This window comes from Pristis pectinata, chromosome 4 (genome assembly GCF_009764475.1).
Source record: "Pristis pectinata isolate sPriPec2 chromosome 4, sPriPec2.1.pri, whole genome shotgun sequence".
In the NCBI taxonomy this organism is placed as follows: Eukaryota; Metazoa; Chordata; class Chondrichthyes; order Rhinopristiformes; family Pristidae; genus Pristis; species Pristis pectinata.
Genome location: NC_067408.1, coordinates 67,344,488 through 67,632,845, shown reverse-complemented (window position 1 = coordinate 67,632,845; position 288,358 = coordinate 67,344,488). Strand labels below are relative to the sequence as shown.

General features: G+C 43.4%; 2 protein-coding genes across 6 annotated transcripts; both read right to left on the bottom strand.

Moving 5' to 3' along the window:
- Nucleotides 1-22,611: 22,611 nt before the first annotated feature.
- Nucleotides 22,612-100,907, bottom strand: LOC127569563 (H(+)/Cl(-) exchange transporter 4). Of its 5 annotated transcripts, XR_007956221.1 has the most exons (13): nt 100,859-100,907; nt 75,509-75,660; nt 66,732-66,831; nt 61,674-61,861; nt 57,642-57,764; nt 53,643-53,849; nt 51,853-51,933; nt 48,092-48,637; nt 43,859-44,045; nt 39,134-39,532; nt 36,154-36,370; nt 31,074-31,502; nt 28,974-28,985 (listed from the first exon to the last, which is right to left on the bottom strand). XR_007956221.1 is itself a non-coding variant. In XM_052014320.1 (12 exons), exons 2-12 carry the CDS (start codon nt 75,650-75,652, stop codon nt 31,412-31,414), a joined length of 2,283 nt encoding a protein of 760 aa, XP_051870280.1. In that variant the 5' UTR covers nt 75,653-75,660; nt 100,859-100,907; the 3' UTR covers nt 22,612-31,411. The 5 variants fall into 5 exon arrangements, 4 of the variants coding, with proteins under 4 accessions (XP_051870280.1, XP_051870281.1, XP_051870282.1 ...); XM_052014320.1 differs by having other exon boundaries at nt 22,612-31,502; XM_052014321.1 differs by lacking the exon at nt 100,859-100,907 and adding an exon at nt 98,888-98,953 and having other exon boundaries at nt 22,612-31,502.
- Nucleotides 100,908-115,835: 14,928 nt separating this feature from the next.
- Nucleotides 115,836-288,018, bottom strand: wwc3 (WWC family member 3). Its single transcript, XM_052013860.1, has 23 exons — nt 287,729-288,018; nt 207,452-207,561; nt 193,664-193,867; nt 190,755-190,831; nt 185,517-185,596; nt 164,524-164,653; nt 159,214-159,360; nt 157,057-157,130; nt 150,524-150,766; nt 145,431-145,520; nt 143,576-144,129; nt 141,195-141,315; nt 139,955-140,032; nt 134,044-134,130; nt 133,387-133,579; nt 132,590-132,754; nt 131,789-131,931; nt 129,762-129,936; nt 125,425-125,589; nt 123,780-123,872; nt 121,869-122,099; nt 120,955-121,082; nt 115,836-116,627 (listed from the first exon to the last, which is right to left on the bottom strand). The coding sequence occupies exons 1-23, from the start codon at nt 287,857-287,859 to the stop codon at nt 116,561-116,563; spliced, it is 3,486 nt and encodes a 1,161-aa protein (XP_051869820.1). The 5' UTR covers nt 287,860-288,018; the 3' UTR covers nt 115,836-116,560.
- Between the last annotated feature and the right edge of the window lie 340 nt (nt 288,019-288,358).

Sequence of the window (288,358 nt, the reverse complement as noted above, 5' to 3'; positions counted from 1 at the left end):
AAGTTCCTAGGAGTGAACATCACCATAGCCTGACCTGGTCCAACCATGTAGACACCACGGCCAAGAAAGCTCACTAGCGTCTCCTCTTCCTCATGAGGCTAAAGAAATTTGGCATGTCCCCTTTGACACTCACCAACTTTTATCGATGCACCATAGAAAGCATCCTATCTGGATGCATCACAGCTTGGTATGGCAACTGCTCTGGCTGGGACCACAAGAAACTACAGAGAGTTGTGGACACAGCCCAGCGCATCACGGAAACCAGCCTCCTCTCCATGGACTCTGTTTATACCTCTTGCTGCCTTGGTGAAGCAGCCAGCATAATCAAAGATCCCACTCACCCGGGTCATTCTCTCTTCTCTCCTCTCCCATCAGGCAGAAGATACAGAAGCCTAAGGGCATGTACCACCAGGCTCAAAAACAGCTTCTATCCCACCGTGATAAGACTATTGAACGGTTCCCTTATATGATGAGATGGACTCTTGACCTCACAATCTATCTTGCTTGACCTTGCACCTTATTGTGTACCTGCAATACAACTCCCTGTAGCTGTGACACTTTATTCTGCGTTCTGTTATTGTTTTTACCCCGTACTACCTCAATGCACTGTGTAATGAATTGACCTGTACGATCGGTATGCAAGACAAGTTTTTCACTGTACCTCGGTACAAGTGACAATAATAAACCAATACCGATACATAGGATTTGTGTAAATGGGTGGTTGATGGTTGGCATGGACTCAGTGGGCTGAAGGGCCTGTTTCTGTGCTGTATCTGTCTGTTCCTCAACAAAATACAGGAGACCATACTTCCTGCCCTCCCAGTTCCTGGCTCTGGAAGTGTTTCTTTCCAAGTTAGAAGACATTGGACAAGTAAAGGAATACGAAAGGTTTGGAGGAATATGGGCTAAATGGGATTAGCTCTGGTAGGCAACTTGGTCAGCATGGACGAGTTGGGCCAAAGGGTCTGGGAAACCTTACCAATTACTCTCATAACCCTACTCTTTCTACTTTCTGTAATCCAGATCACAGCACCATGTAGTACAAAAAAAATCACCCCACCCCACCACAGTACATGTAGAGGGGCACCTGTTGCTTTCAGGTTGCTTACTTATTAGTTGTGGTGTTGACTGCTCTGTGATTTGCAACACAATATGAAAGCTTCCAGAGTCAGTCTGTTGAAGGTGTTGAAACAAACAGTCGTGTTTGTTGACACTCCTGAGGCTTGATGAGTTTCTTCAACACTTCAACTGTAGTTAAACAGAGACGCCAGATGTTGCACCATCATACCGTAAACCTGTGTCCTCTGTGACCAATCCTTCTACAAATGGAAGCAGCTTAACCTAAGTGACTCAGCTGAATCCCTGCTTGATCTCTGTTCCAAGGTGAACAATCACAGATTTTCTCTGTACAACTGAAGTGTCTCTTCCTGGTTTCCAAACACATAAATCTTTTCCAATATCTTGACATCCTTCCTAAAATTTGGTGCCCTAAACTACACTCAGTTTCTATCACTGAGCCATTTAAGTATCAGGGGATTCTTGTGGGACTAATCAGTTTGCAAACATCCACCAGGATGAAGCTTTATACACTGAGCACAACCTTCCATTGCAGGTTAGGTCATATGCATCTCCAGATATCATGGTCCTTCAGGAATGTATGGGAGGCACATTGGCTGCACGGATGTGCTGCATGTGTGTAATGTCAATAACAAGGGTTTTCATTCCATCAAGATGTAACTGGTACCCAACAACTTGTGCAGAACTTCAACATAGGTTACCAAGTGCTTGTGGCTCCTACTCAGTGCCATCATTTTGTGAAAAGATGAAAGACAGCTGCATTGACAAGGAGCCTTTGACTTGAGGTGTTCCTCCCTCCACAGATGCTGCCTGATCTGCTGAGTATTATATCTCCAACATATTGTTGGAAGTGACAGCAGAAGCAAATTCCATAGAACTTTCAAAAAGGAGACAACTATAAATGCGGAAAGAAGCACTTCCAGAGTCATGAGGAGAGAACAGGTGAGGGGGACTAATTGGACAGATTTTTTCAAAAAGCTGCCATGGTCAGACAGGATAAATGGCCTCCTTCTGTGATAATTATGTTACCAGCAGTGTAAGATAATGACTGATATCAAAATGTTAACTGTGTGGCTAATGATTCCCTGAATACTGATAACACTCCAATCATTTTATATGACCTTATTGCTCGAGGTCACGAGGCTCTAATCAGGACCTAATTGGTCCTCCTTCAATTATATTATTGTCATGGCAACTTTAGAGGCTATTGAGTAATCCAAAATTAAGCATCACCTATGCTTTTGGGAGTGCAAGAAAAATCCATTCAATTCTAGTTAGCTGCTCCCTGTTTCCATGGAAACAAACTTAAATTCATGTGACAAAATGAATTAAGTGGTGCAAAAAGCACCAGCAGGCTTCACTTCCCAGTGTGCACTGCATTGTAGCTGCCTTGAAAAATAAAATAATACCTCAGATGCTGGAAACCTGAAACAAAAACAAAGAGTGTTGGAAGCACTCAGCAGCTGAAGACTCCTCGCTGTGGTAAAACAAAGCCTTCAGTTTGTTTTCCGTAGTGAATTTAAAGCAATATCCCTGGTTACTACCTCTGTTGCAGGTGAGAAACTGTTTTTATTGGTTCAAGAGTGTGGTGAATGGAACCATTGTACTCCAGTTTTGAACATCTTGTCTCAGGAGAAAGGAACAGATGAGGACTGTGTGTTAGAGCTGGGTTAAGTGGGAGGCAGAGTGTTTCACTGGTGTGTTGGCCAATAGATCAAGGCTGATAAGAAGGGAAATTCCTGTTGGTGTGCACTTGGGTGGAAATGATAGGATTAAAAAAATCCACAACTTTTTTTTACCCACCCATTACTGCTTGAAGGTCCATAATTATATTTGCAACAAATTGCTCAGTTTGAGTATTCTGTTTATGAATTTTTACTATAAATCTTTGGGAAATTGTTCTCTGATTAATCCCTTTGCTGTAACAAATGTGCCACCCTTCAGCCATAGGAATACTCTGTACTGAAATACCTATAATTCATTTTGCCCAGCTGCTTCAAAATTTTCTTCTCAACTAATTGATTTCCAGAAATGCATCCTTTTGATAAATTGAGGAACAGTTGTATTAATGAATCCTGTCTCTGAGGAGAGACTGCATCGGCTGGCTCTGTGTTCCTTGGACTGTGGGGGTACCTGATGGAGGTATACAAAATTGAGAGAGGCAAAGATAGGGTAGATAGTAGAAACTCTTCTCCATTGCAGAGATGTCTATGACCGAAAGTCATAGGTTTAAGTTGAGTGTAGGAGATCTAGAGGGGTTTTGAGGGTGTTCTTTTTTCCCTCCTCCATCCAGAGGGTAGTTGGATTCTGGAACACAGAGGCTCTCTCAACATTTCAGAAGTGTCCAGATGAGCGCTTGAATTGCCAAGATGTAGACCGCTATGAACAAGGTGCTGGAAAATGAGATTAGTATAGATGGGTACTTGATGGTTGGCACAGACTCAGTGGGCTGAAGGGCCTGGTTCTATGCTGTATGACTCTCTGGTTCTAACCAGAAGGCAGGGTTTCCTGAAGGATCATCCCACGTCCAGCGGATAGGCATGCAGAATGGTAGCTGAAACCATGCAACACTAAGGAAATGAAGGCCGCGCTCTCGCTCTCTCGCTCTCTCACACACACACACAAAGTCTCTCTCCACCTGTAACATTCCCCACTGCCTAAATGCCCAGGTTTTCCAGATGCTGCCCTATGGGGTGGATTATGAGAGGGAGAAAGAAGTCTGCCTTTGGGGCCTGGGCTGCCACTCCCAGCACATCTGGCTAAATGTAACTGGGAGCCGAGGGCTGCTGGCAGCACACACACACAGCTGGAGTCCAGATGTGTAGGAGAAAACACCAGGGCAACAAGTTTCCAAAGCAACCTCCTTTTGCAAGAAGCTGCCCATTGTGCTTAAGCCAGGAAGTATTTCCTGCCAACACCCTGCCCTGGGCTAAAAGGAGAATGGTCTCCTTTTAAAGACTGCATGTGATCAGCAAAAGCAGATTTTCTGAGGGAGGAAGTGTGGATCAGGACTCGGGCAGGCTGGGGTTTTGAGTGAGCACGTTGTATAGCTCGCGTGAATAGGAGGAGGCCATTCAGTCTCTCAAACCTGTTCTACTAATCAATTGATGCACAGCTGATCTATACCTCCACCTGGTTGCTCCATAAACCTTCACACCTACATCTGTCAATCTGCACTGAAACCTCCAGCTGAAAACCAATATCTATAAGATTCCCTGGGAAAGAAAATTCCAAATTTCTTCCACATATTGTGTGATGAGCTACTTCTGACTTCCTTCCTGAATGTCTTGTTTTTTTAGGGTTATGTCTACCTGTTCTTCCCTCACCACAGGATGTGGTCTCTTTTCCGATCGAATTGAACAGTCAATCCAATGCAGGCACATGTGAAGCAAGAAGTAACTTTAGTATTTTTCACCGTCAAGAAGTCTTAAATTTTTCTTCAACCATTAAGTACTTTTGATATGTTGTCATTGTAATGCAGGAAGCCTAGCATCAAAATTATGCCGAGAGAGCTCCCACACCCACTAGTGGGGTAAGAGAGCTGATCTACAGTTTTAGCAACACTGAGAGTTTTACATCAGTGAGGACATTGGGAGAAGTTGAGTGCTCTTCTAGAAATTGCTCTACAGTGATTAAGTCTTTGATTGTAAAGTATATGAGATACGAAAGGCACCAAATTCTTTATTTCACTTTTACCACTTTGGGAAACTTCTCACTTCCTTGCTAATAGTATGAACTTTCATAATGCTCATCTAACTTGTAATATCTCCAGTTACCAACTAATCAGCATGCACTGAAATGTTGGGTTTTATTTTGCTGGTTAATTGTCTTCTGGTTTTTTTTTAAACATTCCAGGCACAGTAGTATAGCGGTTAGTGTAACGTTTTACAGTGCCAGCGACCCGGGTTCAATTCCAGCTGCTGTCTGTAAGGAGTTTGTACTTTCTCCCTGTGTGTCTGCGTGGGTTTCCTCCGGGTGCTCCATTTTCCTCCCACATTCAAAAAGTCATACAGGTTAGGAAGTTGTGGGCATGCTATGTTGGCGCCGGAAGCATGGCAACACTTGCGGGCTGCCCCCAGAACACACTACGCAAAAGATGTATTTCACTGTGTGTTTTGATGTACACATGACTAATAAAGATATCTTGTCTATCTTAATGGAGTTGTTGGATTTCTGTAACAATGCAAGTGGTTCACTAATCCTCTCACTAGCTCTTGGCCAAGACCCGACTCGAACCAGCATCAACACTAACTTTTACCTGCCATCTGAAGTTGGGTAGCATTCCACCAAGTTACTACAAAGCAGATGGTGAGTGGTCAAAAAGAAGAGCCACCATTATATACTCAAGGCAACTAGAAATAAGCAATGGAGACTGATGACTTGGGAATAGTTAAAAGGGAGAGCTGTGCTGAGGACAGTGTCTGCAATGGGATGCAGATGGTGAGTAGGTGAAAACTTGGCAAATGAAGCAAATGCAGCAAAATTGCACTTTGGTAAGAGGAATCTAAAGGCAGATTATTATCTACATGGAAGGAGACAGCACATTGGTGAAGTACAGAGGGATCTAGGTGTTCTCTTGTATGAATTGCCTAAAGTTATGAAAACAAACATGACACTGGCCTTTATTGCAAAGAGATTGGAATTTAGAAATGGGGAAGTTTTCTTACAATTGTACAGGGTGTTGTGATGCTACACCTGGAGCACTATTTGTGGGGACATAGTTTCAAGATGAGGGGCTGATCATTTAAAACTAAAGTATGTAGTAACTTCTTGCAGCAGGTGGTGGATCTCAGGACTCCTCTGCCCCAGAGAGTTATGGAGCCTAACTCATTAGAAGTACTTGGAGTGGAAATAGATGAATTTTTGAATAATTGGGGAATTGAGAAATAAGGAACTGGCACAAAGGAGGAGTTGAAGCCTGGGGTAGATCCACCATGGTCATATTGAATGGTGGGACAGGGTTGAGGAGCCTAGTGACCTACTCCTATTTCTTCTGTTCTTGTGTGCTCGTGTTCTTGTCCAGCTTCACCAGCTCTGACCATGTCCTGAGTTCAAATTAAAACATTGACGTGAAGGAATACCCCTTTAAAGGAGAGTTACCTGCTAAATGTTATCGAACACGTTCCCTACATTACATCACGTTAGTCGTATTACTTGGGCTGTAAAGCATTTTGAGATTGTGAAAGGCACAAAGAAATGCAAGTTTCTTTCTCTTTTTTTTGCACTCCTAGCTTCTCTTGCTCCACTGAACACAAACAAAAACTCTTTCAGCAGAGGGGATGAGTGTCAAGCAAGCACTAAAAACTAAATGCACCTTTATGTTAAATGATCCACAGCTGAATGCTTACAATCAGTTTCCCCCACCCCAACCCCCGCATCTATTTGAAGAAAATAATTACAACTGTCCAAGCGCAAAGATATGCAGCTGAAACTTTTTTTAAAAAAATCTGCATTCTTTGAAGTGCAAGGAACGTGGCCCAGGAATTCTTTACAAATTGGATGATGTTTGCTTGTTGAAGTGCATTGGGAGTGAATGTGTCTAGCTGGGAACTGGTTATGAAGTGCTGCTTGTGATTAGTAATACCAGCCAGGAAGTGTTGCTAGGCAAAGGCAGTGTGCACACTGTGGTGGGGTGGGAGAGTCACCCACTCGACCACCAGCTATCAATCCTGTCACTAACCTTGCTAAATGAACAAACTTTCTCCAAAGGAGAGAAAATAAACTGAAGCACTAGTGAGACAAACTGGGCAGGGAAAGCCCTGTTAATCAATGAGGCAGGATAAAGGTTGTGGCAGTGGGCTTGCATTCTCCAACCCCTCATACAAAGTAATTCCCAGCAAAATTTGTCTAGGTCTACAATGGACTACGGATCCTCTGGATTTTTAAAAATGTCAGTATGCCGTAAGCTTTGTTTGAACAAAGTGCTGGGAAGCTTTGGAACTTTTACTATTTCCCACCTAAAATATAAACCCAGATGTGAAGTGCAATTTGATTGAAATTCTTTTTCTGCTGAAACTTTAAAGGAAAGTGTGTAATCCCATTACATCTTGTGAAATTATGCATGCTCATCTGCACTGTGGCACTTCTGGTAAAGCTGCTACCTTGAAGCTCCAGAGACCTGGGTTCAATTCTGACCTTGGGTGCTGTCTGTGTGGAGTTTGCTTGTTCTCCCTGTGTCTGCATGGATTTCCTCTGAGTGTTCTGGTTTCCTCCCACATCCCAAAGACACATTGGTTGGTAGGTTAATTGGCTGCTGTAAATTGTCCCTAGAGTGTGGATCAGGGATAGAATTGGCTTGCCTCCATGATGAAAGGAAATATGGAACGTAATTCTGAATTCATGACCTCATTGCATTAAATATTAAAATAGCAGACAGATCCCAGGCAGCAGTGGGCAAGAGAGGTTAAGCTTGTTTGCTTAGGCCATATGGGGAGGGTCTCTGTGAAACTATTGTTGGATCAAAGGGGAGGCTACAATTACAATTGTTTACATCAAGTAGGGTTTTTACCTTAACAGTAAGATCCCTTGGCAACAAAGCTATGTGCCTGTGATACTGCTGCAAGCAAATCTTTCATCGTACCTGTACCTTGCCACACTTGTGCATATGACAATAAACTTGAGTTGAGTTGAAAGGTACTGCAGAAAGGCTGCCAGGTTGGTCACCAGCAGATGTTGTCAGGCAGATCACCAACACAGGGACTGCAGTCAGGAGAGAGTGACCTGGTCAGTCACCAGAAGTTGGGTCTCATTGGATTGTCAAGAGTATTAACTCCTGAGGTAGCTGAGGGTATAAATAGGGTTCTACTCATTGCAGAGAGGGAGAGAAAAGGTATCCTAGATTCAGCTGTACTCTCTCAACCTCCAAGTTATTTCATCATGGAATAAAGAATTTTTTTCTCAAAATCCATGGTCAGGACACTTTAAGTCAAAATTGATCATCAGATAGAAAACGGAGTCAAAATAAATGGGTCTCAGTTTGGTAAGATGGAACTGGTGGAGTACCCCAGGGATCAGGTGGCCCTCAGTTATTTACTATTTATATTAATGACCTGGAAGAGGGCAAAATGTAAAGTTTCCAAGCTTGCTGATGACACAAATAGGTGAAAGGGAAAGTTTGTGGTGAGGATGTTGTGACTCTACAATGGGATGTGAATGAGTGGGTGAAATCTTGGCAAATGGAGTTTAATGCAGGGGAGGGTGAGGTCATGCACTTTGGTAAGAGGAATCAAAAGGAAAATTATCTCAGTGTAAAACTGTTGCAAATGAGTGAAGTAAGGGGGATCTGGGCGACCTTGTACATGAATCACAAAGTTAGCAGGCAGGTACAGTAAGTAGTTAAAAGGGTAAATGATACATAGACCTTTATCGCAAAGGGGTTGGAGTTTAGAAATGGGGCAGTTTTGTTACAATTGTACAGGGCGTTGGTGAGGTTTCACCTGGAATACTGATTGCAGGACACAGTTTAAAGATAAGGGGCCAATCATTTAAAACCAAGGTACTTAGTAATTTCTTCTCATAGAGGGTAGTAAACCTCTGGAAATCTCTACCCCTGAGAATTGGAGAGACCAATTCATTAGAAGTATTTAAAGAGGAGGTAGTTAACTATTTGAAAGATCAGGGGATTGAGGGCAATGGGGAGTTGGTGCAGGGGAGGAGTTGAGGCATGGGGTAGATTAGCCATGATCATATTGAATGGCAGAGCAGGCTTGAGGTGACTGCCTCCTGCTCCCACTTTTGTGGACATGGTCAACAGTAATTCAATTACTGGCTGGTTGTAAACATGGTGGGGATAGCAGTCCTGCACAGCGATTGTTTTTATCTCCCGCACTTCCTTCGGATCCTAATATGGAAGTGTTCAAACGATGGTCACCACGCTGCAGGACCTGACGTGATTGGTTCCTCTACAGTCATTCCCATCATTATAACAACCCGCGCATGATTGGAGGATAACGGAGGATTTTGTGGTCTCGCATACAAGTTCTCATATTTTCTTGTGACATAGAGGCTATTCGGCCCATCAAGCCTATGCTGGCTCTCAGTGCAATCTCATCGGGTGTGGCCCCACCCCCCCGCCCCCACTTATTTTCCTGTAACCCATTTTCTCTCACTGACATGAATCAAGCTACTAATCACTTGCACAGCAAAACAGAGTTGGTAATGGAGTAAAAGACTGGAGACAAGTAGTAGTAAGAGGATTCCATATTACAAATTTTTCGTGACTGGACTTCCGAGACTTAAAAAGAGGTTTTGTGGGGAATTCAGAATGAAGGACTGGAAAGTCATCTGCAGCTCTCCAAAAATCTTAAGCCAAAGTAATAGATTCTCTCGCACCAATTACCCTCCCAGGAGGTCCACATGATGTGGGAGGGAACTGGAGCACCCAGGGGAAAACGATGTGGTCAAAGTCCACACCAACAATGTCTAAGGTCAGGATCAACCCCAGGTCCCTGGTGCTGTGAGATGGCAACACTACCTGCTGCCGGTGGACACGGGTATACCACTGGATTCAGCATGGACTTTCAGAACCAATGCTTCAGTCCCTACTTGCAGGGAAGAGTTTAAACTATGCACCTTCTGTCTCAGATGGGAGTGATATACCACTGAGCCAGAGGCTGCTTGCAATTGAAGTAAACAGCCAAATCAAAGCACTATTGTTCCTTCTTTCCAAACTGCTTATTGTTGGCTCGGATTCCTCTTCACTTCGCAGAAACTTGAGTTCAAATAGATTTGAACTGGTTAAAAATGAGTCATAGTTAAAGGAACAAAGCTCAAAACGACTATTAAAAGAGTGCAATTATCTAGACACCAGCCTCCTTTCTCCAGCCGTGTCAAATTTCCTTTGATATTACACAGGCTGGTCACAGATAATGTTGCAGATATACTACTGTTAGTTCAATAATAAGCTCATCGAAGAAGCAGAAGAGAACTGAAAGGAGAATGCGGCGAGAATGACAGAGATTTATAGTCTCTGCTGTGGAATTAAAGGACACCCTTTTGTCTCATTTGACACTTCCTGCAGATCTTTGATCCTCACTTAACTGCAAATCAGATGAGCTTCTCCTAATGACTGTTCAGATTTGCACCTGCACTGACTACACATCAGACAGAAGTCGTGGCCAAAACCCTCTGTGTTGAGCCTTCCAAGGAGATGCGGGCAAAAGCGGAGTCAAACAGGCTCTTGCAAGGTCAGCAATAAAAATGGGTAACACTCAGATCAGACATACACAACTTTGATGTGAAGCAATGATTTGTTTCTCCAAAGATGCCAACATCCTGGGTGATTTCTATCTGCTGGAGATGTAACTTGACCACAGACTCGGCGCCTACAAAAAAACATTGTTTTATTGGGTCATAGAGCACATTAAACAGGCCGAAGAATTTCTTTGCAGGCAACGTCCTGATGAATCTCCTCTGCAGTGAAATCACCTCCTTGTAGTGTGGCAACCAAAACTACACTTACATTTGTGGTCTAACTAATGTTTTGTAACGTTTTCCGAAGCCATCCTGCTCTTTGACCTGAGTACTGAAGGCAAGCATCCCCTATGCTACCTTTAACACCCTATTTACCTGTCCTGCCACCTTCAGGGATCTTTGCACTTGTACACAAAGGCTGGGCCAATAATGCTAGGATTTGTACCATGAACAGTAGGACCCTCAATACTCGTTAGGGCGCTACCATTCATGGTATAAATCCTAGCCTTATTAGACCCCGTAAAACGTATCACCACACATTAGTGTGATCATGGTGTCACAACAATGTCATGATCTCCTGAGGCTGTAAAAGTGCTATATAAAGGCAGATCACACCTTCCTTCCTCTATTTTCTTCCATTTGTTCACAACCTAGGTGTATGATCACAACCTATGACCAATCAAATACAAGTTGTATGAAGGCATTTTCTTTGCCCTCTAAGTGAGTTCACAGTTAACACTTGGGGAAAAACCTCTATCAGAGCAACCTTCTGAAAAATTCCTTACTTTTTAAGTGACATTCCAAACTTAACTGAAAAGGAAGTTGCTGTTAGAGGGAAAGATTCACTGGAAATTTGCAACGTGGCATTTGAAGTGCAGCAGGCAAGTCAGAACCAATTCACCTGCTGGCAGATCTCCCTAATGCTGCTTGATGTCACTTGGGAGTTGCAGGGGAAATCCAAGTAGGAATGGAGTGTGCAATCCTGTTCAGATTGTATAGATAGGCTGCAGCGAACAGGCCAGGAGCAGATCACTCTGTTTAAGCAGAGGGGGAGAGAGGGGCAGCTAAAATATTGTGCTCCTGCAGATCTGATTGCCTTGTTCAGTAGCTTCCTCCAATGACTAGTTTTGTTTCTGGTGAACTAACAAAGGCTAAGATTGCAATCAGCAAAGATAAAGGCAGAAGCCAATGGAAGATGGTCGTTTTGGAAAGCAGAGGAAAGAATGTAAGGACAATGAAAAACAGAAACTCAGAAATGCACCAAATGATTTCCTTCAGCTGAAGCAGATGGAAGCAATCAGACTGGCGGCAGATGGAGGATACATTTGAAGAAAGCGGGAAGTGCCTGAAGCGACTGAAACGATTTAATAAACTGTTAACAATATCAACTGGTCACGTTTCTAGTAACTGCCTGGCCTGTGTTGGGAATATACTCAGACAAAGCCTGCACCAGAAGAGGTCCAGTGAAAGGTGCAATAAGACGATGGCTTCTTTTCCTGAAAATAAAATGAATGCTTCAGCCTGGCTTTGAACGTCAGCAGCTGAATGGAGAAGAATTCTCCATCATTAGAAATCCAACTTGTTGCCCGCGCATTTAGTCAGATTTAACCCAGAACTTTTGCTCGAATACAAACATGTGGGTGATTCTTTTTTCATAGATTTGTTGTATAATATAACAAGAACCTCTTCAGCACAGCAAAGCATCCTAATGTACCTCCCAGGAGAGATAATGAAACCAAATTTAACACAACTCTACACCCAGCCACATAAGGAGGTATTAGGGCAGATACCGGAAGCTTGGTCAAAGGTTAGCTGCAGGAAGCATCTTAAAGGAAGAGGGGGAAGAGCCTCAGAATTATAGAGATTGGAAACAGGCCCTCCAGCCCCCTGAGTCCATGTTGACCACATACACATCCCATTATATTCTCCCCACATTCCCATCAACTCTCCCCTGGGATTCTACCAGTCACCACATGTTAGGGGCAATTTGGTTTTTACAGTGGTTAATTAACCTATCAACCCACACATCTTTGGGACGTGGAAGAAAACTGGGAGATACCCACAAGGTGAAGGGGAGAAGGTGTAAACTCTACACAGAAGGCACCAAAGTTCAGGATTGAACCTAGGTTGCTGGAGCTGTGAAACAATACCAGTAACCTGCATTACCAGGTTACTAATAGAGGTGGAAAGGTTTAAGAAGCTAGTCCAGAACTAGAAACTTCTGCAAGTGAAACACCACCGTTAGTGGTAGAGCAAATAAGATCGGGTATGCAGGAGGCCAAAAGAGTCATACAGCATGGAAATAGGCCCTTCAGCCCACCATGTCCATTCTGGCTGTCTAATACCTATCTATACTAATCCCATTTTCCAACTCTGCATCCACAGTTTTGAATGCCAAGGCATTTCAAGTGTTCATCTAAATATTTCTTCAATGTGAGAATATCTGCCTCCACCATCTCTTGGGCAGTGTATTCCAAGTACCCTCCAAATCTAAGTGCAAATTAATCATGATCTTCAGAAATTTCCATGCCCCCCCCCCCCAAATAACTTCCCTCTTGCTTCACTGAAGGTCAACTTGGGTCAGAGTTCAGTGGGGATGGGTGAAAAGAATTGATGTGGGTAGGACCTGGAAACAGAATCTGGATAATGTTGTTGTGGAGATGGAATGAGGGAACCTTGCCAGGAGTCTGTTAAAAGGGTGAGGTCTGGGGTATCAAAGCACAGATGATTGAGATGATGAATCCTGAGTAGGACAATGCTATGGAAGTAGAACTACATGGGTTCAGGTGGATCTGTGGTCCAAAGATCACCTGGGGGGTCAAATAACTCACCAAAGTTGTCAACAATCAAATGGCAGGGAACAAAAAGGATTGAGTCAGTGGTTAGGGGACAGAGTGTGAGACAGAGGTCAATGAAAGTATCTTTCTATTAGTTAGAGGACTCTTCGACTCACCCAGGACTGGATGCTAAGCAAGCTGCTGTTACAATGTGTTTTTTTTCTTCTCATTACCAAGATTTCAGGATGATAAATGAATGTTAACCTATCTTATTCTGTTAATCAGCCTTGGTTGAACACCTTATGTGAAAGGTGGTGCTTCCTTCAGTGCAGCACTCCCTCAGTACTGCACCAAGGTGTCAGCCTGCATCCTGCACTCAGATCTCTCGAGTGGTTTTGATTCAAGAGTCGGAAGAGTAATTTCAGGACTACTTGTCCGGAGAGTGAGGTTTTGAATAAGGAAGGACTCTTGCCTTTTGTCAAGGCAACACTCCCCAGTCACCCCCACTTCATTGCCTCCCAGTCTGAGATTTATTCAGTGAGTAGTGATTGGTATTATTATAAGTTCTTTACATACAGTGCACTTTCCTTGTGATGATGAGAATGGAAGAGGTTATTTTCTAAATGAAAACAAATGTTAAAATGGTGAACTCTTTCAGAATTCCACAACTCTTAATTACATTAGTTCTCAGGTCACTCAACTATCATTACTCATTTTAAGCAACATAATAGGATTCAGGGATGGCAAAGAGTTAAAGGTTGAAGCTGCTTGCTGTGCCATTCCCAACACACGTTAATGAAGGTATCGGCACAGGAGTTCTGAATGTGTTTTAGCACACTGTAAGCCCACTTACATCCAAGACGTGCCCGTAAATGATGTTCATTTCACACCCCTCAAAGCAGTTTAATACCCAGTAAGTTAGACCAAGGTAAACTGGCCTTCAGACACGGTGGCTGAATGTGTTTCTCAATAAACAAAGCTCATGGTAAAATGGCAGCATTGTGGGATAGGGACTTGGCCAAATAAACTGCTCAGTGTTAAAGGGAGGTCAGTGAGAGTTCTGCCTATATTTAGATAAATGGCAGTGAGCACTCAAGTCTCCCCGTGGATTCTGGAGAAAGCTCAGGGGCAGGAAGGGAAGTTCAATGACTCAAGAAAAATCAGAGACGTGAAGCAGCATTACGAGCGAGTGTTGTCCCTGCTGAAATCCCTTCTGACACAGCTGCAGCTTTCACCACATTTGCTAACTCTAGTACAAAGCAGTGAAGTGCACTTGGCCACACTTTTGCTGTTCTACAGCAAACAGCTACTGACATTCAGCATCGCAGATGTTGGTGGGACAGACTACTACACTTCGCAATGAAAGAGACCTTATCCCACAGCTCATCTCAGCACGATCTCCAATGTTTTACGGTTGCAGAGATTTTCAGCTTCAGAATGACTGCTGAAAAAAAATTGTTTCTCTTCATCAGACCTCTCCTGACCATTGGCTCCAGGCAGACTCTCATCTTGACCCCAGCCTAGGCACCTCTTCATACAGAAATCTCAGCCCTCCATAGAAGCACTGGCAAACCAACCCAGGCAGCTCTCTCTTCACAAAGACATGGGGTCCTCACACAAACAACTCTGCTCCGTACCCAGTCCATTACACCACTGTCGGAGAAGCCTGCTCTTCATTCCGAAGCTCTGCTTCCTGCATGGAAAATTACACTCCAAAAAAGACAGCCCAGAACACCCCCAAGTACAACCTATTTCCCACCCAGATGCACCCACTCTGCATCCAGACAAACAACTAGGCTTGTAGATAGGCCCACGGCAATAGAGAACCTCAGTCCCAGTCTTCACCCAGACAGCCACCGTCTCTCCCCTCCCCATTCTACAGACAGCCACAACCTCCACTCTCTACAACGATGAAGAGTCTTTGTGGTGAAACATTAACTATGATGATTCTTCCACAGATGCTGCCTGACCTGCTGTGTTTCCAGCATTTGCTGTTTTAGTTGCAGGTGGCCCATTCTCCACCCAGACAGCTGTGCTCTCCAGGCAGACAGCTTCTCCCTCCCACTCGAACATCCTGTGTTCTCAGCGACAGCACCACTCCACCCACACTGGACATCCTCTCATTTTTCAAATGTGGCCCATCAAATTCAGACCAACTCGCCGAGCACTCCTGTTCCCCCACTTATTTCTCTTGCTCTGTCTTTCTTTCTCTCTGGATTGTTCAATTAAAACCCAGTTGGCTCTGTGGTGTCCATGAGATACACAAGCCTACCACCTCTCCTGGTCTGACTGTGTGCAACTCCAATCCCGCCTCACTAATCGGTTTGTTTTAGCTTCTTGAATATTTTTCACCTGGCATTTAAACAGCGGGTTCCAAACTGATGAACACAAGTCTGCAGCTTTGCAAGCACTGAGTGCCAATATAAATACATCACTGCCCTGCACAGAATCTGTGGACAAGTATAGTGTTTCCACAAGAACAACAGAGAACAGGAGCAGGAGTAGACCACTCGGCCCCTCAATCCTGCCCCACCATTCAATTTGATCGTGCCTGGTCTACCTCAGGCCTCAACTCCTCTTCTTACCCCAATAATCAATTGCTTAAGCTGCTTTACAAGAACCTTTATTTAAAAATTCAGTTGACTGGGAGCTGTCGGACATCCAGTGTTAAGTACTCAGTGTGTATCCAGCTGCAGAGTCAGTGCAGGGAGATGCAGAATTTTCTCAAGTTGTTTGGAATTGTTTTAGGCACCTAGCCAGTTTGTTCAGAGCAGTTAAACTCACCGGCGAGGACTGTGTATGTAATCATTGCAGATGAAATGGAACTGAGCATGTATTATTCTGCAACTGAGCTGCCTGGGATTAGCTCCCATTCACAGGAATTAAAAGCTGCTCTTGATTCTGAAAAAAAACTGGAAGTGCACAAGGGAAACGCAAGAATTCCAAAATGCATCAAATGCATTTATCAATCCTTGCTTCCCACTGATACGCTTACTAAACCATGACACATGAAGGCACTCTGTGCTATTTTGAGCATAATGATTTCCCCTCCTGTACTAAGTTTTGTCTGTGCTTTAATCTGTGAAAATCACTTTCTCAGAAGTTCTCTCTCAAATCACTTTCATGTCAAAACCTTGCAAAATTCATCTACAGCTGGGTGGGACATGCTGCATAAACTCTGCCTTGTGACACAGGGTATTAGAAGATTAACTGGAGCTACTTATGGGGCTACCAGAGGCCGCTCCCAAGAACTGCCCACAATCTTTCCCAAAGTTAGACTTGGTTCAATATCGCCCATCAGGGGTGCACTGCACCACCCGACTCCGTCACCCCTTCCCCTCTCCAATGGCAGCCCAGATTCCCCATCACTTCCCATCCCGGACCCCACCTCAGAATCCAGTTTATTATCACTGACATAGGTGACATGAAATTGGTTGTTTTGCAGCAGCAGTAAAGTGCAAAGACATTAAAAATTACTGTAAATTGCAAAACAAATAAATAGTGCAGAAAGAAAAGGAAGAACAAGGTAGTGTTCATGGGCAGTTCAGAAATCTTATAGCGGAGGGGCAGAAGCTGTCCCTAAATCATTGAGTGTGGGTCTTCAGGCTCCTGTGCCACCTCCCTGATGGTAGTAATGAGAAGAGGGCATGTCCCAATGATGAGGGTCCTTTGTGATGGATGTCCCCTTCTTGAGGCACCGCCTCTTGAAGGTGTCCTCGATGATGGGAGGGTTGTTCCCGTGATGGAGCTGGCTGAGTCTACAAGCCTCTGCAACCTCTTGTGATCCTGTGCATTGGAGGTTCCATACCAGGCGGTGATGCAACCAGTCAGAATGCTCTCCCCCGTACATCTATAGAAATTTGCAAGAGTCTTTGGTCACATACCAAATCTCCTCAAACTCCTAAGAAGAGCCGCTGGCATGCCTTCTTTGTGATTGCATCAATGTGTTGGGCCCAGGATCGATCTGTAACAACCTGCAGACTTTTATAGATATAGGGATGATTCTCTGCACCTATCCAGCCCCTCTCTTTCCACACGCAACACCCCCCCCCCCCCCCCCCCCAAGCCCTGCTCACTCAACAGCCTATGACAGGCCCAACTTGCCACCCCCTTCTCTCAGGCCCAATTCTGAGGTCATGAGCAGTGTCAGAGCCAAGTACAGTTCATCAGACCCTGATATATATGCCAGAATTGACAGGTTTGTTTATATCAGTAGCCATAGGGGCAGGGGTTGGCACAAAATGATGGTGGAATTTCTCCCAGACTCCGAGTTAATCTCGCAGCAATCACCTCAGCTGTGCACAGGTGAAGAGGACTTGGGGTCCTCCATGCCTAATAGAGGTGACCTTCCTCTCACAACTGTCTGCAGTCTCTCCTCTGTGTTTGTCTGCCACCTAGTGAAGATGTTAGAAGGTACACAATGGAACGAACAAAATGCTGGTTCCCACTGGGACTGAATCTCATGTCAGCAACAAATACTTTGTTTTTGTTACAAATACACCTGACTGTGAAGTTGAACTGATTCTAGTTTGTTCCCATCACACTGACTGGCAAAGGAAGAACTCAGTGTTAATTGGGATCCCTCCTTGCTTATCCACGCTTTCATATTTCCTTACAAAATAGGAGGCCACATCAAGTCTATGCCGGCATACAGAAAAATCCCATTCCCCCACTAATTTGCCCTGTAATGTGTTCTCTCCACATTCCCAACAATTCTTCCCAGATTCTATCACTGGGGGTGATTTACTGTGCCCAATTATCCCACCAACCCACATGTCTTTGGGATGTTGGAGGAAACCACAGCATCCAGGGGTGTCCTGCTGTGTCACTCCTTTGGGTCACAGGTATCCTTGATAAGACAAACTATTTGCCCCTTGAGAAATGCTGGTAGGCTACCTTCTTGAACCACTGCAGTCTGGAACTTGAACAGTCTGGAGCTTAAAAGCCCAGATGACAATACTCAAGAACAGCTCCTTTCCCACTATTATCAGACTTCTGAACCAATCACCTCTTTCACATCCCCTTCCTGATGGGGATGCCACGTTCTGACACCCTTAATTCTACCTCTTCCATTATAGTTACTTCAGCATTTCTTTTTGCACTACCTCAGTTTGCACTACAATACTTTTCACCATTCTGTTCTCGTTGTATTTATCGTTGTTTTTATTATTACTACTGATACTGTTACTCTGAGCTTCATGCAAACAAGGAATTTCATTGCGCCTTGTTGTATATGACAATAAACTAATCTGTGTGGTGAAATAGTCCCCATGCATCTGTTGGGGAGAAAGTTCCAGGATCTTGTTCAAATTACCACTAAACCCATTCTGAGGAGTTCATGCAGTTACAATGAAATGGTGAATGGGAGACAGGATAGAGTGCAGTGGTATCAATTTGCTGAACCATAACCCTTTCAAACCTGCCTGCATTCTGGCTGTATGGGGCCAGTGATCTTGGGTAGGGAGTAAAGAAGATAACTTGGAAGGCAGAGATGCAATAAGAAAATATTAAAAATTATTAAAGATGATAGGAAAGTATTCGATAGGCACATATTATAAAAACTGTATAAATCTACTCTCCAGGTACTTTCAGAAGGTTCTCAAAAAAAGAGGGGGGACTTAAACACGAGTATAATTTGTATAATGTTGTGTTTATTTAATAAAGCTAGACCTAGCAGAATTCAATGGTTATTTTTCATTTTTGTTTATATTTTACTGAACTCCCCTGAAGCAATGAAGTTGTAAAACACTGCACGGTACAAGATAAATAGGTTTTTGAAACATGAAGTGATTTTCTGACCTAAAGCATACAGGAGAATAGCTAAGTAATTTTAAACCCAAGAAAGGCATTTTCCAAGAAATGAATTCCTCAAAGGGTATGGGAAATATTTTATACATAGGAAGTATTTTATACATAGTAATGGCTAAAAGGAGAAATAAGAAGGGAGCTGGGCCTCAAGGTGAAATGTCAGATAAACCCATAGGATACATATCCCAGATGGCTCTGCATACTCAATCCTTGGATAATTTTAAGGCCGAGATCAATGGATTTTTGAGGATGAGAAAAGGGAGGAGGTGGAACACCATCCATGACCTTATTGATTGGTGGTGCAGTTATTCCAGCTTCAATTTCTTATACTGTCATGACTAAAGTTTGAAATAGATGGTTTTCACCAGTAGTCTGGACCTCTAGAATAAGGGGCCATGTACAAAGTAAAGCGAGGAGGAACAACCCTGTTTACATTGGAGATTTTATCATTTAAAGGTCCATTGAAGGGTTCACATTGGAAAACATACTTATGGTGAGCATGTGTCCAAACTGAAGAGGAGTTAAGCCCCGTGGCAGATCATACTGAGTAGCACGGCAGGCTTGAAAGGCCTGGTGGCCTACTCCTACTTTCTAATGTTCTTGTGCTCAGCTCACGAACATCCTGAGACCCATGTTACTAGCAACTAAAGGAAATAGATCCACATTCAGACCTGGGAAAAGCAGCAGTGCTCCCACAACCCCAAGGAGGTCACAGAAACCCACTCCAACCCCTTCCCACCAAGGCATGCCTAATGACTACCAATAGAACACCTAACATCAAAGGATTTACGTGGGATGGCCTACCTTTGTCCACCAAGAGCCCTCAGACTGAGGACCAAGGCCCAATTCTCATTATTCCTTCTGTCAGGATGATGTACTGCTGAGTCTGGTGTTGAAGGTGATCCCTGATTTCCAAGTTCTTTTGAATTTAACATCAGTAGTGGACTCAGCCCAATACATCATGGGCACATCCCTCCCCACCATCGGTAGTATTTACATGAGGCGCTGCCTCAAGAAGGCAACATCAGTCATCAAAGATCCCCACCATCCAGGCTATGCCATCTTCTCATAGCTACAATTGGGCAGGAGGTACAGAAGCCTGAAATCCCACACCACCAGGTTCAGGAATAGCTATTTCCCTTCAACCATTTGGTTCTTAAACCAACCAGCACAACCTTAAAGACTACAGTTTAGCAACACTATGAACACTTTGATCACTTAGCACTAAAATGGACTTTTTTTTTGTTCTAACTGTATTCTCTCGTAAAAATTGTGTATAATTTATGTTTTTCTTGTGAATGCTGCTTATCTGATGCTGTGTGCCTGTGATGATGCTGCAAGTAAGTTTTTCATTGGACCTGTGTATACGTGTACTCGTGCATATGACAATAAACTCAACTTTGACTTTGAAACAAAGGCCCAACCCTTCCTCTGAGATTGACATTAAGTACAGAATGGAAGGGTTCAAAGACCAGACAAGTTCACCCCACTAACAGCTGGTTTTTATCCTTCAGGAACATTATCTGATCATTATTACATTACTGTCTGTGGGAGCTTGCTGTCATTACAATGATAACCAGACTTCAAAAGTATTGCAAAGTATTTTGGACATCATGAGATTGTGAAAGGTGCTGTGGAAGTAAAAGTCTTTAATGACCAGTAATTTTGTTTGTATCAGTGATATTGAGTGAGGGATAACTACTGCCCACAACACTTGTTAGAAGTTCTCTGACCTCTTTATGTAATATTTAGATGCAGGAAAATATCTTAATTCCTCGCCTTCTTTACAATTACAATAATGCTCCTAACATGTTTAATTTGCTTTAGCGATGTTGATTGAGGGATAAATATTGGCAGGATACTTGTTCGATTTTCCCTGAACTCAAAGAATCATTCATATGTGGGGGGGAGGGAGAGAATTCTTAATTCCTAGCCTTTCTTGGATAAACTATAATGCTCCTAATATGTTCTGCTTTGAAATTTGATGCAATGATTGATGGCTGCAAGTTTTTCTCCTGGTTTCTGAGACCTCAGTTGAAAGGAGATGATCACAGACTGACTTGCCCTCTCAAATAAGAGGCCTTTACCTCAAATCAGGGTGGAATGGAAAAGCTTGGATTGTTGGGAGTTTTCGGTTCCTTTCTCCCTTTCCTCCTAGCTGAACTTTGGCTCTGATAGATTGGCTGCTCTTAGCAGCGAAATCAAAAACACCTGCTCCTTGGTATTGTTTGAAGATTTGAACCAGAGGTATGCGAGCTGATAAATCACCCCGTCTTATGATCAAGACAGCATCAGGCTCGAAATTCCAATTGGCACCATTCGGACTTGACTCAAGCACCTGGTTAAAGCATGTGTGGCGGGGAGAAAAATCAAACCAAAGTGTAAAGCGTTGGTTCACTGTCATTAACAACAAACAGCGTTTGCAGAATACTACACCAAAGAAAGGGCTTTACATGCAAGTAATTTCTTTTAAAGAGAAACCACTATTGTATGATGGGAAACTTTACACGTAGCAAGATCCTACAAAGGACAATGATGGAATGACCAGGTGATTGGTTAAGTGATGTTGGTTCAGGGACCTGGGGAAAGAATTGACCTGTTCTTTCAAAAATAATGCCACTGAGTTTTTTTTAAATGCCTACCTAAAGGGTAAGTCTAAAGTTGCATCAAATGCCCTCAGTCTCCATGAAGTCTGAGCCCAAATGAGTGTTCAAGTCTCTGGAGCTGGAACTAGAAACCCTACAAACCCAGTGCTGAATGGCAGACTTGTTTTGTGAGGTTAGGCGGTCTGGGCCTGTACTTTCTTGTGTTTAGAGGAATGAAGGGGTGGTCTCATTGACAGGCTAGATGTGGAGTTAATGTCTACCCTGGCTGGGTGTCCAGAACCAGAAGTCAGTCTCAAAACAAGGGTCAGCCATTCATGACACAAGTGTCAAGAACTTCACTCAGAAGGTGGGGAATCTTTGCAATTCTACCTAAGAGGGTTGTGGAGGCTGAGTTGCCAAGTATATTTAAGATCAAAATCGATCTTTGGGTATTAAGGAAATCAAGGGACATGGGGTTAGTTCAGGACAGTGGTGCTGAAGTAGAATTTGAGCCATGACTTTATTGAGTGGTGGAGTGGGTATGTGAAGGGCAGAATGCTTAACTCCTGCCTCCATTTCCCATGTAATTGTACCACTAGTGGCCAATACCAACAGCAGCTGAAGAAATTGCCTGCTTCCAGCACTGACAGGTGGGGAAGGGAAAGGAGATGAGCTCACAGGGATCTTGTAATGGGACTCTCAGGGTTGCCTGTAATTAACAGGGTCACACGTGGTTGAAGGCAAGATGCAGTCCTGCTGGCCTCTTGCATTCCACATTTCAGTCATAGGAAGGTGCAGCACAGAAACGGGGCCTTTTGACCTATCTCACCCTTGCCAACCATGATGCCCATCTATCTTAACTCCATTAGGCCCATGTCCCTCAGTCTTTCCTATCCAAGTGCAGGTCCTCACAGCTTACGAACACTAGGCTTGTGTACAGCCTGTACATATCAACGAGTATTTGGGAGACTGGTGGGATGGATTTACCGGCTGCTGTGGGACTACAGGCATCTTCTGCTGCCTCCACCGCCTCCTCTGGCAGCTCATTCCAGATATTCACCACCCTCTATGTGAATTTGGAAAGGGTCAAGCTGTAGGCATAATATGTTCTCTGTGTCAACAGCTCAAAATAATACACTTCCTTAAAAATGATGTTTTGCCAATTTATTTATTAATTTTACAGACTGGAATAAATTTGTTCTGTAATCATTTGTGGTTTGCAATTCCAGAATGAATACTTACTATGCATTTATTCAGAACCAGTACAGAAGCACTTAGATAGTGAGGGACGTTTCTATGCACAAGAAAACACATGACAACACATGATTATCACCACTGGAAGAGGAGCAGGCCATTCATCCAAGTTTGCTCTGCCTTTCAATAATTTCTGGGCCTCAACCACACTGACGTACCTTTATTATATATCAACTGACATCCTCATCCATTAAAATTCATCTTAACTCTTGAAAGCACCATGCAGGTTTCTGGGGAGGAGTCCCTCAGCTCTTGTCAGCTTTTAGTTTCATTCAACATACAGACTAAAGATGTAAAAGGGAGGTCTCTTCTTTTTAAATTTCAGAAGTGCACTCTTTGCTTCACACCAGACCCATTGTACATTAAAACAGGGTCTAAAGATAAGCAGATGAGAAATAAAGCCAGTCTATTTCACTGGTACCTCTGCACTAGCCATATTTGTAATAAGCAGGTTGGACCTCAGGATTGGAAGCAATCTTGCACCATACAGGGTCTATGTACACCTTAGTCTTACCAAGTTACACATGTGAGTTAATTAGTTGAGAGAATCGCTTGATCTTTTGAAGAATCACAAGAGATACTGTCATGTCAGTCACACTCTAGTCACATAGTTCAATAGAGAACCAGTGCGCTGCAGCTAAAGCCTTGTGGTGAGTTGGTTCAATGGGGGGAATAATCCACTAACCCAGACTACTCTTGATGAGCTGCACTTCCACCGGCTTTGTTTTCTGGGAACAGCTACCCAGGATTTGTCCGGTTTCAACATCAATCAATGTGGCATAACAGCAATTAAGTTTTGCAAAAATCCCTTTAAATGCACAGAGGGGGAGTCTTTTTTGGGCGTGCTGACAAAACAGGTGAGAGTAAACAGTAGCGTAGACAACTGTTGAAGCTAGGAGGGAAGAATAACAATTTATATTTATATTGCAACTTTAACAGAGTAAAGTGACCCAAGATGCTCCCCAGTAGTACTAGCAACTAAAATTGGACACTGAACTGCATTCAGCAAACATAACAAGTAGGAAATAGATCTCTTTGCCCTTTGCATTGGATTCAATGCTGCATTTTGATACTTGGATACTCTGTGGTGTAATAACACACACGAACATTTTCAATGGCTCAATGCAAATGTGATAACAGTAGAAGAAAAGGGAAATTGAGGCCAAGAGCTTGAATTGGCTTCAAAAGAAATCCTGGAAGCAAAAAGCTGGAGAGGTAAAACTGACCATGAATCTGTTATATATTGTAAAAACACAATTGGATCACTAATAGATTTCAGGGAAGCAAATCCCCAGCATCGATATCCGGTGCATTTGAGTTGACATCCATTCCTACAGATTCGACTTAACTTACACAGGAGGCCAATCATCCCATCATATTCATCACAGCTTCCAACAGAGCAATCCCATCAGTCCCATTTCCCTGTAGCCCTGCTAGTTATTCTCTCTCTCTCTCTCTCTCTCTCTCTCTCTCTCTCACATACCCATCAACTCCCCTTTGATTCTTTTACCACTTACCAACACTAAGGGTAATTTACAGTGGCCAATTCACCTACCTGAATGTCTTTGGGACATGGAGGATACGGAGTACCCAGGGGTAACCCATGCGTTCACGGGCAGAATGTACAAACTGCTGGGTCTCTGGAGCGGTGAGGCAGTGTCGCCCTTAGCACAAGAAAACATATCACAGTCAGCAGCACAGGTCTGTTTGAAAGAAAAACAAGAGAATACTTGAAGGTGCACGTTGTGAGGTGTTAACTCCACTCTTGCCGTCAGAGTTTCAGCTGAATGATTAGCTGTTATTTAGTCCCATTGTTTGCATGCCTCTTATCAGATGAGAATACTGTGCTCTCCTCATTAAAGGCTTTCATAACTCTCGGAAAGAAACATAGTTATCAGAATGTCCATATTACCAGTTGGTCAGCATTCTGTCAAGTCAAAGTGATGATGCACACATCATCACAGGGCACCTTCTTTCCTGATAGCTGATGACAACATCAAGCAAATCCATGCTAAAGACACCTGGTGTTAACTAGAATGGAGGATGTCCAACAAAGCAATGATAACCTTGGAAGACATGGTCAGAATACAAGCACAAAATGAAATGTCACACCAATTAGTTTGCAGTTTTCTTATGCTAATTGGTTTGGAAGGATATGCTCCACACAGAGCGGGAATGATGCAGTAAATCAGCTCACTGTACATTGCTGAGGCTGTGAGCCTGCACAGCTGAAAGCATTTACTCGATCAATATTAGATTAATCATGTTCACTTAACTTACAACCTCTAGTGGCAGCCCCATAGCAGTTATCCAAATAATTACACAATAATTACAAAATATTGCATCTTAATTTACAAGGCTGTTTGTAACCACTGTAATCTGGACATTCATCTTGTACACAATCTGTATTCAAAGCATTGTCAATTTAATCCTGAATCCCTACCACTGCTAACCAATAATGCACCAGGTCATTAAACCAGTACCATGTCACTTTGGATAATGCAAGGCTTTAAGCTTGAAATGAGCTGCACAACAAACTGAATGCTCTTGACGTCATTACAGAAAATACCCAGTGATATTTACAGGGGTGTCTAATCAGTCCAAGAATAGGTAAAGTTATATTTATCAGAAAGAGTGGAGATTGCTCATTCATATAGCTTCCTTGAACTTTCATTGATAATCCTACTCTGGTCTCACTGGAATAGCATTAGTCTCTGGCAGTGGGTGGTCCTGAAGCAAAAGCCCTCAAGATCACTGATAAATTCTTCTTGGGCCTCATCTGCACATACAGCGTGAGCTGCCTGAGGGTCTGGAAGTTGCAAGGGCAGCAATCCTGATGCAGGTGGATTTAGGGGAGAATTCCTTCTCCTGGTTCCAAAGGAATGTATTTTGACAAAGTTAATTCCAAAAGCTTGCCTTTGGTTAGTGGTAATCCCAGGTAGAGCAGGCTCAACTGATCTCCTGGTGAGGTGACTGATTGATCAGAGGCCCTTTATCGAGCCTAAGATGTCTAATTCATGCATTCAAAAGCACCAATACCTTTTTCAGAGCGCCAGTAAACAAAACAGCCACAAAGTTGGCAATGAGAGCCTCAGGTTGCCCCATTGCAAGATCAGCGTGCTTTGAATTGCTGAATGCATGATCACACTCCATTTCTTTCAAGTATTCTGACTGAGAACATTTTCCAACTGAACAGAACAGAAATGACTTTACAACCTTGGGAATAGTTACAACATAAAAGTGTTTGACCATAAATATATCACACCATTAATATAAATTGACCATAAACATAAAGTGTGCATATGAGGAGGATTACGACATGCAGGGAGCTTGCCACCTTCCAGGACATTGCAGGGGAGGTTCACCAGGACGTTGTCGGAGATGGAATGTTAAGGTTATGAGGAGTGACTAGATGGACTGGGTTTGTTTTCCTTGGAGCAGAAGCAGCTGAGGGGGTGCTGACAGAGGTGTACAAAATGATGAGGGGCATAGATAGGGTGGATGGTCAGAAAATGTTCCCCATGGAAGAGGTGTGCAAGGCCAGAAGACGTGGGGTTGAGGTGAGAGTAAGAGGTTTAGAGAGGACCTTTTCACCCAGAGGGTGGGTGTCACCTGGAACACACTGCCTGAGAAGGTGGTGGAGGCAGGTACTCTCACAACATTTAAGAACATCTGGTGAGTACTTGAATTGCCAAGGCATAGTACGTCACATACCAAAGCGCTGGGAAATAGGATCAGTATAGGGGTACCTGATGGTCAGCATGGACATGGTGGGCCAAGGGATTTTTTTTTCTGTGCAGTATGATTCTACGAGCCTGCTTCATTGACTCCCCATCTACAATCCTAAACATTCAAACTCTCCACAACTGTGTCTGCAGTGTGTACCATCTACAAAGTGCGCTGCAGTTACTCACCAAGGCTGCTCCTCCCAAACCCGCAAACTGTACCACCAAGGAGGATACAGACAGCTGAGGCACAGAAACACCACCACTTACAGATTCCCTTCCAAGCTGCACACCATCCTGATTTGGAAACATGCCTCCAGATTTTCCTTATTTCTAGATCTAAATCCTGGAACTCCCTCTCTAACAGCATTTATTACCTTCACCAGAAAAAAACTGCAGTGGTTCAGAAAGGCAGCTCACCGCCATCTTTTCAGGAGCAGGTAGGGGCGGGCAATCAACCCTGGCTTACAGTGATGTCAAAGTCCTGAAAAATTAATAAATAATAAAATAAAACCTTCCAAGTCCTAGGAAAAATCAAATGTATGTCTGGTATGAGTGAACATTAGAAGATTGGGAGTCTGGAATGTACTTGTGGTATCAAAACTAATGCTAATGGTCAAGGACTCAAAAGATTCAGTCTTGTGCCTGGAATCAAAATATTGAAGATCCCAACCAGCCTGTAGGCAGTTTTATCTTTGGCCCAAAGTATACCAACAGCTAGCATCGCTGGGTCTATTCATGTGCAAGTCCTTTGTGGTTCAGTCAATGCGAGTGAAGTGGTGGCCTCAGGTAGGTCATTGGAAGGACCACTGAAACCCATGACAGGTCCGGCACCCGAGGGTGATTAGGGGTAGGCTATGTGCTCATGTATACAAAGAAGTTCCATACAGTTATTTACACAGACACACTGGGGCACTGGTCACTGGCTGCCTACCTCTGCTCACCCCGCACTGTCTTCTACTGGGATCCCTGCTCCCTCGAGCAGAGACATCTCATAGACCAAAGCAGCTGTCAGCACGATCAGGTCCGTGAACATTTGGGACGTATAAAAAAACTAAAATGTTAAAGAAATTAAAAATAATTTTTCTGTTTAAAACGTTAAATAAAACAGTCACACATTTAAAGTCAATTTAAAACATCTTAAGTGAAGTCAAATAATAACACGATACTCCCAGCAGCCAATTTCTCCTGGAGTCATACAGTACAAAAACAGACCTCTCAGCCTGTTATGTCCATGCCAACCATCAAGTACCCATCAATACTAATCTCATTTATCAGCAGTTGGTCTGTAACTTTCTATGCATTAGTGATTCCAGTGCTCATCTAGGTATTTCCTAAAGGTTGTGAGAGTACCTACCACCACCACCCAATGAGGGAGTGCGTTACAGATTCCAATAACCCTCTGTGTGGAAAAGTTCTCAGATCCCCTCCAAAACTCTTACCCCTTACCCCAAACCTATGCCTTCTGATTTTAGATACCTCTGCTATAGGGAAAAGTTTCCTACTTTCTACCCTATCTATGCCTCTCATAATGTTGTATACCTCTATCAGGTCTCCCCTCAGCCTCCTCCGCTCCAAGGAAAACAAACCTAGCTCATCTAGTCTCTCCTCATAACTGGAACACTCCATCCCAAGCAACATCCTGTCGAATCTCCTCTGCATCCTCTCCAGTGTAACCACATTCTTCCCATAGTGTGGTGGTCAGAATGGTGCAGGTTATTTCCAGCTGTGGCCTAACTAATGTTTTATAAAGTTCTACCATAATCTTCCTGCTATTATATTCAATTCCCTCGCTAATGTCAAGTATCCTGTGTGCCTTCTTCACCACCTTCTCTACCTAAGTATCCATATGAATGGGGACTGCTGTACTTGCACCATGTTTAACCATGGAAATACCTGGGTAAGTCCCAGCATTAGTACTGATGCCTCAGTGAAAGATTCAGCCCTTTTATTCCTGGATCCATCCAGCAATTTTGTTTTGATCCTTTTCTCCGATTTTATAATGCATCTTTCACAATCTTGGGAAATCCCAAATCACATTACAGATAATGAGGTTTCTTCTAAACAGGGCATTATTGACAATATTGCAGCAACTGATGAGTGCAAGACTCATAGCAAACAGTCCATTGGACAGCAGACAAAGTCAATTTACTCAGAAAACAAGTCAGTCTAAAGAGTGGGAGAAATGAAACTGCAACAACTTCACCCAATAAAAGCAGGATGATAGGTACGGATAAATTATGTGCATGAAAGTACTCAGTCACTGGTGTGGTCATCAAGCTTGATTGACAGGGATTTTATACAATCATCTTCACTTTGATTGGTGCAAAGTTGTCACTTTCAAATTGTGGTCACTGCAGCAATGCAGCAAATGTGACAGCCCACGTTCATACAGCAAACTCCCACAGAGATCTATGTGCACATAATCTGTTTGTTCTGTTGCGTTGATTGAAGGAGAACTGTGGTTGAGGATATTGGGGTCATTGCATTAGTCTTTTCAATGCAACGGTATAGGATATTTTAGGCCCAGCTCAGAGAACAGATAAGATCTTGGTTGAGCATCGCATCTAAAAGGGAGTGCAGCACTCCATTATTATAGCACCTGAAAATCATCCAGCACTTTATACTCAAGCCTCTGGAACTAGATTTGAACCTACAGCCTTCTGATACAAAGCCAAGAAAGCTCTCTGAGAGCCACAGCTGACAATCTCTTCTAGATTGGCCCTTCAAACTTCTTTCATCCAAATCTGATCTCTGTCAATTTTGATCTGTTTAATCTGAGATATTGTCTTGCTTTAATCTCAAGGGGGGGGGGTCTTGAAATTTTTATGGTTCTATATTTGCGGCTTTTATGCAGTTCTTTTTATGTCTTCGCTACAGCCTGAGTGTTTATTGATCTTGGCATTTTAAGTGCAAAACCAGAATGCCGTAGACCCTAATTTCATCTCAGTTAAGATTTGAAGCTGGTTGAATAAGTTCATATATTTAATTAGCAAATTTTTTGAACCATAACATACATACCCTTCCTAACAATAGGGGGCTGGAACTGGTCAGTGTACAACACACAATAGTGATGGGCATGTCTGCTTTAGATTCCTTGCCTTACCACTTTAACGGAAGTATTAAGGAGTTAAAGTAAACGGTTTACAACAAGATAAAGGACGTGTCTAAAGTGCACATACTAGAATTAACACAATGTTGTTCATAATTCAGACATGTAAATTCAGGTTAATTAATCTTAACAGTGGAATGCATTTCTGGTAAAGTCAATGTTGGAAGAAATTTCACCAGACAAGCTTACAGACCACCCTCCTGTGCAATTCCACTCATTTTTCCAGTAACGTACTAGGAAGTCCAAATATTAGTTGTTAGCCTACTTGATACAATGCCCAATGGATTTTTAAAAATCATTATGTTCTGGAAAACCATTCACCACCGGATGAGGTCCAAGGTTCTTTCAGTAATAAAAGATGAGAATCTTCTGGCTAATGGGAGAACATGCAGCATCACAACATAAACCTCAGGGTAATCCAGTTCCTTATTCACAAGGAACAATTTTTGACTCACTCAAGTAAAACACAAGATCAACTTTTGACTATTGGTTGAGTAAATTAATGTTTGATATTGACATGCTCCATTTTCATTAGTATTTACCCATCCCAATAACCAAAACTACAACAGTTTGCATTTATGTAGTCCCATTAATATGGTAAGATGGAGTATCATAGGGCACAAAACCACATTAGAGCAGTTGACCAAAAACTAAAAGTCTTTTTAACCATGAGAGGAGGGGGAGGGGAAGGGGAAGAGAGGGATAAAATCAGGTGTGCAAGAGGCTAGTACTGCAGGAACATTGATATCTATTAATATCTTAAAGGGTTATAGGGCTGGAGGGTGACAGTTGCAGGAACTCTGCTGACCCACTCAAATAAATTCTGCATCTCTGTTGGGACAGAGTAGGCCACCTAGATAAAATAGCAGGGAAACATCAAGCATGAAGGCGGCCTCCTTCTGAAAATGTGAGAGAGTTTGCAATTTCCCTGATTTATGCATCTTCCAGGTGGAATTAGTATGTTAATGAAATGATGGCCTTTATCTCAAGGAAGCTGGACTACTAAAGGGTGGAAACGATGCTTCAGTCATATAGATTCTGGTTAGAGCCCATTTGGGTTGATGCCTCAGTTCAGGCACTACACCTCACGAAGGAGAGATTAACCTTGGAGTGAGCGCAATAGAGATTCACCAAGATAATATCAGGGATAAAAGTGCTAAACAGTAATTGCATAGACCAGACATTTAATAGTTCACACAAACTGGTTGAGATGAATTGGATAGATTCAATTAAGAGGAAGCTAGGTATGAACATAAGGGAAAAGCAACAGAAGGATATATTGATAATGCAGGATTAAGCAAGCTCACAGGCTGGTGTGTTATCTTGCTGTAAATTCTGTCAACTGTGTTGTAGTTAACTTCACCAGACTTCTTGTGAGAAAAATGGGTGAGTTAGGAAATGAATGTGAAGTCTTCAGCACTGAATTCTTGCTATTTGCCATGAATTCAAACTGGAGAAGTTAAGCGAGTGAGGTACATCAGTGACCAATATTGAAAGGCAATGTATTTATGAATCTCTATTACGTTACCCCAGTTGAACAAACCTTTTAAGCAAAGCTGGCCAGTTCAGAGGTTAATATAAGATGCATCATCTAACACCCTGCCAGGCTTTCCACAAGAGCTGGGATCTCAGCTTCTCCTCCTCTTCTGAAAGCAATACCGGGCTGGTGCTCGCCGTAGGCCAGTCCCCTTCTCTGACTCGGTGCACGGCCAGTTGTCCATCTCACGAGCAAGCCTGCTGTTATTGACCCAATAATCAGTATTCAATTCACTTAAAGGTCACCATGCCCTGAGACTTCAGCCACACCTATTGTCCTTTCCCTTCTAAGACCAGAACTTCGCAAGGCTGGCACAATTACGGGGAGGGTGGGGTGGGCTGGGGTCAATTGAACATTATCGACTCAGGGTCCTGATTTGCCATTTGGGCCATATGCCTTAGTACATCCTTTTTCGTTAAGATGCCCAGGAGACGTCTGCAAAAAGAAGAGAAAAGTACCAGCAGTAAGAGTGTGCTTTAACTTCTGGTTCAAGCTACAGAGGACATTACGAACACTGTGTTTTCTGTCCATGCAGGACTACATTTAATATCTAGGAAGTGTTTGATTACAGCAGCCATTATAATGTCAATCACAAATTGTCATTAATTGTAGTCCAAACCAACAGGAGTGGTCAGTCATTTGCTAAAAGACCTTTGCTGGACCAATTCAGTTTTTAGAAGAACCTGGAAATTTTTCACTGGATGAATGCCAGCACCGACTGGCCAGTCCCAGTAGTATGTTTCTGTGCTGCATATTCTGTCCATATACTACTCTGTATTAACTCTTCAAAGAATTCAAAGGGGCTGGTCAAGCGAGACTTTGCCAACAATCTGAAACAATAACAGAAGATGCTGGGAAAACTCAGCAGATCAGGCAGATCCGTGGAAAGGGAAACAGTCAATGTTTTGAGTCTGGGAATGGGGCCCCAGTGAGTGAAAGGGGAGCACGGCGACTGGGGCCCAAGTGAGTGGAAGTGCAGTGTGGTAAACATCACTTGGTGAGCCAGATGCCAAACTATCTGGATTTCCAAGCAGCCTGGTAGACGATTGTCAGATTTTTATTGTGTTTCTTTCATTACCTTCTGTTTAATGCTTTCATGTTTATTTATCCATTGAGCCACAATAATGTTTGGATTGTTTGTAATACATCTGACCCCATCTCTGTCTCAGCCTTTTTGATGCTGCCATGCTAATCCCTTCCATTGTACCTCCAACCTCGAATGGTGCATGGCAGGGCTTCCATTGGCTTCACCACCCTACAGAAATGTCAGCATCTAAAAAAACTCTGCTGAGTCTACCCTAATTTGCACTGAGTTCCACTCACTCAACACTTAGTCCGGCTCTTAGTCCACCAATAATTAAAGTTCTCATCTTCAAACCTAAATCTCTCTATGTCCTTAACTCTGCCTAACGCTGTCTCCTCCATCTCTACAACCATTCAAGAAACTTGCAGAGGCTTCCAACCTATCCTCCAATTTTATGCCCCACCACTGGCAGCTATTCATTGAGCCATCCTCACCCTGCCTTCTCTAACAATTTTTCCTGAATCCCCTTCACCTTGCTCAGTATTTTTTTTAAAAGAAGAGTTATTCCTTAACACTCTCTGCCCCTTGTCTCCTTCACTGACTCAGTGCCAACCTTGGTTTGTGAGGCACCTTAAGAGTCTGTTAAAAGTGCAACAGCAACACAAATTGTAGGAAGGAAGGAAGACAAACCTCTCTACGATACCTCACACACAACCAATGAGACTCAAGGCAGTTAGCTTGCAATGAGCTGAGCTGGCATATTAAGTATGTTTGTGCAGAGGAACTCAGTATCCTAATTCAGATACTCTGTGCAGCATCACACACTGAAAGGTGAGTATATTACTGTCTGATTCACTTCTCCTTGTGAGTCTTAGCTCAACGTCAAATTTGGAATATTGTGCTCGGCTTTGGTAACCCTGCTATAGGAAAGGCCATTAAGCTGGAAAGAGTGCAGAGAAGACTTACGAGGACGTTGCCGGGACTCGAGGGACTGAGTTAAGAAGAGAGGTTAAGTAGGTTGGGATGTTTTTCATTGGAGTGTAGGAGAATGAGGGGTGATCTTACAGAGGTGTATAAAATCATGAGGAGCATAGATAGGGTGATGCCCACAGTCTTTTTCCCAGGGCTGGGGAATCAAGAACAAGAGAGCATAGGTTTGTGAGGGGGAAAGGTTGAATGGGGATCTGAGGGGCAACTATATTACACAGAGAGTGGTCAGTATATGGAATAAGTTGCAAAAGGAAGTGGTTGAGGCAGGTACATTAACAACATTTCAAAGGTACTTGGACAGGTACATGGATAGGAAAGGTTTAGAGAGATATGGGCCAAATGCCAAAGGGCCTGTTTCTGTGCTGTATGACTCTATGACTCTCGTTACCGGTACGAACGAACGCTTGCTGCCAACGATACCGCATTCTTACTCACCTGCTACATGGCTTTTACAAGAAATTCCTCCATCACCTTTTGGAGAAACAACATTGCCCCTGTAAAGGGAACTCATCTGAAGCAGTGGCTACAGAGTTCTTTCTCCGTGCTACTTTGCAAAATTTGGCTGGAAAGTTCCTGGTTTTATCTGAAGTCATGCAAGTTGCTCTGACAGAGTGGAGCAGGATTCATTCCCACTGCCAGTTCTGGAGTTTTAAGGTGACCATCAAACCAATAGGTTGAGGTGGAATTAACTAAATCTATCACAACTCCCTTATAACGGAAACACACACATCTTTAACTGCAGTAGTACTATATCATAAAAGACTAAAGGAGTGATGACATGAAAGTATAAAGTGCTTCCAGACGGTTTAAAATACAGAACTGTAATGACCAGAAAAAGATTGCCACAGCCATGGCTCCCTTCATTTTCAATGAATTGCAGTCACTTCATAAGCCCAAAGAATCTAAGACTAGGAATAGACTGAAGGGTCAGAGCCTGGATCCACGTCACCCTGCGGTTCCTGGAGCTGCTTTGCCCACCTTATTTATGGTTAATATCAGCAACATGCTTTCTGTGCAATAAGACTTCCCAAGGCATTGCACCGAAGTAGCATCGCTATGTGGCACTGACCTCAGATGGGTGAAGGTCAGTGTTAAAAGCACCTTGTGGAGGAGAGGGGAGGAGAGGGGCAGAGGGTGAGGAATGGAATTTGACCTAAGCAGCTTACGAGGAGAGAGGGGCTTGGGCTAGAACTGGAGATCTCAGGGGGCTGTAGAATTAGACATGAGGACATGACAGAGAGACTTGAAAACAAAGATAAGAATTTTTTTAACAAAATGAAATAATTGGTCAATTTAGAACCAATGTAGGACCGCTTGGGATGAGGTGGAGTAAAGTTCTGGATAATCCCAAGTTTACGGAGGGTGGAATGTGTTATCACTGCTGGCGGTGCATTTGTGTAATGAAGTCAGTGTCAGAAAACAGGAAAGTGGTTTAGTATTCCCAATTTTCCATGGAATGGGACTGTTCCCTGGATTCCTGAATCTTTTCCTAAAGTGTTCCAGCAAAGCACACAGAGTGGTGTTGTGCTTGCAGTAGGCAGGAATCAACTGCCCTAGATCCAACAGTTCTTGCCAGATTTATACGCTCATGAGAGGCTTTCTTAATGGTGCCGGAATCTGGAGTGTGTTGTGGTAAACCTGGGGAACTCTGCTGATGGACGTGAGAACAGAGAATATAGAAAATAACAAATGGGAGAAGGAAAAGGTCGGTCAGACCCTCGAGCCTGCTCCACCATTCATCAGGCTGTAGCTGATCCAGTCTTGGAGTCCACACCACTGTGCCCATACCTCTCGACTCCCTTTGTTGTTCAAATGACTGTCAATCCCCGTCTCGAATATACTCAATGACAAGACTTCCACAGATCTCTGGGTAGAGAATTCCACAGATTTCTTCTTTCCAAAGTGGGTAACCTTGCATTTTACCACATTATACTCCATCTGCCAAATTCTGGCCCTCTCAATTAACCTGCCTATACCCTGTTGCATGCTCTTTAGGACCTCCTCACAACTTGCTAACCCACCTATCTTCACATATCAGCAACTCTGGCTACAGTACACTTGATCCTTGCATCCATAGTGTAAATATAAATTGTAAATGGTTGAGGCCCCAGCCCTGATCCCTGGTTACTGACTACCAAACTGAAATTGACCTATTTTCTGTTCATTGGCCAATCTCCCTTTCATGCCAAAGCACTACCCCCAATCCCATGGACTCTTGACACAAACAGCAGGGGTCACTGGTAGAATTCCACAGCGCCACACATTACAGCATTGAAGCCCAGATGTAAATTGTGAGCGTATCCATGGACAGTGACTCTTAGTAGGAAGCTGTGTGGGGTTAAAAAATGCATCAGTTCACAGACCAACAGGAGGAACACTTTGTTTTAAGGATCTGAACTCCAGTGGCTTTTAACAGAGCAGAGAAAGGAATGTGAATCTAATGTGCTGAATTGCACTTAACAACTTCACCAGCCCTCTTGAGCCTCTCTACTCCACTGTCCACCCTTAAGATGCATCTTAAACCTTATCTTCTTTACCAAGCCTTTACAATAAGATGGACTCTTGACCTCTTGGCCTTGCCTTCATGCCAATATGACCTTCATGGCCTTGCACCTTATTGTGTCTGCACTGCACTTTCTCTGTAATGTAACACTTTATTCTGCATTCTGTTATTGCTTTTCCCTTTGTACTACCTTGATGTACTGATGTGATGAAATGATCTGTGTGGACGGCATGCAAAACAAAGTTTTTCACTTGATACATGTGACAATAATAAACCAATTAACCAATTTATCATGAAACCTCTTTCTGAGTCTCAGTGTTAAATTCTCCTGATGAAGCACCTTGAGGGCATTATATAAGTCAGTTATAATTGTTGAACATTACAGCTGACTTCATGACCATTTTGTTATCTGTTTGGAAGCCTCTTCTCAAAGAGACAGTCATTCCAAAAATGTGGCATACACAAAGGCATTTCTGACTGCGACCTTCTAGTAGACGTGTCTTGTGTGTGAAGGCGGTGAGATGATTGAAGAAGCTGATTTTAACCGCTACTCATCTTTGGACACCTACCCACTGCGAGTGACCAGACACTGTCGCAGACCAAGCTTACGGAAGATGTCCACCACTGTCTCCATGGGTGTGTGGTCCGTTACTGTGAACGGGCTGAGGTTGAGGATCCTCCGCAGCTTGAGGGGGCAGGGGCTATTGCCTGGCAACGAAGGAGGCTCTTCCATGAAATACACAATGGAGTTGCTGACCACACCATCTTGAATTTTTCTTGCATTTTCTGATGAAGAGAGGAAACATCAAAGTTGGGAACAATCAAAGTTTTTTTGGGTTTCCAACAACCCACCCTCCTCCCTACAGTTCCCTCCAAATTTCTTCCTTCCATTCCAGAATTTCATTTTGGTGATTGTTCCCAATGGGCCTTACCAATCATCTCAGACAGTCCACTACCTTGTCTTTATTAGTTAAGGCATTGAGTTCAAGAGTTAGGAAGTTATGTTGCAGCTTTATGAAACTCTAATTAGGTTGCATCTGGAGTATCACATTCAATTCTGGTTGTCCCATTATAGGAAGGATGTGGAGGCTTTAGAAATGGTGCAGAAGAGATTTAGCAGGATGCTCCCTGGATTAGAGGGTGTGTGCTATGAGGAGAGTTTAGACAAACTTAGGTTGTTTTCTCTGAGGCTGAGGGGAGACCTGATAGAAGTTTATAAGATTATGAGAGGCAAAGATACAGCCGGTATCTTTTTCCTAGGGTCGAAATGTTTAATACTAGAGGGCATGCATTTAAGGTAAGAGGCGGTAAATACAAAGGAGATGTGTGGGGCAAGTTTTTTTTTTACACAGAGAGTGGTGGGTGCCTGGAATGCGCTGCCAGGGATGGTAGTGGAGGCAAATACAATTGAGGTGTTTAAGAGGCTCTTAGATAGGGAGGTGAATGTGCAGAGAATGGAGGGATATGGACATTATGTAGACATAAGGGATTAGTTTAGTTAGGCATTTAATTACTAGTTTAATTAGTTTGGCACAACATTGTAGGCCGAAGGGCCTGTTATGTTCTACCTGAGGTATCGAGCTCAAGGAGAAGGTTAGTCCCTCTGGGTGCACTGATTTTTGGTTTAAGACCCAGCCCAGGAGAGAAAAACTAAAGCCATCTAATATTGTTTCTGTTTGTAACCTGCCCCAGACCACTGACCACACAAACCACGATGTGGATAATGCCAAACACAAGTAGGATGCTCATTTCCTCACTCCTCCTGCTTTAATTTTCACTCCCCACTTAGCCTTATTTTAAACCTTTATACACTTCTAATTATGCAGCATGGTAACAGGCCCTTCTGGCCGAACGAGTCCGCACTGCCCATTTTAAACCTACGTTAAGCTACCCGTATGTCTTTAGAAAGTGAGAGGAAACCAGAGCACCCGGAGGAAACCCACGCAGACATGGGGAGAACGTACAAACTCCTTACAGACAGTGACGGGAATCGAACCCTGATCGCTGGCACTGTAATACCATTGTGCTAACCACTATACTACCATGCCGCCCCATTTATCCTCTATTTGTATTTTGTCACAGACAGTTAATATCAAGCCAGGCACAAAATTAGGTATCAATAATAAAATTAAGTGTCATCCCCAAATTTTGATTCTGTCTTCCAACTCCCAAGATCAAGTCATTAATGTAGATAATGGATGCCAGATCTTGACTCATTCACAGATCCCGTGTACATGTTATTGTCTTGTAAACGAGATATTCTCATGTTGTTGACTTTCTGGAGCCCGTGTGTCATTTCTTTTGAAGTTGCCAGTCACCTTTGCTTGTTTTCTGGGTTGGAATTTAGCAACAACTTTACTGAATTTAAATAGAGTGCAAGGATTTGCAGGCTAATTAACTATCTGATCGTAATAAGAATCCTGAAATGTTGGCCAGGGAGCGCAAGAAACAATTGCTGGGATCAAATGTGTGTGCACGTGGGGGAAGGGTAACCTGGGTGCTAGGTAACCAAGGTATTGTCCCTACAGACATGAGCCTACAGTGCCTGAGGCAATGGTCACATGTTAGGTCGACCTGGACAAAGGATTGACCCAGGTAAAGAACGGAGAGAAGTGACCAGGCTATAAAAGAGTGAGCACACCAGTGGTGAGGCTTACCACAGGTTAAGTTGCAACTGATGCTGTGGACCAATTGGAATGGGGCGCTGCAGTTAAACAGGCTCAGGTGCGCTTCCCAGATAAGCACTGCTTGATGTAACTTGGCAGTAAAGTGTGTTGTGTGCAGCATTGCGTGTGCGAGGCTTATTTCTATTGGATCTGCGAACAATCCTGTTTAACTATGGCACAACACTGATAGGCAATGATGTGAAAAGTCCTTTCATGGGCACCAACAATTTTCCAGAGAACAGGAGGGGTTGATAGAGGAGGGGGTCCATCTGCATCCATTGGGCATGATATCCCACTGCTTGTCCATCTGGATTTCAAAGCTGAAGCTCTGGTCTCTATTCACTGGGGCTGTCTGGAGTGAAACTCTAATCGTGCATTCATGGCAAATGAGTAAAAGACTTGTCCCAACTTAAAACATTCAACAGAAGCCATCAGGCTCCAAATACCACATTTTCATACGATTTCTCATACAGATCAGCAGGCCATTTGGTCTGCCAAGTTTATGCTAATTCGCAAAGCATTCCCATTAATCACACCCCCCCCCCCCACTCGCTCTGTAACCCATTCTCTCCCACATGCCTATCAACTCTTTCCTGCCGCCCACCTACCCTGAGGGCAATCTACAGCAGCCAATTAACTGACCAATCAGCACCTCTTTGCGATTTGGAAGGAAACCAGAGCACCCGGTGGGGTGGGGGGGCAGGAGGAAACCCACGCCGCTGCAGGAAGAACATGCAAACTGCACACAGACAGCACCGGAGGTCAGGATCGGACCTGGATCACTGGACGTGTGCGGCAGCAGCACTACTTGCTGCACCTCGGTGCCATCCAAGTGCACTCAACGTGCTGTCGAATCCACAAAGACCAGCCACTCCAGACTCACTTATTGCAAGAATGAGATCTCTCCGCTGGACGAAGCCAATGAGCCGCTCCGATTCCTTACTGACGACAACTGGGAACCCATTGTAGTCTGTGTCCTTGATGAGAGTCTCCACATCCTCCACCGTCATACTGCCTTGCGTCAGGACTGACAGCGGAGGCTCAGTGCGTCTCGGCCTCATGACATCAGTCGCCAGTGTCCTGTGCCTGAACTCGTCCTTGGAATCCAGGAAAGGGTAGCCATTCAGGTGTATGTGTGCCTCGTAGATACCCACTTTCCCAAAGGCATCTGCCACCCACTTGCTGGTCACTGCCGCAGCCATCAATGGTACAATGTACTCCAAACCCCCGGTGAGCTCGAACATGATCACGACCAGAGACACTGTCATCCGAGTCACTCCACCTGCAACAACATTATCAACACTTAGCACGACATTCTTTTAAAATGTGAAACAGAGGTATGATAACCTAGAAACTGAATTAGAGAACAAAAAGCATTGTGTCCTTTTTAATGGTGTAAATAGCGGATAAGACACTGTTTTAGGCATGTTCTGAAGTGTTTCCGCTAGCTTGTCGTTGAAGTCCCACCCTTTGGAAAATTGGACCAGCCACTCCTGTCGTGATCCTCCCCTAAAAATGACACCATTTCCTATCATATTTAGGACATGTGGTGACATCATCCACATATCCTACTCACTGACAGAAATTGGATCAGACAGTTGTGACTTATGACCATGATAATTAATAAACAGCTCAACAGGAGTGCATCACACTGAAAGTTGTGAACTGAGTTTGAGATAAATTTTTAAATTTTAAGTATAAATTTTTTTAAATTTAAATTTTATTTACAGCATGGTAGCAGGCCCTTCCAGCCCAACGAGTCCGCGCCGCCCATTTTAAACCCAAATTAACCTACCCGTACGTCTTTGCAATGTGGGAGGAAACCGGAGCACCCGGAGGAAACCCATGCAGACACGGGAGAACGTACAAACTCCTTACAGACAGCGACGGGAATCGAACCCTGATCACTGGCGCTGTAATAGCATCGCGCTAACCGCTACGCTACCGTTCCGCCCAGGATTGTCCCCCAGGATATCTCTTTTATCCATTCAAAATCATCCTCCGATTTTTATTTCTATAAAACCTGTAGCTCACACAGTCCTCGATCTGTGGCCCTAATACTGTTGCTAATTGCTGGGGTTTTTGGACTACCTACTCATGGAAGTCTCACTTGGGAAACCCATGCACTGTTACCCTGCCCTCTCCACCTATTTTGCACGATCCCTACCATCCTGTTCCCACCCATCTGACCTTATCTCCACGAGCTGCTGTCCTGGGTTGCCATGGAGGTGTCACTTTAATGAACATCCTGTGGGTCAGCGGGTGAATGCACTCTTGCTGCCTGTACATCTAAGCAACAGTGACTACGAAATGAGAAAGTTGGGCTTCAACATCTCTTAAAGGAAATAAATCGCAATAGCAATTTCTTAAAGCAATGAAGCCCCATTTTTGAAATTTCTTTAGGTAACTTCAAATGAGGAAAAACCATAGTGGCCAATATTTAATGTGGAGGCTATCCAATTTCAAGCCAAATGTGTTATTAATCCCTTCCCCCTCACTACCTTTGCAACCTATTCTAGCCCAAGGCAGCTGCACTCCCCCACTTCCGGCTTCTTGCCTATCTCCAACTTCCTTCACCCTACATTTATTGACCCTGCTTGGAATTAGAATTGGTTTATTATTGTCACGCGTACCAAGAAACAGTGAAAAACCTAGTTCTGTATGCCACCCATACAGATCATTCCAAAACATCAGTGCATCAAGGTAGTACAAGAGAAAAGCAATAACAGAACGCAGAATACAGTGTTACAGGAACAGAGAAAGTGCAGTGCAGGTAGACAAATAAAGTGCAAGGGCCACGATGAGGTAGATTGTGAGGTCAAGAGGTCATCTTTATTGTACAAGAGATCAGTTCAAGAGTCTTATAACAGTGGGATAGAAGCTCTCCTTGAGCCTGGTTGTGCCTGTTTTCAAGCTTTTGTACCTTGTGCCCGATGGAAGGGAGAAGAGAAAATGACCCGGTTTCAACCCTAAACTTTGAATTTACTCCCCAACTCCCAACTCCAAGCTTTACACAACCTGTATCCACATCTGCCCTGCAGCCAAGCTTTGTTTTCTGATTATATTCCATGATATGTTAATGAGCCTGTGTAAAGGCCTTATTGTTTATTGTAAGACTGTTACAATAAGGAAAGCATGCCAACGTCTTTACGTTCTTAGGCAGTTAAGGAGGTTCGGCTTGTCACTGAACACTCTAACAGACTTCTACAGATGTACTGTTGAAAGTATCCTGACTGGTTGCATCATGGTCTGGTATGGCAATTCGAACATGCAGCAACGTAAGAAGCTGCAGAGAGTGGTGGTCTCTGCCCAATACATCACGGGCACATCCCTCCCCACTATTGGAAGTATCTACAGGAGGCGCTGCCTCAAGAAGGCAACATCCATCATCAAAGATCCCCACCATTCAGGCTGTGCTATCTTTTTGCAGCTACCATCAGGCAGGAGGTTCAGAAGCCTGAAGTCCCACACCACCAGGTTCAAGAACAGCTACTTCCCTTCAATCATTCAGTTCTTGAGCCTACCAGCAAAACCCTAATCACCACTACAGCTTAGCCATTTAATCACCATTTTAGTGCAAAGTGATCACTCTAATCACTTTGCACTAAAATGGACTTAGTTTTCTTTGTTCTAATTGTGTTTTTTTCTTGTAAAAATTGTGTTTAATTTATGTTTAACATGTTTTTCTTGTGAACACTGCTTATATTGTGCTATGTGCCTGTGATGCTGCTGCAAGTAAGCTTTTTATTGCACCTGTGCATACATGAACTTGTGCTTTTGACAATAAACTCGACTTCGACAAATTTTCCATTTCAGAAGTGGAAACAGTTGCATTTATACAACTGTAGAGACCAACTTCATTGTAATTTACATCACAGAAAGAAACAATTTGGCCCATCACATCCATGCTGAGCTCAGTGGTAATGCTCAGGCCTCTTATTCTTACTGATGGGGGTGAAACATTCCAGATGAGGTGTTAAGTGGAAGGCCTGCTGCCCTCCCTCATGGACATTTAAAGCGCTAAGTTACTTCTTCTGGGATCCTGGACAACATATGTTACTCAATCAACATTATTAAAATACGTTACCTAGTTATTTACTCCTTTACTATGTGTGCAATCTCACTCTACATTTGATAACAAAGAAAATTGATAATGCTTCAAAGTTGTGTGATGTTCCAAAATCACCAAAAGATCATTCTTCAAAGAATACTTTCAAAACTTGTTTTACATTATGATATTTATTCTCTCCCCACACTCTGAGGATTTACCAGTACAACTTCTAATTCCGCTCTCCACGAGTCTTCACACAGCCCTTCCCAAGATCCAGTCTATTCTCCCCAAGGTACAAACACCTCTGTATCTATTGTGCCTTATAAAACCTGAGATATTCCAAAGCATTAACAAATAATGAAGTGTAGCGAATAGCTAACTTGTACACAGAGGTCATTGATTTGGCGCCACATTAAAGGCTAGTGGAAAATGAAAGCTCACTGTGTGGGAGGCAACATAAGGACGAGTATATTGACTGGCTAACAGGAAAGAGTAAGTAGGCATACATAGGTCTTTTTTCTGGCCAGGAGAGTATTGTGACTGGTGTGCACAGGGATCAGACCTGGGGCCTCAATATTTTATAATTCATGTAAGTAACTAGGATGAAGATGCTGAAGATACAGTCACTAAATTTGCTGAGGACACAAGGAAAGTAAGTGGCGAAGGGGACATTAGGAGACTACAAAGGGATATAGAAGGGAAAAATATTTGGCATATGGAGTATAATGAAGGAAAATGCAAAGTTGTCCACTTTGGCTGGAAAAATAAAATAAAAAGCCTGTGGTGAGGGATTGCCGAATTCTGAGGTGCAGAGGGATCTGGGTATTTAGTGCACAATTCGCAAAAAGTTAACAAGAACATGCAACAAGTAATAAGTAATTAGGATAGCAAAAAGAATGTTATTGTTTATCGCTGAAGGAATTGAACACAAAATAGGGAGGTTAAGCTTCAGTTATGTAAGACATTGGTGAGACATAATCTGTAAACAGTATTGGTCTCCTTACTTAAGTAAGAATGTAAATCCGTTGGAAGCAGCTCATCACACTGATACCTGAAATGAGTAGGTTGTCTTATGAGGAAAGGTTGCGCAGACTAGACTTGTATTCTCTGGAGTTAAGAAGAATGATGGGGGATTTGAATGAAATACATCAGATCCTGAGAGGTCAGTGTGGAGAGGATCCTTCCACTTGTGGGAGCATCTAAAAATAGGGGTTGCTAACCATGGCCCATTTAAGGCAAGGATGAGGCAAAATTCTCTCATGGTGGATTGTGAGTTTTTGGAACTCTCTTCCTCAAAGGGTGCTGGTATATTTAATGCAGAGTTATATAGATTCTGGATGGCAAGGGATGAAAGATTACTGAGGGTGAGCAGGAATGTGAATTTGAGGTTGCAACTGATCTCGTTGAATGGGGAAACCAAATGAAGGAGTCAAGTAGATTATTCCTACTCCTAATTTATACCAATAACTATGCCTTTTAAGTACAAATACTGTGCACATTGGTTGCTGCAGAACAACATTTCCCTCCAAGGCTATTGGTCTATCAGTTGTCACTCACCCAGACATGCTGCGGCCCCAACCATGGCGTACAGCCCAGGTGTAACACAGTCAGCTCCTGGCCTGCACCAGCTCCTGAAGATGAACCAGTCGTGGTGATGATAGGCCATCTGCTCCACACCGATGCCAACCATTCTACCAGCTATTGCCCCAACAGCCATACTTGGTATAAACAGTCCTGACGGCATCTGCAGAAACGTGAAAAAAATATATCACAGTACGCCTTAGCGAACATATAAAATATTTATGAACATCTTCATTCAGCAGTACCTAGTGAATGCTTCACCTCAGGCTCCATCTAAGGTCCCCACCACTATAGGAGCCAGTTTCTGGCAATTCCGTTCACTCCATGTGATATCATGAACAACTGAAAGCATTGGATGGAGGAGAGGCACACAAAACCACCTCGTCTTCAATATTGAAGTTACAGCATCACAGAGAGATGCAGCAGGAAAACAGGCCCTTCAACCCATCAAGTCCGTGTTGACCATCAATCACCCATTTACATTAACCCTACATTAATAGTGTCTCAACAGTATGGTCAAGGATGGCTGCCACCCTGGCCATTCCCTTTTCTCTCTTCTACCTTTTGGGAGAAGATACAGGAGCTTGAAGGCCTGGACGTCCAGACTTAAGAACAGCTTCTTCCCCACTGCTATCAAACTCCTGAACAAATCACCTCCTTCACATCCCCTTCCCAGTGGTGCTCCCACATTCTCTGACTCTTAACTCTACCTCTCTCGGTTACTCTGTTATTAAATTTTTTTAAAATTTTTAAATTTTATTTACAGCGTGGTAACAGGCCCTTCTGGCCCAACGAGTCCGCGCCACCCATTTTAAGCCCAAATTTCCCTACCCGTACGTCTTTGCAATGTGGGAGGAAACCGGAGCACCCGGAGGAAACCCATGCAGACACGGGAGAACGTACAAACTCTTTACAGACAGCGACGGGAATCGAACCCCGATCGCTGGTGCTGTAATAGCATCGCACTAACCGCTACGCTACCGTGCCACCCACTTTAACATTTCTTTTTTGCACTACTTTAGATTGCACTACAGTCTTTGTGTCATTCTGCTGCTTTGTGCTCATTGTTGTATTTATTGCCGTACTTATTATTACCATGTTTGCTGTTCACTCTGTGAGCTTTGTGCTGCAAATGACAATAAACTAATCTAAAATCTAATCCCTTTTTTTATTTTCCCCACAACTCCCCTCAGGTCCTATCACTAACCAACACACAAGGAGCAATTTACAGCTGCCATTTAACCTTCCAACCTGCACACCTTCGGGATATGGGTGGAAATCAGAGCATCCATTGGAAACCCACACAGTTACAGAGAGAACATTCAAACTCCACACAGACAGCCCCAGAGGTCAGGATTGAACCTGGGTCTCTGGTGCTGTGAGGCAGTGGCTCTACTAGCTGCACCACTGTGCCAGTCTGCAATGGTCCTGGGGTAACACTGCACAACTATAACATCAGTGTCAACCTGGGAATGTGAAAAATTACCCAGGAACATCATCACCACAAAAAGCAGGAGGAGTCCAGTCCAGCTAACTACCAGCTCATCGGCCTACTCTCAATCATCAGCAGAGAGATACAAGAGCCAACCTGCTCACTGATGCTTTGGTTTGGTTCTGCTCGTTTCTTTCTGCACCAGACCTCATTAAATTTGGTTCAAACATGGACAGGAGAGCTGAATTCCAAAAGTTAGTTTAGGTTTGATATCAGGGCATCAAGTGTGCTATCAAGGATCCTGGGTAACAATGGAAATCAAGGGTGAAATTCTCCAAAGAACGGAGTCATACTCTGGACAATAATTGTTGGAAATTAATCATCCATTACCAAGAGACCTGGGCAACATTGTCCAACTCTATATCTGGGACTGAAATCCTTATCCACATCCTTGTAATGTATTCCACACACCAGTCTCTCTCATTCTACCCTCCATAAAATAATGGTGTTGAGCACCGTTGAGATCGAGAGGGTTGAGAGCTTCAAGTTCCTAGGAATGAACATCAACAATTGCCTGTCCTGGTCCAACCATGTAGGTGCCATGGCCAAGAAAGCTCACCAGCACTTCTACTTCCTCAGGAGGCTAAAGAAATTTGGCATGTCTCCGTTGACCCTCACCAATTTTTATAGATGCATCATAGACAGCATTCTATCTGGATGCATCACAGCTTGGTACAGAAACTGTTCTCCCTAAGACCTCAAGAAATTGCACAGAGCTGTGGACACAGCTTAGCACATCACAAAAACTAGCCTCCCCTCCATAGACTATCTACATTTCTTGCTGCCTCAATAAAGCAGCCAACATAAAGACCCCATCAACATTCTCTCTTCTCCCCCCCTTCATCGGGCAGAAGATGCAAAAGCCTGAAAGCACGTACCACCAGGCTCAAGGACAGCTTCTACCCCATTGTTATAAGATGGACTCTTGACCTCACAATCTATCACGTCAATGGCCTTGCACCTTATTGTCTTCCTGCACTACACTTTGTTTGCGACTGTAACGCTTTATTCTGCATTCTGTTATTGATTTTCCCTTGCGCTACGTCAATGCATTGATGTGATGAAATGGTCTGTATGGATGGCATACAAAACAAAGTTTTTCATTGTACCTCGGTATATGTGACAATAATAAACCAATTTACCAATTAAGGTCACCAAAAGCTCTGCTTATTATAAAGCTTACTCATGCACAAATCCAGTTCACCCTTCACTCCTGTGTTCACTGAACTACACTGGATCCCAGTTAAGCAACACCTTGATTTCAAATGCCTGCACCTCTTTACACATTCTAACTCTGTAAGCTCTTCCAGTCTGAAGCCTCCAGAGTTATGCACTCTCCCCCAATTCTGGTCTTTCAAGCATCCCTACTTAATCACTCCACCACTGGTATCCATGTCATCAGCTGCCTGGGTCCTAAGTTCTGGGATTCCCTCACTAAATCTCCCTGCCACTTTCATTTAATGTGACTTGTTCACATCAACAGATTCTATTTGTAAAGCACATTTAACATAGCAAAGCATTCAAAGGCACTTCACCGGACTGCTGTCATGCACATGTTGATACTGACCCACACCAGGAGATGTTACGACCAAAAATGAGTAAAAAAGATAGAAGTTTGGGATCAATTTTAAATGGAACCAAATAAGGGAGTTGGGGTTTTAAACATAATTTTAAACATCTTTATTACATTTCCCCTTAATCCTGCCTGCTCCAAAGAGAATAATCACAAATGAGTGGCAGCATTGCTATGACACAGGATAATACACAGAGACAGACAATGCAACACTGCGCACGCAGAAGGGAAGTTTATTATTCTCTTTGGAGTGGTGAAGATTAGGGAGAGACTTAATAGAAGTGTTTAAAATTACGTTTAAAAAATGTTTAAAATCCCTTATTTGGTTTCATGTTGCCGGCACTGACCACCTTCCTCTCCTTTCAGGTTCTATCACTTCAACAATGTTTTATGTCCCAATTTATCTCTTAACCCCACCTATACTGATTCTACTTCCTCTCCTTCTGGGCTGTTCATGATCTACCACTCCCCTTAAGTTGTCTTTTAGATGAGTTGACTTTGTTTACCCTCTAATCCAGGTAGCATCCTGGTAAACCTCTTCTGTACCCTCTCCAAAGCTTCCTGTAATAGGGCAACTAGAACTGCATACAAGTGTGGCCTAACCAAAGTTTTATACAGCTGCAACATGACTTCCTTCCTCTTATACTCAATGTCCCGACTAAAGGAGGCAAGCACGCCACACGCCTTCTTTACCACTCTATCTACTTGTGTGGCCAATTTCAGGGAGTTATGGACTTGGACCCCAAGATCTGTCTGTACATCAATGCTGTTAAGGGTCCTGCCATTAACTGTATATTTTCCCCTTACATTCAATCTTCCAAAGTGTAACACCTCACACTTGCCCAGATTAAATTCCATCTGTCATTCTTCCACCCATATTTGTAACTGATCTATATTCTGCTATACGTTTAGTTCTTATTTCAGATTTCCAGCATTGGTGGTTATTGATTTTTGATGACCATCACCCTTCCTTTGGCAACACAACCAAGCTTGGTTTGCCATCATATGGTGGCAATCAGGTGACTCCATGGTGATTGGTTTACCTTTGACCCAATAGGTTTGATTGATAAATTCCTTCTGTGCCTATTGGGATGTTGTCATGGAGACAGTTCTCGCTAATGACAGGTGTGCACCTTGTCCTTACCTTCATCCCAAATGTAAATATGGTGATGATGATTTTGAAAACAAGGGCAAGAGCCAACTGCCATATAGCCGCGTAGACACCAGGGCCCGCCGGGCGGTCGGGTATATCGTCCACAGGCCGTGTCATGTTTGGGTCATTGATGTAGTCGCAGAGCTGCGAAGATTCGAGCGCCCCGCAGTCGTTGAAGAGTTCGGAGATGAGCTCGCTTGTGCTTCGCCGCGTGTACTGGTTGGGAAAGGCAAAGACGGCGGTGATGGCAGTCACGGCTATCACCTCCAACACTGGGTACCTGCCCAGGTTCGTGTTCTTGCGCTTCCTGCACCAGGCGATGTTCCCTCGGATGAAGAGCGTCCCCCACAGCCCCCCGAACACACCCAGGAGGATGAAGGGCACCAGCTCGGCCATATACCATGGCGTGTGGTACTCCACGTAGAACAGCACCAGCCGGCTGTTCCCAAACGGGTTGATTGAACGGAGGGTGAACGCGGCCACCAGCGCAGCGAAGAACGATCTCCACAGTGTCTTCAGTGGGAAGTAGTAACTGACCTGAAAGACAGCAGCAGAATCCACCATCACTAACCCTGCTTCAGCATACTTTCAACTGCTTACTTGGTGGGACTGGGAGCACAGAGTTGTGATATCTCCCTGTGGCATCCTGCCAAAGATGTATTTTCACACATTCATTTTTCGGGAATCTTTGCTGGCATTTATTGTCCATCCCCATTAACAAGGAAGCTTGCTGGGCCATTCCAGAGGGCATTCAAAGATCAACAACACCACTGAGTCGGCCAGGGTGAGGATGGTAGATTTCCTCCCCTGGGGCAGGTTGGAGAAAAACCTGATGGGACCATGCATCAGTCTTGCAGTTTTGTGGTCATCTGGAACAAAAACAGAACATGCTGGGAACACTCAGCAGGTCACGCAGCATCTGTGGGGAGAGGGGAACAGAGTTAACGTTTCAGGCCAGAGACCATTCATCAGAACTGAAATATTAACTCTGTGCTCTTTCCACAGATGCTGCCTGACCTACTGAGTGTATAAACTGAGATTGTACCACTACTGCAATGGGCAAACATTTGAAGCTTTTTCTGATTTTATTTCAGATTTCCAGCTTTGTAGCTTTTTTTCACTTTTCAATATTGTGGTCATTATTACAAAAACTAACCGGTTATTAAAATTCCAGATCACTAATGGTCCACAATAAATCCACAATGGTCGTGCTGGGATTTGAACTACTGCAGTAAATTACTGCACCAACCATCCAGGGTGGCCAGATTGTTAGCACTGTAATTTAACCTCTGCTCTACAACAAATAACTGAGATTTGAAAAGCGGTTATCTCTCCCCACAGACAGTGCATGATACTGTAGACATTTGGGAGTCAATAGAAGATTATTTGTAAACTCCAATACCAGTTGCATTTAACAAACTCAGCATCAGAAGCATCAAAGCCAGGGCCTTCTTGGTTTGTGTGGTTTATTTGTAACAATACTGGCTTGCTGCAATTAAGTGTGCCAGCAGATACTTGGCTTCACATACATCTCAACTAATTATTAGACAAAAGACATAATTTACCTTTTCAGGTTAGGGTGTGGCATTTTTTGGGGGGGGGGGCCTGAGCAGTGAGGTGAACATCAGGCCTCAAGGCCTTGTTGCCATGGCAGCAACAAGCCACACAGAAATGCCAACAATGATTGGGCTGCCGTGACGTTAACAGCAAACCTCAGGGAAGTGGGGATAAGGAGGTGATCAGGTCACAAGGCCAGGGTGCCCGGAGAGTGGGAGGAGATCAATGCCCAGGGCTGAAGAATGGTGAGCGAGGGTCATTTGGCCTTTAGCAACATGGCTCTGATGATGAGTGTACAGTTCCTGCCTACCATACTGAATGCTCAGCAGCTGAGTTGGTGTTCAAAAAATGGTTTTAAATGCATGGTCGAATTCCTAAGCCAACTGGGTGGTGAGTTGTTTTAACAAGACCAACTCCCTTTGAGAACTGAAGAATGGGAGGCAGCCATCAGTAAAGGCGAAGAACTGAAATATTTGGACGGAGTTGGAAAAAGACTGGGTGTTCAGAGTACCGTCCACGGGTAAACCTGAATTATAACCTGCCAGGTCCGAGCCACACGTTGGAAATGGGAGAAATTCCTGTGTAAGGCCGTGCTGAAACTGACAGTGTCAGTCTCAGCCCACCATTCCCTACTGATGAGCTGCATCTTCTTGCAGTTCTCAGCCTCTGGCCCAGCAGGTGCGACCTTTGCAGTCACACCTTACCATAATACCTGCAGCATTCTTCCAGTGACAGGGGATGTTAGTGGCAGGGCTCCTAGGGACCTCCAGGGCAACATCCAGATACTCCTGGCAGGAGCCATCAACTATTCTTATCTGACTTTCACCGACACTGTGGGGTGACCAGGTTCTAGTCTCCATTTGACCTGCTGAGGAAAGGATTGGGACCATGCACCTACTCTTAGCTGGATAAGGTCAGCACCGGTTCTTCTCCTTAAGTGCGCTGACAACAACCCTCCCCTGCCCTTCATGGCTTTTCTATCAAGTACGTTGCCTTCATTGGTCCACAAGTAAAGCAAAAATAATGTGTTATTACACCATCCACTGGCTTGTTCTGAAGCTGTGCCCCATCCCAAGACACTACACATGTTAATAAAAAGGACCATCACAATGCTGGTCTATGAAATTTGGGGAAGCATACAAAGCAGGAAAATCCCTGTGCCCACTCTGCCTGCCCTCATGGTCTCCTGTTCTTGAGTAAGAAATTCAGGAATATAGGAGTGAGGTGTGGCAGAGGTCCACAGTCTGGGATGATCCTGAGGCTGGGAAGCTGAGAGGGACAATGACCCAGACCTCCACAGGCATAAGTGCCCAGGCACGTGGCTGAGGTTGTATTTGAGGGGCAGGATGTCCCAGATGGCACTGAGGTCAAACGGTGCAGTTTGAATGGAGACACAAGAGGCTGCAGATGCTGAAAGCTGGAGCAAGAAACAATCTGCTGGAGGAACTCAGTGACATCTGTGGAGGCAAAGAAATAGTTGACATTTTGGATCAGGGCCCTGCACATCAGGACTTAAATGCAGTTTGAGTGTTGGCCCTTTAGATACATCAGCTTCAGGAGAAATGGACCAAGTAAAAGCTGCTTACTCCATGAATAAATAAGAGTTCTGACCAGAGTGGTCAAAAATTTCACTGCAGGTTAATTTTGCGAACTTCCTGCTACAAATGCCAGGGACAGCAAAAACCCTGCCAAAAAAACCTTCCAATGGGCACTGAGACACTTAGAAACAAATTCATTATGCTCCACATTAACCCAACTTCCAACAGCCCAGCACTGTTTTCTTTGGAGTTGTGTAAATGAAGTTCTAACCCAAGGCATAGATAGCCGCTAAAGCATTGGTCAACCAGATGCCTTATGGGAGGACTTTTTAATCCACTCTCAAGAAACACGCGAGGAAAGTGCCCAATCCAATGGCCACATAGCTAGATAGTGCAGGGGGAGAGCGCTTAACTGCTCCATCAGAAAGCGGGAAGCCCCAACTCCCAATGGATACAAATATGTCGCTGGATGTCAACTGTCTGGAGTTGGCCTTGAACCCATAACCTTCTGTCCCAGTGGCTGTTTCACCTCTCGGTCAACTCTGCCTGAGCTTACCTGGTGTTTATTGAGAAAGTTCATTAGGAACTATTGATAAAACAACATTACATAAAATTTGGCACTGGGAAAGCCCCAGTTTGAGCAGGAATATACTTTACCTCTTCCAAGCTGAAAAGCACGCCACCGATGGGAGCACCAAAGGCAACGGAGACTCCTGCGGCGGCAGCAGCTGACAGCACCTGGAAGGTGGACAAATGCTCTGGTTACTTGCTGCCTGCGAACTTCCACTGTCACAATGAACATGCAATGGGAGCCCCTCCCCTACCAACTTTCTTCCCAGATTACACTGGGGATCCAATCCATCTGGTGGACATGGGCTTCACTGTCAAAGAGAGCATCACCAACAACTGTAAATGGCCTTTTTTGACCTCCCTAAAGCCTTTGACCAGAAGGGACCATGGACCACTCACCTCAAATTCAGTCACCCACAGAAATTTGTCCCCATTTTATTTGTTTCTTGTTGGCACGTGGACCATGATCTTAACCAATGGGTCCACAATGGAACCAACTCAGTGAAGACCAGGGTGCGTCATTGCCCTGACACTTATCTCAATGCTGCACATCACTTCCAACTCCTTCAGTAGGGGAGCCAATCTGCAGAATTAATAGGAATCTATTCAACCTTCACTCCAGAACCATGGGCACACAAACCTTAATACTTAAGCTGCAGTGTGCACATGCCCAGAGGCCACATACCAAGACAGCATCACCATCACTGAAGGATATGAAAGGCGTGCCTTACACTTAACAATTTTCAAGACAAAGGTCCTCTACCCCCGCCCTCGCTGCTCCACACTGTCCTCCGACAATAGAGCTTCGTGGAAAGACCCTGGAGAATGTGAACCACTTCTCATATCTTGGGAGGCACCTGTTAGTGAAAGCAGACGTCAGTACAGGCTCTCCCCAGGTTACGAATGCCTGACTTATGGACACCCTTACATATGAATGACTTCCCATAATAACATTAAATTCAAAAGTCTGACGTATGTACATGTTCGTTCTCTCTCCACTTTTAGTAATTGTTCTTTCTTGTCCATCTTATGTGTTTTTGATGCCATTCATTACAATACTGTGGAGGTGTGGTTACCATATTGAGAAAAGTTTGTGTATTTTCCAACGGACAGAATTGACTTAAGGACGTTGGTAAAAACAGAACCCGGTCATTACCCAGGGACGGCCTGTAATTCACCATCACTCTCAATACACCTCCACAGCCTTTGGTCAATTGAGGTAAATGGTGTTTGAAGATCAAGAGCTCAGACTTGGAACAAAACTCATGGTCTACTGTGCAGCAGTGATCCCTGTTCTTCTGAGACCTGGACTACTACAGCAGCTTCTCAAAGCACTGGAGAGATAACACCAATGCTCTCACCACAAAATTCTCCATAGTCACTGGAAGGACAAGTGAACCAACATCAACGTCCTCTCCAGTTCTGAGACCCAGTCAGCTACGGTGGGCAGGCCATACCGATCGCATGCCCCACACCAGACTCCCAAAACCAGACATTCTATCCCAAGGTCTGCCATGGGAAAACATCACAGGAGGACAGGGGAAAAGGATGGTGTTGAGAACCTCGAGTCCTTTCACACAGAAGCCCAGCATCACCTCACAAACGACCGATCCCACCGCCCGTCCCATCATCCACCTCCTGTCCCATCATCGGAGGAGTCTGTGGTTCCCACATTGGCAGCGGAACCCACAAAACCAGAGTGGAAGTGACTCATCCTCAATCTCGAGGGATTGTCAAAGGGGAAGGAGGTATTACCTGAAATTGGACAGGGGTTTGTAAATCCACCTCCATCTGTATTGGGAGTTGGAATCCCCAGTAACCACCAAATCGATCCTCCGCCAGTTACTTACAAGTAACTCTGCTGTGTCATTGCTTACCTCTCTCCTCTTCCCTTCATTCTTACTGTACTTTGAAAACAAGCAACAGAAGAGGTTGCCGCAGCAACAGGCCACGTGCACCAGAGGTCCTTCCTTCCCTAGGCTGAGGCCAGAGGATACGGCCAACACTAGGGTCACTGTTTTAATCAGTAGAGTCCACTTGCCCAGATAGCCCCTGATAATGAAGCCACTGAGGATGGTTTTAATCTGGAAAAATAAGATTCAAGTCAAATGAAAGATCATTTACGATACAAACATCCTTCACTCAGACACAGATCAAACCAGAAGGATATTTCCTAATTTAATAACTTCTTCAAATCGTAAAACTATTCAACTTCAGTTAAAAATCCCAGCAGTGGAATGACACATTGTATTAGTGTATCCATGCACTGCTAATGCTTTGACAGTTCTGTATTTCTTCAAAACCAGCTCTTGTTTCCCTCTGAGTCCCTCATTTATTTCAGCTCACAATTAATGGCTGTGCCCCAAGCTAAAATCTGGAATTCCCTCCCTCCCTGATCACTCTTTCTCCCTCTCTCCCCAATGCTCTCCCCCCTTCTCCCCACCCTGATGCTCCCTCCCTCCCTCCTCCACACAATGTCCTTCCCAGTCCATTCATTCCTCCTTTAAGACTCTGCCTAAAACCTGCCTCTTTGACCAGGCACCTGTCCTACTGTCTCTTTTATGTGGCTCAGAGTCAACCTTTTCATCTCTTTCCTCTCCTGTGAAGCAGCTTGGGGAGTTGCTTTACATTAAAGGTACAATTTAAGGACAAATTGTTCTACAAAATCAGAGGAGAAAGCTCTGGGGTGTTAGCTTTCATAAGTCGAGGGATCGAGTTTAAGAGCCGCGAGGTAATGATGCAGCTCTATAAAACTCTGGTTAGACCACACTTGGAGTACTGTGTCCAGTTCTGGTCGCCTCATTATAGGAAGGATGTGGAAGCGTTGGAAAGGGTGCAGAGGAGATTTACCAGGATGCTGCCTGCTTTAGAGAGTATGGATTATGAGGAGAGACTAAGGGAGCTAGGGCTTTATTCTTTGGAGAGAAGGAGGATGAGAGGAGACATGATAGAGGTGTACAAAATATTAAGAGGAATAGATAGAGTGGACAGCAAGCACCTCTTTCCCAGGTCACAAATGCTCAATACAAGAGGGCATGGCTTTAAAGTAATGGGTGGGAAGTGCAAGGGAGATATCAGAGGAAGGTTTTTCACCCAGAGAGTGGTTGGCGCATGGAATGCACTGCCTGGGGTGGTGGTGGAGGCAGGTACATTGGTCAAATTCAAGAGATTACTAGATAGCATATGGAGGAATTTAAAATAGAGGGGTATGTGGGAGGAAGGGGTTAGATAGTGTTAGGTGAGATTTAAAGGTCGGCACAACATTGTGGGCCGAAGGACCTGTATTGTGCTGTGCTGTTCTATGTTCTACGTCCTATAAAGACATTATTCTGTGGAGTTTTCATTTCAGGTTGATAAATTTGCAGAGAAGGACCTGGGTGGAAGCTCACTGCCCTGGACGGTGAAATCTGTTGGCTACTCTCTTGAAAGCACCTGACCTGCTGAGTTATTCCAGCATTTTATACGTTGCTGTCTAACTTCCAGCATCTGCCATAATTTCTGTTGGTAAATTTGGGTGCATTTTATTACAACAAAGGGGAGTGGATGGAGATTATGATAATCTGGAATGTGCTGCTTTAAAGATGTTGGGAGCAGATTTTGTTAGTGATCTTCAACATGAAATCTGTAGGACAGAAGGGAAAAGAGGAAGGGAGTGGGGTTAATTGGAGAGATGCTTCAAAAAGGTACCACAGACATAATGGGCCAAAGAACTTCTTTCTGCACTGTATAGCACTGCTTTTGTAAAGGGATGGGGTGACCATTGTAGCAGATATTAACCAGACCTCAGTAAGTTGGGTCAGGTGATTAAAACATGTTATGGGTATGCAACACCAGCTCAGCACACATGTACCAGCTGCCCTTTTTAGAATGGGAGATATTGGGGCACAAGAGTGCCCCATCCTGAAACACTTGACTAATACTTTTAAAAGGGGTCTCCTGCGACTCAGATTTAAATTTTGTTGTTATTATATTAGCCTCCTTGGGCTTGGGAAACATGGCAGCTATTGCCATTAGGTAGTTGTCTCCCCTCCCCCAAACTGCAGACCTCTTTGCCAATTGTCATGGACGACCACTAAACTCAATGGGCTCTTGCGTTAAGATTGGCTGTTTTTGACCTCACTCGTATCCCACCAGCCTTTCCATAAATATTGGAGAACAACTATTTCATCTAGAGTGAGGGGGCATCGATGTAACATTAAATGTAAATTATTCAGTACAACGTCAAAGAAGCTTTACTAGCACAGAGTTGTGAGGTAGTGGAGAGCCCTGCAGAGAGGACTCAATATTAGAGTCAGAGAACAATACAGCAGGGATACGGGCCCTTCGGCCCAACCAGTCCATGCCGATTACGTTGTCCACCTACCTAGTCCCAATTGCCTGCATTCGGCCCATATCCCTTTAAACCCCACCCTCTTCATGTACCTATCCAAGTGCTTCCTAAATGATACCATTGTACCTGCCTCAACCACCTCCTCTGGCAGCTTGTTCCATACACTCACCACCGTCCATGTGAAAAAGTTGCCCCTCAGCTTCCTTTTAAATCTTTCCCCTCTCACCCTAGACCTATGCCTCCTAGTTCTGGACTCCTCTATCCTGGGGAAACCTGTTACCATCCACCTAATCTATGCCTCTCATAATTTTAAGCATTTCTATAAGGTCACCCCTCATTCTCATAAGTTCCAAGGAATAAAGACCTAGCCTGGCAACGCCTCTCTACAATTCAGGCCCTCTAGTCCTGGCAACATCCTCGTAAATCTTTTCTGCACTCTTTCCAGTTTCACCACATCTTTCCTGTACACAGTACTCCAAGTGCGGCCTCACCAACAACTTATACAACTGCAACATAATGTTCCAACTCCTCTACTCAATGCCCTGACTGATGAAGGCCAGCGTGCTAAACACCGTTTTCACCACCCTGTCTACCTGTGATGCTGCTTTCAACGAACTATGCACTTGTACTCCTAGGTCCCTCCATTTCATTACACTCCCTAGTGCCCTACCTCTCATAGTATAAGTCCTACGTTGATATGACTTTCCAAAGTGCATTACCTTGCAGTTATCTGTATTGAAATCTATTTGCCACTCCTCGGCCCACTTCCCTGACTGATCAAGATCCCGCTGTAATCTACAGTAACCTTCTTCACTACCAACACCTCCTAATTTTGTGTCATCCACAAACTTACTGATCAAGCCTTGTGCATTCGCATCCAAATCATTGATATAAATACTAAATAACAAGGGTCCCAGTACCGACCCCTGCGGCACACCACTAGTCACCGGCCTCCATTCCGAGAAACAACCTTCAACCACCACCCTCTGCTTCCTACCTCCAGGCCAATTTTGAATCCACCTAACCAGCTCTCCCTGGATTCCATGGGACTTAACCTTTCAGTCCATTGCCAAGGTGTTTGGGTAATGGGGTCAACCCAAAGAGGGAACAAAGGACAGGGGAGGGAAATGGGAGAAGGACCAGGTAGCTGAAGAAAACCAATAGAAGTGCAGCAGGCCAAGTTGCCAGTCTACCTGTAGTTATTTCTACACAAAGAGTTCCTGACTATTAGTGGCTCAGGGTGTGAGGCACTGAGAAGAACTCTGCTGCTTTCTAAAGAGGAGACAGGAAAAGGATGAGCCATCTCAACTTTGCATGGGATCATCCCACTGCCCACTGTTATGCAAACTTGGGTAAATTAAGACCTTCAACCCAATGCATTACAAGTCATCAGCTGTACTGAAGACATTCAGCCGGTGCAGAATGTTTCATCAGTTGCTCATCTTTATTGTGATGTGAAAGTTTTTACATTCGCTAACTCGGAGGGAGGAGCATGTGAAGGGTTCCTGCAGTCAAATAGCTTTAACCTCTTGTGACTGCCACCTACCTCAGGAATTCCAGAGCCACAAGCATAGGGGGCAAACACCTTGACCAGCGAGACTCCCAGGAAAGCGAAGGTCAAAGCCCACAGAATGTATAAGAGGTAGTTCAGTATGTATGCACTGGCACCCTGGAAAAAGAACACACACCACAGGCAGGATTGTTTAATTTTATAGAGTCACACAGCATGGAAACAGGCCCTTCAGCCCACCAAGTCTGTGCCAACCATCGGCCACCCACTTATACCAATCCCAGTTTATTCTTCCCACATTCCCATTAACTCCCCGCAAATTCTACCAGTCACCTACCCATTAGGAGCAATTTATAGCAAACAATTAAACTACCAATCTTTGGGATGTGGGCAGAAACCAAAGCAATCAGGGGAAACCCATGCAGTAACAGGGAGAACGTGCAACTGAACGTAGGCAGCACCGGAGGTCAGGATCGAACCCAGATCGCTGGGGCTGAGAGGCAGCAGGACCACTATCTGTGCCTTTGTACTTCCAACACAAAGTACGTGCTAAGCCGTAACTGTGATTGGCACAAATGTCCTACAGAAACAGTAGACCGACTGATGGGCAAAACCCAACGGTCTTCTTAGAGTCACTTGATATTTTGATCATAGAGCAATTAACCTCAAACAATTGGTGTTCAACAGACACAGACATCTATCAAGTACAAGCTGGATGCCACTTATAGACTGGGATTTAGACATCCTCACCCTTGGTCAAGTACCCAGGCAGCTACAAGCATTTAGTAGAAAATCACAGGCATATTCTGTCATGACAAGGAAGGTGCCCTGAGTGGGTGAATGTTCAAGATGTCAACCCTTGCTCAGACACACCTTGGTAGAATCCAGTCCTCAGTCAGTGGTACCACATAATGGCAGCTGTGCATTCTCTTCCATTTCTGAAATTTGGTTCTGTTGCATTGAATGGGTACACAATTTGGAAGCAGAGTACCATGCAAGTCACGTGCATTTACTCCGTGCAACAGGGGATGAGCTTACACCCCGACGTCATTCATCTGTCCATGTTAATCCACTGGGCTACATGTCAGCTCTTGCTCAGTGGCAGTGGTCTTGTGATGTTGTGCTGTGAGCTGCTTCCTGCTCCTGCTTCCTCTTCCGGCTCTGTGTGGTGTCTGCTCCATCTCCCCTGTCATGCTGTCTCCCAACATTAAAGCACTTATGCTGGGAGGAACTGGTTTGTGTGGAACCCTGGAGTCAGCAAAATGATCTTTAGCAGCTGCCGCATCATTACCTGTGAACTGTAGTTGAAATTTGGAGCAGCCTGAAGAAATTGCCAGAGCAGGAAAATGAAGCAATATGACAGGCACCAGCTTTTTAACACCAATGATATCTGGGCTGACTCCAGAAACTTGAAAGGGGAAAATGGAAAAGGAAATGAGAGAGGCAAAGAGGCCATGAAAGAAGATCTTCAGCAGGCATAAAATGGAATCCAAAAATATTGAACAGGAAAATGACAAGAGGAGGCCAACTAGAGGCTAAAAAGGAGGCAGTGGGCACAGCTGAGAGAGTAAATCAGTCTTTGGCAAGGAGAAGATGCTTCTGAAGTCTCAGCAAAGGAAGATGTAGTTGAGCTTCTGGATAGGATAGGAATTGATAAAGAAGCACAAGAAAGACTAGTTGCACTTAATGTGGATAAGTCACCTGGTCCAGATGAGATGCATCCTAGGCTGCTGAGGGAAATAAGGGAGGAAATTGCAGAGGCCCTGTCCATAATCTTCCAAACATCTATAGATTCAGTAGTGCCTGAGGACTGGAAAATTGCAAATGTTATACCCTTGTTCAAAAATATAGAGCATAGGGATAAACCCAGTAACTATAGACCAGTCAATTTAAACTTCGTGGTGGGAAAACTTCTAGAGTCAATAAATAGGGGCAAACTTATCAAATATTAATTGTTTAGTGAAGACCAGCATAGATTTATTAAAGGCAAATTGTGTCCAATAAACAATAGAGATCTTTGATGAAGTATGAGGGAGGGTCAATAAGGAAACTGCAATTTATGTTTATATGAACTTCCAAAAGATATTTGATAAAGTGTCACATAATAAGCTTGTCATCAAGATTGAAGCCCAAGGAGTAAATGTCATTGTGGCACTGATAGAAAAGTGGCTAAGTAACAGGAAATAGAAAGGAGCAGTGAAAGATTATTTCTCGGACTGAAGGGACATGCAGAGTGGAATCCCTCAGGTCAATGCAAGGACCACTGCTTTCCTTAATAAACATGAATGACTTGAACTACTGGGCACAATTTCTGATTATGGAGACAGTGCAATGTGAAAAGGGTAGGGAAGGGCTTCAAGGAGACATAGAGAGGCTGGTGAAATGGGCAGATAGATGACAGAAGAAAGTTAATGAACTGAACTGTTACATTTCGAAAGGAAGAATGAGAAGTGAGGCAACTGAGGGCACAGTTCTACAAAAACTAAAGAGCTCTGGGGACGCATAGTTTGATGAAAAGTAGCTAGAAAAACCTAATGGATTCTGGGCTTTGTAAATAGAGTCATAAAGAGCAAGAAAGTCTCGATAAAACACTGATCTGGCCACAGCCGGAGTATTGTGTCCAGTTCTGGATGCCACACTTTAGGAAAGAAATGAAGGCGTTGGAGAGGGTCCAGAAGAAAGTCACCAAAATGATTCCAGGAACGATAGAATGGAGAAGCTTGGGTTGTTCTCCTTGGAACAACGAGATCTAATTGAAACATTCAAAATCATTAAGGGTGTAGACAGAACAGGTAGAGGGAAACTATTGCCATTAATGAAGGAGTCAAGAACTAAGGACATAGAATGAAAGTGATTGGCTAAAGACCCAGGAGTGACACAAAGAAATACCCATTTACCCAGTGAGTGCTGGGGTCTGGAAAGACCTGCCAGGATTAGTAGTAGAGGTGGATTCAACTGTAGTGGTCAAAAGGGACATAATATGTACTTGAAAGAAATGAATTTGTATGTCTTTGGCTAAGAGGAAAAGGTGTGGGATTAACTGGATTGCTCTTACATAGAACCAGTACGGACTCAATGGGCCAATGGCATCCCTCCGTGTTATAACTATTCCTTGATCCTGTGAACCTGTAACTAACCTGGAGGCAGTGGTACAGGGCAGTGGGGGTGTCAGTTCTGTCTGTTCATGGTGTGTCCAGCCACGTAAGTTTAAGAGAGGACTTCAACATGGCAACACTGCTGATTAATGCCAGCATCTGCCCACTCTATGCACAACTGCCAAACATCCACTGTGTGGTTAACAGCCTCACCAACATGCCATCAGGTACAATTCACCCCAAAGGTGTGCTTGAAACACATACCATTTTGGATCATGAGGGGCATTGGTAGTATTCAGAAAGTGACCTCCAACACTTTTAGTATCTCACCCATTGCATTTGTGCTGGGTGGGTTAAGTATGGTAAGGTCTCTCAAACTGGTTTTAGTGTTGGATCTAACAGGATAGTGTACTGAAAGTCCCATCGTTTAGAAATTCACAGCTCAAGTCCTGCAAGGCTCTGTTCTGAGCCCAGATAGTGGGGTCAACTCATCTAGCGAGGGAATAATAAACTAGATAACCATTGCACACATCTTCTTGCTCATTATGGATAAGCAATGGTAGAGACCCGGGAAAAGATTACTTGATATTAATCCCAGCTGGTGAATGTTTATAGGAAGGTAGAACCTAAGGAGAAATAACTAAAAAACTGAGTTTGGAGCAGGAATCAACTTCTTTCATTCTAGTGGTTTTCGTCAATGCTGCAAGAGGCAACATCGTCTTGCAATATTTTACCAAGTAACATCTCAAGGATGTTCCTGGCAGATGAAAACTCTGCTCAGAAGCTTTGCTGAAAAATGTTAAACACCACTGGAACAGATGTATAATCCAAAGGGAAATGTTTTGTTACAGCTCATGATTTGAATCAGGTTGTGCATCTCACTGGAGTTAACTACATTCAAATTAGCTGCAGTGACATGATATTCTGCAGGCTACTAAGACCGAGCATCGTATGCAACTCTGCAACTTCTTACTTCTGATTGGTTGGCCAAAAGCTCTGACCACGTCTTCCACTGAGGGCATTTGTCTCTGTCCTCAAAGGTCGTCTCGTTGGAAGTCCAACAGCACTGCTCGTGACTGAACCAAAATCCAGCCAGGCACACCCCCTCCTTCAGGTCTGTCATCCAGTCGACAGCCAGGTCAATCACTCCAGCCAGCGTCCCTGAATAAGGCAGAACACTATGTTCAGTGTGGAGACCGGCAAAGATTACAAACTCTGGTTTACTGTTACAACAGCCGGATATCTATGTTATTGATGCAGAGGAAGATCCTGCCATCAACAAACAGTCCAATTGCAGGGAGACCTCCCCCAACTGTGGCAATGCCCACCCTCTCCCCCAGCTCTCCGTGGCCAGAATTCATTCTCTGTCTGGGATGCAATGCATCAAAGCTCCTTCAGCAGGATCTCCAAAATCCAACACCCAGACACAGCAGGCATATCAGGAGTCACCACCCCCACGTTACACCCTGACCTGGGTATTGTTGTTCCTTTATTGCTGCTGGGTCACAAAATAGAAAACAGGGGCTGGAGATTGTTCAGCCCTTTGCCCCTGCTTCACCATTCACCACGATCATGGCTGTTCCCAGTTCCTGCCTTCTCCCCATATCCCTTGATCCCTTTGGAATTAAGAAATATATCTACCCCCGCTTGAATATATTTAATGATGTGGCCTCCACTGTCTTCTGTGGTGAAATCCACAGGTACCTCTGGGTGAAGGAATTTCTCCTGATCTCAGTTCTAAATGATGTTCCCTGTCTCCTGAGTCTGTGACTCCTGGTTCTGGAGTCTCCAGCCATCAGGAACATCCTCCCTGTATCTAGTCTGTCTAGTCCTCTTGGAATTTTGTAGGTTTCTGAGATCCCCTCTCTTGTACTATACACTTTATTATATCCCCTATACTATACTATATGTCCCTATAGTATACATGCTATAACCCTTATACTCCAGTGAAAAGGGTCCTATGCACCCAACCTGTCCTCGTATATCAGTCTTCCCATCCCAGAAATCAGTCAAATAACCTTCTTTGCACTCCCTCCATGGCAAGAAACATCCTTCTCTCTCAGACACAGAGATCAAAACTCCATGCAAAACTCCACATGGGGTCTCCCCCAGGCCCCGTACAGCTGCAGCAAGGCATCCTTGCTCCTGTACGCAAATCCTCCAGCAATGAAGGCCAACATATCACCTGCCTTTCTAACTGCTTGCTTCACCTGAACACCTGCTTTCAGCAACTGGTGTACACAGACGTTTCCTTTTCTCAGTCTATCACCATTCAGATAATCATCTGTCTTTCTGTTTTTAGAACAAAAGTGGAAAGCCTCACATTTATTCACATTAAACTTCATCTGCCATGCATTTGTCAATCCACCCATTTGTCTAAATCCTATCAGAGTCTCTTTGTATCCTCCTCACAGCTGACACTCCCCCTACCCACCACCCCCGGCCCCCCCCCCCCCCCGGCATTTTGTCATCTGCAAATTTGGAGAGGTTACATTTAATACCCTTATCCAAATCATTGCTATATGTTCCTGCGCTCCCAATTAACCACTACCCGACACCTTAAAGAAGACTTGTTTATTGGTATTTTCTGTTTCTTGTCAATCAACCGATTCTCAGTCCTTGTCAATATATTACCTCCAATCCCATGTGCTTTCATTTTACACACTAAGCTTTTATGTGAGACCTTACCAAAAGCCTTCTGACAGTCCAAATTTACCACATCCACTGGTTCTTCGTTACCTATTCTACTAGTTACTTCCTCACAAGACTCCTGTCGATTTGCTAAGCATAATTTCCCTTTCAAAAACCCAGGTTCACTTTGTCCAATCCCATGAAAGTTTTCCAAATGTTTAGTTACTGCATCGTTTATAACAGATTCTAGCATTCCCCCCCACTACTGATGTTAGGCTTACTGGTCTATCATTCCCTGTTTTTTTTTCCCCTTCTTTTTGTTTTAAATTTTGAATTTATATTTGCCACCCACCAATGTGTGGGAACTTCTCCCGAGGAACCTGTGACCTCACACTGCAGGGGAAGCACACCACTACATGAATGTGGGGCCCCACTGTTTCTCAAGGACAATTGAGGACAGACAATAAACACTGGACTTGCCAGTGATGATTATTATTTTAAAATATACACCACAGATGAGTGAGAGCCACACAACTAAATAACAATGACACACTTTTATTCTTTAAAACACACGTGAATTGCAAAGAACTAATATTACCTGCTATAAAATGTCTGGGGCCATGCTTGCTGAAGCACACATTAGAGCTACAGACGATGGATGACAAATTGGCTTTTGAGTGCTTTTGATGCCTGAAGAAGAGTGACACTGATGCTTTCTACTGATACCAGTTCAGGGACTAGAACAAACTGAGAGGGAATATGTGGGGGGACTTGCCGCAGTGGAACGGGATGATAAGTGGTAGATGGAGTTCAGTGCAACAACAGGACAGTCTAGGAAAAAGGTTAATAAGAAAAAAAATGCAAACTCCAAACCAAGCCTCTCAATAACTGGAACACCCTGGGGGCATGACTGGTGCTATGTAAAGTTTCACCTTTCCTCCTTGCAATGAGATTGGTGAGCACGAGGTTATAACGCAGTGGGCAAGAACCCAGGAGCCTCCTCCACTGGAACAGAGAAGTTAAAATGTAATCCAGTAGAAGTTTCCAAAATTATGAAATATTAAATTAAGTTTGTTTCTTGGCAGGTGAACAATCAGCACTGATGAAGAAAATGAGAAAAACTCTTTCCACCGATGGCCACACTGATCCTTTTAGCAGCAGTAACTGTTATACCAGAGTCTACAAAACATTATTTAAAGGGAGAGTTGGGTCAAGTACTAGAACAGATGAAGGAAATAGGGGAATAGAGACAAAATGAAATGGGCTGGCTCCTGTCATGAGCAATCACTGAATCACATTGGAATGCCACCTGTTTTCTATAATTCGATGACTCCTTCTGACTAATATCTTTGTCATCCCAGATCTCCCCAATTACACACTGAAAAAGATTAAAAGGCTATACTGAGGCATCTATTGGATGCTGGGCTCCGCTATTATTTAAATGTTAAATTTATTGATTTAAAATACAATGAATTAAACATATAAACTCTCTGAAAGTGACGGGAAAAGAAACCTGCTGGTCCACCGCCTGGCCCCTACACATAACAGAATGTTCATGTTCCCTGCCACACCACGAACCCCGCTTCCCCGCCACAGCACGAACCCTGCCTCCCCCTCACTCCCACACCCCACCCACTACTGCTTACCCTGCCTCTGTTGCAGTCCCTTGAGATTGGGGATGACTTGTGGGCTCTAAAACAGCTGATGGGGCCAATGTGGAAGCCACAGACTCTGCCACAGATGGGACAGCAGATACTTGATGGGCTGAATGGATGCACTCCTTCCTTCATTTACACTGCACTTCTGTGTGCTCCTAAGCAACAGGTACACGTTTCTCAATGACATCCTGGATGCCCCTTCTCCATTTTAAGCCTTCATAGGCCAGGGGTCCCATGGGTTGCTGAGAATTTTACATTTATTCCAAGTAGGCTTTGAGAACATCCTTGAATTGTTTCCTCTGTCCTGGTAATCTCCTATCATGACAGAGCTTGGAATATAGTGTCTGTTTTTTGGGAGTTAGCAGTCTGCATTGAGCATGCCCATCAGTGCTGAGTGCACTCAGAGGCTCGATGCTGAAGAGGTTGGTTCACTTTTCCTGCCAATGGAGTTGGAAGGCTTAGTGCAGAGAACATTGGCGATACCTCTCCAGTGCCTTGAGTCACCAGCTCTAGCTAGTCCATGTCTCAGAAGCATACAGGAAGGCAGGATCACTGCTGCCTGTTAGATCATGAGCTCTGTGCTGGATTTGAGATCCTTATGTTCAGAGAGCCAAAGGCTGTGCTGGCACACTGAAGATGATGGTAACCTCCATCATCAACGACTGAGAGATGACTCCTGAGATAAGGGAAATGGTCCACACTTTCCAGGGGCTCGTGGACCCCCACTGCTCCTGGTGTGTGGAGGTTATGCTGGGTGATGCTGTGCACGTTTAGTGTGAGGTCCATTCTCTCATTTGTTGCAGTGAACAGTGGCTCGGAGCTCAGTCTCTGAACGGGTGCACACACAAGTATCATTTGCCTACTGTAGCTCACTGACCAAGGTTGAGCTGATCCTGGTTCTGGAGTGGAGGTGAACGCAAGTTGAACAGCTTCCAATTTGCCCTGTGGATTAGCTCCACTCCACCAAGAAGCTTGCTGGAAGTGAGGTGCAGCATTATAGTGAGAAAGATTGAGAGAAATGTCGGGACAATGATGCAGCCTTGCCTCTCACCAGACTGCACTGACATCAGGTCTGTTATGGGCTGTTGGTTAGGATCATGGGTTGTACATAGGTAGAGAATGAAGACCAATTTCTGAGGGCAGCCAGGTTTGTAAAGGATGCTCCACAGTTCCTCTCAATTGATGGAGTCAAAAGCTTTTGTGAGGTCCTTTAGAGTGGTTAATGGTTTGCCCTGCATTTCTGACCTTACCTACCACCCAGCTCCCACCTATCATCCGACCCACCACACCACCACCTCACTGGGTGCAGAATTATTATCCAACCACTTCAGAAAGCCCTGGCTCTAGCATTTATGCAATCCCTTCTGGGTCCTAGACCCCTCCTAGAGGAAATAATTTCTCTCCATCTATCCTATCAGTTCTCCTTGCTACCTTGGAAGTTTCCATTCAATCACTTACTAAATTTGAGTAGTAAAGCCAAGTTTGTTTAGTCTCACCTTGTGAGACATTGCACTCCCGCCCTCCAGGTAGACAGGTCAGTATTCCTTCAGCATTTGTGACTGTGTTCTGCACATGTCCAGCACGTTTTAATTCTGTTACATTGATGGCCAAATCCCCTTGGAATTTGGGAAGAATCTGTCATCTCCCTACCCAATCCCATTCAGACATTTGACACCAGCCCATGGAGGTGACAGAGACCACATGAGTAACAATGAATTTTGAGAAGCCCTGAGATTTCGTACCTGCCAGAAGTCCAATTAGCAACATCACCACCCATCCTGACCACGCATCCAACAAGCCTTTGATACATTCCCAGATCGACTCCTTACTTCTGCTTGTGATCTGAAAATAAAGGCAGAGGGATTACAGAATATGTTTTGCTTGTTCTTTTTGTAACCATTATATTTTTATTGTAAATTATGAGATAGGAACAGGAGTAGGCCACTCGGCCCCTCACGCCTGTTCTGCCACTTACTAAGGGCCAGGGCTAATTTGATTGTAACCTCAATTCCACATACCCACCTACCCACATTAATTTTCACTCTCTTGCTTATCAAAAATTGATTGAACTCTGCCTTAAAATTGTTCAGAGTCCACATTCACCACCCTTTGAGGAAGAGAGATTAATGACTCTTTGACTCATTTCTGTCTTAAATGGGTTATCCCCTATTTTTAAACATTGACTCAGTTCTAAATTCTCCCAAAAGAGGAAACATCTTCTTACATCTAGTGGGTCAAGCAGCATCTGTGGGGGGAAAGGAATTGGCAATCTTTCAACATGAAACATCAACAATTCCTTCCCTCTCCACAGATGCTGCTCGACCCATTGAGTTCATCCAGCAGATTGCTTGTTGCCCATATTTTATCATCTGCAGTCTCTTGCGTCTCTTCTTCACATCCACTCTGTCAAGACCCCTCAGGATCTTGCATATTTAGTTTTTTCTGTGTTACCATGCTGCACATTGCAGGGTACTAAAACTTGGGCATTGGTAACCCTTTCCAATGTGGCAAAAAAGGAAATCATTCAGTCTCTGCTTTGGCTCAGTGATTAACTCTGTTGACACGAGGTCATTTTGTGGTACATGATCCAGGCTGCCTTCCAGTGCAGTACTGAGAGGGGACATCATGGTCTGTGGTGCTTTCCCCCAAATATCCCTCAGGCGCATGAGCAAGATTCCATTACAGTGTTTGAAGTAGAGGTGGGGCATTTGCCCAGAGTGATGTCCAAGATTTATTCCTCACTCAGCATCACCAAAACACATCGTCTGCTCATTTATCTCACTACTTTGGTGAACCTTGCTCTATGCAAATTGCATGCCATTACAACAGTGACAGTATTTCAAAGACCATTAATTAAATAGTGGTAAAGAACATTGAGACATGGTGATTTACAAGCACCTGGAAAGTAGGAGACCGCCACCATAAAACTGGAACACAAACAAGAAAGCATTATACACCTAAGATGTTCAATTGATTCATTTCCTTTGTTCTGTGCAGTCGAACATTTTGCATAAGGATTTGCCAGTTTCATTCAAAGTTAGCTGACACTGGAAGGTAGAACTCTCTGTTAAATGCCCAGAGCAACCCTGACCAGGTAACTTGTCATCACTGAATAAAATGTTGCAGAACTTATTCTTAAAGAATCCTGGGTTCATGTTGATGGGCTGACCCTGTCACATCTGATCCCAAGTGATAAAGGGAGCTTCAGACCCACCAGCCCAGTCCCAGGCTCTCCTAATGAAAGATTTTTTCTCATTGTTGTTGTCATCATCTCAAATCTACCAGAATGTAATGCCATTCACATCAAACATGTCATTAAACTTGAAAATTAAATGGTTTTAAACGATTTAAAACATTACTTTGGTTTCAAAGGTTTCGTGTACCAACAAGAAAAAGTTAACCGACGTTTGTGGATTCACAATGGGAAATAGTGCATTAATATTGATTGTACGATTAAGTATAATCAATTCACATTCTTGGCAGGTTCTTGGTGACTGCTGAATTTATGTTAGTAGTCAAATCCTTGAAGAACAGGAAGTTATACTGCATGCCTACAGTGGAGAAGTTACAACATTCTTGATATAATAAAATAAATCAATTTATTTTCTCAGAAGGTCCATGCAGATTTGAGCAGATTTACATTTACAGAATGGTCTCAGGAGAGGAAAAACTACATTCATACAATTTACTTTAAAATTTATGGAGAACAGCCATAAATTCATAATTCTTCTGTATTCACAATGTGTTTGAGGTAGAAGATATTCCATTTTTACTGATTGGAATTTTGTTCACTTTGATTTTGTTTAGCCTATTAACCAATACAGAAATGTTTTAAAAAATGGAAGTAATATCTTAACAGAAATTTTGCAACCGAACTCTAACCACAAACTTCTAACAAACCTGCCACAGCAAACTGAACACAATTGGATTTGCCACTTGGAATTGGTTCTGCCAGGAACACCCCACTAGGGGTACATCTTCCAGGATTACTATCTACCTGGATTATACCGTGCCCAGGAATATCTGCCACCAATGTTACACTCTCCTGAACTACAACCTATCCAGTGTACGTCCTGCCCAGACTACACTCCCCAGGGTTGCACCTAATGCTGATTACATTCCCCAAGATTATATGGTGACAGGATTCAGTTCCCTAGATTCCCCCTGCACTAAATTCATCCTTCCCAGGATTATACGCACCCATATTACTGCTTCTTGGAATACACCCCACAGGATTTCACCCCATCTAGTTTATACTCCCATGAATTCCAATCCATCAGTGTTACATTCCATCCAAATTATACTCAGGATTTCACTCAAAAGATGTTATACTCACCAGAATTACCTCTTCTTGGGATACACTCCTCAGGATTACACCATCCAGATTTCAGTTCCTCAGATTTCATCCCATCTAGTTTATACTCCCATGAATTCTATCTACATTATACTCCCCAGGATTACACCCAATGGGTATTATACTCCCCATCATTACATCAATATGGGCTGTTGCCATTGCTAGACTTATGGCTGTCATAACCTCAAGTAGTTGTGTGGCTCCCAATTATCAAAGCATCAGTCCTGTGGCCACCACATGACCCAACCTCTCGACACGTAACCTGCTGCCCATCAGTTCCTGAGACTGCACTCACCGAGATTACACTCATTAGAATTACGACCCACCACCGTGTTGGGCCTTAGGCTGCTCTGACTCAGTGCCCATAGGCCAAGAATGGGTTTGAAATCTGCAGCTCTCTGGAATTGTCAGTGTGGCCTTACACACAGAGCTCTGCCTTCCTCCAAGCTCTGACCTCTTCAATGCCCTCCTTCCTCTGTCCCACCAACGACACCCAGGCCTTCTGTCATCCAGGCCTTAAACTTTGGAATCCCCTCACCAAACCTTCTGTCCTTCTTGTCTCTCCCTCATAAAGCACTATATGAGCGCTTGGATCTTGTGCCAACAGTTCAGTCTCCATGCCCATCATCTTGAAACATGCCTGTGAAATTCCTCAGCTCATTTTACCTTGAAGAAAGTTGTTGCTGTATGGCTACAGTCATAACCTTATGGACTAGACAACATTCCAAAGACATTGCTTTGTCGTTTGCATTAGCAGAATTATTAATTATATGACAAATTAGCTCCTGTTAATGCAAACCTTTACTAGCCCTCAGTTTGAAATTTACATGCAGGCTGTCCCCAGGTTACAAATGAGTTCTGTTTTTACAGATGCCCATAAGTCAGAAAATACACAAAGATCACTCGATATGGTAACCATACTTCCACAGTATTGTACTGAATGCATCAATAACACACAAGACTGATAGAGTCATACAGCAGAGAAACAGGTCCTGCGGCCCAACTCGTTCATGCCGATAAGCAGGAACAATTACTGAAAGTGGAGAGAGAGAGGAAACTAGTTCTGCCATTCATGGGTATGAACAAATGTGTGCAGGTTGGGCTTCTGAATTTAATATTATGGGAACTCATTCGTATGTGTGGCTGTCCATAAATCAGGTGTTCCTAATCTGGGGACTGCCTGCATATGGAATTAACAAGGCCCCTTGCACATTACACAAGAGATCTGTTCCCATGGTGACAGTGGCTGGTTTGCTCCAGCAATGTGTGTCCCTCATATTCATATGACCACTTAGTCATATGGTTGTGTTTTACAGAAGGAGCACTTGAAGAGATTAAGTTGAAAGAGCTCACTCCCCTTGACTGTGGATAATCCTGGGCACGTGACATCATTAGTAAGGAAAGTAACTGAAGCACACTGGATAGAAATGCGCTGAATGGGTAAATTGGTTTATTATTGTCACATGTATTGAGGTACAGTGGAAAACTTTGTCGTCATTGGGTGAAAAAAGACTTTCATTCATTTAGCAACATTCACAACCTCAGGATGACTCAGAGAGCCTTCCAGCCAAGTTCTGAAGAGTAACCACTGTTGTAATGAAGGAAATGCAGCAGGCAATTTTGGTCCAGCAATCTCCCCTAGTTAGAGCCGTGATTAAGACTGGTTTAGTGATGCCACCTGAAGAGGAGACACAAGATTCTGCAGGTTCTGTAATCTGGAACAAAAAACAAACTGCTGGAGGAACTCAGCGGGTCAGACAGCATCTGTGGAGGCAGAGGGATGGTCAGCGTTTCGGGTCAAGATCCTGCATCAGGACTTGAAGGACAAGTGGTGTCAGGGCACTAAACATCATTCCCAACTGGCTGAGATGGGTCTCAGTGTAACACCTCATCGGAAAGGTAGTGCCCCATTCCTGAAGGCCACACCAGAGCCTGGATTTTACATGACAGCCAAAGGACTCAAGCCCAGAGTACTTTGGCCCAGTGACAAGGGTGCTGCCACCAAACCACAGCTGGCATCAATAGATAAACGACAATAAATATGATCAAATTCCTCTCTCCCACATACTCCAGCTCCATTATAGTCTGAGCAGAACATGCCTGCTCAATTACTGTTACTGAGTTAGTATTACAATAACCACGAGGGAGACACCAGGACCAAATCATTTTGTCCGAATGAAGCGTAGGAGAGGAATCTTGTGGGCAGCGCAGTGGCGCAGCAGTTAGTGGTGCTGCCTCATAGCTCAGCAAGCCAGGTTCGATCCCGACTTCAGGTGCGCCCTGTGCAGAGTTTACACATCCTCTAGCTGATCACATGGGTTTCCCCTGGGTGCTCCACTTTCTTCCCATATCCCAGAGATGTGCTGGTAGGTTAATTGGTGACTGTAAATTACTCTTAATTTATGGCAAAAACAAAAGGGAAGTTGAAGGGCCTGTGTGAGAGAGGATAAGTTGCAGGGTACAGAGAAATATGGAACCGTGGGGACGACAGCAGCAGATGAGCTGAATGGCCTGATTCTGCGTAAAAAGTACCAGAGGACATAACCTTTGCAGACATTGTAAAACAAGCATCATCCAAGCTGTTTTCTCACATGGTACAGGGTCCTATCATACAGACTCAAGACTGCAAACATAATTTCTTTCAAAGCTGCACATATCTCAAGCTGACATAATCATCAAATCTCAGTGACCTGGTTTTGGATTCACTTACCTTGTGGTAACAACACTGTGAATGACCCTCTTCCAAACCTCCACATTTGAATGACAATGTAATTTCTAAACTGCCTAGGCTTTTATTTGAACTCTTCCCACCATAAGGAAGGTGTGGAAGATCTAAATTCACCCTTGTAATTATTGGAATTTATCTGCGATGCCAGGAATGGTTGGAATGCAAAGGATTCAGTTTAATTACTGCATACACATCCCCTTACTTAAAGTTGAGGTGGCCCTATGAAGAGGTGTAACATTATACACACAACTACTTCCAAAACTTTCACCCTCTGACAGGATTACCTCAAGACTGCAGAGGATTTAGGACAAAGCTGCCAGGGTTTCTTAAAGGAGACACAGAAGGAAAATGCCAAAAACAGAAAATGTGAGAAATATTCATCAAACAGAGCAGCACCAGTAGACTGAGAAGCAAAGATAACATTGAATTTCTTTCCCTCTGTAAGGGCAGCTGGTCTCTGGCTGTAGAGAGCAGAGAGCAAATATAGAATCAGATCTTTTGCGGTGTTAGCCACGTTGTCCTGTGTATGGGCTGGACCATACATTGTAGAGGGAGGATGCACTCTTCCAGGGGTGTAGAAAGAACTGCAGACAACACCACCAAGTGTTAATGGGAAGGTGTTGCTAAATAACTCAACACTCATATCACTGTCAGTTCACTGACCTCGCCAGTGTGTCGTAGGTCAGGGCATGAAGGATTCCAGCTTCAATGTGCAGTTCCAGGGCATAATGGGTGGAATGTAGGACAACATAGTCTGGTTGCCAGACACTCCGCCCAACACAAAAATTCACTCCTTCCACCACTAATGCACCATGGCATGCCAGCAGGTTCTTTGACGATGCCTTCCAAACTCACTAGTTAAACTGCATTGAAGGCTAAGGACAGAAAGCACTTGAATGGTGTCACCTGCATGTGTAGAGTCCTCAGGCTCTTATTGTATGATATGGTGGAGTACTATGTAACTCACTTAGAGTCACAGATAGAGTCATACAGAATGGAAACAGGCCCTTCGGCCCAACTGGTCCATGCCAACCACGATGCCCATCCAAGCTAGTCGCATTTGCCAGCATTTGGCCCATAACCTTCTAAACTTTTCCCATCCATGTACCTCTCCAACTGTCTTTTAAAAGTCGTTATTGTACCCACTTCAACCACTTCCTCTGGCAGCTCATTCTATATACTTTTACCCTTTGTGTAAAAAAAAAAGTTGCCCCTCAAGTTCCTATTAAATCTTCCTCCTCTCACCTTAAACCTCTGCCCTCTTCTAGTTCTTGATTCCCCAACCCTTGGAAAAAGACTGAGTGCATTCACCCTATGTATGCCCCTCACGATTTTGTACACCTCTATAAGATTACTTCTCAGTGAGTTGTCTTGATGCTGCTTGTCACTTAGACAGGCAGCATCAAGACAGACACATCTGTTTATCATTACAATCAACAACCAACTGAAGCTGAAGGATGATACTAAGCTGCGATTGTTAACAATGTGTTTTGAGCATTAGTAACCCCACCAACCTTAAAGCAACACCTACATTTCACACTCACATACATTTATTTTCTACATGCAAGTTGCCCTCGGACGTGGACAAAACCCTAACATGGAATTAACCTCCTTCGTCAACCTCCTTTATCATAATTGCTGAAGTGGTACAAGATGGCTTTTCAATTAGGGATGGACTATAGGATGAGTTTTGTGAGGAAATATCAGTAGAACAGCCAACGTTAGCTGGACAAACCATCAACAACTTTGGAACTTCCACACACTTGCACATGAACATGGAGGTACTGAAGCTTCTGCCAGCATTTCACTCATGGAAGGTTGACTGTACAGTGATGGAGTAATCCACGTAGAGTTCAGCACAGGAGTGGGAACTTGGGCACTTTGTCCTGAATCCCACTGGCCATGAAAATCTGCTCGAGGCACAAGGCAGCAGGTGGTCTTTTCCCTTTGCCCTGAATGAATGGAATGTCGATGAGAGACCCAGCTGAGGGTCATGTAAAAAAGTTTTATGACGTTAAAAGGCTTTTAGATGGTATCTTGGCACAAAATTACTCCTTTATTTATTCAAAGTCTTAAAATTTCTCAAGGATTAGCAATTTAGAATCTTTTAACATTTCAAGTTTAAAATTCCTTTCTAAAGCTTTTAATATTTTTAAATGTTTCTGAATGTCTCAGAGGGAACGATTGTGCTCTGTGCTTTGTCAGCTCCACCTCAGTTGGAGGGTGTGACTTAGCCAGCTGTCAATGTCTTTTTTTTTCTCTTTTTTTGTGGGTAGGCTATGCTGGGGTGACATGTGATGTCACTACAGGAGGGAAACCCCTTGTCGCTGTCGGTAAACTGTGACCGAATACGTGAAAAACAAAAAAAACTGCAGAGGCTAGAATTCTGAAATAAAAACAGGCAATGTTGGGCGTGCAAAGGTAGAGTCCAATGTCACATCAGGCTCGGAGAGGGGCAAGGCCGAGGCGTCTATCAAGGACTTGACTGTGTGTGATCAGGGAGCGTAAGATCAGAAGGGCTGGTGAAAACACAGTAGGGGGTGGGGCTGGGTGGGGAGAGATGGAATCAGGGGAATGAGAAAAGGGATAAAGGTCAGGAAGGGTCAAGAGCTGTTGAAGTTCACTGCCTTTGACGTCTGAAAGGAAAGAAAATGGTCAGGAGTGGCAGCTCCACATGCAGCAGAGACACTTCTCTTTCTGTGGGATACGAGGAACTGTCTTTGTTTCAATCCTCCTCCTACTTTTTATCCAGTACATCATTGACTGTGTTGGTGCTGCTTCTTGCATTAATACAGAACTCGAAGATTTCATAACCTTTGCTGCCAATTTCCACCCTGCTCACACCTTCACATTGTCCATCTCTCTCTCTGCTCTTCCCGGATCTCTCCGCCTCTCTCTCAGGGGATAGGCTGGCCACAAACATCCATTACAAGCCCACAGACTCCCTCAGCTATTTTGACTATACTCCCTCCCACCTTGCCTCCTGTAGGGACTCCATTCCATTCTTCCAATTCCTCCGTCTGCGTCACATTGAAACATTCCATACACGTGCTTCCGAAATGTCTTTCTCCTTCGTGAACTGTGGCTTCCCCTTCTACCATAGTGGCAGAGCCCTTGACGGCATCTCGTTTCCCCACACCTCTCCTCTCACCTCCTCTCCTACTGGGCAGAGCAACAACAGAGTTCCCTGGTCCTCATCTTATACCTCCACCAACCTCTGCCATAAGCAGATTATCCTTTACAATTTCGACCAGCTCCAACAAGATTCCCCCACCAAGCTCATATTCCCCACTCCTGGTCTCACCCTACCAGAGATATTCCACAGATGCTGCCTGATCTGCTGAGTGTTTCAGACATTTTCTGTTTTTACTCATGACCCAGTAAATCCTTGAATTCTCCCACATGCCATGAATGAATGGAGAAAGTTCTTTTAATACCTTTCTGTGTCTGTCGGTGTCACGGGACTTTTCTCTCAACCAATCAATTGTATGGAAGTCCTCATACATTCCAACCTCTGGGATTGATTCATCCAGGAAGTCCATTAAATTCCCTGAGCCATTCATCTCTCCTCCTGTTGCCATACTAAATCCTGTCAAAAGAGAGGCAAACATTCAAATAGATTAGAGAAACAAAGGAATGCAGGTGCTGGAATCCAGATGAAAAACACGACGATGCTGGAGTATACCAGTGATAGTGTGGGAGGGGGAGTTGAAGTGACTGGCAATGGGAAGATGCAGGTTGCAGTTATGGACAGAGCACAGGTGTTCTGCGAAACGGTCATTTCCCACACCTCCACTCTCACCCCTACCCCTCCCAGACCCAACAGGGATAGGATCCCCCTTGTCCTCACATTTCATCCCACCAGCCTACATATCCACCACTTCTGCCATCTCCAACAGGACCTCACCACCAAGCATATCTTCCCCTCCCCACCCCTTTCTGCCTTTCGCAGGGACCACTCTCTCCGCGACTCCCTCATTCACTCCTCCTCCCCCTACCCCCACCCCAGGAACTTCCCACTGCGCCCCCCCCCCCCCCGCCATAGGTGTAACACCTGCCCCTACACCACCTCCATCAACTCCATCCAGGAACCCAAACAGTCCTTTCAGGTGAGACAGAGATTCACCTGCATCTCCCTTAATATCATCTACTGCATTCAGTGCTCCAAGTGTGGCCTCCTCTACATTGGCGAGACCAAACGCAGACTAGGTGACTGTTTCACGGAACACCTGCACTCTATCCATAACCGTGACCTGCATCTCCCCATCGCCAGTCACTTCAACTCCCCCTCCCACTCCATCACTGATAGGTCAGTCCTCGGCCTCCTCCACTGCCAGGAGAATTCCAAGCGCAAACTGGAGGAACAGCACCTCATTTTCCATCTTGGAACCTTGCAGCCTAATGGTATGAATATTGAATTCTCCCACTTCAAGTAATCCCACCCCACTTCCCCACAACCTCCACCATGCTTCTTCCCTTCTTCCCTTTCCTAGCCCTTTTTTTCTCTCTCTTCTTACCTTTGACCCATCCCCCAGTGGGTCTGCTCTCCCCTCCTCCCCCACACCTGCCTATCACTATCTTTTACCTGCATCTACCTATCACCACCTCGCGCCCACCTGACCTCCCCTCTTTTGTCCACCTATCACTGCTCTGCTTTTCCCTCCCATATATTGGGCTTCCCCTTTTCCTATCTTCAGTCCTGAAGAAGGGTCCTGACCCAAAATGTTGACTGCCTGCTTTTCTCCATGGATGCTGCCTGGCCTGCTGAGTTCCTCCAGCATCGTCGTGTTTTTCATTCAAATAGATTAGAATATATTTCAGAAATGTACTTAGTCAGAATTCTGTTTCAGCAGATAGTAGAATGTGTAGCTAAAGAATATACTATTACTAATACTGTAAAAGCCTTTAACAGTAAACTCTGTACTGTGTAACAACTTTCTTTGTTGACAGACCTGCAAAATACTTTGGGACAATTTACTAAGTTAAAGGCACAGTATACATGCAAAATATTTTCGCTGTATACTTTGTGCACAGAACTGTAATTATACATTCTCTGGGCGATGACCAGTGGCAAACAAGGCTGCGCTATTGCCCCAACAACTTTATCAATCTTACTTGCTGCAGTGTTTGCTCCTCACCTCCAAAAAACTTCCTGCAGGAGCAGAAACTTCCACCTACAGCGACTGTACTCTTGAACCAAGGTCACCGGAACCTCAGCAGTCAAGCTGCAGTGTGCAGACGATGCTTGTGCATAGACTGTACACAGTGAACAGACCATGCATTCTATGCAGTGTTACGATGCAGAGGTGGGCAGCCAACACATGCATAAAAGCTTCCACAAACAGCAAGATGATCTATTTTGAATCATATTAAATAGTTAAGGCAGCAAGGATTGCTTTTGTTTTCCTTTCAAATGTTACCATGGAATCTATTAGATATATCTGTGAGCCTCGTTGCTCAGCAAAGTACAACATGTTGGCCAAGTACAACCTCCAGTAAAAGTACAAGGGGTAGTAAACACAAAGCACTCAAGTACTTCCAACTGAGACACAGCTGACACCTGAAGGACAGAGACGGTATTGCAACATAATGCATGGCAGATGGTATTCCAACCGAATGCATTGTGGACAGTTTTATAACAGCACATTCTATAAACGGTAACTGCTTTCTACCTACAGAGTATATGGTATACTCTATAGACTGTATTGTAACAATATGCCCTGTAAACAGTATTATTACTTATTACCGAATGAATGTGTGCAAGGTAGACAGCATTGTAACAATATGCATTGTAGACGATAACAAAATAATCTGTACAGTGTTTTCTCTATATCCTGTAGTCAATATTGTAACAGTATGCACTATAGACACCAATCGTATACTCTTTACACTGCACAGTAACAGCATAATCTGTAACCAAGTGACAGCACATTCTGTACTCAGCACCGTAACAGTATGCACTGTAGACAGTGACTGTATGAACCATACACAGTACCATGACTATATTCTCTGTAGGCAGAAATGAAGACATGGTGTAGAAAGTGTACCCTGTGTACAGTACAGTAACTGTCAACTCTAGGCACCACTGTAACAGCATGCACCGAAGACAATACTCTTTGGATTAGGCAGAGGTCACTGATACCTGGCAGGGTGCAGGTGATGCCCACAGCCTTGAGGATCTCTTGGTTGGACTATATAAGGATCCAACAATGCCTGGGCTAGGCATGTTGACAGGAACGGTCTTCCAAGCATCCTATCAGGAGGAGGATGTTGCTGGAATGAGCTTTTTCTGCTATTTCCATGCCAATTGTGTCCTTACAAATTTTTGCATCCTTACAAATTTTTGCATCCTTTCCTATGCTGGCAACCAAGGAACCCAGGAGTATCAGTTCACCTCTCACTGGAACTTGGACCAGGTCGGAGAGGGGTTTCCCCTTTTGACCTTGTCCATTGCTTCTGGGGTTAGGATCTGAATAATGATGACAGGAGCGAGTGGCTTCCACGTTACAATAAGCTGGATGGTCAGAGACATTTGCTTATCCTACCTGGAACGTTGATGAGATGCAAGACCAGCCCACCCAATGAAGAGAGGGGTCCTCCACTGGTTTGGCCTTGTAGAAAGTGTGTTTTCCCTTGGAGCAAAGGAGGACGAGATAGAAATATACATCGTTATGAGAGGCATAGATTGGGCAGATAGCCAGAGCCCATTTCCCATGGTAGGAGTGTCTAAAACTAGAGGGCATAGCTTTAAGGTGAGGGGGAGGAGGTTTAAAGGGGATCTGAAGAGTAAATTTCTCACACAACGAGTAGTTAGTACCTGAAATGAGCTGCAAGAGGAAGTGTTGGAGGCAGGGACAGTAACAACATTTAAGAGGCATTGGAGAGGAATGAGCACAGCATGGAGGGACAAGTGGGATTAGTATAGGGAGGCATGATGGTCAGCGTAGAGGTGGTGTGCTGAAGGGGCTGCTTCTGTGCTGTACAACTCCATGACTCACCACCTTGGTCTTTGGGGTGGCAGATCCTAACAGTTCACTCAGGACAGTCATGTCAGAAGCACACTGTTGGAATTAATGCACTATTGTAGTAGTGGTCCGTCACTGCTAGGGCCGTCCATGTTGTTACAGGTCCTGACGTTTGTTCTGAGGAATGGAAGTTGGGAGTTAGCCCTTCCTTTTTGAACTTGCACCACAGCTGCTGCATGTCGAGCGAGGTCTTGGGCCTAATGATTGGACCACTTTACCTGAGCCAGACTCTCAAAACAAGCACTCCATTCTGAGCTCCATCACAAGAGAATAACAGAAGGACAGGGTATGTTCTCAAAGTATCCCTGAACAAACTGTAACCTCCTCATCCACTCCTGGCAATCCCTGGCCCGTTACTGCAAAAATGGGGGAAGAGTGTCCAGGTAGCTCAATGATGGGGGCACAGAGGGACCAAGCACAAACACTAGAAGGGATGGACAACCATCTCAAACAACCCATCCACCTGCCCCACCTGGGGCAGATTCTGTGTATCTACATATTAGACCATTCAGCCACCTCAAAGCTGCAGGAAGAGAGAGAAAGTATACTCTTAACCTCAAGGGACTTACTGAAAAGAGACAACGTCATAACAGGATATGCTGTATTCAGGATAGTAACTGTTGTTGACTGCATTTGATCGTTGTGCATCGGTGGAATAAACACAGTGCAAAGCTCTTTACATTCTTGGTGTCATTTGGTTAATACATTCGATAGTGTTAGAACAATTTTGTACATAGTACAGTTGCTACTCATGTGGGCCCCTGGGTTGATACACCATGCTGATGTTTGAGGGGCTTCCCCACCAGACTTAGTCCCTCGATGTCCAGTAGCGGAAAGACCTTAGACTGTGTCCTTCCCCACAGAGCCTCTGCGTTGGCTGCACCGAGTTTCAGTGCATCCCTCAGCATGTACTCCTGCAGCCTAGAACGTACCAGTCGGCAGCATGCCCTTAATGACATCTCGCTGTGCTGGAAGACCAACAAGTTTTGGGCAGTCCAAACTCCATCTACAAGTTTGCAGATGATACCACCGTTGTAGGCCGTATCTCAAACAGCGATGAGTCGGAGCACAGGAAGGAGATAGAGAGCTTAGTGGAATGGTGTCATGACAACAACCTTTCCTTCAATGTCAACAAAACTAAAGAGCTGGTCATTGACTTCAGGAAAGGGGGCGGTGTACACGCACCTGTCTACATCAATGGTGCTGAGGTCGAGAGGGTTGAGAGCTTCAAGTTCCTGGGAGTGAACATCACCAACAGCCTGTCCTGATCAAATCACGTAGATGCCACAGCCAAGAAAGCTCACCAGCGCCTCTACTTCCTCAGGAGGCTAAAGAAATTTGGTTTGTCCCCTTTGACTCTCACCAACTTTTACCGATGCACCATATCACAGCTTGGTACTGCAACTGCTCCGCCCAGGACCGCAAGAAGCTGCAGAGAGTTGTAGACACAGCCCAGCGCATCACGGGCACCAGCTTCCCCTCCTCTCGTTGTCTTGGTGTAGCAGCCAGCATAATCAAAGACCCCACCCACCCGGGACATTCTCTCTTCTCTCCTCTTCCATCAGGTAGAAGATACAGGAGCCTGAGGGCACGTACCACCGGACTTAAGGGCAGCTTCTACCCCACTGTGATAAGACTATTGAACGGTTCCCTTATACAATGAGATGGACTATGACCTCATGATCTATCATGTTGTGACCTTGCACCTTATTGCACTGCACTTTCTCTGTAGATGTGACACTTTACTCTGTACTGTTATTGTTTTTACCTGTACTACATCAATGCACTCTGTACTAACTCAACGTAACTGCACTGTGTAATGAATTGACCTGTATGATCGGTTTGTAAGACAAGCTTTTCACTGTACCTCGGTACAAGTGACAATAATAAACCAATACCAATACCAAACAGCATCTTTCATCTCAAATACACCAATCCCACCTTTTAGAGCTTGCAGTGTTTCCCAAATTTACTCTGCATTTGTGTTAGAGACTTGGAACCCACAGGGCATACATGCTACACGATTGATGATGGCAGACTGGAAATGAATTGAAGCTACACCAAGTGGCAAATTCACTGAGTGTTAAGTGATGATATACTCACAGCAGTAGGGTGACTAGATACAGTGACCCCAACATGCAGGTTGACGTGACAGGACTTGAGTTCAGAATCAAACTCAGGAGAGGTAAGGAGCAGTGCACATGGTTCATAGAGTTAATCCTTATCACTCTTAACAATGCTAGATGGCAGCTCAGACCCAACTTGGCTCTATTGGGAACCTCATTGTTTATGATATGGCAAAGGACTCAGAGTCATACAACGCAAAAAATGGGTCTTCACCTACTGAGTCCACACCAACCACCAAGCACCCATCCACACTAATCCCATTTCATTCTCCCCACCTTCCTGCCAACTCCCCTCCAGATTCTGTCACTCACCTACAAACAAGGGGCAATTTACAGTGGGCAATTAACTCACCAATCTGCACGTCTTTGGGACACAGGAGGAAATGGGTACACTCGGAGAAAACCCACACAGTCATGAGGAGAATGTACAAACTCCACACGGACAGCACCCGAGGTCAGGATTGAACTGGGGTCACTGGAACAGTAAGGCAGTAGTTTTACCAGCTGCACCACTGTTCTGCCACTCAATTCTTAACAGAATCACCTTCAGGACAAACTAGGTTGTTCAAACTGAAGTCGAAGACAAAACTATGCTTGGTCAAAACACAGCTGAACCTGAGTGCAAGAAATCAATCAGACAAAAAGAGATGAGCTTGGATACATGGGGCATTCTGACAGACTCCTGGCAGGGCAAAAGATCCTTCATTCAGTGAGGTAACAGAGAGACTGCAGAAACAGGGTCTTCACCCACCAAGTACCCACAGACCACAAGCATCTATCTCCACCAATCCCATTTCAATCTCCCCACATTCCCTTCAAATCTGTACCTTCAGAGATCATTGAAATCCCCTATTTCAGCATCAGATCCCAAAGGTCAGGCAAGACCATTGGTGATAATAAAGCTGTGTTGCAGAACTGGTCTAACACTAAATTAGAACTGGTCTAACACCAAGCACCATGGGGCAAGTGCAAGTGCAGTTCAACAGAGAGGGATATTCAATCTGTGCAAAATTTAACACTTGAACGTGCATGTGAAGTAGCCACGTTAATGGAGATGGCTTCCAAAATTGCTGAAGATTTTCAGGCAGTGAACATACATAGGCAAGTGGCAGCAGCAAAGATGGGTTCACCAATACCAAACCCAAGTACTGAGCAAGTTTGGCACAGAGAGCAAGATTGGTGGGAAAAGCTGCTACTGGTATAATGGAGATCATCCATCATATATACCAGGTTACAGCAGTGATATGCTTCAACAGCAAACAAAAGAATTTTAACCAGGGTTACACAGTGGTGCAACTAGCAGAGCTGCTGTCTCACAACTTTGGCAAGCCACGTTCAATCCTGATCTCTGGTGCTGTGTGTGTGTGAAGTTTGCGTGGGTTTCCTCGGGGTGCTCCCATCTCCTCCCACATCCCAAAGATGTGTAGGTTGGTAGGATAATTGACTACTGTAAATTACCCTTTGTGTGTAGGTGAACAGTACTTGATGGGAACGTGGGGAGAATAAAGACTAGAGAATAAAGCTAAAGGTTCTACAGTCTTCAGCCTGGGAAACATCCTCCCAGCATCCACCCTGTGGAGCCCTGTAAGAACTTCGCAAGTTTCAATGAAATCTCCTCGCGAGCTTCTAGACTCTAGAGAATACAGCTCTGCTTAATTTTTCCTCAAATGACAAACTGCCATCCCAGAAACCGGTCCAGGGAATCTTCTTTGCAGTTCCTTCATGATAAGTATGTCTTTTTTTTACAGTAAGGAGACTAAAACAGTACACAATAATCCAGCTGCGGTCTCAAGGCAGTAAAGCATCTTTCCTCCTCTGATCTAATCCTCTCATAGTAAAGTCTATCATAATGTTTGTATTCCTAATTGCTTGCTGCACTCTGTATATTGGCTTTCAGTAACTTGTGTACAAGAACAACCTGGTCCTTTTGAACATCAACTTCCCCCAATCCTTCACCATTTAAAAATATTCTGCTTTTCTGCTTTCTGTTCTGAAGTGACGACCTCAGATTTTTCCATGTTATATTTCATCTGCCATGTTCTCTCCCACTCTCATGGCTTTCCCATATCCCTGTGAATTCTCCTCCATACTCACAATCCCACTAGTTCTGTATTGTCAGCAAACTCAGAAATTTAACATCGGGCCCCTGATATAATTTGTGAATAGCTGGGGTCCAAGCACCAATCCTGGCAGCAACCCACCACTCACAGCCCGCCAACCTGAGAAAGACTATGTATTCAAACTCACTGCTCTCTTTCTGATGACTAATACTCGGTCCATGCCAGCACATTGCCCCCAGTTTCATCGGATCGAACTTTGTTGACCATGACCTTATTGAAACCTTCCAGAAATCTAGATGCAATACATCTACTGGTTCTCTTTTCTCTCTCCTACTAATCAAACATGATTTCCCTTGTAAAATTCCATGCTTGTACTGCTCAATCTTGCTATTCTTCACTGGGTGTTCTGTAATGACATCCTTCATTATAGATTCTTTTTTGCCCGCCACTAAAATTAGCTAACAGGTAGCTTCGAAACCTGGGCACCTGTACCTCCCTCTGCAAAGGATCCTCAACTTCCTTATCAGGAGACCGCAGTCAGTGCGGATCAGTAGTAACATCTCCTCCTCACTGATGATCAACACAGATGCACCTCAAGGATGTGTGCTTAGCCCACGGCTCTACTCTCTCTAAACTCATGACTGTATGGCTAGACACAGCTCAAATGCCATCTATAAATTTGCCAATGTTGTTGGCAGAATCTCAGGTGGCGACGAGGAGGTGTACAGGAGTGAGATAGATCGGCTGGTTGAGTGATGTCGCAACAACAACCTCGCACTCGACGTCAGCAAGATCAAGGAATTGATTGTGGACTTCAGGAAGGGGAAGTCAGGAGAACACACAGCAGTCCTCATTGAGGGAGGGTGAGCAGCTTCAAGTTCCTGGGCATCAACATCTCAGAGGATCTATCTTGGGTCCAACACATTGATGCAAATACGAAGAAGGCACCCCAGCGGCTCTTCTTCATCAGGAGTCAGAGGAGATTTGGTATGTCACCAAAGACTCTTGCAAATTTCTATTGATGTATGGTGGAGAGCATTCTGACTGGTTGCATCACTGCCTGGTATGGAGCCTCCAATGCACAGGATCGCAAGAGGCTGCGGAGGGTTGTAGACTCAGCCAGCTCCATCATGGGCACAACTTTCCCTGCCATTGAGGACATCTTCAAAAGATGGTGCCTCAGGAAGGCAGCATCCACCATTAAGGACCCTCACCACCCAGGACATGCCCTCTTCACATTACTACCATCAGGGAGGAGGTACAGGATCCTGAAGACCCACGTTCAATGTTTCAGAAATAGCTTCTTCCCCCCGCCATCAGACTTCTGAATGGTCCACGAACCCATGAACACTACCTCGTTATCCTCTTTTGCACTATTTTTTCTTGGTAACTTATAGTAATTTTTATGTCTTGCGTTGTACTGCTGATGCAAAACAACAAATTTCACGACATGCCTCAGTAATAATAAACCTGATTCTGTTCATTCCTCTCCATCCTTTGTATAATAGCAGCGTCACATCTGCTACCCTCCAATGCTGGAACAATTCCAGAATTTTGGAAGAGAGAATCAATGTGTCCACTGTCTCTGTGGACTCTTTCGAAACTCTGGGATGCAAATCATCAGGCCTTTGGGATTTATCGCTTTCAGTCTCATCAGCTTCTCGAGTACTTTTCTTCAATGATAAATATTTCCTTCAGCTCCTCATTCTTACTGGACCCTTAGTTCTTTAGTTTTTCTGGAAGTTTTTGTTCTGTCTTCTTCCATGAAAACAGGTACAAGTGTTGGGGTAATTTTTCCTCATTCCCTGTTATAAATCCTTCCATCTCAGTCCGTAAGGGGCCCACAATTGTTGACACCAGTCTTTTCCTTTTCACATACCTTCAGAGGAGGTCATGCTGTCCAACAATGCTCAGATCCCTATCTGGGCTGTTCAACAAGTCGCCTCTAGAGGGAGGACTAAACTCACCAGAAGCTTCTCACTAATTGGCCACTCTTCCACTCCGTCAATGCATTAAAACTGCCGTTTATTGCCCACTTCCTTTGCACTTGGGCAACGAGGCAGTTTGACACAATTCCCTCCACGAGGGCAGACATGAAACAAGTACTTCAGTGCAGGACTGGAGTCACATACAGGCCAGTTGGGATGAAGAGAGCAAATTCTGTTTTCTTGGCAACATCATAAGAAATCTGGACACAAGAGACTGCAGACGCTGGAATCTGGAGCAACACGCAAGGCACCGGAGGAACTCAGTGGGTCAGGCAGCATCTATGAAGGGAAACGGACAGTTATGTTTCAGGTCAAGACCCTTCATCTGGACTGGGTGTTCCAGACAAGAAATAGGAGCAGGAGTGGGCATCTGGCCCTTCGAGCTTGCTCTGCCACTCATTAACACCGTGGCTGATCCTCCACCTCAGCATCACTAACCTGCACTATCCCCATATCCCACAAATTCTTTAATAACCAGAGATCTAGCCATCTCTCCCTGCTTTTAACTAACTCAGTAACTGAGGCCCCAGAGTTAAGAATTCATCAGTGAACATTTGGTTTCCTTGACAATTTGACAGCTCCATGACCAATCTTCCTGAAGTCTTAAACTATCCCGGTGTCCCATGGAATCCTATACATTCATCCGAGCGGGCAACAGGTCTCAGTTTAACATCTCAAATGAAAGACGGCACCACTGACAACGCAGCACTCCCCGAGGGTGACACCACGTTCCAACTGGGACTCAAAGACTCATGTTGATAAGAATAGTTTGGTGCGGTTCACTTCAGTTACGAAGTGCCCCTTGGCAGAAGGACTAAGGGCAGCCCACAGCAAAGCTCACAATGATTTCTGCTCAGAACGTAGCAAGACACCTCAGTGTGGTCCGTGAGTTTCTGACATCGTGTGGTGCCTACAGTCGAAGAGGAGCCTGGACTTGATCAGTCGTACTGGTGTCTTGGTGTCCAGACTGTCCTCTGGAAACTCGATATCTCTATCCTCTTTGGAACTGTCCATCTGGTGCCTGAAGGAATTGGGGTGTGGATATCTAACAAGCCAATGGCTCGTTAACAGATCACTTCACCCATGGTTGGAGGGACACAGGGAGTGGCCGAGAGCCAAGAGGTCACGGGCAGGTCCACTGCTACTCACTGCAATGCCACTGAATGGCGTGTAGTGTAGGTCAGATCCAGGGGATCCTCCAACTCTCCTCAGTGGCAGGATGGCACCAGGGATAAAAGGTCCGGGTCTGGGCTGCTTAACACAAACCGCCATCAACCCGAGGAACGGGGTACAGTGTCCACACCTCCCCACCCACCCCGGTTACAGTGTCCACGCCTCCCACCCCACCCTGACCTGGGTACAGTGTCTGTACCTCCCACCCCACCCTGGGGTGCAGTGTCCGCACCTCCCACCCCACCGTGACCTGGGAACAGTGTCTGTACCTCCCACCCCACCCTGGGGTACAGCGTGCACACCTCCCACCCCAGGACCGGGTACAGTCCGCACCTCCCACACCACCCCGGAGGCACCATCCACACCACCCCACCCACCCCGGGTACAGCGTCCGCACCTCCCACACCACCTCGGGTGCAGCGTCCGCACCTCCCACACCACCTCGGGTGCAGCGTCCGCACCTCCCACACCACCTCGGGTGCAGCGTCCGCACCTCCCACCCCGGGTGCAGCGTCCGCACCTCCCACCCCGGGTGCAGCGTCCGCACCTCCCACCCCGGGTGCAGCGTCCGCACCTCCCACCCGACCCCGGGTGCAGCGTCCGCACCTCCCACCCGACCCCGGGTGCAGCGTCCGCACCTCCCACCCGACCCCGGGTGCAGCGTCCGCACCTCCCACCCGACCCCGGGTGCAGCGTCCGCACCTCCCACCCAACCCTGGGGTACAGCCTCCGCACCTCCCACCCGACCCCTAGTGCAGTGTCCGCACTTCCTACCCCAGGATGCAGCCTCCGCACCTCCCACCCCAGGGTACAGCGTCCGCACCTTCCACCCCAGGACTGGGTGCAGCGTCCGCACCACCCCACCCCACCCCGGGTGCAGCGTCCACACCTCCCACCCCAGGTGCCGCGTCCTCACATCCCACCCCAGGACGGGGTGCAGCGTCCGCACCTCCCACCCGACCCCGGGTGCAGCGTCCGCACCTCCCACCCCAGGACCGGGTGCAGCGTCCGCACCTCCCACCCCAGGACCGGGTGCAGCGTCCGCACCTCCCACCCCAGGACCGGGTGCAGCGTCCGCACCTCCCACACCATCCCGGGTACAGTGTCCGCACCTCCCACCCCAGGACCGGGTACAGTGTCCGCACCTCCCAACCCACCCCAGGGTACAGAGTCCGCACCTCCCACCCGACCCCGGGGTACAGAGTCCGCACCTCCCACCCCAGGACTGGGTATTGTGTTTTAACACCCTCAATGGAAATGGTCTCCTTCCCTTCCAGCTCCTCGTCCCAGCTCGTTCTGCTCCTGGTGGCCTCTGCTCCCTCTCTAGTTGGTGCTCTGTTCCAAGGGCAATGCCCACCAAAACAGCCAGCTTTGCAGTTACTGGTTGCCAGAAGTCAGCTGAAGGTTCCCCAGCATTTGCTGTCCACTCCTCGAGACCTTTCCAACTAGTCTGGGTGTAGCTAGCAATCGCTTAAATATATTGATTATGGGTGGATTTGGCGGACTTCCTTCCTGCTTCAGAGCACGAATTCAGCCATGCAGTGAAGAGAGAGCTCCGAGTTATACAATGGCAGGAGTAGCATTGACAGAGCACTTCCCACAAATTGATGCCATGGTCCTCCGCCTTCTTCCAATGGGTATTCACAGTGTGCACGCTAATGCCCATAGTAACAACGCCACCTAGCACACGCATGCCAAGAGTGTCCATGCATGACACTGGGCCCCTCCCAATCTCTAAGACCCTGTTTCACACCTATTTATTTTGAGATACATTTCTTACTTCATATTCCCAGCTTCCCTTCATAGTGTGATAAGTTCAGCCACTGTTCAATGACACCAGATGAATTTTCTAGGAACATACATGTTATACCAAGATTATTAACAGTTCTACCAACATACAAATGTTTAATGAGGTTGCCCCATATTCCCCTCCATTTTCCCCTCTTATATCAGGAGCTATTAATCAGTTCAAAATAAATGAGTTATCCCTCTCCCTTATGCAGTGAGGCATGCCAGAAGGATGCTCGGATGCTGTAACAGGTACTAAGGACCAAACGATCCCAACCACCACACTGCAGCACCTCACCAGTAGATGGAAAGGGCTCATTATCGAACCACAGGCACCTCCCCAACTGTCTCTGCAACCTCTCCCAGCCCGGCAACACACCCAAAGCTCAGCCACTTGTGTGTCTCTGACTTCTTTCGCTCTACCAATGTCTGTCGCACCTTCGATTGTCTCTACTCATGACTTCTGCAGGGACAGGTATTCAAATCTCTCTGATTCTTCTCCATGTACTGAGAATCTGTCTGATTCCTTCCCTACACCTTTCAACCTCTCCTCTTCTCTCTGGTCCTTTAAGGACCCCCTTAACACCTCTTAGTTGCACCTTTTGGTCACTCATTCCAGTGTCCCTTTCCTCTCGCTCAGTCAGATTGTGCGCCTGTGTCAGGCACTTGGAGATGTTACTACATTGGAGACACTGCAATACAAGCTGTTGGAGGAAGCTCTAAGCCATCAGGGAACAGTAGCTGCTGTCTCATCCCTGAAGTTCAGTGCAGGGACAGGCATACAGATACTTATCTCTCTGATTCTTCCCTGTTTAATGAGAATCTGCCCGATTGCAATGTTGTCACAGAGCCAGCAACATTAAAGTTGCGCAATACCTGCAGGAAGGAACATTTCATCGTTGCTAAGCAACAGCACTTGCAGCCAATGACTCTGAGACTCGCACATCTTTTGTTAATACAAGTGTCCATATAGGAATCCAAAACCTCAAACTGCAGAAGCTGGAAACCTGAAACAAAGACAAAGAATTCTGGAAGTACGCAGCAGCTCAAGCAGCATCTGCAGAGAGAGAAGCAGAGTTAACATTTCAAGTTGAAGACCCTTCACTAGGATCGGGAAAAGTTAGGAGTCAAAAGGTATTTTCTTAGTCCCTCAGACTCTACCCTATGACTGACATTTTCTATGTTTTCTCCACCCCTCTCTGCAATTTAAGACATGTTCGATTTTTAACTTTTTCTAGTTCTGATGGCCAAATTGTAACGTTAACTCTGTTTCTCCCTCTATAGATGCTGCTCGACTTGCTGAGGATTTTCAGCATTCATTCTTTTTGGTTATTACTAAAGGCTTCAGGCTGGAATCTACCTTGGGAAATCTAAACTAATCAAAGGCAATATGACAATTTCTATAATCCTCCTGCAGATCACCTTTGCACCTAATGGTTAAAATAAATGGTGCAGTAGGTAGTGCTGCTGCCTCACAGCTCCAGAGACCCAGGATCTATCCTGATGTCCAGTGCTGTGTGTGGAGTTTTCACGCTCTCTGTGTGACTGTCTGGGTGACCTCCAGGTGCTCCAGTTTCCTCCCACATCCCAAAGACGTGCGAGGTAGTTTAATTGCAAAAAGAATTAAAGTGGTGTTGATGGGCATGTCTGAGAGAGAATAAGTTGCAGGGGTACAGGGAAATAGGACTAATGGGATTTCTCCCCCAGGAGCTAGCCAAATGGCCTTCAGTGTCCTTATAAGTGTAAGAAATACCAAGGATATTAAAATCTGTCAACCAGTAGCATTGCTGGGAGTACAAGAAGCAGACATGAAGCATATCCAAAGGACTGAGATATTCAGTGCTCAAGCCTGACTAGATTCACTTCTTGTAACAAAACATTCATTGTACTCAACATTCAGCAACTATTCCAATGTCATTATTATCAAATAATCTGCATTTGATTTAGGCATAAATTTTACTCGAGCTGTAATTCAAGCAACTTGGCTATTTGCAATCAATTCAGCACTTACAACTGCAAAGAACATTTCTTTTTGCAGCCACATTTAGTGGTTTTAATGCTGCCATCCTTTGTTCAGGCTTCCTGGGGTGACGGCTTCTCCCAAACGAGAAGGGCTGACAAAGAGCCATTGTGTGCACTGGTAGAATGTGTGGCTGCAGCCGAGAAATCTACCAGCAAGTTGGCTAAAGTGGCTTGGTGCAAAACAAGAAGCAACTGGGTACTTAATAAACAAGTGGAGTGTTAGCATGGGTCTCTACCTACTTTAGTACCTCTGCGCATAAAGGCCACGTATATTATACGTGCTCCCCAAGGCACTCTGCAACTAGTTTTTGAAGTGTCGTGGTGAAGGAAATGTGGCAGCTGATTCCCTCACATCAAGGCTCCACAAGCAGTAATTTGTTAATATCCAGATAAATGTTACGTGAAGGATCGATATTGGTCGAGAGAGAACTCCAATCTTCTTTGAACATTGAGCATACATTATCACATTTCACGTCTAATTTCATGGTGGCAGCTCCCTCGCTTTCAAATCCAACTTCAGTGTCACGCCCTGTCCTTGTGAGTCAGAGACAATAGTGCGACCATTCAGCCACAGAATTGCCCGCCAGGTGTCTTGGCCAATGCTGAAATTCACTAGAACTTTAAGGGTGAATATTCCTTGGCTGCATATGCCAGGCACACCTATTGCAAATTAAGCTGTTTTTCCTTTAGGGTTTCTAATAGGAGAAAGAAGATAGTTGCACCCTTGAATTTCATTGCAGTTTAATATGTTGCAAATGTAGCTGAGAAAGTATGTTCTGTAGATTACACATGTACAACCCACAGCACTCTGCAACAGTCAAGGTGTTTTTGAAGTGTACTCACTGCTGTAATGTAGGGACTGTAGGAAATATGTTGGCTAATTTCCACATAGCTGGACCACACAATCTGTCTCATTCGTCTGAATGGAAAGCAAAATCAAACAATATTAACTACAGAAGCAGCTCAAGAGGTTAAAAGGTGCTATATAAATTTAAGTTCTTGTTGTCAAAGTCTGTGCTGTCATGACAAAACCACAGTAACAACCTCACCCATGACTACAGGAAGACTGGGATCACCTAGATTATTCAGAGTAGTTGGCCTTCAGACCTCCAGCCCGTGGTCTTTCACACATCTGCTTTCTGGAGAAGTCGGGGTGGTGGTGGAATGACGTGCTATTTCCTTCTTCCCATCCCAATAATCTGGGAAGTTTTCTCAGAAATGTTGCCTGAAATGCTCCGGGGAAGCTCAGGATCACAGGGTTGGGTGGTGCTGCGACAGAACCATATGCTCATAAGGGGAAAGGAATTAAAAAGTCTCTGCCCTGGTTCTCTGAGCCAAGCCTGGGGCACAACCTGCAGTGGCAGTGTAGTCAGCCTCCACCATCTTCCACCTCCATGGGCTGCACATCTCAGTCGCTCCACCGTGGCCATGAGGATCCATCAATATGATGCAAATCACCCCGCTCAGTACCAGAGATCAAGTCATGACCAGAGCAGAAGCTCTTCCAAACGTGTTTGAATTTCTATCCTTCCGTTTTGTGAAACAGAAAAGCTGCCAGTCTTACCAAGTGTGGGCTGCCGGTGACTCCAGCCCTACACCAAGGTGCTCAACTTTCCTTAGTGAGACTGGCAAGACTATTGCCAACACCAATTCAACAAGGTGGCTCAATGCTGCTTCCTGGAGGGCAACAATAGACAAACGATAAATGTGCTTCCCAATGATACCCACATCATGAATGAATAGTTAAGAATTCTAGGTGGCCCAGGAAACAAAATGAAACAAATCCTATCCTTTCCCACAATGTCAGCAAAACAAAAGAGCTGGTTGTTGACTTCAGGAAGTGGTGCAGAGTATACATCCCTGTATGTATCAATGGTGCTGATGTGGAGACGGTTGAAAGCTTCAAATTCCTAGGTATAAACATCAGCTTGTCCTGGTCCAACCACGTAGATGCCTTGGCCAAGAAAGGACACAAGCACCGCTACTTCCTCAAAAGGCTAAGGAAATTCAGCATGTTCCCGTTGACCCTCACCGATTTTTATAGATGCGCCATAGAGAGCATCCTATCCGGATGCATCACGGCTTGGTATGGCAACTGCTCTGCCCACGAAATTGCAGAGAGTTGTCGACACAGTCCAGTCCAACACAAAAACCAGCCTTCCCTCCACTGACTCTGTCTACGCTTCCCGCTGCCTCAGGAAAGCAGCCAACATAATCAAAGACCCCTCCCACCCCATCATTCTCTCTTCTTCCCCCCCCCCCCCCGCCCTTTCCATCAGGCAGAAGATATAAAAGTTTGAAAACACACAGCACATGGCTCAAAGACAGCTTCTATCCTGCTGCTATAAGACTCTTGAACGGACCTCTTATATGATAAAGATGTACTTTTGAACTCGCAATCTACCTCGTCATGGCCCTTGCACTATACTGTCTACCTGCAGTGCACTTTCTCAGTAACTGTAACACTATATTCTGCATTCTGTTATTGCTCTTCCCTTTGTACTACCATGATGTACCTACATTTTGAAATGATCTGTATAGATAGCATGCAAAACTAAATTTTTCACTGTATCCTGGCCAATGAAATACTTCTTGTTATGAACAGCAGCCAATTTGTGAATAGCAATGTACCACTGATAGTTACAATGAACGGAAAAGATGTGTGCAAACTATAAAACATGCCAGCATTTTGTTGCTGCCCACTTCATACCACCCTCAAGTTCACCAACATTGCATCTTGCAGTTACAGCTTCCCATTCTAAATCTATTTTATTTCCTTGTTCACCGAATGTGATGTCACTGATTGTAATGTCATTTATTATCCACCCCTAATTGCCCCTGAACTGAGGAGGCAGTCAAGAGTCAACCACATCGGTCTACAGTTATTTATAGGTCAGAGAAGGTAAGGACCTGAAGGACCTTAATGAACCATATGGGTTTGTACAACAATCAATAAAAATCAAACAAAAACTGTAGATCCTGGAAATCTGAAATAAAAACATTGAGACTGGCAAGACTATCACCAATACAAATTCAGAGATGCAGCTCATCACTGCCTCCTTGAAGGCAAATAAGGGAAAGTGATAAACATGGGTGTTTCAGGCCTGTGACCCTTTGTCAGCACTGAAACATTAACTCTGTTTCTCTTTCCACAGATGCTGCCTGTTCTGCTGAGTGTTTCCAGCAATTTCTGTTTTGATTAACAATCAGGTAGTTCCATGATTACTGATCATTGCATTTTATTCCAAATTGGTTTTAACTAATTTAAATTTCCACCTGCCATTGTCTGATTTGAACTCATATTTCTGGATGCCCGTCCAGAATTGGAACCTTCTATCTTGGGATTTACAGTGAGCAGCAGAACTGGAGGTATACACACACTTTGGGTCATGTGCAGAATCGGTTCAAAACACTTGGCACAAAAAATGCTTCACACTATCACCTAACTGCCTTTAAATCTCAGATTAGTAAAACTAGAGGAGAGAATAGAAAGCAAAGTACCAATTAACCAGCAGGCAAAGATATAGAAATTCCCAACGAAGACCTGGAATGGAAACAACAAACATCAAAATAGACATCAAGAGCCAGCAATTTTCACAACTTTGTGATTAACGGCATTGCCTTTCATAGAACATCCCTAAGCTCACTATGCTTCAGCTGTTTTTTTATCCCATGAATAATTGAATAATATGAAAGACAAGAATATCTTAATACAATTTCTATAGCACTGATTGCAACTGAACTTGTGCAGATATTGTAAACAAAAATAGCATGAAATCTTGAACTGTTTAGTTAAGGAACAAATGGAAAAATACTGCTGAATGTACGAGACACAAATATAAAGATGCTGGAAACAGTCAGGAGGTAGGCAGCCTTTGCAGAAAGAGAAACAGGAATACCTTTTCAGGTTAATGGCTTTTCGTCAGAACTGAAAATGGTTAAAGATATAACAGATATAGGCAGGACAGTGGTGCAGCACTAGAGTTGCTGACCCACAGTTTCAGCAACCTGGGTTCAATTCAGTGGTGTTTATGTAGAGTTTACACGTTCTCCCTGTGACCGTGTGGGCATCCCCCCCACATCCCAAAGACCTGCAGGTTGGTAGGTTAAATGGCCACTGTAAATTGCTCCTGGTGTGTAGATGAGTGGTAAAATCCGAGAGAGGGGGGCAGTTGATGGGAATGTAGGGAGAATATAATGGGGTTATATTGCAATATTAGTGCAAATACAGGGGTTGATGGTCAGCATTGGACTAAGTGGGCTGAAGGGCCTGTCTCTGTGCTGTGTGACTCTATGATTATATGGGGAATGTGGAGGATTGAAGGCAAGGTGACATTAAGGGGAACCTCCTGACCGTGGGAGCAGGGGGAGTGCGGGAGCAGATGTGTGGTAAATGCAGCAGGAATAGTGGAGGCCCCTGTCACAGAGGAGGAGAATCCCAGCAGGAGAATAAAGGGGGACAGCAGTGACCTTCCTGATGAAGGTTCTGGTGAAGGACCCAGACCCAAAAAGTTAACTGTTTCTCTCGCCACAGATGCTGCCTGACTTGCTGAGTGTTTCCAGCGTTTTCTGTTTTCATTTCTGATTTCCGTCGTTTGCAGTTTTTTGATTTTCATCAATGACCCACTTTGCAGCTGAAGGTGAGAAGTGGGGTCGATTGCTAATGAATGCACGATGTTCAATTCAATTTGCAGTCCCTCCACATGCAGTAAGATCTGGACAACATTCAGGCATGGGCTGATGAGTGGCGAGTAACATTCATGCCACAAATATACCAGGCGATGACTACCTCTATCAAGAGATAGTCAAACAAGTTCAATTGCAATGATTGCTATAGAAATTGTATTAGGATATCCTTGTCCTCGATAATCCTGTTTCTTTAACCACTTACCTTTAACATTCAATGACATTACCATCATTGAGTTTCAAGCCATCAACATTTTGTTTGGTGAGGGGGGGGGGCGGTGGGGAGTGGTCACTATTAACTAGAAATTCAATTGAGCCAGCCACATAGATACCAAGTCTATGAGAACAGGTCAGAGGGTATGCTATGGCTAGTAATTCACTTGCTGACACACCAGAGCCTTTCCACTATCTACAAGGCATAAGTCAGGTGTGGGATGGAATACTCTACTGGTAGAAATCTTGTCTGCATGATGCAACTCCAACAGCATTCAGGAAGCTCGACACGATCCACTACAATGATACCCATCTGATTAGTGCCCTATCCATCACTCTAAACACTCCTTCCCTCCACCACTGGTGCACTGGGACAGTGTTTACCATCTACAAAATGCAGTTATTCCCCTGGGCAGTATGACTTCTATCAGGAAGGACAGCAGATATATGGGAACACCACCATCTGCAGGTTCCTCTCCATGCTTCACACTATCCTGGTGGAAATCACCATGTCTGGGTGACTGGGTCTAAATCTGGAAACTGTGGGAACACTTTCACCAGAACTGCAGTGACTCAATGCATCTCACCACCAGCGTGTTGGGACGATTAGAGAAGGGAAATAAATAATGCCCAAATTCTCAAAAATAGGAAAAATAAAAAAAAACAAGATTTTCTTTCCTTTTTTCCAACTGCGCAGAAAATCCACACACAACCCAATCCTTGCCAAAATGCTCTCTCCAGCTGGAATCGGGTGTTGTTCTCCCAGGAGAGCCTTGGCTGTGATAACAACAGAGAATGCCGGACACACTCAACAGATTGGGCAGCATCCAGGGAAAGAACAACAGAGTTAATGCCTGAGGTCAAAGATCTTTCATCAGAACAGAGCTTCATCACCAATTCTATGAAGGCTCTTCAACCTGAAACATTAACTCTGTTTCTCTTTCCACAAATGCTGCCTGAGTACTTCCAGCATTCTGTTTTTAATTTGATTTCCCACAGCCACAGTTCCTTTTGATTTTCACTGAGTACCATGAACCTACTTAACATACTGAGGGGTAATTTAGAAAGATGGCCCAGTTACAGGCCCCTTCAGGATGACAAAAGCCTATCCTGCATCATCAATAGCCTGTCCTAGTCAAATCACGTAGATGCCATGGCCAAGAAAGCTCACCAGCACTTCTACTTCCTCAAGAGGCTAAATAAATTTGGCTTGTCCCCTTTGACACTCCCCAACTTTTATCAATGCACCATAGAAAGCATCCTACCTGGATGTATCACGGCTTGGTACTGCAACTGCTCTGCCCAGGACCGCAAGAAGCTGCAGAGAGTTGTGGACACAGCCCAGCGCGTCATGGAAACCAGACTCCCCTCCATGGACTCTGTCTTTACCTCTCGCTGCCTTGGTGAAGCAGCCAGCATAATCAAAGACCCCACCCACCCAGGTCATTCTCTCTTGTCTCCTCTTCCATTGGGTAGAAGATACTGGAGCCTGAGGGCATGTACCACTGGACTTAAGGACAGCTTCTGCCCCACTGTGATAAGACTATTGAACAGTTCCCTTATACAATGAGATGAACTCTGACCTCACGATCTACCTTGTTGTGACTTTGCACCTTATTGCACTGCATTTTCTCTGTAGCTGTGACACTTTACTCTGTACTGTTATTGTTCTTACCTGTACTACCTCAATGCACTCTGTACTAGCTCAACGTAACTGCACTGTGTAATGAATTGACCTGTACGATCGATATGCAAGACAAGTTTTTCACTGTACCTCGGTACAGGTGACAATAATAAACCAATACCAATACCAAGCATCTTAGCCAGTCTTAACTCATCCTTCTCTATTAACTCTGGAGTCAACCCGTTGCTCCATTTGATCCAGGCCAGCTGTGCACACTTTGCAAGGCCAAGGCCAAGGTCATTGGGAATGTTGGGTCCAGAGGCACCTACAGCTGGAACAGCTGGCACCAACACTAAGACAGAATCTGATTTACAAAGATAAACTGCAGCTGTGCAGTGGGTATTTCTCTCAGAATAAATAATTTGTTTTTCAGGAAAAAAATATCAGGATCGTAAGTAAAAGGGTTAAAGCTCCTGATTGTCCAGTAAATCACACTGACCGATGTACATCTAACAGATATACATTCCACTCACATCCCTGCACATGGGCCCAGGCTAAGCCTGTGTCTCAGACCATTCCTCACTTCCGATCCCACTGGACTGAAGACTGCATTGGTGCTAAATCCTATTCTCATTTCGAACTCCAGCGTTTCATCACCTTTGTTGCCAGTTTCTACCTTGTTCTCACCTTCACATGGTCCACCCCTGGTTCTTCCCTTCCCTTTCTTTTCTTGACTCTTCTACCTCCATCTCAGGGATAGGTTGTAAGTAACAAGGTTAAAGAACAGCTATTTTCCTTCAACCATTCGGTTCTTGAACCAACCAGCACAACAGTTTAACAACACTGCAGTTTAACAACACTATGACCACTTTGATCACTTTACAGTAAAATGGACTTTGTTTTTTATGTTTTAATTGTGTTCTTTCTTCTAAAAATAGTATATAATTTATGTTTAATTTATGTTTTTCTTGTGAATGTTGTGTATCAGATGTTATGTACCTGTGATGCTGCTGCAAGTAAGTTTTTCATTCTACCTGTGCATATGACAATAAACTCAACTTTGACTTTGACCCTGCACTCTTCTACAGCTAATGTGATTACACCCCATCCACCCTGCTTCCTGCAAGGTCTCAATTCCATTCCCACAGTTTCCCCAGCAACGTCATAGCTGTTCTGATAGAAACTAAGGAGAAAGAGGCAATTCAGCCCTTCAAGCCTGATCTGCTATCCAATACAATCACAGCTGATCATCTCACTCAGTACCAATTCCTGAGCTCTTCCCATATCCCTTAATGCTCTTATTGTCAAGAAGTATATCTATCCTCTTCTTAAATATATCCAAGCCTTCTGTGGTTGAGAATTCCACAGCTTCACCACTCTCTAGGTGAAGAAATGTCTCCTCAATTCAGTCCTAAATCATTTACCCTTTAACATGAGACTGGCCCCTGGTTCTAGATATCCCAGGCAGAGGAAACATTCTCCCAGCATCACGTCTCTATAACTCTGCCAGACTTTTCTATGTTTCAATTAGATCCCCTCTCATTCTTCTAAACTCGAGTGAGTACAAACCAAGTCAACCCAATCTTTCCTCTTACAGCAGTCCTACCATGACAGGAATCACTCTGGTCAACTTTAGTTTCCTCCCCCCGATGGCAAGTATATCCTTCTTAGGGTAACTGCACACAATACTCTAGGTGCGATACGCTAAGTCTGTGTATAATTGTAGCAAGATATCTTTGCTCCTGCACTCAAAACTCTTGCAATAAAGACCAACACACCATTTACCTTCTTAACTGTTTGACACACCTGCATGTTTACTTTCAATGACTGGTGTACATAAACACCCAGGTCCCATTGTACATTAACATTCCCCAATCCAACACCATCTAAATAATGCACCGTTTTTCTGTTTTCCTATCAAAATGGATAACTTCGCATCTTTTTACATCATATTGCATCTGCCATGTTTTTTCCCCCACTTGCTCAATACATCAAGGCCACCTTGAAGCCTTTCCGTATTGTCTAATCCCATCAATGTTTTCCAAGGGTCCTTTATAATAGACACTCGCATTTTCCCTCTACTGATATTTGTCTAATTGGTCAGTACTTACAGCATCTGTTTTCTCTCTCCCTCCTTTTGCTTCATGAAGAGGGAATGAAGACGACTTTCCCCAGCGGTGTTTCTGGGATGTCTTTCTTTTCCCTTAACTGTGCCTTCCCTTCACAATAAGCTTCACACAGGGCTGTCAACTACACCTCTTCCGTTTCCCACATTTCTGGTCTCATCCTTCCTCTCCTCCCAGTCAGAGCAAAGATTCCTCTTGTCCTCACCTTGCACCCCACGAGCCTCCACCTTCAATGAATCACCCTCCACAATCTCTGCCACCTCCAATGTGATGTCACCACGAGACACATCTTCCTCTCCCCTCCCGGCATTCCCTTTGCAATACCTTGATTCACTCTTCCATCTCCCCCAACACCGATTCCCCCTCTCATACCAACTTCCCGCAGAACTGCAGGAGATGCAACAGCCGTTCTTTTACCTCAACCCTTCCCACCAGCCAGGGGGTCAAATACCTCTTCCAGGTGAAGCAGCAATTCACTTGCAGCTCTTCCAATTCAGTGTCCTGCATTCAGTGCCCAAGATGCAGTCTCCCCAATGCTGGAGAAACCAAACACAGATTGGGTGACCACTTTGGTGAACACACTGATTGAACCCACACGACTGACCCTGAGCTTCCTGTTGCTGCTCACTTTAATTCTCCATCTCACAGTCATTCTGGCCTCTCTGTATTTGGCCTCCTGCACCATGCCAGTGAAGCCCTGCTTAAGCTCAAGAAAAAGCACCACTTCTTCTGACAAGGCACATCCCAACCTTCAGAACTCAATAGTTTCAGCATTTCAGATAACCAGCCTTTCCCGTTTGTAACATTAACTCCATTTTCCTCTTTCCACAGATACTCTCTGACCTGTTGGGTTTTTCCGGCATTCTCTTTTATTTCAGATTACCAGCAACTGCAGGTTTTGTATTTCACAGTTCCTGCATTGTTTTCTCTCCCTCTCTCCCTCATTCTTCTCCCAATTTACACCTCCTTCAGGCTGCAAGTAACAAGCCTTCGCCACCCTCCCTCAGCAAACACCACGACTTGCATCAGTCCGTCTCACTCGGTTTGCCTCTCCCCTATCACAGACACTCCCTTTGTTCTCTCCACCTCTCCCCCTTCTCCACAACTTTAAGTGCATTCCGCGTCAAACTTCTACCACTTCTGCTGAAAAGTCATCCAACTAAAACGTTAATTCTGTTCCTCTCTCCACAGCTGCTGCCTGGCCTGCCTGGTGCTCCAGGAATTTTGATGTTTATATCCTATGTTTGTTAGGATTACCGTCCTTGCCCCTCCATAAGGACAGGGGAAACTGATCTTCATTCGCTGGCACCCCCTGTGAACCCTTCTCACCAGTCCTTTCCAGTCGATCAATTAAAAGCTTTGCTAAATTTCTTGTTTTGATTTCACTTTCCTTGTGCATGAGGAATCATATATTAAGCAGTCAGAAATCTATGGTAACCAGTCAGAAATCATACAGTAACTAGTCAGTAGTCTTATATATAAACTAGTCAGAAATCATACAGTAACTAGTCAGAAATCATACAGTAACTAGTCTGAAATCACATATTAACTAATCAGATATTATACAGTAACTAGACAGAAATCATACAATAACTGGTCAAAATGCTTAAACAGGGGTGGCGGGGGGGGGGGGGGAAGGAGGGGGGAAAAATCACACAATACCCTTGGGATAGTCTGCTGCTGTATTTTCTTTCCAATACCCCCTTTACTGCAGTCAGCCATCTGCTGTCAACAGTGCGGCCTCACAAACACAGGACATTCACTGTAGTGCATTGTAACTCCTTAGCTAAACCCCTTTACATATGCAAATCACTGGTATTCCAGCTCCATTTAATTCCATCACCACTCAATAGACCAGTCGGTGATATCACTTACGCAGACTCTATCAGCATTTGTTACCTATTCAATTGGCTGTGGTATAGAATTTTCTGGCCTGTGCCATACATCTCTTCCTACCTGTACTCTTGCACAATCTACTGCAGACTGACAGCCTCTCCTGCCATCCTTTCCAGGGAACAGCTGAGAAAAGCAGTGATGTCACCAACAGGAAAGAGTAATGATCACATGACTAGGTGTTAGGATGTCAGATCCAGGAATAGGTCTGGATTTTCTGCACAAAGGATTCTGTCAGACTGCTGCTGTTATAAAATTCACTCCTTTTAAAAAAAAGTCTGAGGAAAAATATTAATTTGCAAAAAGTAAACATTTACATAAGACTTGAACAAGAAATGTAAATTTGGGAAATACCTCTTTCCAGTCATCAGCCTGTGTTAAACTCATATTATTAGATAATTAATTAGGATCAAAGAATGCTAGCATATTTTATCTCATTATGCTCTATAGAAGATTGAAAGCTGTAGTCTTTGTGCTTTTCTTTTGCAGTCTAGCTGAGGATATCTAGCTTTTTCCAAATAAAAATCCTCAGTAAGGTGATTCAAGAATTTTACCCAACCAGCAGATGACAAAAACTAGAGAAAACTTAAAAGATGGGAAAATTATCTGTCATAATTGATCAGGTCAGGTTAGCTGGCCAGCATGTAGATCACAGTCTTGAGGTTTGTGTTGTATCAATAAACTCTAGTGCCATGCCATCTAGAGTCCAGCACTCCTGACAAGGTCAGCCACGGAGATAAGGTCAGCCACGGCAGTGGGATCAAGTGGGAAGTATGAAACAAATCATAATCCTACTCTACAACTACAAGGGCAAAGTCTGCGGATGAAGAGGGCTTGCTTTTTGATGGCTGCCATGGTGATATAGGCAACCAATGGAGGATGATTCTTGGTGTAACCTAGCCATCAGAGTTGGAGTTGTTTTCTGCCAAGATCCCGTGGTTACCAGTCTGGCCAATCAAGCATTAGTTCATTCTATTCTCTAGTTCTGGACATCTGCTATTTAAAACATCTTTCCTTGACTCAAGTGCTCCAGGCTACTTCAAGGAGAAATTATACATCAGTCACATTGATGTGGGTTTTGAAGTCAGTTAAGGACTGGAAGATTCCTTCCCAGAATGACATTAGTGAACCAGTTGCAATTTTCTGGCAATCCAACAACATTATGGTCACTATTGTTACCAAGTCCTACTTACAGATTTCTTTTTTAAGAAGCCAAACTTAAGTTCAACAGCCATGGTGAGATTTAAACTTGAATTCTTCAGGATTAATATTCCAGGCTAGGATGACTGGACTTATTGACAAGAGTGGAATTGGCTGGCTTTGCCCTATGTCATTGGTCCTGACTTTTCACCCTTGCTATCTGGTCATGTAGGAAGACTAGAGAATAGTGAAGGTTAGTGCGCGTAATGTACTGGAGAGCAGGCTCACAGTGCACCAGGGACTGTGAGTCCGCTAACTGGTCACAAACACCATAGGTGAAAGTAGCCGATGAAATCTGTACGAACAGTTTAAATCAGCAGTGTGAGCGATGGGGCTGTACTGGTAAGGAATTGTTATTCTTCCCCATGACCAGGCTGGGGTTTTGAGTGCTGATCAGTTAAAAATGACTAAGAGCCACCTCCACACCTGCCAACCCACCATTAAATGTTGTCATGGTGAGGAGCAACCTGAGGTGCTCCTTGTTCATTCTCCTGAGTTGTGGAGCCTTCAGCTGCCACATTCAACCCAGAGAGCTGCAAATGAATGGGGCGCAGGGGGGGGGGGGGGGTGGTGGTGGTGGGGTGGTGCGTATGAGTGGCAGCACAATGCGGGGAAGGGAAGAATGCCTGGCTTGGCCTGTCCTGCCCAGACCTTACCTCCTCTCTGTGCTGCCACCATCACATCCTCTCCACCTCTGCTCCCTGTCTTTCAGTCATTGCTCCTAAGCCTGGCTCCGATCAGGGGAGGCAACAGACCTGTGCACTGATAGGAGCCAGGTTACTGATCCAGAAAACCCACTCTATAATCTCAGCGATCCCCGTGGCCGTGACGAATCGTCCTGGGAACAACAATTACTGTACATACCTAGCGCCACCCCACCATCTTCCCACCCCAACCTCCCCATACCTTTTTTGGAATCTGGAACGCACTGCCTGAGAAGCTGGCAGAGCCAGGTACTCTCACAACATTTAAGAAATATCCAGGTGAGCACTTGAATCACCAAGGTCTTGAAAGCAAAGGACCAAGTGCTGGTAAATGGGATTAGTATAGATGGGTACTTGATGGTTGGCATGGACATGGTGGGCCAAACGGTCAACTTCTGTGCTGTATGATCCTCTGACTCTTATACTTTTCCCACTGCCACAGCCCTGTGGGTCGGATCATCGTGCAGTTCCTGAGCAGTAATTAGACCTCGGGTGGTGGGTCCTCAGTTCCTGCCTTGGACTGGCCTGACAGTCTTTGGACAGCTTGCCATTGTCAAAGGCCTTTGAACAGATTTTAAATGCATCGACCAAAACTTGCTTCCACTGCCACATCCTTAGCAAATGTTCTTGGCCGGGCAGAGCACCTGTCTTCAGTCCACAAGAGTGAGCCTGAGCTTCCACTTTAATTCACTATCCTACTTCCACTCTGTCTATGGCCTCTTGCACTGTCACAATGGGGCCCAACATAAGTTTGCCTTCCATCTGAGCGTGTTGCAGTCTGCAGACTCAAGATCTAGCTCTCCAACTTTACACGATTCGCTCTTTTGTCCTGTTTATATCAGGACTGACCATTTCTGTCTGCCATCCCTCTCTTCCTTTTTCTTTCACGTATATTCTGACCTGCTGGGCATGTCCCGGTGGGTCCGACTGTACAACATCACCCAGACTTAATCACAGAGTTATACAGCATGGAAACAGGCCCTTCGGCCCAACTCGTCCATGCCGACCAAATTACTTAACTGAGTTAGTCACATTTGCCAGCATTTAGCCCATATCCCTCTAAACCTTTCATATCCATGTAGCTTTCCAAATGCCCTTTAAATTGTTGCAATTGTACTATTTCCTCTGGCAGCTCATTCCATAAACTCATCACTCTTTATGAAAAACCTGCCCCTCAATTCCCTTTTAAACCTTTCCCCTCTCACTTTAAACTTTTGCCCTCTAGTTTTGGACTCCCCTATCCTGGGGAAAGACTTTGGCTATTCATTTTATCTATGCCCCTCATGATCTTATACACCTTTGTAAAGGTTACCCCTCAGCCTCCTATGCTGCAGGGAAAGAAGTCCTAACCTATCCAACCTCTCCTTACAACTCAAACCGTCCAGTCTTGATAACATCCTCATAAATCTTTTTTGCACCCTCTCCATTTTAATGACATCCTTCCCATAGCAGGACAACCAAAACTGCATTCACAACTCCAAATGAGGCCTTACCAACATCTTGTTCAGCTGTAACAACTGTACTCAACATTTTGACCGACAAAGGCAAGTGTGCCAAATGCCTTCTTCACCACCCTGTTTACACCATTAGCGACATGTTACACAGATATAGGAGCAAAACTCCTTCCACAAGTACATTATTTCACCTTATCACAGACATTCTCTTTGATCCACCCATTGCCCTTCCCCACCTTCTCCGTAATCTAGACTAACTCTCTCACTTTCCCAGTTCTAAGGAAGGGTCCCAGACCTGAAATGTTAACCATTTCTCTTTCCACAGATGCTGCCTGACCTGCTGAGATTTTCCATCATTTTCTGTTTTCATCGCATACTTCTAGCTGTTCAAATGGATTTAAATGAATTAAACTTCTAGAAGTATATATATATATTTTCTTGAAGACACTTGGATTCCAGCAGACTAGGTACTGAATTCCAAATTCCAGAAGAGGAGTTTACATTTGGACAAAATCATGATTAAAAATGTGAATAGTTCTCAATAATTAACAACATTTTGTAGCAGGAATGATAGCATTGGTTCTGCCATGAATTCTGCAGGGTTCTTTGCAGAACAACCCTTGAACATCCTTGCTGATCAAACATTAGAAACCCCCAAGTTGAACTGAGCACTTCCTAGACAAGACTGACAAGTTGAGGTGAGGCCTTGCTCAACACTTCCTCAATATTCCCCACACCATCCACTCCAATGAACTTCTCCACACATCAGTTCTCGCCAGTGTGACCAGTCTTTGTGCCTGTTGTTTTTGTTGAATGCGTGCACCCTTCAGCCACATGAAAAAAAAAGAGCATCCCAATTTTTCACACTTAACATCTTGACTCACCAGTCCAGGTCTCTGGATCCCTGGCTCTGTAATAAAAGTCACAAAGCTACTATGCCATGATCACTGAAAACAAACCGGCAAAGTCCGTGAACTGAGAACTTCCCCGGCAATCTCCAGCAACATCCATTAAACCACCTGGGGCACAGAATGCATCTTCCTGAACCAGATCAATGCAGCACAGTGCCGCAGCTGGAATAGCTGCTGCCTCACAGATCCAGCAACCCAGTCTCAATCCTGACCTCTGGTGCTGTGTGGATTTTGCAAGCTCTCCCTGTGACTGTGTGGTTTCTTCTGGGTGCTCTGGCTTCCTCTCACCTCCACAGTGAGGAGTCAGTTAGAGGTTAATTGGCTGCTCTAAGTTGCCTCTAGTTTGTAAGTAGATGGTAGAATCTGGGGAGAGTTGGTTGGAGTGTTGAGAGAATAAAATGGGTACTTGATGGTAGCCATAGACTCGATGGGTTGAAGGGCCTGTTTCTGTTCAGTATTTCTCTCTCTCTATCAATGAAAAGGCAAGCAAATAGTATAAGAGGTGGACCAATATGCTTAAATATATAACTCACTAAAAGAGAGAGCAAAGAATTCATGATCAATGTGTACACTACTTTGGTTAGGCTGCAGTTAAGCATGGAAAATACATTTTTTCAAACCCTTTTTAAATAACATTGGAATCGTGTATATGTCACAGATTAACCAGGGCATTGGCAAAGCTGAAAGGTTTATGATGAATATCCTAAAATACTATTTTCGGTTGATCAGAGAAATCAAAAAGAAAAATTAACAGTTAAAGAGTGTGCATTTAGAGTGAGTTGGCATTTCTCACTACCCAGTCCAGACTGATTCCATCCCAGATCGTGGAGGGAGCAGAGGAAGGAAGTTGCAGAAGATCTAGCTACATCTCTCCAACCCTCCTTGGACATGCGGGAAGTGACCCTCCTTCCACAAAACTGACTCCAAGCAAAGACAGGCCATGCAGCCTAACATGAGAGGTGGGACATTTCTAGAGATAATTACATGGGGCACCATTGGAGAAAAACAAGGGTTCATTGCGTTGATGGCATCAGAAATTGAAAGTGGGGTAGAAGGCGAGGATAAGGGGGAGGACAGGGTGTTTTTGTATCCTTGTTCTGGGTGGGAGGAGTGGGGGTGAGATCAGAAATGCAGGAGAAACATGTTGCTTGGTCATCGTGGCCTTGCTAAGGGTCCCTTTTGGAACAGAGGAGGAATGAGAGGAAGGCAAGAACCAGAGAAAGAAGCATCAGCTCTGCAGAAGGGAGGGATAGGAAGGCATGGGCAATGCCGGTGATTTGCTGTGATTCGTTGCAAGATCCACAATCTGGTGATCCTGAGTGACCTGCAGTCAGCCATAAGCAGTGTGTCAGAGGTCCACAAGCTAAGAAGGCAGAAGAAGAATGGAGAAAGTCAGACAGGAGTGGGAGGAAGCCTCCCTCCCACCACCAGCTTGACTGGGATAGAGAATGTCTTTCCACCAAAAAGATGTCCCATGCTGGGTCTAACCTGTGTGGTCTCTTCACTGTGTCCCTGGAAGACAGCACTCAGTAAGCATGTCACATCCCATCAATGAGAAAATGAATGAGACCCACATATACCATTCCAGAAGGGGTTCAATTAATTTGCACGGTGTTAAGCAGGTAGGCGGCTTTGTTTTAGCAGCTCCAGGCAAGCTTAAGTGATGGTTCTCGGTAATTAGTACCAAAGCTTAGTGCGAAAACCAGCCTTCAAACTGCCACCTGACTTTGCCCTTTGCCTAAATCAGATCCTTCCCACAGGGTTAATTACCATTTCTAGGTCGGATTTAAACAAGTTGATAGAGAACAATTGCTATGATTGGCTAACAACTACATTATCAATTGGACCACATGACCACAATATGGCAGCAAAGGGACAAGAGGACGTGGATCTGAATCAGTGGAAGATGCAAGGATGAGGGAAGAGCAAGATACTAGTTTCAAAGTGCTGCAGAGGTCTCAGCAGGGAGAGTAGACAGGATGAGCTCTTTCATGTGCTATAAACCTCCGATTCTTTAGAGGAAATAAACATTTGTAAAATGAAAGCATCCATTGTCCACATCTTTTCTGATTAAACTTTGGAATTCTAATTCAATTATTTTCAAATCCTCCTCACACAAGCAGCATTGTTACTTGTCAGCCTTGATGATGGGTTATACAGCCTTTGGATATTAGAACAACTGCTCCTGCCTTCATTAGCCAGCCACACATTATAACTTCCACTGGATAATATCAGGAACATAAGCCTGGCCCAGTTTGCCCAGCCTCAATGCAATGCTGCTGAGATCAATCATAACATCCCTATTGCCAACCCATGTGTAATTCAGCTAATGCAGAGATTGGCACATCCCAGGAGTTTAAAATTACTCAGGTGTTGAGCATGACCAGTCATTATTATTTTGGATTAGTGTTATGGAAAGTTCCGTAAAATATGACAAAAGAGAAGAGCTAAACAGTTTGATGAGAGAAGGCAGAGCTGTAATCTGGAGGAAGTTTTTAAAATTTGACAAAGGTGGAAAGACAGGATATGGGGCAGAGAATACAAATGAGGAATTCAGAAGAAACTCCAGGAGACCAGTGAGAATGTGGGAGTTCAGGCAAACAGCACTTAAAGGGAAAACTATACAAATGTACCAGGAGAGAGAACAAGACTAGGTGTAGACTAGGACTTTATTCCCTGGAATGTGAGAGATTGAAGGGTGACCTGACAGAGGTATATAAGATCATGAGGGGCATAGACAGGGTGAAAGCACATAGTCTTTTTCCCAGGGAGGGGTTGCTAAAAACAAGAGGGCATAGGTTTAAGATCTGAGGTGAGAAATTTAAAAGGGACATCAGGGGCAGCTTCTTCACGCAAAGGGTGGTGCATATTTGGAATGAGCTGCCACAAATAGTGGTTCAGGCGGACACATTAGCAACATTTAAAAGCCATCCCGATAAATACACGGATAGGAGAGGTTCAGAGGGCTATGGGCCAACAGTGGGCAGATGGAACGAGTTCACTGGGCAACACAGTTGGCATGGACGAGTTGGGCTGAAGGGCCTGTATCCATGCTGTATGGCTCTATGAGGTAAATAAGGAAAGACAGCAATAGAATTGAGTTTAATGTATACACACGCATGGGAGGGATGGGCCATTGTGCTGTATAATCTGTACAATTCCGTGTTATCCCCTCCATGTTAAATCACGAATCCCAAGATTAATAATTTGTTTTAATTGAGTAAGAATAGTAGAGAGAGATAAATGGATAAGTACAGACCAACTCATACAGTTGACTGGCCTACTCCTGTTACTATTCCATCTGTTTGGCATCAGCTATTCAAGGAGAACCATGAGTCTCAGTGGAAACCTGTTTGAAACAAAAGCAGATAGCAGTGACCAGACCAACACTTTTCTCTTAATCCAGTCAACAAAGGCAGATTAATTGAGATTCATCCAATTTATTTTATGTACAAATTTATCACCTTCGAAAATATCTCATTGTCTATGAAATACTTCAGGACACTCAAAAGATGCATTCAAGTACCATGTAAATCAAAGGATATTCCCGTGGTGGTATCTGTGATGTTACTGGACTATTGATCTGGATCCCTGAACTAGTAACACTGAGAATACAAGTTCAAATCCGACTACACCAGCTTGAGAATCTAAATTTAATTTATAAATTAAATCAAGGGTAAGTAAAGGCTGGTAACATTTAGCATTAGGTTAACAAATTGTCATAAAAGCTAGAATGGTTAATTTAAGAGACTAAAGCCTGTCAATATCTCAGCCAACATCAATATGGCAGGTTCTGGACTACCTTCTGAAGTGGCCTAAAATTGAGCAGAGAATGCTGGAAATACTCAGCTAGTCAGGCAGCAGCTGGAAGGAGGAACAGGTGACCTTCCTTTACATTTTCTCTGCCTGATCAGCTGAACTTTTTTTTTACTTCAGGTTTCCTGCATCTGCAATAGTTGTTCTGAAGTGGTTTGGTAGGACACTCCGTTACTTCAGCCTCAGGGGAACTAGGGATGGCCTTGCCCAGAGCAACCATATCCTAAGGAAAGCTCTTCCATTCCTAGCGAATTGCACTAATAATCTAAATATACAGGAATTTGCTAGGCTAGGTGATGAAAGGCTGGGGTTACCATGAAATGACAGTACACTGTGGAGCTCTTTAAGGTGAGCATGTACAATTATTGAGAGTACATTTATTAAACTCACCTTTAATTTGGGGTGCAAATGCAGTGTGTGGGATGGCCTGACTTGCTCACATGGGTTTAACAGCCTCCCAACATTCATCCAGTTGGGTATGGCAGTGCCATGATAATGGACATATCTGGTGGCCAATGTCACATGGGTAAGGGAGGATTGTGAAGCATTCATCTGACCTCCAGAAATACAAACAACCTAAGTTGCTAACCAGAGATCATCATTCACTAGGAATATTCTCACAAATGGAATTATGCATTCTGCAGTATAATCACATCTCCACTAAGTCATTGGAATAATCACCCTGGAATAGGCAACTAGATTTTCATTGGAGAAGAAAGCTTGGAGCAGTACACTAGAAATGCCCAATATATTTTATACTAGCAGGTCAGGAGAAACAAGTGTTTAATAAAAAATCATTTAACTGAAGGCTCAATTAAAATACATCAATAACTTTTTTTATATCTATAATGGAATAATGTTAAGACCAAATCTTTTTAATCCACTTACCTATATTATTTTAAAATAGCACCCATTAGCACAGGAGACAAATGTCAGTAACTGGAATGAATGGATCTGGCTAGGTAACACCATGGAGGAAGCTGTTACAGGGGTGAAGCCTAACATCTGTTAGGCTCCACCCCAACATTTATACCTGGGCCGTCCAAAAGAAAAGTAGAAATTCAGCTTCTGTAGCCTCAGCTCTGCATTCCTGCCTTCCACAGGAACCCTTCACCCCAGCCACCCCACTCCCCTCCCTTGCTCATCAAGAATCTGTCTACTTCTGTTTAAAAAAAATTCAAAGATTGTGCTTCCACCACCTTTTGAAGAAGATAGTTCCAAATACTCATGACCCTTGGAGAAAAAAAATGCATCTCATTTCTGTCTTTAATGCACTTGGATAAAACAAAATCTCTCTGGAATCAGTTTTGCATCCAGCAACATTTCAAAGACATGTACCTTTGAGCTAATTCGAGAAAAAAACCAAAATACCTCAGCTGTGAAGAGGTACACAGAGGTAACACTTCAATAGAAGCTCTTTTATCGGAGCTAGAAGATGCGAGAGGTGAGCAGCAATTAAGCAAGTGCAGAACCAGAGAAAAATGAGATGGATAAGGCAGGAATTAAAAGAGAGGTCGGGGCAGCTTCTTCACACATAGGGTGGTGCGTACTTGGCCAGAAATAGTGGTTGAGGCGGGCACATTAGCAACATTTAAATGCCATCTAGATAAGTACATGGATAGGAGAGGTTTAGAGGGCTATGGGTCAAACGTGGGCAGATGGGACTAGCTTGCTGGGCAACACAGTCGGCATGGACGAGTTGGACTGAAGGGCCCGTTTCCATGCTGTTTGACTCTATGACTCTAGGAATGAAGAAGGGGGAAAGTGTATAAACAGTGCTGCAGGCTGTAGAGAATATGGGACAGAAGTGATGATGGTATAAGACAAATAGGTGATCATGGAGCAAACAAAGAACCAAAATCCGGAAGAGTCAGCAGGAGAAATCTGATTAAGGGAAGGTTCCCGTGTACTGGGACCACAGTGCAAGGAAGGCAGGCCATTCCAACAGCCTTATATCAACAGGATCACCACTCCCAGCCCATACCTCCTCCATTCCCAGTTCTATCCTCCATCACCAGCATCTGATGTCCAAGACATGGGAGGCATGGTTACTGTCAAGTGCAGTTCCCCTTGATCTGGGTCTTATTAGCACAGAGCACTCGAATGATGATGTTTAACACAAGATGGTCATGTGTACTGTCATACCCTCCCCTAAAAAACATAAACAAAACATTTTAAGCTCTGCAAAGTCACCATTTAAATTGGAATTTTATACATATTTTTCTGATTAAAGCATGAAGAATCTCAACTACTAACAGTGAGCTGACACAATCTGCTTGTGTGGGGAGGGAATGGAGCACAGTGAACACGGGAGGAGGCGGGGGGTGGCGCGGCTACAGGCCATCAAATAGTGGGAAGGAGATAGAGGAGAAAATATGAAGGAAGGCTGGACAAAGGTGCAAGAATTCTAATGGGGCACTTCATCGATCCCGATATACACTGAGATATCAACAGCCTGAAAGACAGAGGGGGGCAAAGAATTCCTGAGATACCTGCAAGAGATACTTCCAGGGTTGGGGAATCAAGAACTAGAGAGCATATGTTTAAGTTAAGAGGGCAGAGATTTAATAGGAACCTGAGAGGCAACTCAGGTTGTTATTAACAACATTTAAAAGACACTTGGACAGGTATATAGATAGGAAAGATTTAGAGGAATATAGGCCAAATGCAGGCAAATGGGACTAGCTTAGATGGAAATCTTGGTCGGCATTGACCAGATGGGCTGAAGGGCCTGTTTTTCTGCTGTATGACTCTAACTGTACCTAGCCTGATAGAGAGGGAAGCTATGTTAAATCCAGTCTGGAGAAGGAAGTGGGGCAGGTGAAGCACGTTTCAGTTGAGTGGGGTGGCAATTGGGAAAAGAGTGATCCCAATATTAAGTTTAGAGTAGTAAGGAAGAATCAAGCATTAGAATACGTGACTGGTGGAGAGCTAATGTCAGCGAGCTGAAGAGGAATCTAGTTCAACCAAGGAATGGAATTGAAGATCAGTAAATGAGCAATGAGAGACCTTCAGAAGGGAGATGAATGGTTCAGTATGGACTAGACACTTTCCCACAAGTGGGACTAGAAGGAAATCCAAGTCAGGGATCCCTGGATGTCTAAAGACAGAGAAATGTGTCAGGATCTTGGGTTATGAGAATCAGGCTGAGCAGAGGAAGCACATAAAAGGATATAAGAGGGAGAAAAAACAAACTATATCATGTTTAGACTTAGAAAAAATTAAGAGTGGCACTGTTGATTCTTCGCTTAAATTTGAGGAAGTTTGGAGTCCATTCATTCAATATTTTCATATGGTATAGATCCCTTTTCAATAATCTTTGAACTTAGAAGAGCGGAGTTGACGACATAATAATGCTCTTTGTTCATCAAGATATATCAGTCCAGTTTTTTTTTTCTTTTGTAATTTTTTTTTAGTTTGTTTTGTTTTATTACTTATAATTTTTTTTTGATTTGGGTTTTATATATAATAAATCTTTTTCTTTTTCTTTTTGATTTTTTTTGTAATATATTTGTTTACTAAGAAACCGTGGGGCCTAGAATATATTTTTTATTCTTTATGACTATAGATGTCATGATTGTCCTCCCGATCTCTTTGTATTACATGTATAATTACCGATGTTATATATATTAATTTGTTATATGTATTAATTTGAAAATTAATAAAAAAAGATTGAAAAAGAAAGATGGAGAAAAAAAGAGAGTGCATGATAATAGATTGATGACCAAGAGAAAAAGAGATCCAAAAGTTACAGGAACAGAGAAATAGAAATATGGTAACTAGAAGAAGGGTCCAAACAGGAGCTAAAAGAGATTGCCTTCTAAAGGTAAAGCCAATGGCTTTAAGTTTTGAATAGGTACTTTATCTTCCCTCTGGATCAATGTTCCAATGCTTTCCTGGGCTGAACTAACAAGAGCATAATCAAGACTTGTGACTTCAGAAACTTCATGCCGCACTTTTGCCACTTGTGGCACCTGAAGATTTAACCTTGTCCAAACCTTACTGAATAGGTCTTTTGACAGAGACTGCTAAATACACATCTTTTAAGGAATTTTAACTGTATTGAGGGTGACAATGTCAGGCAAAGCAGGAAAATAAAGAGCTAGCAATGGGCAGAATTAAAATCACCTGGAGGATTTACTCACCACTGCTCTGCTTTCTTCTCAAAGGTCTTCAATTTTAGTGTATTCTTCTGAGCAGTGGGATTACCATCTCCCAGAAAGCACTGGGGTCCTCCTCAAACATGCAGATCAAGCTTCAATTACCCTGTGTCATTGGGGATTGACTGCTCTCTGAACTACAGGCCTGAGAGAAAACAGGCTCGTGTTTTTGCTGAACTCATGAGATGAGGAGCCAGGGTCCTGTGAAGTCCGCAAAAGGCAAGGTCACCAGCTTCACGCTTTCACTTTCCTCATGGGCCAAAGAACAACATGGAGCTCAAGTTTGAAGTGAGTTTCGAGCCTGCAAATAGGAATCTTGCCTTGACTTTATTAAAATGCATGTTTGGATGGATCAATTCTCCATTTAAATTCAAGCTGAGAACATGGCATTAAAAAAGGATCGTTCAGTATTTAGTATCAGTAAAGCAGAGTGCCAATTTTAAAACAATTGCAACAAGCTATTAGAAAAAGGGGAAGCAACAGTTTACTAGCAACTTTGTTGGCACCCATTTAGAGAAAGTTATTAAATGAAATTCTAATTATATTTGGAAGTAATATTTTTCCACTTTTCCCCCAGTTACCTAAATAACTCATGCACCTGGGGTTATACGACCTGTTCCATCCATAAATGGTTAACTAGTTGGAGAATTCCTGTTTGATATCTTTGTTTCATTCCTTTGACCTTACCCTAACCAAGTGACAGATATGAAGAGTGGATGGGAGATCATAATCACTGCATCATGGCAGTCCACCAATTGGCTGGGTTTCAAGTGGGCACTCCTCAACTGTTCTGGAACTAAACAGGGAAGCTGCACCTCAGATCTTCACCTGTAGGGCTGTCACACGGGTCAAAAGCTTCTTAGGAACAAATATAAATCACTTCTCATGTTGATGAATCATGCCGGCTAACTAACACAGAACATGCTACACTCAGCAGGATCAGTGGGTACCTGTGGGGAAACAGAGTCAATGATTTGTAAATTGATCCTTCTTCTTCATTCACTGCTAAACCAGACCCCATCCGCTGGTGATGTGGAATCCTTAAAATGGCAGAAATTAAACATGTGATTAATAAACTGGCATTAAAAATGTACTGCACAAAATCAATGTACTCCAAATCAATGTTCTATATAAAATTGATCTCAAAGACTTTTTTTATAAGTGCATTCTGTATTTTTTTCAAAACAGAAACAAGTATCAAATGTGTGTGGGTATTTGGTTTTAATTATCTTATCTTATTTTACCTTTAAAATGATCTGGAAGTGTCAATGCCTTCTGCCTCCTTCAGAATTAACAAATTAAATTTAATGGGTTTTCCTTTAAAAGTAACAGCCAATGAAAATTCACAGATTGCAGAAGAAGTAATTATGCAACAGGCAAGTACAGGATCACCCAGTTCACTTATAGAACAGTCCATGTTCTTAAGGAAATAAATATTCCCTGCCATTTCAGTTGCTGGTCAGACAGCATCCTCTATTCATTAACAAAAAAGAAAAGTCACTCCACGAGTTATGAGAAGCTGGACTGCTTCAATGCAAGCTTCCATTGAGAGAGGAACTGTTGCCCAGAAATTCAATTGCATTGTATAAAAAAAAGATTTTTTTTCTGGAATGAAATGTGATAATGACCAATTTTTGCTGTTTTGTATCATTCCGAGAATCCGATTGGTCACTCCATGGTGTGAATCCTCATGCCATGAAGTGATTTTCACATCAGGACTGCGTGATTCATATCGTTCCCTGTGCAGTGGTCCCTTCAACCACTAAGAGTGAACTTAGGCCAAGTTGTCCTGGGGACTTACACCCTCATACATTCCTGGAACAACCGTCCTCCCAGTGCAGCCCTGGCCAAGTATCTAAATTACTTCCATATATCCAATCCCACACCATCACCCCTCCGGCCCAACACCCACTCCAATCAAAACACAAACTGCTGGAAGGACTCAGCAGGTCAAGCAGCACCTATGGATGCAAAAGGATGGTCAACGTTTCAGATCGAGACCCTGCATCAGGTCCTGGCCCACAACGTCGAACATCCCTCTGCCTCCACAGATTCTGCTCGACCCTCTGATATCTGCCGGCAGTTTGTTTTTTATTGCTTCAGATTCAAGCATCCGCAGTCTCTTGTGTCTCCCACCCACTCCCAATCAAGTCTAATGAAAACGCTGGTCTCCCAATATTCCCTCCCCCACCCCCATGCCCAATTTGTGATTACGAGCCCCCTCCCCATCCTATCTGCCAGTCTTCCAACTCTTCCTGCAATACTGTCCAATGAACATCAGTCTGTCAATACGGCCCCAGACCGGACTTCCTTCAGGTTCCAACAGCCTCAGCCATGGGCCCTGTGGGAACCTCCAATCGAAATAAAGAGCTGGGGAAGGGGAGGGGGGGAAAATGGGGTACATTCTCCACCTCAGGTGTCAGATTTCAGTGGTCGTCCAATATCCAAAATGTCCTTGGCACCCACTCTCACCCCTTGTGATGCCCTGGAACATCCATGCATGCATCATTCCTTTACACATTTGGTCAGTGTGTAAAGGATACAATGGCAGGGATATTGGATGACAAATAGGTAGCCTATAACTTCATTGCAAATACTTCAATGGTGCGATTTACCCTCAGATGTAATTACTACAGTAAAAGGCTGTAAATAATGTACCAACTAAACATTTTGCATAAAGCATATTAATAATGGTATACTAATAACTGCAAGTGAATAAACCATTTGTTTATCCAAGCTGTTCTCTGTAAGTAAAATTCACTGCACCCTCTCCATAATCACTGATAAAGGTTTTTTTTATTTTAATAGTAAAAATATTGAAAGATGTTACTACTGAAATTTTTTTGTACAATAAACAGTTGTGGTAAAGATTACAATATTACAACATAGTGTAAAGGCACAGAGTAACATAAAACGCTAAAGATTACGTGCGGCTTGAAACATATTAAAGTAACATTAATAATTAGCGCATAGTATTTTCACATCAGGTAACAGAAACAAAGCCAGCTTAAGATTTCATTCCAGTGCACCCAAAAATACTGCAGAACTTTATAGTCTTAAAATACACCTAAAACTGAGACTTTTCCTTCAAGGAAAATATTTTTTTTAAATAAGAAACCTATATTACAATGGACATGATTAAGCTGGCCTTGTTTCCATCTTCCAGCCTTTTAAGCTCACATACATCAGAGTGCACAGAAACTGAAAAAAGATATACAACAGCTTAGTTTGATCTTTTACATAATACCATTCCTTCAGAGATGTTAATTTCACAACAAGGATACACAGTGCCTCGCTGCAATTCTAGAATTATAAAATATATATATAAAGATATATATATATATATTTATAATATAAGTATATAGCATTTTTTTTCCTTTTTTCTTTTTACAAAATGTGTATAGGAATAACCCTTGCAACAAGTGTTTAATAAAAATCACTTAACTGTTTTTTTTCTAGTAACTTCACATAAGTAAAATTGAGACTGATAAATACTTCATAGTTAAAATAGAGTAAAGTGTCATACATCATCCGCTGGCAGAGGAGGTATGTTGATTCGTGCTCGGGTGAAAAATGCCATCTTCTCTCTGTGATAAAACAGAAGTCTAGGTCACCAAAGTCCAAGATGCTTGCAGTGCAAGGAGTAGGTCTACAATTCCATACTACAGGTAGTGCAGGGGGTGAAGTAATGAGCATCAGATGCAGTATTACATTGTGAAGGTGGTGCCACACAAGAGGGAGAGGAAACTGCCAATCCATTCAGATAATTTGACCAAGAACCTGAGGACCCAGGGTTAAAAGGAACAAGGGGAATGTATTTCTTCATACCGTGGCACTTTGACAACTTCCAATTCCCTGGTCCCAACTGTCTCATGTTTACTAGGGACTTCCAATCTATAAACACCTCCACCTCCCACCAGGAAGGTCTTAGCACCCTCTATTTCTGCTGGAACAAAGACCCAACCAGTTCCTCTCCAAAAACTCTCATCCGCCTGGCAGAACTTGTTCTACCCTGAAAAACTTCACTTGCAATTCTTCTCACTTTCCGCAGATCGATGGTGCAGCCATGGGCATTCGCATGGGCCCCAGCTCTGCCTTTCTTTTTGTTGGCTATGTGTAATAGTCCTTGTTCCAAACCTATTCTGGCACCACGCCCCAACTCTTCCTCTGCTACGTTGATGACCTCATTGGTATTGCATCCTGCACTCATGTGGAACTTGTCAATTTTATCACCTTTGACACCAACTTCCACCCTGCCTTCAGGTTCACCTGGACTGTTTCTGATACTTTTCTTTCTTTGTCCAGTCTCTCTGTCTCCATCTCAGGAGACAACTGTCTACCAGTATCTACTAAAAACCTGTGGACTCCCACAGCTACCTCAACTACACCTCCTCTCACCCTGTCTCCTGTAAGGACACCATCCCCTTCTCTCAGTTTCTCCGTCTCCACTACATCTGTTCTCAAGATGAGGTTGTCTGCTCTAGGGCTACTGAAGCGTCCTCCTCCTTCAGGAAACTTGGCTTCCCCCTACCGTAGTTAATGGAGCCCTACACGAATTTCTTCCAGTTCCTGTACATCTGCCCTTACCTCCCTGCTCCCCAGAGATAGTTTTTTCCTGGTCCTCACCTTTCACCCTACTAGCCTCCACATTCAGCATATGATCCTTTGCCATTTCCATGAGCTACAACGGGATCCCACCACCAGCCACATCTTCCCCTCTTTCCACGGCTATCTAGTCCACATCCCTTCCCACCCATTTCTCTCAGTACCCTGGCACTTTCCCCTTTAACACTTGTCCCTACACCTCTCCATTCACCACCATCCAGGGACCTAAACAGTTCTTCCAGGTGAGGCAAATATTCATGTGCACCTCCCCGAATCTGGTCTCTTGCAGTCGGTGCTTACAACGTGCCTCCTCTACATTGATGAGACCAAGCGTAGACTAGGCAACCATTTTGCAGAGCACCTTCACTCTGCAACAGTCATCTTGAACTTCGGGTCACATGTCACTTCAACTTCACTTCCCAATCTCACACTGACCTATCTGACCTCTGCCTTCTCCAATTCCATAGCGAGGCCAAAAGCAAATGAGAAGAACACCATCTGATATTCCACTTGGGTAACCAATGGTATGAATAGTGAATTTTCCAGTTTCAGGTAATTCACTCCATGTTCCTTTCCCACTCCCACCAGTCCACCCAGGTGCTCTCTCCCTTTATTTAGTTTTTCCGTCTTTCCCTCCTTCATTACCTGGACTCACCACCATCTTCCACCTGGTTCCATCTTCCCATAACCTACATATCTATCCACCTGGATTTCTTCTCCCTTGCCCAATTTCTCCTATCCCTCCCCCACTTGGCTCCATCTGCCCCCTCCCCCCATCTGGTTCCACCTTTCACCTACCAGCCTCTGTCTCACCCCTCCCCCTCACTTCTACATACTGGCCATCTTCCCTCAACACTCTCCAGCCTGAAGCAGGGTCTCAACCTGAAACGTTGACCATCCCATTGTCTCCACAGATGCTGCTCAGCCTGCTGGGTTCTTCCAGCAGTTTGTTTTAAAAGGAACAAGCTTTGAGCACATAGTGATTACAAAGCTTTTCCCCCTAATATATAAAGTATCTCCTCTGGCTGCAGAAGCATTAAAACACCATGACTACATAACGAGGGATAGTTGAGTTAAATTTAAAAAAAGGCAGTGACACAGAAATACTTAGGCTTTCTCACAATATTTGTTCACTTTAATTGTGCTCACAGCAGAAATAAGACCAACGCCCCTTGTATATACTATATTCCACTGGGATGTCTTCTACGTTCTACTAGCCATCTTCAAAGGACATAAGTACCTCTTACACTATTACATTCAGTTGAAGCTCATAATCACACTTATCTGTAGCCAGGATAATTATTCAGAAGAGCATGATGGTGAACTGTCAATCAGTCGTTGATTCAGTACCTTTCTTACACAACTCCATATCTGGCAAGCCTATGGGTGAAATAATCTTTCACAGATTTTTCAGTCCAAGGATTGTGAATGAATGTTCACTACTTGCTACTAGAAAGCTTTAGTCATTTTTTTGAAACTAAAGAAATTCCTTACATGTCACCTAACGTTGCTGTTGAGATATTTATTATCTTTTTCCCCTCAAGCAAGGGCCAGTATTCAGAGTTTTACTTCCTTCTGCAGACATGCAAACATTGGCATTTGAGAAGCTACACTACAATTCGAGTACAGCTGGTAACACAGGTTGCCGGGACTCCAGTGGCATTGAAGCTGCAGTGAGTTGGAGAGTTCAGATTAATCATTATGCCAAATCTAAGGTTACTGGGAACATGGAGACAATTTTTAACCTCTATCTATTGGCAGGATAATTGATAATCAGAAAAGATGGATCTTAGATTAATCCCAAAAATCAATGGTATAGCTGTGAGGAATTTTTATTTTTTATACTACAAGTTATTCCAATCTAGAATACACAGCATGAAAAGGTTGTGGGAGCAAACCCAATAATAAATTTCGGTAGGAAACGGGACAAAATACGTGGGAAAGGAAACAAAGCAGAGGTTGGAGGAGAGGGAGCTGGACCCATTGGCTGCCTCTTTTGAAAAGTAGACACACCCATGATAAGTGATTTAGCTCCTGCACTGTAACATTTGAGAAGTTTGCAACCTACTTTCTTGTTCCCAGTTCCACATTAGATATTGCAGGAAATGTGCAATTAGAAAAATAATTTAAAATAAAAAATAAACAAGAAGTCTGAAATAGTGACTGCACATTGAGGGGAAGTAGAAAACAGGAAAAGATAAAAATGAGAAATACAAGTTTTAAATCCTATTTCAAAATTACTTAGAGGTGCTATGTTTCAGTAATGCAGTTTTTGCTTTAAACCTTCTCTTCTTTAAAACCTCTCTCTGTGACCAGCTGTTGTTCAGTGTCCTAATCTCTCCTTATCTAACTTGAAATTAAATTTTGTCTCCTTAAGTTCCTGGGGACATGTTAAATTGCTATATAAGTAAATATTACTACACTGGAAATCCACTCAGTTTAAGGAAGGAGCATTGTTACAGTTTGAGGGAGAACATCACAAACATAAGCAGCTAAATAAGTAGTCAGTTTTCCAAAGCCACTATAAATACAAGGGTTAACTTTATAATGACATGGGCTTCGTTTAACATGGGTTTTGTCACTTTCAAGAGTTGACACAGCAAAACCGGTCTATTTAGTAGCCCACATTTAAGATCATCATGCTTTCTGTAGCGGTTAGCGTAACACTATTACAGCGCCAGTGACCTAGGTTCAACTTTGGCTGCTGTCTGTAAGGAGTTTGTACGTGCTCCCCATGTCTGCATGGGTTTCCTCCGGGTGCTCCGGTTTACTCCCACCTTCCAAAGACGTACGGGTTTGGAAGCTGTGGGCATGCTATGTTGGCACTGGAAGCGTGGCGACACTTGCAGGCTGCCCCCAGAACTCACAACGCCAAAGATGCATTTCACTGTATGTTTCTATGTGCATGTGATAAATAAAGATATCTTATCCTATCAGTTCATCAAAGGTAGCAGCTTGGGATAATTAGTTGCATTGTCTGCGAATCGGAGACATCCTCCAGAAACCACAGCACAAAATCTAAGCAGACACTTGCATAGAGGATTGGGGAAAATCTACATTGCTCAAGGTACCATCATTAGGTGAGACAGGCCCTTTTTATCCAAGGAATAGTGAAAAGCAGTTATGGTGTTTGCTTCCTGTTTCTGACCCTTACTCAACCTCACCAAGACCAAAACCTTTGCCATTTCAATACCCGTTTGTGGTGCCCTGATGTAACAAATAATTTGCTATATATCCACGGGTAACTTTTCACTACAGTGTGCTCATTTGTTTTATGGAATCCTTCAGCAAGCGAAAGCTCTTCTGTACCTGAAAGACTGAACCTGCAAGGGTTCCTTTTGGCTTTGTCCTCGCAGCTGATACACTTCCTTTGCTGCTTTTTTCAACATTTTCTCAGCTGCTTGCTCTTGGCGCTGTTCCGACTTTGTTTGCTTTGCCTGCAAATGGTTTCAAAAGAAAAAGCACTTACATCACTGCAAGTAAACGCACTGTGCAATCTTTGGACAGATGCTTCATTTGAAATGGAATCTGATTTTTATGCCAGCTACAACACTTGCAGAGCAAGCGTTGGCTTGGGCGCCCAGTCCCGCCTCCAAGCCAGAGGGTGATGCATTCCAGGCCCTTTGCAGACAATCCTGGCAAACCCCTCCATGCTGTAAAAGGGTAGGTGGTTCCTTTTAGGTTTTACAGTGGCTGCCTAAGGGTAGGTACTCCCTCCCCCATTCCCAGGGAAGGGAAACCACCTCAGCTTCTCTTCCCAAGGAACTGGTTCAAGAATCTCATGTGTCTAGCAGAACTGAGGATGCAAGCCAATAAATCACGGGAAGTAAAGGAACATCCAATTAGCTTAACAAAGTCTTGGATTTGTTTCTTTGATTACCGTTGTCCCAACCTTCAAACTCTTAAGGTCAATGCATTCTTGTTAAGATATGAACTTTCAGCAATATTGTCTAAGTTTCAATCTACCCAGAAAAAAAGTCATGAAGAACAATATCTCCTGTTGTCCTGGTTTCTGATATCCTTTTACTCTACACAGTTAGTAAGAAAGGCAACCAAACCCAAATTAAAAAGAGATGATAAGAACACTTCTGCAAAGAGGAAAGACAAATTAATGCTTCATCACTACAAAGTTCCCTCATTAGCCCTTCAAACTAGTCTGTCATCAGTTTAAGAAAATCACAATAAACACAGCTCACTGTGCTGAGAGCACAATTTCCACACACCTGCCTCTCTGCTTCCTTCAACAGGTTGCGGAATCGCTCGTCTCTTAGGATCCACTGAGGCAAGTCGACCTGCCCCCGACTCCTGCTCTCCTCCAGCCGCTGTTTCAGCTCCCGTAGTGCACTCAGCTCCTCGTCCAGTCGCTGCTGCCTTGTCCTGGATGCCTGGAGATCCAGCTCCAAGTCCAGGGATGTCCGTGTAGGGTGTTCAACTAGTGGAGTTTTGAAGGATGGCTGTAACGTGTCAACAAAAATCCAGTTGAATTTTCCAAGAAATGAATTTATATTATTAATTACCATTTTAAAATCCAAATAACAACTCTTGAACAATCTTCTGAGTCACAAATAATTTCCATGTGTATAACCAATAATCTTAATTACACTTCAAATGATTATTCTTTGAAAAATGGATATTACAGAAACTTTATAATTCAGCATGGTTGAAGCCCTTCACACTGCCAAGGAAAATGGATTCTTAAAGCAAACAGGCTTATGGATGGTTTTAATAGAACCATTCAGTACAAATCAAAGACACCATTCTATTATTCAGGCTGTTGGTTAGATTGCCTCTGGCAAATTACACCCACAGTCGATGACATAGTGGTGGTCCAATGGACAGCAGTGACCATTGGAGAGATACCACCTACGTGGTCTCCACAAAATCTTCCAAATACACTGTCAGGATAAGCAAGCCACATCAGTGCCCTCTCCCAGGTCAACAACCCCAGCACTGAGGTTCTAATTCCACACAGTTGGCTCCAAGGGGCTGGCCACAGTAATCACGTGTCCAACACCAGTCTCCTGAAAACATACACTCTATTCTGAGCTCTGTCACAGCGAGAGATTCCCAAGTTGAGAGGAAATGATTCAAGGATATTCTCAAAGCCTCCTTGAAAAAGTGCAACACCTCCACTCCCTGGCCAGTGGGTGGTCAAAATGGAGGAGGTAACCTGGATGACACCAACAACCTGAGTCTCCTTGTTGGGAGCATGTGGAAGCCCAGCAGGAGGAGGACACCACTTTCCAAACAAGCCACCAAGCTGCTCCGTCAAACACCTCTTACCCCACTTGCAAATGGAGTCTGCTAGACCCACTATGACCTCATCAGCCACCTCAGAATCTACAGAACTGAGTGGAGGCATGTCACCCTCGACCCCAAGCAACTGCCTAAAAAGGACTGGTCTTGGAAAACAATCAGAGGGGAGCTACAGGTACAAACCAATCTTAAAGAACTACAGTTATCCTGATTGGTTTTTTAAAACTATCTACTTTAGAGGAATGAAGGGTTAGTGGGGATCAGGCACAGGTGTACAAAATGATGGAGGGGTTGTGTGTTAATTTGTAGGTAATTTCATAGTTATAGCTTGCAGGGAACTAGCAGCACACTTTGTAGTTGCATAGTGCTTAAGGGGCACTAAACTGTTGGAAGTACTCTCTTTAGGATAAAACATTAAATTAAAATCCCATTCACCATTTCAAGTGGATGCAAGAGCTCTTTTGATCTGCAGCAGATCAAGTTCTCAGTAAGAAGATCAATATTTATCCCTTTACCAGTAGCGCTTAAGAGTAGATGAGCTTGTCATGACCTCATTGCTAACAGCAGCCTGACAACCTCCTCTCTCCAAGAAAATTTCAGTCCCTGCCTGTTGGCCCTTGCTGTGCCATCAGCCTGCCACCAGGTGGGGAGCTAGTGTGGGATGAGGCGCAAGAGTAAAAGCCAACTGAGTCCTGTGCTCCAATTGGTGGGGAGGGGTGAAGGAAAAAAGGATTACCATCCACTTAAGAACCTCACCACCAGTTACAATTGAGGGAATATACAGCATGTATGTACATACAACAAATCTATCTAAATCATGTAATCTTATGATTCTGCCCTGTAAGTGTCAATTGTCCTAAATTATCCAAAATGCTTACCTGCTTATAACGCAGAGTGCATCGCTCTAATGCATTTCGGATAAACGGTGATCTTTTTGGAAGTGTTGAACTGTCACTGTCACTTCGGTACAGCTGCAATCAGGAACAACATTATATATAACATAAAGACTCATTTTTAATTTCAGTTGTGAACTCTGATCACATTTTCCAGCAGCTAACTGCAATCTTCAGGTGTTGCATTCTCATGTGGAAATTTGGGTCTGCATCCTAACTATCTCCATGTCATAATTAAACTGTGACAGGGTGAAGATCAAACAACCTAGCAATCAGTAGTGAGAGCACCAGCTTGCACATCCTCACTCCTTGAAGGAGATGGATTCTAACTGGTTAAGAGTTAATTTATTTAAATGCTCCCACTGACTCATACACCACAAAAACAGGCCTTCGGCCTAACTGGTCCATGCTGACCGACATACCCCATCCAAGCTAGTCCCATTTGCCAGCTTTTGGCCCATAAGCTTCTAAATCTTTCCAATCCATGTGCCTGTCCAACTGTCTTTTAAAAGTTGTTATTGTATCTGCCTCAACCACTTCCTCTGGCAGCTCATTCCACATACATACCACACTTTGTGTAAAAAAGTTGCCCCTCAAGTTTCTATTAAACCTTTCCCCTCTCACCTTATACCTATGCCCTCTAGATCTTGATTCCCCAACCCTGGGAAAAAGACTGAGTATATTCACCCTATCTATGCCCTAATCACCTGCCTGGACTCAATGCAATTGTATTGTGAGTGTTCAAATGCCTACTTGCCCTCCCTATTTCCGTAACCTTGGTCCACACTTTTCTGCACCTCCACTTCCAACCCCAATGTTTGATGGCGGTGATTTTGGAGATGATTTTAACACAACCTCCAAAGAGCAGGAAAGCGTCAGGATGGAATGATGCATTCGTTTTACAGCGCAGCTCGTCTCAACTTCTCAGCAGGTTAAGTGTGCGGAACATACGGCAGATAGCTTTGGTTAAAATTAATCCACAGTTAATGGTAACCAAGCAATTTGCAATCAGGCTGAAGTCACTGTCTCTGGAGATTTTGCTTCTGGCAGTATAGTAGTCAGCTGCCCAATCATCATATGGTAATTTTTCCACTGTGGTTAGGGTCACATTTAATACTCAGTGACTTCAAACACCAGCCAAGGTTGTGTTAGAGTACTTTTCTCTGCATGCCACCCAATTAATCTGATCGGTAATTCTGATTGCACGTTTAGCTGGCCTTTTACCACATAAGCCCTGAGCAGTTACCCTGCCCCCATTAGTCTCCCTACCCATCCATTCCCAATGGTCACCATCCTCCCATGCAGTTAGATGGCAAACAGACTCTGCTGCATTACCAGGAGACAAATAACCTCGGCGTTCATCCTTAAAAATTGGAGGTGGGTTAAATAGGAAATGAATAAAATCTTATCCATTTCCTTATTTAGCCCATCTTATGCTGTGCCATCATATTTGTGTCTCCTCTGTTGAGGCCCTATGAGTTAATCCTCTGTTCACGGAAACTTCAGAACAGCTGCAGAGGGTTGCGACAGCTTCCCTCATTTTCCCACATTAACTAAAGTGGGAGGCTATCCTTTCAGGGTACAGATAGTGAATGGTTCATTCCTTGGTATTAAACGGCTGCCTACTTACCCTACAGACGTACTGACTTCGTGCTCCTGGTGAGAAGGTCTGTGAGCGGACAATGGTACTACTACGAACAAAAGGAGATCCACGTGATCGACGACTGCTTCTTTCTTTTGATCGAATCATAACCTCTTCAGGAAAGGGTTCTTCAGTGTTGGTCTCTTTATCAACCTGCAAGGAATGAAAACACCCAATCACTACCACCCACTTTTACCCTATCACCACCAGAGGAGAACAAAGTGTCGTTGATTTATTTAGCTGCTTCTGACTGTAACCACCTGCTCCCTATCGCTGAGATGTCCAGCAACAAAATTGTGCATTTTATCATTCAGCACCGGACCACTGAGACACGAAGGTCAATGAGTAAACAGCGTGTGAAGTATGGCCATCAGTCTCATCAGAATATAAACAACAGAATCAGGCACAGACCATTCTATTCCCTCATGCCTGCTCTGCAATTCAATATCATGACTGATCTTTTCCTCAGGATGTCACTTTCCTATACTAACCCTAGATCCCTAGATTCCCTCAATACCCACATACCTATCAATCTCTCTGGAGGGAAATGGACGGTCGATGTTTCGGGTCAAGTCCAGATGAAGGGTCGTGATCCGAATCGTCGACTGTCCATTTCCCTCCATAGATGCTGCCTGACCTGGTGAGTTCCTCCAGCTTTTTATGTGTTGCTCCAGATTCCAGCATCTGTAGTCTCTTGTGTCATTGCCTATCAATCGCTGTCTTGAATATACTCAGCAACCGCACCTCCACACCCTTTTTGGGTAGAAAATTTCCAAAGAACTTGATTGAGTTTTTTTGATGAGGTAACTAAGAAAATTGATGAGGGCAGAGCGGTAGACATGGTTTATATGGACGTCAGTAAGGTTCCATGTGGTAGGCTGCTATGGAAGGTCAGATCGCATGGAATCCAGGGAGAGCTGGATAATTGAATACACAATTGGCCTGATGGTAGGAAGCAGAGGGTGATAGTGGAAGGTTGCGTCAGACCGAAGGACCATGATCATTGGTGTGGCCCAGGGGTCAGTGCTGGGCCCATTGTTGCTTGTCATCTCTATCAACGTCTTGGATAAGAATGTACAAGGCATGGTCAGTAAATATGCAGATGACACCAAAATAGGTGGTATAGTGGACAATGAAGAAGGGTATCAAAAATTACAGGGGGGATCTTGATCAGCTGAGTAAGTGGGCCAAGGAATGGCAAATGGAGTTTAATTTGGGTAAGTGCGAGGCATTGCATTTTGGAAAGTAAAATCAAGGTAGGACTATCACAGTGAAACTGCAGGGCCCTGGGGGTGTTGTAGAACAAGAGGGACATTGGAGTACAAGTACATGGTTTTCTGAAAAGTGGAGTCACAAGCAGACAGGGTGGTGAAGAAGGCTTTAGGCACGCTGGCTTTCATAAGTCAGGGCATTGAGTATAAAAGTTAGGAAGTCATGGTGCAGTTGTACAAGACGTTGATGAGGTCACACTTGGAGTATAGTGTTCAGTTTTGGTCGCCCTGCTATTGGAAAGATGTTATTAAACTGGAAAGAGTGCAGAAGAGATTTACAAGAATGCTGTCAGGACTTGAGGGACAGTTACAGGGAGAGGTTGGACAGACTAGGACTTAATCCCCTAGAGTGTAAGAGACTGAGAGGTGATCTTAAAAAGGTATATAAAATCATGAGGGGCATAGATAGGTTGAATGCATCCAGAGATGGGGTATCAAGAACTAGAGGGCATAGGTTTAAGGGGAGGCACAAAAGATTTAGGAGGAATTTGAGGCCTAGACAGCTTAATCTTTCCTCCTATAACAAAGCATGAATCAATCTAAAGATCCTCCGCTGCACGCCCTCTATTCCAAGGGTATCCTTCCTTAGGTGTGGAGACCTGAACACTATATTGCAAATGGGTCTCATCGAGACCCTATGTAATTAGAGCAAGACATCTCTACTCATGGATTCAAATGCTCTTACAATAATGGGCCAATGTACCATCTGCTTCTCTAACTGCTTTGCCTGTACATTAACCACTGGATAAGCACTACTTATGCCATCACCAAATCCTCCAAATCCACTGACAGGATAAGTGAACCAAAGTCAGGGTCCTCTCTTAGGTCAACATCAAGGCTTTAGTTGCAAGGCACCTACATGCCTGACACCAGACTTCTGAAGTAGGCACTCTACTTCAAGCTCAGTCACAGCAAGAGGTTTCCAAAAGGACAGAGAAAACACAATTCTTACAATTCACCTTCTGAAAATGCAACAACCCCACTGACTTACAGGAATTCCTGTCCGTGCTCAAAATGGAGAAGGAGTCTCCAGAAAGGCACAGAGGACCTCAAGTCTCAAAGGGACCTTGCAAAGCCCAATGGCAGATGAACGCAGAACCTCTCAAACCACGTCAAGCACCTCCTGCCTGTCTGTGGGAGAGACTGTGGGTCCCACATTGGCCTCATCAGCCACCTCAGACCCACAGAACTGGAGAGGAAGCAAGTCATCCTGCAACACAAGGTACTGTCTAAGCAGCAGCAGCCATTCATAACAGGAATTAAACTGACCTCTTTCCACTAAAGGTCTAAATCCGCCTGAAACTTATAACCTTGTTAAATTGCATAGAGCCAAATTTGTGTTTATAGTCATTTCCTGTATACATTCCTTCAAACATTCCTCCAGCTAACTAGAACAATGACAGGACAAACAACAGGGATTAGGGCGATGGCACATTTGGACGTAGCAACATCCTGTATTTGTATAATGCCTTAACAGTGTAGAACACCCCAAGCCATCATCAATCAAAACTCCACACAAGAGGAAGTAAGTGAGTCAGGTGATCAAAAGCTTGGTGGGTTTTAAAGTGTGTGAAAGGAGCAGCGATGGAGACACAGAGAATTAAGGAGGGAATTCCAGAGCTTAAGGGGATGGTAGCTGAAGGCATAGTCACTAATGGTGGATAGATCAAGATCAAGAATGCTCAAGAGGCTGGAATTAGAGGGCTCAGCTCCTGGAAAGTTTCGGGCCAGGGATTGGAAAACAATGATGAGAACAAGTTACTGCTAAACCTGGAGTCAATATAGGGGACCAGCACAGGCATGAAGATGAATTTGGTGCCCATTAGATACAGGCAGCAGGGTTCTGATGATAAGTTTAGGGAGAGTGGAAGAAGGGGTCAGAGTCATTGCAACAGAGGAAACTGAGACATGGATGAGTGTTTCAGCAGCAGATGGGCTGAAGTATAGTATAGTCAGCTGATGTAGCAGAAGATGGAAAACGAGTGGTCTAAAGCTTTTCTTAGGATCGAGATTGTAAACACCATTGTCTGGTTTCAGACAGTGGGGGAGGGATGGAGTTGGTAGCAAGGGAGAGGTGTGTGGAACAGGGTCTGAAATCAATGGTGATTAGGCTTTCCAAGCTTTGGTTTGGGACAAGTGTCTTCTCATCTCATATTGCATGTTGATCAACAGTTAAAGATGCAGAGGGCTCAAGAGAACTGGTGTGGGGGTAGAACTGGGACTCGTCAATGTACCTGAGAACACTGATGCTACATTTTCACAGAAAAACCCGGGGCAGCAGACAGAGAAGAAATGAATGGGCCAAGGACAGATTCTTGAGAAGCACCAGAGGCAACTGTAACAGAACAGGAAGAGAAACCATCGTAGGCAATCCTCTGGTCCCCAAGGGTAAAAAATGAACAAAGCAAGGACAGTCTGGCATGGTGGTGAAGAGGAGCTGGAGGAGAATAGGGAACTGTGTGGAAGATTGCAGACAGGCCAGGAAGAATCCAAGGAATAGGATGCCCTTCATGGTCACATGGAATCTCACATTACTTTGAGATATTGGTGCCATGGGAGCAAGGGAACCTGAGTGGAGGGATTCAAATATTGCTGGAAGGACAGACACACATTCCAGTGATGACAGCATATTCAAGCACTTTGGAAAGGGAAGTTGGAGATGAGGTGGTAAGCCTGCAAGGATGGAGGAGTCAAGGGTTATTTATTTTGGCCGTGGAGAGGGCAGAGGGGCCCCAGAGTGGGCCAGGAACAGACACCGAGCAATTGCATATTGTTGAGGATGAAGGGACTCACGGATCCACCTCCGACTGGTAATTGTCAACTAATACCATCTGAACAAATTCACCGACTATTAAGCACCTCGCCAATTAATACTTTTCAAACAACATATTTTGAAATGTTACCAAGTGCCGCCCCAAGGTCCTATATTAAAAATAGGTACACCATTCCAGGTTTACTATTTGAGATTATAGGTGGTCTCAGATGGACCACCTCATGTACAATAGCAGGTGACATAAACACCAAGTATATTCATGGTCTAAGCAGAATGCTTACCTTCATTCGTGGAACTCTCATTTTGATAGAAGCAAACTGGCTCACTTTATCTGCCAGCTCATGCAAGTGGCCCACATTTCCATCCACACAGCTTAATTGTTCCACCAGAGGATACTGTGGGCTAAGCTGGGCACTATTGCTGCACCCACTGTCAACTGACTCTGCCTGCCAGCTCCTAGGAGAAGGAAATCAGCACAACCATCAATATCCATTTGTAGGCATTAGCACAACTCGGTAACTGCAAAGACATTAATATTTCCCCGATGTCAATCCAATAACACCATTAAACCGAGGAAGTTAAAGAGCAACACAATGTCAATCACTACTCCTGGCGCTGAGCTGGAATGGGTTACTAGTGCACTATTATGAATTGTACACTGAGAAAAGATTAAGGTACAGTAAAAGCCTGGTTATCATGCACTTCACTAACTAGCATGCTACAGCAACCACCACTTCAGAGCTGGCATCAGAATATCTCTGAGGGAGCTACCAGGACAACACCGGACTGCACCAAAGGCCCACCCAGACCAACATCAGGTTAACCCATTACCACTGATTAACCAACACCATTACATTTTTGCACATGCCACTACTGTCCTCTGGCTCATCTTCTACCATCCTGTTTCATACAATAACAAGAGTCACTGACTAAACATGGCAAACAATCAAATCTCTATCAGTCACCTTACAAACTACCAATCATAGTTAAAAGTGGTGAATTTCAGAAACCATTGGAGAAATATTTCTCCCAAGCACTATGCCCACATCATGCCTCAATTACTAGTAGAATGTATTCTAGAGAGCTAGTTTCTTAAATAAATTTGTCTAAATCTGCATTCAAATAAATTAAGCGGCATTTAGTTCCATTGCCTCCTTGGTGAAGCTATTCTGACAGTTAACCACTCGCTCACTAAAATAATGTTCATGCAGATTAATTTTTGAATTGACCCACTTCAAGTCTTTTCTATGTCCTCTGGTTGTGTTGTTATAGGCAAAGTGAAACACCTTGTTATGGCCAACATAACAAATCCAATTACAACCATAAAATCAGCTACAGGTATCACCTCTCAATCTCTGCAACTTTTCCAGTGGGAGCAACAACCAGTCATATACTAGCTCATCATCCAATTCCTCCCCTCAGTCCAAAACATCCTCTAGGTGATCATGCATTCTCCTCTCATTTTAAGAAAAATCATATTTAAAAAAGGGGAGAAGTATATTTAAATATATTTCTATCATTAAGGTGATAGTTGGATCACTTTAATTAAGAATTTCCTTTACCAGCTAGCCATTCAATGTCAATCAATTTTAGATGGTGTTCAGATGGGAAAATCAAAATAAGATAATTAATGTAAGTGGGACTGATTTAGCAGTTCAGGTCATCTCCAATTTAATTTATAAGGAGAAATCAACATTCTATGAACAGTGTGAAGCTGTGGCAGATCAATGTTCATAAAGACAAGGATATATGGTTGTCTGAAGTGGATAAAATATACAAGTCTTTGTTGGACGCTTTAATGCAATGCAGATCAGCTTTTGAGACCTAAATAACAAGGACTGTATATTGTTAGATTTTCAGGGTCTTGCCTTTTGGTCAGAATCGACTGAGTGAGTCCGTAGAACAACTCAGAATCACCAAAGTAGTGCAACTGGTGTATTGGGCGAGGATCCCCTACTGAAGCATGGCCAACAGAGCGGTCTACACATCTGGAGTTCCCCTGATTCTTCCCTCCACTATTCTGCGATAAACATTCAAACCTCCACTGGAGGCATCTTTTGATTTTTCACTTGTTTCATTATCATTCCCCTTTCATTCAGCATCGCCCTTTTATCTTTCAATAATTTCCACCTTTTGCTTTGTTCTTCTCCTGCACCCACAGACCCTTTCCTCAATTTCACGTGCTTAAAAGCTGCCAATCTTTAACACTGTCCAGCCCTGATAACAGACCATCAAATTAAAATGTCGTGTCTACATGCTGTCCGACTGCCCAAGAGCTTCCAGCACTTCCTAACTTTATTTAAAGTACCTTTCCGACACTGCTTCGAGTTTCTCTTCCTTCATTTGCTCCTGGATTTCTTCCTCTGTGCACTCCAGCTTCACTCTCTCCTCTGCCAACTGCTTCTCCACTGCCTCCAATTGAGCTGTAGTTCTTGCTAAAAGCATTGACACCTTCAGCAAAAGGAAACAAAAGCGTTAGCTCGCACAGGCAGCTGCCATCGGAATGGAGACCAAGGAGGTGTGACCATTTATCTGCATCAATTTTCACATGACCCAGTTCACACTGCAGTTTATGAACTATTGTTCCATGGTAGAAAACACAGCAACCAATGCACACAAGACAGCAAAAACCTGCAAGTGCCGACAGGGAACACTGAGAACATTTAGCCATCTGTGGAGAAAACTGTAGAGTTAACAGGGTCAGTTCTGAGGGGTAACTTTCTCACCCAAAGAGTGGTCAGAGTACAGAATGAACTGCCAGAGGAAGTGGTTGAGGGAGGTACGTTAACAACCTTTATAAGGTACTTGGACAGATACATGGATAGGAAAGGTTTAGAGGGATATGGGCCAAACTCGGGCAAATGGGACTACTTAGATGGGAATCTTGGTCAGCATGGACCAGTTGTGCTGAAGGGCCTATTTCCATGCTGTATCACTCTATGACTCTGTGAAAGGTCATAGACCTAAAACATTAAGTCCATTTCTCTCTCCATACATGCTGCCTGGCCTGCTGAGTGTTTCCAGCATTTTTAGTTTCTGTTACACACAGTTTGTACCTTGTAGGTTAGTGCATGGGCCCATGAACCAAATCCATTATGCTCAGTTATACCTTAGTCTGACTGTCAGTTGGATTTCCAACAGCTCCGGTGCTGCTGAATTGGCTGCTGTTCCGCTCAGGTTTTGCCCCCACACTACTGAAGACGAGCAGTTGATACCACTGAAACAACATTTCACTCGATCTTTCGAAGTCGGCTAGACTTATCTGAAGGGCTCCCTAGTCAAAAGAAAGACAGCAAAGGAGTTACAAAAACGTCAAGGTTTAAAAGCAACCTATTTCAGAGCCAGATACAACAGCTGTTTAATTCAGAAGTTGAATACCATCATGGACAAAGTACTTACATGACTGGGACTTTATCAACCAGTTCACCTCACCCTAGCTTACCATTCCTACAAGGTGCACTACCTACAGAGTGCACGGCAGCAAATCTCCAAGTCTTGGTCAGCAGCAACACTCCATCCCACACCTCCATCAGAAAGGAAGCACAAGGGCAGCAAGAATACAGGAATGTCATTACCTGCAAACTGCACACTACCCCGGCTTGTGCAGATCATTGCCATTGCTTTATCATTGCATACAATGTACAATACGGAACGAATTCACACCATAACTGTCAGCAGCAGTCAAATAATATCTGAATACAGTAACAGGACCGCATGTGGAAAGTATCTGCCTGGAGGAAGTGGCCTCTTAACCTACTCAAGTTCAAAGTTAGTTTGAGTCTGGACATCTGGTCTACACAAGTTCAATGTCAATACAAAACCACGATTATTTCACAGTGCTCATTCATGCTGCTCTGAACTTGCAGCATGAATGAGAATGTCAGACAGCTAGTAATCAGCACCTACCAACAGCTCCTCCTGTATCTGCTGGTCAATGGCACATACATCCAATTGCAGAGACTTCAGCTTTAACATACTGGGCGGAATTGATACTTGGAACGATTCATTGAATGTCATGAGTGGCTGGAACTCCAAGGCCTTGGAGCAGTAAGTAAATGTTGTGCCAGTGTCAAGTGGGAGCAGCGAAATCCTTATGTATCTGTAACAAGAACAAAATTCATACTTTTACATCGAGAGTTTCAAAGCCAGAATACTTCCCAACACCATTAACTGTTTCTCACCCTCTCTCTCTCCTTCATTTTCTCTCTCAAGACCCACAAAGCTTCGGTGATTTCCACTAACTCTGAATTTCTCTTTCCCAACACCAGCAATGAACTGGCATATTTCTGAACAGCCAAGGGACCAGAAGAGCCCAGAAAGCACAATGTATTGCAAGCCATGGCAACTAGTGCACTGTACAATCAGCCACTGAACCAAAGCAACCCTCCTCTTTGGTCACATGTCCTATTAGAATCCAGTTCAGATTTGTTTAAAACAGTGAACACAAAATCAACATTGGCTCTGGACTCCATAAACAGAATGGTCAGCTTTATAAAACACAACAGCAGCAATAAAACACAGACCTCCAGACTCACAGGTTTGTCGCGATAATTTTCAACTTACACTCTGTGCCCATCTTTCACATGTAGAGCAGCAAGATTCCTTATCTGTAGGACACGAATGATCAAGCTTTCATCACGGTCATCGTACCTGAAGATCCAAAGATTTTGTAAGTGTATTTGGCAAATCAGCGATTTGCATTTATATTGCACCTTTTGCAACTAATGGACTCAAAGAAGTGTTGTAATATAGAGCACTAATTTGTATATACGCCCCACAAACAATGTGATAATGACGAGAAAGGTTGAAAGGATACCGCAGAAGGAAGAAAGGTTGATTAGGATACCGCAGAGAACTTCTCACATAGAGTGGTACAGCACAGAAATGGGCTCTTCTGCCCACTGTGTCCATGCCAACCTTTTTACCTAGCTTCACTAATCCCATTTGCCCACATTAAGGCTTTATCTTTCTATGTCTCGCCTATTTAAGAGTCTGTCTAAATACCTCTTAAACATAGTAATTGTATCTGAATCCACTATCTCCTCTGGCAGCACGTTCCAGATATTAACTGTTCTGTGTGTTAAAATCTTACCCCTCAGATCCCCTTTAAAATTCCTTCCTCTCACTTTACACCTATCCTTTCTTGTTTTTGATACACCTATCACGGGAAAAAGATTTTGGCTATCTACCCTGCCTCTGATAATCTTACATCAGATCACCCCTCCTTCACTCCAGGGAAAACAAGCCCAACCTATCCAATCTCTCCCCATAATTAAAGTCCTCCAATCCAGGCAACATCCTGGTGAATCTACTCTGCACTCTCTCCAGCGCAACCGCATCTTGCCTATAGTGTGGCGTTAGGAAGTACACACAATCCTCCAAGAGTGGTCTAACCAGTGTTTTATAAAGTTGCAGCATAACAATCCAACTTTTATACTCTGTGCTCGACCCATGAAGGAAAGCATGACAGAAACAAAAGAACTGCAATAACTATCCTCCAGTCTCCTGGTACCTCACCTCGGCCAACAAAGATGCAAAAATCTCCATCAAGGCCCCAGCCATCTCCTCCCTCGTTTTCCCCAGCAGATCTCAATTGGACCCAGGGATTTATCTACCCTTATGTGTTCCAAGGCATCCAACACCAACACCTGCTTAATACTGACATGCTCCAGACTACCAACGTATCCTTCCCTGAATTCACCCTCCTCCACATCGTTCTCCTTGGTGAATACAAACAAGTAGAACTCATTTAGGCCGTCACCCATATCTCCTGGCTCTGCACATAGATTATCCCTTTGGCCTTTAGGGGGACTCACTCTTTCCCTGGCTACCCTCTTGCTTCAGATATAGAACATAGAACAGTACAGCACAGGAACAGGTCTTTCTGCCCATGATGTTGTGCCAAACGACTTAAGCTAATGATATCTAGTTCCTTCTGCCTGTAAATGGTCCATATCCCTCCATTCTCTGCCTATTCATGTGCCGGTCTAAGAGCCTCTGAAACACCTTAATCGTATATTTATAGAATGACTTGGGATGCTCCTTAATCTTACCTGCCAAGGAGATTTCATGACCTCTTTATGCCCTCATTTCTTTCTTCTCCTACATCCTCCTTACTCCTCAAGGGACTCATTTCATTGTAGTTGCCTATACTTGTCATGTGCTTCCTTCCTTTTTGTCCTGATCAAACCTTCAGTGACCTTTGTCACCCAAGGATCCCTAATCTTGCTCCTTTAAAATAGTTCCATTCCATCTTATGTTCATCCAAGAGGAAACATAGGGCTCCTGGTTTGTTCCTCATTTTTGGGATGTTAGTATCACTGCCAGGACCAGTATTCATTGCGCAAGCCTACCTCCTTTGAGACGGTGGTGGCAAACTACCTTCTTCTGAACAAAAGTTCCAGGATTTATGCCTATTGACCCTGAATGCAAAATGATATATTTTCAAGTGAGTAACTTAGAGGGGAGCTTGCAAGTGGTGGTGTTCCATGCTCTTGTTGCCCTTGACCTTGGAAGCAATAGAGCTTGTGGGTTTGGACAGTGCTGTGGAAGAAGTCTTGGTAGGTTGTGCAATGCATTTTGTGGGTGCTACGCACTGCTGATATGGCTAGTTGGTGATGAAGGTTTGAACGCACAGGGTGGAAGAAAGGGTGCCAGTCAAGCAGGCTGCTTTTTCCTGGATTGATTCACGGTTCCTGTGTTTTTTGGATCTGCATTCAACCAGCAAGTGGAGAGAACTCCATCATATTCCTCACTTGTTTCGTCCGAAATATAGATTTTTGGAGATAAAGGAATTATGAGAAATGGGGTTATTGGATGAAAGTGGCACTGAGGTAAAAGATCAGCCATGATCGTATTACATGCTGGGGTGGGAATGAGGGGCTGAATGATCCACTCCTGCTTCTATTTCTTATGTTTATATTTGAAGACGGCACCTGCAACAAGCTGTGGCCCCTCCTGAACTGGAGTGGACTGCATGCTCAATTCTCTGGAGTGGTAATTGAACCCACAATTTTCCCATCGTAGGCAAAATTGCTTCCCATTGGGCCAACGCCAACAGCTATATTTATACACAAAGAAACTGGTACATGAATGGATATTCCCAGGAAATAAACACTTGTTGAAAAACCCAAGCTACTTGCGCAGTAAAATATATACAAGTCAATTTAATACTCTCATAAAAAAATAAATTATGGACAGATTTCAATGCACTCAGCTCTGTTACAACCTGAAACACAAGTGCTGTTGTGCAAGTGGAATGGGGAGTTCTTCATTTGTTGTCCACAACAATGGAATTGCCTTTCACCCTGGGACCAAATCGTTACCTGGCTCCATCCCAAGAATAGAATGGTTTCTTTGATGCTGTGAATGCTGGGTAAAGAGCTCTCCATTGGCTGTCAGTAAAACAGCTATTTTTGAAAATAAGAACCTCTACAAAAAGGAAAATGACAGCTGATTGCAATCCCTCGAGGTTCACTGCCTTTGCTGAGATTCTGTAATCTAGCTTTGGGCTTCAGCAACATGATCAAACAAAGCTATTAAAGTGCTATACCAACATCTTCCTAAAAAGGGAAAATGGAAAAATTAGATTAATCCTGTCAATGCTATTAGATAATTTTTTAAAAAGTACAACTTATATATAGTTAGCTCATTGGGAATTTACTAGATTGATATTGCTGTTAAGTATGCCCAGTGGGTCTCCTCACCCCATTCCTCACTATCAAAAATGCTTTTGGAATGTAGGAGATGCCAACGAGGTGGGATCAATGGCAAGTCCCTAACTAGCTTGTGAAATGTGGATTTGGAGTCAGATGTTAGCTGAACCAATTAGAAATAGCTAGTTACTCTGTGAAGGTCATCACACCAGGTTCCCAAAAAATCACTTTAGCAGGAACTCGGCAGCGATTGAACCAACCACCTTCAGTGTTTGAAGAAAACAGGAGCTAGAGGAAGCCACTCAGATTTTTAAGCCTGCCCTGCTATATAATATGATCATGGTTGATCTGCCTCAGGCCTCATGTCCTCTTTTGTGCAGTTCTCCATTGCATTTAATTACTTAATCTTTCATACACTTAACTACTTCCTCTTTAAATACTCCCAGCAAACTAGCCTCTTCAACTCTCTGGGGTAGAGAACTTTCTCTGTGAGAAGTTCCTACGTACATCAGCTTTAAGTTACCTTGACCTTTGTTCAAGGAGGGAAATAGGGATAATCCTGGAAATTATAGACTGACGAGTCTCACGTCAGTGGCAGGGAAACAACTGGAGAGGATTCTTAGGGATAGGATTTATGAGCATTTTGGAAACCATGGCCTAATTAGGGACAGTCAACATGGCTTTGTGCAGGGCAGGTCACATCTTATTAACTTGATTGAGCTTTGTGAGGACGTGATGAGGTGATCAAGGAAGGTAGAGCAGTGGATGTTGTCTACATGGATTTTAGTTAGGCATTTGACAAGATCTTTCATGGGAGGGTCACCCAGAAGATTAAGATGCATGGGATCCATGGTGACTTGGCCGTTTGGATTCAGAATTGGCTTGCCCACAGAAGACAGAGGGTAGTGGTCAATGGATCTTATTCTGGCTGGAAGTCTGTGACTAATGGTGTTCCGCAGGATTCCATACTGGGATCTCTGCTGGTTGTGATCTATATAAATGACTTGGATGAAAACGTGGATGGGTGTGTTACTAAGTTTGCAGGTAACATCAGGATTGGTGGCATTGTGGATCGTGCAGAAGAAAGCCAAAGGATACAGCGAGATACAGATCAATTGCAGATATGGGTGGAGAAATGGCAGATGGAATTTAATCCGGGCAAGTACGAGGTGTTGCACTTTGGGAAATCAAATGTAAAGGGAAAATACCTTGTTAATGGCAGAACACTTAACAGCATTGATGTACGGAGGGATATTGGGGACTAAGTCCATAGCTCCCTGCAAGTGGCTGCACAAGTTGATAAGGTGGTAAAGAATGCACATGGCATGCTTGCCTTCATTAGTCAAGACAGTAAGTGCAACAGTCAGGAAGTTATATTGCAGCTTTATAAAAACTCTGGTTAGGCCCCATCTGCAGTATTATATTCAATTCTGGTTGCTCCATTATCGGAAGGATGTGGAACTTTGGAGAAGAGGTTTATCAGGATACTGCCTGGACTAGAGAGCAGGTGCTATAAGGAGAGGTTGGACAAAAGAAGATTGTTTTCCCTAGAGTGACAGAGGCTGAGGGGAGACCTGATAGAAGTTTAAGATTATGAGAGGTATAGATACAGCCAGTACCTTTATCCCCAGGGTTGAAATGTCTAATACTAGAAACCATGCCTTTAAGGTGAGAGGGGGAAAACTCAAAGGAGATGTGTGGGACAAGTTTTTTGTTTTAAACACAGAGAGTGGTGGGTGCCTGAAATACACTGCCAGTGGTGACGATGGTGGAGGCAGATATGATAAAGGCATTTAAGAGGCTCTTAGATAGGCACATGAATATGCAGAGAATGAGGGATATGGACCATGTGCAGGCAGAAAGAATTGGTTTAATTAGGTGTCATTGGCTTAATTAGTTCAGCACAACATCATGGGCCAAAGGGCCTGTTCCTGTGCTTTATTGTTCTATGTTCTATGAAACTACATCCCTCTGTTTGAGACTAGTGGAAACATCTTAACATCATACCCTCTCAGACTCATATATTTCTCAATAAGGTCAGCCCTATTGTTCAAAAAAACCCAAAGAATATAGATCTAATTTCCTTAGCTGCTAGTGATGAGAAAACACTTAATCACTTCTATTGCTCAAGATTTTTTCACATGAACTGCTCTCAAACTTTTATGTAATTTTTTCTGGCTGTCTGAAAATCAATCTTTTTTTAATTCATGATGTGGGCACCACTGGTATTTATTGGCCACCCCAGTCAGTGACACAGATGGGAAGTGTCAGGAGTCAATCATGGCTTCCTTAAAAGGCATTAATGAATCAGTTAGGTTTCTTAAAAAAAAACTTCTCAGCCTCAGGGTAACTTTTAATGATAGATGTCACTTCTAAATAGTTTAAATTGATTTCAAATCCCAAATCACCACATTGGGGCTTAAACTCTTGTTGCTTGAGTTTAATAGTATAGCAATACAGCCACTTTTCTACCATATCCCGACTTGGGCACTGCTGCTCTGTATTGTTCAGCACTTGTGTTTAAAGGACTTAAAAGTACTGCGCAGCCTATTACATTTATTCACTCAAGTTTCAATCACCCAGAGGTAGAACAGCCACTGATTTCTTTGTTTAAACATACTGCATGTACCATTTTACAAAGTTATTAAGCCACTTACTTAGGGTCAACTGTGATATTCCTGAGGAAGTGTCTATCAAAATACATAACCCATTAACAGAAAGTCCTTCCCCCGCCCAACAAGCTTCTTATAAAAAGACAGTGATCAAGGACTAGATTCTAAGGGAATCATCAAGGATGTCCACTATAGCTAGACACTTACACAAGTCCCATTTTTATCTGTGGCAAATCGAATGTGGTGGAACTATTATTGTACAGGGTTTCTTCTGTATCCTCAGGCCTGCAAATAAAAGCATTTGAACATTAATATACGTAATTATACAGCACAAAGTAAATTGTAATGACTCATAACAATAGTCTGTTTGCATTGTGAACAATTTTTTGATGATTTGCAGTGACCCCTAACTCAGTGGCAGAATTCTGACCATACATTAACCTAACCTGAACTTGTACACCCCTAATGAATCTCCTCTGGAACCACTGCTGCTCCAGGCAGCCTCCTCAGTCTAATGTTGTAGCTGAAATCTCCCAACTCTGGACCCAATCCAGTAAATCTTTTCTGACAATCTCCCAGAACTACAAAACCTTTCTAAAATGTGCTGAGGAAAATTGGACACATTGCCCAAGAATGGCCTGACCGGTGTTTTGTAAAAGCTCATAATGTTGCACAGCATTGGAAAAATGGGAATCTTTATCTGCCTTGAGACTAGAAGGAGGAGGTGGAGAGATAAAAGATTTTTATTACAACTCAGCGAGTTATCTTGGTCTTTGCACAGGATCTGCTTCACCAACATTCAAGAGCATGGGTGGAGATGATAGTATAAAAGTGGTGACTCCTGAAATTTGATCAGGTTTCACTAATATTCCACCAGAACTCCCAAAAAGGCAAGGAAACACAGATTCAGAGTGGGGAGGAGGGGGAGAGAAGGGAGGAGGAGGGGGAGAGAAGGGAGGAGGAGAGGAGAGAGAACGGGGAGTGGGAGGGAGAGAGAGAGAGAGAAGGGCCATGGGGTAGAGAGAGAAGTGGGTGTGAGGGGGAGAGAGAAAAGGGGGAGCATGGGGGTGAGATGGGGGAGAAAGGGGGAGTGGGGTAGAAAAGAAGGGGAGTTGGGGATGGAAAAAGAGAAGGGGGAGCAGGGTGAATGAGCAAAGGGAGAGCGGGGAGATAGAGAAGGGGAAGAGAGAGAAGGCAGAGTGGAGGGAGAGGGTAGGGGGAGCGGGGGGGAGGAAAGAGAGTGAAGGGGGGAGCTAGTGACATGTCAGGACGCAAGGCAGTTTTGAGAAATGTGAGAAGTTTCCTTGGTGAGATATCACAGGAAATTTATCACCATGGCTCTTCCATAAATAATCAAAATTCAGCATGAGACACTTGCAAAACACCAGCTGTATATACTTCTTCCAATCCTTTCCTATCACCCTGACTTTCAGATAAATATTATCACCTCTTATTTAATGCTTCAAAGACTCCACTGTCCGTAGCAAGAGAATCATCAGATAATCCTGTGGAGACTCTTCTCATTCTTCTGCCTGCTTTAGTGGCACTATCGGTGCGCAGAGTTACCACTGGAGTAGAGAGGAAACACAGCACGTTAATGCAGTCTCAGTGAAAACGCGTGACAGCACAGATCATTCTCGGTAGGTAATAAAGAAGCTACATCATCAGTGATGATATCATGGCTGAATGACACATGCAGCAGTTGGAATCCCATGCATCAATACAACATGTCTACATGGCCAACCTTAAATGTATTAACATGTCAATTACATGTACTTCATGGAGCATTACTGGAGAAACCATTAATTACATCTGGTACCGAGTAGGCAAAGAAAGAGTTAATGTTTCAAGTCCACTACTTTTCATCAATCAGTAACATTAACTCTTTTTCTTCCCATTCTGTACTGATTTGCCTGACCTACTGAGTATTTCTGGGGTTTTCAGTGTAATTCCTTGTGCACAACACTGGCAAGGAGTTCATTTCCAAGCTTCAGTCTGGCTGCTCTCAAATGGTTCACACCTCGGTCCTCCACTTGATCGCATTCACCAGCTGTCCCCTTCTGTGAGGAGCTGATCAAATCAGGCCTCACTGCTCACTGACTTATACAGGACATCACCACAAGGTGGCAACAAACTTGTAGGTACGACCACTCGTCAACACTGTAAAAGCTCAGTTATCTGGCATCCAGACCACAGGTGCTGGTTAATCGAATATGGCAGTTAACCTGACAATGTTGGCCGCAGATTCTCCCCCAGCAACATCCCACTGTGAGCCCCAGGGTCTCCCTCAGTAGTCTCCCACTGTCAACCAGGGTTCTCTCCCAACGGTGACCCAATATCTGCTCCAGGTGCTCTCTGTGGAATGCTGGTTTCTGGAGAGTTAATGATGTGCCGGATCACAGGGCCTGTACTGTACTTAGAATTTACAAATGCAACAAAACTGGTTTCAATGTTTTTTCTTGTGTACTTCCAGTCACAGAGACACATCTCCAAACGTGTCTGTTAATACTCTTTTCATTGACACGTTTGGAACATACATCTTGGCCATTTCCATGAAATACCTGAAGCAAAATACTGCAGATACTGGAAATCTGAAATAAAAAGCAGCCTTTCACTTTATTACTTCCAGTTTGGTAAACTGCATTAACATTCAGAGTGTGGTCTCCTACATAGAGGGCAAACCAAATGCAGACTGGGTGACCACCTTGAGGACATCTCTGTTCAGTCTGCAAAGGTGACTTCGAGCTTTCAGTTGCCTGCCACTTTAATTCTCCATCGCACTCTGACCTTGCAGATTTGGACCTCCTAGATTGTTCCAATGAAGCTCCATGCAAGTTCATGGAACACCACCTCATCTGAGCTGGCACACTGCAGTGTCCACAACCTCAGATAATCTGCTATTCCAGGCCAGGATGTCATTTCCAGAATTCTTTTTTTTCCTCTCTCCACTTCTGGCATTTCAATTTTCATTTGTCTCTTCCTATTTACACTTCATCCAGACATAGCTTGCCCTCCTTCTCCAAGCCAGAACCACCGTCATTTGTGTCCTTCAGTCTCCCCTGGTCTCCACCCAATCACACTCTGCCCCTCACCATTTTCTCTACAACTGACTGAGCTTAAACAACCTCTACTGCAAGCCAGTGATCCACAGCTGGATGCAAGGTCATCATCCCAAAACATTTACTCTGTTCCTCTCCACAGACAAGACCTGACTTGCAGAGTACTTCCAGCATGTTGTGTTTTTATTCCTTTTAAGACCTGCTATCCAGGGGCATATATGCAACAACTCAAGTTCAGTGTGATAACACAAGAAAGGCCCTTTGAGTAACCTGGAGTTGAAGAGATGTTGTCATGCAAGCAATATTAAATTTGCCACTCATTGTAGATCTGTTTTTCAGTTCTAATGGTCCAATATTGTCAACATACATTATTGCCCAAAGTCTTTAGAATCATAAAGCCGTATAGTTAACACTCCCCTGCTCCCACAAGCTATGGGACTGCAGCAATCAAGTTAGAAATACAACATCCATCTCTGCATTTTCTACTGAAAATCCCTGGAAGGAAGCCTGAGGTACTGGAATATTCCCTTTACCACCCACAGGGGGAAACTTTAATGTAGAAGAGATACTTTGTGTTGGGATGAGGGTAGAAGATCCAAAACAGCAGCTGTTAACTGGAAGGATTTCCTTCAACAAATAAGCCAATGTGTTGCCAATGAAGTATATCCTCATCCACTAAAAATACACTCAATATTCAAATAATTTTGACAAAGTCTAGTTTTAGACCAAAGCAATGAAGTTTAAAAGCAACTTAAAAATGTTACCTTACCCTGGACTGGTGGCCTCATTCTGGGGCCCAGCTCTTGTGATACCTTAATATCTCCCAGCGAACTTCCAGATGCAGCCTCCTGCAAATCTTGGCAAACAGCCTGGGCTTGTATTCGGAGATTGTTTGACTCTGATCTCCCAACCAGCTCCTCAAATTCCTCATTCATCTGGGCCAGTGGAGAATCACGAGAAGCAGACAGGTATGGGGTATCGAGTGGGGAGCTTGGAGGGGAGAGTGAAGACAGCGAAGACCTGGAGGAGAGTGATGCCAGGGACTGTGGGGGATCCAGAGATCTCCTTGGTTTACTCAAGTTAGACAGTCCAAAATGGTCGATGAATGAAGGATCCTTCGCTATTGTATCGAACGGAAGTAGATCAAACTGCAGATAGCATCCCACATCAAGTGAGGTGTCAGTCTCATATTGCGGAAGCCCGTATATATCAGTGAAGCTGACTGAGCTTAAAGAACCTCTGCTGGAAGCCAGTGATCCACAGCTAGATGCAAGTGAGCCTCTGCTACTGCCAGATGATACTGTGAGAGAACTAGCAGTTAAGCTGCAATATGAAGAATATAAATTTAGTTCTTAACGTGTGTTCAATGGATAATGATAATAATCTATTAACCATCCCCTTCCTCTGCTCCGGAACGCATGGGATTAGTCATTTGCATCAAAGTAGAAGCCATTTGATGCCAACTGTGCAGGATACTTCAGTTTTGAGAACAGATTAAGTGGAAGCTTTAACTAACATTGCAAGAATCAAACAGATGGGACGTGGAACTCGCCACATTTCTGCCTTCTTCTATTTATGGTTCTGCTCCCCATACAGCTACAGGTATTACCCAGTTGACCCAAACAGATCAGAACTGTGTGAGTGAAAGGGAGCCATGAGTACCACAAACCTGCCAGCAGTCTGAACCACTTCCTTGGCTGAAGTTGGAGAGCAATTAAGGTTCAACCACATTGTTGTGGGTCCGAATACACAAAGGCCAGGCCAGGTAAAGGGGGCACTAGGTATGCTTTGTTAGAAAATCCAACAGCTGTTATCGACTCCAGATTTGTATTTTACGCTTAAAACGACACCGGAGGCCATTCAGCCCATCGAGTCCATGCCAGTTCCCAGGGGAGTAGTCCCACTACAGTAAAACTGATAACCCGCTCTCCAATTGTTCCAAAAATCCCAATGGTTTGGCATTTGTCTCACAGGGTGCTGTATCCCACACTCCTTTTAAACTCATTGGGACCCCCTTTCCTGTACTCCTTTGAAATGCACTAGGTTCACTGGAAAATTTATAATACTACTGCGTACCATTTTAAAAAAAAGGGGTCAATAGGAATAACTTCCAATAGTCTGGAAAATCTGCCACTCTGGCACCCGTCCGAATGGTGCTGGAGAGCCATTCCAGTCTTATTCCCCTGTATCCCTGCAATTTAATCTTTCTCACACATGCCCATCAACTCCCCTTGAGTTTTTTTTTGCCATTACATTACAGTAATTAATTTACTGTAGCCAATTAAGCCTACCAACATGGCTCTGGGATTGGGAGGAACCCTAATTGGTAATGGAGAGAATGTGCAAGCTCTGCACAGATTGCACTGATTACAGGATCAAATTCAGATCCTAGTGGCAGTAACTGCTGCTCCACTGTGTCACCCATAATTTCCAGCTGTTAAATGGCTTCTCTATTTCATATTCTCTATCTATTCTTGACCACAACCAATACGCATGCACACAAAAGACATGGATAACATATGCATATACCTCACAGCACAATGAGAAATACCATGAACAGACTTGGTTTCTAAACAATACCATCCACAGTTTATCAAGCAATACTGCACAACATAACAGCTAACCTCTTCAGCTGGGAGTGCAAGTACGTGGTTAAACGTGTAGCTTCCTCCAGCTGCCTCAGCAGACAGCTTCTCTTTTCTTGCAATAGCATCCTACAAGAAAAGAATTAAAAAAATACACTGTGAAATTGAGTCTTAATGGCTTGGCACTTCAACATTGCTTCCCTGACCAAAAGTACATCCATCACACTTCCAGCGTTCCTGGTTTGTTTACAGAACATTCCATCTGTCCACGTGTCCCCCCGCCCCCCCCCCCCCCCCCCCAGAGGAGACAGAGATTTTAAAACCATGAGTCACACAGCATTAACCTTAAAGGGTGGTTAGGGGAGAGGATGTTTAGAATATGCTGATAAAGTAAGCTGGGAGAAGGTGTCTGTAGAACAGCGAGTCAAACACCCCATTTCTTATCAATCTTTTGAATATTTTGGCCAGATAGGAGTCACCAAGCCCACTGCCACAGACTAGGTTTGCATCATGTTGGAAGCTGAGAGGCGTGGGCAATGGAAGATTGCATGTAACTATATGATTTGCATATGCTCACACATGAAGCCTGCACTCAGCTCAAAGGCTGCTTGCCTACGGTCTCTCTGCAGGAGTCCACCACTAAATTACACAGCTACAACGTGCAACATCAAGATTGAAGTGAAACATCATGTGTGGACAGGCTGCCAAGATATAGAACACAATATGTAACACATGCACAAACTCATATTCCATGGTTCATATCTGATGCCATTAAATATCCCCAGATATCTGCAAGTTCACATTTTAGATTTCCCCAAGATGTAATCAAGTGAAAACATTTGCTATGATGATAGAATCTGATAGACATTTATAAGATTATGAGAGACATACATTGGGTAGACAGCTGGTAATTTTTTCCCAGGGTCGAAATATCTCATACTAGAGGCTATGCCTTTAAGGTGAGAGGTGGAAAATTCAAAGGAGATGTGTGGGACAAGTTTTTTGTTTTAAACACAGAGAGTGGTGGGTGCCTGAAGTACGCTGCCAGGGGTGGTGATGATGGAGGCAGATATGATAGAGTCATTTAAGAGGCTCTTAGATAGGCACATGAATATGCAGAGAATGAGGGATATGGACCATGTGCAGGCAGAAGGAATTGGTTTAATTAGGCATCATTTGCTTAATTAGTTCAGCACAACATCATGGGCCAAAGGGCCTATTCCTGTGCTTTACTGTTCTATAAAGCTACATTCCTTTGTTTGAGACCTTTGGAAACATCTGAACATCATACCCTCTCAGGATCATATACAGTATGTCTTAATAAGGTCAGCCCTATTTTTCAAAAAATCCAAAGAACACAGATCTAATTTCCTTAGCTGCTGGTGATGTTATTTGAGGAAACACTTAATAAATGTTATTTAATATACACTAATTATATATCCTGGAATTTCACTTACATTGCTCAAGATTTCTTCATCTGAAATGCTCTCAATTTTTTTTGTAATTTTTTTCTGACTGTCTAAAAATCAAATAGACTTTATTTTTAAATTCATCCAGAGATGGACATTGTGTAGGCAGAAGGATTTGTTTAGTTAGGCATTTAATTACTAGTTTAATTAGTTTGGCACAGCATCATGGGCTGAAGGGCCAGTTCCTGTGCTGTACTGTTCCATGTTCGATAAACCTGGAGTTGAAAACCAGAATCAAGATTGGACAGTATACCCTAGAACCATGCACCTAGCTGGGAATCCAGACGTCAAACATCATTTCTGATTGACAAACAAATAGTACACACGATTATTGGTTAAGAGATCCCATTATGTGGCCCCTCGACATATACTATTCCCACATGCGAACGGTGAGATTGCAAATTTAGGACAGAAGTTCCGCACTACCAAGTTAATACTTCAGCAGGGAAACAGTTTGCTCCTGAGGCCTTGTTGTTTCACAGTTGACATATGGCCTTCCCAATTTCTTGTTGGGTTTGGGTGGCAGTCAGGCTGGACCTTATACTCTACTGTGGGATGGAGCCAAGGACACTCCTGTCAAGGACAGAATCACTGTACAGGAATCAAGTTCACCTCCACTCTTGGCTCTCAGTTGGGTGGGCTGTTGGGGATTTGGGCCACAGATGACCTTCAGAGTAGTGAAGGGTCTGTACACAGTTTGATGGATCTCTTGCCCTCTTTCTGCATTCCATCTATTTTCTAGGTCATGAGTTTTCTGTTGGATCTCAACTCTGATGTGTCTGTCGAGCCATTTCTTTCCCTTTGAGCATGGTGGAGTTGTGCTTGTGGTTATTTACCTCCTGGCTCTCCTGATTATCCTCACCAAACTAGTCCTGGTATCTTCTGGTCGAGAAGCCAAGTCCAGCGTTAATTATGGTGAACAGCAGGACAATCCAGATGTGTGGACACTCTATGGCTCCCGAGAGTTGGGAGTTATCTGGCCGTCTGTGAGAATATCATCTCATTTATCACTTTCAGTCCATCCGTAGTCTTTGACCATTTGAGGATCAAGAGCTCAGACCTGGCACAAAGCTCATAGACTAACAGGCAGCCGCGATCCTTCAGCTTCCTGTCCCAGGCCAATGTTCCCTGAATCATGGTCCTAATTACACTCAGTCTGCTCTGTTGGGCTGGTCACGTCACTTGTACGACCAACACCAGACTCCTGAAGCAGACACTCTGCTCCCAGCTCGATCACAGTAAGAGATTACCAGGTGGACAGAGCAAATGTACAAACTTCTTGAGGGGTGGGTGCAGAGCTGACATCTTCTTTGGCTGGGGTGTACAGGAACAAGTATCACAGTCTCAAAATAAGGCGTTGGCCATTCAGAACTGAAAAAGACCCGCCACTGTAGAATTCTCTAACACAGAAAGTAGCTGAAGCCAAATCATTAAATATATTCAAGAATGAGTTAAATATTGTTCCTAGGGCTAGAGGGATCAAGGGATAAGGGGTGAAAACTGGAACAGGGTACTGAATTTGGATGATCAGCTGTGATCAAATCAGGATGGAAGGACTGGATGGTCCACTCCTGCTCCCACTTTCTACAAACTTTCTTCCCCTAAGGGCCGATGATTTTTTGTCCTTCACTACTTGAGAGGGTCCTGGATGCATTGATGCTGTACATACTCAGGACAAGGATCAACAAATTTTTAGATATTAAGGAAATTAGGCTTTTGAGGTTAATGCAGGAAAAGGGAGCTGGGGTCAAATTTCAGCCAAGACTTTATTGAACAGCAGAGCTGACACAAGGTGCTGAATGACCTACTCCTTTTATTTCTTATATCCTTTATGAACGATTGAAAGATTGTACCTTTCCCACCAACACGTGGGAACCCACAGCCTATAATGACTTGAAATGGAAAAGGTGTGTTTGTGATGGCACTGAGAACCTCGAGTCCATTCATTGTCACACAGAAGCTCATTGTAAATGGCAGAATAACATCACAAGTCACGTGGGTCCCACATTGTTCTCATCGACCATCCCAGAACCAGGGTGGGAGCAAGTAATCATCGACACTATCTCAGACACTTCCAAATGTTCACGTTTGCTCTTGTGTGCATGAGAACTTTCAGCAGTTTGTTATGTGCAAATGTGTTTTGATCACTGTGTGTGCTTTAGTCCCTTGGACAAAGTATTGTGTTGTTAAATGAATGAACACATGGAAGTACATTTATTGACATTGTGCAAATTTCTTCCACTAAAATTAGTATCTATAGATAAAACAGGACAATATAGTTTTCAGATTCCTCAAAGCCTTTTCAAAAATCTCTTGCAGAGACTGAGCAGAACAAACAACAGGCAGGTGTTAAATAAAACCATTTCATCAGATCAGTGACCCTGGCAACCTTTAAATGTCACCGTTGACTAGAACGATAGGGACAATCTGCTACATGCTAACTCTAACCCACCTCAGCTGTCACCAGCAAAGCCAGACAAGATTATCAGGATGCAACAGAAAATGGAAGGCGACAACTTGGATTTATTTAGTTCCTTTCACCATTCCATATCGTCCCAGAGCACTTTATTGAGAATGAAATTCACTAAAGTAATGCCACATTTGTAATGCAGTGAATGGGGCAGATGAAAAACACTATGATGCTGGAAAAACTCAGCAGAACAGGCAGCATCCATGGAGAAAAGCAGGCAGTCAATGTTGTTTCGGGTCAGGATCCTTCTTCAGGACTGAAGATAGGAAAAGGGGAAGCCCAATATATAGCAGGGAAAAGCAGAGCAGTGATAGGTGGACAAAAGAGGGGAGGCGGGGTGGGCACAAGGTGGTAATAGGTAGATGCAGATCAGAGATAGTGATAGGCAGGTGCGGGGGAGGAGGGGAGAGCAGATCCACCAGGGGGTAGGTCAAAGGTAAGGAGAGAAAGGAAAAAATGGGGGTATATAAAAAAAAAGAGAGACAGGCAAGGAGAGGGAAGAAGAGAAGAAGCATGTTGCGGGAGGGAAGGGGTTGTGAGGGAGGGGGGTGGGAATTACTTAAAGTGGGAGAATTCAATGCTCATGCTGTTAGGCTGCAAGCTTCCAAGATGGCAAATGAGGTGCTGTTCCTCCGGTTTGTGCTTGGAATTCCGCTGGCAATGGAGGAGGCCGAGGACTGACATATCAGTGATAGTGTGGGAGGGGGGAGTTGAAGTGACTGGCAAAGGGGCAATGGAGCAGATGACTTGCAAGTAGCAATCTCTCAAAATACTTACGTCTGATAATGGAATAAATTCTGGTTGGGACATCAGGAAAAACATCAACTTTGTATAGCACATTCCCCTTGTAGCCTAAGTTTTGTGCTCGAGTGGAATCGAAGCCACTACCTGATGATATATGTGGCAATGCTGCCACCCAACCAAGGACACAGAAGACAGTCTCCTGCATACGTGGAAACCATGGATCAAGCCAACACCCCTTTATATCACGTAACAGAGTGCACTGCAATGGAGGTCAATGCATGGCCCATAGGGAGAAGCATGAGATGCACCAGACAAAGATCAGGCCAGAACAATATGATGACCATTCAGCATCAGGTACCACTGCACAGTTTAACAAAGAACTTAAAGGTGCTTTAGATTATATTTGCTAGTTAAAAAATGCATTGCAAACAAACCAATGAAATGCAAACCTTTCAGCGAACTGCTGGCAGGGAATGGCTTGTGCACGGTGGATGTCGTCCTCCAGTCGCTGGCGCTCGGCCTCAAGCCGAGCTAGTTCCTCAGGCAGGCGCTTCTGTTGGCTGATGAGCTGCAGCTCCTGGAGCAGGGCCTCCTTCTCTCTGATCAGCTGGAGCCTGTCCCAATCGGCCTCGGCCCATCCTGGCCACGTCTCGTTGTCCAGCTGAGCAAGCTGCAGCTGGATACTGGAAACTCTGTGAAGGGGGCAGGTGGGGGGGAGAAAAGAGGGAGGACAACAGAATCACTACACCACCACGTACTTGGGGCCAATGCATCCTGACTGGTTCAGGAGCGTTAAGCAATTCTGCAGGCTTCAGAGGCCGGAAACATCATTAACCGGGAGCAAAAGCAAGGTAATTAACTGCTAACCCAATCATTACTGTCCTCACACCAGATCTTAATCCAGCATCATTTAGAATATTGTGTCCAGTTTAGCCCTCCTCAAAGGGTAGGTAGTACTGAAGCCTGGGAAAGGATTTGAGAGATGCAACTTATTATTTACACCCTTGTACAAAATCAAGACCTACTGCATTCAATACTGAATTTCAGCAGAAAATAGGATAGGCATTTGAAGCAGTGGCGAATTAGGGTCACTGGACTTGTCTCAGTCCTGAACCTTGCTGTGTTGCTTAAGGGATAACACAGTCCAAGGGCACTAACTTTATATGGCCAGTAGGTGGTGCCTACGTTTGTTTTGATTCTGGCAAATAATGCTCACATTTCTGCCAACACTAATCAGGAAGATTTATTACATTTATCGCCTTGAAACCTTTCGTCTAATGAGCCTTCCCCGTGATTACACAGTCGTATTTGAAACCAAACGTTGGCACATTACGTCAGGGCCACAAGATATGCTGGAAGGGCTGGAGGTCTGATACGAGTGCTGACTTTGTTACATACGTGCTCTGCAGAAATGGAACAAAAGTGCCAAGATGTTGCCTCTACAGCCAAGAGATATAGTAAGAGATATAGATAATGGACTGAATGTACTGAAGCTAAGTATGCCTGGGACGTCATCCTTGCCATAAATAAGTTGCAAAATCCCTCACTGTTATTTTCTCTTATTTCCTTACAACATAGGAGGCCATTTGACTCATCAAGTCTGTGCTGGCTCAGAGTCACTCCATCCATCATATTCCCCCACTTATTTCCCTCCAACCTATTCTCTTTCAAATGAATATCAACTCCCTCCAATTCTCCTGCAGGCCACCTACACTAGGGACAACTTACAGTAGATAATTAACCTACCAACCAGTACATCTTTGGGATGTGGGAGGAAACCCGAACACCCAGAGGAAACCCACGCAGTCACGGGGAACATGCAAATGTCACAAAGATTGAGCCAGGGTAACGAGCTGTGAGGCAGCAGCACCACATGCTGTGCCACTGTACATAATGAATACACATCCACTAGTCACATAATGAATACCAATATACCCACCCATTACACAATCTATGCAAAGACAGAATGAAGTGGATACAAGTGGCACCTTTCACAATTTTGTTGGTTCAAATTGCCCTATAATTGATGGGAGTGCTTCTTTTGGACTCAGTCACTATTGTAATACAGCAATATTCCCATAATATTAATTTCTCAATGCCTTCTGGGGATCTGAGACAGTTGATGAGATCTTAAGTCAAAAAATGGTGTGTTGATTAGTTTGCTCTTCGTTTTGACAATCCAACACGTTGGTTTTTGAGATCCTCAAAAGGAAACCAGCTTACTGTCCAGCGAGTCCCAGCACCCACACTAAACTGCACATTACTTAGAATTAACTTCCTACATTATGATAGTGACTACACTTCAAAAGTGACGATAAAGCACATCAGGATGCCCCAAGATTGTGAACAACGCTGTTTAAATTCAAGTCTTCAACCTGTATACTCAATACAGTTTCCAAATAGTTGTCAGATTTACGGGCTCTGCGGTTTTAGTATTTTCTCTGTTTCATGCATTACCTTCATATTAAGTATTGCCATCTTAAAAAAAATATTTCTTTGAAACAAAATCAAAATTCCAAACAAATGGACACCAGTCTACATCCCTCCTGACACACAGTACAGTTAAACCTTCAGAAGTTAATATGGCAAACCTACCAGGAAACCAAAAATTGCTTCTATCAGCTGAAGAGTTACAGGAATGATTTTTTTTGTGAAAGAATTAGTACAACGCAGCAAATTCTCTCACCCACAGAATGCTGGAACCAACTCAGAGGATTGATGCCAGCCACAGAGAGCTGAAGCAAGAAAAAAAACTGCATTGCATGTAAACACAAAGGCTCTTCAGTAATACCAACAAGCTGAGGACAGGAATGCATGATAAATGAAGAATGTGACCACAAAGATAACAGCTACGGCAATGCATTCAATACATTTAACCACACACAACATTGAAACTTCCCTCCAGCACAACGCCGCATCTTTTCAAAGCAGTTATCCAGGCAAGAGAAAGGGCAAACAGTTTGTCTTTTAACCCCACTGGGATATTCACCAAGATGCCAATCCCTAACTTGCTATAATTTGGTGAATTTGCTGAGTAATGACGATCATTACTAGGGAATGGAATCATTTTTCACACTGTACAGCACAGGCATGGCTCTGAGGGCAAGAGAGTTGGTCTATAAACCAAGCCTATGGAACAGCATTTATTTTGATGCTGTTGCTTTCTGGTTGAAGTGATTCATTCTTTTCTGGGATTTGGGTCCATTAGTATGTGGTGTCCTCTGCAGCTTTCCCCACACCAAAAAGACGAGCACCACATTCCCATCACCAGCACAGTCATTCCACCCAGGATCAACCCATTGGTGGCACAACGCCAAGGACAGCCACTGCCCCCAAGGAGAGCCACTGCCCCACGGCACCAAGGAGAGCCGGGTTCAATCCTCACCATGGATACTGTTTGCATGGAGCTTGCACATTATCCCCATGACTGCACAAGTTTCCTCCCACATCTCAAAGATGTGCAGGTCAGTAGATTAATTGACCACTGTAAATTGCCCCTAGGATTAGGTGAGTGGGAGAATCTGGAAGGAGTTGCTAAGAATGTGGAGGGAATAAAAAGTGGGATTAATGCAGGATTGGAGTAAATGTATGGTTGATGGTCGGCATGGACCCATTGGGCCAGTTTCCATGCTGCAAAGCTCTATAATTCTATTCAGCACTATTTCAGTAACAAATAGAAATCGAAATAGGTCATCCAAAGTATCCTGCTGCTTTTTAAGCAGGTGGGTGTAGACACTCACCAGTGCAACACTGAGCCTCGCAAGCCCAGGAAACTCCTGGCTTCAGATCCACACGGACAATGGATGACTCCCAAATCCAGCTCAGCTGAGATTGTCACAGAGTTCAATAGCCTGCAGGTACTCACCAACCTGATTCAGACCCAAATTTTGGTTACATGAGAAAACACACAGGCAGAAAGGTAAACTCTTGTTGCAGAAAGAGTCAGTGCCTTCAGTAGACTATGGAACACACACCACCCCTAAGAAAAAAGATGCCCCATAAGCTGATATAAAATTAGACCTTTGAGATGTGGCTTAGTACAATATGGAAAGGTCACATCAATATTTTCTCCCTATAAAAGGCACATAATTCAATGCTCAACCTTACTGCCTGCGGGAAGATCACGTAATCTGTTTAAATGTATTGAACTGGTATTCCATAAATTCTCCAACAAAATGATACAGGCACGGTGAAATTCAATTTAGTTAATATTGTTTGTTTCAGTGTTATGAAAGTGAAACATAACAACCAATTCCAGACTGTTTCATATTACTCCACAAAGTCTGACTGGACAGCTCTTGGAGTGATTCACTGCCATATGCCTGATATGATTTCTGTGTCATTCTACCGGAGATGAAGTCATGCCCATACAACAGTCTCTGAACGTTGCAGATGAAACTATACCATGGTGTCTCATGGTATAGCATGGGAACTATACCATGGTGCATGGTACCATGCAGCAGTCATCCATGAGCACTCTGGGGTAACTTCGCTTTTTAACTGCAGGAACCATGCAAGTCCAAACATAACTTCGAGCTTTGCATCTCCCACCCCCACAGAGAACCAACCCTACACTCTCTCTAATCTTGCCTCAGATCACCACTACTGCCTGAGGCCCAGACTTTGCCGAGACATAGCCCCTGCCTTCTGACCTCAATGCCCATGTCAGGTGCCTCCCCTCTCCCCATCCCTTAAGCCCCATGCTGGGCCCAACTGATACTGTCAGACAATCATACCACCAACAACACCCGCTACCTCCTGCCCCCATCCCACTCAAACCCCAGCCACAAACCTACTCGCCAACCTCCAGAGACCCTTACCCTGTGGCACCAGCCTCTCCATTAACCTTTTTCCCCACTCTATCATTATGGGAAGGTCCAAAGCCCTTTCACAAACTCTGCAATGATCAGCCAATGGAGACAATGTCCGTTGAAGGATCACTGCTTGGCCTACCTAGCACCACCATCTGGGCACATTAGCAACAACTCCCCAATGACATCAGAGGGGCAGAATAACTATTAAACACACTTCACTGATATCAACGATTAACAACATTGGCCTGGTGCCCTCACCAATAGGCCAACATGGTATATTTGTGATGCAGTCACTATCTAGGCCTGCATTTATTGCCCATCCCTAGCTGCCCCAAGGGGCAGATGGTGTTGGTTCTCCTTGAACCATGGGCAATGGGTATTGGTACGTCCTTGTCTAGTTCAGAGGGCAGTTAAGGGTCAACCATAATGGGTGTGACACCAGCCACTTGTAGGTGGGACCACCTTCCCAAATCTTCTCCATAGGATAATGTTAACCAAATGACAATTATTTCCTCAGGGATCTGAGGAAGGAACACAAGGTATATTCTGCATTAAAGACAAAACTTCTTTCCTAACTGGGGCTTCCCCCCGACTGTGGTCGAGAGAGTTCGCACCCGCATCTCTGCCATTTCCCGCACCTCTGCTCTCACTCCTACCCCTCCAAGACTCAACAGGGATAGGGTCCCCCTTGCCCTCACATTTCATCCTACTAGCCTAAGTATCCAACACATCATTCTCTGCCACTTACGCCATCTCCAACAGGACCCCACTACCAAGCATATCTTCCTCTCCCCACCCCTTTCTGCATTTCGCAGGGACCACTCTCTCCGCGACTCCCTCGTTCACTCCCCTCTCCCCACCCATCCGGCTCCCACCCCGGGGACTTTCCACTGCCCCTGCCATAGGTGCAACACCTGCTCCTACACCACCTCCATCCAGGAACCTAAACAGTCCTTTCAGGTGAGACAGAGGTTTACTTGCGCCTCCCTTAATATCACCTAATGCATTTGGTGCTCCAAGTGTGGCCTCCTCTACATTGGTGAGGCCAAACGCAGACTAGGTGACCATTTCGCAGAACACCTGCTCTCTGTCTGTAACCGCGATCTGCATCTCCCTGTTGCCAGTCACTTCAACTCCCTCTCCCACTCCATCACTGATATGTCAGTTCTCAGCCTCCTCCACTGCCAGGAGAATTCCAAGTGCAAACTGGAGGTACAGCACCTCATTTTCCATTTTGGAACCTTGCAGCCTAACAGCATGAACATTGAATTCTCCTACTTTAAGTAATCCCAGACCCCTTCCCCCCACCCCTGCAACCATGCTTTTTTTTTCTTCCCTTTCCTAGCCTCTCACTCTTTTCTCTACCCCCCTTTTTTTTCTCTCCTTACCTTTGACCCATCCCCCAGGGGATCTGCTCTCCCCTCCTCCCCCACACCTGCCTATCACTATCTCTTACCTGCATTTACCTATCACCACGTTGTGCCCACCCCACCTCCACTCTTTTGTCCATCTATGACTGCTCTGCTTTTCCCTCCTATATATTGGGCTTCCCCTTTTCCTATCTTCAGTCCTGAAGAAGGGTCCTGACCAGAAACGTTGACCACCTGCTTCCATGGATGCTGCCTGGCCTGCTGAGTTCCTCCGGCATCATAGTGCTTTTCATCTTCAATAGAAGATTTGTGCAGATTAACATTCGCCTGTTCTCATGGATAAGGGAGCAAGGAAACAATCTAAAATTAAGGTCCAGTGATGTAGTGGAATACCTCTGGAGTGAACTTTACTGCACAGCCTTGAGCTACATTCCCGAACAGATGCATGTGCTCTGAAGGCAAGAGTCACAGGAACTGCGAGAGGTATGTTGAGTACTTTCAACCAATATTCAATGTTCTAGGTTGGTCCTTTACAAGCTACAGGATGAAATGGTCATTTCTCTCTTTTGTCAGGGGTTTGCCTAGAATGCATTGTGACTAAGCTCAATGTACTAACTGCCATGCATTCGGCTGCACAGAACTAGAAAACCAACAAATATGCAGCAACATCTTTGTTAAAAACACAACTTAATAGAATAGTACATTAAGTAAATATGGTAAAAGAAGAAAAAGAAAGCATCGGGTGAGAATTGAGAGACAATAGGCAAAGGTCAGTCTGGAAGATATAATGTTACATACCTCTTCTTGGCTTCTTCATACTGCCAGCTAAGTCGAACTTTGTCAGCTAGCTTGGATCTCCCGCCACATGAAAACTGTAAAGAATACATTAATCAGGGCCAAGCATTGGTAAATCTAAGATCCATGGTCAAAGTGCCTCAAATGTAATTAATTATAACATGTCTGCCCTTCTGGGACCGCTTAGTTGAAAGAGCATTACCATTAACACACACACACACACACCTCCGCAGTTGCAAAACTGATCAATACATCGTCACAAGAAGCTACACTCTTCGCATTAATGCCTTGGTCTCAGAGTTCAGCTGTGGAGGGCACATCTTTTATATACAACAAAGACGATGAGCAACTTTTGGAAAGGATATCTTCCCTTCCTCAATGAGCAGCAGAATTTGAAACATCTGAGCCATATTCCACAGTTGAGCAGCTTGGTAAAGATCAATTTGCATTTTATTCACCAGTCACATATAGTCAACTATAGATACCACTATGGATTGCCAATCATTTACCCAGGCGTGAAGCACAATTCTTTTCCCATTTTAGAAAATTGGAAACTGAAATATAAAAATTGAGAAGACGCATAGGATGAAGCCCTCTACAATAACGAAAAACCTCACCCATCGAGTGCGTCAACAGATATTATTAGGCAGAGAATTAATGGTCAATGACTCAAGTAATATAATAATGAAAAAGATTATCATTATACCAGAACTCATTAAATGGGTTGGTAGAAGACAGCAAGTAGCACAGAACCAAACCACCAATAAAATCAGTCACCAAAATAAAATACATGTCTTCTACATATCATGAAATCTTTCAAAATAGACCAAATTGTTCCAAAAAAAAAATTGGCTTCTAAAGTAATCAAATGATAAATAAAACTTTGAGCAAATAAATTATCATTATGTCTGAACTCCGGTCCAGCAGTTCAAGAGAAATGATCAAGCAACACACTCCACTGTTAACTTACTAGTCTCTTCTAGACTTCACTTGTATTCCCTTCTGCAACAAGTCAGTCCTGACACCATCTAGTCAATGCTTCCTCGCCCTTCCTCAGCTTCTCGTTCCACGTACAGGACCATTAGAAAAGATCCAGCTGTTTGCACTCACGGAAAGGTATCCGATCAGCATTCAGTTCTTTGCTTTCACCATTCTTCCACTATTCTCCTTTCTTTGCACACTGATTACTCCCAAAATCCCCCTTAGCTACTGATGCTCAGCTGTTAGCATCCTTTTGACCATCAAATTCTGTTACAGTACAGATTTGTGTAATAACACAATGACACCCTTATTCCACAAACTCTTACCCTCATCTTTATGGAAGTCTAAGAATGATTTGGTATGTGGCCTAAGCTTCCATAGCATCAGAAAGTGTGAGTTTCTAAGAAGCCAACAAATTCAAGTTTTCTTTTGTGGGCTTCTTAAAAACTCACACTTTCTGATGCTATTCACCAAGCTGTGCAGGAGGTACAGAAGCTTGAAGTCCCACACCACCAGGTTCAAGAACAGCTACTACCCTTCAACTATTCGGTTCTTGAACCAACTGGCACAATGCTAATCACTACAGTTTAGCAAAACTATGACCACTTTGATCACCTTGCACTAAAATGGACTTTTTTTTTGTTCTAATTGTGTTCTTGTAATTATGCCCTTTCTTGACAGGCTCCCTTCCCCAGAAAGAAGTCAACCAGCCAGTGGGGCTTTTGCAACTTCACTGTTGGAATTTTATTTCCACATTTTTGAAGACTGGATTAAAATTCCCAAAAAATCCAGAGTGGGATCTGAACTGGTGTTTGCTGCATTATTATTGTCCAGGCCTCCAGAGTCCTACAGCAGTAACAACAATGGTATCATTCCCAGAAACTCTAGGCTTTGTAAATTTTAACAGATGTAAATTTTAACTTGTTTTATTCCAAAGTGGATTTTCCCAGGAAGGTGATGATGATGTATTATTAGACCATGCTCAGAGCAATTTATCCTAGGGCCAAATGAAAATGACATTAGCCGACCTGCCCCTGTGGTCAGGGAATTAGAAACACAGATTTTTAATTTTGCTTTCTGCGAGTGCATAAGCAGCATGGATTCTGTCAATGCAGACTGAAATCACAACACTGTTAGCCAAAGGGTTTATAAATAGGTCTAAGCATTTCAAAAACATACCTCTCCGATGATGTCAGTCTGTGAACCTGCTTCGCAGAACTGGCGTGATAAACAGTCAGAGGAGAGGCCTGCATTCGGCTGGAGGTCCTGCAGGGAGTTCTCAATGCAACAGCTACTCCTGAACTCATCTGTTAGCCTGGCCAGGCTCTAAAGAGCAGCACAAAAGAAACACAAATTTTAACTTGGCTCAAGCATGGCAACTAACAAGGAGACGCCCATAAAGGAACCATTGCAATTTCACATTTATTACAGTTTTGAACATTTTAGATGAGCAGTTTCAACCATTTTACTCAAGCATGTTGTGCACTAAGTCTGTGCACAGTCTGACAGGTTGGACCTGCTGCTTTTTGGTCAGCTGGCTACTGTAAATTACTCCTGGTGTAGATTGGTGTCAGGGGAATTGGAGTGGGGAAGGGGGAAAGTGGGGAGTTGATGGGTACATGAGGTTTCAGGGAAATAAGTGGGGGATGGGATTGATTAATTGATTGAAGAGATTTAGTTTAATTTGGCTTCAGGTTCGGCACAGACATCATGGGCCGAAGGGTCTGTTCCTGTGCTGTTCTATGTTCTATGCTGTGAGAGGCAGCACAGATTCAATTGGCCAAATGGCCTCGTATACCTTAAGAAAATCTGAGAAAATAGTAGACTTCGAGGGGCTGTGTCACTGACTGTGATGAGGACAATGACCCAGACGTTGTTGACTGAAGTACATCCTGTCCATTACTTCTCATTTACAAATGGCTGCAGAAGTAGGGAATGGGACTGAGGGGTATGCTACAAGAGCCGCGATGGGCCAAATGGTCTCCTTCCATGCTGTAAGAAAACACTGCACGATATGAGAAATGTAAGATGCTACACAGACAGTAACATTGGTTAATTGCTTTATTTTATGTATCAGCATGGGTGGTGTGTAGTGACTGTGGACACCAGGTGGTAAGCCCCTCCCCCCTTCCCCCAACCTTCTGTGACAGCAGGGTTAAAACTGGGGGGACTTGGCCAGAAGAAGGGTCCTGTTGTTTCTGGCAAATGGAGTGGTGCATCAGCTTGTAAAATGAAAGTCTGAAGATCAAAATGAAGGAAATACCTACCAATATTCCCATCTAATCACAGAACATTTTTTCCTAATAATAAATAAATCACGGTCCAATGAGTGACAATCACTGCCTCAATTGCAACAAGATCCCTGGGAAGTACCTCTAACAAATAAAGCCAAATGCTCACCTATCTAGTTTCTTTTATACTGGAATTATGCAACAAGGGATGCCATTCAGTCCATTGTACCTGTGCCAGCTATTTGAAAGAGCTGTTCAATCAGTTTCACTTCCCTATTCTTTTAACAGAATCCTTCATCTTTTTCTGCTGAATGCAAGCACTGTCAGAGAGTGCGTTCCAGACCACATTGCATTGAGCAATATAATTTTTCCTTCTCTTCCCTTTTAGTTTCTATGTTAGCTACCTTAAATCTGTCTCCTCTACTTATCCCACTCATAAGTGGATAATATAGAAACACTGGAACAGGAGTCAGCATCTCACTCAATCTCAGTGTGTCATTCATGACTCATCTACGGCTCATTATCATTTAACCCTCCTTGATGCACAGACCCACAATATCTTTACCACACTGAAATCTGTAACAACCAGAAAATTTTCAATTGATTCACGACCTGTCCAAAAGCAAATCCAAGGTTAGGGCCAGTACAGTAGTGCAGCAGTTAGTGCTGCTGCCACAGACCCAGATTCAACTTTGACTTTGGGCACTGTGTCCTTGGCTTCCCTCGGGTGTTCCATTTTCCTTCCATATCCCAACGACATGCTGTAGGTTAATTGACCACTATAGATTACTCCTTAATGTAGGTAAATGACAAAAGAATCAAATGGGGTGTTGGTGGGCACGTGAAGGAGAATAAATTGCAGGACAACAGGGAAGTACAAGGAGGGGGAATGGGTTTGCTGGGATTACTCTGTTGAGAGCAGACACATGCCCAAAGACCTTCTTGTGTGTCATAATAAGGTAGTACATAACCAATGTATAAAAACCTTTGAAATAGAATCAGAGACTGCTGAAAATACTCCAACGTATGTGGAGAGAGAAAAGCAACTAACATTTCAGGTCGATGACCCTTACCTTGCTTCCTGAATGGCCTTGAACTAGTTTTAGTAGTTGACTTTTACTGGATTCCTGCAGTACAGAACGTGGCCTCTCTACATCTGCCCACATCACATTTATGAACTCATCAAGGCACATCTCCCACTGAGATCTGCACCCAACTGCGGTTGGAATTGCTCGTAATTGGGTTATTCCCGCAGGAAACCTGAGCTGCCCATTCAACAGAGCTCTGGCTGTGGGAATTTTCTGACTGTTTGGCTTCCCTATGGATACTGCCAATAGGGCACCACAGTCCACGGGTTCCCAGCTCTCGGCTCACGCAAAGGAATACAAGCCAAGATCGTGAAATATCATACACAGTTGCATCCTGCTAGAAATTCACTCAATATTCTGAGCATAGCTGAATTCACACATTTAGGTACCCCAATAATTTCATCCATCTTCCAGTCTCCAGCTTTTCTTTTCATCACTTTTATCCTCCTGATTGCAACAGAACTGTAGATTTGATGAGCCAAGTGGCCTTCTCCTCAAGCATAAAAATTGTACAACACATCAGTCTCTCCTACGTTATAGCCTGCTGCATTTTATGAAAGTTAACCCACATTTTACATCAGAAGGATTGGTGAAAACGCCTTGTATCAAGAAGATACGGTCAATTGCCAATTCAGGATTTTACAACTTCAACGTATGAAGACGCAAGGTTCTATGTACATGTATCTGTAGGCAAGGGGTGTGTGGCCCTTGATCCTCTGTTGGCTAAGTTCTGATGCGAGTCAATTTGCCAACTTTATCAATCTCACTACTGTCCAACATTACAGGAGGGTGGTGAGGAATGTCAAGAAACCAAAAAGGTAGAGACTGGGAGATATTCTCAAAATACAGCCTTTGCATGAAAATAACATTTTACAATATCCCAAAGTGCAATTAAAGGAAAATGAAGCAGAATTGCGTCCAATGCAACTGCTGATCTTAGGCGAGGTTCAGAGGATTCTGCCAGCATATCCCAGTCCTGAGAGCCCAAATCATTGTTCTTTAAAAAAAAGCCAAGGCATGATGTTTATTCCTTTCAAATGGAGCTAGAAAATCAAGCACATTATCACAACCACTATGCAACACAGGACCATTATGAGACTTAAGTAATATCTTACTGACTGCTGTTTTTGGACTACAATTATCATTTGCTGCTTTTTAAAGGACTTGGCTGCCAGGCTGGGTCAACCACGGGTATCAAATGAACCAGTGCAAGGGATTAGTGTACTTGAACCTTGTCCTCGCCAGTCCAGTGGCAGATGCATCTGGACAGGACAACATTGGTAGAAATGACTTCAGAAGGACTGTGCAGTGGTCAAAGTCCAGCCTTCCCACTCTATTCTGTTGGGTGGCACTATGAAAGTACTGAAGAGGATAGACTTAGATCTGGATTCCCAGAAACGGACATCCATGAGGTGCTGTGGACGATCAGCGCCAGAAGTGCTGAGATGATGACCAATCGCGGCTCTCTCCTGAGATTCCCACCATCACAAAAGCTGGTCTTCAACTAATTCAATTTAGTCCATGTGATATCAAGAAGTAATAGATGCAGCAAAGGCTACAGAACCAGACAACACCCTCACTGTGGAACTGAAGACCTGCGCTCCAGAACAAGCCACCTCTGCAGCAAAGCTGTTCCAGAATCGTCACAACACTGACACCCACCCAACATGTAGAAAATTGTCCAGGTATATCCTGTTCACAAAAAGCAGGGCAAATCCAATCTAGGTAATTACCATCCAATCTGTCTATGCTCAAACGTCAGCAAAATGTACCATCATGTGTTACTTGCTCTCCAATGGTCTACTTACTGATGACTGGTTTGGAATTTGCTAGGACCACTCGGCTCCAGATCTCATCACTGCCTTGGCCCAAACATAGACCAAAGACCTGTAATTCTGTAGGTGAAATGAAAGTGAATGCCCTTGTCATCAAGGCAGAATGTGACTGAGTGTGGCATCAAGGAGCTCCAGTGAAAGTGAAGTCAGTGGACATCACGGGGAGAACACTCCAGTGGATAGAGTCATACAAAAGGAGATGGTTGTGGTTATTGGATGTCAATTACCCCAGACCCAGTATATCGCTGCACAAGTTCCTCAGGGCACTGTCCCAGGCCCAATGACCCATTTATCTTTGGGATGCGGGAGGAAACCAGAGCACTCAGAGGAAACCCACACGGTCACAGGGAGAATATACAAACTCAGTACAGACAGCAACCAAAGTCAAACTTGAATCGAGGTCCCTGGCGCTGTAAGGCAGTGGCTCTACTAGATGTGCCACTGTGCGGCCCGCTTAGAATAGGTATGTGGCAAAAGAATCAAAGAAGAGGTGTTGATAGGTTTGTGAGAGGCAACATATTGCAGGGATACAGAAAAGTATGAGAGGGAATAGGACTGATGGGATTGCTCTGCTGGGACCTGGTATGGGGTGAATGGACTTCCTTTTGCACTGAAGGAAGATAGCAAGCCAGCTTCCGGTCATCTTACAGGGTCTCAGTCTGACGATATGCAAAAATCATTTCAGGAGCCCGTGTCACCTTGGGGTGGCCACATCTGACTATGAACCCTGCCCCACTGATGTAGGATTAAGATGCCCTGTGTTCCTAATACAACTAAATTCCATGCAACATTAAATCAAATAATGCAGAGTGAAGATAGTTGTTGCCACAGTTTTTCAACCCATGTTTCAAAAGAAAACTACAAGTCATACCCTCAATTTCTTGTTTCTCCTTCTTGTCAATAGTGCCATTACTCACCTTAAAATACTGAATTAATGGATGAGTAAATAAGGTCACTTTCTAAAAGAATGTTCATTATCAGGATGGGAGCATTATTAGAAAAGCTGGCACTTATAACCTAGCTTTTCTTCTGCAGAGACTGTGGTTGTAAACTATCTTCTTTCTCTTATCCAACCAAGTAGATTGCTGGACCACTTTAGTTAAGGACCAAACAGTTCTTGTGGAACTCAAGTTACTTAAAGAACATTAGTGAACCAATTATGTTTTTATGACAACTTACTTTTTTTTAGAAAGAAACCATCTTGGAATTAAAAAAAAACAGATTGTATTCTAATTCACAAATTGCCATGGTGGGATTTGAACTCATGTTTGCTTTATTGGTTTAGACATCTGGGTATTTGCTAACTTTGACATTATACAATGAGAAAAGTCTTACCTGAATAAGGTCCTGCCTTTCCTTTTCTCCTAAAGTAATTGATTTCTTGATGGTTCTCAGCTCATTCATTATTTCCTGGGCTTCATCCAGTTTATAGTTGGTTTGACTATCTGACATTTTACGGTCAATCCTGAGAAAGAAAAAAAACAAAATACTTCAATGGTACATATTACTTTCCCCCTCTTGGTGAGTCAGCACTATTTTTGGCTGGTAGAAAGAATTTTCAGATCTATCTTGGTAATCAAAACCCTGATTGAGATTTCGAATAACTATATTAAGAAAAAAAACATTTACAATCACTGAACAAACGGACATTCTGGAGTTTAGTAATTAAAGCTGAGGGTATTGCTGCACTGTTATTTTTTTTTGGAAAAATGCTCAACCATATATATGGTGCTGAGAACAAAAGAACTCGTGTTGTCTGGCACTGCCACCATGCATTTGGTATATAGAATTAGGGGTCAACAAGTTAAACACAATCACAACAGATTACAATATGGGTATTTGCATGGGAACAAAGCTGCAATTTTACTTGTGCTTCTGTTTATGGAAATGGTTCAATAAAAGGTTTATTTTTGAGGACTGATCAAGGTCTCAAGGGTCCAAAGTAATCCAGCCCCTCGAAATAAGCAATTATTTTTTAAATGCACATTGTGCTCCTTAAGGGCTGTGGAGGCTATGAAGAAGCACATTGTCTAAAGAAAGGACCAAATGAAATAACAATTGGAGTGCAAAATAAAGATGAATAAATTTAATCATGCAAAGTCCTTTTCGCTGAACCAGATTTCAGTGGCTTGAAAAGAACCAACAGGAAGGCTGATCTTCTGTAGGCAATGATCAGCTGACCTCCATGTGGTTCCCATCAGAAGGGTAACACACAATAAAGCACTGAAACAAACAACCTTCTTAAGTGAGTTGACAGACCTAAAGAATCAAAATAAAAAATATATTAAATTTAGTTCTTTCAAAGCTTGCATGGACAATACCTCAAAGTAGCCCCAACCAAATGTGGTCCAGTATCTTGCTGGAAAGAGTACTTTTGCAATTGAAACTTCTACAGATGAAAGTATCCTGACAAGTTGCATCATGGTCTGGCATGGCAATTCAAATGCACAGGAAGGCAAGAAGCTGCAGAAAACAGTGGACTCTGCCCAATACGTCACAGGCACATCCCTCCTCACCGTCAACAGGAGGCAATGCCTCAAGGAGGCAACTTCCATCATCAAAGATCCTCACCATCCAGGCCATGCCATCTTCTAGCAGCTTCCATCAGGCAGTAGGCACAGAAGCCTGAAGTCCCACACCAACAGATTCAAAATCAGCTACTTCCCTTCAACCATTCAGTTCTTGAACCAATCAGCACAACCCTAATCACTAATGTTTAGCAACACTATGACTACTTTGATCACTCTGCACTAAAACAGACTTTGTTTCTTTTGTTCTAATTGTGTTCTTTCTTGTAAACATTGTTTAATTTATGTTTAGTTTATGCTTTTCTAGTGAATGCTGCTTATATGATGCCATATTCCTGCGATGCTGCTGCAAGTAAGTTTTACATTGCATCTGTGCATACATGTACTTGTGCATATGACAATAAACTCTACTTTGACTTTGAACCAACCAGCAGCAACTTGGATTAATATGACATCTTTAGTGTAGGTAATAATCCAAAGGCACTTCATAAGTGCAATGTCAAGCCCCAAGCCACGTAAGGACATAACAAACCCGGCCAAAGGAGGAGGGACACTAGAGAGGGGATCTAGGCAGCTAAAGGCATGATTGGTAATGACATGTGGGAGGCAAGAGAACAGGGAAATTCACGAGTGGGGAAGCACCCCAATCCACATTAGCAGGTGATCTCACAGGAAAGGTCTAGTGTGTACCTGTATGCATACAGTCCCTTGGGTTGAATCTGTGGTACACCATCTGAGCCCATGGGCCTCACATAACAATGATGTGAGTTTAATGGACTGAAATAGACTCCTTCACAAGGAAAAATGGAATGGAAAGTTTTGGCCCATGATGCTCCTTCCTTCTAAGAGGCTAGAGCAGGGAGAAACAGGATGAAAAATTCTCTTTTTAAAAAGCAGCAACAACTTGGGAAGAACTAAATCTCATCCTTGATGAAGAGAAATGTTCCGGTGCGCCTCACAAGAGTGGAACCGACAAAACCCGACACAAACCCAAATGCACAGATATTAAATAATTTTTTTTTAAAAACTATAGATGCTGGAAATCTGAAATAAAAACAAAGTGCTGGAAACACTCAGCAGCTCAGGCAGCATCTGTGGAGAGAGAAACAGAGATAACGATTCAGATGTGGGACCCTTCATCAGCACTGGGAAAGAGAGATTAAAAAAAAGTGATGTTAAGTTGCAGAGGAGGTGATAGATAGGACAAAGAGAATATCTGATCGGGTGACCCAGGTCAATTGGGTAAATGTGGCAGTTAGAACAAGGTGCAGATGTTAACATTGAAAAGTGCAAGCTTATCTAAAGGGTGGAAGAATCCACTTAAAATATTTCAAGCACACGTTGTGCAGTTTTAGAATCATACAGCATGCAAACAGGCCCTTTGGCCCACCATGCCCTTGCTGACCTTCAAGCACCTGTTTACACCAATTTTCCACTAATCCCATTTTTTATTCTCCCCACATTCCTGTCAACTGCCCCCAGATTTTACCACATCTAAATAATAGAGGCAATTTACAGTGGCCAATTAAGCCACTAACCTGCATGTCTTTGGGATGTGGGAGGAAACCGGAGCATCCAGGGAAAATCCACTTGGTGCAAACTCCACACAGATGCACCAGAGGTTGGGATTGAACCTGGGTTGCTGAAGCTGTGGAGCATCAGTTCTTTTAACTGTGTCAGTGTGCCATACTTTCAGTTTGTTGCATTAAAATGAAACATAGAATACACAGTAGTTCTTTAAATCATAGTTTTTCAAACCAATCTCTACTAATGTTAATTGGGGAGGAGACCTTGGGAGGATTCCACAAGACCTCAGAGTTTAAGGTGGTCAGACTTTTACCTAAAGGCAAGACAACTACATGCATGAGCAGTGCCTGAAGAATTCACTTTGGCATTGTCTCCTTTGTGCACTCTTATTTCTATCATCATGCACGAATGAAACTTGCCGGAGAATAACAGGCTTCCGCCAGATAGCTTACACTGTGTCTTGAAATCAACCACAGTGGATTCCAGGGAATATCCCAGTACTTGTGATGGGTCTCCGGGAGTGCACTAATAGTTGCAGGAGGAGCAAAACATGGAAACTTTGGAGAGACCGATGCAAAATAATCAACGACTGACTCGGTTCAAACTTCTGAGGATTTTGAAACTCGAGGTGGTTCATCCTGGAGCATAAAGCAGCAGGCCCAAGATATGACAGCACTGAATTAAAATAAAGCCTGTGATTAGACTTGTCCTTTGAGGGAAGCGTTACCGTCAGCAATGCTAAACATTCCCTGCTGATTCAGCACAGCATCAGAAAGGATCGGCAACTCGAGGTGATCTCGCCTTCGAATTGACCCTTGAAACTATAAGGGAGCAACCTCAGACAGTGAGTCAGTCGGCCACTGTCTAAAACAATCTTCCACCACACCCCCTCCTCCCACTCATACCATGAGGAACAGTACTTATCCCATTTGGTCATTCTAGAAAGAAAAGGGGATCTCTGCGTAATGCCATAGACCAGGCCAGCTTCTCTATCTCAGCCTTTGTTCTCCCTGAACTTGAGTTAGCTTCCAATAATGAGGTTCTCAGAGGACGGGCAGCCTATTTGATTTATTAACATACATTAACTGTGGATGGGACCTTACCCTTTGGGCCCACCTGCCAGAGGCTGTATTTCAGATCTATTTGGTTATAAATCAGTCCACGCAGAAGAAATTTTTAACATTCTTTCGCCTTTGTTAACCTGCACAGAATTTAATCTCACTCCCTTGATCTCTTAGAGATGAGGGGGAAATATCGGCAGATTGAAAGAAAAGACATTGTTTGGCTCTTACAAGCCTCCTATTACCAGTCCTTAAAGCTAAAACTCTTCCAGGTATGTGTGAAGGGTACAAAGAAGTTCGGACTAAAATATGAGTGGGTACAGTGCTGCAGCTAGTATCGGCACGTTCAGAGAACTATGTACTTGTACCACTGGGTCTCCGTGTCCCACAACACACCCAGGGCCCTGTCGTTTACTGTGCAAGTCCTGCTCTGGTTTAACTTCCCAAAATGCATCACTTCGCCCTTCTCCAAGATAAATTCCATCTGCCACTTCTTTGCCCATTTTGCCAGTTGATCTATATCCTGCTGTAACCTTATACAACCTTCTTCACTGTCCACCACATCACCAATTTTGGTGTCATCCACAAACTTACTAATCATGCTACTTACATTCTCATCCAAGTCATTAATATACATGACAAACAACAGTTGACCCAGTGCTGATCCCTGTGGCACACCACTGGTCACAGGCCTCCAGACTGAAAAACGACCCCACCCTCTGCCTCCTACAACCGAGATAATTTTGAATCCAACTGACCAGCTCACCCTAGATCCCATGTGATCTCATCTTCCAGGCCAGCCTACCACGTGAGACCTGGTCAAAGTTGAAGTCCACGTAGACAACGTCTACTTCCCTGCCTTCGTCAATCCCTTTGGTCACCTCTTCTAAAAACTCAATTAAATCAACACAATTAATTAAACACAATTAATTTTACATGATTTCCCACACGCAAAGCCATGCTGACTATCCCTGATCAGTCCTTACCTTTCCAACTGTTAGTAGATCCTGCCTCTCAGAATCCCCTCCATTTAACTTTCCCACCACTGATGTTATGCACACCAGCCTGCAGTTTCCAGGCTTGTCCTTGCAGCTCTCCTTAAATAAAGGCACAACATTAGCCACCCTCCAGTCTTTCAGTACATGTTGTGAGAAATCCACATGGCTGTCACGTGACAGTAACGACAATGACCCCCGCTGACCAGAGGACAGCATTGCTCCTCTGATTGGAAGTGATACTACTGTCAATCAAGGTGCGGCTCCACCCACCCCTCAGGTGTGGGAGTACCTTTTGCCTCTGAACTTGCCTGACCATTGGCTGTGGCAGGAACCTTTGTCTTTGATTCCCACACCATTGGCTCATTTAAATCACAACAGTGAGGCTCTACCCAGCCTCCTAGCACCATAAAAAGGGCTGCATCCCCTAGCCCTTCCTCTTTTGACAACCCCAGGAGTAGTGAGACAATGCTGCAGAGATTGCACTGGTAAGAGTGCATCACCTCATGGTCTGGGAGCATTCCACTCAGACTCCGGATAGTATTAGAGCCAATGCTAGTGTGGATCAGGCAGTGAAGGGTTATATCCTGAGGTTGTACATTGTTACTGTGTGCTTGTGCTTGTGTGTGTATGCTTTTGTGTGTGTGTGTGAGTGAGTGAGTGAGTGAGTGAAAGAGAGAGAGAGAGAGAGAGAGAGAGAGAGAGAGAGAGAGAGAGAGAGAGAGAGAGAGAAAGAGAGAGAGAGAAAATCCTAAACTAGTTACGATCCCCTCTCGTGTTCATGGTATCCTGCATGTGTATGAGTGTGTGTCTGTTCCCATCCATTCTGTCCCACGTTTGCCTTTGTGATTAAACTAGTTTTGGTCTACAAAGCTCATGTCCAGAGTCCTTGATCCTTAAGACAGTAAAGAACGATTTCACACAACAGTACAAACACCTATGGCTAAGGAAGATACAGTAGTCTCTGCCAGGGCCCCAGCAATTTCTTCCCTTACTTCCCACAACACCGTAGGGTACAATTGGTCAGGCTCTGGGAATGTATCCACCTTTATGTGCCTCAAGACTGCCAACACTTCTTCTGTTGATATATTGAAATGTTTCAGGACATCACTGTCCTCTTCCCTGAACTCCTTAGCTTCCATGAGCTTCTCCACGGTAGTTCATTGCATTAAGCATGAGCAGTTCAAGGCAGCAGCTCCTCATACTCGCTCAAAGGCAATTATGGATGGACAAATATTGACCACTTTTTTTAAACATTGCAGTACCAACATTCCGAGAATTGATTAAAAACATCAGATCGCCTTGGTTCTGCATCATCAAGGTTATTATTGATCCCTCCTACACCACCAAGGAAAATATATTTGCTGTAGTTTGAGACCATTCAAGAGAGTGTTACTTTACATACAACAGACAAATATGGTCAGACCCTTGTGCTGGGAATTATACAAATCCCCTTGCACAGTGAAGTTAATCTCAAGGTACCTTCACAATTTCACAATACACCACTAAACACACATCCTGATCCAAATCTGCATAAATTAAAATTTTGCAAAGTTCTAAAAATGTAGAAGGAGCATTTAGGCCAAAGAGTGGTACAGAACAGAAACAGGCCCTTCTGCCCACTGAGTCCTCGACACCATAAACCACCCACTGACTCTAATCCTACACTAATTCCATTTTATTCCCCCCACATTCCCATCACCTGCCCCCAGATTCTGACCCTCACTATGCACTAGGGGCAAAATACAGCGGCCAGTTGACCCACTAATCCGCACATCTTTGGGATGTGGAAGGAAACCGGAGCACCCGGGGGAAACCCACGTGGTCACCGTGCAAATTCCACACAGACAGCAGCACCAGAGGTCAGGAATGAACCCAGGTTGCTGTGAGGAAGCAGCTGTACCAGCTGTGCTACAGTACTGCCCAAAGGTTTACATCTGCTATACTGAGGCAGGACATCAGAGGTTTTCAAACACTACCTACTTCAGTTTCTGGTGATTAATGCAGACTCCCGGGAGGAAGAAAAATCATTCTTCCTTTCAACAGAGATCCCCAGTTTCAATGAATTGAATTGCTATCAAGGAGCTCAAAACACTTTTCCTTCACAGCTGAGCTTTGCTTCCTTCTGGTACCATTAAAAGGATATGACAAGGAGTTAAACTGCACCCTCCACCTTCTCTGTCCTGCACCACCCATCATCCCCCATAGTAGAGACCTGGGTCTGGAGGGAATAGGCAAGAGACCAACAAACTGAACAGGGCACATAAGCAAATCAACTGGGGAGAACGGAGGGGACACAGTGTTCCAGGTGGACAGACAGCAAGGGAGTGAGTGAGGGAGTGTGAACCAGATAGGAGGGAGAGGATGTAGCAGCTCTATAAAACTTTGGTTAGGCTGCACTTTAAATATTGTGTGCAATTCTGGTCGCCCCATTACAGGAAGGATGTGGAGGCTTTGGAAAGGGTGCAGAGAGGTTTATCATGAATTGTCCTTGTAGCTTATACCCTCTAATCCAGAGGTTTGCATGGCTTTAGAGGGTGTGAGTTATAAGGAGAGGTTAGACAACCTTGGCTTATTTTCTCTAGAGCATCAGAGGCTGAGGGGAGACCTGATAGAAGTTTATAAAATTATGAAAGGCTTCAACAGGGTTGACAACCAGTATCTTTCTCCAAGGGTAAAAATGTCAAGTACTAGAGGACATGCATTTCAGGTGAGAGGGGAAAAGTTTAAAGGAGATGTGTGGGGCAAGTTTTCTTTTACACAGAGAGTGGTGGGTACCTGGAACGGGCTGCCAGGGATAGTGGTGAAAGCAGATGCGATAGTGGCGTTTGAGAGACTTTTACATAGACGCATGAATATGCAGGAAATGGAGGGATATAGATCACATGCAGAAGACATTTAGTTTAATTTGGCATCGTATTTGGCACAGACATCGTGGGCCAAAGGGCCTGTTCCTGTACTGTAATGTTATGTTCTATGTTCTGTGTGAATGGCTGTACCGTGTGTAATAATGAGGGGAACGGAATAAATCTACTTCTGGAGCCAAGGGGGCTCAGTGAGATCTGGTAAAAGCCCATGTAGTAGGACTGTGCACAAACCTCCAGAAGTTTAAACCACCAGCCACCGTCACCATTTAGTTCAAGGACCTGTGGGGGGAAAGTACAGTAGCCCATGAAAACAGAAACCAGTACCAAGCACTCCCAAGGAGACAGTGTGCAGCCCTGGTGCTGATTACTCAGCCGGACTCTACAGGCTTGTGTCAGGGCATTCACTGATTCACCAGCACCAGACTCTCCACTGCTAAAGGTGGAAAGTTCAGGATTCTACTTCAGGTTGGCATAACATCTGCAAAATGGAGGCACAGGGTAGAGGAAGCATGCCGAGGATGGCACGTACTCCCTCTGCACTGCGTAAACATGCCGAGGATGGCACGTACTCCCTCTGCACTGCACAAGCATGCCGCACACGTGACCGGAAATACACTGCAGTCTGGACCAAATCACCAGGCCAAACACTGACTTCATTTGTACAGTGTCCTTACCCTTGGAAAACATCCCAGGGCAAACGAAAGGGAGTGTAATCAGCCATTTAACACCCAGCCACATGAGGACACAGGTTCCAAGGAGCACTACAAAGGAGGAAGGGGTGGAGAGGCGGAGACATTTAAAAAGGAAATTCCAGGGTTTAAGACCTAGCCAGCTGAGAGCACAGCTGCCAGGGGTGGAGCAAAGGAGAGCAGGGATAAGCAAGAGGCCAGATGTGGAGGCGTGTACAGATCACCAGGGACTGTAGGGCGCAAGAGGTTATGGAACTGATATAACTGGGGAATATTAAGCAAAGTCGTGCCAGGGAGGTCCAGAAGTAACTCCCAGCTTCCCAGGGTAACAGGATATTCAGGAGGCAGGATGGTGGGATGGGTATTGGGTTTTCAGTGGCATCAATGAGGTCTCAGTGTGCTAAGCAAACTGGAGCAGGAAAGGGAAAATGTTATTTTACTTCACATCTTGTGGAGGGTTAGCACCAGCTCTCATAACCATCCTCCCTGAAAAGATATGCAGCATATCCTGAAAGAATGGAAAGTTCTGTTACGGTTGCTGCCTTTTGCATCATCGGCTGTTGGCAATATTCCCTTACCTAACCACAGCCTGTTTCCTGCAAAGCTTTCCATCAACAGCAGGTACTGTTAGAGCAGCCAGCTTTTCACTCAACCCTGCCCAGGACCCAAAAACAATCCAACCTTTGTTCTAACATACTTGTGAATGTTTGTCATCTGAAGATCATCCTACCTTCTTTCTAATCGCACCACCCCCACCCCCACCCACCCCCCCCCCCGGGTGTACTTGTGCTGTCCCTTGCCTCATGCATTATATATTTAAATCGAGGTTTGTTGAGGTGCCAACTAACAATAGCATTCTGTTCGAGAATTATGTCAGGATTTTCAGGACTGAATAACTTCTTACTCAGTGGAAGGGGGAGGGGGAGGAGATTGCACATGAGTTCAATGTTGCCAGTTCTGTTGAGTCTAGTAACTGGACAAAAAAACAATTGCAAAAATGTCAAAAGAAGAAATCTGCAGGGCTGAACAGAAAAGCCCAGGTGAATAGGAGCAGCTGTCACGCCCATACAGAGAAGACCATTCTGCCCCTGCAGAATGGTCTTCTACTGCTGTTACAAATGCAATTCCGCAAGTCACAGAAACCAGCAAAGCAAACCAAACTCTATTTCAATCCGTGCATTTAGTGGGCAAACTGTTACCATGGCCAACTTCATAAAAGTGTGCCCCATAGGCAAGTGGGGGGGGGGGGGGGGGAAGAGTGTCAGATTGGGTGAAGGGACAGCTTAACCTCTTGGGGACATATCTGAAAAAAATAAGCAATGTGAATGCCTCTAACAACTCTCTGCCTAGTATTTGCAGGACACACACACACACTTGGGGTTGCCAACGTTTGTATGAGCTTCTCCAAGTCAGAAGGAGCTTTTCTTTCGCAGTATGTGGCAGTCCTATCCCTAACTGTCCATGAGCTGTGGCTTTCTAGGCCATTTCAGAGGACAGGTGAATGTGGAACACGGTTTAGAACTAGACCAAGTCATGACAACAAGTTTTCTTCCCTAAAGCAAGCTAGTGAACCTGATAGGTTACTGTGACCATCCAGTAATCATTACTGACACTAACAGATTATTTCAGGTTTCCCTGCTGGTATTTGAGCTCGTCTATGGATGTTAGTCCAGTAATTTAACAACTGTGTCACCATACCTGCCATGGGTTCTAACCCCACTCCAGACACTGGAGCATAAAATTATTGGCTGCCACTTCAGTATTTCAATGAGAGCTAACTACTCTCTGACATGCCTTCTTTCAGATGAGGCCTGATATATTCTCTCAGGCAGCATTAAAGTATCCATGCCACTGTTTTGAAGAAGATGGGAGATAGGCTCAGAATTTCAGCTAGTATTTATCCTTCAATCTACCTCAGGAAAATCAGATTATGTGGTCTTAATCAAGTTGTTTCCAATGCCAACCATCAAGTACCTATCTATAGTAATTCTGTTTAACAGCATTTGATCCACAACCTTCTATGCTTTGGCATTTCAAGTGTACATCTAGATACTACTTAATTGTTTGAGACTACCAGACTCTACCACCCACTCAGGCAGAGTTTTCCAACCACACTCTGGGCGAAAAAAATTCTTCCTTATATACCCTCTAAACCTCTTATCCCTTACCTTACATCAATGCTCGCTGGTTATAGATATCTCTGGCATGGGGGAAATGTACTATTGTCTACGCTATCTATGCCGGTTTATTTCCCTCCATGGATGCTGCCTGACCTGCTGAGTTCCTCCAGCATTTTTTGTGTATTGCTCCGGATTCCAGCATCTGCAGAATTTCTGGTGGCCCTTCATAATTTTGTATGCCTCTATCGTCATCCCCTCGCTCCAAGGAAAACAAACCCAGTTACTCCTCATAAATGAGGCACTCCATCCCAGACAACATCCTGGTGACTCTCCTCTGCACCCTCCCCAGAGCAATCACATCCTTTCTATACTGTGGCAACCATAGTGTCATGGAATTGTACAGCACAGAAATGGGCCCTTCAGCCCACTGTGTCCACGCCAATCTTTTTGCCCATCTACACTAATCCCACTTGCCCCCATTAGGACAATATCCTTCTATACCTTGCCTATTTAAGTATCTTTCTAAATGCCTCTTAAACGTGGTAACTGTATCCAATTCCACCATCTCCTCTGGCAGAGCGTTCCAGATATCAACTACTCTATGTGTGTGGCCCCTCTGATCCCCTTTAAAACTCCACCCACTCACCTATGGTCTCTTGTTTATGACACCTCTACCCTGGGAAAAACATTTTGACTATTTACACTATCTGTGCCTCTCATAATCTTATATACCTCTATCAGGCCACCCCTCTATCTCCTTTGCTCCATGGAAAACAAACCCCAACTATCAAATCACTGCCCACACCTAAAGTCCTCCAATCTAGTCAACATCCTGGAGAACCTCCTCTGCACTCTCTCCAGCACAACAGAGGCTTCAAAAGTACTCCAATAGCAGCAAAGTACTTTGGGACAGAGGTCATTAGAGGTCTATAAAAATGCAAGTATTTTCTTCCTGTTGGTTTGATCATGTGATATTTGATCACATGGCATTCAATCAGGTGACACCCCTCACATAATGCCTACCTGCATGACATCTGCCTACTTTTTTGCATAAATTATTGCGTCCACACTAGCTTAATGTGTCATTTTCAACGAGTCCCAAATGCTTGTCTTGTTTTAAGTGTAATGAACAACATAATTCATTAATCAAAGAATGGAGAGATTTGATGTAATGTTTAAATCAAAACAGCTTCTGTGCTATTTCTACAACAATGACTGCAATGAGAAAACACCAAGTATTTTCCACTGATTCAACAAAACACCATTGATAGGACTTCTAACTAAAGTCTTTGTGATTTTCATTTAAATAATACAGAACATTATAAACATCATCAATAAAAACAAACTAAACCTAATATAATTCATTGACTCCCAAACCCTTTCAATGAAGACCTCTTTCAGGGAGCTGAGAGTCACAGAGAATCAAAGCCACCAGTCACTGGGGGGAAAAAAACCCACAACATACAACAATGCATGTCCCATGGTTGAAAATGTCACCGATGAAGACTTTTGTGCATTGCACTACAATTGCCATTTGGATTGAGCTCCACTCTGGACATAAAGTGCTTGCTAGCAAAGAAATCTCACCTAAAAACACATGACAGTGGGAGTGAGCACAGACACCCAAAACCATCCACAGAATTACTTCACTCTGTACTGCTGCAATTTTCAGCAGTGCAATGCCTGTGTTTTGTTTGCAGTTGTCAGAATGTTTTTCTAACCCGTGGTTTCTTTTGAGAAGTAAACAGATTTAATTTGTTTTATTGCAACATCTAAACCCTGCCAGACATATCAATGCAGAAGGCTGGGTGTACATGAACTGCTGTTAGCTTGTGGCCAAATGGAAGAGCAACATAATGGCCAACTACTTCCAGTGATGGCGGGAAGGAGAGGACAAGGCTGAGACCAGTTTGCTTACAATGGCCGAGTGATCAGGCAACCATTAGTCTGGGTGCCTGCAAGTTGTGACAAAGCCTGATTAGAAGATGCAGAGTATGAAAACGGGTGTACCACTGAAAAAAATTTGTGAGCAATATAGTATATTGTCTGGAGATATACGAGACTGCAGATGCTGGAATCTGAGCAAAAAGCAAACTTTTGGAGGAACTCAGTGGGTTGAGCAGCATATGTGGGGCGTGGGGGAAGAAACTGTCAATGTTTCGGGTTGAGACCCTACATCAGGGCAGTATACAGTCTACTCTGGCAATATGGAATTACAAAAATGACAGATAGATCCACCTGGCCAATCCCATACAGTTGCACTGACTTCCTTATCACAATATCGGTCACTTTGAGTCTCTAGGGAGTGACAAAACACACATTAAACCAGACCAAGTGGAGTGGGAATTTAAAAAAATCCTCTCTAAACCTTATAGATGACCAAATCTAGTTGAGGAGACCACATTGTCCTCAGTTTCTGCTTCAAGTGCTTGATTCTGTGGACAAGGTGATCTCCTGGAGGTTTCATGAGCCAAAGTTGTGCTGAGCCAACCCTGTTTTTACGGTGGAATAGTTGGCTGTAGCATAAGCAGGCAGAAAGGTGGCTGAGAGAACAATCTCACATTGCACCACAATATCCACTTTAGAGCCTTGAAAACTGTCTGAACCAACAAAACAACAAGCAGCACTATGCATGTGCCCAAGCAACTGATATTCATTTTGAGAATCATTATGATTTCCTTGAATAAGATTAATTTTTTGAGCCTACAGAACCAAGACAAAAGGTTTGCAAGTCCTTATATATGACATGGGTCAGCAGAAGCAGTTGGCTCAGATGACGTCTACTATTCTAAACATCAATGCATCTCTCCACGGGTGCCAACTGACGAGATGAGTTAGAGAACAGGCAACATTACAGAGATGACAGGCGTGGCAGAGATGTACTTTATTATTCTTTTCAGTAAATAACCTGTGTGTAGAAATATCCAGGATCATTAAACTTGGGACAGATAAGTCCCGGGGGCCTAACAGAATATTCCCCTGGCTGCTTTGAGAGGCTAGGGAGGAGATTGCTGAACCATTGGCTAGGATCTTTGAGTCCTCGTTGTCCACGGGGATGGTACCAGAGGATTGGAGGGTGGTAAATGTTGTCCCCTTATTCAAAAAAGGTAGTAGGGATGGTCCAGGGAATTACAGACCAGTGAGCCTTACGTCTGTGGTGGGTAAGCTGCTAGAAAGGATTCTAAGAGATAGGATCTATGATCATTTAGAGAATCATGGACTGATTAGGGACAGCCAGCATGGATTTGTGAAGGGAAGATCTTGCCTCTCTAGCCTGATAGGGTTCTTTGAGGAGGTGACCAGAAAGATTGATGAGGGTAGTGCAGTAGATGTGGTCTGCATGGATTTTAATAAGGTGTTTGACAAGGTTCCACATGGTAGGCTTCTTCAGAAGGTCAGAGGCCAAGGGATCCAGGGAGGCTTGGCCGTGTGGATTCAGAATTGGCTTGCCTGTAAAAAGCAGAGGGTTGTGGTGGAGGGAGTGTATTTGGATTGGAGGGCTGTGACTAGTGGTGTCCCACAAGGATCGGTTCTGGGACCTCTACTTTTTGTGATATTTATTAATGACTTAGATGAGGGGCTGGAAGGGTGGGTTAGCAAGTTTGCAGATGACACAAAGATCGATGGTGTTGTGGATAGTGTGGAGGGCTGTCGAAGCTTACAGAAGGATATTGATAGGATGCAGAGCTGGGCTGACAAGTGACAGATGGAGTTCAATCCGGAGAAGTGTGAGGTGGTACACTCTGGAAGGACAAACTCCAAGACTGAGTACAAGGTAAATGGCAGGATTCTGGGCAGTGTAGAGGAGCAGAGGGATCTAGGGGTTCATATCCACAGATCACTGAAAGTTGCCACACAGGTGGATAGGGTCATTAAGAAAGCTTATGGCATGTTAGCTTTCATAAATCGGGGGATCAAGTTTAAGAACCGTGAAGTAATGATGCAGCTTTACAAAACTCTGGTTAGACCACAGTTAGAGTACTGTGTCCAGTCTGGTCACCTCATTATAGGAAGGATGTGGAGGCGTTGGAGAGGGTGCAGAGGAGATTTACCAGGATGCTGCCTGGATTAGAGAGTATGGATTATGAGGAGAGACTAAAGGAGCTAGGGCTTTACTCATTGGAGAGAAGGAGGATGAGAGGAGACAAGATAGAGGTATACAAAATATTAAGAGGAATAGATAGAGTAGACAGCCAGCACCTCTTTCCCAGGGCACCAATGCTCAATACAAGAGGGCATGGCTTTAAGGTAATGGGGGGGAGGAAGTTCAAGGGAGACGTCAGAGGGAGGTTTTTCACTCAGAGAGTGGTTGGTGCATGGAATGCGCTGCCTGGGGTGGTGGTGGAGGCTGATACATTGGTCAAGTTCAAGAGATTGTTAGATAAGCATATGGAGGAATTTAAGATAGAGGGATATGTGGGAGGAAGGGGTTAGATCGTCTTAGGAGTGGTTTGAAGGTCGGCACAACATGGTGGGCCGAAGGGCCTGTATTGTGCTGTATTGTTCTATGGTTCATGGTTCTTGGCTTTAACTGTAAACAAAGCTGCATTCCCTACACCCCATAATTTTGCCAGATGCTGGACTCCTGCCATGTTTCCAAAGTTACAGAACAGGAACGTTTGCAGGAATTTCCAATCACATTTTGCACTTTGGCAGTTCAAGAATAAAAGAAAATTTTGAGAGACGAATAATTGAATCCCAGGAAACCATGGTAAATTTGGAGAAAAGCAAATAAAACGGCAAGAGGTTTTAATTTGAAGCACGACATAATAGCTCCAACATGTGCAACATTTCTTTTAAAGTATGGCAAGCCTGTACATCACAATCCACGATTAGTTGTACAGTGCATTTATATTTTCAGGTGCTCACCCTTAAATCCTTGCTTAAACCTTAGAAGTCTTTGACTTTATAAGTAAAATTGTGTTTTGGACATGGCTTGGAGAAGACTAGTTTATCGATTTTGAGTGTCATCAGAAAACATACAACATCCTATCTCTGTAACATTTTCCTCCACCACCACCACCCAAATTCCTGTTCCAATTCTGACCCTTTTCTTTGATTAACATTGCTCTACTACACCTCCAGTTGCCTAGATCCTAACCTTTCTACCTCTCCACTACAAGCTTTTGCTTACCTAATAGTTCTGTAGCTCAGTGTAAAAGTTTGCCTGACCCAAGGACATACTAAATAGCAGCAGATTTGGCAATTCAGACCCTTGGTGCCGGATAATTTTGAACTCCTATGAAGAGATATCTGACTTTATGGCACAAGCTCAGGTTATTATTAACACTGAAACAAATCACAATCTTCAAGGCCCATTGAGCTTCCTCCTTCAAATAAATGACTGCCAGACACCCGTCCTCAACTTAGAAGGAAGATAATAACCACAGGTATACACATTCCAATTGGAGGTAAAAGATATACAGTACATGCGCCAATTGAAGGCAAGTTAAAACGAAAGTCTGAACTAATTTCAATGGGTAACTTCATAAAATTCCAGGGCATGAAAGTCTACATTTTCAAAATTACACACAGCAACATTCCTGTGGATCCACTGTTTCATCAGGTGGCTGAATTAAAAATGTAGCTGCAGAGCATTTGGCAGAGAGTGTGGGAAACAATGAGGGTGTGAAGGGTGAAATCTCCAACCTTTCATCAAGCTTCCAATCCTGCAATGAGCTCAGGGTTAAACAATCTGTGTGGCTTCCAGTGGTTAAAAACCTTCACTGGTTCAAATAAATGAATTTCCCATCACAAATTACATTGGGCAATTTATCACTTATTTACAAGTTTTCACTGAGTTCTGATATTTCTCTACCTGCTATTTCAACAAAGATGTGTAAAATAATGGCACAATGTAGAAAGTACATCAGTAGCACATACAGCTTGCAGTTTGTGACAACCACAAGCCATTCATCTTTACTCAGATGCATAAAAAGATACAACACTAAGAACACAGAAAACAAACAATTTATAACTAAGAACTAACTTATTACCAAGAAATAAATCTAATCCCTCCTATCAAATCATTACAATACTATGCAGGAGCTTCTCTCAAATGCATTGCCATAGCAAAGGCATCCTTTGTTTTTTTAAATTGAGAGATGCAGGTGAAGGGCCAAGACCGACTGTGTCTTTTTGGTGTAAAAAAAACCTTCTGATTGCCAGTGAACACCAGAAAGAAAAAGTGGTACATCCCACTCAAAAACCCTCAAGAAACCAGCAACTCAGCTGAACATCCATTGTTCATCAGTCCACCTTTTAAATGAACAGATCTCTGCCACAGTCAGGAATCGCTCCAGCTCTCAGTTGAAGCATCTGTCAGGCCAGCTGGCAACGCATTCCAACAGCTCACTATCGTCAGGGCAATGAGATACCAGTTAACATCCAGCCCATTGTCAGCTCTTCACAAAAATAATCACAGAGTTATAGGAAGCATCAGAGTAAAAATAAGATATTTCCCCATTGATGATTGGAGTACAGAAACCTCAGCCTCAAAACATCGTTGAAGTCCATCCGTAAAATGTTTTATAGAGGAAATAGACAATTTGACAAAAATGATACTGAAAAGTATGGAGAGTGATCCTCTCCAATCTGTTAAACTGATACAATCTTTTAATAGGTAAGTAATCAAGCCCTTTTAGTATAAGTTAGTATATTACTATAGATTTAGTATAGATAAATCCTGCAGGTCCATGCAATCCTGCAATAATATGACCCTTTGACATCTATCTGGGTAATCCTGATAGAGAGCAACAGAGAACCAAATGAACTGCAATAGTAAAGACACAATTCAACTATTTCTGTGTGTTCACGTTATATCAATTCATGATAATCACCAGCAGAATAGTGCTTTGAAGCATGCCATCCAGTGTTCTATTCCCTGCATCTGCTCTGCAATCCTCTCTCGTTTACTCTCCACACTCTTCAGAATCATATTTGTCTATTTCCTCTATAAAACACTTTATGGACTGGTTTCAACAGTACTTTGTGGCAGAGGTTTCTGTACTCCAATTACAAATGGGAAAAATCTTATTTTTCTCCCCAATGCTTCCTATAATTCTGTTTGTGATCATTTATGGGAAAGGATCCAAAAGGAAGACGAGAAACAGTTTTTAAGCAGCCAGTCATGATCTGGAATATAGTAGATTCAATGGTAAAATCCAAATGGGAGCATGATATATCCTGGAAAAGGAAAACTGTTTGCAAGAATATGGGGAAAGAGTTGGGGGGGGGGGGGGGGGGAGGAAGAGGGTGAGATGGGACTGATCAGATTCCCCTTTTAAAGGGCCAGCAGAGGCTGAATGGCCTCCTTCAGGACTGTAACATTTAAAGATTGTAAACTTTCAGCCCCTTTAAAACCTTACCATTGGGGGTGGGGGTGGGGTTGGGGAGAGCAAAATGACTGAGATTTACTTACCTTATCATGAACAGCTCTTCAACATCATCATCATCATCAGTAAATCCAAGCCCTAATTTCCCAATTCTCTCTTAACTATGACCCCTCGTCCCAATTAAGCCTTATTTAATGTCATTGCTTTTATTGTTTACAATGCTCTACTTGTGGCCCAAGGCCTCTGTACAAATCCAGTTCTCCTCTTGTTTTTGTATTTTGTACTCTCCGTACAAAACCAGACTTCTTATTTGCAGTTTAATGACCTAATCTCCTTGCTTTCTTATCTTTCAACAATTGGCATCTGCACAGCCAGGCTTCAGAGTCCCCAGTTCCAATGAAAGGTCATTGACTTGTCAAAAAAAATGTTTTTCCTCTCACTGTAGGTACTGCCTGACCTGCTGAGTAATTCCGACATTTTCTACTTTCCTTTGAACTTCCAATGGTGATTAAGCCATTTCCACCTTCATTTACTGGGTTTTCCCCTCCCCTGCTATTATTGTCCAAATACTTAACAGTATATTTTTCTACCCAGAAATACATCCCCCAATTATCTGCCTGTCTGTATAACCCATTTATCTTCTCTTGTAGTGTTTCATAATTTATCCCCCTCTAACCCTTCAATTTTTGCTTCAACGGAAAATTTCAATATGCTTTCCATCAATTCCTAAAGCCACACAGTTTGCACAAACACACACTGGAAGACCCACTGGAACTTCCCATTCCAACAAGCTTTCCTTCATCATCTTCTCTGTTTTCCAAGCATTCCTGTATCTATATTCTCTTTAATCTCACATGTCAACAGTTCCTTGCAAAATGCTTTCTTGAATATCCTTATAAATCACTCGATTTACTATTCAAATATTCTTAAAAGAATCTTTAAGCGTGGCTTCTCTTCAGAAACATCCACAAACCAATCCCAAGTGATTTAGGTCTCAGCAAATTCTTGGTAACTTTATCCCTTGTTATGGACCAGTAGTTTACATTTGAAGACCAATAATTGTCCTCCTGTTTTTGAAGAGCAGAATTGCCCCCAAAATTTTCCTTCCATAGAATTTAGGTAATTTTTTTCCAAGCCTCTGTTGTTTGTTCTGGATGCTAATCTAACATCTCTGAAGCTCATTGGGCTGCTCTCTCCTCGCTTTATCCATTTCTCATTGCTCTCCCATTCCCATGTCTACGTTCTCTATAAACACCAAGGCCAAGTTCCACTCTAGTGTTACCTTCAATACTCCTCTCCACTACTAGTTTGCCTCCTCACCTCTCAGCAGCCTTGTCCCTGCCTCTTACAACTACAAAGCTTGAAGGAAGATACTTAAAAAAATGCCTTTGCGTGTTTTTATAATCCACTCTCATACTGCCCTTGCAAATTTCCTTTGAGACATTCTTACAATTTTTTTTGTTTTGCAACCTGCACAAAATTTTCATATATCAGTTGCAAATTTGATCGAATCTCCTAATTAATCCATAGAAGGCGAGTGATCGATGGAATTCATTTGTAACCTTTCCCATGCCTGATCTACACAGTCTCTTGTCAAAGATCTACTCCATTTAACCTGGGCAAAGTCCCTTCTATCCCAGTGTTACTTCCCTTTCCTTATATTCCTGTCCTATTTTGGTACTGAACCTGTTTATCTTGTTGTTGCTACTCCCAAAATGTTTCCCTACCTTAACGGCACTGCTTAACTCACTTACGCTCCGCCAAGTCACATTTCACTCCTCACTGGAATAGCAGCATCTTGACTGAATCCTACTTTCTGAACAAAAATATGTTTTCTTTTCCAGTCCATTGCTAGACATTTAATATTGTTTACAACACTAATTCTATGGTTAATAGGTGCCCCATTTAATAATAAAATTTCATCCCCAATTTTGCATCCCTAGTTTGGTAGCTATGATGCAGCTTCACTCAGACGGACAATTTCTTTCTATTCCACCCATCAACCGTCTGTTAGAGGATGTTGGGTGAGAAAAATTTATGTACAGCAAAATGCTCTCTCTGAGTCATGAGCAGACAAATTTCTGACGCCAAGTGAAAGGAACTTTGCCCAGCATCATCGGGTCAGATATATGGTGGCTCACAAGTAGCAGTGGGGGTGGGGGTGGGGGTGAAAGTTAGTGGACCATATACTAGACTTTTTTTTAGTGTGTATCATAGAGGCAAATCATATAAATATGGAAATGGGAGGCACTGTGCCCAATTTGCACAAGGGTTGGTCACAATGCTAACCTTGCACAATTTATATTTTTGGCATTCCACAATGAACTGCAGGCAGTGAGACCCTAACTTGTGTACATAGGTGACCCACACGCATTGAGGGGTCTCTCTTTAAAATTATCTGACAGTCTGCCTGCTCCACTCAAGTTTCTGATTGGGCTCAAGACCTACATGTAGGATGGGACTATTCAATGACAGCAACTTGGAAATAGAAACATGTACAGGCCTCATTACTCACTTCCCTCACTCTGGGCATATGGAAGTTTATGTATTAAAACTAACATCTGCAGCTTCCCTCAGACTGAAAAGAACCAAGACAGATTTAGGTGACTCAAGGAAGGCAAACCTGAAGGGCTGCTGTTGGGAGGGAAAGTTTAGTTGTAATATTACAAAATGTTAAACAGACGGATAATCAATATACAAGGAACAAACAATGCAGGTCATCTCAAATCATACAGCAACAGAAAAACACAATTTTACAACAATAATGAAACATATTTTCTGGCAGCCATATTATTAGCAAGAAATATGATTTCCACACAAATCATCACTTTGACAACTCAGCATCATTACTAGTCCATTGTCCTGAAGCAAATTCAGTGCGCCAACCTTATCATGGCACAGACATGTTAAAAACTAGCAAAGTAGATCAGTTCACAAAACGAAGAAGAGGACATGTTGAGACAAAAAGAGGGACAGGCAATTTACACTTGTGACATTTTTGTTCTGGTTTTCCAAACACATATCCCTTCTATACTTTGAGTTCCTCTTTCTGATGTGATGGTGGAAGGAATGTGTCAAGACTTTCATTCAGTCACACAAAACCAAGGGATAAAAGAAATCCAGTTTTTAAACAAAAGGTGAATTTGAAAATAAAATGCATCCCCCAAAAAAATAGTTGTTATAGCTACAGATAAATACCGCACTTACTCTTGTAATGTCTCCACACCCTTCTCCTTGCACTGCAACTCCTGTTTCATCTGTGCCAGCTCCCTTTTCAATCTGGAAACCTAAAAGCAAAAGAAGTCATTTCCATGAAACGCTCCCAGATTTGGACAACTAAGTGAGTAATTATAGCCACAGCATCATACAGAATGGAAACAGGCCCTTTGGCCCCAGCCTGTGCTCACCATCAAGCGCACATTTATACTAATCCCATTTTTATTCCCATCAACTCCTCCAGATTCTGCCATCCCCCTACACACCAGCCCCCCACCCCCACCCCTGTAAGTCTTTGGGATATGGGCAGAAACCAGCCATCCTCATTTTAATTCAAGTCATAGAAACAGAAACATCCTGCAGACTGACAAGCAAACTGTGACAACTATTGCAGTGCTAGCATTTCATTGTTGGCTCAGTGTAGTGAGAAAGAACAGTCAAAGACCCCTGATGCATTTGTTGATTAAAAAATACTGAGTTAGGGCAATCATAAGTAAGTGAAATCTTTCAATTAGCTTTACTTAATCCAAATTTCATACCTTTCTGCCAATAAAGGGTGTTGGCAGCTTTCAAACTGAGATTGGGATGGGCAGAGTAACATGGTCACTGGCACCCAGTCAATTTTGCTACTGACAAGAAAAGTAGTTTACGTTATAAACATTGTGAATTGTGTCTTTTGGCACAGAATGCACAACTAGATTGTCCCTTGTAAGTAGCTTCAGTTTTCCAAACTCTTGGATTAAATTACATAACAAGGAACAATAGAAGTGTGGTAGGAAGTAATCCGGGGTAACTGGAAATAGAGCTGGTGGTGGTTGGGGAGGGATGGGGAGGGATGGGGGGGGGGGGGGGGGGGGGACAATATTGCTATTAAGCAGAAGGTACTGAGGAGACGACATCTGGCAGCTCTATACACAAGAGCCAGTGATGGAGAAATAGAAGCCGAGGTTACAATAACTTAGAAAAATCGAAATATTATGAGAGTCTTGAACTAGCTGTCAAACTGTATAACTCAGTAAAAAGGTGGGGGGGGGGGTGGAATTCTTTAACATTAGATACTTACGGATGTTTAGCCAGCCTGATGAATTTTTGAAATGGGAGTAATAAGGCACAAAATCTACTAACCCAAAAGGAACTTAAGATTTTACTGGCATCACTAATTCGGAAAATGGCAATATTTCAGATCAGTAACTCAGTGATGTTCCACCAAGAATCAGTAGGTTAAAATTTATTATTTGGTCAATTAGCTTAAGGCAAATTACTCGGACTAAAGTGCCGAGGTTGGAGAAGTATCAGCAAAAGCTTATGGTGTCACATTATTTTAAAAACTATTCTGTCTAGAATTGCATATGAACTTTTAAAAAAAAAGTTGCTAATGGATTTACTTCCTTCTTGGAAAGTAAAAAGTGCCATTAACAGAGGGCCCATCTATGGAGGTACAGAGTTCACAGAAGGTGAGACAAAGCAAAGGTTATTCAGCCCCTTGTGCTGATGCGAGATCTTTGACAGAGCAATCCAATTTGTCCCAATCACCTGTCCTTTTCCCTTAGCCCTGCAAACTTCTCACATCATCTTTTGTAACTTAGTATCCAATGTATTTCCACTACCCTTTCCAGCAGCACATTCCATATCATAATAAAAAAAATCCACCTCATCTCATCTCTTAAATCTGTATCCACAGGTTAGGCCAATGAAAATATTTACTCTGTTGAAACAGAACTATGTCATGACAGAGCAGGAGGGAGGCAAGGAGTAAAGTGACAATTAAAAAACAAATGGTGTAAATTTCAGGGGACTAAAAATTTTGGGTAAAGATAATAAATGATATTAAAGATTTTCTGGTGGAACTGCAAGGAAAGACGTCCAACATTCTCAGGGTTACAGCATAGTTCCCATCCTTGCAATATGACTTTTCATTAGGATGACACGTGTTCTTTGACAGATTATGCAGTCAAATTTTCATAGAATTTGTTAATGGATATTTGTTAATTTGCCAATCCAATCTCTGTTAAAATACAAATTAAATTTCAGATTTTCATCACAGCACAGTAGTGTAATACACACTGAAGGGGTAAAATGAGTTTGACGTAAAAAGGGTCAAATTTAATTGTATTGAGGCTACATATTTTTAGATGGCATGGATATAACTCGGCTTTGGGGGCCACTCAAGAAATTGGCCAAGATTTAACTGTCCAATTGATGCACTGAAGACATACCATACCGCATCTGGAAACAATTTCAATTACTTCAGCTTGAAAACAGGTTCAGTATAACTCTGATCTAGATGCACTGAGGCAGATGATCTGCCATGAAAGGCAGAGCCAGGATAAGGGGTCAAACAGTTTGGTCCTACTCCTATTTCTTGTATGTTCAGGTAGTCAGGTCCTTCAAAACTTTCTGCTAGCATTTCTCCTATTATTTCAGTCACAGTGCAGAAGTAACCTTTGATGCAACAAATGAAAGTGGCTATCACTGGAATGAAGCTTTCCTTGCTGCATCACCACTTACCATTGTGGAAAGGAAAGTCCAGCCACAGTGTACCATTGCATCCTGTCGGCTGAGCTTTGCAGGCTGTCAGTCAGCCTGAGAAACTCCAACATTATTTTGGGATGGATGGAAAATTGGTCACAAACTACTCACTAGATCTGGTACGCTGGACTGTAAATGAACAGTAGCAAAGGTCTAGAAATTTGATCAGGATCGCATGCAGGTTATTGTGGAAGGTTTATTAAAACTGCAAGTGTTACATGAAAGAACTGTTAAAGCTATGGCACAATTACTGTTTTGAAAATATATTGCATTTGCCACATCTCAAACCAGGCAACTACTGTGTTTATTTTCACAATTCAGCGTTAAACTTGATATGCAACTTTCAGTCTGCAAATGTCGTCTGTCTTTTTTGTCACAGTGAACAGAACCATACAAATATACACCTTCCCTCTTCCATTATGCAATTTATAGATAGAAGTTTATTACTCGTAATAGAGTACACTATTTCATCCTATTTTGTCATTAAAGTCAGTTTACAGTTCATGAAGAAAATAGTTTTTGACTTTGGATACATGAAGAAAAATATATGAAAAGTGTTCTTACACCCTTATTCAACTTGGAGAAGGACATCATCAGCTTGTAGTCACAGCCCTTGGATTTTCTATTTCTTTTATCCCAAATTTCTCACTTTTCTTCAAGAACTATCAACTCTTGCTCAGAGTTTTACAAATGCCAATAACATTCCTATTGTTGAGTCAAATAGCTGTTTGGGGTGACTCATGAAATTCTATGATGGAGTACAGTTCACCAGACACCAATCAATTTCTTCCTTCCCTGGGCAAGGGCTCCACAATTTTTAGTAGTCTCTTTCCTGTTGTCTTCTCTGAGAACAACAAATTAGTCATCAATGGAAAAACAGAACAAATTCCAGATGATTCACACTAAACCATGCAAAATCTTTAACAATCAGGCCACAGGAAAGCTAACTTTATACTAACCTTTGCAAATTCCAAGGTCTCACTTTATAACTAATAGATTGAATCTTGTTAACAGCTGATGTACTCTGAATATCCCAACAATTTTCAGACACATCAGGACAAAAAGTGGACAGAGCACCCCGGCAGAAAGTAACTATCGTGTCCAATCTCCTTGTTCTCTTCTCCACTCATACATTTACAGATCAGCCTCCACCACTTACGGTCTATGAAGTTTTCCATATTTGATTAAATTATTAATGCCTTTTAAATTACCTAGAATCAGCGTACATAAGAAGGTTGCTTGGTACCTTTTTTGCTGATAGCTTTTTGGGAAAAGCATCAAATTAGACCCATAGCTGTTCATATTCTTCCTTTTCAAACAGTTATTCAATTTCCTTTTAAAAATCACTTTTGAACTTGCTTCCACCTCCTTTTTATGCAGTATATCCAGATCTAACAAACTGGTACCAAAAACATATCCTCAACTTCCCTTTGGTTTCTATATCTGATCTTTCAGTTAGTGACCCTTCTGACAGTGAACACACTCTCCTTCTGTCTAACCTAACCAAACCACTCACAGTTTTAGGTATACAAGAAACCTCCACTTGACTTGCTCTGTTTGAAAGAGAACAATCCCAGCTTCTTCTTGTCTCTGTGAAGTTAATCATCCTTCACACCAGTCTAGAAAATCTCCTATAAGATGTGTTGCCCAGAATTGTGCTCCTGCCTTTTTGAATTCAATTATGGCCATTGCCCATAAATCACTTACAATGGTCTCAAACTGATTAATAACATGGAGAGGCACTCTGATTTATACCTGACCAATCCACTGCTCATTCTAATCCAACTGAAACCAACGCTACTGACTGTTCCTACTGATATGACACAGACATTTCCAGTTTGATTATATAATCCTTTACTTCAATTGCCAGTTTTCATGAGGGAGTTTACTAAATGAAATCAGAATACAAAACCCTCATGAAAAGAATGCCGATAACTTAGACTAGTCCCACTTTAATGAACCCACCTTTTGCTTCCAAGCGTGACTCATTATCCTGATGCAGGGTTTCGACCCAAAACATTGACAGTACCTTTCCTCCCACAGATGCTGCTCGACCCGCTGAGTTCTTCCAGCAGATTGTTTGTTGCTCCAGATTCCAGCATCTGCAGTCTCTTGTGACTCATTATCACTTCATTTTGCCAAGTATCAACAACCCTTTTGCCATTTCACCACACCTCCTTCCATCCCACCACATGCCTTCCTCTTCTCCAGCTTTTGCCACTGCTCCAAAGCTGTTTGCCTCCAAAATTTTCCAGCCCTGATTTCGGAATTGTTATTCCATTTCTCTCTTGATGGACGCTGCATGACTTGTTGAGTAACACAGCAATTTCTGCTTCTACTTCAGTCTTCCAGAATCTGCAGAGACTGGATTTATTTTACTAACTCAGTTTGGCTTTAATTTGATATTTGCTCCAGTTGTTCTGGAATCATTTGTTGCATCATAAATCCCAGCACCTTTTAGTTGTCAGATGCCAAATGATCCATCTGGTGAATTCACACAAGAACCCTCCTTTTACCTCTAAAAGCTGTGATGCATCTAGTGAAGTTTGAGTCCAACTGTTCACAGTATTACTAAACATATAGTGAAAAACGTGCAGCAAAGATATAGCGAAGGTTACAAAACTTCCACGGATCTAACTAGAGAGGTCAGTCAAAGTGGGATAGGTTTACTACCATTACCAGGTTCAGTAGCTCACTTACCCCTTCCCTTCGACTAGCAATTTCTGCTTTGATCTGGTCAGGATCATACTTTGTGTTGGAGGATGAACTTGAATACACTGTTTAGAAAAATCAGTAACATGGAATTAGTGAATGCATGAAGTTCCAACCACCTGAAAAAAAATCGATGACTAGCTTACAGATCAGAGTTTAGGGTACTTGTTGTGGTTGACTTGAAGGGGAATGAGGGATGTGGCCGATTTCACACCAGGACCAAGGAATCCCATAGTACCTGGTGTGAAAACCAAAGGGCCTGCAAGGTGAAAGGGATGAAGACAGTGAGTTGAGTGGAGAGGCAGGAGGGGGAGGTAGAGAGAAAGCAATGTTGGTGAGTGCAAGAGGGGGAAGGGCCACAACTCACTTGACTTCTCCTCTGGCTGTGCCATTGCAAATCAGCACAATAACTTAACTTAGGTCTTGTATAAAAGACAACCAAGAACATGTTGTGGTGCACAGCATCTTGACTTGTTGTTCTACAACATTATGTATCTGTGCTTTTCAAAAATTCAGCTACAGGATAATTTTGCCCAGGGACCTCTGTGTGACTTGGTAGTTCTGGAAATGAAACACCTGTGTCAGTTTAAGTGACTCAGCTGCTGATAGATTAATGTAAAAATATAATTAGTTCACAAGTATACATCAGGGAAGAAAACCTCTTTATCCAGTTTGGCCTATACATGACTCCTTAACTGCTCCACCACAACAAAGATTTTGTTAGCACTGAGGAGAAATCTCAACATACAACTGAAGATGCTCAAGTAATCAGTCCCACTGTTCACTCCTCAAGGCAGCTAGGGACAGGCCACAAATTCTGGCCATACCAGCAACACCCACGTGAATTAGAAATAAGATTTAATCAGCCTAGTTACACATCAATGATAAAGAATGAACAACCAGATTCTCATCCAAGTCAGGAATGCTGTTTAATGGGATTGGTGTTTGTTCATTAGATGGTGAGAATGAAGCTCAGGAGTGTAGGTAAATGCTCTGGGCCACTGCCTCACATCTACTGATGCCCATCATGAACAACGTCCGAGCATGCCTGTACTTCTAGTTTACACAAACTAATCAAATGAAAGCGGGAACATTGCCTGTCAGTAATATGTGGCTGCACCAATCAAAAATCAGCTTTAGGAAGTGCAAAGACAGCACCAGACAGAAAACCGTTTGGAAATAAATATGTCGCAAGGTGATGAAGGGATTAGAATGCTTCCATGGCCGTCTTCCTTCAACTAGATAGGTTAGGGAGAAACAGGGACCACATTCTCAGGTCGTGTCAAAGCCAGAATGAGATCAGGGATGCCAGGAGCAGTTTCTTTTCCAGAGAATATATGGGCCAGTGGAAGAGGTTGCCAACTTCTGAAGTGGATGCAAGTTCCTCCAAGTGAGAGAGAAACCAGTTTAAGTCCACGGCACAGACCAGCTCATAAGAGGTAGATGTTCACTGACGATATGCCAGGCCAGAGTGGCCTCTCCCCTTAGTTTTGATTGCCTATGGGGAGAGGAGTGGGAGGTCACACAGGAATAGCTCAGATTTATCCCTTATTAATAACAAAAACAGAAAATGCTGGAGATACCCAGCAGGTCAGACAGCATCTGTGGAGGGAGAAGCAGTTACCCTTGCAGATCAATAACCAAATTCTAGTTTTGATGAAAGGTTATCAACACGAAAATATTACCTTCTTCTCTCTGCACAGATGCTGCCCGACCTGCTGAGGATTTCCCCCTTCTGGTTATGTTTCAATTTCCAGCATCTGTAGAGTTTCGCTTTTGGTGTTTTTATCCCTGACTGCTTCACCTGCTTTTCTACCTCCCCCTGGTAAGTACATTGCACCAGATGGGGTGGAGAGTAGACTGTGATACACCAGGCATCATGCCAGTGTGGAACAATGTGGATGGAACAGATGGTGCTTTAATATCCAACATCAATCTTGCATCCATTGCCATCACCACCTGACACATTGCCAGTGGTGTGCATCTGTGATTACAGTCAGAGGCAAACCAAAGCAGTTGAAAAATCAGTGGGAAACTGTCAAAATGCTATACTATGAACCTTCTAATCATACATTTTTTAGCTAACATCAAAAAACTAAGACATCAGGTCCAAGAGATGGAGGTAGACAGAGACAGACAGAGAGGGATGGAGACAGACAGAAAAAAAAGTGTAAGTGAGCGAGCATGAGAGATTGGCTGGAGTTGTCCAAACAAAGTAAAATTGAATCCTTAAAGCCAAACTCATCCAAGTTTAAGATTAATGTTACTGTGGAATTGAGCTGATCCCTACCACCTCTACATTCCCTGCGAATTAAATGGCTCTGCGTGTAAGAGCGCTGCCAGATGCGTGGAGCAGCCTTGCCAATGGGTATCAGCTTTAGAGAGTATCGTATAGGTTACCTGATGGAAAATACTTTGGAAACAAAGGCCACGTGTTACTGGCTTCAAAATGGCTACGTTGATACCTTTTAGTGCCAATCTCAACTTGCTGAGCTTGAGTCATGCTTCTGTTTATGTACTAAACCTCAACATTCCAGCTTGCTGGCCATATCAGAGATGAACACTTCCAGTTCCGAACAACTCCCCAGAGTGAAAACGCAACTTATTGAAAGCCAACAGATAAGAAAAAGCATGCAGAGAAGATGGAGTGGCTTGCAGGGGAGGGGTGGTGTAGGAAGAGAGTGTGTCTACTTATTTTCTAACTGCTGCAAACACCAAAACATTAACTATTTTGAATTCACACTTAAACTGAGCCACTCAGGGCAACAGAGTCCTCCTTAAGCTTGAAGGAACAGGTTACCTTGGTAACTTGTGAAATTGATGGCTTATTGCTAAAGGTCCTGACGGATGCTGCGGGTTCCTACTTGTACCAAAGGAAAGTACTGGCGGGTACTTACAGCTGACGTAGGAGATGCTGTCGTTCTCACACAGGTCATGCAGTTGCTGGTACTCTTCCTGGGCAAGCTCCAGGCGCTGCTTTTTCACCTGGTAGATCTCTTTCTTGGCATTCAGAGCCTCCTGGGCTACCACCAAGTACTCCTTCAGCATGCGCTCCTGTTCTCGCCGCCACTGCGCCCTGGGGTCTTCGATCTGCGTCACCTCTGCATCACAATAATTTTGTTAGGAAAGAAATCTGAACGTTGCACATCTAACATGAGGTGTTGCCTCAACAAAGCACCATCTATCATCAAAGGCCCCCAGTATCCCCCACGCCATCTTCTCACAGTTACCATCCGGCAGGAGGTACAGAAGCCTGAAGTCCCACACCGCCAGGTTCAAGAACAGCTACTTCCCTTCAACCATTCGCTTCTTGAACCAATCCGCACAACCCAAATCACTACCTCAGTGTCACAATGCTATGAGTACTTTGCACTACGATAGACTTCATTTTTTTTTGTTCTAATTGTGTTCTTCCCTGTATCATTTTTTTAATATAATTCATGTTTAATTTATGTTTTGAATGCTGTGTCTCTAATGCTAGGTGCTATGATGCTCCTGCAAGTAAGTTTTTCAATGCACCCATGCATACATGTACTTGTGCACATGACAATGAACATCCTTCAAGAGGGTGAACCCTCACAAGGCATCAGGCCCCAATGGTGCAGGAGCCTGAAGACCCAACTCAATGATTCAGGGACAACTTCTTCCCCTCTGCCATCAGGTTTCTGAACAATCCATGAACCCATGAACACTACCTCATTATTCCTTTATTTTTGCACTATTTATTTATTTTCATAATTTATAGATTTGTATGTCTTGCACTGTACTACTGCCGCAAAACAGCAAATTTTACGTCATATGTCATTGATAATAAATCTGATTCTGATTCAACTTGACTTGATGTTACTTAACATCAAAGCACAAAAAGGATGGTACAGTGGTGCCGCTACTAGAACTGCTGCCTCACAATTCCATCGACATGGGTTCAATCCTGACCTCAGATGCTGTCTGCGTGGAGTTTATACCTTCTCCTCGTGTCCACTGGGTGCTCCGGTTTCCTCCCACATCCCAAAGACATGCTGGCTGCTAGATAGATAAGCCACTGGAAATTTGCCCAACGTAGATGGGTGGTGGAAGAATCTGGAGGAGTTGATGTGCATCTGAGCGAGAATGAGTTCCAGGGAAATGAATGAGGCAAATGGAATCAAAGGGTTTGCTCTGAGAGTCAGCACAGACTTGGTGGGCCTAATGGCTCCTTCTCTGTTGTAGGGTAATATGGCAAATAACAAGTCAGACCCCCCCCACCCCCCACCTCCACCTAAAGCCCTAAAGCTGCATTCCACCACGTAGCCCTGATCAGTCAGCAGAGAAGCTTCCTACAAACAAAGTGTGGATCACTTGGAAAACTTGCCTCCTTCTCTTCATCTCAAATATTTAAAGGATGGTGGGCAACAAAACAACATTCATTCTGCTGAACTTTGTTGGGTGTTGCTCATGAATAAATATTTAAAGAAACCTGCTGCCTGCATAAATAAATCCAGATTTCTAAAATACCCCACTTATGTGCATAAACCAATTACTGAAGGATTCATCATCAGTGAGTCAAAGTTCCACAACTTTTAACCTATCAGCACTGTGGATATACCTTCAACACACGGCAGCTCACCACCTTCTGAAGAGTAATAGGGGAGGGGCAATAAATAAGGGTCATGCCAGTGACACCCACATCACAAGAGTAAAAGAATCCAGCTGCAGATAAATAAACAGGCCACGTGGTCTCCTTATCCTCATCACTACTGGAATGAGCAGCAAAAACACCTACTCATACAAAAGCATCCAAGACCAACAAGTCAAATTGTTACTGATTGCATAAGATTATAGATAAGACAACAGAAAGTTTTAATTTTTATACCTGGAGAGAGTTCAAATACCTAAGAGCTGTATACACTATTGAGCATGTCTTCTGGGGAGAGGTAGTGAGGCAAGGGATGAATGTACAACAGGCAGAATTCTGATCTCATTCTCTGTCTGGTAGCAAAAGAATGCAAGTGCTGTGTCATCCTGGCCACAAGTGCAACCGGGAGGTCTATACTGATATGAGTCAAAAGTCTAGCATGTATGGCATGACAAGATTCAACTCATGGAGTGGGGAGGAAAGAGGCAGTGAGAATTAATTTTTTAAACCATATTGTTAATGAAGAAACCTGTGGGATTGACAGATCGTCTTTGGAAGGTGCAGTAAGGGATGGAGAGCAAAGATAGCTAAAACTAGTCATGTTACAAGTCCATCACAATATAATCTACAGGCTGTTGGGGTGGGGGGGGGGGGGAAAGAGGGGGTCAAGCATGTTCTTTGCATCATCAGCGAAAGGTGCTTGACTGTCACTAACTTCTAATACCAGGATCCAACCACCTTAGGAGAAAAATTATCCCAGCCAGTCTCAGATCAGTACTTCACTGTGTGCTATTGGGAACACTGTTCTGATTCATGCTCACTTCAATCACCCACAGCTATCTGGTGCTTTTATTGAAGGACTCAGCAAGCAAGTATTTCTATTAATTATTCTTTGTTTAGGAAGCAGGTAATTAGCTTCAATAAAATGCTCCTTTTGCCACAGAAATACATAACAAAAAAAACAGAAGATAAAGGGGATGAGGGGTGTGTTGAGTCTTTGTGTCCTCTTTGACCATGGGTGAGGTCCCGGAGGACTGGCGAGTGGCTATTGTTGTTCCTCTATTTAAGAAAGGAACAAGGGAAAATCCGGGGAATTATAGACCGGTGAGTCTCATGTCAATTGTAGGGAAATCGCTGGGGAAAATTCTTAGAGATAGGATATATGAGCATTTGGATTCCAATGACTTGATTAGGGAAAGCAAGCATGGCTTTGTGTGGAGCAAGTCCTGTCTTACTAACCTGGTTGAGGTTTTTTGACAAGGTGATGAAAGAAATTGATGAAGGTAGAGCTATGGATGTCATCTATATGGACTTCAGTAAGGCATTTGACTAGGTCCCACATAATAAGTTACTCAAGAAAGTTCGGATGCATGGGGTCAGTGGAGAAACGGCTGTGCGGATCCAGAACTGGCTTGTCCATAGAAGACAGAGGGTGGCGGTTGAAGGGACTTATTCAGGATGGAAGCCTGCGAGTAGTGGTATTCAACAGGGATCTGTACTGGAACCTCTGCTGTTTGTGATGTACATAAATGACCTGGATGAGTATGTTGATGGGTGGATTAGTAAGTTTGCAGAAAATACCAAGATTGGTGGAGTTGTGAATAGTGTAGAAGACTGATGGCGGATAGAGTATGATATAGATCAGTTGCAGAGGTGGGCAGAGAAATGGCAGATGGAGTTTAACCCGGATAAATATGAGGTGTTGCACCTTGGTAGGACTAATGTCAAGAGGCAGTACACTCTTAAGGGCAAGACCCTTTACAGTGTTGAAGAGCAGACAGACCTTGGGGTGCAAGTCCATGGCTCATTGAAAGTGGCTACACAGGTAGATAGGGTGGTTAAGAAGGATTATGGAATGCTTGCTTTCATTAATTGAGGTATTGAGTATAGGAGTCAAGAAGTTATGATGCATCTTTATAGAACTCTGGTTAGGCTGCATTTAGCTATTAAGTGCAATACTGGTCACCTCACTATAGGAAGGATGTCAAGGCTTTAGAGAGGGTGCAGAGGAGGTTTACTAGGATGCTGCCTGGATTAGAGGGCATGTGCTATCAGGAGAGGCTGGACAGACTTGGACTCTATTCTCTGGAGCGGCGGAGGTTGAGGGGTGATCTATTGGAAGTGTATAAAATTATGAGGGGCATAGATAAGGTGGACAAGCAATATCTTTTTCCCATTATTGAGTGATCCAATACCAGAAGGCATGCATTTAAGGTGGGGGGGGAGGGGGTAGGTTCAGAAGAGACGTGAGGGGTAAGTTTTTTACTCAGAGGGTGATGGATGCCTGGAATGCGTTGCTTGATAGGGTGGTGGAGGCAAATTCATTGGGGGCTTTCAAGTGGGGCTTGGATAGGCACATGAATGAGGGGAAAATGGAGGGCATTCTGTAGGTAGGAGGGATTAGCTATGTCAGCACAACATTGTGAGCCGAAGGGCCTGATCTGTGCTGTACTGTACTATGTTCTATGTTCTAAGGACCTGTGAGTGGGGATGGTGGCGGTCAGTTCTAGGCAATTAAGTCCTGGGAGATCAATTGATTGGGCTATGGTCTTCAGCCTGTGGGCTGGTGGGGACCAAAGAAGTGCTAGGCAGTAAGTAAAATCCCTACTTGAGTTGGGTTCCCAGCGCTAGCTGTGACAGGCCAGGGAGCTGCCTTTAACACTTTCCACTGGATGACAAGCAGAGCTCAAAGGTTAGTTGCATCAAGTAACTTGGAACCATTTGCACTAAGGTCTTATACTAATGCTCTCATTGGCTGAAGAAATTAGTGCTTGTGATTTGGTGTCATTACTGAGTGATGTCATTAGCAGTGTACCCAATATAGAAACCAGCCATTCCACGATTTATGACTGGAAGTGGCTGGCTGCATTTCCAGAGTAACACTAAAGGACCCAGAGATAAACATAACTGTGTCCCACTCTAAGAAACAATCACCAAATGCATAGTGCTTAAAAACAAGTACTTTTATATGATCATATTTCTAGGTCACAAAATTAACTTGTGAATAACCATAGTGAAAAGGCTTCAGTTGTCTGTGTGCTAATTCCATTGAGAGGAATTAAGCAGTTGGTTCAATCCGTTGGCTTCCAATAGATGACTGCAACATGCAGCACAGAGAAAGTGCTGCATTATTGGAGATGCCAACTTAAAGATGAGGAAACTGAATAGGTGGGCATAAAAGGTCCCATGGGATAATTTCGCAGGGAGGGGGTTCTTCCTATTGCCCTGGCCAATATTTACTCTCTACCAACATCACTATAACTGGTCTTTCTCACACTGCTTTTAGTGGGAGCTTGCTATGTAGAGGTTGGCTGCTGTGCTTCTGATGACGCAGTGTTTCAAAAGTCCTTCATTTGTTTTGGAAGGGGATTGGGGACAACTTGAATTAACATACAGACAACAGAGGCCTTTTCACCATGGTTATTTACAAATTGCTCGTGACCTAGAAATATGATCCTATAAAAGTTCTTAAGCGCTAATGCATTTGCTGATCGATTGCTTAGAGTAGGACACAGTTATATTTGTCTCTGTGTGCAAGTCTTCCCTACATTATTGATCCCCTGCCCACCACACCCAATCCCACACACCCCAACTTTTAGTTCTTAGCTCCAATGATGGGAACAAATCCAGGATACTAATTTATTACAATCTTCAAACTTGTGACAAAACTTTTCCTTTATTCACTCGACACTAAAAATGTATTTCCCTTAACAAAAATTGAATCAGTGTTGCAATATAATGACAATTAGCCATAATCGCACATACCAGTCACAATCCAACTTCTGAGCAACTGCATTGGAATAATCCCTTCCTCAAAGTGTTTTCCCCTCATCTTACTTAACATACTCATTCACAATTATGGTGAGATAATACATTGGAAGTCCTAAGTTGTTTGGAAGTTTTCCTGAAGGAGTCTGTGATAAGTTTGTCTCAGATATTTTGTTGATGTGCTATGCATTGCGGTCCTCCATTGAACGCTACAGGGATTGGAAAGAAAGCCTGCTTGTGGTTTTACTTAAAAGAACCCAGCACCCATTTTCTCAAAGCTGTGCACTTCTGACTCTGCTTGACTAACTAGATATACTGCAGTAGCATACCATTCGCATTCTTTCTGGACCTCACGTCATGAGCCATAGTTTGTTCAAACTTGATTTGCTGATGCAGAAGATTACTTTTCTTTTACACAGTAACAACTCAAAAAAATGCACTCGTGGGTAGCGAGGCGATGGCGAGTGTAGAAGGTTTCATTCTTCTTTTAGTGAATTCCTAACCATTGCACCAGCTCCTTACTTCCTCCCACATTCCAAAGACATGCAGTTTGGTAGGGTAATTGGCTGCTGTAAATTGCTGCTAGTGTGTAGGTGAGTGGTGAGATCTTGGGGGAGTTGATGGGAACGGGGTGGGAAGAGAAAGGAGTGGGATTCTTGTAAATGGTGCTTGATGGTCAGCACAGACTTGGTGGGCCAAAGGGCCTGCTTCCATGCTATATGACCAGAAACAGCTGTCTACCAATTTGCTCATATGGAGGGATACACTTGCCTTGGAGACACCACAGAGAAGATTCCTTGGACTAAGTAAGAATCCTTATGCAAAGTCCTCACAGCAGCCTAGTTAATTCCATCTTGCTGCAACAGCCAGTATCTACCTTTAGAATCTGCAAGTATTTTCTTCTGATCAAAACACAGCACTCCAACCCAGACCCTTCACTCCTTAGATTGACATATCCAATAGCAGAAAATACAGCAGCCTCCGGACAAAAAATGCTTCCCATAAAAGAGCAACAAGAAAAAGCTGGAAATAATTTACCAGTTAATTTAAATTAAAGTCTTATTTCTGTGTGGTTATATCAAGATCTAATAGATCCAATCAGTTTTACACAGGAACAGGTTGCTCTGGAGGTTATACACCACATAAGCATCTTCCCAATCTACTTCAACAGTCCTACTAGCATATCCTTCATTTCCTTTCTCCCTCCTGCATTTATCCAGCTTCTCTCTTAGGATCTTTACTATTTTTCTCAACCATTCTTTGTAGTAGCACCTTCCACATTCTGACCATTCTCTGAGTAAAGAGCATTCTGTAGAAACTTCTCTTGGTAATTTGGCCCCTAGCTAGTCTCTTTCACATGGAAGTATCAAATATCTTACTCAAGGTCCCTCACAAGGTTTCTCTCATGAATTCATCTCTGCATGATACTGATGAAGCAGTGTGCAACAGAAAATAGCAAGGGCAAATGATCTGGAATGCATATAGTGATCAGCATCTTAAAGCAATCTACAGGAATTAATTGCTGTACTAGTTTAGTTCAGTCACTGGAGTTATTTTGGCCATAGCTCAGAAAGAAAGGTGAACTCCACAGTGAGGTAGTTACCGTCTTGAGACAGTCTGAAGAAAGCAACAACACTCATGTGGTGAGAACCCACTCTGATCGACAGCTCGGCGGACAAACACTTCAACCTTACAGACTTACTAGGCTGTACTAGTCTCGGTGTGTAATGTGTCTGGATTTCACAACATCAGCCAAAGGTCGTGTCCTCTAAAGCCTGAGTCAGCTTAGCTTTGAAGTGATAAGCTAGTATAAGTAGTCCACTTATTACTTTCATTTAGTGGGGAATGCAGGAAAATGTTACTAACTTCAAGACCGATAACTGTTGAATCAATAATTGATGTACGAGTGAAAGTCCTTCGCCCACCTCAGTCGAAAGATTATTGCTTTCTGTAAGGTAGTGAGAATTTGCGTGGGAGCAAAAGGATAGTTCCAGTAACTGAGGGTTGGAGTACGGATATTTTACTGAAACCTACTGGACAGATTAAAAAAAAAATTAATTTCAAAAAGGATGAACGGAATGTTGGGCTTTATCTAAAGAGGCCTGGAAGGTAAGCTTCAGCAGTAAGCAGTTCTGATTAGAGACTACCTGCATTTACTTCAAGAGAAGGCATATTGGAAGAGATAAAAGTTAAAATAAACAAAATAAGGGGTTGAGTTATGAGGTCTGGTTCATAACCTGGGTTTATATTTCCTTCAATGTCAATAAATTTTGAATGATCTCTTATAGGAACTGAATGGGGTATAGAGGTAAACTATATCTGCTGGTGACGGGCCCAATCTTTACAATAAGAGGCAGGGTGTTCGTAGACATCGTCAGCAAGCCAATACTCACACGTGGTGTAGTGGAATAAAAAAAACAGAATGGTGAAAGTAATCAGCAGATCAGGCAGCATCCGAGGAGAGAGAAACAGAGTTAATGGTTCCAATAGATGATCTTTCCTCAGAAGTGGGGAAGTTGGAAATGAAACGAGCTTTAGATTCCAGAGAAGACAGGGGTGGAGATAGCAAAGGGAGAGATCAGTGATAGGGTGGCACTGAATCATGCAAGAGACAGTGGTGCCAGCAGAGCAAGGGGGGGAGATAGTATGTCTGGAGGAGGTACAGAAAGGAGAAGATACAGAAGGAGGAGGTACAGAAAGGAGAAGAGGAAAGAAATTTGAAATGCCAAAAGAAAGAAAAAAGAAACCAAATGCTGAAAATGAGCTCAAGACTGGAATGGCCATTTATCTGAAATGGTTGGAATCAATACTGAGTCCTGAGAGATGTAATGTGCCAAATCACAAGATGAGATGGTGTCCACTGTAACAGTGTAAGAAGCTAAGGACAGAGTTGCCAGCTCAGGAGTCAGGTCAAGAATCAAAGTGGCAGACAACTGGAAGTTCAGGGTCACTCATGTGGGTGAAAGGAGGTGCACTGCAAAGAGCTTTACTTCCCCAGTGAAGGGGAAAGAACATAGTGAGCATCAAATGCAGTATGCTAAGTAAGCCTGAATATACTGCTGCTTCACAAGCATTTGGGTCCTTGGAGATGCAAACTGGTGTCATTCAATGTGACCACAACTGATCTAACTGCAACCTCAGCTCCACATTCCTATTCACTCACTGCAACCTTTCAACCACTTGCATATCTAGTTTCTGTTTGCGTCTGCCTTCAAAATATTCAAAGACTCTGCTTCCACAGCCCTTTGTAGAAGAGAGTTCCAAAGACATTTCTGAGAGAGACCTTTTGCTTCATCTCTGAATGAGCAGTACCTTATTTTTAAACAGTGACCCTGGTTCTGGATTTTCTGCAATGCTTTAATATGACACCTCCTCAAATGCCTTCTAGAAATCCAAGTCCAGTACGTCCACCGGTTCCACGCCCTCCACAGCAGGTGACTTCTTTACAGAACTCCAATAAATTGCTTAAATACGATTTCCCTTTCACAATCCATGGCAACTGCACAATCACCTTGAATCTTTCCAAGTACCCTGAGATAACATCTTTAAAAACAGCTTCTAACATTTTCCCCTTTATGATGCCAAACCGCCTTGTAGTTTCCTTCTTCCTGCCTCCCTCCCTTCTTGAATTAAGAAACTGCAGTGCCGAAGATGTCAGTTTCCAATCCAAGGGAATCTTCCCCAAATCTAAGGAAATTAGGAAAATTAAAACTAATCCTTCATTTCACTAGCCACTTCTGCAAAGATCCTTGGATGAAGTCCATCAGGACCTGAAGGCTTGTCAGCTCACAGCTGTGATGACAGGAAGGGAGGAAGTAAAAGGGCAGATGCTGCATCTTTGTCCCAGTGGAAACCCGGACTTGCTCCCCAAAATGCAGCAGGGACTAAGGCGTCAACTGAAGGTTTCAGAGCAGAGATTGATTGATTTTTGTTGCAAAGGTAGCAAGGCTTGTATTTGGAGTTGAATATAAATTAGCTGTGATCTAATCTAACGGAGGAACAAGCTTGAGTACTCTGTGGCCTATTCCTATCCCCCTTTGCATCAGGCAGTTGCCTTTGGTCTGGTTTTACCTTTCGTAATTCTTTCTGAATTGACCATGATAAGTACTTTAGATGGATGTGGAGCATACAAATAAAGTGGGATTATTGTAGAGTTAGTGCAAATCGGTGCTTGATGGTCGGCACGGACTCAATGGGCCGAGAGGCCTGTTTCTGTGCTGTATGACCATGATATTTAAGTCTTATAATTAAATATTTTTGAGCCTTTAATGATCGCACAAAATTAAAACAAAAGGAATGGAGATCTACTTGCATAGTGAATGAACTTGTAGGCATTCATGCTCAAACAAGAAATAAAACTGTCTTCACTATTTGTGAAGCAGCAGAGACTTATCAGCTGCTGGATATCTTTAGCAAATGTTTGCATGAGCAAGATATTGAGCCGGATGACTGGGAATGAACAAATGAAGTGAGGAAGGAAGTACTGAATGGATGATTTCATAAATATGCAGTAAAAAAGTTGTAACATCTATCTGATGTACGTGCAAACTTTTAAAAACAAAACTTTCATGTAAGGGCACATTGGCTTCCTCCATGTGTGGGCTCACAAGGTCATGAAGCGGCAAGCTACGAGACTGTGGCCTCCAGCGACTTCCTTCTTACTGGACCTGCCATTGCAAATCAGTTACCACTGTTATGGAATCCAATGCCAAATTGCGTATCCAGCTGTTCACCAACAGCATTGGTGCGGTGACCTTTATATGAATACCAGTATTGGATGTTATCACATTCTTACATTACCTGAACTGTTCACCCTCCTCCCCATCCACCTACTCACCCCCACCTGAGGCAATTAAAGCTCAACAAACCGATGTCTATGATGGTATTTAATATGTCTTTTACAATGATCTTTTAACAAATGCAGGCTGATTAGCCAATGATGCAGCTGTTTGCAAAATAAAGACATTTTAAAAAGGTGGATTTAGAAACCTTACTAAACAGTAAAACCCCGCAAGGGCTGGAAAAACATCCAGCTGTAATCGATTGCAGGACAAACAAGGTTTGGGCTCAGCGAGATCAGGAAATATATTTTCTTTAAATCACATCTTATCACACCATCTGACAGGCAAGGATGATTGTACGAGTCTAGGAAAGAGTAATTCTAATGCTAAAAAGGCCAACTGACCTGATACAGAACAGTGCAGGATTATCAGAAAGAGCTATCCAGGGCTCTGTTTGATGTACTCCCTGGTCCAGTTTAAGCATATATTCAAGTATTTCAGAGAAAATAGCATAGGAAAGGCCCAGTCATCTGCCCAGAAGCTGCCAACAAGTAAGCAATGGCTTTGCACCATTTTAACACACAGAGGTGTATACGGTCACAGCCACAATGCAACCCTGCTCCTTCTCGTGCGCAAGGATACATATAGGTTTTAAATGGGTACTTGGTTATTTGTAACCTTGATGCTTGCCCCTTGCCCAGAAATCACTCGGGCAGCCGCCAGTTAAAATGATTTCCACATTCCACAATATCATCAGGATGCAATGCCACCAGTTAAGTGGAGGCCAATCTCCAAAGACGGTGACCACCTTCATGGATGGGATTAGGCGAGCAAAAGTGGTGGGGAAGGGGTGGCAAAGTGTCATTAACCCACCCCAGATGCTGGTGAGGCCGCACTTGGAGTATTGTGTTCAGTTTAGGTCACCTTACTATAGGAAAGATGTTATTAAACTGGCAAGGGTGCAGAAAAGATTTACAAGGATGTTGCCAGGACTCAAGGGACTGAGTCACAGGGAGAGGTTGGACAGGCTGGGACTTTTTTCCTTGGTGTGTAGGAGACCAAGAGGTGATCTCATAGAGGTGTGTAAAATCATGAGGGGCATGGATAGGATGAATGCACTCAGTCTATTTCCCAGGGTCGGGGAATCAAGAACTAGAGGGCATAGGTTTAAGGTGAGAGGGGAAGGTTTAATAGGAACAAGAGGGACAACTTTTTTTTTGACACATACAAAGGGTGGTACATGTGTAGAATGAACTGCCAGAGGAAGTGGTTGAGGCAGGTACAATAACAACTTTGTACAGGTAAATGGACTGGAAAAGTTTAGAAGGTTATGGACCAAATGATGGCAAATGGGACTAGCTTGGATGGGCACCTTGGTTGGCATGAACAAGTTGGGCTGAAAGGCCTGTTCCTGCGCTGTATGACTCTATGACCAATAAACCCCATGATCCCTATGGGCCGAGGAAGGGAGGGGTTTAAAAATGGCCCCTCTGAGCTTTGTGGAATGTGCAGTGTTCATCCTGCATTGTTCAATCACAAGTAGAGGCACACCTACACTCAACCAAACAGTCAGGATACCCGGATACTGTCACCATGCCACTTGAGAACCCCTCTCTGTGTTTAAACATGGACCACGAGGGCAGGTGATTTAAAAAAAACAGCTGCATTTGTTAAATACTCTTCTGTTTATCCTCAGCTGATGCACAAAACCTAGAGTCAAGCCTAACAGTGCACTGCAAAAGAAAGCTAGCCTATGGATTACAAGCAACTGTTTCTAATCTCCTTTGCACAGATGGGTTTGCCCCTGCCATAGCTTAATAATTTGATTCCAATTCACTAAGTTGATTTTGGATCTTATCATCTTGATAGACAAACAGACTTGGTGCATTGGCCCAGGCATCATACAGGCACAATATTGAGGTGCAATAAAATTCAACAGTTGGTTGACATTTTAAGCTCGGTTTATCTCGTGGGGAAGATATTTTAAACATTGAAATCCTCTGAATTTGAAAGAGCAATAAATTAACATAAACATCAAATTCATCACATTACTTCAAAAGAGTACCAAGTAAATAAATCATTTTAGCTACACTAAAACAAAGTTCTGGAGAGATATTACAGCACTAGGCAAAAATAATTCAAGTGATGGTTTACAAAAGGGATAAACAAAGGAGCCTCTTTAATTGCACTCTGCTTAAACCACTTTAAAAAGGAGCAAAATGCTCAGGGAGTCAAAAATGAACAGTGCGAAAAACTGCTTCTTCCAAAAATAAGTACCTACTGGTGTGGAATGGAAAGTTCCAACTCAGCTTTGGGGGGGGTAGACTTGAGTAGATGAGTCAACCCACATGCATCTGACCGATACAGAAGCTAATCATAAGACTATGAGTAGTAGGAACAGTTATAGGCCATTCAGCCCTTGGAGCCTGGTCTGCTGGAAACCTTTTCAAATCACACTCCACCATCCTACTTGGCTCAATACAAGCAGGCGAATACCATCAAACTACACAAACCTGAGCACTCAGCAGGTATGTTGCTGGCATTCCATTAAAACATTGCTGATCTGTACCTCAACTCACCCACTTCATACCCCCAATTCCCCTACCCCCCAATAAAAAATTCTATCTTGATTTTGAAATATTTATGGGGATAAAAAGGATATGGAGGCTTTGGAGAGGGTGCAGAGGAGGTTTACCAGGATGCTGCCTGGTTTGAAGGACATGCGTTATGAGAAGGGGTTGGACAAGCTGGGGCTTTCTTTCTAGAGCAGTGCAGGCTGAGGGGAGATTTAATAGAAGTTTATAAAATTACGCGAGGCATAGATAGACAGCCAGTATCTTTTTCCCAGGATTGAAATGTTGAGTACTAGAGGGCATGAGAAGGGGAAAGTACAAAGGAGGTGTGTGAGGCAAGTTTTTTTTTGTGTACACAAAGAGTTGTAGGGGCCAGGCATAATGGTAGAGGCAGATAACACGGGAGTGTTTTAAGAGACTCTTGGATAGAAACATGAATATGCAGAGAAGGGAGGGATATGGTCACTGTGTGGGTAAGAGGCATTAGATTAATTAGGAGTCATTGGTTTAATTAGTTCAGCACAACATCGTGGGCCGAAGGGCCTGTCCTTTGCTGTACTGTTTTATGTAAAACTCTAGCCTGCTCTAACCTATGTGTGGAAATGTGTAACCTGATTTCGCTATGTGATCTAGCTCTTGATTAAGACCCCATTCTCTGAATCCTTTTATCAGTTTTAAAAAGGTCCATCGCCATCCTCAACCTGCAAATGGAGACTGCGCATAAGTCTGCATGTGTAGTCTGACAGGACAATGGATCCAAAGTTGATGATAGTCCCAAGATACAAGAGGCAGGCATTTCACAATTTTGAAGGGTAAACACTTTAGGAAGGCAAGGCTGAAGGAATTGAAGATTATGGCCCTTACTTTGGAAAGACAGTGTAGACTCTGCCACTACAACGCAGCATGGAAACACCGTGTTCCACTTGTTGAATGCACACTTATACTCACGGTTGATGTGGTCAATGTAGTAGATGCCAGCCTGTGGATCATAAACTATTTCCCAGCCCAGTGGCAGTTCATCACCAACACAGTCAGCAAATGTCAGTGGCTTGGTCAGTCTGAAAACACAATAAAAGGCGTACACGGTAAACATCTGCACTCTCGGGGGTTGTGCTAAACATCCAGTTTCAAAAATCAACACAACAGGAGCAACTGATTAAAAAAGTAACTTTGCTTTGCTGAGACAGGGATAACCATCCAATCCCGAGTGTTGTCAGCATTCAACCAGATCATGGCTGATCCCCACCTTAATTCAACCAACCTTAAATATCTATTGATCAGGGTTTCGATATTTTCAATTGTTCCTCAGCCTCCTGACCTTGTATTGGGTTAGGGTTCAGATTTTCACCATTCTTTTTGTGAGAGTGAGCTTCCCAAAATGGTCCTTATTCTAATTTTAAGATCAGGGTCCCTCCCAGTGGAGGCTCTAGTTTCTCTATACAAGGACTGTTGAGCAGAGTGTTGTGGGACTTGGCAAAACAAAGATCAAAGTGAAGAACTACCCCATCTCTAAGCTGTGACATTCTGCAGATCCACACACTCTCTGCCCCTCTTCTGTAATTATAAGTAACCATCCAAACAAAGGTCATAAGCCACACATTGAGTGGACAGTGGAGAGACAGCAGGAAAATGACTTTCTTGTTCACTATACAGAAGGTATCAGGACTCAAAATACTTCTGCATCCTCTCATGAATGTAATGAGTCCTGACTTCATCTCTTTCAATTATGGCTCCCAGGACACTAGCTATTTGGCCAGTAATTGTCAGGTCTTTGTTACAGTTACTGCAATGAGACAAACTGCACAAAGCTGCGTATAAATCATTCCTGGACTGGTGAGACTTCCTCGTATAATCGCTGTACATCCACAGCATTAGTCCCACGGACAAAGATATTAAGGCAGTAGATGTCCTCATCCCCTCCTGCTCTCACATCCGATTGTGCTTCTCACTGCCAAGTCTTGCCAAACTAGCTCCAGAGAAGTAGATCGGAAATAAACTACCAGAGAGTTGCATACCCTTGAGCTGTTAGTCCGGCTCACCATGGCAGTGTTAGCTTCCTAAAACAGATGCATTATATCCCCTTGCCATGTCCTTACTTACTGCCATGCACATACCACTCAGTAGCCCTTGCTAGCAAAATGAACCAGAGAACTCTCACATCTACAACACTATGCAATGTCTACTATTTTTTCCTCCAATACTTCACGGACGGCCAACTTACATGCTTATTATGAAACAGAAGGAACACATTTGGCCCATTGGGTTCACGTTGCCTCCCAGCAGAGCAATGCCATCAGTCTCATCACACCTCGTGGCCCTGTACCCCTTCAACTTATTCTCTCTCACATGCTCATCAACCCTCCTTTCTTTTGAAGTTTATGTATACTAGGGGAAATTTACAGTGGCAAATCCCCACATTTTTAGGATGTGGGAGGAAACTGGAGCACCCTAGGAAAACCCACACAGTCACAGGCAGAACGTGCAAACTCGACAAAGGCAGTGTCAGAGGTTAGAATTGAACCCAGATCCCTAGAGCAGTGAGATAGCGGCACTACCTCTTGCACCATTGTGCCGCCCCATTTAACATTTGCCCACTTGGACATCCTGCCACTGGTCCTTGTGCTGAAGAGGGTGGAATGTGCCACTGCCAGTGAGACTTAGTCCAGATGGCTGGAAGGCTGATGTACGCTGCTTTGATTATTCCATCCCAAGCCTGGTTATTTTAAAATTGATAAATGTGTTCCCAGGGCCAAGGTGCATAGTTAAGCAATGGATTGCATCAAGCAGTCATGTTCGAATGACTCTTCGGGTGCCCTGACGATGGGGGAAAGGGAAAAGACAGAGAAACTGAGGTAGAGTAGGCCATCCAGTTTCAAGCAGTCAGGTATGGTTTCATTGCAAAGGAGTTATAGCTGGGCAAGGCTATAGACAAAGCAGTTTGCTGGTGGCTAGCATGTATGGGCAGCCATTGCATCATTCCTGAAACATGCACTTCTAAACCCCCAGCCAGGCATTGGGATACTGTCGACCTCATCTGCTCCAATCCAAAGTATGAAGGTGGCGGATGGGAAGGGGGAGGAGGGGGAAAGAGAGGTGGTCTTTCCACATCGCTGCAAGGCCATTTTATGTCATCCAATGCACACCACATGGACTTCCCCACTGCCCATACCATCATCATCCAAGCATTTGTTTGCATTTCAATCTATCTCCTTTTCCTAAAATAAACCATTTCTCCTCTCGACTGAAAAAAAAGCATCAAAATCCGAGGCAGTGAGAAGCCTGTTTACAAGAAAATGTCAAGCACATTCCATTCCTCAAGGAGCAATAAAATTACTTCCTTCACCTCCGCTATCAGAACTTAAAGCTCCTGCAGCTTTGGAATTTGGCTTTTGCTGAGAGCAATAACAGTTTGCCTCAAGCAACAGATCACTAGATTAGCAATTTCAACACAAGGAATTTACATTTTGTATTGAATAATATCTACTTTTTAAAAAGGTGGCAATGATGGCAATGACATGAAAAGACCGACAGTCACTATTACAACAAAAAAATGGGGGCAAGTTTTCCCCTGGAGTTCTTGCCAAAAACAGATCATCTGTCCATTTTCCTCATTGCCATTTGTGGGAGCTTGCTATGTGCCCTTTGCTGCCCTGTATTTCAGTGCTTCTAAGAGCTTTGGCAACATCCTCAATTCATGAAAGGAATTATACAAGTTAATTTTGTTTTAAATAATAATGCAGCTTGTCATAAGAGAGATTAAGCAGACCAGGCCTATACTCTCATGATCAGAAGAATGAGAGGTGATCTTACTTATCTAAACTCATAAATGGACTTGATAGGGTAAAACTTGCTACTGGGTGTCCAGAGCCAGGGATTGCAGTACCATATTAAGGAGATGGTCATTCAGGATAGAGATAGGAAGAAATTTCTTCCATAGGTGTTGAATTCCAAAGATTCACCAGTGGATGCAAATCTTTGGAGTTCTCCTCCCAAGAAGGTCAAGGAGGCCCAGTCACTGAGCATATACAAGACAGAAATCAATAGCTTTTTAGTATTAAGGGATCAATGGATACAAGGTTAGTGCAGGAAAGTGGCACTGAGGAAGAAGACCAACTGTGATCTTAATGGATGGCAGAGCAGAGGAGTGGGCCAAATGGCCTATCCTGCTTCTATTTCTTACACAAGAATATTACTGGTACTACCAGTAATTTGGTGTACCAGGATGCTGCTTTCCCTGGAGTGGCAGAGGCTGAGGGGAGACCTGATACAAGTTTATGAGGGGCATAGATAGAGCAAACAGCTGGTATCTCTTTCCCAGGGTTGAAATGTCTAATACTAGAGGGCATGCATTTAAGGTGAAAGGGGGCAAGTTCAAAGGAGATGTGCGGGGCAAGTTTTTTTAAAAAACACAGACAGTGATGGTACCTGGAAATGCACTGCCAGGGGTTGTAGTGAAGGTAAACACGATAGAGGCATTTAAGAGGTTCATAGTTGGGCACATGGATGTGCAGAAAATGAAGGGACATGGACATTGTGTGTAGGCAGAAGGCACTAGTTTAGTTAGGTGTTTAATTACTTGCTTAATTAGTTTAGCACAACATAGTGGGCAAAAGGGCCTATTCCTGCGCTGTACTGTTCTATGTTCTATGGTTCCCCCATTATCACAACACCAATTTTTGTATTATAATAAAGATAAATTTTGTAAGTAACCTACTGCATTGGAAAACATTTTAAGTCTACTAGTGGCTTCACCCACACAAAGATAGGGAAAGGCAAAATGTTCCCACAGGTTACAGTTCAGATGCTGCAAGTTTGTTTTGGGATCTTCTGCAAACGAGTTAAGAATTGTGAAGCTGAGTGTCACAGAATGGTCTCATGCAAAGAGGGAGACCAGCATGGAAAGTGTAATGTGTGAGACACGGCAAATTGGAAAAGTTTAATGACACTTTGAGAGTTCAAGAGTTAAACAGTAAACTACATTCTTAAAATTTTAAGGAAATAAGTTTGCTTTTTCATACAGCAATAAAGAACTATATTTGGTAACACTAGTTTTTGGGTTTACTTAGAATTCCTTTCTGCAGTACTTTAACTGAATTATTAGCCAGTTTATTTTAAAAAAGGTTCAATGATTGGTGTCAAATTCCTTGGTGCCTTAATTTAATACAAACATTTTGATCAACATGCTTATCAAAGAGTCAAATCTCACTGCATGATGCTGGCAACTCTGGGAATGTGCTTCTATGAGCTCTTGTCTGCTATTGTAACAAAATCATTACCAAATTTAAACAAGTTAACATCTTTATTAAAGCCAGCGCTGGAATTTCATTTGAAGGTGCTAACATTTATTGGTAAGAAATGATGGGCCCTTCCAATCCCAAAGCCTGTGGAACATTGTGAAGACGTACAGCTCGCTTAGAACTACAAAACCAAGGTGGTCTCTATTTTACTGCACTGATTTTGCAAGTGAAGGTTAAAAAGTGGAGTTCAATTAATATTAACTAGTGAAATGGATATTTAGGCAGTCCTCGCATTACTCGGGCTGACTGTCAATCTGCAGAATTTGGCTGTGTGACTGAAGCTCCATTTTTTGTCTTGTTAATTGCGGAAAAAATCAGTCATCCTGGCATTCCGGCACCATTCCATTCCCTCCTATCACCCCCTGCTGCTCGGCAAGAAGTGGCGGCCAAGTCTCCAAACTTAAACTTGGATAACGGCAGTAAGAACTTGCACCACCTAGAGTCATAGAGCACAGAAATGGGCTCTTCAGGCCAACTGGTCAGTGCCAAGATTCCTATCTAAACTAGTCTATTTGCCCTGTTTGGCCCATATCCTTCAAAACCTTTCTTATCCACGTACCTGTCCGAGTACCTTTTAAATGTTGTTGAAGTACCTGCCTCAACCAGTTCCTCTGGCAGCTCGTTCCATATACAGACCACCCTCTAAGTGAAAAAGTTGCCCATCAGGTTCCTATTAAATCTTAGCTTTCTCATCTTAAACCTACGCCCTCTCATTCTTGATTCCACGACCATGGGAAAAAACACTGTCTATGCCCCTCATGATGTTATACATCTCTATGAGATCACCCCTCATTCTCCTATGCTCCAATGAAAACAGTCCCAACCTACTCAACTTCTCTCCATAATTCAGTCCCTCAAGTCCCGGCAACATTGGAGTCCTGGAGTGGAGGGTTCAACACTGGAGCTTGCTCACTTTCATCTGCAATGACCCAACTGCTGGACTAGAAGAGGTCTTTTTCCCCCCTACCTTACCAGTTTTCTCCTTTCCTCCAGTAAACACCTCATCTTCTTACAGCATCTCTGCATTTCACATGAGCATTACTACATAGGACCTGATGCCATGCCATACAAATCAGCTGGACTGGTGACCAAATGTTTGGTCAAAGAGTTCAATATTAGAGGCACTACAACCCAACAGAAAGTCAGAGAAATTTATGAAAAAGTGAGTAGCAGAGGGTATAATCAGAGACACTGGATACTTAAGAAGTTGGAGCATCAGAGGATGTGGCAGAGCTAGGGAGGGAGTGAGGCCATAGAAGAAGTTGACAAGGTTGATAATTTTAAAAAGAGAGACAGTAAATTGGTCAAAGTCAATGTAAATGATGAACCTACAGCAATAATGGATGCCATAGCACGGAAACAGGCCCTTTGGCCCACTTGAGTCCCCACTGACCATTACTTGTCCATCTGCATTAATTCTACACTAGTCTCACTTTATTCTCCCCACAACTCCCCCACCCTCCAGATTTTATCACTCACCTACACACCAAAGGCAACTTTACAATGGCCAATTAACCTACCAACCAGCATATCTTTGGGATGCAGGAGAAAACCAGAGCACCTGGGGGGAACCCACATGGTCACAAGGAATATACAGGTGAGGTAGCAGCACTACCTGCTGCACCGCATGTGAATAAGTCCTGACATATCATGCAAGCAGCTTTGGATGAATTCAAATTTATGGAGGGTAGAAGATGGGAAGATAGTCAGGAGAGCAATGAATGAAGAAAACAACTCTGGATGAGAGATAAAAACATACAGTATGGCTACAGGCAGCCATTCTTCATGTTACTTTAGACAGCATGCTGCACCAGGCATTCAACCACGAAGTAGATCAATAGGCGGCCAAATTCCAGACAGAGATTTGTTTAACGCAGTTGATCACCCAAATCGAACCACAAAGATCTTTATATAAAGGTTGTAAAGGAAAATATCTAAAGAAACTTCACTGAAGAAGCCTAAAAATGGCACACAGTCTTTGCAAAGAGATTAATAAGCTTGGTCAAATTGCCAAATTTGGAGAAAGATTATAAATGGATAGAGACAAAGAGATTCAGTGAAGGGAATGCAAGGAAAGACTTCCATTTCTGTAACAACTTGTACAACTCCAGAATGTCCCCAATGCACTCCAATGAAGAACTTTTGAAATGCAGACATCATTGTAATGTAGGAAATCTGACAATCTTCCACCACAAAATATGGACTAAATAATCAGTTTGAATGATGTGATTTGAGAGATGAATATTACTCATGACACCAAGAAAACTAACCTCAAATCTTTTCCAAATTACATTCATTGATCTTGCTCCAGGAGAGCAATTTTGAAAGCTCACTGCTGCACTCCTTCTGGACTGGAAGGAAACATGAGCTTAGTTTTATTCTGGAGTGGGAGTTGAACCCATGAATTTCTGACTTAGTGCAAAAGTGCTGTTCAAAAATCAAAAAAAAAACTGGAGATGCTGAAAATCTGAAACAAAAACAAAAAATGCTGAAAGTACTAGAGTCAGACAACATCTATGGAATGAAAAACAGTTAATCTTTCATCTGAAACATTAACTGCTTCTCTTCCCACAGATGCTGCCTGACCTACTGAGTGTTTCCAGCATTTTCTGTTTCTATTTCAAGAATGCTGAATAGGGTGGTAGCCAGCACCAAGAGTCACAGCTGTACAATTCAATCCTAACACCAATTGCAGTACAATCTATCATGAAGCCCCTTTGAGAAAGTGGCCTAGAGATTCATCCCAGATTGGCTGCACTAAATGCATTATGTAGTCACAAAAATGCATCATACCTCACCTCAGAAATTCAGTTCATAGACTTTGAGACACAAATGACTTCAAGGGTTATAGGAAGAGGGCAGGAGTATGGTACTGAGATAGCATCAGTCATGAGTATATTGAATTGTGGAGCAGATTTAAAAAGGCCAAATGACCTATGCTGCTGTTTAATAGATCTGCATTTCTGAGGCAGTATAACATGCTGCTGTAAGCATATAACAAACCTAAAACCATCAACTGAGGTGGATTCCCAGGCAGTGCGTTTTTCCCATCTATATTTAATTTGGTGATTACTCCGATCATTGTGCATAGGCTATAATCAAAAGGCAAAAACTGAGAGATGCTAGAAATGCAAAAAAAATAGAAAATATTGGAAACACTCTGCAGGTCAGGCAGCACCAGTGGAGAGGGAAACAAGAGTTAATGTTTCGGGTGGATGACCTTTTAATACCCACTGTGCATAAGCAATTTGAAAACACTTGCAGTGCAAATTCCTGATCCATACCAACATAATAAAACCTTGCAAGATCCAACAGCTGCCAACCCTTGAAAGAAACAGCTATGGAGCAATTATTCTTAATGCAAAGAATCTTTAAAAGCTATTCCATCCCAATCAACAGTGCAATTAAAGCATTTGCAAATGAGGAACTGGTCAGTTTGAAACACCAGAGATGAAAAAAAATCAAAAGTTTGGATCAGTAAGGGCTCCTGTAGTAGCACATAAATGAAAGGAAAAGTTACTTACAAGGCATTAGCTTCATATTTTATTGTTTATAAATTTTTCCTGTTGGAGTTTGAAGAGAAAAGTTCAATTGTAAATGTACAACTTTATTGCATAGCTGTTATTTCTCATGCGCGTTCACCTTTGGGGAGGGGGGCGGGGGAAATTGCTTCATAATTTAAAATGCAAAACCTCCCAGCATGATTTAATCAGTTACTGAAGACTGCAGAGATCCTATCACAGCACAGCTTCCTCAACGGAACTGATACAATTGTCAGAAGGGTTCTGGGTTTTATACGGCGTTTATTCCCAAATGTTTATCCAAATATTTACCACTTTTGAAAAGATATTTAGAAGTAGAAAACATTGGTATCTACTACTGAGGAAGTTCTTTGAATTGGATCAAAAATAAATCTAGAAGAGAAGGAGAATCAGAATTGTAACAGTCCAATCGATCCAGCAGGCAAACTGTTTCTCCCACTTCACACTCACTTTAGAATTATTGAGCACAGGAAGTCGTCATTCAATTGACAATACCAGTGCTAGCTGTTTAAAAGAGCCATCCAATTACTCCTCCTCATTTTTTCCTTATAATATTGGTCTATCCACCAATGCAGATCTCACAGCAATGCCACACTCCCCCCATTGCCTGAATTCTCCTACCACACTGGGGGTAATTTGTAAACTACCAACATGTCTCTGGGGGAAAGTGGGAAATCCATGTGGACACAGGTAGAATGTGCAAACTCCAAACAGCCAATGTGTTGGGTCTTTGGTGCTGTGAGGCAATGGCTGCACCACTGTATTGCCACTCCTTGTCTTCTGATCCCCATAGCCCTGTATAACTCATGTCATCACTTACTGTGAGGCGTAATATGCATAAGCTTCAACTGAGAGTTTCAGACCCACTCTACTGTGATGTGGTCATTTCATTCCTGTTTCTTTAAAACAGCATAGGTGCTATTTAAACAATGGTGTTTGCACATACGTGTGGTATTGATGCAGCTTGGATTTAAATAGAGACGACTTTTTAGTCTGGATGCATTGCATGCATCAGGATTCCATTTAAGTATAACTGCAGGTTCTATAATGTTACCAGCCCCAAACATGCACCACATTCCTTGCAACACATCCCCCAATCTGCCTTTTAAAAATAAAGTTGTGATTTAAGACAGTGGGAAGAATGCAACAGGTTTTATTCTCTTGACTGGAAAACAAAAAGCAATTGGTGCGATAACTACATTCAGCAGGAAGTAATATTATTATGAATATTCTATTTAGCTTGACCTAATTAGTGTTCCTCTGCATAATCCATAATCTCCTGGGGATTCATCCCCATTTAAATGTCTGTCGATTGAAAAACTCTGTATCATAAACACAGATACAGTGCGCTCAATATTGGCAAGAACACCATAGAGCGGTCCAAAATGTTAGTCACATATCACTGGAAATCTAGAAGTGGCTCCATGCATTTCTGATCAATAAACAAACAATGACGTATAGATATGTGTTGGGCACGAAACCTCGATGTCCAGATTTGCACACAGTACACATGCAATCATCTCTTTCGCTTGTCTGTTCACAGAATAGCAAGCCGAGACAGCATGATTGTATGTGTTTACTGATAAGTACAAATCACATACTTCTTTAATTACCATACTTTTTGTCTAATAAGACAGCAAACAGGATTCCTAAAGGATTGGGTTCTCATCAGATCTCTGGTGATTCCTGTGCTGAAGGACGCCAAGCAGTACACTGTGGAGAAGCCGCGAATCACTGACAGTGGCTGCTGGTTTTCATTTGCACGTACTACAGATGCTGCTACCAGCTTCACAGGGTAATAATGGCAAACACCGACAGTTTCATCATCTTTACAAATGCAAAATGGTTCCCATTTTTGGCAAGGCAGTACCTGTAGTAATATTTTATTGTCAGTCACCATTTAACTTTGCAATGAAGACTGTAAGAAGTGTGAGGTTTGGGGTTGGATTTAACTCTGGGTACCCAGAACTGCCATTGATGTGCTACAAACCTAGAAATTCCTTTGTACATCTCCAAAGGAAAAATTGCAGAAGCCAAATAGAACAATACTATACCCATTTTAGACTTTTAATACCCATTGGGAAATTCCAGTCTGGACATTTCAGTGGGATCATCATCTGTACTAATCCCTTTGCTTCCGCCTAAAATTCCTCCATGATCAAAATTAATCTACAGCATGATTCAAAACCTCACTGCTCTGAGAAATGGCAGATCTTATTTACTCGTAGAACAACAAGGCTTTATTGACCCAGGTTCCCTCTGAAGCTGTGCTAATTAACGAGCCAACTGCATTCTTTGCCCGCTTTGAGATCAGTGATCTTGTAAGATCTCAAAATCACCTTCAAGGACCTGGACTGTTTTTCTGCCCACAGGGATCAGGATAATGGACACCCTCAGCTTCCTTGCCTCAGAATAATCCAAGGCTGTTTCCAGGTGGCATTCTTCACCAGTCTGTTTCATTCACTCCCTCTCATAACTGCAGCATGTTCTATCGCAAGCAGATAACAAAATTAGATCTATATTGTTTGGAGTTTAGAAGAATGGGGGGGTGACCTTATTGAAACACACAAGACCTTGAGGGATCTGACAAAATGGATGTCGAGGTGTTTCCTCAAAACGAGGGGACATAGTTACAAGATTAGAGGATGGTTATTTAAAAGAGAGCTGTGTAGGAACTTCTTACAGAGGATGGCGAATCTCCTGAATTTTCTACCCCGGAGAGTTGGAAGCCAGATCACTGGAGATATTTAAAGAAGAAATAGATACATTTATAAAGATCAGGGCAGTGAACACTACTGGGAACATAAAAGAAGACAAGACCTGGAGCACATCAGCCATGATAATACTGAATGGTACAACAGGCTTGAGGGGCCAAGTGTCCTACTCCTACTTCTTGTGTTCTTATTCAGAAGCATTGCTCCCCTGTAGCTGGAAGAGTGCTGCTTGTATTGTGGTGCATCCTTCTTTAATAGCAGAATGCAAAGACTGCAGGTGTGAGGCGAAACTCCAGCAGCCGCTGGAACTTTTGATGGATCATGAAATCACGACAACATAGCGTTGCACAGGAACACCCCGACAATGCTATTTTGTGAAGATCTGGATCTCTATGGGACCACCACAAACAGCACTAGGGCGACTCACAATGCTGTCTTAATGCCACTAAAAAGGAAAAGAATTTCTAGGCACATTTCTGCTTCAGGTTCTCCTGCAAGGATGATCTTGATCTTGACAGGGACAGAACTATCACACGCAAGTCTAACTTGTGGGTAACACTTGGTCAACAAGATCTTCTGAAATGAGATCACCCACTGATAACAGGGAGGAATTTTCCAAGGTATTTACTTCCCCCTCTGAGGTTTTTCCCCTGCATTTTTGCCTCTCTCAATAGATTAAAAGACTGTGGGATGAGGGTTAATGTTTTAACTATCATGGCTCTGGGACTAATGGATTGGACATGCTAGTTATTTCCTGTCCAGCTCTTAAGTACACAGGTAAAATGTAACATTAGTAAACCTTAGCATCTGGCAGAAAATGCAAAGATCCACAAATATTGTCTCCAAGACGTCTAGCAAAACACCACAACATGCTGGTATGGGCATACCTGGAGTCAGTTCTATTTTTTTTTATATACAGTTTAAGAATAAGTGCACATAGTGTGTAGCAATGTGGGAACTTTGAAATTAAAGGGCACCTCCTGCATTGTGATTAACCTCTAAATGCTGATCCACAGCAAGGATGAGAAGCCCTGCAGTTTGATGATTCCCATGGACCTGGACATTTTGGACCACTCTTCCCTGAGCTGAACAAAATTAGGAGCAACTCAATTTCCCCAGAAATTGCAGCATATTGTGCATTTGTGAACTTTGCTTCCCTTGGCATCTCTCCTTCAGCACCCCAGCCTCCCCCCTACTGGGTCAGTGCCCCCACCCATTCCCAACCCAATTGTGAATCTGACCCACGCCAAAATAGCTGACTACAAGCAAACAGTCAGTCACAAACCCTCCTCCTCAATGCCGTGGCCCGACTCTCAATGCCTGGTCCCCTTAACCGATGTCCCAAATCTTGCAACCCTTCCCTACCGACTCCCGTACTCACCCCGCAGCCTGGACCTATCAGAGTTCTTCTGTTCACCCCACAATGCTGGGGCGGGGGTGAAGGAAATCCTTTGAGCACATTTAAACAAGTGAAAGCCTCTTCCATTGCATGTGACAATTGGATCTCCTCTGCAATAGCATTCCGAAGCAGCAGACCCTCCTAAAAAAAACATTTACCAGGTTGCGGTGTTCCCCATCTGAATTTCTAGATGGGATCTGCATGGAGACTGAAGAATAGCAAGAGTTTAGGTTGGCAAAAAAAAAATTGCACAGGAAACAGGGTACTGCGGACTACTTAGCCTCATATTTGTAGCGCAGGCAATTAATGAGTATCTTTTATGGGCACTAAAACAGAACCAACTGCAATAAAGAGAAGTCACTGTGGCTATTGAAGCAATAGATTGCAGCTCGCTAACCCACTGGAATTCTCCAAGGAGATAATCAAATGGCAGCTCTCCAGCAAAAATAACCTGCTTGGATTTTCAGTTCTGAATGCAGAGTTGCAAATGGTGTCAGGAGTTTATATATGAGCAGCAAGTCAGCCAGCAGAATTATACACGGGCTTTGCATCAGACAGCAGGAGGAAGGTGGTGGAATTCAGTGGGATCCTGTTCTGCATCCACTGGCCTGCTCACACACAGAGAGCTGGGACTTTCAGCTGCTCAGGGCCTTTGACACCTGCACCTCAATTCCATTTATCTGTCTTTTCTCCGTGTCATTTGATACGCTTAGCCAACAAAAACTTATCAATTTCTTTCTTAAAGGTTTCAACAGTCCCAAGATACCTTTAACATAATACAATATTATCAAAGGTGTCGACACTACACGTTACAGACAGGTAAAGATTTAAAAGGAATCTAGATTTATTATGAGGGCAGGTAAAAGATTAACATGAAATTTAGATGCAAGTCGATATCCTCACTACAGTATTGACAAAGCATTAACCTGAAACTTGGGTGCACATCACATGCCTTTAAGCAAAGGTGAGAGAGGGAAAAAAAAGAGGGGAATCTGGTTGTCACTGCTGACCAGCCAATGAAAATGTCCAGGCAATGTGAAGTTATTGTCAACAGTGCAATTCGTGGAGTGGGAGAATGATCAAGCGCCATGGTGGGATAATTTAGACCAAGCAATAAGATTTGTGAATTTTTTTTCCAAAAACTAACTTTATTTTATAACAAAAAGCATACAAAAGAAGAAACAGTGCAAAACTTTTCCAATCCTGGTCATTACATTCAGTAGTGTTAACTTATTTTTTTTAAAAAAACACAGCACCGCTGTCACTTATGTGTCCCTGGGGTGATACACCATTTCAATGTTTGAGGGGCTTCCCCATCGGACTCAGCCCCTCCACGTGTGGTAGTGGAAGGAGCCTAGAATGGGTCCTTCCCCACAGAACCTTTGCATTGGCTGCACCAAGCTTCAGTGTGTCCCTCAGCATGTATTCCTGCAGTCTGGAATGTGCCAGTCAGCAGCATTCCCTTACAGACATCTTACTGTGTTGGAAGACCAACAAATTTTGGGCAGACCAAAGGGCGTCTTGACCTTCCAGCAGCATTTGATGTCTGTCTCAGTGTGTGTAAGATTTGTGCATGGCTTTACATTCCTCACCCTTCAAAAAGGACGTTAATGTTTTTTGAAGCATGCACCCAATGGCTTTGATGATGCCATGACATTTTAAAGTTGGGGATTCTGGAAACCGATTCAAGACATTGATCCCGTTTCCAATGGGGAATCAGAATCAGAATTATTATCACTGACATATGTCGTGAAATTTGTTGTTTTTACGGCAGCAGAACAGTGGAAGACATAAAAATTACCAAGTTGCCAGAAAAAAGAAATAGTGCAAAAGAGGAATAATGATGTAGTGTTCATGGATTCCTGGACCATTCAGAAATCTGATGGCAGAGGGGAAGAAGCTGTTCCTAACACGTCGAGTGTGTATCTTCAGGCTCCTGTACCTCCTCCCCGATGGTAGTAATGAGAAAAAGGCATGTCCCGGATGGTGAGGTACCAAAATAATGGATGTCGCCTGCTTGAGGCACCGCCTCTTAAAAATGTCCTCGATGGCAGAGAGGGTTGTGCTCCTGATGGAGCAGGCTGAATCTACAATCCTCTGCAGCCTCTTTCGATCCTGTGTATTGGAGCTTCCATACCAGGCGGTGATGCAACTAGTCAGAATGCTCTCCACTGGACATCTGTAGAAATATGCAAGAGTCTGATGGCGTACCAAATCTCCTCAAACTCCTAATAAAGTAGAGCCACTAGCATGCCTTTTTTGTGATTACATCAATATGTTGGGCCCAGGATAGATCATCTGAGATGTCCAGGAACTTAAAGCTGCTCACCGTTTCCACCGCTGACCCCTCAATGAGGACTGGTGTGCATTCTCCCGACTTCCCCTTCCTGAAGTCCACAATCAATTCCTTGGTCTTGCTGACGCTGAGTGCGTGGTTGTTGTTGTGACATCACTCAACCAGCCAATCTATCTCACTCCTGTATGCCTCCTCATCGCCACCTGAGATTCTGCCAACAACAGTGGTGTCGTCGGTGAATTTATAGCTGGTGCTTGAGCTGTGCCTAGCCACACAGTCATGACTGTAGTAGAGGGCAGAGCAGTGGGCTAAGCATGCATTCTTGAGGTGCACCTGTGTTGATCGTCAACAAGCAGGAGATGCTATTACCAATCTGCACTGACTGTGGTCTCCTGATAAGGAAGATAATTTTGCAGAGAACAAGATTTTGAGGCAAAAGAAGAGAATAATGTGAACAGACAGATTATTTAACTAGTTACTTGGTATTGGTATTGGTTTATTATTGTCACTTGTACCGAGATACAGTGAAAAGCTTGTCTTACAAACCAATCGTACAGGTCAATTCATTACACAGTCCAGTTACAGTGAGTTAGTACAAAGTGCATTGATGTAGTACAGGTAAAAACAGTAACAGTAGAGTAAAGTATCACAGCTACAGAGAAAGTGCAGTGCAATAAGGTGCAAGGTCGCAACAAGGTAGATCGTGAGGTCATAGTCCATCTCATTGTATAAAGGAACCGTTCGATAGTCTTATCACAGTGGCGTAGAAGCTGTCCTTAAGTCTGGTGGTATGTGCCCTCAGGCTCCTGTATCTTCTACCCGATGGAAGAGGAGAGAAGAGAGAATGTCCCGGATGGGTGGGGTCTTTGATTATGCTGGCTGTTTCACCAAGACAATGAGAGGTAAAGACAGAGTCCAAGGAGGGGAGGCTGGTGTCTGTGATGTGCTGGGCTGTGTCCACAACTCTCTGCAGTTTCTTGCGGTCCTGGGCAGAGCAGTTGCCGTACCAAGCCGTGATACATCCAGATAGGAGGCTTTCTGTGGTGCATCGGTAAAAGTTGGTGAGTCAAAGGGGACAAACCCAATTTCTTTAGCCTCCTGAGGAAGTAGAGGCGCTGGTGAGCTTTCTTGGTTGTGGCATCTACGTGATTTGACCAGGACAGGCTGTTGGTGATGTTCACTCCCAGGAACTTGAAGTTCTCAACCCTCTTGACCTCAGCACCATTGATGTCGACAGGTGCTTGTACACCACTCCCTTTCCTGAAGTCAATGACCAGCTCTTTTGTTTTGTTGACATTGAGGGAAAGGTTGTTGTCATGTACAGTTCTTGAGGTGCAGTTACAAAACCAGTATCCACCTCTTGTACAGTACCATACATCAGTATTGGACACCAACAAAAACAGTTCACAGAAGGTGACCATTAAGGCTAACGTAGATGTGCTGACTTTCTGAAAGAGCTATCTAATTAATCCTGCTCATATGTTCATAATGTGGAATCAGGGGTACACCAGGAGGCATTGTGGCCTCACTAACAATACTGCTGCCTCACAGCTCCAGCCATGCAGGTTCAATCCTGATTACCAGTGCTGTGTGTGTGGAGTTTGCACATTCTCCTTGCAATCCTGTGGGTTTCCCCCAGGTACTTCCATTTCCTACGACCTTCCAAGCACGTTCTGGTTGGGAGATCAATCAGCCACTGTAAATTGCGCCTAAAGCATATGTGAGTGGTACAATCTGGAGGAAATTGATGGGAGTGTAGGGAGAATAGATTACAGGAAAATTAGTGGGGGGAATGGGATCACTCTGAGCCAGAATAGACTCGAGGCACTGAAATAATTTCCTATCATATGGAGGTAAAATAGAAGTGAACCAGTTGGGTTTCTGCAACAATCCAGCAGCACTAACATTATTTTCCTGGTGCCTTTGAATCCAATTTCAGATATTGGAATCTAAACTCTCACTACACAACAATCACACAATCATATCCGCGACACCAGAATTCTGTTACTTTCCAAACATTTTCTCTTGTCGCTAATAGCAAATGCCTGATGGAGCATAGAAGAATGGAAACTTCTTCGGTGCTGACTTAATAGAGACCTGAAGGAGGCCAATGGCTAATGTCACACAGTCAAACCAAATATTAATTGTAAAATAATGGGTCCAGATCATACTCAGGAAAGCAACAGGGAAGGATGTGACAATCAGAAGTACTCACTGCCTGCAGAGAGTGGAGTGGATATAATATTATGTTGGTCATTGACAGGCTGTATAAAAACACTAGAGCAGATGCACTTGATGACTTTCAATTGTGTGGAGGGAGAAGAAGCCAGTGGGTAACTTTCATAGAATTATACAAATATCCAGCAGAGAAATGGCCCCTTTTCGCCCACCTCGTCCATGCTGATCATGGTGTCTATCTATGCTAATCCCTTTTGCCCACATTAGACCCATATCCCTCTCTGCCTTTCCTATCCAAGTACATGCCCAAATGCCTTCTAAATGTTGTTATTGTATCTGTATTTTGAGTATGTTTTAGAACATAGAACATAACAGCACAGTACAGGCCCTTCGGCCCACAACATTGTACCAACATTTTATCCTGCTCTAAGATCTATCTAACCCTTTTCTCCCATATAGCCCTCCATTTCTCTATCATTCATGTGTCTATTTAAGAGTCTCTTAAATGTCCCTGATGTATCTACTCCCACAACCTCTGCCGGCAGTGCGTTCCACGTACCCACCACTCTGTGTAAAAAAAACTTACCCCTGACATCTCCCTTATATCTTCCTCCAATCACCTTAAAATTATGTCCCCTCGTGTTAGCCATTGTCGCCCTGGGAAAAAGTCTCTGACTCTCCACTCGATCTATGCCTCTTATCATCTTGTACACCTCTATCAAGTCACCTCTCATCCTCCTTCTCTCCAAAGAGAAAAGCCCTAGCTCACTCAACCTATCCTCATGTTGCAGTCATGTGTAAGAACTGATATCGACTCAACTGCCTGCTAAACATCCCTCCAACCAAAATGCTGCACAGACTCAAAATTATTTCCCTCATTCCAAGTTACCACTACATTTGTTTGATTTTGGAAACCTAGAAAGATTTTTTTTCCAGTTATCTTAGCAGTTCACAACCTTCAAACACTCCAGAGGACCTTATAGCCAGTTAAGCACTTTTAAAGTCACTCCATGGCTGCTTTGCCCACGAGCTCTCATAAGCAAAATGAAAGTGACCCTAAATGTCTTTTAAAGACTGTTGAGATATCTACTGGCTGGGGCCATAGAGAGAACTCTCCCATTCTTTAAAATAGTGACATTGCATCTTCAACATTTAGCAATGAGGGAGGAAACTTTAACAACTCACCTCACTCAATATTAGCCCTTCTAACAGTGCAGAAATGTATCCATGTACTGAAACTATCATCCTCTGTGCTGACATGGCTGGAGTAGGATTTGAACTTGCAACTTTTTGACTCAAAATAATGCTGACCACTGACACAATTCCTGAAATACTATTGTAATTTATACACCTAGTTTGTTTCGATTACATAATTATGGACATGTGTGCCAGGTGAAGTTGTGGTTCAGCAGTTGTACTCTCCGAGTTAACATGGTTGTGGATTCAAGCCCCAAAACAGGTTTTTAATCCAGTTGCCACTTCACTGAAGTTCTGAGGAAGAAATGCACTGCCAGAAGTGCCACCTTTCAAATCAGAAACAAAACTGAGGAGCTGTCTGCCCTCTCTGGAAGGTTGATAGGACCCTAAGGCATTATTTGATAAAGAACAGAGCCTATTTCATCAGTGCCCTGATGAATATTTATCCCCCAACTAATATCACTGAAACAGATTATCTTGCATTATCTCACTACTACTCATGCAAGTTTGTCATCTGAAAGCGAGCTGCAGCATTTCCTTCGCTAGAGCAGTAACTACAGAAAGCACTTCATTGGCTGTGCAATGTGTTGGGATATCCTGAGGTCCTGAAGGATGCCATATAAAGACCAGAATTTTCTTTGCATTGGGATCCCCACTTACACTTCTCCTTTCTAGGCTGAGAAGCTCAAGCCTGTCCCTGTTTCCCCTCAACTTTGCACTAGAATTCAGCCTGAATGCTCTTCCCTGCACTCCCTCCCAGGCCTGAACGACTACTTTACTAAGAGTTGGTTTGCTCTTCCAGATTCCACTTGCGTCTGCATAGAAGGAGTGGTAAAACAATAAACTTATTCAACTGGGAAACAATTAAGTAATAGGTATATTGCACAGACCTGGCACCTTTTACTCTGTAAAGCAGCTTCCTTATTTGCAACAGATAACAGCTCATTACCTCAATATAACTACAAACAAACTTGGCAAGAAATTAAATTTGGAAACCTGACCCTAAATGACTTCTGTTTCAAACTGCTTACTTTAAATTGGATTGTGCTGCTTGAATCTTTCCTTGTTCTATCCATTTTGTGCTCTATGATCACCCCTTCCAGAAAATCCACCCTCTCGCTCCCAACACATTTTTGGCATGCCTCCTTCTGCCCACTCACGCGAGTTCTGCCATTCACACATTTCCTCACTCTCTCATATACTCTCCTTATTCAGGTACTGTTAAAAAGTGGAGGTACCTCTTCAACACTATCATCCCTGAAAATGAATGATGATACTGCAGTCTTTCCAAACGACTGCATTTCCAGAAAGATTAAATATTTACCTCACTCCTTGGACATTATAGGTGCTAGTAAGGGTTTTAGCAATGTAATATGCATAATTCTGCCAATTTTGCAGAATTTCTTTTACGTGACTGCATGCAAGGTGGTGGATAGTGGGAGGAGCGATAGGGTTATGAGAAGCAACATACTTTTATACAGTCCACGTGGTGGTGGAGTTGAGGTGAATTTCTTGAATATGGTCCATGTGTTGGTGGATATTCCTTTATCCTCTCCTTGGGGGTGGGGAAGAGGGGGTAGTGGAATTCTTTTAATATAGTGCCTTGGGGCGGGTGGTGGTGGGTGACATTCTGTCTCTCACTCGGAGGGATATTGGAATAGGTTTATTGTTGTCACATGTACCAAGATACAGTGAAAAAGTTTGTTTTGCATGCCATCCAGACAGATCACCCCAAACATAAGTACATCAAGGTAGTACAAGGGAAAAACAATAACAGAATGGAGAACATAGTGTTACAATTACAGAGAAAGTGCAGTGCAGGCCAGGTAGACAATAAGGTGCAAGGGCCATGACGAGGTAGGTTGAGAGATCAAGAGTTCATCTTTATCGTACAAGAGGTCCATTCAAGAGTCTTATAACAGGGAGATAGAAGCTGTCCTTGAGCCTAGTTGTTCGTCCTCTCAGGCTTTCGTCTCTTCTGTCCGAAAGGATGGGGGAAATGAGAGAATGACCAGGGCGGGTGGAGTCATTGGTTACATTGGCTGCTTTCCCAAGGCAACAGGAATTGTAGACAGAGTCTATGGAGGAGGGGGGAGGAGGAGGAGAAAGCTGAGGATTTGTGAAGCTTTTACGCAGTCCATTGGGGTGGATAGAATGATCAGCAAACCAGACACTTTCCTGATCAGTGAACCGTACTCCATAAAACCTCCTCAAGTTCCAGCTTTGCACACTCTTGCTGAATCCCAAAGAGAAATAAAAATGTTTGAGTCTTTGCAGTCTCTGAATTTTGAAACAGATGGAAATAATTGCAATTAACATGCGTCTTTTACAGGGACAAAGTGCAGAATGAGGATAGAATGAGTGCTGGAGAGGAAATGTATAAGTGATGAGGGAAAGCTACAAAATTATGAATGTAATGGTGAACCCAGGCATTTCATCTGATCCATACACATTCAACAAGATTCTTGCAATGACCTTGTTGCATAGTGCTGTTGAAAGGCTCAAGTTGTAACCCATTGAGCTGCAGCTGAAACTGTGCAGCAGGGTGTTCGCATTTTGCAAAACAGGGTGCACCAATAACCAGACCTTCTACCTCCAAGCAAGAAGGCAAACTGCTGGAGGAATTCAGCGGGCCAGGCAACATTTGTAGAGGTAAATGGACAGTTGACTCTTCGGTTGAGATGTTCCATCCAGACCATCTCAGAGGATGGTTTGAGAGAGTCAGAAAAAAATATTGCATCAACAAGAATATCATAAATTGGATCAAAACAAAGGAGACCATTCAGGCCATGTCTGTGCCTCCTCTCTCCAGTTAATCACACACCCAGCTTTTTCCCTTTTCAAGAATCCATCCAGTTCCTAGTTGAATATACTTAAATTAGTTTATCAGACATGTTCCAGATCACAACTCACCCATGCAGGGAAAAACCCTCCCTCAATCACTTTACATCTGTGTCAACTGGTCATCAGCCTCTTGTCAGTGGAAACATTATTTACTCTTATTAAAACACTTCAGAAATGTAAACTCCTCAATTTTCGGCCCTCCAAAGAGAAATAAACCCAGCTTCTCTCATCTCTACACATGACTGTAGTGAAGCTGATCTGGCACAGTACTGATGGAAGCATGTGGAATGTCAGTCTGCAGCAAGGCACACAAAGTTCACTTCAAACTTTCTGTTGGGAGCCAATCATTCAGTCAGCAAAACCTGTCGCTCATTCAACTGGGAGCAAGAATTTAGTCTGCAGACTCTGAGGGAACTGTTATTAATAATAGTGCTTCCCTGTTACCAACAAGCACCCGTGTTCATTATCCACAAAGTTTGCCAAAAACATTTACAGAATGCAACAAACAGGAGGACCGGGAAGTATGGGGGGGGGGGGGGGGGGGGAAGAGAGAGAACAGTGAGAAAAGAGAGAGAGAGATACGATAGAGAGAGAGAGAGATACGATAGAGAGAGAGAGAGATACGATAGAGAGAGAGAGAGATACGATAGAGAGAGAGAGATATACGATAGAGAGAGAGAGAGATACGATAGAGAGAGAGAGAGATACGATAGAGAGAGAGAGAGATACGATAGAGAGAGACACACACACGAGAGGGGGGGGGAGGAGATTTCAAAGCTCAAATCAAATGTCGTTGCACTAGGAGACAAGAATTTACATATAAATTATGACCTGCTTTGGCAAGAAGCCATTTACAACAAAATTTACTCTGGCTCCTTCAAAATAAAAAGTCATTCCATGGTTAAAAACCCCTTTGATCATAATTTCATTAAAATACTGGATAAGTGGCAACTTCTTCCTCTTCTCCCCAGAGTGCTGAATGATCACAGTGGTTTTCTTGTTCAAAGTAACAATGAAAACTGAATAACAACATACAATTAGAACACCATAAAATTGGAAAGTTCTTTCTTGATCCCATCCATTCTGTTCCCCTAATAGTACTAAGTGAGCAGGAATACGGACACAGCCTGAGTTAACACAAGTGGCCTGGTGTTTATTTTTGTACAGAGACTGCCCAATCTGCAGCGCACATTGCTGAGATTCTGCCATCTGCCATACAACAGAGCCTCACTTGTTTTCCCTGCTGGTGAAGTCGGCTTTGTCCTGCACTGCTGAGCAAAAAAAAACATGGAGTTTTCCATCAGTGGGCCTGGACGGGACACTTACATGGCACACTGAGTTTAGCAGCTGGTTACTTCTGGCAACACCCTCATGAATAGAAGGCAGCCTGCCCCGCCAATGGAGTTAAGGCAGCTTCTGCTTACGACCGAATCCCTGTGTTGTGCAGTTTACAGCTGCTCGTCTGTTGCTGTGCACATTATCCCCCATCGTTCTCCCTGCCCATAGAAGCTACCCTTCAGCTTTTCTGAATTTCTTCGCACTCCCCCACTACCAGCCCCCCTTCCCACTGGCCCCAGGCAACACACAGGAGATACATTACGACAGTGTCTGCAGCAGCTCTGTCTGGTACATTGGAAATACCCAAGCCTAGGGGTGTTGGCGCAAGGAATGCTTGGCATACCATAAATTCCAGACCATGTTAAAGCCTTATTAAATGCTCTGAGCAGCAAGGATTTGATTAGGGGAGGCCTGGTAGGTCAAAGACCATTATTTATTATATCATTTATATTCTCAATTTACAGCTGCTTTTAATTGTGTTTCTAAAAGCTGTCCAAATCACTCACTCATTCTCTCTCACTCTTGAATAGTCCAGAAGTTTTGGCCCAAATATGAATAAATAATCGTTCCATTCTGTCTTCTCACCCCAGATTTCCAGTTCCTGCTACTGAAGTTCATTGGTCTCACATTTCATCTTCTTTGAGGCTGTCCTTCTGGATCGAAGATGACTCACGTACACTCTAGCGCAGAGCAATGGAAGGTGCCTGTGAGCAAATTCTTTTTTAATATGGGACAGCCCCTATACCACAAGGCTCAACAGGCTGAGGTCACAGTCCAATGGCAAGGAGGCCCAAGATGGCTGGACACCAGACTCCGCTGCATGGTCACAGCACAAACATACTCTAAGCACAGAGAGACACACCGTGGAAGCAGACACATAAATCTTGTCCACATTCTTTTTCTCGTCCCCACTCCCTCAGCACAGGGAGTAATCCAGAGATTACTGCCTTCTAGATACTATGTTTTAACTTCATCCGAGCCCATGATATTCACTGACTGTAAGATCTCAACACCTCCCCATCACTGGACTGGCATGAACCATGGCTTCTGGCTGTTCACCTGCCCTTCTCTTCACCCTGAGAGTTGTAGAATGCCCATCTCTACCATAGACTAGGAAATCTCTATGGCTTCATCGTTTCCAAGCACAAGGTGCCTGCACATGCTACCATTTTAGATGGGTGCACACTTACTATCCCCAACACTAGGAAACAACCTTCTAGAACATGTGGTTCATGAAACAGTCCAGCTCAGTTATACTGTAACGGTTTATCTTCCCAGTTTAAGCTACGTATTTCATTGGAAAGCAACACTTTCTCATTCTGACCAAATTCCTGAGTTATGTACGGTTCAAAATCTACACTCAATGCACTTATCAATTTAACCCTGAATTTTTTCAGACTACCAAAGCAGCGCTCTTTCTCTGTCAGTGGAAACTGACTGACCTCTGCACGGTTGAAGCTGTGCCCACTCTCATTTACATTCACTTCTATGAACGTTCCCAGTGAGGAGTGTGGCAAGGCAGTTCACGTGCTTGAGACAACTTATTCTCACAACACACTTGCATCCTTCTCTTCAAACTAACGCAAACCACTGAAGTTTACATTGGTTCCATTAACACAGATATCTGTACTAAATGATCAGTGGTATTTAATGTTGATAATAAAGGACTCATTTTTCTTTGAGAAGGTTAGGAAAGTAGGAAGGGTCCACATAAGTCTCAAAGGATCCATCTGCACACCTGTTTAACGTTTTAAACTCATTAATTAAAACTTTCTTCAATGCAACTCAAGGTTTAGTCTGTGCATCCTCTCCTCTGGTGCAATTCTGGTGCATGTGTATCGTATTCTTTGAAAGATCAATGACTCCTTCATAAGTAACACAGCCATTTCCGATGAGAAAAGAATGGCCCTGGCTATAGACCAGTGGTAGCAGTAAAGTGGTTTCCAGAGGTATAGATAGGAAGCGAATATTACTCTGAAGCATCAAGAGAGGACACACGTGGACATGAAGTAGCAACTGCTGCAAAGCTGTGTTAGGGAATTACCAGAAGGGAAATAACAAGGTAGAAATGAAAATAGTAATTGTGAAAATTATAATGTAATGCTATGATGAGAGAACTAATTACTCTGAGAAATAGTCTTTCACTGACAAATAACTTGTCTCAAACCCCTTTCATCCTATGTTTAAAAAATGAATGATAACATAATTGAAGTGCAGCACAAACAGTAGTGTTTAATAACAAAATAAAACCAGAACTTTCAGTTTTTGTTCATTACTGCCTGGACTTGCTCTTAGAAATAGGAAGTCAAATCACTCCCATTCCCTGTCTTCCCCATTGACATTGTACATATCTTTTCTGTAAATCACAATCTAATTGCATTTAGAAAGTCACCAAATGAACCTGCTTCCACCAGCCAGTGCTTACCAGATTATAACAGCTCTCTGCATGAAGAAGTTTCTCCCCAACTCTCCCTGGTTCTTTGCCCGTCATTTTAAATCTGTGACTTCAAGCTTTCAACCTTCCTGTCAGTGAGAACAGATTTTTCCCTTTCTTCTCAGGGAAGACAAAACCCTCACTACACATGATCAAATTACATAGACAGAAAGGTGCAGAAGACTTGGGACAGCAGAGATTGGAAGGGTGCACAGGTCTCTTGGGCATACCACATTGATCCTAGATCTCTGAGATTTTTTTTACATAGGGAAAGTCAATCTTGGAAGTGTGACACACAAATAGAATTAGGAAAAAGCTCTTATATTTTCCTCCTGAGAAACTTTAAATTTACCTGTCCATCATAATGCTGCCCGCACAATCTTTTCCAAAAATCTGAGGTTTGCTTGTGATCTGCAAGTGTTCTGCTTTCATGTACAAACTAAGATTTACACATCTCGCAATTGACAAATACCACACTGCATCTTGTTTGCAAGATACCTTATAGTAATGTGTCCATCCACAATGATTGCACACAACAACACAATGGAAACAGCAGCTTCAAAACAGATGCACATTTTTGAACTTAGTTCTATTATTCTACTGCAGTAGTTTAGGAACTCTACCTGGAAACCATTAGTCTGAGGATCAACCATTATGCATCACATCTAAAAGGAAGCACTAAGACTGGTACAGATTCTGCAAGAGAAAAAAAAAAGGCAATGCAGAAAGGAGGGCAGTGCATAACCAACTGGGGATGGAGAGTGGTTGAGAGCCAACAAGATGTGGTCCATATCCTGACCCCTTCCAAGTTATATATCAATCTTACTCGATCTAAATCCAAATGAAGAAAAGGCACAACACTAGGCCACATTGGGAAGTGATCAGGAGGGCAGGCAGCATCTGTAAAGAGAAAATCAGGGTTAAGTTTCTCAGAACCTTTCATCAGAACCCATGCCCCTTATCAGTTAGCTTTAAGGAGCTACAAGAAGGGTAGATCCCTGAGATTGCAATCGTTTTGGAGAATACCAGATTCAATAGATGCTCAACCTGAAGACTGCAAGGAAATGGAAGGCCTGGCAGGAAAGGAATATACCATTTTGAACATGGCAGAAGAAGGCATCAGGAGGAAATTCCAGAAGATGTGGAGTAGCACAAATGCAGCCATTGGTGTCTGTATCCAACTCAGTTCTGCGCCAAGCGATAGCAAATTCTGAACTGAAAGGAATCAGCCCACGATGAATGATAGCAGGAGGTGGCTCCAGGAACTGACACAAGCATGTCAATATTAATAGCTGCCAATCATACTGAGCCAGCAGTTACCTCTGGCTCTAAATAAGTAGCTACCTCCCAGTTATAGCATCATCATGTCCATATCCAGGACTGAGGAACTGGCAATTTACCAGGGAACTCCATCCATGAATAACATAGTCAGAGTTCCAAACTGACAGATGAGTGTTACACCAGATGAGACCCAGTGTCAACAAGAATGGGAAGATTTCGAACCAACACCACAGTAATAAAAGAGACAAGACGATGCTGGGGAATTTTTTGGTTGAGGGCTTGGCCACAGCAGTCATTGGTGGCCATATTACACTGGAGCAGGAGGGGACCAAGAAACCCAGCACAGAGGCAGAAACTTCACAAGGGGAAATGGACTTTTCCCAATTGCACACACATAGCTTGAGTGCAGCCTCCAATATCCCTCCAATTTCCACACAGGGAAAGGAATCAGACCTTAAACGCACACTCCCAGTGCCAGCCAAACAGCAGCAAGGCATGATGGCCAACATATGGGGGAAAGAGGCTGCAGGTAGGTAGGAGAGCACCCCAGATCACTTTTAATCAACAAGAACCCCACGTTCATACTTGTAAAGTGTGGACACTCACCCACGCCAAGCTCTCCATGACACACAGGATGTTCCTTTTAAGGAGTTGTGGCAATCCCAGGGATTCTACAGCCAGGGCAGCTGGTAGGATGAGGATATTTTTGTTTTTTTTTAAACGAACCTTCCAACTAAATTATCTCAATATAACTAAAGCCTCAAGGACACCCATGTAATTCCTCCCCATTCTCCTCAACTCCCACCTACACAGGAGGGCATCCCAGGCTGGGAAGTCACTGCCCTAAATTTAGTGAAAGAGACCAGGATACTCTCATCAGTGAGACAGGTACCAGGAAGCAGGTCCTACATCCTGGTAAGGTCACCATGGAAAGAGGCTGGCAGGAGGGGTTATATCTGATTCTTCCAGGTGAGAATCCCCACTCAGTCAACCAGCACATACACAAGGTTGCTCAGAGGGTGAGCGACAGACTAATAAACAAGCTATTTCAGTAAATGGACCAAGGAATTGTTGCATTTTGATCTACAAAGCAGGATGTGAAGGATTTTTAAGTGCCATCTGCTCAGCCCTGCCTGATTATTGGTACAATATTCTGGGAATGAATACAGGGTGGAGAGGACCTCTTGGCTTGCAGTCGGCTCCATAAGCTTGCAGGGCTATTACAAGAAAGCCTCTCTCCATCAAGGAATCCCTTATATCCCAAGGAATGTCTGTTTCCACTGTTCAGACAAGACAGTAAATGCTGAGAGATGACATCCCCCTGGTAGTCACCTTTACCCTCATTCTTTTGCTAGCTCCATCTCATGGCCCTCAGCCTCTGGGTCTCCTTCCTGCACTTATTCCAGCACCACCTGTTTGCAATATTGTGCGGTGTGCAGTGAAGAAGTGGTCACATATGCCGTGCATATACTGCGATCTCAGTGCTGTCAATGGGACCTTCAGGAGATCCATGACGTTCTTCAATACCATCTTTGTCATTGGGAGGCCCCTGTTGTATCCAAGCTCAGCTCCCGTAATTGGCAAGTGCATGGTATGTGAAGCCACATGTCTTCTCCCCACGATCCATTCTCAGAGCAGTGACCGCCGCTGAACAAGTCTGGCATTGTGGATTCACCCCTGAAGGAGTCACCCACGTGTACTCCTGGAAACATGACATTCACCATCAGCAGATTCTTTTGGTAGTCCAACCCTGCACATTTGGTGAGTGGAACCCTTTTCTGTTTGTGACAAGGACTATGTTATTAATGGGAATCCTAGTAAGCACATGGCTGTCTGCACTCATGATCGTACAATGGCACCATGGCAGAGCAGGTAGTGCTGCTGCCTCCAGCTCCTGCAACCAGATTTCCATCCTGACCTCGGGCACTCTGTGTTTGGAGTTTGCACGTTCTCCCTGTGACCACATGGGTTTGCCCCAGTATTTTGCTTTTCCTCCCACATCCCAAAAGACATGCTGGCTGGCAAGTTAATTGGCCGCTGTACATTACTAGTGTGTGGTAGAATTGAAGAGGGAGTGGGGAAAGTTAATGGTCATGTGAGAAACAAGATGCTACAGGGAAATAAGTAGGGAATTGAGATTGATGGGTTTGCTCTGAGAGCTGGCAGAGACTCAATGGGCTGAATTGTCATCTCCCATAAGGAAATACAAAATGAGATGGGAAGCCAGCAATGCTGGCACACCCCGGGTGCCTGACACATCACTTTCTCCTCACTGGAATCAAAGTGGATGAAATCATTCCTTCATGAGTGCAGTGCCTCGGTGACCTCTTTGATCCAGCACTGAGCAGCAAACTGGGATTTGCTGCAGGCACTTGGAAGGATGTCGTGAGCCAATGAGGCCTTCACCACCACCACGGAGAGAACAGTCCAGGTACAAGAGTCCAGCCAAGGGTTAAACAGACATCTCTGTAAGATTCTCTGAGAGCAGATCTTTACCTCTTGAAAATCAAAAACACTGCGGAAACTGACCTGTCAGGTCTCCCCCACTGTCTCTTCAAATAACAAGAAAGGGAGCAAGCCAGCACAATGTGCTGCTATCCCAGGGAGACGGTTCCACAATGGTTGAACCTCAGAGCTCCAACTAATGTTGGGACAGGCAGAAGTGGGCACTGAGCAAATGGTGATGTCAGTAGGAGTGAGACTGACACAGCAAAACGTCAAGCATCCTAAGTATCTACTCCAATTTCCCACAGAAATGATCATAAGTGTAATATACCCAGGGTAAAACAAGTTTTAAACTATTATTGCCCAAGAGCACTTGAATTAATTCATCCTATTTCTGGGACGCCCTGATCTTTCAATGGTTGTGAAGTGAAAATAGTCCTGCAAAGCTTATGAATTCTGGCCCGATGTCACTGCTATCCTGCTCAAAAGAGGCTGAGCAAACAGCACAAAGCCCCTCTCACTGGATTTAGATCACCTGCTGCCTATAGTGATTCTATCACTTCGGAGCTTCTCAACACAAACAATTGAAAGGAAGCACTACATTTATTCACTGTGTGACTATATTTCAGGAGGAGAAAGAAACTTGGCCTGATCTCTGAGCAACACAGCCAGCATTGTTTGTTCACCATAGAACAATTAACACTATCCTGTTTGGAGCTCTGTATAGAAGTCAGTGGTTTAAAAAAATGCTTTGGCACAAAGACAGTCCTTCCTTTGCACATACACTGCAAGTCCTTGACCCACTGCAGTCAGATGTCTGGTTATTCAACTGTTCAAGCTGCATTTGACACGGGGTTGGTGGGTAATTTTAGCATACAATGGCAACTTCCATTAGGAAGAATTGCTCATTTCAACCACCACCGGTGTTAGCCATGGATGGCAGAATCAGGGCAAGCTTGACTCACTCAGTGCAGCTGGCAGCAACAAACAGTTCTTCTCATTGGTTGTTCTATGCAGTTACAGAGCTCACTGGAATTTCACAATGGAAAATCATTGTGGAGACTGAACCTTCCCACTTTCTGGATCCTAATGACAGTCTTATGATGATTAGGCAACTTGCCTGGCTCTCTGGTATTCAGCTGCATGCAGGCAGGCTGTTCAGCAGAACAAGTTAATGTGGGGTTAACCTGTCTTCAAAATTTGTTGGCTCCATGGCAGATTATGTAGCTTGCTTCAGCGTGAACGACAATAAAATGGGTCTTGCTGCTAGCGTGAGGTTGGAGAAGTAGTAGCCCAATTTATACACCAATCATTTCTTCTCCACTGAAATCTATCAGATCTTATCCAGCAGTTACTCCCCTTACCCAGTCAGCCACATTTAGCCTTATTGATTATTGTTCCTTATTCTGTTCTCAGCAAATCCATAAAATAGCCACAACTTGCATTACCTTTAATGGTTTAAAAAAAGAAGTGGTTTTACCGGATGTGTACACAAACTAAAACAAGAGGTGACAACAATTGGAGAGATGAATAAAAGCTTGGAACAGCATCTTAAAAGGAGAAGGATATGAAGTGAAGTGATTCAGAGAGAGAATTTCAGGGTTTAGCTCTCTTGAAGCTGCCAGCCAATGGCGAGACCAAGGCAGCAGATGATGGACAAGAGATCAGAGACGGAAGAACTGAGTTGTTGGAAGCTTTATTGGGCTAGGGAAAGTAAGCAATGGGGTTGGTGGGTGGGGGGGGGGGGGCGGGGTGTGGTTGGTGGCAGGGTGCAGTGAAGAGGAGGCAAGGCAATAAACTGAGTTGCTCAGACGCGAGTCAATGTAGTTCAGCAAACAGGAGGAGAAGCAGGCAAGAGTGAGAAGTTGGGCAACAGAGTGTTGTAGGGGTTTAAGAGGGTAGAAACGGGAAGCCGGACAGGGGAGCATTAGAATAAATCATGTCAGGAGGTCATTGGATTCCTTCATGTAGATGTTACATACTACATGCACCAGTCTCTTTCTCAATCTATCAACTTCACCACTGCGAGCATCACATTCTGAGTCAGGGGATTTTAAAGACCAAGCTCTTCGTGTAAAGAGTCGTCCACTCTTCTAAGCCACCCACATGCTTTCAACTGTCCATACCTGCTCCTGATATTAAAGAGAAAAAGAGTCATTAAAAGAGTAGCACAACAGAACTATTCAGGGGTTCCCTCAGGAGATCCTAATGGTGACACTCTCAGTTCCAAATCAGAAAGTCTTGGGTTCAAGTCTCACTCCAGACACAAATACAAAATTTAGACAAACTCCAGTGCAGTACGGGATTTAAACCAAGCTTTCCCACAGCCGGGGGTGGTACAGAGATGTAGTCAGTAAAGCTGCTGCCTCACAGTGACCCAGGTTCAATCCTGACCTTGGGTGCTGTGTTGAGGTTGCATGTTCTCCGTGTGACCTTGTGGATTTCTTCTGGGTGCTCTGGTTTCTTCCCACATACTAAAAACATGCCAGAAGGTTAAATGGCCACTGTAAGCTGCCTCAAGTGTGGGTGAGTAATAGAATCGGGGGTGGGGGGAGGGGGGGTGGCGGCAATTGCATGGGACTTGATGGGAATGTGGGATGAGTAAAAATGGGATTAAATACAAATACATGCTTGATGGCCAGTGTAGACTCAGTGAGGTGGGTTTGTCTCCACACAGTATGGCTTTATGATATCCATCACCCCCACAGCACATGTATCCTCAATAGATGTTAAAAAAAATATTCCCATGGATGACTTTGAAGGAAAGCACAGTCCTTCTCCCTGGTCAGTATTTGTTCCCTGACCAACATCACTGTAACAGATTACATGTGGTAATCTGTTGTGGGACTTCATTGTGCACTAATTGGTCACTATTGTCGCACATTATAACAGTATCTACATTTCAAAAGATGCTTCATCTGCTGCAGAAAGCTTTGGGACATCCTGACATCGTAAAACCAGCTCCTTAAATGTGATTTCTTTTCCTCCATTAACTGCTTTTCCTGATACTGGATTCTAAGACTCCAGGGAGACAATAAATCCTTCAAATCTCAATTTTAGAGGTATATCCTATCGTCTTTCATGCCCTTTTGCAGTGCTGTGCCTTGTACCAGAAATATACATCAATATTCATGATTTACAATCATACAAAAACTCTAGAAAATACCCAAACTAAAAAGGCAAAAAAAAATGCTGTTCCCTTGCCATATATTCACAGGCAATTGATGTTGCATCACAACAGGGCAATCAGGATTTAACAAGGTCGAAAACCTTAGTGCAGACCAATAATGCACTCAGAAACAGTGTAACAGGTGTCAATCAATCAGTGTCACAAGGAACACGGATACTGACTCACACACTACGATTCCAACTCAAAGTGCAGAGTTGAGAGATTGAGAATACCATAAAACATTAAGAACTGTAACAGAGAAATTTAACCTTAAAAAGCAGAGAGATTCTGGGACTAAAATATTCAACAGCTTTCACTACACTTATGAAGAAAAACAGAAAGTGTAGCAGAGGCGAGGAGAGATCTTCAACCAACTGCAAACAGTAAGTTGTTCTATCCAATTTCTTTGTTAATTTTAATATCTGAAAAATAGTGGACCTTGTGCTGTTGGTAAGAAACTCATGACGGTTCCAATGCAATGGGATGTTTAGTGCAGAGGATCAACTCTTTAAAATTAACTCATGGTTTGAAGCCTATACAGCAAACCTTCCAAAACTAGTGTCTGTCACCATCCAAACTGCAAGTTAAAGCTGAAATGATGCAAAGTTTAAGTAACCTTACTACCGGTGAGAATCTATTTCCCACCCCTTTCTGTACAGGAGTGATCTAAACCTCAGGAAAGCAGAACACCAGAACTAGCTACTTCAATATCCCTTGGGAGCCAGCAACGTCCTGCAGTAGCTCAGTAGTTATGGCCCATTCAAGGGACAGGCGCTTGGTTCAAGCTGATATTTCAGCCCAGAAACAAGAGAGTGTTCTGCACTGTTGCAGGTGCCTTTACACAGTTGCAACACTGAATGGAAACCTTCATCTATCCTCTCCAGTGCATACAAAATATCCCTCCACAGGTGCTGTCTGACCCCCTGAGTTGCTCCAGCATCTTGCTTGTTAATCCATGTCTTTATTCATTTTGAGGATGTGATCATTGTTGGGAAGTGCAATATTTATTCCCCAATCCTAGTTGTTTGTATGCTACAGCTGAGCAGTTTGTTAATCCAGATGGGGGCAGTTAAGTGCCAACCATGTTCTTGTTGGACTGATGTCACATAGAAGCTAGAGCGAACAAGTTTTCTTCCCAGAAGAACAAATAAGAACTCAGTGAGGCTAGCATTTAATAGCAATCTGACCACTTAAGTGATCACTTTTATATTTGAATATTTTACTTACACATCATTAAAGAGTGAATTCACAATCTTTAACACAGTAATGTAATTGCTAAACTGCCTACCAAGTCTTAGAAGCAGCCACATTACAAAACACCAACAGCAATCTTTCCAATTCTTTCTAGATTAATTGGATTTTACTGATGGTTCAGGCTTCTTGATTTATATAATAGATGGATATCCAAGTTCCTGAATCTCAGCCTCCTAATGCATTTTACAAGCCAGGATAGAAAGGATGTATTAATCATATCATGCCCTAAAAGCAGCTGTTGTGTACATCAAGCCAGGTTATCTAGTGTGTTTGGTCAGTACATCTGGGCCCAGGTTGCTGGAATGAAAATCTTTCTAATCTGTAAAAGTGCACAATGTGGAATTAGTTTGGTGAAAATCAACATGGTTCCTACACTTTTTAAAAAGATCCCAACTAATTTCAAACTTGTCAAAAATCAGAAAAGGTGTTGGAGTTACTTTTGAAGCTTGGTTTAAAAGGACGGTTCACAGTGTTTGTGATTGTTTTTCCTTACCAAAGGGAGATTTAACAGGGATGTTCAAAGTCATGGCAGATTCTGATGGAGTAAATAAGATAAAATTGTTTCCACTGGCAGCAGGGTCAATAACCCAGAGGACAAAGATTTAAAATAATTGGCAAAAGAACCAAGAGGGAAACGACGAAAAAAAATTGTTTACAAAGCAAGTTGTTATGATCTGAAATATAGTGCATGAAAGGAGTGGTTGGTGGAGGCAGATTTAGGATTGGGATTGGGATTGGATATCTTTATTAGTCACATGTACATCGAAACACACGGTGAAATGCTTCTTTTGCGTAGAGTGTTCTGGGGGCAGCCCGCAAGTGTCGCTACACTTCCGGCGCCAACATAGCATGCCCACAACTTCCTAATCCGTACGTCTTTTGGAATGTGGGAGGAAACCCACGCAGACACAGGGAAAACAAACTCCTCACAGACTTTGGAACTTTGGAACAGTAACTTTGGAAAGGGTATTGGATAGGAAACTGGAAAGAAAACATTTGTATGGCTACGCAGAAAGAACAGGAGCAAGTGGAACAAAGTGAATAGCTCTTTCAAGGTTTCCTTCCATGCTATCAATGGATGGTCAACTTCATTGCACAAAGGACACTACACTGACTGTCACTGATCTGTCAATACAAAATTGGTAACTTGTACTATAACGGTCACAAAAATAATCTCTCTTCTCTTGACTTCAATCACACTGAATATTATGAAATCCCAGTAATGTTCTGTATTTCAAGAACGTCATGCCATCTAACCACTCTACATGCTCTATGAATAGTATTTACAACTGGCTTCTTTTCTAATTGCACAGCAGTTTATTTTTACAAGAAGATTAATACATTTGTTGATAGAGCCTGTAGGCCTCAAGGTTCTCCAAAAAGATGAGGGAACTGTGCAGATGTCTGGTCAAGCTGCCATTTACCACACAGTAAAACGGAGTGAGAAAGCTGGCAGCTGGCTGAAAATCTTAGGATACCAACAAAGCGGTGTAGATTGGGACAACCATTTCAAGTATGCAATGCAACAGCAGCAAGGCTATAAAATCTAGCCTCTGCTGTCCATGGCCAGGTCCCATTCACCCTCAGTCTAATGCACAATGACCTACACAGGCCCCCCGTTAAAGAGTCTTTCTATGGATTTGCATTTCAGCAATGCCCTCCTGGTAGATGGAATGAGCTGCCAGAGGTGGTGGGGGCAGGTACAGTATCAATGGTTAAAAGACATTTGGACAGGTACATGGATAGAAAAGGTTTAGAGGGATATGGGCCACTTGTAGGCAAATGGGATTAGCTTAGATAAGCATTTTGGTTGACATGGATGAGTTGGGCCAAACAGCCCATTTCCATGCTGTATAACTCTGTGAATCTATGCACTAAACCAATGAAATCTACACTCCTCCAATTCTACCCTCATGTACTTTTGATATCACCGCCAACCAGGATCTCAGCTGTCACGTCCTAAACTCTAGTATACCTCCATAAACACCCCTCCCCCCAACTTCTTCACCATGCTTTCCTCCCTTAATCCTTGGTCAAAACCTACCTTTATTCACAAACAAGTTTGGTTTTCTTCCCTAACACAAGCCTGCATCAAATCATATTCGTCTCGATGAGCCAGAAACTTGAGCACAAAATCCAGGTCATCACTCAGCACAACACTGAGGGAGTATTCTGCTGTCAGTCATTGTCAAGAGCTGTGCTATCACACCTGGCCATCATCATATTTCTGTTTGAGGGACCTTCCTGTGCACACTCACCAACTGTGTTCACCAAATTACAACAACAAACAGCCTTCATGTTTATTTGAAAAAAACAAGAAACTGCAGACACTATACATCTGAAATAACAACAAAGACACAAAATGCAGGAAACATTCAACAGGTTAGGCAGCATCTATGAAGAGAAACAGTTAACGCTTCAGGTTGAAGACCCTTCACCAGACCCGATTTTGCTTCAGATTTACTTCACTAACTATAATGCAATGAAAGAGGTTGTGGAAAATGCCATACTGATAAAAAAAAATCTTTTATACAGAGAGAAAATGCAAATTTAATGATGTGGACAAATATCAAAATGGATTAATTCACAGTCTGACCTATTCATGTTTCATGATCCAGTTCTGGGGGAACTGAAGGACCCACACAAGATGGAAGGTTGCAACTTAACAGGAATCAATCTCCTAGCAAGAAGATCCACCAGAGCAGGGTTTAAACTAAATTGGTTGGGGGGGGGGGGGGGGGGGGGGGGGAAGCGCACAGGGGCATACAACTATATATAGTGACAGAATAAAGGAATAAGGAGCACAAAGGAGTGAAAGTTGGAGACAGTAAGAGAAGAGCAGCATAGAATTAAGTGAGAACAGACCAAGATGTATGAGCAGAATTAGACCATTTGACCCATCGAGCCTGCTCTGCCATTCCATCATGGCTGATTTACTTTTCCCTCTCAACCCCATTCTCCTGCCTCCTTCCCGTAACCTTCGATGCCCTTACTAATCAAGAACCTATCAACCTCCACTTTAAATATACCCACTGATTTGGACTCCATAGCCATCTGTGGTAATAAATTCCACAGATTCACCACCCTCTATCTAAAGAAATTCCTCCTCAATCTCAGTTCTAAAGGGATGTCCTTTTATTCTGCAGCTGTGTCCCCTGCTCTTGACTCTCCCACTACTGGAACATCCTCCCCACGCCCACTCTATCCAGGCCTTTCAATATTCGGTTGGTTTCAATGAGATTCCCCCCACCCCCCCGTCCTTCTCAACTCCAGTGAGTACAGGCCCAGAGCCATCAAATGCTCCTCATATGTTAACCTTTTCATCCCTGCGATCATTCTCATAAACCTCCTCTGGACCCTCTCCAATGCCAGCACATCCTTCCTAGATATGGTGCCCAAAACTGCTCACAATACTCCAAATGTGGTCTGACCAACGCCTTATAAAGCAAGAGAGGATATGCAGAATATAAAAACAGTTACAATGCACGAATGTAAATACAGGAAAGTTTAATGAGCTGCAAACACAAATCGCTAAGCAAGATAAGGTGTAGTTGCAGGAAGTGAAACACTACTTCAAAACAAATAAGAAAGGGACAGGTCTCAGGAAAATATTCCAGGACACAAAGTGATCTGAAGTGATAAGGAAGGAAGAAAAAGGTGGAGTAGTGGCAGTATTGATTAAAGAGGGTTTCTATAATGACGGAGTGAGAGGATGCTCTGGAATGGTCAAGAGATAAGCGGCAAGAAGAGTTATCATGCCTGCTACAGGTATTTTATCAGCCTGCAAATGTAAGAGACAGAGGAACAATCTGCAGAAAGATTACAGAATTGTGGAGTGGCAGGTTGGGGGATTTTAATTGCCCCAATAGTGACTGGAACAACGGTAGAGGGAAAACAGGAGGATTTTCTAAAATGTTTAATGGAGAATGTCTCCATTGGTACATTTCTGATCCAAGGAGGAAGGAACAGGGAGGGTCAAGTGTACCAAGTGCCAGTGGGAGAACATAGTGACCATCAGATCATAAGGTTTAGATTCATAAATGGAGACGGGCGAGGGCCAAATCAAAAGTAGTACTTCTAAATGGGAGTAGAGCTAACCTCAATAGGATGAAAAGGGACTCGGCCAGGATTAGGAAGTGTACACCACCAGTTTAAAACTGGAACCCAGAGGGGCATTTTGGGTACAGGCTGGTTATGATCTCGCAAGGGGGAGAGTGATGGAACCAAAGCCAGAGTTCCTTGGATCACAGCAGAGTTGATATAATGTAAGAAATAGGAAGGTGAATAATTTCAGAGAAACCAGGCTGAATATGGAAAGCTAAGAGGAGGGAAAAGAAAGGAGCACACAGACAAAGTAGTATGAGAACAAAATGGCATTGAACATAAAAGAAATTAGTCTTCTGCAGACATGCAAGTTGTAAGTGGATAGTAGGAGCAGAAACGGGCCCCATCAGGCTGATGTACAGAGACAAAAAGCATAGCTGAAATACTTGGTATCTGTCTTTATCAAGAGTATGCTGCCAAATTTTCAGTGGAACAGGAGTAGAGATAATGGATTGGTATTGGTTTATTATTGTCACTTGTACCGAGGTACAGTGAAAAGCTTGTCTTGCATACCGATCGTACAGGTCAATTCATTACACAGTTCAGTTACATTGGGTTAGTACAGAATGCATTGATGTAGCACAGGTAAAAACAATAACAGTACAGAGTAAAGTGTCACAGCTACCAGAGAAAGTGCAGTGCAATAAGGTGCAAGGTCACAACAAGGTAGATCATGAGGTCATAGTCCATCTCATCGTATAAGGGAACCAGGGAAGATGTAGGTGAATCTTTACAAAACACTTAAGGCCACATCCAGATTACTCTGCTTACCACATTTAAGCAAGGATATGAAGGTCCCAACGCGAGTGCAGAAGGAATTTACTGGAATTCCAGGGATGAGGAATTTCACGTTCAAGGCTAGATTGCTGTTGTTCTCCCTGGAGCAAAGAAGGTTGAGAAGGGACTTTGAGGCATACAAGATCAGGACTGGTGAGGACAGGGTAGACAGAGGGGAGCTGTTCCCACTGTTGAATGAGCTGGGGACCAAGAGGCACTGACTTAAAATTTTGGGTAAGAAACTGGATAAATGTGAGGAAAAATGTTTAACTCAATGCAATTAGGACTTGAGACTCACTGCCTGTAAAAGTGTTGGGATCAAGCACTTGAAAAGGAGAAAATGATGTGCAGGGCAATGGAAAAACCAAGGGAACTGAACTGTTCTACTGGAGCCAGCACTACCTCAATGGACCTACTGGCCTCCTCCCATGCCATAACAATTCTCTAATCCACCAGAAGCAAAGTAAGTTTGTAATTTCAATCACTTCCATGGTGACATTGCATCACATTATGGAGATCATTACAGTATCTGTATTTCTCATTGAAAAGTGACATGTAGTTTTAAAGTCACCACCTGACCACATTTGTAATGACACCTACTTTATTATGTATTGTGAAGCCGACAGGTAGGTGAAGTCAGAATTGAATAAATGAACAGAAGCAGCAACAGGGGAATAACAACACCTCAGAAAGCATTCAGATGTCCTGTTTCAATATTATGCTTCAAACAAGCAGCAAGTGTGCTCAGGAAAGCTGGAAACTGGAAAAATCCAAAAAAATCATACAGCCTAAATCAAATTAAGAAGATAGGGCGCATAGTCTAAGTTTATGCTCCCATGTATACGGAAAATTAGGGTGTGATCTAACTGAGGTGCGCAAAACAATTAGAGCAGCATTAGTTAGGTTAGAATGAGAACCTCTTCCTTGAATGGGAAAGTCTAGGAAACAAAGCTGACAGTTATGTAGCTTCTCCCTTATGTCCTGGAACACCAGCCAATATTTCGTGCTTAATCTCTGGGGTCACAAGTTTTCAACTCAGGAGGCAAGAGTGACACTGACTGAGCCGTACTTGACATATGTGGATTTATGAGGCAGGAAAACGGTGAAGATTGAGTGCAGGCAATTCTTGACCAAAGACCAACTAATTCATACAAAGTCACCCAAAATAGCTCTTCATGACTTGGGGAAGGTCAAAATGAGGTCAATAGACTTTGGGTAGGCAAGGATATTGAGGGAAATGGAATCACGAGAATTAAAATGGAGGCAAGATACAGATCAATCATGATCTCACAGAAGGGCAGTATAGACATCTGAATGACTGACATCAGTTCCTAAAATGTTCTGTTCATCCATAAGCCACCAGCTAGCTTCATCCATAGCCCTTGCTCTTTCCAGTTACCACCTACCACATCTGAACAACATCAGGATACATAAAAGTACACTTAATGTTAAGTGTGGCTCTACATACAAAATTTCTAATTCAAACCAGTGTCATCAACCCGCCCATTGATCTTGTAAGACACAATTTAAATGTATCCCATACAAATGTTTATGGGAGTTCAATATTTGCCTGATAATTGTAATGGATGGAGGAACTGGATTCTGCTAACATGGAAACATGTTGGATAATATAAAATGGGAAGCATGCCTGTGTCAGCTCTTTGAAAGAGCTATAAATTATTCCTTTCCACAGTAATGTATTCTCTTCATGCCCCATAGTCATGTTGTGCCTTTTACAGCTGTGTAGGTGCATTGAGTGAAAATAAAACCTATATTTCAAACTGAGGTCAGTTTCAAATGATGATTTTTGCACAGCTTCAATACAATGCAAGATGGATGCACCAATTGCTTAGGGTCAATGGAAAGATCCCATCCTGAATGACCACATCACCCAAAAGACAGGTCACACAACTAAGATTTTTATCGCAGATGAAATCATGTTTTCATTTTACTGGCAAAATAAAACTGCCAATGCTGGAAATCTGAAATAAAACCAGAAGCTGGAAACACTCAGCAGGTCAAGCAGCATCTGCAGAGAAACAGAGTTAACGCTTTGATTAGAGGTGATCAAACTGAAAAAGTTAACTCTGTTTTTCTCTCCACAGGTGCAACCAAACCTGCTGAGTATTTCCAGCCTTATCTGTTGGGATTTCATCTTTAACCTCATGGTGGAGTAAGAGTGAGCCGGTACAACCCAGCTAGTAAGAAAGTGGCTGAAACCACCTTTGCAATGTGACTGTACCGATAAGAGAATTAGATTACTGTATTGGTAAGTTAAGTTACTTCTACCTCTCCTCATGTCACGCTGATGTTCAAACTCCTTTGCACTGTCTGCTATCAGGCAGCATCAATTAAGGAAACGTATCGTTGCTTGAGGAAAGGCAGCTGACAAAGCTTTCTCTGGGGAGAGGTGGGGCCTCACCTGGTTTTTCTACCAACAGACAGACTTGGGTTCACATTCCCAATGCCTATTTCTAAACTTCTCCCATTACTCCGATGAGAACCTCATTAAAATTTTGTCTCATTGATCATGTCCCAACTTCCTTTCAAGACTCAGCTTTAAGGTTTTCTGAAGAGGCATTCAGAACCACTTTGTTTGGTTTTACTGCATTACAGGCATTTTGTAATTGTTGTTGAACAGTTTTTAAGAATGTACAGAAGCAAGGGAGGGTAATTAAATAGCAAAAGGGAAGATGGTGCAAGACAAAGAAACAAAAAAAAGGAATCCGTGGACACAAGTGGTTCTGGCAAATCTACCAAAGGGTCCACCTGTCTGGTTGCCTCCGAAAAGAATTTTCTATTTATTTCAAATTTCCAGCATTCACAGTACCTTGGTTTTGAGCAAGCAAACTAACAGCGTTCAACCGACTTGGGAGGTGATGGTTTAGGTGGACAATAGATATGTTTGCAGAAGTGTATGACCAAGAACAAAAGCATTGGGTCATTATGCATGCAGCATATGGTCAAGTTTACAGTAAATAGTTTCCCCCCCATATGAAGTAGCCTGCAGCAAATGGGGAAAAAAGAGACTGGCATTCCACAGCCCTTTTCTACTAAGGTTCATGAGCCATCCTTAGTTGGCTCCTTGCACAAACTTACCACCCAACAGCAGGGATCATAACACCAGCCTCACACACAGACTGTGTTATAACTGATAATAATTCTTGGATCCCCACATGGCACACCTACACTTTCTGAGAAACGTACACATACCCATATTTTTCCAACATGATTTCAGGAACTACTGACATGACCAACCTCCTAAGGACATGCTTGTGACCGACAGACGACACAAGGAAACAGAAACCCCTGCTGGAACCAAAGCACAGCTGTTGCAATGAAGAGAACTTTGTAATAAACACTAGAAATTGGTGGAAAAATTCAATAGCTCCCAACCCCTTAACTATCTTAAACAGTCCAATTAGAGTTCTAAGAAGGTGACAATAATTTATTGCCATTTTAAACATTAAACCTTTTTAAGTACAGTGATTCAGCACTCCCTCAATGATCCACTGGATTATGCGCTCATCTCTCTGGAGCAAGACCTAACCCAACAACCTTCTGACACTTAGGAGAATGCAGCCAACAGCTCCCTGGCCCTTACTCTGTGTACTGGACGTGACTGCCTTGTTGAGTACAGAGGGTGCAGCTTTAGATTGTATAAGGCCAATACTTTGTAGTACGGAACAGCAAATAGCATTTTTAAAGAAACTGGCAGCTTAAGTCAGCAATTCAGTCGGCAGGTGAGAGTTACTCTTGACAGGTGGGCAATTCTAGAAAGCCCAGTTTTAAAGTCTATCGTTAGCCGGGATGATGGAAAACTAAAGCCGCACCCCCCCCCGCCCCACCCCCATACAAGGACTATTCCACAATCCAGAGAGATTATTACTCACCTCTGACCCAACTCCATGTACCCACTTTTCTCCATTTCCTGTAATAACCTGAGTTAACAATAACCATCAGCTTCAGATGCAAGTTAACTATTGACCTGGTATCAATTGCCCTTTGCGTAACAGTTATATTTTTTTCCACACTCCGCACGGTTTGCACGCAAGTTCACTCCTGAAGTGCTTGGTTCTAATTTTAAGACTATATTCCTTCTTGCTGGATTCACTAATCAGTGCAAAAAAAATTCTCTACCAGTCCTCCATAATCTTCAAAAATTCAATCAAATCCCAGGTTCCAGGGAATAAAACCATAGTCTGTGTAACCTCTCCTCGTTACTTAATCTTTAGAGAACATGTATCATTCTGGTTAATCAGCTGCACTCTTGCCAAGGCCAATGTATTATTCCTAAGGTACAGTGCCCAGAGTTGGTCACAGTATTCCATTGGTGGCCTGGCTAGGTTGCTGGGAATGCTCCTTAACTTCCTGCTGTCCACCACAGTATTAAAAGGGGATTTCCATCACTTTGACACAATAGAGGCAGCAATAACAGAATATACACAAATAAGGATGGCGTGTGAATTGGGAAGTGAACTTGCAGGTGAAATTGGAGATGGGTCTCCCACAAACTTTCACTTCTTATTCTGCTTTGGGTCTTGTTGCTGTCCAAGGAGTCAACTTAATAAATTGCTACAGTGCATTCCCTCAGTGCTACAGCCACATGGGTCAAGGCATCTACTCGGCCCTGCCGCTGGGCTTTCTGTCCCTCTTAGCTTGAAGCATGCCATCATAAATGGCTGTGCAGTTGTAAACCAGAAGAACGCAACATCTGGCCCATTCCAGGGAAAGATGAGCCATCCACACTTCCCCTACCTGCACTTATCTACAGAGGCAACATGTTCCTGGAATTTGGCTTTTAATTGTAAAGGTCCCTTCCAATGTAAATGGCAAGCCTGTCCTCCTGCCACCTGCACACATAACTCCCATAAATATTTCCATCACTAACTGTGTCATTGCCCCGGATTATTGGCTGTCAAAAAAAAACAATTCTTGTGAGTATCTCTGACATACACAAAGACTGAAAAACATTCAAAAATCATTTAAAAAATACTGTTGAAAGTTTTAAAAATTAGAACACTCAAAAGCTCTAGAGAACAACTCAAAACAAATACATTGAACTTAATGCTTTAATACAAAGAAATTAACTCAATGAGTTTTAAAAAAAAGCTACCCATCTCCTTTGGAGCAAACTCAGCAGGCAGATTTCCTGCTGCAGGAAGTTGGTGCTCCACCCCACAGGACTCTACAAGGAGTCAGGACTTGGAGTATGATAAGAATGAGATCAGCAAAGACCCATCAAGGATCCTGGGCGATTGGTCCTTGGAGTGATTTGGAATGCCAGCCTGGATGGCCCCCCCAAAAAAAAGTTACCGATGTCCCCCGTGAAGAGTGGGTAGGCTTTGAGGGACCCACAGTACAGTCTACAGCTCCTGCAGCCCTGTTATTGATATGACCAATCTAATTAATGTTTCTGGGGATATTGAATGGGTGGTCTTACAATGGTGCCACTATCAGGGGAGGTAGTTGGGCCTTTCTTTATTGGAGATGATCATTGCCTGGCCACAGCATTACCTCCCAATTGTCCACCCAGCCAGAACGTTGCCCGTACTGTTTCTGTATTAATAGAGCTGCAAAGAGTGCTGAATAGTTCCACTCCTAACCTTATATTGGAGCCAAGGTCATAAATGAACTAGCTGGAAATGATTATCAGTCCAGTGCAGGATCAATTAATGACTTATAACCCATTACTTATTATTATTACATCAATTTATCTTGCGTCTATACAATTAAAAGTCTTGTATTGTGCACACACCCACAAACCATATGAATGTCAAAAATAACACAACTCTCAAACAAAAGTATCGCCGCTTGACTATAAATACTGATGTAAAAAGCCAACATCTAACCATGCTGATTAGTTTGACATTAGTTAATGGAAGATCTCAGCCAAGGAACAAACAAACCTGTCTTTTTGTAACAACTTATTCCATCTTTAGGACGTCCCACAGTATTGCACAAACAACATTATTTCTGGGTATTGTTGCTATAAACCGTGCATGCAAGTTGTGATGGTCAACTTACACGTGGCATAGTGTTACACATATAAATGAATGACCAATCAGCTTTTTCACCGGTGTTGGTTGAGGTGTCTGATTGGCCAGATTAACTGCAGAGCACCCTGCTCTTTCATCAAAAACATTTGGCCCAAACTTCCACAAAGCAAAAACGTAATAATTTCATCCAAAGCAAAGAAACTGTAAAACTCTGATAATCTGGCTACTCTTGGGACATTGGAGGTGCTAGACTAGTAGGTTTTTTGAACTACTGGATGTTACTCCTCTTAATAGCCAAACAATTTTAATTCACTCCTTTTGCACATCAGACACAAGTATAATAAATTTTCCAGTAAACCTGGCGAGTTTAAAAGGAGCAGGAAATAAACAAGCACTCCGGACCCTGGCTCCAACTGCAAACCGACCCACGTTCCCTACCCCAACCCTAGCCACATACCTGTCCCACAGTCCAGCCCCAGTTGTGCTCGGTACCACCAGCTCTTGCCACACACCTGCCTTACGTTCTCGATCACATTCCAGATTAATAAGTGAGCCAGATGCTGAACCGTCAGGATTTCCAGACAATTGGAAATTGGATTATTGGAATTTTACTGTACTTCCAATCATTCAACACACCCGAGTAACGGAATGGGTCACAAACCAAAGAGCCAAGTCTCAGACCAAAGACTCAAGTGACTCCAGTAACAAGCAGTGACAATTTCACTGCGAATTAATGGCCAGCATGTGTCGGGTAAATGCAATTCAATCATACCACTGAATGAATATTGCAAACGTTGCATCTGCTGGTACAGTTCCATCAACCTAACTGCAGACAGAGCATTCCACATGTGAGGAAAGGACTTGAATTCATAAAATGCCTTTCCCAAGCTCGTGATATCCCAAAACAATTTACAACCAATGATGTCCATTTTAAAATTCATTCACTTTTTTTAATGAAGGAAAAATAACAGCAAGATCTCACAGACAACAATGTTGCTTGTTACAGGATAAAATAAGAACTCCCCCATTCTTCTAAACAGTGCCACGGGATCTTTTTGAGTGGGCGTATGGATCTCAGTTTAACACCTTCATTCAGATAAGGCAGAACTCCCAAATGCTCTGTGCTCCCTAGGTACTACACTGGGACTATCAACTTGGATCAAACTTCTGCAGCCAGAGCTGGTGACTAAGAGAGACAAAGCTGTACAAAGGAACATTAGAAAGTTATCATAATCCATAAAAGGAACAAAGAGAGTTCCCCATAGCTATATTGCAACAAGTTCAAACCAGAGCATTTTTCTTGTTGGACTCCTGCACATATGAAAAGCACTTTTGTTTCCCCCTTCCCCCCCCCCCAAAGCCTGGCCACTCCGTGAGCACCATCAGGTTTCGGAAAAAGAACACGCAAAGACATGCGTGCAAAATCAAAGTGTTTCCACCTTGTTAAAAAAAACTTTAGATCACTGGGTATGGTGTCAAGTGCAAATGGGGACTATAAAAACAAGAAATTGAGAAGCCTAAGAAGAGGATTTAAATGCTTTTAATAAAGCTACAGGGACTGAAACATAGCTCCAAAGCCTTGGAACAGGAGAAGAGGCTCTTCGCGTGTCTCCACTGCCCTTGCCAATTCTGCATAACAACACGATGGCCATCTCTCCATGTGCACCCGTCCACTTAAATTTTGAACCATTTCAGCAGGAAGCCCTTGTTAAACTGAAACATGACACACCAAAATAAAAGCACAGTTGCTCACTCGATTTATAAAGTACAATTATGGCTCTCCCTTAACACAGGCATGCAGATTATCTAACATTTGAACTGTTTTTAAGCATTAAATTTCCTCCATTTATCTTGCTTACTGCACAATTCCCTTGTTAAGTGCAAAATGATTGACTTTGCATTACCAACAAACTGTCTGTCAGGGAAGCAATCAGGTGGGGGGGGGGGGGGGGGGAGAGGAAAAAAAGGGTTTCATTTGAAAAATCTTGGCTGTTACAACCAAGGGAAAATGATTCCAGGTTTGACCTGAAAAAGCCTCAATACTGAAGTCACTGCTGGAATTTCCTTTGTTTTGATCACTGCATACATCCAAGCTCTCTTAATTTCCAGAGTTTCCTCAGTCCATTGTGCGTACAACACCAGTCTTCTGGGTAAGTGGACTAAACGCCACTTGCTATTTGATTTAAGATGTCTGGAACAAACCATTGTCACAGAAAAAAGTTAACTTATGAGCAAGTAGCTGTTTATTAAAACTCACACACAAAACTAAACCAGCAGAAAATCCCAAAACGTTTCCCTAATTGAATATGAATCTGAAGGTATTCACGCTGTTAATCCGAACAGTATTTTCAAATCCCAAATAAATCAAAAATCTCTGCCCCCCCCTCCCAAAAAACCAACACCGAAGAAATGAAAAATGACAAGCTGTGAAGGCAACTAAATGTGAGCACAGCCAAGAAAGCTCACTATACTGAACTGTGATAAGGCATAACGCTAACAGCAGAGTGGTTGAAGAGGTCAGTAAATACTATGGGTGAAAACCAATATCCCACAAATCCAATCTCCTCTGATATTGCCCAACTAATTTAAAATTCATCCTGCTGTTTGCTCCACTTTAGCTCAGTTTATCAGACTGCCACCACCATATAATTCAGCCAAAAATTTTCAACAGCACGAAAAGAATTGTTATTGCACAGGAGACAACCCTTTTGGCCCAATGAGTCTATGCCAGCTCCTAATAGACCAGCTCCCTCAGTCCCATTCTCTCTCCATAGCCCTGCAAGTTATTCCCTCACACATATCCACGGCATTCTCCTTTAAAAACCCCGATTTTGTTTCCACCACTCTCCAGTTCCTAACTACTCCAGCTAAGTTTTTTTTCCACAACCACCTTGCATCTGAGGCCCAAAATGTTAAATGTGCTCCCTGGTTCTTTAAAGGGAACAACTTCCCTCCATTAACCCTGGCTAAACGAATCATAATCTTATACATCTCAATCAAATCTCCTCTCAACCTTCCATTCTCCAAGAGGAACAACCCCAGTCTCTCCATTCTAATGCTAGAGCCGAATTCCCTGATCCCTAGAACTACATAAAGACTCACCACCTCAGCACATCCAAATGCACTTAACCCAAGCACAATGGAGATGTATTCACCGGTATAATGTAGCAAAAATGGCAATTTCCATAAGCAAGATCCCATAAAAAGCAATGTGCTGGTGACTAGACAATTTACTTTAGTGGTGTTGGTTGAGGGTTAACTATTGACCAGAACACCAGCAAAAGTTCCTCCACTCTTCTTTGATGCAGCAAAGAGGACAAACTGGTCCTCAGTTTAAATGTCACATTCAAAATTCAGCTGGTGAAATTAATTTAGAAAGACGCAGATTCCCCTGTATCTAGTTGCCATTCAGATCTCTGAAACGAGTGTTCATCCAAACTAAATGCAGGCTGGACCACACTCTGACAACTCATTTGCCTGTGCTCCACCAGCAAACACAACCAGAACGCTTAAGGAATATAGACAGTCCCCAGGTTACAAGAGGGTTCCATTCCTGAGAACCCTTCACACCCTGAGCTGTTCGTAAGGCGGAAATGAACAATGTGGGGGAAGAGGATCACTGACACTGCTGTGACAGGAGAGCAAACAAGTGCTGGAAGTGCAACCACCAGCCAGCCTCTGTGAGTGAGTGAGTGAGTGAGTGAGTGAGTGAGTGAGTCTGCTCAGTGCTCCCAGCTCTGCTCGGCTCAACCCAGCCCCCAACATTTGCGGTTCAGGAAGAGGGTGGGGAGAGACGGTGTATGGTTCCCACACAGAAGATGCCTGCAGTCCCGTAGCAGCGGGCAAATCCATCCCCATCCACCTCACCGGTCTTCCAAATCCTCATTCGTATGTACAAGGTGCCCACAAGTCGAGTGTACGTAACCCAAGGAGGCCTGTAACACTAAAACTATACGCTTCCACCTCAACTTCAATTGGGCAGGCCAAGGAAGAGTGTAGCAGAGGGAAGCAACAACAAGAAAAAACGGGGCAGCACAGTGTTACAACAGAGCTGTTGCCTCATAGCTCCAGTTGCCTTTGTTTGATCCTGACCTATGGTGCTGTTTGTGTGGAGTTTGCACGTTCTCCCCATTACCGCATGGGTTTCCTCCAAGTGCTCCAGTTACCTCCCACATCCCAAACACATGTGGGTGGGTAGGTTAAACTGACCACTGTGAATTGCCATTACCCCAAGTGTGTAGGTGAGTGGTTGAATCTGGGAGGAGTTGGTGGGAATGTGGGTAGAATAAAATGGGATCAGCGCAGGATTAGTGCAAATGGGTGTTTGATGAAAAACACTATGATGCTGGAGGAACTCAGCAGGCCAAGCAGCATCTGCGTAGAAAAGCAGGCAGTCAACGTTTCGGGTCCTGACCTGACCAGACTTAGATTCCAGCATCCGCAGTCTTTTGTTTCTCTGGGTGTTTGATGGTTGATATGGACTTGATGGGCTGAAGGATCTATTTGGATGTTGTACGACTCTATGTAAAAGCAACATGATAATATGGAATCATCTTCCATTTAAGTCTGTAGCTGACCAGGCAAAGAAGAGAATGAGGGAAAATTTCTCCAAGTCTCTGAAAGTAATAACAGGGTATACTTCCTCCATGGTCTCACAACTCCATGATACACACGACCAGCTGGTACACAAAAAGACAAAAAGTTCAGATGATCTTTTTTTATCCTGACATGTCGAAGCAAACAACTTGCATTTCTTTTGCTTTATTAAAATAGCAAAATATCCCAAGGAACTTTACAGGAGCATTGGCAAACAAAAATTGGCACAAAGCCATTTAAGAAAGCATTAGTATCAATGTCCAAAAACTCAGTCAATGAGTTAAGTTTTAAAGAAGTATGATGAGATAGAAAAGAAAGACATAAATATTTGGAGGGCCACCCAGAGTTGTTCAAACACAAACAGTAGGGCGACAGAAATAAGGGATAAACTATAGAAAAGGTATTTCAAAGGGTTGTAGGACTAGAAGAGGTTACAGAGATGGGGAGTTACAAGACCACGAAAGAGAATTAAACAGAGGAATGACAATTTTTAAAAATCAATTCAATGCTGGACCAATGTAGGCCAGTGAGCACAGCAGCAAGGAACTGGGCTTAATAATTGTTAGGATGTAGCCAGTGGAGTTTTGGATAATTGTCCTCTATGAACCGGCAGTCTGTAATAGCTTCACATTTATGACATTCCAAGCATTCAGTGGGAACTATTTAAAATACCAGCAACATATGCTCCAAAATATACATGCAAAAGATATACACTGGTTGGGTGAGTCATTCTGAACTCATTAACTTTCCACCACTTTTGAAATGCTATCTGTCCCATCTGAAGTTGTATTATGGCAGTTATCCCAGTTATATTTTGTGGGTGAATGGTTCCTACAAACTTAGCATAACTAGATTTCCATCACTTTTCCCAGCAAATCAGTTGGATACACAGGAGTTCAAGGCCTACACAACAGACAACAGGACTTGTATGGGTAGGGCAGGGAGAGCAAGGATGCTTAGAGTTCAGTGCTGGAAGAAGGCAGAGCTCCCAGTGGTTTTGGGGAGGTACTAGGGCATGGAGGGTTTTCAATACCATAATGGAAATTTTAAACTGAGGCACAGGGAGCTAGTGTGTGTCAGATTTATTCTAAAGCAGCCAAGAAACTACACTAGCAAAAGATCTCCTTTGCAAGCAGCGAAGCTGTGTTACATCGAACTGTGTGCACACTGGGTTTGTCACTGTAAGCACATGAAAATGCGAAACAGATTGTGGAGGAATTAACATAGATGTGACACATTTGACTGGCTGCTGCTAACATTTCACAAATGTTCACTAAGTGCTTCTCTCTCTCTTTCTCACACACAACTCTACACTTAAAAAGAACTTTATTACAGATTATGAATGAGATACTTGGATAAGAAAAACTCCATGTTGTGTTGTCGTTGAAAATCTTCCAGATAGCACATCTGTTCACCCCCCCCCCCCCCCCCCTTTTTGGCTTAATAAGAAAAACATTCCATCACAAAGTGCAGGCAAGTTAAAGACAGTATGATCCCAAATGTTTACAAGTGGAATTTTCTCAAGTACTTTTGTCTGCAAGAAGATATGCAAATCCCATTTCTCCCAGAATGCAATTTTCTAGTGTTATTTCAAATCATAAATTAAAATGCAACCCCATACTAAATGTTGTGACAGGTTCCATAATGAAAACCACAACTATTGTGGACAGGTTGCTTTGCTCATATGATCTATGTTTATGATGAATCAAAGCTACAAATTAATCCTCATTTTAGAAGGTATTTTCATTTTAATTTGTTAGATCACAGAGTATTTCAAGTACTGAATGTGCAATTAAAAATTGCTCATCCTTATTTAAAGCACATAATTATCGGGGATTCAGTCCAGGATATGATGTACAGTCACCGGGGTGGCTGCACCAAGGCTTTGGAAGAATGGAGAGAGACAGCAAGACACAAGCATTTGGGAAGTACATTCCAAAGCACATGTGCAAGGTAGCTGAAGTCTCCACCAGTTCTGAAGTACGAGATAAAATAGAGGGACACATGACTGAAGGAGGATACAGGAGAAAGGAAATCCAGGGTGATACATTGACCAAGAAACAATGGGGGCAGGGAGATGGGGTTTGGAGTGGAAGGAATAGCATGCCTGACAAAGGATAGATAATGGAAACGAGGATGGATAGTTGATATAATGCAGATGAAATGAAGAAGTCCAGTTGAAAGAGATTTGAAAGCTCTGTTTGGCATTAAGCTCGACAAGGCAATTCACCTTTGGGTTTGAATTAGAAATGAATGGAATGGAATGCCAGAGGTTCCATCGGGCAGCAAAATGGAACAACTTCAGTTCTGGCGATGCCAAGCTGCAGCAAGTGCTGCTTTATACATGTGGGTGCTAAACAGGCTGTGTAAAGCTGTGTTTCATGGGTGATGTAAAAATACTTATGCTTCTAATTCACCTGACAGATGCATGACATACTGACAATAAAAACATTGCCTCACAATGGAAATCAATTCAGTCAATTAAGTCTACCTCTCATCCTGTCGGGTCCGAGGTAAACAATCTCTCATTATATTGAAAAGTTTAGGCTTATATATTCCTAGAATGCACAGCAGTTGTACAACCAATGTATACAATGATAGTGAACCATGTGAAAAAATTCTCCCAGTGAAGTAGTGGGTTTTTAACATGGTTGGATGACTCAACATTCCCCAACCAGTATCTGTAGCACTTAATGTCAGAGACATCCGCAAGCTCTCTTTGCAGGCAAGTCCTCTTAGTAAAATTCCGGCTTTCACAAAAAAAAACATCCTTCAAGCATGACGATAATCCCAACAACTTTAATACAAGGCTTAATTTAGTTAGCATATGACCATCAGAATAAATAAATAATAGACCTGCTTTTAATCTATTTTCCTAACATTAAAAAAAACAGAAGCAGTGCCACATTGTACATCTATTAATAAAAATAAGCCAAGCTCCAAATTATGTAGCATTGTCATTCCCGGATTAGTTTGGGGTGCATTGTATAACTGACATACCCATTGATCTCCATGTGCACACAAGTATCTGATCTTTGTATGCATGCCCTTTTTGGGTGCAAACTGGCAGCCAGGTTTCCTGTATTATTACAGCGACTACACTTCAAAAGTACACCATTCTCTGTAAAGCACTTCAAGACTTCCCGCAGTATTAATTACTTTCCATCATTACAGTAGAAGTCCTGTATTTATCTACACAGACCCACAGTTTCATAGTTAAAAGCATTTTGACTCCACAATTTTCTTCCTTAGAAGTTTTTAAACATTTCTTTAAAGATTCAGTCACATATAACCAGAGTCAATGCATTTATATCCATCATACCACTCCAGCATTGTTACTGGAGAGTTGGGATGAGCCTCGAGCAAACCATATGGTATTGAACTGCATAAATAAATTGTATCAGGAATGTTGCAGGCGTGAGAATGCACGAATAACTCAGCGGCCTTGGCGAGTCCTATTTTAATAAACCCACAGGAGCTAAATCATATACCAATTCAAATCAAGACTCCTGTTAAATGAAACTTTATTTAAAAGGGGTACTGTTGCTTTTACCTGGAAAATGACTTGTTTATATTTTGCAATTCTCTGCAAAAGGATAGGTCACAACGCAAACAATGAGAATGAAACTAATTTGAAACCACCTAAGTTACACTGACAACTACTAATGTCAGTATGTTCTGTAGAGTTTTGCTGGATAAGGACTTTAAGGGGTTTGGAGCAAAGGCTATTAATGAATTCAAGGTATGTGATCTAATCAAATGCAGGAGCAGGCTGGAGAGTTGAATGGCCTCATACTGTCCCTAGCAGACCCATGTCTCGACTCCACAGGATAGTCTCAGCTTTGGGTGATCACACAAGACAAACTGAAAGCTTGTCAGCAGATCCTTTTATTTACCCACTGAAGTCTGAATTCATTGGAAGTGAGGATGTAAACCAGACCGGCAACTTGTTTCACATTATCCCACAAAAGGTAAATTCTGCCCTCAAGAGCAAGATTCAATTTGCATGTATGTATAAAAAAATGCAAACACCTAGCAACATCTACTCCCTTAATTAGGAGTGGACAAAATCCCTTAAACAAAATAATTGCTTCAATAATGTTTTATCGAAGTGGGTTACAATATGGAAATTACTCTTTTGGTGGGTTTATTTTACAACAATAACCAACTTACAAAGCAGAATGTGATGGATCCAAAGAGTTTGAATTCCCATCTCCAGAACAACACATTGGTTAGCACTGCAACCTCACTGCTCTGGAGATGTGGGTTCAATCCTGACCTCTGGTGCTCTGTCTGTGTGGAGTTTGCAGGTTCCCCAAGACTGTTGGGTGCTCTGGTCTCTTACCACATCCGAAAGATGTGGTGGGTTCTTGGCCACCATAAATAAACCCTTAGTGGAGGCAGGTGGCAAAACAAATCAAAGGGAAGTCGATGGATACATGCAAGGGAGAGTAAACTGTCGGACTACATGGAAGTAAGGAGAGACATAATCCATTTGATGGGGTCGCTCAGTTGAGAGCCGGCATGGATCCAATAGGCTGCGTGGCCCCCTTCTGTGTCGCAATAAGTGCGGCTGTCAGTGTAAGTGCCGCAAGAGAGAAACATCAGTGACCCCAAAACAGTATTTACTTTCAATACTCTCAGTCCTTTTATCTTTTTGCTGCAGCGCCAAGCTAAAGTTCAGTAGTAAAACAAGTTCAATGATCAAGGTCCCAAGGTAGAAATTAGAGTTTCCACTGCTGCATGTTTTTTTTTATTAATTTACAGGATGAGGGTGACAAAGGCAAGGCCACTATTTAATGCCCAGTGCTATATGTCCTCAGGAAGGGACTGGCGAGCTGCTGACTGAAAACCATTAAAACCTCATGATGAAGATACTTCCTGAAGGCTGTTGGTAGGAGTTGTAGGATTCAGACCCAGCAGTAACCGGTGGCAATACATTTCCCCAAGTCATGGTTGTGAATTGCCGGGAGGTCTGGTGCTCCTGTATTGCTGCTGCCTTTGCCCTTCTTGGTGGCAGAGGTTGTGGTTTCGGAAGGTGCAGGCCAGATGGTACATACGGGAGCTATGACACGGCAGCAGTAGAGAGAATGTTTAAGGTGGTGGACGTGTGTGACCAGCTAAGTGGGTGCTTTTTCCTGACTAGTATCAGGCTTCTTGACAATGGTGCAGCAAATACTTGGTAAATTGGTTTATTACTGTCACATGTACCGAGGTACAGTGAAACACTTTGTTTTGCATGGCATCCATACAGATCATTCCAATACAACATTGCATTGACGTAGTACAAGAAAAAAACAACAACAGAATGTAGAATATTGTGTTACATTTACAGAGAAAGTGTAGTGGAGGCAGACAATAAGGTGCAAGGTCATAACAAGGTAGATTGTGAGGTCAAGAGTCCATCTTATCGTGCTAGGCGACCATTCAGTAGTCTTATAACAGCAGGATAGAAGCTGTTCTCGAGCCTAGTGGTACGTGGTTTCAGGCTTTGGTATCTTCTGCCCAATGGGAGTAGGGAAGAGAGAATGTCCAGGGTGGGTGGGTCTTTGATTACGTTGCCTAATTTAACGAGGCAGCGAGAAGTATAGACAGAGTCCATGGAGGGGAGGCTGGTTTCTATGATGTGCTGTGTCCACAACTCTCTGCAGTTTCTTGCGGTCCATCCAAGTGCCGAGCGTTCTATCTTACTCTTGACTTGTGGCAAGTTGCACGCTAAAAGCCTCTGACCTGCTCTTGTAGCCACAGTATGTGTTTAACTGGTGCAGTTATGCTTTTGGTCATTGTTGACTCACCCTCACTGTCCAGAACATTGATGGCACATAATTCTATGATGCTAATGCTACTAAATGTCAAGGTGGGTGTTCAGCCCCACTTATTGGAGACGGCATTTCCTGTCACTTGCAAATGTTACCTGTCGCTTAACAGTCCATGCCTGAATGTTGTCTAGGACTTGCTGCACATAGGCATGGACTACCTTGTTATTGAGGAGGTGGAAAAGAGATTGAACATTGTGCAGCTAGCAGCTAACACCTCTACTACTCGTCTCATGGTGTAGTGTTATTAATGAAGCAGCCAAAGATGATTGTACTGGCCCACAGAAATGACCTAGTGCTATGACCAACCTCCACAACCACATAACTTTGGTGAAAGACACATCAGTCGGTGGAGAATTTCCTTGTTTTGCACTGATCAGTTTTACCAGGACTCCTGTGCTTCACTTGTTCAGGCGTCAGAGGCAGTCACTTTGATCTCACCCTGGAACTCAGTGCCTTTCTCCATGTTTGGACCAAGGCTGTGATGAGATCTGGAGTTGATGAGATTTGGAGTTGAGGAGTCCTGGGCAAACCTGAGGATCATTGGCGAGGTTTATGGTGAATAAGTAGCACTTTCAACAAACCCTTCCATCTGATGATTGATGATTGAGAGTAGATTAATGCATAATTGACAATATTGGATTTATCCTGCGTATTTGTAAACAGGAAACACCAGAGTAATTTTCCATAGCTGGGTACAAACCAGTATTGTAACTATACTATAACAGTATGAGTACATGATCTAAAACCAAAACAGAAAATGCTGGAAACACTCAGCAGGTCAGGCCACAGCTGCGGGAAGAGAAACAGAACCAATGTTTCAGTTGGAGACCCTTCATTAGAATTGAAAAGGAGACAAAAGAAGCTTGTATAGCTGCAGAGATGGTTGGGGGGGGGGGGGTGCTGCAGGGAGAATGTCTCTGACAGGGTGAAACTGAGGTAACCATGGGGATAAGCTGTAAACAAGTCTGTCTGGACAATGAGTGAATGGGAGCAGTTACAGGGTGAGAACATGGACAAAAAGAACCCAAAAAGAATGTGGGAGTTGGAAAATGCAGAGCAGGCCAGGCTGGGTATGTCCTCCACTCCCAGAGAGAAGGAAAAAGAGGAAAAAAAGCAAGCTGAGTTAATATTACAAATGGATGACTGATACCGACCGAAAAAATCAAGTTACCTTAAGATGTAGAATTCAATACCAAGCCCAGAAGGTTGCAATGTGCCCAAATAAGGTACGGTTCCTCAAGTGGAGACGATACAGAAGGCAACAGACCGATAGGTCAGAGAGGGAGTAGGATGACAAGCAACAGGGAGCTCAGGGTCACCCCAACGGATTGGACACCACGTTCTCCACAAAGCAATCACCCAATCTGCGTTTGGTTTCTCCAATGTAGAGGAAATCACACTGTGAACACCAAATACAGTACACTAGATTGGAAGTAGTACAAGTGAATCGCAGCTTCAACTAGAAAAACTGGGTGCCTAGATAGTGGGAAGGGAAGAGGTGAAAGAACAGGTGCGAGAGAAAGTGCCGTAAGGGGAGTTTTCAGTGGGAATGGAAGAGTGGACCAGGGAGTCACAAAGGGAGCAATCCGTGAGAAAAATGTTGAAAGGGGAGGAAAGGGGAAGATGCATCCAGAGGTGCAATCTCTTTGGGTTGTGGAAATTGCAGAGAATGATTTGTTGCATATGGAGGATGTTGGGAAGGAAGCAGAGGATGTGGGGAACTCTATCCTTCTTCCATCCTGATAGAGGGGTGTAAGAGCAGAGGGAGAAATGGATGACTAGGGGGTATGGTTTTGTTAGCAAAGGTAATGGATGTTAGTGGCTCACTTATCTCCTGAGGTGGAGACAGAAAGATCCAGGAAAGGTAGAAAAGAGTCTGAAGGCGGGGGGTGGGCGGTGGAGGAGGCGGAGGAGAAAGGGTGGAAATTGGCAGAAAAAGTGATTAAACTGTTGAGTTCTGCACAAGTACAGGAGGCAGCACCACTGCAGTCATTAAAGTACCAGAGAAAGAGATGAGGGAGTGGGCCCATGTAGGATTGAAACAAAGTCTGTTCCACATATCCCACAAAAAAAGGCAGGCATACCCGGGACGCATGGGTGTGCCCATAGCTACACCTCTGATCTGGAGGAAGCATGTGGAGTTGAAGGAGAAAATGTTTAATGTGAGAACAAGTTCAGCCAAGCAACTGAGTGTGTTGGAGGAGGGGAACTGGTTGGGAAGGAAGAAGCGGAGGGTCCACAGACCACCTTGGTGTGGGTGGAAGTTGGAGGTGTTAAGAGATTGTATGCCCATGGTTAAGACAAGTCTGTTGGGACCAGGGAACTGGAAATGGTGGAGAGAATTGTTGGTATTGCAGATATAACTGGGAAGGGACTGGACCAGAGAAGAAAAGGATAGAATAGAGGTAGGAAGAAATAAGTTTGGTGAGGGGAGAGCAGGCTGAAGGTGGGTCTTCTGCTGGGCCTGGCCAAGCTGGCCATCCACGGGACGCGGCGGCGGGCGGTTGAGGGTTCCGGCCAGTCGGCCTGCCTGCCCGTCTTCTGCGCTTACGTGCGCGCGCGGGTGTCTTTGGAACGGGAGCACGCGGTCTCCGCGGGCGCCCTGGCCGAGTTCCGCGCTTGGTGGGCCCCTCAGGGGATCACGTGTGTCATGGACGACACCAATAAAATTTTGATATAGTATTGAGTGTTGCGGTAGCGCGCGTAATGACGTGTGTGTGTTTTTGCAGGTGTTAGTTTATGGTAATCTCTGAAGTTCTGTCGTGGATTAGCTGGTCCTTTCTGTATTGGATGTATATATTTGGTATTTGTAGTCTTCTGTAGTGCTTTTAGCTAATAAACGTTTTATATGGAAAAAAAAAGCAGAGCAGGCTGAAACAATGGGTCTGCTAGGGTAGTCCTGCTTGTGGATTTTAGGCAGGAGATGGAACAGACTCTGCGGGGCTGGGATACCACAAGGCTGAAAGCTGGAGGGAAGATCTCCTGAGTAAATGTGGTCCATGACTGTCTGGGTGACCATGGCCTGATGTTCAATGGTAGGGCCATGATCCAAAGGGCGATACGAGGTGTCCTTCTGCGAGATAGAGGCCAGTTCGCCAGACCACAACAGCACCACCATTGACAGAGGATTTGATAATGATGTTGGGGTTGGTTCTTAGTGAACAGAATGCTGCATGTTCAGAAGGGGATAGGCTGGAATATGAGAGAGGAGTGGAAAGTCAAAGTAAACATCTTGTCAGTCACCCTGGCTTTACCCTATCAGAGACACCCAGTTCCCCCACCACCCCTGAAACTGTACAAGCTTCTTTTGTCTCCTTTTCAGTTCTGATGAAGGGTCTCCAACCTGAAACGGTGACCCTGCTTCTCTTCCCACAAGTGCGGCCCGACCTGCCGAGTATTTCCAGGATTGTCCTGTTTCTTTTTCGATTTTCAGCACCTGCAGCTTTCTGATTTTCACTTGCTGAGTACGTGATCAACCGACTGTGAAGCACAAGCCAGGATGCTGTCCGGTCCCACAGACTTTGCTGTATCCAGTGCTCTCGGCTGTTTGTTGATATTGTACAGAGTAAAGAGAATTGGGTGGTTTCTGTAATTGTGAGGATCTCATGAGAAAGCAGAGACAGAACATCCACTCAGTGGGTTGCAAATAGTTTAACCTCAACTTCCACAAACGTTGGTTCCACTGTCACCAAGGACGAGGATGCTCTTGGAGCCTCTGCCTCCTGTTGGCCGCCAAGTGTTCACCACCGTTCAAGAGTAGATGTGCTTCCAGAGCTGGTCCTCTGACTTGATGGGAATGGTAGAGTGAGGGAAATGCTGGGTCATCAGGTATTGGAACGTTAATCTGCTGTTGAAGGTGACCCAGAGTACTCAGCAGACGCCCAGATTTTAGTTGCAAGGTATGTTCTGAGTCTGCCCCACTTAACTAGATTGCTGTAACAATTCCATGTTTTTTTCAATTAAGGACAGCAGGTAGTAATCAACAGGAGCTTTTCTCAGCTGCTTGTACCAGCTGGATAACAGAGAGATAGCAGAGGAACTAAATGAGTATTTTGCATCAGTCTTCACTGTGGAAGACATCAGCAATATACCTGATCGTCAGGGGTCTCAGGGGATAAAACCGAGTTCAGTCAAGATTACTAGAGAGAAGGTGCTCGGGAAGTTAAATGGACTAAGGACAGATAAGTCTCCTGGACCGGATGAAGTGCACCCTCAGGTTCTGAAGGAGGTGGCTTTAGAGATTGCGGAGGCATTGGTGATAATTTTCCAGGTCAGGTATCAATAGACTCTGGCATGGTTCCGGAGGACTAGAAGGTCACAAATGTAGTTCTGCTGTACAAGAAAGGTGGGAGGCAGCATAAAAGAAATTATAGACCTATTAGTCTGACATCGGTGGTTGGAAAGTTATTGGAATCGATCCTCAAGGATGAGGTTATAGAATACCTAGAGGTGCAAGGCAAGATAGGTCCAAGCCGGCATGGTTTCATGAAGGGAAGATCCTGCCTGACCAACCTATTGGAGTTTTTTGAGGAAATCTCAGGTAGGGTGGATAAGGGAGAGGCTGTGGATGTTGTGTATCTAGACCTTCAAAAGGCCTTTGACAAGGTGCCGCACAAGAGGCTGATTAATAAGATGAGAGCCCATGGAATTACAGAAAGGATATTAGAATGGGTGGAGCATTGGGTGGGAATAAAGGGATCCTGTTCTGGTTGGCTGCTGGTTACCAGTGGTGTTCCGCAGAGGTCGGTGTTGGGGCCGCTTCTTTTTACTTTGTGCATCGATGATTTGGATTATGGAGTAAATGGTTTTGTGGCTAAGTTTGCAGACGACACCGAGATAGGTGGAGGATTAGGGAGTATTGAAGAAATAGGAAGGTTGCAGAGAATAGGAATGGGCAAAGAAATGGCAGATGAGATTCAATGTTGAGAAATGTGCGGTTGTACACTTTGGAAGAAGAAATAAATGGGCAGATTATTATCTAGATGGGGAGAAAATTCAAAGTACAGAAGTGCAAAGGGACTTGGGGGTCCTCGTACAGGATACCCTAAAGGTTAACCACCAGGTCGGATCGGCGGTAAGAAAAGCGAATGCTATGTTGGCATTCATTTCGAGAGGTATGACGTACAAAAGTAAGGATGTGTTGATGAGGCTCTATGGGGCACTGGTGAGGCCTCATTTGGAGCACTGTGTGCAGTTTTGGGCCCCTTATCTTGGGAAGGATATACTGATGTTGGAGAGGGTTCAGAAAAGATTTACGAGGATGATTCCCGGAATGAAAGGGCTTACATACAATGAGTGTTTGTCGGCTCTCGGGACTGTAATCTCTGGAGTACAGAAGAATGAGAGGGGACCTCAGAAATACTTAGAATGTTGAAAGGACTGGATAGAGTAGATGTGGCTAAGCAGTTTTCCTTGGTGGATGAGCCCAGGGCTAGAGGGCACAGTCTTAGAATTAGAGGGTACCCGTTTAAAACAGAAATGAGGAGAAATTTCTTTACCCAGAGGGTAGTGAACTTATGGAATTCTTTGCCACATACAGCTGTGGAGGCCCGATCATTGGGAGCATTTAAGGAGGAGATTGATAGGGATCTAATTAGTCAAGGTATCAAGGGATATGGGGATAAGGCCGGAAATTGGGGCTAGATAGGAATAGTTTAGTTTAGCTCATGGAGCAGACTCGATGGGCCGAATGGCTTGCTTCTGCTCCTTTGTCTTGTGATCTTGTGTATACCTCCTCCATTTTCCTGACAAGACCCTCAATAACCAGGGGTCCCTAATTTTGTCAGCCTTGCCTTTCACTCAATAATGGCCCTGAACTCTTCCTATCTCACTTTTAAAAGCTTCCCACTTGCCAGACGTCCCTTTATCTGCAAACAGCCTCTCCCAATCAACTTGAGAGTTCCTGTCTAATGCCATCGAAATTAGCCTTGCCTCAACTTAGAACTTTAATTTGTGGACCAGTTCCATCTTTGATCCAAGGCTATCTTGAAACTAAGAGAATTATGGTCACTCGTCCCAAAGTGCTCCCCCACTGACACTTCAATCACTTGCCCAGCCTTTGTTCCCAAGAGGACATCGAGTGTAGCCCCTTCTCTGGTAGGACCATCAACATAATGCTTCAGAAAACTATCCTGGACACATTTAACAAATTCTGCCCCATCTAATCCCTTAGCACCAAAGGAGTTCCAGTCAATATTAGGGAAAATAAAATCATGTACTACTACAACCCTGTTATTCCTACACCTATCTGCGATTTCCCTACATATATGCTCTTCTAATTCCCGTTGGCTTCAGTATAATCCCATCAAAGTGATCACCCCTCTTTTATTGAGATATAAGAGGCTGCAGATGCTGGAAATCTGGAGCAACACACAAAGCAGCTGGAGGAACTCTTGAGTCAGGCTGCATCTAGGGATGGAAATGAAGAAAGGTCTCGACCCTTCTTCAATTCCATCCAGAGATGTTGCCTGACTCACTGAATTCCCCCAGCTCCTTTGTGTGTTACCCCTCTTATTTCTAGGTTCTACCCATATGGCCTCACTGGAGGTTCTGCCTGGGATATTCTCTCTACCATTCTCCCTACTCAACAGTGCAACTCTCCCTCCTCTCTTACCTCCACCTCTGTCAAGCTGTTACCCCAGAACATTGTGCCGCCAGACCTACACATCACCAACCAGGTTTCTGTAATAGATATAATATCACAAACCGACATGCTGATCCAATACCTCACCACACCTCAACTGAAACAGAAGATCCTGAGGGGGCATGACGGGTTATACATTGAGATGTTTCCACTAGCATGAAAATCTCAAATAAGAGGACATGGTTACAAGATTAGGGGGCAGTCAGTTAAAGTTGAGGTTTGTAGGAACAACTTGTTGCAAAGAGTGATGAATCTCTGGAATTCTCCACCCAGGAGGATTGTGGAGACTAGATCATTTCTGTATTTAAAGAAGTAGATACATTTTTTGAAAGATCAAAAAAACTGAGGACTATGGGAACTGGCACAGATGAGGAGATGAAGGTTGGGTTAGATCAACCATGATCCTAACAAATGGCAGGGCAGGCTTGAGGGGCTGAGTGGCCTCCTCCTGCTCCTAATTTTCTTATAGTCTGTCCTCACCACCTTGCTCAATGATTGCACCCATCCTCAAGCTTAATTGTTCCAGGATGTTCAACATCCTGAAATAAACAGTGAACGCCTATCCCTGTGTAAAGGAGGACAGGCACAACTGCTTTGCAGCAGTGAAGTACAACTGATTCAAAAGCATACAATTGCTAAATGCAAATCCAATTCCTGCGTGTTATGACTGCAACTGCATTTGTTAAAGGAAAAGCTGCTTTAACCACAACTTATTACCATTTGGGCATTTTAAAAATATTTAATGGATCCTCCTTTCAAACTGTTAAGCATTTGTTCCAACTCTCCTCCTCCCACCCCGAGGGAGTTTCAAGAATGCAGGTCATACTCTTCCATCAGGGCCCGAGAGTGTAGTGGGAGGGGATAAGGATGATTCAACAGATTCACAATTGAATGCGGTATGATGTGCTGAAAACTTTCATGAATTTTAAACTTGCATGGAAGTTTAGTTTAAAAAGAATGCTAGATTTTCAAAATCAAATTTTACTTACAAGCAAAAGTGGCTGCACAAAATGTATAAAACAGCTGGACTGCAAAAGATTACCCAGTAGCATATCCCACAAATAAAGGTTCAAGTCTTGCAACAATAAACTTTCAAGAAAGCCCATCTATACGCAAGTTGTGTTTGTGTGTCTGCGTGGGTGCGTGTGTGCACTTGTACATGCTATGGGATTAGGATGGAACAGAACACTAATCTACCAGCCTCATGCAAAGCCCAAGATTCGGGCTTTTATTCTTATTCCTGAATGAAACTGCTAAAGTAACATTATTAAGTGCTTAATCCACGCAGGACATTTGCAAAAGAGATATTGCTGCCAAGCAATATTGACTTGTGGGCAAAAGCAATTAATGAACAAAGCAGTCTACGGGTACAATCACAGAACACCACAAAACACCATCCCATCTGTCATCCACACTGAAACCAAACAAACTGCTCTTCCCAAAGCACATTTTGAATACAGCTTCTGAAAGAAAGGCAAATAGGGCCCTTGCACCTCTGGTAAAATTGCTCAGTCTACCTTAAAACATATCAGCAGAAACACTGCATCGGCAATAATGATGATGCTAACTTGCACTTCAAACCTGAATTCAGAGCAGCCAGCCCTGATATCACTGCTGGTGTTGATATAATTTAATGCCCAGGATGGACTGTGCTGACTACAGGGAACTCATTCAGTGGGATGTTTTATATAGCACCTTTCGCAATTATAAAGTTCCTTATACCCAATACACTTTTCTAAAAGGATTACACTGCCAATTTGCACTTAGCAAGGTCCCACAAAGAGCAATATGGTAATGACCAGTTAAGTCTGTTCTGGCAATTTGTGCTGTCAGCTAGGGCACCTGGTTAGCTCTTCTGTTCTTGCTATGGGATCTTTTGCATCCACTTCAGAGGGTAAAGAAGGGAGTCCTACAGCACGGAAACAGGCCCTTTGGCCCATCCTGTCCACATCAACCACTGAGCACCCTTTTTATATTAATTCCTTTTTTTATGCCATTCTCCCCACATTCTCAACAACTCCTCCAGATTCTACCTCTCACCTGTACACAAGGGGCAATTAACCCAACAACCTTTGGGACATGGGAGGAAAATGGGACCCCATCCACACTGCCCCCCCAAGGAAACCAACATAGTTGCAGAGATATTTATTTATTAGTCACACGTACATAGGAACACACAGTGAAATGCGTCCTTTTGCATTACTGAGAGTGTGCTGGAGGCAGCCCGCAAGTGTCGCCACTCTTCTGGCGCCAACACAGCATGCCCACAACTCCTAACCTGTACGTCTTTGGAATGTGGGAGGAAACTGGAGCACCCGGAGGAAACCCACGCAGACACGGGGAGAACGTACAAACTCCTTACAGACAGCGGCGGGAACTGAACCCAGGTCGCTGGCGCTGTAATAGCATTACGCTAACCGCTACGATGACACCGGAGGTCAGGACTGAACGCAAGTCATTGGAGCCACAAGGTACCTCCCCATTTTGTGGTTATCATTACATTGCTGCTTTGGGATCTTGCTACGAACAAACAGTCCATGTGTCATGTCCTAGAATACAGTTGTTCAAAGTTATCTCATTGGTGGCAAAGCACTTTGGACATTCTGCAATGTGCAGCATAAATACGAGTCTTTTCTTTTAAATCTTGAAGTTCAATGTTTACTCAAAGGATACACTCAGTCAAGCCCTGATACAAAAATGAAAAAGGAGCAAACCGATCAGATGCAAACAAACTTACTGTCCTCTATTCAGTTCACCGACACTTCAATCAATTGTATAAAAGTGCGCACACACACACACACACACACACACACACACACACGACTGAATTTAACTCCAACTGTTTACAATGTTTCAGGAACCACTTGCATTTAATTTCCAGGCAACTATTGTTCTCTTCAACTATTGTTATCCACTGTCCCAGAAGATATTATTGCTTCATCTTTCATGTTGGTATTTGGGCTGAGCTTTCCCACTTTCACCATGCTTTGGCTCCTGGGTCCGACTCTGTTGCATCCAAACAACAAAACGTAGCTGGACTGTGTAATTAAAAGAGGGCAAGTCAGTTTAATGAGATATTTTAGAAGCTAGTGTTTCACCAATTTAATGTCTACTTTTCAATTCCTTTTTGAAATTATTGCATTTCATCTGAATAGCATGTCTTTCTGGGTTAATGGCACTGTATAACCATGCCCTGTCATCTTGACTGAATAGAACACTATTCTGAAGGCACATATCTGCAGCCTGTTAAGACCCCAAATGAAAGGGCATTTAGAGATGGTCTTTACAAGGGAAATATATTTGGGAATCATCTAGTCCTGTACATTTAAATAAAGATTATTTCAAATAAATATTTACAGGTGAATCACTGATTTAACCACATCCTCACAATGAGCAGTTGTTTAAGGTGCAAAAGTGCTGAACTCATGTCTTAGTTATGTCTTTGTGACGCACATGTTCTAGAGTAACAACCACAGCCTTGGCAAGCAACGCAAATACAGCACATACTGCAACTTGTGGACAAGAGATAAAATCCTATTTGACCACATTCTTGCAGGATGACTACAAATTTCCTGGAGCGATATGGAAAATATCGTACAGGTACTAATAAAGTCAAATCATTCCCACATTAGATACTGAATCAGTACAATGCAACAAAAAAAAGTGTAATTTATGCAGTCAGAATAGTTGAGACTTGTAGCATCCAATCAAAACCAACAGGTGTGCAAGCAATTCACACAGCACTTATTACCAAAATACAGTCAGATATGATCAAATATATCCAAGTCAAAATTTCCCAGAGGTGAAGTTCCATATAATTTCTCTTATTACCAAACTCAAAGTTGAGGAGCACAGGAAATCTTACTGCCCCTTCCCCCATCACTGTCACCAGCCAAAGAGCTTACATGTTATAACTGGATTGCATACACCAGCATTAAAAACCGAAAATGCTGGGAACACTCAGCAGGTCAGACAGCATCTGTGGAAAGGGAAAAAGAGTTAATGTTTAAGGTCAGAGATCCTTTGTCAGGATTGGGAAAGAGCAAAAAGATTGACTTAAAAGTGCCTTTTCTCTGTTTCGTTCCCAGTTTTGACGAAGGGTCTTCAACCCGAAATATTGACTGTTTCCGTCTACCGGTGCTGCTTGACCTGCTGAGTGCTTCTAGCATTTTCAGTTTTTATTTCAGATTTCCAGCATCTGTATTTTTCCCCCCATTTCCAATCCAGCTGTTCAGCAAACATAAGAAATTATAGCCCAGACACAGATTATGAGATTCTCAAATCACAGAGCAGCGAGTCACCAATTTAGCATGCCACCTTTCACAGGAGTTATGTGGTGATGCGATTACCGTTCAACCCATTTCCAGTTATTCGAGTAACTACATTTCTCATAGTACAGATAACAGCACAAAAATAAACCACGAGAAACATCCTTTTCCGTGTCTGGGAATTATGAAAGGACTCTTGTAAAAGATACCTGTTTGGTAGTTCTTCCCTGAAGATCTTCAAAGGTGAATTAGCACTTTGGCCAGTCGCAGTGGCATTACAGGAATCGTAGAAGCCAATTTGTTCGAGGTCTTGCATCACCAGAGTAGTAGCTAATGAACCTGCCCTGGACTTGTTTCTGGGTTTAATGTTGAAGAGGACACCAGGGAGAATTCCACTGTACTACTACAAAACAATGCTAGGCGACCTTTTGCATTGATAAGAGCTGATGGACAGAGCATCAGCTTAAGGACAGCACCTCCGACAATGAAACCATATACTGCCAGCCTAGATTATGAGATTGGAAATCTGAAACCACTGCTTTACAACAGGGATTGATGCTGGGACCTTTGCCATTTGTCATATATAAACCACTTGGATGAGAATGTAGGTGGTCTGATTAGTAAATTTCCTGATGGCATGACAATTGATGGCGTCAAAGATAGCAAAGAAGGTTGTCTAAGGATTCAGAGGGACATAGATCAGCTGGAAGGTTGGATGGAGCAGTGACAGATGGAATTTAATCAAGTGTGAGGTAATACACTTTGGGACATCAAATACTGGCAGGCTATTTACAGAAAATGGCAGGGATCTTAGGAGTGTTGATGGACAGAGAGATCTTGGGGTGCAAGTTCATAGTTCCCTGAAAATGGTGACACAGGTGGATACGGTAGTGTAGAAGGCATTTGGCACACTCGCCTTCATAGGTTGGGGCATCAAGCATAAAAGTTGCAATGTCAAGTTGTAGCTGCACAAAACATTGGTCAGGCCACACTTAGAGTATTGTATACAGTTCTGGTCACCACACTGAAGGATGGACGCAGTAGCATTAGAAAGAGAGTGTAGAAGAGAGTCACCAGGATGTCGGTGGAATGGAGGACTTTAGTGACAAGGAGAGATTGGATAGGCTGGGATTATTCTCACTGAAGAGTAAGAGGAGTGACTTTATAGAGATTTATAAGATTATGAGCAGCAATGACCGAGTAGATAGTCACAGTATTTTCTCCAGGGAAGGGGAATCTAAAACTAGATGGCGTAGATTTAGGTGCAAGGGGAGAAATTTAAAGGAGAACTAAGGAGCAAATTTTTTTCCCCAACCAGAGGGTGGTAGGTAACGTGGAATGAGCTGCCAGAGGAGGTCATAGAGCTTTACAGCATGGAAACAGGCCATTCAGCCCAACTCTCCATGCTTCAAGTTTCCAAATTGAGCTAGTTCCATATCCCTCTAAACCTTTCCTAAACACGTAACTGTCCAAGTGCTTTTTAAATGTCATAACCATACCCGTCTCTGCCACTTCCTCTGGCAGCTTGTTCCATATACTCACCATCCTCTGTGTGAAAAAGTTGCCACTTGGGTCCCTTCTAAATCTTTCCCCTCTCACTTTAAAATGATCCTTCTAGTTCTGGACTCCCCTACCCCAGGGAAAAGACTGGTTATTCACTTTATCCATGCCCCTCGTGGATTTTATACACCTCTATAAAAAGGATCCCCTCCATCGGCCTCCTACACTCCAGGGGTAAAAGTCCCAGCCTATCCAGCCTCTTCTTATAACCCAAGCTTTCCAGTCCCAGTAACATTCTGGTGAATCCTTTTTGCACCTTTGAATTCAAGACATCCTTTTATGGCAGGGCAACCAGAACTGTACGCAGTACTCCAAATATGGCCTTACCGACATCTAGTACAGCTGTAACATGAGGTGGTAGAGGCAGATACAATTACAATGCTTAGAAGACATTTGGACAGGAAAGGAGTAGAGGGATATGGGCCTAATGCAGGCAAATGGGATTAACATAGATAGGCATCAAGGTCAGCATGGAGGAGTTGGGCCGAAGGGCCCATTTCTATGCAATACAGTTCTATGATTCTATGACCATGAGCTCCAAGCAGAACTGATGAAATTAGTTGGTTATGATTATGGCTATACTTGCCTCTTGAAAGAGTAATCCCATGATTGCAAACAGCTTGATATCTCCCCCTTTCCAGTAATTATGCTGCTTCCCAATCATTGCTTTATGCCTCTGTTACTTATGTTCACCCATTACAGTCCTTAGTGATGCAATCTTCATTTATGCAGGAACATGTTTTTATTTCATAATGTACACAAAATCTGAAGCAGACACAGAAAATGATGCAAATGCATAGCAGCTGGGGAAGAGGAAAAACAGGCCAGGATAATAAAGCAGACCAGGACCAGGAGTGGCATGATCTTCCTTTTCACAGATGCTGACTAACTAGCAGTTCCATTACCAGCATTTCTCATTTTTATTCCAGATTGTCAGCATTTGTTATCAACTTTCCATCTGTATTTAAACCCATATACATTTACAAATAAAAGAAAAAAAATTCTACCACCTATTAGGTGCACAGCAACAATATCCTGGAAACCTTAATTAACTGCTATCTATTTCACTTCAAGTTCAATGATGCATTACTACAAGTCACTGAGAGAAATTCAACCCAGAAGGTTGGGACACTAACCTCTTGACCACTGGCCAGGAAATTAATTTGAACAGGATTGATTCAGTTCCTCACAAATCTATATCCATGGCTCATGACTTTACAGTTTTTGGCACCCATGGGTAGGAACTAAACAGCCTCATTCAAAAAAGCTGCAGAAAGTGAAAGAGCAGGCATGCCCTGGAGCATTGCGTTGTTCCTGACCCTGGCAATGAAGCAGCCCAGGAGGATTAGTCCATTGCCGTCTGGGATGTGGGCCAGGTTATTTTTCTAAGATCGGAACAGAAGTTCTCTTTGATCACATCGTTACCCCAAGTTCGGAGCACATCAGCCATTGGCCCTAACATACTAGTTCCAAATTTTAGGGTGAGCTGGGGGGTGGGGGGGGGGGGGGGGGGGCGTGAGTCACTTACGCTCCACAGGAAGAGTCTCTGAAATGCCAGTCTAACTCATTGTTGATGGCAAAGTTCACTCCACGAAGACAACACCCTTCATCTAGTTCATCCTTCCAGAGGATGTACCCCCTTGGCCATCTCAGAATCAGATTTATTATCACTGATTTAGGTGACCGTGAAATTTGTTGTTCTGCAAAAACAGCAGTGCAAAAGACATAAAATTACAATAAATTACAAAGATAAATAAATAGTGCAAAAAGGAATAATGAGGTAGCATTCCTGGGTTCATGGACCGTTTAGAAATCTGATGGTGGAGGGGAAGAAGTGGCTTCTTAATCATTCAGTGCAGGTCTCCAGGCTCCTGAACCTCCTCCCCGATGGTAGTCACGAGAAGAGGGCATGTCCCAGATGGTGAGGGTCCTTAGTGATGGATGCCACCTTCTTGAGGCACTGCCTCTTGAAGAAGTCCAATCATGGAGAGGGTTGTACCAGTGATGGAACTGGCCCAGTCTACAACCCTCTGCAGCCTCTTGCGATCCTGTGCATGAGAGCCTCCATACCAGCTGGTGATGCAACCAGTCAGGACGCTCTCCACCGTACATCCGTAGATGTTTGTAAGAGTCTTTGGCAACATACCAAATCTCCTCAGACTCCTAACAAAGTAGAGCCGCTGGCATGTCTTCTTTGTGATTGCATCACTGTGTTGGGCCCAGGATAGATCCTCCAAGATGTTAACGCCCAGGAACTCAAAGCTGCTCAGTGTGCACTACTCAGGGTGGCAATGTTGATGTCCAAGTTTCTGAGCTAAGATAACGAAGGTACATGCAGCCCTGTCACTGCTGGGACCATCCACAGGGGCCCTGATCTTTATACTGCCTTCAGAAAGATGTCCACATGCAATTTCTTGCAGCACGACACTTGACAGAGTGAGGTCTGGTCTCCTGGCAAGGAGATTCAAGTTGAATGCAGATCAGGCTTTGCTGCATGGGCATTAACATCTAGGTAGGCAGGTGTACAGGCACCTGTCAGCAGGCACACTCTCTCTGACTCTCATACAGATCCCAGTGTCCATTGCCACCTCCCAACTTCCCCAAACCCACTTCCCAACCACTACCACTTGACTCTTTCTTTCACCCTTGATCCTTTGTCTCTGAATCTCTCTGTTTGCCCTCAACTGCCTCCCTCAGATCTCTCTCCAACCCTTACACCCTCTCTCAGGCAACCTCCCATTTTGCCCCTCCTCCCTCCGTTCCTCTGGCTCTCTGCTCTCAAGCCACCACAGCTATCCCCCTCACTTCAGCACCCCAACTCTCTGCAAGTCCACCTTCACGCTCCAGCAGCAGCCCAGCCCCCAGCCACGTGCCATCGTTGAACGGCATTCCCTCAGCGACAGGCTGGGCTAAGGTGCACGGCAGCCAGTAGTAATGGCCTTGGGGCGGAAGAGATGCTCCAGCAACCCTGGACCCACATCTGCCCCCTCTGGAAAGATGAGCACAAGACCTCATGGCAACACCAGGCACCAAATGAAAAACAACAAGGCTTTGGGAGCAGACAGCAACTCTGCTGAAGGTCTAAATCTTAACAGAGATCAGAGAGTGAGGAAGCAAAGCTCAGCTGTGAAGGAGAAGTGCTTTGAGCTCCTTGATAGGAATTCAATTTATTGAAACTGGGGATCTCTGTAGAAAGGAAGAATGATTTTTCTTCCTCCCAGGAGTCTGCATTAATCACCAGAAACTGAAGTAGGTACAGTTTGAAAACCTCTGATGTCCTGCCTCAGTATAGCAGATGTAACCCTTTGGGCAGTACTGTAGCACAGCTGGTACAGCTGCTTCCTCACGGCAACCTGGGTTCATTCCTGACCTCTGGTGCTGCTGTCCGTGTGGAATTTGCGCGGTGACCGCGTGGGTTTCCCCCGGGTGCTCCGGTTTCCTTCCACATCCCAAAGATGTGCAGATTAGCAGGTCAAATGGCCGCTGTATTTTGCCCCTAGTGCATAGCGAGGGTCAGAATCTGGGGGCAGGTGATGGGAATAAAATGGGATTAGTGCAGATGGGTGGATTATGGTGCCAAGGACTCAGTGGGCAGAAGGGCCCGTTTCTATTCTGTACAACTCTTTGGCTTAAATGCTCCATCTACATTTTTAGAACTTTGCAAAATTTTAATTTATGCAGATTTGGATCAGGATGCGTGTCTAGTGGTGTTTTGTGAAATTGTGAGGGTACCTTGAGATAACTTCACTGTGCAAGGGGATTTCTATAATTCCTAACACAAGTGTCTGACCATATTTGTCTGTTACATGTGAAGACCAGAACCTCAGTTTGGGACATCAAGGCTATAAACGGCACCATGAAAGTCAGTTCCTTTGTTACACTTATCTGACAAGATGTGTGCAAATACAAAGAATTAGACACACTTCATAGGCAGGTCCTCCTCAAGTCCAAAATACATCTGGGTGCCGCCAGTTAATTCTGATTATTATTAATGCTGCAGTGATGGTACACAAAGTTGACAAAACTTGCGTGGTCCCAGAAGACATAATACAGCTGAACCACAGTGAATTTTGGCAGCTGGTAACTGCCATTTGTCTGCTGCATGTGGACTATTACACATGCAAATATAACATAAAGATCATAATCTAAAACAAGGACATGAGTCTCCATAAACCACACTGGGTTTTTTTGCTAGAAAAGTGTTCAGTCCTGCAACAATGATAATTTAAAATAAAAACACCCTCAAATTCAACAAAAAGTTTGCAATGCCAGTTTACCCATGAAATGCCCCAGGTGGATTACATCCACAGGGTTTACCAACACCCTTTGGCACCACGTTTTGTCAAAGCATTCAGCCTCTGGGGCTGGAAATGCCATTTAATTCGAACATGACTTACCCAAAAGTGTTAGAAACAAACAACAAAAAAATGACAAGGCACTGTACTAATCGTCAGCCGATCAGGAAATTTTCCAAACCCGAAGTATCTTTTGGCAACAACTATAGTTTAGGTTAGCTTTCTTTTTTTAAAAAGAAAAATGATAAAATATCAGGCTAGAACAACAAATGAGAGGTTATTTTCATCCTGTTTTACCACCCATATATGATCATAAACAACTTATGAACTGAATTGCTATAGATGCTCACTTCTGTGTTTCAGAATTACTGATAGGCTTGGTTCTAATCACCTGAGCAGGTCAGAAATTCAATCCACCTGCAGCCCATTTTATTTGCTTCACATTTTAATAGTTCTGCTGCTGGAAATTAGATGACTGTGGGAGAGAGGAAACATTTAGTCACAATGGCCTACACTTCACAAGTACGGGTAAGCTTGAGGGGTCAGTCAGCTGATCTCTTACTGCCTATTCTAACACAATCTCAGGTGCTGAATGCTCGATCCATACAGCACACATTCTGAGAGGAATTGAGAGGGTAACTACCAAGGGCCCGATTCCTTCAGCTGGCGAGCCTGAGGCAGTCTAGGATAAAGGGTCAACTATTTGTGAAATGAGGGGACATTTAATGTCGTCTTTACCACAGGGGGCTACCAGAGGGATGCTCTATCACGGAGTGCATTCAAGGCTGGGATCAATAGATTTCTGTATACTAGCAGAAATGAGAGAAGTTGGGATGATGGGGGTAGCTTCCTAATGATGTAGCCTACTCTTACTTCTATTTTTTTTCATGTTTTTTGACAACCTCAAGTCATCCTTTATCATGGCAAAGTTAAGATTTTCAAAGTGGAGCCACTATTGTAATATAGTAAATGCAGTGGCCAAATTGTGCACAAACTCCCCAAGCCTTCTCAAGATAGTGTTTAGGAATCATTTACCTTCACCGAAGAAAGCAGTTTAACATCCCAGCTCAGAGGGCAGTTTCAGCCTGGAATATTTGCTTGTTTATTAAGGTGGTCTTACATCCATAATCTCTTCACTCAAAGCAGCACAGCGGCAAAGATAGTAGAACTACTGCCTCACAGCACCAGAAACCCAGGGTTCAATCCTACCTTAGACACTGTGTGTGGAGTTTGTACGTTCTCCCTGTGACCACGTGGGTTTCCTCTGGATTCTCCAGTTTCCTCCAACATCCCAAAAATGTGCAGGTTGGTAGGTTAATAGGCTATTGTAAATTGCCCTGGTGTGTAGGTGAGTGGTAGAATTCATCAAAATGTGGGGAGAGTAAAATGAATTAGGGCAGGATTGATGTAAAAATGTGTGTTTGGTGGCCAGCATGAACTTGGAGGGCCAAAGGGCCTGTTTCCATGCTGTATCTCTCTATGACTCTAAAGACAAGTGTTCTGCCCATTTAGCCTAGTTTTGGTACAAACTGGTGAAGTAAACCTAAAAATAAAAAATGTAGGAAGCAAAAAAAACTATTTTATTCAGACATATGGGTATTTGGAAAAAGGTTTGGGCTTTAACCATGATATTACATAGAGAAAGGAAATGTTTAAGGATTGGAATGCAAATGGCAAGGGCTGTACCAGCATTAAAACCACTGACATCTCACAGCCTTTTAAATACAGAGTCAACAGAATGCTTGTTGCGGGCTTTGGAGCAACATCCATTTCATTTCCCTGCCAGTAAAAGTCATGGATTGGTTGGTAGCATTCTCGGCTTTATGTCAGAAGATACAGAATCCAAGTTCTGCTCCAGAGACTGAAGCAAGTGATAAAACAAAAATCAAGGCAGATACCACATTGCAGCATTGGGGGACTGCTGTACTGTCAGAGATCTCCTCCTAATGAAGAGTTGTACGGTCTCTCAGGGCAACATCAAAGGTACAGTGTGAAAGAACAACAGACCCATTGCCCCATTATCAAGATTACGAACGCAGAGTTTTTGGTTGTTACCTCATTGCTGTTTGTGGGAGCTGCAAATCCACTGCTACATTTCCCGTATTGTGTTAGATTGGAAAAATACTTCATTGGTTGTAAAGTAATAGAGTAATACAGCATGGACACTGGCCCTTTGGCCTAACTCGTCCATGCCGGCCAAGATGCCCATCTAACCCTATTAGCTAGTCCCATCTCTCTCCAAATCTTTCCTCACATAGTTTTATTTTGTGTTTTAATTTTAAGTAGTTTGAGACAAGTAGAAACTAAAAAAAGCTATGTAAATACAAGCCTTTAAATTATTGTTTTAGCAAAACAATCAGTAGCAACACCAATTACTTTTTGTTGAAACTTTCAGCACTTATCTCTTAAAACAGTCAATTCTAATTGGCCATCACACTGTTTACCTGCCAAAATTCCAAGTAGTAATCATGGACTCTCTTGTGGGTCAGTGACTTGGAACAAAATCACACAATATACAGGTAAACCTTCAACTGAAGAAAGTAAAATAGCAATGAAAAACAGAGAATGCTTGTAACACTCAGCAGATAGGCAGCATCTGCGAAAAGTGAAACAGTTAATGTTTCAGGTCTGCGACATTTCATCAAACTGGATAAAAGAGAAAACAAGGAAATTTTCAAGAGAAAATTGTTCCATTTTGAAATATTTATCTGAAGGAAACATAATCCACATATGTAAAGTCATCTTTTTAAAAATTATTGAACATTAGTAAGTAATTAGGCTTCGTGCATCTTTAAAACCTGACAATGAAGCATAGCATTTTCAACATTCTTTAAATGCAGAAAATAGTTTATAAATACATGGTTCTCATCAGATCATAGCCTTCTGAAGGCAGCTACAAAACAGTGGTTTGGAATCATTGACAGCAGCTCCTGGAACTTTGTGGAAAACTTGTGGCCAACTCCAATTATTGTTATCTGTGCAGTGACCACAGATGGCAAGTTTTGCCGTTGCTGTACTGAAAAGCAAGGTCATCATGAAGCTGAACTGCTTCCATTGGAAGAGCTTGATACTGACACTTGGTGACGCAATGTCCTAACTACCCCAGTGTCATCACAGAATAGAGGAGAGAGAGCAGAACAGCACAGGAGCAGGCCCTTCAGCCCATGATCTCTGTGCCGAACAAGATACCGAATTAAACCAAATCATCGTTCTCATTGAAAAGTTATACAGTACCTTAAATGAGCCAAACAAGGAAGAATACTTGCATGCTAGTTTTGTTGGGGATGCTGTCTTTCGGATACAATATTAATCCAAGGCCCTGTCTGCCCTCTCAAGTGGATGCGGAAATTCTGGCAGCACTACTTCAAAAGAAGAACAGATTTCCTGAGTTCCCTGGACAATATTATCCATCAACATACTCACTAAAACAGATTAAGGGAATCAAGGGATATGGGATTAGTGCAGGAAGGTGGTGCCGAGGTAAAAGATACGCTATGATCTTATTGAAAGGCAGAACAGTCCACAGGGGCTGAATGGTCTACTCCTTCTATTGCTCGTGTTCTTATCTGGTCACATTCACACTGCTTTCTGCAAACCTTAAAGCCTCCTGCAGAACACCAGTAACAATGCTTCAAAGTTAATTTACCAGGTGCACATTTTTTTTTTGGAATGCCTTAGAATCAGCAAAGACACAGTATAACAGCAAGTCCATTTTTCTCCAGCTCAAGGCAGGAACAAACATATCTTAAAGTACTCCTTCATTAAAATAAAAACATGGCAAGAGTACAAAAGATTGTGGACCACTAATGAGGTAACAAGAACGCATGTCACTACCCAAATTTGATTAATTGCATAAACAATAATCTCCAAAATATATCAATATCACGTGGCACAGTACTGTTATTGGACACGGTCGAATGATATGCCTATCTGAGACTCTAACTCTTGAAACTATGCTGAAAGCTTGATCGAAATCCTGCAGATTGCTTTCAAGGTACTGCATTCACAGACAGATGACACTGATTAATGTACCTCCTTTTCCTCTCACATTGGAAGTAATTAACTACTGCACGTTTACAAGTCGCAGAGGAATTCTCTGGAGTCTTTAATTCCGTTGGTATCCCACTTATATTGAACACAGGAGATTCAAGGTGCAACGATTTCAGCAACTTCCACTCATCCCAATTTTGCCATCCAATACAAAGATGCTTGGAATGCGATACACCTACAGAATTCAGTCCAGGCTCGGTTGGTTATATTTTGGACGTTGTCCGTCCCAAAGACACAGAAATATTTTTTTCTTAAGAGCAGCAGCACATTGAAAGAAACTATTTTTTTTCTTTGTAAAATAAGTACCCCTGATCTTCCTGGCGCCTAATTCAGATGCATAAATTTTTTTTTGACAAACTTACCTCATCAATTGGAGGGCAATAGTAGTCACTTTGAGGGCTACCAGCCAGGCCACACACAGACCTGGTTTTCTTGAAAACAGCCAGTACCTTTGGGACAAATCAATCTTGCAATGGGCACCCACACAGACATCAAGTCCTTACTTGCATGGGCAGAGGGCATTGCCAACATGCTAGGAAAGCCACATCCAGCACAATGGCACAGTGTAAACAGGGTGTTGATGGTCAGCACGGACTCAATGGGCACATTTCTGCAACTCTATAAGTGATAGAGAAAGCTTAAAAAGGTCTCTTGGAACTGAATAAAATATGCCAGGGGATTTATTTCTAAACTGTACTGGCCATAGTTTCATGAAAGTAGCTGTGAGAGGTGCTTTGGACCTTACCCTTCAGGTGGAGAGTTTATACCCTAAGCCCACCACTTATTAAAGTACAGGTGACCCTTGCATCACAGGGGGTTGCATTTTTATTAAACAATCCATAATGCAATCTTCTCTAGCACAAAGCCACATTATCTGCGCTTGCTTTAAGAAACGCGAACAGAAAAAAAATGTATTTATTTACTTTTTGTTTTCCACAAAAATTCCATGAGCGCGAATTTTATTCCACATCTCAAATTTCTGGGTAGCGATTTGTGAATTCTCGAAGGGTGAATTTCCATTACCTGAACAGTCGTAACGTAGGGGTCACCTATAATGAAATGCTATTGGCTGTGGGTATCAGCACCTTAAGGAGTCAAGTGTCTCCTCCATGGACAAACATTTATGAAAAGCAGGTGAAAGAGTTCTTGGGTTGGAGAACCAACAACTTGCAATGGGATGTTCCAGTGACAGAACAAAACAAGTCAATGGTAGAGCAACCGTAGAGAACCCCAAACACAACAGCTGGGATCACAATCCTACCTTGGGTGCAGAGGACTATGACAGGAGCTCCAATCACAGTCGACAGTAAGAAGCAAAATAAGTACATTTCATTAGTTACTCTAAAGAGATTTAGTTTGCAAAATGCTCTATTTAAAACATGAATCAGGTTTATTATCACTGACACATGTTGTGAAATTTGTTGTTTTGTGGCAGCAGTACAGTGCAAAACAAAAATTACAGTAAGTTACCAATAAATAAATAGTGTTCAAGCACTCGATACAACCATAATGCTAAATTTTGAATTAAGGTAGCATTTTCCAATGAAAAGATCTTCTGAAAAATATCTTCAAGAGCTATTGGTTGAACTGCACAAATCAAGGAAGAAAGGTATTCATGTACAGAATTAGCAAAGACAATGTAACTAAGGATCAATAAAAGACTGAGACATGAGACAAAAGGAGCAAGGCAGAACATCAGGATTGACGCGGGTGACCATGACAGGGTAACATGGAAAAGGATGACATTTGCAATGGGCGAAGGGGCAAGGGAAGCGATTCAAAACACTGTTTTTCCAAGTCTACTATACGTGGCATTTAGTGGAGACACAAAATTCTCTTAAAGCGACTTACTAACTGCAATAGGTTGAAACACACTGAAATGACTGTCTAACTTTCAAACTATATCTGTAATACTATACCAATACCAAAGAGAGAGAGGGACACAGAAAGGAGAGAGGGGAATGCACAGGCCAAGAGGACATGAGAGGCGGGGCGAGGAGGAGCATGACAAAGAAAGATATTATATTGTTACTTTCAGGACGTCCTGAGTCACTGCTACCATGAGGGGATACCACTGTTGTAAGGCACAAAACATTTCTGAGATTACTTGCAGTGGGTCAGCTAAAACTAACCGCATCAACTTCACCGTTACTAATACAAAAACCTCACACACAGCCTTGTCACATGGGGGACCTGGCTTGTGCAGCCTAGAGAAGGGCTGAATGGCCTTCTCCAGTTCCAATGTTCCTTCGCTGGCCTATTTATAATCATTGTAAATGTTGACACTAGCCTGTTATAGTGACATCTGTATCTTGGGGCCAGACTAGCAGGCCAATGAACTGAAACACCAAAGCCTTGCATTTAAATGCACACTTCACTTCATGCACAGGCAACCATGACATCAGATACTATACATCCAGTTGCTTGGTAACCAGTGATCACTCATCAGCATCTGCTGCTTATACGTTGCAAATCAGGGAACCTATTCGTAAAGCAAACCTTTAAAGCGGTGGCTAATGTTTCTCACAGGCAATTGTTTGTGTTTGAGGAACCAATATTCCAAGAAGTATGCAAAAAATTACTTAAAAAGCAACAGTGAGTGCAAGCTACAAAGGAAAGTACATCACAACTCTGTGCTTGGTTTTACTGCTGCAGCCTTCAGGGTCCAGCTGCCAAAGTGACACAGGAAAAGAAACACCGCCCCACATTGTGCTTTTAACATTCAAAGTCATCAAGGGTAACTCCTAACAAACTCTTTCTTTAACAAACTATTGTTCACTTCCAAATTACAGCAAATGGGACCTGGAGAGATCAGCCCTTTTGAACATCTTTTGCCTGTATGAATGTGTATCCGTGTCCTACATTGTTAAGTCCCTTGGGTTTGCTGACTGGTTTACGTGTGATCTCCTCAGCAGCACAGTCAACTGGAACCAATCAGATCAAGAACCAGGGCAACACCCAGCTGGCATGCTGGGCCCCACGTCAACCTTTCTGGTGGTTTTGGACCCTGCTGCTTGGTTAACTGCTTTCCTGCCCAGTCAGTCCAAAAGGCATCCCCGTTTCCTCATCCTCTCCACTCCAAGTACCATTGTTACTCTCAAGCCTAGTCAGGTCGCAAGCTTAGCCTCAGCCTCCAAGGTGTACACATCATTCCCCACCCCTTCCCCATACCCAAACAAGCCTGAACCACACTGGGCTTCCACTGCCTACTTCTGGCGCAGAAACCATCTCACCCACTTGTTTCTTCAGTCCAAAACTGGGAACAGCCACTGTTGCCCCTTCAAGGTATTTAGATAGTGCTCCCAGCCCAACAGATCCACACATCCCCTTCCAGAAATTCACCCAGTAATACTCATGACCTCTATCCGGATCAGCCTTCGTACATACATATTTCATTCCGTTTGTCTTGGAAATACTTCATTCACTATAAATACTGGAAATAATGTGCTGGAAATTCATCTCTGGTCTGGAAAGCTAAACTCACAATGTAATTTGACATAATTCAATGCACACAAGTTACACTTACATGTATTATGTTCATGTTTTATATATATATATATATATATATATACACACACATACACATACACACACATACACTGCACATTTGCCTACGTTTTGCATTACCATCTATTCCATTTCTAATTATATAATATGAATCTGAAGTACAAGACAGAATTATTTCTATCATTGTGATATGCAAGATTATAATGGGTAGAAGCAATTGATTCATGTAATATTTTTTAAGTTGCTAAATAGGGACTCAGTGTAAAAAAAAACTGAGTCTGAGAAAGATTTGATTGTCTACAATAAAATATATAATTGATATTGGCACACAAACAGCATTTCTGCTTTTTGAAAAATAACAGAGAATCACGTCTAGGTTCAGGTAAGATACTGATCTAATTTGTTCATACCTGGATTTGATCATAGTCAATGATAAACTTGACATGTAGAAAGAGGCACCAAATAGGGTTCAGATGAATTGATAAAACTGCATTTACTTCAGAAAACCTTCAGTCCAAAAATGCAACAACTATAATACAAAGTTTCTTTCCCAATCTATCCGAGACTGATGACGTCAATTAATTAGGCTTTCCCGTGAAATGAGTAAGAGGGACAACTTGTTCTCATCAGGGTTACATTTAAAAGATATTTTTCATATTACATTCTTGACATCAATGTTTGGTCACTGTACACCATATCCTCAATTTCCATTAAAATGGGTCTGTAACAATCATTGATGAATGGCTGTATCTGATGCTGCAAAGAGTAGAATTATTTTTATTACATTCTCAAGTAATTTTTATTGCACCATAACATTCACAACCTGAAGTTGTTCCAAAGCACTTCACAACCAATGAAGCACTTTTCAAAATATATGAAGTTCTACAATGCAGGGAATGCAGAAGCTAATTTACATACAGCAAGCTTGCTAAAAACAATCAAAGCCTGAGCCCAAATATTGAAAGGCAGGTTCTATAAAACAGATTACCTAAAATACAAATTCTCAATAAAATTCCATGACACGTGTAATGAGAAAACAAAGTAAAATACACTTCAAAAAAGTTTAGCTGTTAAGAGCTATGAGCCATCCCAAGGTCATGAGAAGACAATATAAATGGAAGTTCTTTATTTTTATTGGTGATTTTTTTAAGCATACCATTCCATTCTACCATGGAAAACACTGACAAACTAACACCATGAAAAAAATTGATATGAAAACATCTGCTGGAAGGTTGCCATGTACATTAGGCAATTTGTACACCCTGTTCATAACTTCAATGTTTCCAAACAAATAGTTCTCTTCAGTTTTGCAATAAATTCCCTGTGTCAGGAATGGCTTCTGCACCTACACAGATAGTAAGAATCTTCCAGACAGCCCCGAAGGTTGGATTACCACAGGAAATCTCCACACAACCCCACAGGAAAGAAAAACACTGGCCAGTGCAGGCAGCATCAAGAATTTAAATTTTTTTTAGATCCAAAAATTAACAATGAAAGGACAGGCTAAGAGTGTGCCCAGATTGGTGTGAGCTATTCCCAACCCTCTGTAACAATATTCTGCAAGACTGCAGAATATTCTGATCCCATTACAAGTTTTGTCACCAGTCTGAATAGCAGAAAATTCGGGGAGGGGGGAGAGAATAAACACACACACACAGAAAAATTAAATAGCAGGATGTGGATGTGGAATTTCCTCTATTTGGGTGGGTAGTAGGGAAGAGGAAAAAGTTCAAACAATAACCACCATTGGCAGAACAGATCAGACAACGTGATAACTAGCGATCCAAGCAAAATTAAAACTTGGTCAACAGGGAAGAAAAAACTTTTTTTTGTTAAGAAGGGAAGGCAAATCCCACTAACCATTGGAAAACTTGCCTCAGAGCGGAGCAAGAAGTTAGTGGCAGCAGGAGGGAAGGGTGATGCAGTCAAATGCCAGAGACAGAGAGAAAGAGAGAGAGATGTGACAAACAAAAATGTAATGGAAGTCTCACTGGAAAAGAAGTTAAAGAGTCAGCGGTCGTGTGACAGCCGGGGAGTTGTCAGTGCGAGCCGATCTCTGGCGCCCAGTATGTGTGGTGCGTGTACATGAGCCCCACCACCCGATACATTGTTTCAAGCCGCCGCCACTTTTATTTTGGATACATGTCGGTTCCCCCCCCCCCAATGAGGGGGCTTCCGCGCGGCCCCCTCGCCCACCCCCCACACCCCTTTACCCCTACCTGTCCCGCGGGTCGATCCAGCTCGTCTGCCGGGTGTTGTGGTCGATGTAGAAGACCCTGCCGTCGAAATCGCGGGCTTCCTCCCAGCCGTTGGGCAGGGGCAGCTCGCCGCTCGACCTCCTCCTCGGCATCTCGCTGCCCCCCCTTTTTAAGCACCTTGCCCCGAAACGCCGGCTCCCGAGGCTGCACACAGCGCTCGCCAGGCGCCCGACGCCGCTTTCATGACTCTTTACCCCTGCTCCTCCATGTTGGGTCGCTGTCGGGCCAGGATCGTTGCCTCATTCCCTATTGGTATGGCTATTTGCATAAAACTTTTTTTTCTCTCGCTCTGTGAGGTAATTAATTATTAATATGTTGGCCTGCGACGGCCAATCCCAAACAAGGGGAACCTTCTGTTAGTCTTTTCTTTGACAAATGCATCTTTTCCATCCTCCTGCGGTCTCGAATTATCTTTGGAAGCAAAACTGTGATTATTAACACCAAAGAAAAACTTTTTTTTGGAAGGAGAACTCAATTGGAATTTGGAATGTGTCTTGTCTGGAAATTGTAATACCATTTAGGGAAGGGAAATCAGAGCATACAGGAATATTGTGGAGCTGGTTACTGTCTTTTTCTTAATTTATTTGCTGC

Excerpts from the sequence above, each read along its gene's own strand:
- LOC127569563 (XM_052014320.1), bottom strand. The coding sequence starts at position 75,652 with ATGGCAACAGGAGGAGAGATGAATGGCTCAGGGAATTTAATGGACTTC. Across the intron at positions 44,046-48,091 it reads TATTTACATTTGGGATGAAG|ATGCCGTCAGGACTGTTTAT; the intron begins GTAAGGACAAGG and ends ACGTTTCTGCAG. Across the intron at positions 39,533-43,858 it reads TGGGGCCGCAGCATGTCTGG|GTGGAGTGACTCGGATGACA; the intron begins GTGAGTGACAAC and ends ATGTTGTTGCAG.
- wwc3 (XM_052013860.1), bottom strand. The coding sequence starts at position 287,859 with ATGCCGAGGAGGAGGTCGAGCGGCGAGCTGCCCCTGCCCAACGGCTGG. Across the intron at positions 144,130-145,430 it reads TTGCACTCCCAGCTGAAGAG|CTTAACTGCTAGTTCTCTCA; the intron begins GTTAGCTGTTAT and ends TTCATATTGCAG. Across the intron at positions 125,590-129,761 it reads TGAGAGTTCCACGAATGAAG|GTTGATAAAGAGACCAACAC; the intron begins GTAAGCATTCTG and ends CATTCCTTGCAG.